The 269,466-nt window shown below is 58.2% G+C and overlaps 18 protein-coding genes across 29 annotated transcripts in view; 9 read left to right on the forward strand and 9 right to left on the reverse strand.

Annotated features, from left to right (window-relative positions):
- Positions 1-6,059: 6,059 nt before the first annotated feature.
- On the forward strand, positions 6,060-33,529 carry CERS4 (ceramide synthase 4). Of its 2 annotated transcripts, XM_040990386.1 has the most exons (11): positions 6,060-6,233; positions 25,189-25,362; positions 26,961-27,078; positions 27,343-27,461; positions 27,830-27,887; positions 28,006-28,056; positions 28,198-28,290; positions 28,390-28,518; positions 29,359-29,465; positions 31,006-31,162; positions 33,079-33,529. In XM_040990386.1, exons 2-11 carry the CDS (start codon positions 25,190-25,192, stop codon positions 33,259-33,261), a joined length of 1,188 nt encoding a protein of 395 aa, XP_040846320.1. In that variant the 5' UTR covers positions 6,060-6,233; position 25,189; the 3' UTR covers positions 33,262-33,529. The 2 variants fall into 2 exon arrangements, with proteins under 2 accessions (XP_040846320.1, XP_040846322.1); XM_040990388.1 differs by lacking the exon at positions 6,060-6,233 and having other exon boundaries at positions 25,122-25,362.
- An 8,421-nt stretch (positions 33,530-41,950) lies between these two features.
- Positions 41,951-45,127, reverse strand: CD320 (CD320 molecule). The gene is made up of 5 exons (XM_040990157.1): positions 44,995-45,127; positions 43,264-43,389; positions 42,818-43,054; positions 42,563-42,712; positions 41,951-42,459 (listed from the first exon to the last, which is right to left on the reverse strand). Exons 1-5 carry the CDS (start codon positions 45,125-45,127, stop codon positions 42,317-42,319), a joined length of 789 nt encoding a protein of 262 aa, XP_040846091.1. The 3' UTR covers positions 41,951-42,316.
- A 1,936-nt stretch (positions 45,128-47,063) lies between these two features.
- NDUFA7 (NADH:ubiquinone oxidoreductase subunit A7) lies at positions 47,064-51,837 on the reverse strand. Its single transcript, XM_040990273.1, has 4 exons — positions 51,758-51,837; positions 50,279-50,328; positions 48,465-48,614; positions 47,064-47,265 (listed from the first exon to the last, which is right to left on the reverse strand). The coding sequence occupies exons 1-4, from the start codon at positions 51,806-51,808 to the stop codon at positions 47,175-47,177; spliced, it is 342 nt and encodes a 113-aa protein (XP_040846207.1). The 5' UTR covers positions 51,809-51,837; the 3' UTR covers positions 47,064-47,174.
- A 68-nt stretch (positions 51,838-51,905) lies between these two features.
- RPS28 (ribosomal protein S28) lies at positions 51,906-53,244 on the forward strand. 2 transcript variants are annotated; one of them, XM_040990275.1, is made up of 4 exons: positions 51,906-51,992; positions 52,087-52,134; positions 52,916-53,056; positions 53,183-53,244. In XM_040990275.1, the coding sequence occupies exons 1-3, from the start codon at positions 51,954-51,956 to the stop codon at positions 53,036-53,038; spliced, it is 210 nt and encodes a 69-aa protein (XP_040846209.1). In that variant the 5' UTR covers positions 51,906-51,953; the 3' UTR covers positions 53,039-53,056; positions 53,183-53,244. The 2 variants fall into 2 exon arrangements, with proteins under 2 accessions (XP_040846209.1, XP_040846208.1); XM_040990274.1 differs by having other exon boundaries at positions 52,916-53,051.
- A 215-nt stretch (positions 53,245-53,459) lies between these two features.
- Positions 53,460-59,545, reverse strand: KANK3 (KN motif and ankyrin repeat domains 3). Its single transcript, XM_040990158.1, has 10 exons — positions 59,512-59,545; positions 57,782-59,002; positions 57,598-57,697; positions 57,236-57,466; positions 57,052-57,136; positions 56,549-56,765; positions 54,265-54,407; positions 53,976-54,176; positions 53,795-53,893; positions 53,460-53,543 (listed from the first exon to the last, which is right to left on the reverse strand). The coding sequence occupies exons 1-10, from the start codon at positions 59,543-59,545 to the stop codon at positions 53,460-53,462; spliced, it is 2,415 nt and encodes an 804-aa protein (XP_040846092.1).
- An 18,818-nt stretch (positions 59,546-78,363) lies between these two features.
- On the forward strand, positions 78,364-83,536 carry ANGPTL4 (angiopoietin like 4). Of its 3 annotated transcripts, XM_040990390.1 has the most exons (8): positions 78,471-78,849; positions 79,124-79,234; positions 79,359-79,479; positions 79,976-79,978; positions 81,413-81,526; positions 81,866-81,961; positions 82,061-82,345; positions 82,905-83,536. In XM_040990390.1, the coding sequence occupies exons 1-8, from the start codon at positions 78,517-78,519 to the stop codon at positions 83,084-83,086; spliced, it is 1,245 nt and encodes a 414-aa protein (XP_040846324.1). In that variant the 5' UTR covers positions 78,471-78,516; the 3' UTR covers positions 83,087-83,536. The 3 variants fall into 3 exon arrangements, with proteins under 3 accessions (XP_040846325.1, XP_040846324.1, XP_040846323.1); XM_040990391.1 differs by lacking the exon at positions 81,413-81,526 and having other exon boundaries at positions 78,364-78,849; XM_040990389.1 differs by lacking the exon at positions 79,976-79,978 and having other exon boundaries at positions 79,359-79,482.
- A 3,063-nt stretch (positions 83,537-86,599) lies between these two features.
- Positions 86,600-95,414, forward strand: RAB11B (RAB11B, member RAS oncogene family). Its single transcript, XM_040990392.1, has 5 exons — positions 86,600-86,720; positions 93,060-93,255; positions 93,669-93,862; positions 93,978-94,058; positions 94,382-95,414. Exons 1-5 carry the CDS (start codon positions 86,681-86,683, stop codon positions 94,525-94,527), a joined length of 657 nt encoding a protein of 218 aa, XP_040846326.1. The 5' UTR covers positions 86,600-86,680; the 3' UTR covers positions 94,528-95,414.
- Positions 95,415-99,322: 3,908 nt separating this feature from the next.
- MARCHF2 (membrane associated ring-CH-type finger 2) lies at positions 99,323-109,425 on the forward strand. Of its 4 annotated transcripts, XM_040990398.1 has the most exons (6): positions 99,327-99,432; positions 102,039-102,176; positions 102,722-102,950; positions 104,605-104,800; positions 106,401-106,610; positions 108,711-109,425. In XM_040990398.1, exons 3-6 carry the CDS (start codon positions 102,754-102,756, stop codon positions 108,867-108,869), a joined length of 762 nt encoding a protein of 253 aa, XP_040846332.1. In that variant the 5' UTR covers positions 99,327-99,432; positions 102,039-102,176; positions 102,722-102,753; the 3' UTR covers positions 108,870-109,425. The 4 variants fall into 4 exon arrangements, with proteins under 4 accessions (XP_040846331.1, XP_040846334.1, XP_040846332.1 ...); XM_040990397.1 differs by lacking the exon at positions 102,039-102,176 and having other exon boundaries at positions 99,323-99,432; XM_040990400.1 differs by lacking the exon at positions 102,039-102,176 and having other exon boundaries at positions 99,323-99,432; positions 108,673-108,836.
- A 1,423-nt stretch (positions 109,426-110,848) lies between these two features.
- HNRNPM (heterogeneous nuclear ribonucleoprotein M) lies at positions 110,849-141,903 on the forward strand. 3 transcript variants are annotated; one of them, XM_040990395.1, is made up of 17 exons: positions 110,849-111,139; positions 116,948-117,120; positions 124,233-124,285; positions 125,163-125,170; positions 125,262-125,355; positions 127,176-127,214; positions 127,332-127,367; positions 128,020-128,173; positions 129,274-129,323; positions 129,957-130,017; positions 133,459-133,560; positions 134,699-134,743; positions 135,072-135,149; positions 138,265-138,318; positions 139,637-140,403; positions 140,815-140,866; positions 141,448-141,903. In XM_040990395.1, the coding sequence occupies exons 1-17, from the start codon at positions 111,027-111,029 to the stop codon at positions 141,609-141,611; spliced, it is 2,043 nt and encodes a 680-aa protein (XP_040846329.1). In that variant the 5' UTR covers positions 110,849-111,026; the 3' UTR covers positions 141,612-141,903. The 3 variants fall into 3 exon arrangements, with proteins under 3 accessions (XP_040846329.1, XP_040846327.1, XP_040846328.1); XM_040990394.1 differs by having other exon boundaries at positions 111,000-111,139; positions 127,176-127,367; positions 139,637-139,927; positions 140,003-140,403; XM_040990393.1 differs by having other exon boundaries at positions 110,994-111,139; positions 127,176-127,367.
- Positions 141,904-142,116: 213 nt separating this feature from the next.
- PRAM1 (PML-RARA regulated adaptor molecule 1) lies at positions 142,117-147,433 on the reverse strand. Its single transcript, XM_040990396.1, has 10 exons — positions 147,377-147,433; positions 144,872-145,994; positions 144,712-144,787; positions 144,529-144,617; positions 143,104-143,158; positions 142,882-142,993; positions 142,601-142,763; positions 142,450-142,483; positions 142,322-142,356; positions 142,117-142,217 (listed from the first exon to the last, which is right to left on the reverse strand). The coding sequence occupies exons 1-10, from the start codon at positions 147,377-147,379 to the stop codon at positions 142,180-142,182; spliced, it is 1,728 nt and encodes a 575-aa protein (XP_040846330.1). The 5' UTR covers positions 147,380-147,433; the 3' UTR covers positions 142,117-142,179.
- A 1,867-nt stretch (positions 147,434-149,300) lies between these two features.
- On the reverse strand, positions 149,301-152,905 carry ZNF414 (zinc finger protein 414). The gene is made up of 8 exons (XM_040990276.1): positions 152,787-152,905; positions 151,670-151,988; positions 151,406-151,513; positions 151,153-151,258; positions 150,319-150,662; positions 150,167-150,217; positions 149,576-149,752; positions 149,301-149,440 (listed from the first exon to the last, which is right to left on the reverse strand). The coding sequence occupies exons 1-8, from the start codon at positions 152,787-152,789 to the stop codon at positions 149,364-149,366; spliced, it is 1,185 nt and encodes a 394-aa protein (XP_040846210.1). The 5' UTR covers positions 152,790-152,905; the 3' UTR covers positions 149,301-149,363.
- Positions 152,906-156,210: 3,305 nt separating this feature from the next.
- MYO1F (myosin IF) lies at positions 156,211-181,125 on the reverse strand. Its single transcript, XM_040990405.1, has 28 exons — positions 180,979-181,125; positions 174,661-174,798; positions 174,063-174,152; positions 173,640-173,734; positions 173,196-173,283; positions 172,999-173,088; positions 171,135-171,266; positions 170,236-170,370; positions 169,870-170,002; positions 169,558-169,754; positions 167,720-167,800; positions 167,508-167,594; positions 166,028-166,114; positions 165,214-165,381; positions 164,348-164,433; positions 163,242-163,323; positions 162,208-162,314; positions 161,777-161,875; positions 161,544-161,688; positions 160,243-160,357; positions 159,963-160,132; positions 159,211-159,356; positions 158,794-158,940; positions 158,531-158,679; positions 158,262-158,345; positions 157,702-157,900; positions 157,432-157,601; positions 156,211-156,377 (listed from the first exon to the last, which is right to left on the reverse strand). The coding sequence occupies exons 1-28, from the start codon at positions 180,979-180,981 to the stop codon at positions 156,301-156,303; spliced, it is 3,300 nt and encodes a 1,099-aa protein (XP_040846339.1). The 5' UTR covers positions 180,982-181,125; the 3' UTR covers positions 156,211-156,300.
- A 1,875-nt stretch (positions 181,126-183,000) lies between these two features.
- On the reverse strand, positions 183,001-201,414 carry ADAMTS10 (ADAM metallopeptidase with thrombospondin type 1 motif 10). Of its 3 annotated transcripts, XM_040990402.1 has the most exons (26): positions 201,372-201,414; positions 198,000-198,121; positions 197,086-197,280; positions 196,531-196,880; positions 196,089-196,245; positions 194,238-194,455; positions 193,086-193,169; positions 192,845-192,990; positions 192,503-192,546; positions 192,290-192,395; positions 191,606-191,752; positions 191,344-191,485; positions 190,317-190,424; positions 189,928-190,073; positions 189,743-189,806; positions 189,104-189,206; positions 188,459-188,592; positions 187,787-187,910; positions 186,808-186,888; positions 186,565-186,728; positions 186,355-186,481; positions 185,924-186,053; positions 185,338-185,542; positions 184,905-185,081; positions 184,659-184,821; positions 183,001-183,443 (listed from the first exon to the last, which is right to left on the reverse strand). In XM_040990402.1, exons 3-26 carry the CDS (start codon positions 197,171-197,173, stop codon positions 183,334-183,336), a joined length of 3,318 nt encoding a protein of 1,105 aa, XP_040846336.1. In that variant the 5' UTR covers positions 197,174-197,280; positions 198,000-198,121; positions 201,372-201,414; the 3' UTR covers positions 183,001-183,333. The 3 variants fall into 3 exon arrangements, with proteins under 3 accessions (XP_040846336.1, XP_040846338.1, XP_040846337.1); XM_040990404.1 differs by lacking the exons at positions 191,606-191,752; positions 192,290-192,395; positions 192,503-192,546; ... (6 more) ...; positions 198,000-198,121; positions 201,372-201,414 and having other exon boundaries at positions 191,361-191,485; XM_040990403.1 differs by lacking the exons at positions 191,606-191,752; positions 192,290-192,395; positions 192,503-192,546; ... (6 more) ...; positions 198,000-198,121; positions 201,372-201,414 and having other exon boundaries at positions 191,355-191,485.
- A 20,224-nt stretch (positions 201,415-221,638) lies between these two features.
- On the forward strand, positions 221,639-222,439 carry NFILZ (NFIL3 like basic leucine zipper). Its single transcript, XM_040990159.1, has one exon. The coding sequence runs from the start codon at positions 221,639-221,641 to the stop codon at positions 222,437-222,439; it is 801 nt and encodes a 266-aa protein (XP_040846093.1).
- A 13,531-nt stretch (positions 222,440-235,970) lies between these two features.
- On the reverse strand, positions 235,971-237,236 carry ACTL9 (actin like 9). The gene has a single exon (XM_040990160.1). The coding sequence runs from the start codon at positions 237,234-237,236 to the stop codon at positions 235,971-235,973; it is 1,266 nt and encodes a 421-aa protein (XP_040846094.1).
- Positions 237,237-241,644: 4,408 nt separating this feature from the next.
- Positions 241,645-242,586, forward strand: LOC121162939 (olfactory receptor 2Z1). The gene has a single exon (XM_040990162.1). The coding sequence runs from the start codon at positions 241,645-241,647 to the stop codon at positions 242,584-242,586; it is 942 nt and encodes a 313-aa protein (XP_040846096.1).
- Positions 242,587-243,693: 1,107 nt separating this feature from the next.
- On the forward strand, positions 243,694-256,629 carry LOC121162940 (vomeronasal type-2 receptor 116-like). The gene is made up of 6 exons (XM_040990163.1): positions 243,694-243,701; positions 250,217-250,508; positions 252,084-252,890; positions 253,934-254,161; positions 254,462-254,585; positions 255,716-256,629. Exons 1-6 carry the CDS (start codon positions 243,694-243,696, stop codon positions 256,627-256,629), a joined length of 2,373 nt encoding a protein of 790 aa, XP_040846097.1.
- A 1,653-nt stretch (positions 256,630-258,282) lies between these two features.
- LOC121162941 (vomeronasal type-2 receptor 116-like) overlaps positions 258,283-269,466 on the reverse strand; it is an 11,711-nt gene continuing 527 nt past the window's right edge. The window contains exons 3-7 of the mRNA XM_040990164.1: positions 267,103-267,394; positions 265,134-265,940; positions 263,164-263,388; positions 261,719-261,842; positions 258,283-259,196 (exon numbers count right to left, since the gene is read on the reverse strand). Of these exons, the coding sequence (XP_040846098.1) occupies positions 258,283-259,196; positions 261,719-261,842; positions 263,164-263,388; positions 265,134-265,940; positions 267,103-267,394 (2,362 nt within the window). The remainder of the gene's footprint in view (positions 259,197-261,718; positions 261,843-263,163; positions 263,389-265,133; positions 265,941-267,102; positions 267,395-269,466) is intronic.

Genomic DNA, 269,466 nt, shown 5'->3' on the forward strand with positions numbered 1-269,466 from the left:
CCCCACTTCCCTTCCAGCTCCCTGCTTGTGGCCCAGGAAAGCAGTGGAGGACGGCCCAAAGCTTTGGGACCCTGCACCTGCGTGGGAGACCCGGAAGAGGCTCCTGGCTTCGGATCAGCATAGCATCGACCGTTGCGCTCACTTGGGGAGTGAATCATCGGACGGAAGATCTTCCTCTCTGTCTCCCCTCCTCTTCGTATATCCGCCTTTCCAATAAAAAAATAATACAAATGAATCTTTAAAAAAAAAAAAAACTCGACAACAGCCTGCTGTCCTGCACATCCTGGAGGTGGTGGGTGATGAGATGGAACTCCTGCTGTCAGCTTGGTCCAGCTCTGGCTGCTGTGGCCATTTTGGGAGTGAACCGGTGGATGGAAGATTCTTTCTCTTTCTCTCACTCTTCTTCCCTCTCTGTCTCTCTCCCTCTCTTTGTAGTTCTGCCTTTCAGATAATCTTGGGGGTGAAAAAATCTATAAACACTGCTGATTTGATCCTATCATTAAATTTTTTTTTTCTATTTTTCACAAATAGTTGATTAGGGCACAAAGGGTCAAGGGCTACAGGAAAGTGGGTAATACCATTGTTTCCACATTATTCCTTTTTTTCCCCCCCTGTATCTAGGGTAAAGGGGGGGAGATAAAGAAAGAAGCCCCACCCCACCTCCCACCCATCCCAGGTCCTCGACGTGGGGCACGCTCCGAGGGTCCTGCTCGAGTGGTTTCGATAGTTCATCAGTTCTGAATTGCTGCCAGCCTCGCCATTCCAAGCACGATGAAGTTGCTGCAGAATCCACTGGTTGACATGGTCCACCTTAGAGTCTCCGTTCGCCCAGATTTTCACTGCCAACACATGGCTGGGTAGTTGATTGATTTGTTCTGTCCTCTGTCATGGTGCCAGGTGCCCTCTGCAGGTTCCGATGGGCTACCCTATCCTCCATGGGCACCTGGCTATGCTGTCCACTGCTCCGTCTGAGCCTCTGAGGAGGCTCGGCTCTGGCACTTGCACTCCATGGTCAGACCATGGAACCTGCGCTTCTCTGCATGGTTGGGGTTCTGAGTCTGGCAGTTTGATTGGGGATATCCCCAAAGAAACTTTGTCTGAAGTGATCCCAGACCTGATTCTTGTGTGTGCATGCCAGTACAGGGTCTGGCACAGTCCCCCACCCCGATCTGCTGGTGGTTGCAATTGCTGGGTCAGTTCTGTTTCCAGCCCTGTCTTCCACATGAACCCATGGGTGTGTTGTAGTCCAGCCTGATTCTGCCCAGCACACACTCAGCCCTCACGCAAACCAGTGGGAGCTGCAGCCTGGTTGGGGCGACTTCCCATAAAAACCCCCACCATGCCCGCGCCCTGCCCTGGTTCCCGTGCTTGCCAGTATGTACAGCAGTCTAGTCCAGTCTGTCCCACATCCCATTGAGCTCTCATACGTGTCAATGGGCATTGAAGCCTAGTTCAACCCAACCAGGCCCACTATCCAGCCCTCACACATGCGGGCAGGTGCCGTTCAGTCCAGCCACCGCTGCCCCAGTCCTGATTTTTACCAATGAGAATGATAACCCAAGAGGGAGGTCCCCAATATTTCCCTTCTGGACCCAGTCCAGGTCATGCACTCTCCAGCTGGTTCTGCAACTTAACTTGACAAAATTAGCCCCCAGTGCCAGCCTCTGCCATCTGATGCTGGGGCTAAGCCCAACCAACCAACCCTCACCCACTCTGATTTATGCTTGCACCAGTAGGGACAGTCAACCAAGCTTGGCTTTTTCCTAACTTGGTTCACATGAGACCCACAGGTATTGTAGCCCTGCCCGGTCTGGCCTGCCCCCATTCCGACTCCACAGTGTGCGAGGTGTGATGTGGGGGCTGGAGTGGGGGCTGCGTTCTGGTCTGGATATGACTGCAGTGTCCCTTGGCACAAGTCCGGACTGGGACTGGATGCACCAAGCCAGGCTAGACCCCAGCGCTATCTGGTGCTCTGGAGGACCAGGGTAGATGTAGGATGGGCTAGGCTAGGTCTCTGCCCCTACTGAGCCATGTGTGAGCCGTGTCTGGGTATGGGCGAGCTTTGGCTGGGCTGAAACATCCAACAGTAAGAACCAGAATGAGTTGAAGGCCAGTCAGGAAAGGCCACTGTTCCTGCCAGGACAGGAGGTGGACTAGGTCATGGCTGGCTCATGACCCACCGTCATGCGTGAGATCTGGCACTGGGAGAGGTTCTGATGGAGGAACCTGGGCAACTCCTCTGTCAGGACACAGTCCGTGCAGGTGAGCGCAAGAAGCATGAATGGAAACAGCCCAGACCAGGCCAGGGAAAGGTACCCACCAGGATACATTGGACACAGGTTGGGGACAGACCAGGCGGAACCTCTCCTCCAGTGAGGCTGCCCCAGCGGGGTTCTACCCTGCCCTGGAAGGCACTCCTGTCCTAACCTCTTCCTGCCCTCCCCCAGTGGGAGCCTCCGATTGCACCCCAGGCATGACTCCGCTCCAGCTCAGTTACTCACTGGCCCGCCCACTGCCTCCTGGACCAGCTGGAACCTGTCGGACACCCAGGGACACCATCATGCGCCCGAACCCGAGCTGCCAAAACCACAGGCCGGCTGGGCTGAGTCCAAGGCTGGGACCTATAGCCCTCACCAGCCCCGGGGTGGGGGGGGCCCACAGCTTCCAGACACCCCCACATCTCTGCACCTTCTGTTACACACGTGCCGTGACTCCTCGGGTTACAAATCAGGGCATGCCACTTGGCCTGTAATAGACCTGCTTGCGGCTCCCCGAAGTCTGGGGGCACCCCGTCCCCAGTCCTCGAGGCTAAGTGCTTGCTCTCCTCCTGCCGCAGCCTTTAAGAGGTCACCCCGGCTTTCTGTCCCGGTTCTGGGCACCAGGACCTAAACAACATCTCTCTTCTCATCTAATTAAGCAGTGTTCATCCCAGAGGGGGGAAAAAAACCCCTCAAAACCACTCCCACTCACCAATTCAAGACAGTTTCAAAACCCCCTGGGGTCAGGTACAGATCGGGCCAGGGTGGGAGCTGTCTGTGAGAAGGTCCCAGCACGGTAGCCTAGCGGCTAGCGTTTTTGCTGCATGGGCACGAGTTCTAATCCCGGCAGCCCCGCTTCCCTTCCAGCTCCCTGCCTGTGGCCTGGGAAAGCAGTCGAGGACGGCCCAAAGCCTTGGGACTCTGCACCTGCATGGGAGACCTGGAAGAAGTTCCTGGCTCCTGGCTTCAGATCGGCTCAGCTCCAGCCATTGCAGTCATTTGGGGAGTGAACCAGCAGACGGAAGATCTTCCTCTCTGTCTCTCCTCCTCTCTGTATATCTGACTTTAAATAAAATAAATAAATCTTTAAAAAAAAACCTTCTGGAAGTAGGAAGTACAGTAAATTTGTGTTGTGCTACAGGGAATAAGATGTGGGCTGACCATGAAACAGTGAGCAGACACTGAAAAAATCAAAGGGAATTCATTCCGCTGAAGGGTTTCCTTCCTACGGGAAGGCTAGGAAAAAGGACTTTTCTCCTCATAGCTATTAAGATTCATTGATTTGGCTTTTTTTTTTAAAGATTTAATTTTATTTTTAATGGAAAGGCAGATATACAGAGAGGAGGAGAGACAGAGAGAAAGATCTTCCGTCCGATGATTCACTCCCCAAGTGAGCGCGCAACGGCCGCTGCTACGCCGATCCGAAGCCAGGAGCCAGGAACCCCTTCCAGGTCTCCCACACGGGTGCAGGGTCCCAAGGCTTTGGGCCGTCCTCCACTGCTTTCCCAGGCCACAGGCAGGGAGCTGGATGGGAAGTGGAGCTGCCGGGACACGAACTGGAGACGCATAGATAGAGGAAGGATGGAGGCAGATGGCACGGTGTCTGTAAGATCAAAGATGTCACATGTTGCAAGCAGCTTTGGGGGTTGGTCCAACGCGGTGGCATAGCCAGCTAATCTTCCGTGTGCTGTGCCAGCATTCCAGATTCGGTATTTCAGGTTTGAGTCCTGGCTGCTCCATTTTCCATCCAGCTCCCTGGTAATGCACCTGGGAAAGCAATGAAGTAGAACCCACGGTCTGGGACCCCTGTATCCATGCAGGAGATGTGGAAGACGCTCCTAGCCCCAGACCACCCAGTTGCAGCTTTTGGGGAGCGAAGCAACAGATGGAAGCTTTGCCTCACTCTATCACTAACTTTGTCTTTCAAATAAGTATAATAATTTAAAAAAATAATAAGTCTCCAAAAAAAAAAAAAGAGAAAGATACCAGTTCGCATGGCACACCCCATGTGGGAGTGTCCTGGGTGCCATGTCAGCCCCCTGCTCATGCATAACCTGAGAGTTGGGGATGGCTTAGGGCCTTGGCTTCCTGCACCTGCTTGGGTGTCCAGGATGTAGTTCCTGGCACGGGGCTTGAGCCTGGCTCAGCCTCCACTGTTGCAACCATCTGGGAAGTGAGCCAGTGGATGGAGGAGTTCCTTTCCTGTGTGTTTTTTCAAATGCAGGTGCAGGGTCTTAAGGCTTTGGGCCATCTTCGACTACTTTCCCAGGCCACCGACAGGGAGCTGGATGGGAAGTGGGGTCGCTGGGATTAGAACCAGTACCCATATGGGATCCCGGCACATGCAAGGCGAGGACTTTAGCCTCTAGGCTATCGCGCCAGCCCCCGAGTTTCCTTTATTTCAAAGGCAGAATGGGAAAAAGAGAGAGAATCTTTAATCTGCTAGTTTAGTCCCCAAATGACCAGAGCTGGTTCAGAACCAAGGAACCCAGAATTGCAAACCCCCGAGTCTTGGGGCCATCTTTCTGCTGGACTCTCAGCTTCATTTGTAGGGAGCTGGGTTCAAAACAGAGCAGCCACACCGTCCTTATTTGCATTTTTTATTTAGAAGGCAGAGACATCTTCGCTGCACTGGGTTCACTGCTCGCTGCTGCAACAGCTGGAACCAAGCCGGGTCAAAGCCAGGGACGTGGCATGCAATCCAGTCTCCTACTTGGCTGGTGGGTGCCAGCAGACCCAAGTGCCTGAGCTGTGCTACCTCCGTTCGCAGGTAACTACTGCTGTTCCCAAGGCTCCGAAAGTCACCACCTCCGGGAAGCCTGCCTTGAACACCCACCCATTCTGGGACTTCACAGCTGAGGGATGGAGGCAGGAGGGAGACGTGGCCAACCCCAGAGTGCCCACCGCCTTTTTCCAGGGTCTGGGGTCTCTGACGCCGTCCCACCACCCCACACGCTGCCTCAATGTCTTCCACAGCGTCTACGAGCGCAAACAGCACGGGCCCCTCTGCGTGTCAGCAGGTGCATCCTAGCATCCGGACACAGCCCGCTCAATTCTCTCTACATTCTCCAACTGCGCAGGAAGAAGAGCCAAGGGCGGGGCAGGAGGCGGGGACGCCCTGAGGAGGGGGCTGGGATCCGAGCTGGAAGCCTGGGAGCCTGCCCCAGGTCAGCAGCCAGCCAGCCAGCCAGCCAGCCAGCCAACCAACCAGCCAGCCGTGGGAAATGGGTCTGACAGCTCGGAGAGGCGGGCGTCCCCCACACCTGCCACCCAGGACTCCGTGCTTGTCTCTGAGCCGGTTTCAGCAAAAGGCCGAGCAGTGGCGTGTCGCGTCCTCGGCCAAAGCCACAGCTGCGCCATCACCCACGCCGGCCCTGCCGATCAGCCGGTCGGTCGACCCGACCTGACAGGCCTCGGGCCGCCTCCGCTGCCTGACCCCTGCTTGCACCCTGACCCCAGCCAAACCGCAGCCTTGGTCCGGATGTCTGCTCCTCCACCCGTCCACCCCCAAGTCCTGCGCGGCTGGGGGATCCCACGCCTCCCCCCTCACACCCTGAGTCGCAAGCGAGGTGTTCCAGATGAACGCGCGCAAGACCAGGGAGAGGGACCCGGGAGGGCGCGCAGCATTAAGACGCGGTTACGCGCGGGCTAGAGGACACGCGGCGCGGACCCGGCGTCCCCGAGCGACGCGGGGCGGAGACCCGGAGGGCGGAGCGCAGGGGGTCCGGGAGCTGGGGAGCCCCCCGCGCCCCGCCCCCAGATCCCGCCTCCAGTCCCGCCCTGCGCGCCCCCTCCCTCCGGCCTCTCCTCCTTCCCGGGCACCCGGCCCAGGCCCCGCCAGGAGCAGCGGAGTCCGGCTGCTTAACCCTGGCCGCGCGTCTCGGCTGCTTCCCGGACTCAGCCGCCAGGCGCACGCCGTCCCCGCCCCGCCGCGCGTGTCCTCGGTGCGCCCCGGGCCCCCTGCACCCCCTCCAGGTGAGCCAGCGCCCCCTCGCCCCCTGCGCGGCAGGCTGGGGCCCACGCCTCCGCAGCCATGACTGCCCCTTGGATGGCCGCAGCCGCTCGGGGCCGGGGGACCCCATCACCCCAGAGACTGCCCTCCCTCGGGGGCTTCCCATCGCATCCGGGGCTGGGGGTCACGCTCCCCCACCACCCCGAGATGTCCTGGGCGCGCGGGATTTGGACGGGTGGTGAGCTGGTTGCGTGACCCAGCAGGAGGTCCGGCTGGGTGGACGCGCACGGCGCGGCCGGAGACTAGGTCGGGCCACGGCGAGTGCGTGTTGGAGCCCGCACGCCGCGCGGAGCCGCGTAGACGCCACAGAAACCAAGGGAAACGGAGCCTTGCCGGCGGGGCCGGGGACACGGCCTTGTCCCGGGCACTGGGATCGGGGGATGGGGTCCGCCTGGGCCAGGAGGGGAAGGCCTAGTGTGTGCATTTGCGGAAAAGCAGTGGGCGCAGGGAGGGAGGGCCGGGCCGGAGGGGGCCCTGCAGGTGCAGGGAGCGCGCAGGGATGCCAGTCGGGGTGGGTTGGGGTAGGGGAACTGAGATCAAACTGGGTCTCGGGAGCCAGCGGCCGCCCAGGGTGCAGGGGCTGGCGCAGGAGGGTGTGCTTGGCGCGGGCGAATAGAGGAGTGGTTGGGGCGGAAACCTCGGCCGGACACCCCCCCGGGCGCTGCCGTGCGAGGTGAGCAGGGGGTGGGGGGAGAGGAAAAAGTGCCCTGCAGATTTCCGAGCTGGGGCGGCTGGAAGTCCCGAGGACTCGTGGGTAACCCGGGCTTAGCAGCAGGTGCATGGCAAAGACGCTGTTGTGGCCCGGCCCGGGATGTGGGGGCCTGGGGAACACCTCAAGATGCGGAACGCGCCTGGAGACCCCCCCCAGTCTGAAACCTGGGCAAGCATAGGGGTCCCCGAAGAGAAGGCCTGGGGAGAGGTTGGCACGAGTCGAGGAGCCCTCTACCTCCCCGGGGGGGGGGCGGGTGGGAGAACATGCGTGGAGTAACTGTTGTGCATTAAGATGGGGGCGTGGGGGCCCGCTCCCTTCCTGCCATCCTCGCAGGCCAGGCAGGTAGGCTGGGGTGGGGGAGGCCAAGCCCATTGTTGTGGCCCTGCTGTGCCAGCTCACCTCTCCGGTCAGAGCAGCGGGGCAGGAGTGAGGCTTCACTCCATGAACTGACCTTGTGCCTCCAGGGAAGGCATTCTGACCCTCAGTTTGCTCGCCTGCGCAATGGGTTGGTAGTAACGAGGGCTGGGTAAGGACCGCAGGGAGAGGAGACACACTACTGAAGGGGTGGGTTGGGGTCATGATAGGAGGAAGGCTCCAGGGTCCCCCACCCCATCCCCTAGGGGGGTCCGATTCCTGCTCTCAGAGGTACCCACTCCCCCCCTCCGCCATCCCACACCCGTCAGGGCTGGTTGCAGACTGAGTGCTGGGTTGGCTCCGTGCCTGGCACAGAGAGAGAGAGAGAGAGAGAGAGAGAGAGAGCGCGCTCTGCCACCACGGTGGAGGGGCCAGCCTTGTGGCCTGCCCATATCTGGAGCAGATGGGAGAGAAGGGGCGTAGGTTGGTGGAGCTGCCCTGGGGTTTACCGTCTTGCCAGCACCCCCTGGGCTGCCCCCTTGCCTGCAGCCTGCACCCACACCCCTTGTCCCGCCAGGGTTGGAGGTTTGCCCTTGAGCCGATGACTTCATCTCCTCGTGCCTCAGTGTCTCAGCCTGTAAAATGGGCCTGTGAGCACTTGGCACCTCTTTAGGGAAAGCCCTGGGCCTGCGCCAGAACTTGAACTCAGTGCCTCTCCCCAGGAGAGGCCACCGGCCTAGGGGTTGAGATGCCACGTCTCCTCTCCCAGCACCCAGCACTGGCGTTTGATATCGGCTCTGTCCCCTCACGGCAGCTCCCTGCCAAGGGGGCAGTCTGGGATGCAGCAATTGGGGGCGCCAGTGCGAGTGGGGTCCATCCGTGCTGACTGCTGTCTGGCTGCTGTGGGCATTTGTGGGGTCAACAGCTCTCCTTCTTGCTCCCTCCGCATTCCTGGATGCATCCCACAGAGGCCTGGGAGCAGGGAGCCGGGGGTATCCCCCTGACTCAGCATGATGAGGCATCCGGGAAGCCAGCCTGGCAGAGGTGATGGACGGCTGGGTCGCTAGGGATGTCAATTAGTCGGAGAGCAGAACCGCCCATGAGGCGCCGTCCCCTACCTCCCCGCCACTGACAGGCTTGCCAGGATCACAGGGACAGACAGGGCCCAGCTGAGTCAGCCTGGGTAAGAAGGGCAGGAGCCAGGGGGTAGGGGAGTGGACCAGGTTTATAGACACCGACCTACCCAGGCCCAGGTGAGCCCCATGGAGCAGTGCGAGCCGCTCGGATCTGGGTGGACGCGAAGGTGGTGTACCCAGGGAGCAGCCGCCACAGCAGGAGCCGTGTGCACGCAGGTGAGGGAGGCAGAGAGCAGGTGGGTGGGAAGCGGAGACGGGAGGAGGTTGCAGGGTCCCAAGGCTTTGGGCCGTCCTCCACTGCTTTCCCAGGCCACAAGCAGGGAGCTGGATGGGAAGTGGGGCTGCCGGGATTAGAACCGGCGCCCCTATGGGATCCCGGCGTGTTCAAGGCAAGGACTTTAGCCGCTAGGTCACACTGTTCCGAGTCCCACCGACCAGTGAGTGGTAGGGATGCAAGGATGAGCGAAAGCTAAGCAGGTGTGTGTGTTAAGGTTGTCTCAGCCGCTCCCTCTGCCCCCTGTGGAACCCTGATGCATCACCTGGCCCCAGCCACTCTCCCTACAGCCACCCCTCACCTAGGCAAACCCCCCAAACCCTGCAGCTCCGCTAAGGGGGTTGAACTGTGTACTGAGCCAAGTCTTGCAGGGCTGGGAGCTGTCCCTGCCACGCCCCCCCCGGCCATGCTGCGGGGGGACCATGGCCCTAGGGCTGTGCTGCCCCAGCCCACCACCCTCCAGCCGGGCATCCTCCCCAGACGTGCTGACAAAGGCAGGTGCCAAGAGAGAAGATTATCACTATTTTCTGCACTGCTGTATCAGTTACGTGGCTCTTAACCGGGTGCCGTGAATCTGCCACGCAGGGCCCTGTCCCTCCCATGCTACCCCATATCGTATCTGCTCCATCATCACCCTCCCTCTCCCAGTTCAGAACCCCCTACTCCAACCCCTGGTCATCCCCTGACAGTGTGAAAGAAATAAAGAGGGCCTGGCGTGGTGGCCTAGCGGCTAAAGTCCTCGCCTTGAACGCACCGGGATGCCATAGGGGCGCCGGTTCTAATCCTGGCAGCTCCACTTCCCATCCAGCTCCCTGCCTGTGGCCTGTGAAAGCAGTCAAGGACGGCCCAAAGCCTTGGGACCCTGCACCTGCGTGGGAGACCCAGAAGTTCCTGGATCCTGGCTTCAGAACGACATAGCATCAGCCGTTGCGCTCACTTGGGGAGTGAATCATCGGATGGAAGATCTTCCTCTCTGTCTCTCCTCCTCTCTGTATATCTGACTTTCCAATAAAATAAATCTTTAAGAAAAAATGAAAGGCAGAAAGGGAGAGAGGTCTTTTATCCACTGGTTCGCTCCCCCAAATATGTATCGCACTTCGGGGCTGTGCCAGGCAGAAGCCAGCAGCAGCTCCATGCGGGTCTCCCACATGGGTGACAGGGGCCCAACCACTTGAGCCCGCACCTGCTGCCTGCCAGGGTGCACACGCACAGAGAGCTGGTTTGGAAGTGGAAGAGCCTGGCACCCTGTAGGGTGACCCCAAGGGCATCTGTATTGTTGTATTGAACCCTCACCCCGTATCGTGGTTTTCCGTCATTTTGTGCATAAAGCCCCGTTTCATATTATGGAGTTTTCCACGTGTGGTGTCAAATTGGGGCTCTCACAAGCGTTTGGCTTCCGATGTTTTCCAGACTGGGGACTTATGTATGTGCCTGTCCCACTTCTCATCCTGTCTGGAACAGCCATTCCACAATGGCAGATGTCTGTCCCGTCCCCTTGGTGTCCAGTAGGCGCCTAATCAATGTTTGTGCCACGATTGCGCATCTGGTGACCGTCAAAAAGGTTGAGTTAGGATGAACTGGGAGCATGGGTAGGAGCCCAGTCTCCATGTCTTCCTGCCTTTTGGGGCCCCTGCCTCAGTTTCCCCAGTGGTGCAACACGAGGGGGGGGGGGGCAGAAGCACTCCAAGTTGTTATTACAGTTCCCCCGGAAGTAGGGGACGGCTGGCAGGAGTGGAGATTAAGTCCGAGTTTGTCTGAGGCTCTTGGGATGGCTGAGTCCGAGATGGGACATTTAGGACTTTCCCATCTATTCCTAGAATTTTCCAGAAGCATGACGGGAGTGAGATGGCTTAGTTCAGGGCCTCTCCAAGCAGATGGCCTTGGAGCTGGAATCTGAGTCAGAGCCCAGCCTGGACACAGACAGGAAGGGGACATGCCTGCTGGTTGCCCCCCAAATCCTGCATGTCTGTCCCCCCAAGAAACACGCAAGATCCTGGATATAACCTAGGAGCCACACACAGACCCTGGGGACACCCGGGAAGGCTTCATGGAGGCGGCCTCAGGCTAGTTGCCCACCTGCCTGGTTAGCTGTACCAGGTGTCTGCTGGAATCACAATCAGGAATGCCGCCGAGCGAGGGCACAGCCGGGTACAGCCTGGCATCTGGATATGGCACACAGGTGCTGTTGCAAAGATTGAATGTTGAGAAGTCTAACACCTGGGAGAGGGTGGGATGGTGGGCAGGGCCAGGTCGCCTTGGGGATCTGGCAAGCTGGATCAGAAGCTCAGGGTGCCCCGCCTCCCTCGCCCAGAGATTGAGGCATGCGTTGGGAGCCAGTGCCTCCCCCTGACCGCGGGCCAAGCAGGAGCACGGGGCAGAGTCCAGGTCCATCTGTGATGCCTGTGCTTCGCCAGGTCTTGCTTCGCTGCCCCCTGCCTGCTCCCCTACCACAAACCGCCCTGCTGCTTCTGACTCAGCACTCTGAGCCCTGCCACCTCCTCATGACTGACCACGGAGTGACCTGCCGGAACGCGTGCTCACAGAATCTTTTTTCTGTTGGTTCGCTCCCCAAATGGCGACAGCGACCAAAGCTGAGTAAAGCTGAAACCAGAAGAAGTAGGAGCTTCTTCCATGCAGGTCTCCCATGCAGGTGCACAGAACCAAGGACTTGGGCTCTCTCCTCCTCCATTCCCAGGCCCGTAGTAGGGAATTGGGTTGGAAGTGGAGCAGCTGAGACTCGAACCCGCACCCTCTACGGGATGCTGGTGACACAGGCGGAGGCTTAGCTTGCTGAGCCATGCTGTTGATCCTCCTGTAGAATCTTCTGGAACCCTGTCACGTGTATGGCATTTCATTGGCCGAAATGCCTTGGTGGTGGGATCTCAGGGGGGGAGGGGGATGCAAATGTTGGCATTGAAAGAGGCTGAAGGAAGTGTGGGGGACAGTGAGGAGGCCTGGTGCCTGGTGTCCATGTCCTCTGTTGCCTTTCTCCTTCCCCCTCCCCTCCCCTCCAGCCCCCCATCCCCCAAACGCCAGGTCTTATCCATCCTGGCCAGAGCCGTTTTATTCCTTAATTTCTTTTTTTTTTTCCCCCTGCCCGAGGCCATTTGGATACTAATGACATCATTCGCGGGCCCTACAAAAATGATTGGCTTAACAAACCGAGCCAGTTATGGATGGGTTGGATTTCCAGTCCTGCCTGTTTGTGGGTTCCCTGGGCGGAGCCAGACTCTCTGAGGTCCCCACGCCCCCTCCACTCCTCTCCAACCCTCCAGGGGTGTGGCCTGCTTCCCCCATCACTGTTTATCCCAGAGCCCCGCCCTACCGAGCTAATCTAACCATTTTCCCAAAGCTGCCACCGCCTCTGGGTACCCAAACTGCCTCCTCTCAATGGCGTTAGTGTTAGGAGCAGGACATGTGCGTGAGTTTGGGGTTGGAAGGGGCATGGTTTCTGTGCCTGTATCTCAGCTCTGGTTCATCTGTCCATTGGTTGGTGGTGGTGGTCGGGGTGGGGTGGGGTGGGCGCGCGTGGGAGGGCAGCATCTGGCACCTGCTGGGTACCACATGGAGAGACCTGGCTACTGGGGCAAGCACTTACCCTGAAGGTTCTGGTAGGAGACTCCTAGGAGGAAGCGTGCGGTGTTGACGGAGGGGCTGCGGAGCCCTGCAGAGCTGCAAACGGGGGTGTTGGGGGGGTGTTGGGGACTGCAAGTTGAGGAGGAGTTGGGCATGAACAACGCCCCCTTCTGGTGTCTGGCTTTGAGTTGTGGCTCAGTCGCCAATTTCAGCTTTCTGCTGGCGCTACCCCGCAGGAGATCTGGCACCTTGACACTGCCTACCCACTCACCCATGTTATGGCCCCCTGTTATGGGGAGTGAGCCAAGGGGCTGTAGCCCTTACGCCCTCCCCTCTCTTTCCTCTTCTCTTTCTTTCCTGCTTTTGGGTAAATGAATGAGTGTTGAAAGCCCACGCTCTGCTTTGCAGCTTAGATGGTCGTGGATGGAGGGGCTGCACTGTGGCACAGGGGATTAAGCCGCCATCTGCAGTGCCCGCATCCCATTAATATGCCAATTCGTCAATCTGGCTCCCTAATCATGCTCCCTGAGAAGGCAGCGGGTGACACTTTAAGTTCTTGGGCCCCCGTCACCCATGTGGGAGACCCGAATGGAATTCCAGGCTCCCACTTCTGCCTGGGCCAAACCTGGCCATTGTAACCATTTGGTGAATGAAGCAGTAGATAAAAGTTTTTTTCTCCAATTCCTTCTGCTAACTCTGCCATTCAAATAAATATTTTTTTTGCATTAAAAAATTTTTATTTATTGTATTTATGGGCCCAATGCAATAGCTTAGTGGCAAAATCCTATCCTTGCATGTGCCAGGATCCCATAGCACTGTTTCATGTCCCGGCTGCTCCATTTCCCACCCAGCTCCCTGCTTGTGACCTGGGAAGGCAGCAGAGAATGGTCCAACACCTTGGGACCCTGTACCCATGTGGGAGACCCGGAAGAACTCCTGGTTCCTGGTTTCAGGTCAGTTCAGCTCTGGCTATTGTGGCCACTCGGTGGTGGCCTGGACAGGGAGTTAGACAAGGCCAGGCAGCGTAACAGGGAGAAGCCGAGGGCCCTGGATGCGCCAAGCGAGCGACTCCAAGACTCATGTCCATTCTGGCCACTCTCCAGCTCCTGGAGCCTGTGCGGATGAGTCAGCATCTCCAAGACCCAGTTTATTCATCTGAGACTTGGGCATAGCGGCACCATCCGTCCTGGAGCGTGGCTGGCATCCCCAACCGGGAGAGGTTGCACCGCGCCTGGGCTGGGGCTGGTGGTAATACTGTACTGACCCTGCTCCCAGTGCCTTGGGAAATCCCTGGTACCCGCTGTCACCAGGGGGCGGCAGAGGGACCCTACCACCATCAAAGATGGGAGCCCAGGGTCTGTCTTGGAAGGCAGGCAGTGACAGCCCCAAAGGGCTTTATTGTCATTGCAAGTTGGTTTTGTTCCGTGGGGATCTGGGGGTCGGGTGGGTCGGGGGCTCAGTCCCCACCAGAGCTGTCCCTGTGGAGTTCCTACCCAAAGTCCTCAAGCAGAAACTTGCGTTGCATCCTAAGTGCACTTGTTGAATGTCTAACATCACCATGGAATTGGATAGGTGGCCCGGTGGGTTAAGACCCCTTGCTCAGCTGGCTTTCCCAGCTCCCCACTCCAGCTACACACCCTGGGAAGCAGCCGGGGCTGGCCCCATTGCCTGGGCTCCTGCCGACCACCTGGGGAGACCCGGATGGAGCTCCAGCCTGGCCTGGCGCTGGTTCTTGCAGGCACGTGGGGAGTGTACCAGAGGATGCAAGATTCTCTCTCTCTCTCTCTCAAATATCAGTGTAGAAAATGGTCTTAGTGGAGACACATGCTTGAATGTTACTCAGCTTTTAAAGCAGAAAGTGCTGCCTGATGCCCTAACCCAGGTAAACACGGCGTGTTATGGGCAGGGAGGTAAACCAGTTACACAGGGACCAGTCCTGCTTCAGGGGGTCCCCAACATTGTTGCATGCATGGAGACAGAAAATAGTAGCCCAGGAGAGGTGCTGAGGAATGAGTGTGTCGTGAGGCCGGGACTTCAGTTTGGGGAGAGGAGATGGATGGTGAGGGTGATAAGCAGGTGCTTCGTGCCTGGAATGATGGGCTGTGTTTGTTTTGGATGCATTTAGTTGGAAGGCAGAGTAACCGAGAGAGAGAGAGAGAGAGAGAGAGAGAGAGAGAGAGAGAGAGAGAGAGAGATTAACTCCTGGTGCTGGTTCACTTCCCAAATGGCTGCAACAGCTCAAGTTTTGCACCAGGCTGCTGAAGCCAGGAGCCAGGAGCTTCTTCCAGGTCTCCCATGTGGATACAGGGTCCCAAACACTTGGGCCATCCTCCACGGTTTTCCCAGGCTACAAGGGAAGTAGCTGAATCAAAAGTGGAGCAGCTGGGAGTAGAACTGGCACGCCTATGGAATGTTGGAACCACAGGCTGGAGGAATAGCCTGTTGAGTCTTGGCATTGGCCCCGTCCCACCCAGCTCTGCTTGTTCATTCACTCTGCATGGTACTCACACAAGCCAGAACCAGCCAGGCAGGAGGCAGGGGACAAGAGCTCTAACTCCTAGAACCCCCACCTGGCACCTCCCAAGGTGGGCATGGACAACGAACAGAGTGGGACTTGAACCCAGGCACTCTGTATGGAATGTGGGTGTCCCATGCCCAAGAGGCGCCTCTGTCACTGTACCCAACGCTTGCCCCATAACCATTTGTTTTTAAGATTTATTTTTATTGCAAAGTCAGATGTACAGAGAGGAGGAGAGACAGAGAGCAAGATCTTCCATCTGATGGTTCACTCCCCAAGTGAGCACAACAGCTGGAGCTGAGCCGATCTGAAGTCAGGAGCCTCTACCGGGTCTCCCACACGCAGGTGCAGGGTCCCAAGGCTTTGGGCCGTCCTCCACTGCTTTCCCAGGCCACAAGCAGGGAGCTGGATAGGAAGTGGAGCCGCCATGACACGAACCAGATCCCAGCATTTCCAAGGGGAGGATTTAGCTGACAGAGCCATCCTGCTTGGCCCCACTCCAACCCCATAACCGATTTTTAAGTGCAAAGTTCAATATTGTTAAAACTGTTCACTCCGCGGTAAAACACATCTCCAGGTCACTTATCTCACAAGTTTGAACACTAACTCCTCTCTGCCCACTCCCTGGGCACCTGCAGCCTCCACTCCACTCTCTGTCTCTGTCTCTCTCTCATACACACACACTTAATTTGATCGTTCCGAGTCTCCAGTCTGTTTTATAGGCTGTAGTGTAAATATCTCATACGGACACCTGCTTGCGCTGGTTCGAGTCCCGGCTGCTCCACTTCCCATCCAGCTCCCTGCCTGTGGCCTAGGAAAGCAGTCGAGGACAGCCCAAAGCCTTGGGACCCTGCACCTGCGTGGGAGACCCAGAGGAGGTTCCTGGCTCCTTGCTTCGGATCCGGCTCAGCTCCAGCTGTTGCGGCCCCTTTGGGGAGTGAACCATTGGATGGAAGATCTTCCTCTCTGTCTCTCCTCTCTGTGTATCTGACTTTCCAAATAAAAATAAATAAATCTTAAAAGAGAGAGAGAGAGAGAATCTTGTCTTATTTCTTTGAAAGGTTGAGTGACAGCGGGGGAGAGACAGAGAAGAAATCTTTGAATCATTAGTTCATTTTCCAGAAGTTCGCAATAATTGGGCCTGAGCCAGGAGCCGGAACTTCTGAGTCTCCCACATGCCCGCAGGGGCCCAAGCACGTGGACCATCCTCCGCTGCTTTCCCAGGTGCGGGAGCAGGGAGCTGGCGAGAAAGTGGCACAGCTGGAAATTCCTTTCATTAACACTCATATATGGGATGCAGACGCCACAGGCAGGAGCTTAACCCACAGTGCCCCATCGTCGGCCCCAAGCTGTGTCTGGGTTTGCGCTACAATCCACTTCATTCGGAATTCTGTTGCCACGAGCTGCCCGACGTTTTCTTGTAGGTGCTCTCGGTCACATCCACGTGACTGAGGTGGCAGCTCCTAAGGTCACCTCTGCCTTTCTCCCACCTTTGGGTGCTCTGAGAACTGCTCCTTGTCGCCTTGAACCCGCAGCCGGGGGATGGATGGTCAGCTTTGTCATTAAGGTTCCAATGCACCACCCCGAGGTCCCTAAGTTCGGTTTCTGTCTCTGACTGCTAACTCCAGTTGAGCAGACTCTGCCTGGCAGGGAGCTGCAGGGAGATGCGTCCCTGCTACCCACCCACATGGGAGAGCCGGGAGGACTTCCTGGGTCCCAGCTCATCCACCTCCCCGCCCCCATTCAGTGATCCTGGGGCCAAGGTTAAGGACCACCTGGTCGGAGAGTGGCTGGGCTGGGAAGGCTTCAGCGCAGGGACCCCCAATTGCGTGGGGAAAGGACAAGGCTTGACCTGGGGGAGTGGCCTCAGGACCTTCCCCACACACACACACACACCCAAAGAGATCTCTGTTGGACAATGGCATCTCTTTGGAATGAGTCCAGAGCAGGTGCAGTGGGCGATGGAAGCTGGGGTTCTGCGGGCATGCAGCCCAGTTCACCCAGCCTGCTCTGGCATGGAGGGAGGACTCTGCTCCCCGCTCCCCCCCCCCCAGTTCAGCTCTTGCACCCTGAAATCTGAGAGGCTGGGGGCCGGGGAGGAGGTGCAGCCAGGAGCTCTGTGGTGAGGGGGCCACGCCCCTGTAGAGGCAGGTCCTAGGATAATGATGTTTTTCGTGGGGTCCTGGGTGAGCAACCCCTCTGAAGCCAGGTGGATTCCAGCCCTGACTGTTGCCCTGACCCCGTTTCTCTGAGACCCGAACCGGATGCTGGTGGCTTGGAGCCACGGCGTGATGGGGGGAAGGGTGGGTGGGGGAGTTCTTCAGTTGGGGATGTGGGTGGAGCGGAGACTAAGCATATCTGTTATAGAACCAAGGTTGTTGTTTTTTTCTAGAAAGTTCCACCACCCGAGCCAAGCTCCTCCCACCCTCCCACCTGTTCCGCTTGCTGCTTTGTCTCCTTAGCAAACACGGGAGTTGGCACCTCAGGGTGCTGCAGGCTGAGCCCTTCGTGCCCCTGAGAATATAGCAGTGCCCCTCGGAGTCCTTTGCTGTTGGGAAGTCTGTGCCTTGAGGGAGAATACTGCAGATACATAAGCGAGAATCTGGCCAAGCCACCGCTTGGGGGTTCAAGTCCCGGCTGCTCCACTTCCCATCCAGCTCCCTCCTCAGACGCCTGGGAGACAGTAAATGATGGGTGGCTCAAGTGCTGGCTGCCCCCCACATGGAGACCCCTTGCAGGACCTCCTGGCTTTGGAGTGGTCCTACCTGGCTTTTTTTTTTTTTAAAGAATTATTTATTTTATTGGAAAAGCAGATGTACAGAGAAGAGGAGAGACAGAGAGGAAGATCTTCCATCCGGTGATTCACTCCCCAAGCGGCCCCAATGGCTGGTGCTGTGCCGTTCTGAAGCCAGGAGCCAGGAGCTTCTCTCTGGGTCTCCCTCATGGGTTCAGGGTCCCAAGGCTTTGGTCCATCCTCGACTGCTTTCCCAGGCCACAAGCAGGGAGCTGGCTGGGAAGTGGAGCAGCCGGGATTAGAACCGGTGCCCATCTGGTATCCTGGCACATGCCAGGTAAGGATTTAGCCACTCGGCTATCATGCTGGGCCCTGAGTTGACTTTTTGGAGTGGCTGAGCTGGGTGAGGAAAAGGATGGGACAGAGTCCCTCCCCCACGGCAGCACTAAGCCTGGTGGCTTAGGAACCAGCAAGCAGTGGCCTTCAGGAATCTAGCCAGAAAGCGGGGCTGGGGGGTTGCGGGATGCCTGGGTGGAGCAAGGTGAAGCCCTTGGACCTGGGGTATCAGATGGGGAGCAGTGGCACCCGTGTTCTGTCCCTCTCCTCCGCTCTGGGAACCAGAAGCTGGCAGCAGCAGGGTCAGCCAGGGCCCCTGCTGCCAGCAGCCAGCCCCCCTGGCAGCTGGTCACGTGCGGGCCGCCTGGGGCCTCTCGCCTAGGAATCAGGTGACCCGAGGCAGCGGGCCAGGCTGTGTGTGTGTGTGTGTGTGTGTGTGTGTGTGTGTGTGTTTCTATCTCGTCTGGGATCTGGACTCGTTTCCCTCATCTCCAGCTGCACATAAAAACGCCTTCGGTCTCAGGTGGTTTTGCCAGGGTGGGTGGGCGGGGGAAGGGAAGGAGGAGGAGAAGATTCTAGGATTGTGACCCATCCCTCCCCCCTTCCCTCCTCCCCCCACCCCATACCAGCACAAAGCCCTCTCTCCCGTCCCCACCCCCACCCCCCAATCCGGGGATATTTTTAGGCACTTAAGAAGGATTATCAGCCGGTTCCCAGGTGGCAGAGGCGGGACTGGGAGCGAATCCAGGGTGGCCACCGGATGGAAGCCAGTGTGTGTGTGGGGGGGCTGGGGTACTATGTCCTCTGTGGCCCACCCATACCCCAAACTGTGCTGGCCCAGCCAGGAAGCCAGGACTCAGACATTGTTGGGGTCGGGGAGGGGAAGCCATAGACCCATGATCCATTTCAGGCTGCCAGAGCTGGGAAGAATGATCTAGAAGGTGTTACCCCACCCCACCCCTTCTCCTCTCCGTCTGTGAAAAGTAGTAAACCCCACCCCACGGTATTGGTCTCACTATACAACCGGTGGAAAATTGAGGCTGTGACCGGAATGCAATTAGGGCTGACACCTGATTCAGGGGTCCCCTCTCCCTGAGCCCCCACAGCAGCCTGGGAGAATCTCGGAGCAGTAGCTGGGCCCCAGGAGCTGGCAGGGCAGACGGGGAGCCCTGAGCCTCAGCCACCACCCGCCCCCTCTCCCTGTCCCTTCCCTCCCAGTTCAGGGCTTGGGCTCCGGGAGTGGAGCTGGGCCCCGGGCCAAACTTGCCTGGCTGGGCTCATAGCATTGTTTACACTTGTGGTCACTGGTTGGGGTGGGGACAGCGCACTCTCTCTCTCTCTCTCTCTCTCTCTCTCTCTTGCAGGGGACAGGCCTCTGTCTGCAGCCAGGGTCTGACCTGCCCTTGGGGGGGGGGTTCCTGTCTGGTTTACAAAAGACTTTTCTGGTCTCCCCCCAGGTCAGCTGTAAGGATTAGTGCTAATGTGCTTGGTTCAAACACACACACACACACACACACACACACACACACCCCTGTAAGATAGCCTTGAGCAGCTGGTAGCATCTTCGCAAGCTTGACAGGGCTAGGTCCCTGATAGTAGGGTAGGGGCAATCTGAGAGGGCCTCCTGGAGGAGGTGATGACCGCCACTGGGCTTTGAAGGATGCCCAGGGTTTGGCCAAGCAAACTTGGGGCAGGGACACCTGTGAGGGGTTCTGAGATGTAGCAAGGAGCAGTGTCGGGGCTGGGCGAATACTGAGGGTGGTCAGGTCAACCTTGCCTAGCCCCTGGATGAGATTAACCACTCCGAGGCCAGGCCCTGAGTCTTCCTGCTGGCTGGACCTCCTGGGCCTTGGGGGCAGGTCCACCTTGCCCACTGTCACACTATTGCCCGCTGGCTGGCATGCTGATGCCCTGCTGGGACAGCCCACCCTGCCCGTCCAGATTCCTACAACCCTGAAGGCAAACAGTTTTTTGCCAACAGGAATCTGTGTTGAACACGGATGATTGGTCCTGCCATCGTCCCCCTAAATGCTGCATTGCAGGAACTAGGTCATCCAGCAATGATTGAGGAAAGGGGAGCCAGCGCTGTGGTACAGCCACATGCAGCACACCCTCCTCCCCAAATAGGACCCATCCAGCCCCCTGCACGTGTGCCTGGGAGAACAGTACAAGCTAGAACTCAAGGGCTTGGGCCCCTGCATCTGTATGGGGAGACCCAGATGTAGCGACATCCGTTGGAGCCATTGGAAGGAGGTATTCCCCCGGATCTCCCGAGGATGGGGGCGCTAGGCGTTGCTCCAAGGGCGATGGGAGGTACCCCATCCACCTCATGGGGCTGAGTGACACAGGGCACGCCTGCTCCCACCCTGGACTCAAGAGCTCAGCGACTTCTGCTTCCTTTAGGAGTCTCCCCACTTGGGGGGAATCATCCACCTCACCTCCCAACGCCTCCCTGGTCCCCTCTGCTTCGCGCAGACGTACCCCTAGCCCACTGCAGGTGGATTTCAGGTCCCCAGTCAGCTGCTCGTGCTCCCCAGTCTCCTAGCTCACACCGCCTGTTCTTCCAGTGTCTCCAAGGGGCTCATGCTGCTAGCTGGGGAGACCACAGAGGAAGGGGCTGCCGACGCCCCTAGAGCTTCTGGCTTGCAGGACCCGGAACCCTCTGCTGGCAGAGCCTCCTCCAGAGAGGATGGCGCTGCCCTGCCCTCCCTGGTGATGAAGGGGCCAGCGCTGCTAAAAGCTGCAAGGTTTACCACCCGGAGGAAGCCAACATAAACACTGCGGTGGCTGGGCTGGCTTTTGAATCGCACAGAAATGGGCTGTGCAACGTTCCTCCCCGTCGCCTGCCCGCTCAGCCTCTGTTTTTCACCAGAGTCTTCCATATTTTTTTCTTGTTATTTTTAATAAATGAAATTTATTCCTTTAATTATTGAAGAGATTTTTAAAAAAAAGATTTACTTCTTTTATTTATTTACTTTTGTTTAAAACTTAAAGACATTTCTTTTTATTGGAAACGCAGGTCAGATTTATGGAGATAAGAAAGACAGAATTTCATCCACCTAGTCACTCCCCAAATGGCCAGAGCTGAGCCGATCCGAAGCCAGGAGCCAGGAGCTTCTTTCTGGGTCTCCCACGCGGGTGCAGGGTCCCAAGGCTTTCGGCCGTCCTCCACTGCTTTCCCAGGCCGCAAGCAGGGAGCTGGATGGGAAGTGGAGCAGCCGGGACACGAACCGGCGACCATATAGATGCTCGCACCACAGAGAGAGGTTTAAGTTATACGCCTGACCCCAAGAGAGATCTTTTATCTGCTGATTTACGCCCCTTTGCTTCAAATGCTCATGAATTTCAGGACAGGGCCAAGATAAGGACTGAAGCCAGGCGTGCCATCCAGGCTTGCCAGACGGGAGCGGTCAGGGGTCCTAGAACTTGAACCATCAATGGTGCCTGCCAAGGTATGCATTAGCCGGAAGCTGGAATCAAGAGTGGACCTAGCACTTGACCCTGGGACCTGGTAGGGGTATAAACATCCCAAATGCTTGCCCACCATGACATACAACACCCCCTAAACATGTGCTTCCAAAAGTTCACACACAAAAATGGAATTTAAACAAAAAATTGATGGTCCTCGCCTTGCATGCCCGGGATCCCATATGGGCGCCGGTTCTAATCCCGGCAGCCCCGCTTCCCATCCAGCTCCCTGCCTGTGGCCCGGGAAAACAGTGGAGGACGGCCCAAAGCTTTGGGATCCTGCACCCGTGTGGGAGACCCGGAAGAGGCTCCTGGCTCCTGGCTTTGGACCAGCATAGCATCGGCCGTTGCACTCACTTGGGGAGTGAATCAATCATCGGATGGAAGATCTTCCTCTCTGTCTCTCCTCCTCTCTGTCTATCCATCTTTCCAATAAAAATAAAATAAATCTTTAAAAAAAAATGGAAGGACTAATGTTGGGATGGCAGCCAGTTAAGCTGCAGCCTGCCGTGTTGGGCATCTTGTCCCAGCCAGGGAGGCAACAGGTGGTGGATGGAACAGGTGCTTGGGCCCCTGCGACATCCGTGGGAGACGCAGAGACAGCTCCTTGTCCCCTGGCTTCAGGCGGCACAACCCTGGCTCTCTGGGCCATTCGGAGGAAGAAGCCCATTAATGGAAAATCTCTTGGTGCGCCTCTCCTTTCTCTGTCACGCTGCCTTTCGAATAAATAAATTTCTTTTTTTAGAAAACTAAGTTTAGTTTGAGGCCAAAAAAAAGTCTCAAAACCCATAGAGTACCTAAATGAAACTCATACACACACACACACACACACACCATTTTGCTTAGCTATGTAATTTTGTTCCTGATGAGAACACTTAAAATGTGTTCTGTACACACTTTGGAATATATAATAGGCTGTTAGAAAATATATACATGTGTATATTTGAAAGCTAGAGTTACAGAGAGGAGGGGAGACGGAGAGGAAGATCTTCCGTCTGATGATTCTCTCTCCCCAAGTAGCTGCAACGACCAGAGCCGAACCAATCTGAAACCAGGAGCCAGGAGCTTCGTCTGGGTCTCCCACGCAGGTCCCAAGGCTTTGGGCCGTCCTCCACTGCTTTCCCAGGCCACAGGCAGGGAGCTGGATGGGAAACAGGTCCACTGGGATTAGAACCGGCGCCCCTATGGGATCCCGGCGGTGCTTTCAAGGCGAGGACTTTAGCTGCTAGTTGGCGCCCGGCCCAGAGCAGCATGACTTTAAACCTCAGTTCTCCTGTAAAGGCTGCCCCAGATACATTGTTGCTAACTGCAGCAACTTTGTAGAATGTTTTGAATAACGGAAACTATATCCTACAACCAGCACCTTCTCTCCCACTCCACAGACCCTGTCTCCTTCTTTCTTTCCTTTTCTTTTTTTTTTTTTTTAAGGAGTTTTAATGCTGGGCCTGACATAGTGGCTATGTTCTTCCTTTTATGCACCAGGATCCCAGATGGGTGACAGTTCGTGTCCCAGCTGCTCCACTTCCCATCCAGCTCCCTGCTTGTGGCCTGGGAAAGCAATGGAGGACGGTCCAAAGCCTTGGGACCCTGCACCTGCGTGTGAGACCTGGAGGAAAAAAAAAAATTTAATAGCTCCATTGATTTGAGAGGCAGAGAGAAAAGAGAGAGAATTTGATACCATCAGGCTTGGCGCAATAGCCTAGTGGCTAAAGTCCTTGCCTTGTACGCACTGGGAATTCCATATGGGCACCGGTTCGTATCCCGGCAGCCCCGCTTCCCACCCAGCTCCCTGATTGTGGCCTGGGAAAGCAGGCCTGGGCCGTCCTCCACTGCTTTCCTACATGCATTAGCGGGGAACTGGATGGGATGCGGAGCAGCCAGAATACAAACCACGCCCATATGGGTTGCTGGCGCTTACAGGTGGAGCATTAGCCATTTGAACCATCGGATCAAGAGGAGCCCATTTTTGATGGACTCCTTTGCAGGCAGCCCTGGGAGTCTCCTGTAGACATCTGTTTATTCGTCTCTTATCTGCATCCTGGAGCCTACCTGGCAGGTACAAGGCCAAGGACATCGCTTGCCTGGATGGGTAGATGGCTGATGCATGGATAAATGTAGGGGTACGTTTATGGCTGGGTAGGTAACAAGATCAGGAAATGGGAGAATGGACAAATAAATGAGTGGCCCCTCGATCTGGGCCTGCTTGGCCTGTGTGGCAGGTCAGAAGTACACCCTGCACATGTCCCCGGGGCAAACTCCTGACAATGGTTTCAGCTAACCGGAACCTCAACCTGGCCTGGTCATACAGACGAGGGCGGTGGGCAGCGCCCTGGTCACTCTTCCCTGTCCTTGGACAAGCTGTGTTGGGACATCCTTGATAAACAACTCAGTCAGGTGCAGTCCGCTTTAACTGCCAACCTTTTCGTGACCCGCAGCCTACCTGCCAGGCGTGAGTGTCGCGTGTGACCTGTGACATGATTGGAGCATCTGGGGAAGGAGATGTGCCTTTTAGCCAATGACAGGGTGGGCGGGCTGCCAGGGGTCTGTATAAATCTGTGGAAGTTTGTACTTGCATTACAATAAATGGACATACTCAGACCGTCCTCGGTGGTTCTTGCAGCTCAACACCGTCGTCTCACCGCCCCCGCTCGGTGGTCGTGGGGGCCTTGCGGGTCAGGAAACCCGCCCCCCCCCAAAGAAATGGAGGAGGAAAGGAGATGCATGGAGCGGGATTGATGTGCAGGGTGGGGTGGGCAGGTGTTCAGATGGGTGGAAGGATGGATGGATGGATGGATGGATGGAGGAGGATGGACTGGCAGAGAGATGATGGGTTCCTAGAGGATGAGAAAACAGCTGGAAGGATGGACAGGTGGAAGCATGGGAGGATGGCCATGCGGGCGGATGTCTGGAAAAGGTGGACAGAAAGACAGTGGGTGGACGGCGGGGGAGCAGGTGGATGGAGGCGTCCGCCCTGGGTGGATGCCGGGGGAGCAGGTGGATGGAGACGGCCCCCTGGGTGGACGGTTTGTGAGCAAATGACTTCCTGTTGCTGTGCTCAGCAGGTGCTGGGCTCAACCACTTGTTGAGCTATAATAAGCAGGGGCGGAAGGAGGGGGAGGACGTATCTGGCTGGTTTTAACTGCTGCTTCCAGACACACTGCCCCCTCCTAACCACCGGCCGGCCTCTGGGCTAGTGAGCGAGCCAGCAGGCAGCCCCCACATCCACCCCCCCAAAGGACTGGCTGGGGAGGGGGACTGTGGGTCTGTGTGCCTCTTGCATCATGGGGTGGCACCTGGCCTGGGCAGCATCCTGGACTGGAAAGCTGTGGGACACGTCGGGCCTTCATTCCATGATCCCAGGCAGGCCCTCCCTTGGTGTGTGCCTCCCACCCCGTCTCCTGTCACCTGTTTGGCATCTGGAAAGTGTAGGGAGAAACAGCTGTGAGTGTGTGAAGCAACTCGCATGGTCGCTGTGTCCTGGTCAGCAAGATAAGCGCTTGAAAAAGATTTATTTCTGTTTGATAGGGAGAGTTACAGAGAGAGAAAGAGAGAGAGAGATCTTCCACCTGCAGCTTCATTCTTCAGATGGTCACAGTGGCCAAAGCTGGGCTGGTCCAAAGCTAGGAGCTTCTTCTCAGTCTCCCGCATGGAGGCAGGGACCTAAGACTTTGGGGTCATCTTCCGCTGCTTTCCCCAGGGCATATTAGCAGGGGAGCTGGATGGGAAGTGCAACAGCCGGGATTTGAACCAGTATCCGTTATAGGATGGCAGCGCCTGCAGGTGGACACTGAACCTGCTCTGTGTCCGCAGGATGCTCTCCAGCCTGAATGACTGGCTCTGGCAGGAACACATCTGGCTGCCCCCCAACAACTCCTGGGCGCAGCTGGAGGACCGCGATGGCCTGGTTTTCGCTCACCCCCGGGACCTGCTGGCCTCACTGCCTGTGGCGCTGGCCCTGGTGGCCGTGCGTGTCATCTTCGAGAGGTAAGTGTCCTCCCGCCAGGCCAGGTCACTGCCTGGAGCGTCCCTGGCTTCCTCCTGCCCCTCACACTGCCATGGTCCCCCACCTGTCCCTGATGGCCATTTTATCCCCCCATCACTCACCTCAAGGGATCCCTGCCTCTAAGACCCCCTCCTTTGCCCTAGCCCTGACCCACTGGGGCATGGGGGGGGGGACTTGAACCCTGGGCTGCCCTGACATTGAGCTTCCTGCTGGGTAGCTGGATCCCCACCGTGTGGTCTTGGGTGCCCTCTCCTGGAAAACGTGGGGATTGCCTAGGGACGTGACTCCATCCCCAGGTCAGGGCTGGAGTGGTTTTTTTGCGGGTTTTTAAAAATGTACTTGTTTTTATTGGAAAGTCAGATTTTTACAAAGGACACACACACACACAGATCTTCCATCCCCTGATTTACTCCTCAAGTGGCTACAGCAGCCAGTGCTGAGCCTGTTCGAAGCCAGGAGCCTCTTCTGGGTCTCCCACACAGGTGCAGGGTCCCAAGGTTTTGGGCCGTCCTCCACTGCTTTCCCAGGCCACAGGCAGGGAGCTGGATGGGAAGTGGAGCCACTGGGATTAGAACCGGTGCCCATATGGGATTCTAGCTCATGCCAAGCAAGGACTTTAGCCACTAAGCTACCACGCCAGGTCCTCGGCTGGAGTTTAGTGTCATGTTTATTATGTTGTGTCTTGCGTTTAGCATGTGGTTCTTTGCAGGATATATTTGTCGCATCAACAGATGCATAATATTTTTCCCTCTAGATTTTAATACGAACTCTTCAGGCTCAAGATATATATATATATAGCTTTTCTTTTCTTGCAAAGTTACTTATTTTTACTTGAAAGAATTATGGGGGCGTGGGCAGGGGGAGAGACAAAATTGAAAGTGGAGCTGACAGGACTTCAACCGGCTGGGAAACACGGTAGCTAGGACTCGCACAGGCAGGCACCCCAACCCGGGAGGGGTTCCAGACAGCAGCTTCGTGTGCTGCACCCCCAAATCCTGCCTTTGGGGGTTACTCTTGAAAATGTTCTACTCCTGCCTTCATAGTTTGATTTTCCAGTGTGATTTCGGGGAAGAGGGAGGTCATGGCCCCATGATGGCTGACCAGTTGTTGACTGCTGAGTGCGACCCGGGTCCAGGCGCTGACCCTCTCCTGCTGGGCGCTGTGCCCATCTTGCCCTGCTCGGCCCCTGCTTGGACAGCAGGCAGAGCCCTGCCCCTGCCGCCTGTCCCACCCTGTCCCGTGCCCTGTGCCTGGGATGCCCCCTGCCCCAGCCCCCTGTCCTGCGCCCCCATGTCTGGATACCCCCTGCCCTGTACCCCAGCTGCCCCCTGCCCCATGTCCCGTGTCTGGATGCCCCCTGCCCTGTACCCCAGCTGCCACCTGCCCCATGTCCTGTGCCCTGTGCCTGGGGTGGCCCCTGCCCCGTAACCCAGCTGCCCCCTGTCCCGTGCACCGGCTGTCCCCAGCTGCCCCTTGTCCCATGCCCCAGCTGCTCCATGCCCCCAGCCGCCCCTGCCCTGTGCCCCCGGCCGCCCCCTGCCCCTGCCCTCCTCACTGCCGCCTTCTCCCCCCTCTGCAGGTTCGTGGGCCTGCCCCTGAGCAGGTGGCTGGGCGTGCGCGACCGCGGCAGGAGGCAGGTGAAGCCCCACGCCACGCTGGAGAGACACTTCCTGGCTGCGGGGCCGAGACCCGAGGAGGTGAGCGGCCTCCCTGTGTGCCGGGTTCGAGGCCAGCCAAGGGGCATCTCCATGGCGGGTCCACCTGGCTGCCCCGCCCCCGGGACGAGGCCCTACCCACTTGCCTTCCAGGGGGCCAGGCCTTCAGATGCCCTGCCGGGGGGGGTGGGGGGGGCCGGGGGAGGCCAGGAAGGTCCAGGGGAGGCCCATGGGAGGCCCCGGAGGGGTCGTGGAGGACACTGCTGCTCCTGGGGCCTCTCTGACCTCAGCTTGGCCCCTGCCCAGCCCCAGCTGGCTCTGCTGGCCGCCCAGTGCGGCCTCACCCTGCGGCAGACTCAGCGCTGGTTCCGGATCCGTCGGAACCAGGATCGGCCTTGTCTGACCAAGAAGTTCTGCGAGGCCAGGTGAAGTCTGGGAGGGGGCCGGGGGTGGCCGAGGGCAAAGGGCCGCCCGGGGTGGCCGGTGGCCTCAGCCGCCTGTGAGGGGACGCCAGGGGTGGCCGGGGATGGCCGGTGGTTGCCCGGGGTGGCCGGTGGCCTCAGCCACCAGTGAGGGGACGCCGGGGATGGCCGGTGGTGGCCGGGGGTGGCTGGGGGTGGCCAGGGGTGGCCGCGGGTGGCCACGGGTGGCCAGGGATGGCCGGTGGTGGCCGGGGGTGGCCAGTGGCCTCAGCCGCCAGTGAGGGGACGCCGGGGATGGCCGGTGGTGGCCTGGGGTGGCCGGGGGCAGCCGGGGGTGGCCGGTGGCCTCAGCCGCTCCATCCTGCCCACAGCTGGAGGTTCTTCTTCTATCTGTGCTCTTTCGTTGGGGGCACGTGGGTGCTGTACCATGTGAGTACCCCCCGCTGTGCACCTGCTATCCCTCCCCCCAGCCTGCCGGGAGCCCCCAGGGGTCCTCCCCTCCCCCCCCAGGCCTGGTGCAACCTCGGACACTTGTCCCTCCCCGCAGGAGTCGTGGCTGTGGGCACCGGTGATGTGCTGGGATAATTATCCAGAACAGGTGAGTGACTGGGGGTGCCCAGCCCAGCCTCACCCAGCAGGGGACTAGCTGCGGTGTGTGTGTGTGTGTGTGTGTGTGGGTGTGGGGACCCGGCCCAGGGGTCAGTGGCTGGGGCGCTGACCCCCCGCCCGCCCTGCGCAGGCCCTGAAGCCGGGCCTGTACTGGTGGTACCTGCTGGAGCTGAGCTTCTACATCTCGCTGGTGATGACACTGCCCTTTGACATCAAGCGCAAGGTGAGCTGGAGGGGAGCAGCTGCTGCAGGGGCGAGCGCAGGGGCAGGGCGGCACCCCGAGAGCCCCCCGAGCTGTGATCCCCCTCCCCATCTCCCGCAGGACTTCAAGGAGCAGGTACTGCACCACTTGGTCACCATCCTCCTCATCACCTTCTCCTACAGCGCCAACCTGCTGCGCATCGGCTCCTTGGTGCTGCTGCTGCACGACTCGTCTGACTACCTGCTGGAGGTGAGGCCACGCCCCCTGGAGGTGAGGCCCCGCCCCCAGGGAGTGAGCCCCGCCCCCAGGGAGTGAGTCACGCCCCCTGGAGGTGAAGCCACGCCCCTGGGAGGTGAGGCCCCGCCTCTGGAGGTGAGGCCACGCCTCCATTGAGTTAGCCACGCCCCTGGAGGTGAGGCCCCGCCCCAGAGGTGAGGCCATGCCCCCAGGGAGTGAGTCACGCCCCCAGGGAGTGAGCCACGCCCCCTGGAGGTGAGGCCCCTCCCCTGATGGTGTGAAGCCCCAGCCCTGATGGTGTGACCCGCCCCTGGGGAGGCTAAGCCACGCCCCCAATGGTGTGAGGCCCCGCCCCAGGGAGAAGCCCCACCCCTGGGAGGTGAGACTCCGCCCCCAGTGAGAGACTCCGCCCCACAAGGTGAAGCTCCGCCCCCGAAGATGTGAAATCCCTCCCCTGGGGAGGCTAAGCCACGCCCCTGATGGTGTGAGGCCCCACCCCAGGGAGAAGCCCCACCCCCGGGAGGTGAGACTCCACCCCCACAAGGTGAAGCCCCGCCCTGAGGCTGTGAAGCCACGCCCCTGATGGTGTGAGGCCCCGCCCCAGGGAGAAGCCCCACCCCTGGGAGGTGAGACTCCACCCCCACAAGGTGAAGCCCCGCCCTGAGGCTATGAAGCCCCACCCCTGATGGTGTGACCCGCCCCTGGAGAGGCTAAGACACGCCCCCGATGGTGTGAGGCCCCGCCCCAGGGAGAAGCCCCAACCCTGGGAGGTGAGACTCCGTCCCCAGCGAGAGACTCCGCCCCTTTCCTCCTGGCTCCTCCCCCCTGCAATGTCTCTGCCGCCCTCCCCAGGCCTGCAAGATGTTCAACTACACTCGCTTCCGGCTGGCCTGTGACGTGCTCTTCGTGGTCTTCTCCCTCGTCTTCTTCTACACCCGCCTGGTGCTCTTCCCCACCCAGTGAGCCTGCCCTGCTGAGGAGAGGGCGGGTGGGGGGCCTGGGGGCCGCAGGGAGACACAGGCAGTGGGGGGACGGGGGATGTGGGCCGTGCAGAGCCCAGGTGGCAGGGGGACAGCTGGGGGACAGGTGTGTGCGTCCGTCGGGCTGCCAGCTCAGGGGACAGCTGGCCGTGTGCGCCCGTCGGGCTGCCAGCTCAGCTGCTCCAGCACCGAGACCCCCCACCCACCCAAGGGAGCCACGTGGGTGCATGCGCTGGTGGCTGCAGAGGGAACAGCCAGGAGGCAGCTGGGCCAGGCCGGGCTGCACCGGGCCAGCCCCACGGATTGCAGGGACTGCCTGGGCATAGGAGGGGCTCCTTGCGGGGCAGCGGGCGCCCCTTCCTCGTCCAGCAGAGATGAGAGGCCATAGCGAGGGCACCAGGCCCCGGCGGGGGGCACCAGCCCCTGGCAGCATGTCGGGATGGGACCGCCCTGTGTGTCTGCGGCGGTGACAAAATGGTGACAGGTGGCAAGGTGGAAGACATTCAGGCACATTCTCTGGCTGGTGTCAGGTTGCCTGCTGATGGGGAAGGGCTGAGGGGACAGCTGGAATACGGAAGAGTGCTGGGGGGTCAGGGGCTCAGCATAGCCTGGTGAGACACTGCCTGGACACCCCACATCTCACGCCCAGGTGCCTCGTGTCCGCTTCCCCATCCAGCTCCCTGCCTGTAGCCTGGGAAAGCAGTGGAGGACGGCCCAAAGCCTTGGGACTCCGACCCATGTGGGAGAAGCTCCTGGCTCCTGGCTTCGGATCGGTGTAGCACCGACCGTTGCAGTCACTTGGGGAGTGAATCAACAGCTGGAAGATCTTCCTCTCTGTCTCTCCTCCTCTCTGTGTATCTGCCTTTCCAATAAAAATAAAGAAATCTTTGGTGGAGGGGGAAGAGGTTTATTTATTTGTACTGGAAACATTTACAGAGAGAAAAGACATCAGAGAGGAAGATCTTCCGCAGTGGCCGGAACTGAGCCGATCTGAAGCTAGGAGCCAGGAGGCTCTTCCTGGTCTCCTTAGCAGGTGCAGGATCCCAAGGCTTTGGGCCGTCTCCGACTGTTTTTCCAAACTACTGGCAGGGAGTTGGATGCGAAGTGGAGCAGCTGGGACATGAACCGGCATCCATAGGGATTCCACTGCATGCAAGGCGAGGATTTAGCTGCTAGGCTATCGCGCCAGGCCCCGCCTCTGAATTTTCGTTTAGCTAACAGGCAGAGAGAGAGGCGGGGGTGGGTAGAGAGACGGATACTGTCTGTCCGCTGGCTCACTCTCCAAGTGCCTGCGACAGCCAGGGCTGGGCCAGGCCAAAGCCAAGATCCTGGAAGCCCATCCTGGTCTCTCCCGTGACTGGCAGAGGTCTGAGCACCCAGGCCAAACCCTGCTGCATCAGCCGGGCGCTGGATGGGATGTGGAGCTGGCAGCATCCTGAGACAGGCGTGACCCCGGGGAGGGAGACCTGAGGGGGCTCCGATGCCTGCTGATGCCCATCCCTCGCTCTGTGCCCTGCAGGATCCTCTACACCACCTACTACGAGTCCATCGTCAACAGGGGCCCCTTCTTCGGCTACTATTTCTTCAACCTGCTGCTGGCTCTGCTGCAGCTGCTGCACGTCTTCTGGTCCTGCCTCATCCTGCGCATGCTCTACAGCTTCACCAAGAAGGGCTGGGTAGGTGTGGGGGTGAGGGGCGGGGAGGTCCAGCACGGGTCAGCTCCACCATGCCGGCCCGAGTTCCTGCCTGGCCACGCCCCGACAGCATGCCAGGCTCCCCTGACCACGGCCTGCTGAGACCCACCCAGGCCCACACTGACCATGCCCTCCTGAGCCCCACACGCCCACCCTGACCATGCCCTGCTGAGCCCACCCTGACCATGCCCTCTTGAGCCCCACACGCCCACCTGAGCCCACCCAGGCCCACCCTGACCACACCCACCCAGGCCCACCCTGACCACGGCCTCCTGAGCCCACCCACACCCACCTGAGCCCACCCAGGCCCGCCCTGACCACACCCACCTGAGCCCACCCAGGCCCACCCTGACCATGCCCTCCTGAGCCCCACACGCCCACCTGAGCCCACCCAGGCCCACTCTGACCACATCCACCTGAGCCCACCCAGGCCCACCCTGACCACACCCACCCAGGGCCACCATGACCACGTCCACCTGAGCCACCCAGGCCCACCCTGACCACACCCACCCAGGCCCACCCCGACCACGCCCACCTGAGCCACCCAGGCCCACCCTGACCACACCCACCCAGGCCCACCCTGACCATGCCCTCCTGAGCCCCACACGCCCACCCTGACCATGCCCTGCTGAGCCCATCCATGCCCACCCTGACCATACCCACCCAGGCCCACCCAGGCCTGCCCTGACCACGCCCACCCAGGCCCACCCAGGCCCACCCTGACCATGCCCTCCTGAGCCCACCCTGACCATGCCCTCTTGAGCCCCACACGCCCACCTGAGCCCACCCAGGCCCACCCTGACCACACCCACCCAGGCCCACCCTGACCACGGCCTCCTGAGCCCACCCACACCCACCTGAGCCCACCCAGGCCTGCCCTGACCATGCCCTGCTGAGCCTATCCATGCCCACCCTGACCATGCCCTCCTGAGCCCCACACGCCCACCTGAGGCCACCCAGGCCCACTCTGACCACATCCACCTGAGCCCACCCAGGCCCACCCTGACCACACCCACCCAGGGCCACCATGACCACGTCCACCTGAGCCACCCAGGCCCACCCTGACCACACCCACCCAGGCCCACCCTGACCATGCCCTCCTGAGCCCCACACGCCCACCCTGACCATGCCCTGCTGAGCCCATCCATGCCCACCCTGACCATACCCACCCAGGCCCACCCAGGCCTGCCCTGACCATGCCCACCCAGGCCCACCCAGGCCTGCCCTGACCACGCCCACCTGAGCCCACCCAGGCCCACCCTGACCATGCCCTGCTGAGCCCCACACGCCCACCCTGACCATGCCCTGCTGAGCCCATCCATGCCCACCCTGACCACTCCCACTTGAGCCCACCCAGGCCCACTCTGACCACACCCACCTGAGTCCACCCTGATCACACCCACCTGAACTCACCCACACCCACCTGAGCCCACCCAGGCCCACTCTGACCACACCCACCTGAGCCCACCCAGGCCTGCCCTGACCATGCCCTGCTGAGCCCATCCATGCCCACCCTGACCACACCCACTTGAGCCCACCCAGGCCTGCCCTGACCACACCCACCTGAGCCCACCCAGGCCCACCCTGACCATGCCCTGCTGAGCCCATCCATGCCCACCCTGACCACGCCCACCCAGGCCCACCCTGACCACGCCCACCAAGCCCTGCCCTGACCACGCCCACCCAGGCCCACTCTGACCACACCCACCTGAACTCACTCACACCCACCCGAGCCCACCCAGGCCCGCCCTGGCCACGCCCACCCAGGCCCACCCTGACCACGCCCACCAGGCCCACCCAGACCAGCCCACCCAGGCCCGCCCTGACCACGCCCACCCGAGCCCACCCAGGCCCGCCCTGACCACGCCCACCCGCGCCCACCCATCTCCATTCCTCAGATGGAGAAGGACATTCGCAGCGACGTGGAGGAGTCCGACTCCAGCGAGGGCGAGCCGGCCGCGGGGCACCCACAGCTGAGCAACGGCGCTGCGCGAAGGCCCGGGCCAGCCCCCGAGGACACCGAGGGTCCCCGGAGCCGGGCAGCTGGACGCCTGGCCAACGGGCACGCAGCAGCCACATAACCCAGCAGGACACTGGCCGGGCCTCCTGCAGCCTGGTCTTTGGGGGGACTAAGGCTGGTGGGCCTCCTCGGGTCAGCTCCCAGGAGACAGGGAAGGCCCCGTCCCAGGGGGCAGCAGGGCTGGTGATCTGTCTCCGGCCCCGTCCTTGGTTCCTCACACCTTCCCTCCATCTTTCCACACAGCTGGCCAGAGCCACCTGCGGTCTGGGGCCGGGTGGTGGGTGCGCCCTGGCTCAACGGGGTCCAATAAAACCTGAACCTGAACTGAATTTTCTACCTGAAGACTTGCGTCCCTGGCATGGCTGCTTCTCCATCCCCCCCCACCCCCGACCCCCAGAGGTCTAAGACAACCATGCTGTCTCCCTGCCCCACACTGGTACCCCAGACCCGTCCCTGACCCCCTCAAGGGTGCCTTAGCTGAGCCCCCTGTGTGCCTCCCACCTGAGCCAGCTGCCTGCCCCTCGCCCCCATCCGGGCATCACAGAGCAGGCTCTAGGCACCTGCCGACCCGGGCTCGTCCCCACGACCCCTGTTGCTCAGGGTCAGCCAGGCCCCTGGCAACACACGTGGTGGCTTCCCACGGGGGTCAGCCCTGATCAGGTCACTGCCCCTCAGAAAAGCGAGGGGGGACATTAGTCCCAGCCCAGGCGAGATGACGCTCAGGGGGGCAGGACCACAAGAGGAGGCGCTAGAGCTTCTGTCTCCATGGAGACAAGGCAATAGAAGCTGTTAGGGACACAGGGGAAAGAGGCAAGGAAAAGAACAGCTAGAGAGGGGAGGAAGGCGTGGAGCTGGCATAGCCGGGGGCACGGGGGGGGGGTGCCGGGGAGGGAGGTGCAGAGAGAGGAGACCCCCCACCCGAGGCGAGGAGATGGGGGTGCAGGCAGAGCTGCTCCTGCCTCCTGGGTCTCGCCCCTGACTCCGCTGGCTTCCTGCCAGTGTGCACCCAGGAAGTAACAGGTGATGGTTCAAACACGGGGGCCCCCTTTGCTGTCCCACTGGAAGCCAGGATGGAGTTCCTGGCCCCAGGCTGGCCAAGCTGTGGGCATTTGAGGAGCGAATCTGTGCAATGGGAGTTTTCTGCCTCTCTGGTTAAATGTTTTACAAGGCAGTGGTAGCCGGGCAGGGTGGTACAGGGGGGACCAGGAGGCATACAGAGTGCTGGTTTTGAGCCCCAATTTCCTTCTGGAACATCCCAGAAGACAGGAGGTGATGGGCCCAGCCCTGGGGCTCCCGCCACCGGCTCCTGACTTTGGCCTGGTCCAATCAGGCTGTTGTAAGCATTTCAGGAGTGAACTGGTGGAGAAAAGAGCCCTGTCTTACATTCCAGGGCTGGCACTGTGGCATAACAGCTTAAGCTGCCTCCTGCAGTGCTGGCTTCCCATCTGGGTGCCAGTTCAAGTCCCGGCTGCGCTACTTCCCATCCAGCTCCCTGCTTGTGGCCTGGGAAAGCAGTGGAGGACGGCCCAAAGCCTTGGGGACCCTGCACCTGTATGGGAGACCTGGAGGAAGTTCCTGGCTCCTGGCTTCAGATCGGCGCAGCACCGGCCGTTGCGGTCACTTGGGGAGTGAATCATCGGACGGAAGATCTTCTTCTCTGCCTCTCCTCCTCTGTGTATCTGACTTTCCAAATAAAATAAATAAATCTTTTTTTAAAAAAAGTAAAAATCCAAAGAAAGAGCTGGTTGGGGAGAAAAAAAAAAAAAAACCCAAGAGGGAGGAGGGCAAGGCCAGGAAAGCTGGAGACAGCCAAGGGATGCGCAGTGTGGGGAAGGCAGGATTAAGCCCTGCATGGACAGGAATTGATGCAGTGGACCGCGGAACTGCAGTCTGTCCCCCCTGCCCCCCTCACCTCCCGCAGCACCCACCTCGAGTAATGCAGCCCAAGCCACGGCCAGGGCTAGGCGTCTGGGTACCCGAGAGCTGACACTGCGGGTTACCAGCAGCGGTCACTGCACGGGTGCCCTGCAGGTGACCCCGAAGCTCTGTGGCAGGGACGGGTGTGGGCAGCGTAAAGGAGTGACCAGTTTAGGCTGGGGTCCCTGCTCCGGTGCACATCTGCCTGAGGGCTAAACCTCCTGAGGTCCAAGCAGGTGCATGAAGGGGACAGTGCCCTCTGCTGGTGGTGGACTTTGCAAGGAACCAGGGATCTGCCAGAGACACAGACCGCCCCCAGCACCCACCCAAGGGAGCCGGGAGCCTGCTGCACCAGAGCGCCGTCTTACCCCTAAAGCCACGTCCAAGTGACTCTGATATTCCAGAAATTCAGAGGGCCGGCAACTGTGCGATAGTTGGGAAATTATCACCTGTAATGCCGGCATCTCATACGTGCACGAGTTCAAGTCTCGCCTGCTCCACTCCCCATCCAGCTCCCTGCTTGTGGCCTGGGAAAGCAGCAGAGGACGGCCCAAAGCCTTGGGACCCTGCAGCCCTGTGGGATGCCTGCATGGAGTTCCTGACTGAAGCCATTGCCTTGCTCCACTCTGGTCTTGGATGCCACTTGGAAGGTTGGCAGATGGAAAAGCTGTCTCCCTTTCTTCGCAACGCTTTCAAATACATACCCTTCTTTTTTTAAAAGATTTATTTTTATTGCAAACGCAGATATATAGAGAGAGAAGTAAAGACAGAGAAGAAGATCTTCCGTCCACTGATTTACTCTCTGGCTGCAACAGCCAGAGCTGAGCTGATCTGAAGCCAGGAGCCAGGAGCTTCTTCCAGGTCTCCCACGCGGGTGCAGGGTCCCCAAGGCTTTGGGCCGTCCTCCACTGCTTTCCCAGGGCCACAGGCAGGGAGCTGGATGGGAAGCGGAGCAGCCGGGATTAGAACCGGTGACCATATGGGATCCCGGGCGCGTACAAGGCGAGGACTTTAACCGCTAGGCCACAGTGCTGGGTCCAAATACTTTTTAAAAAAAAAAATAAGACAAAAGTATAACCAACCCAAAAGAAAGCTATAAAATCCATGGAAACGAAACATTTAAAGCCGTGTGCTTATACAGACAGGTGCGACCTCATTCCTTCTCAGAGAAATACCACGCGAGGCCAGGAGATGGCACTGTGGAACCAACGGGCAGAAATAGAGACTTCAGGGCAAGGGCGGGGGGAGGTGCGGCCGGCTGTGTGGACACCTGCTGTGCCCCAGCCAAGAAGATGCTGAGCCGCCAGGTGGCTTAAGCACCGGACTGAGGTCCTGAGACACCAAATGCCCCAGGGACATCCCCCGATGCACCTGTCTCCCAGGCAGGCAGCTGCTAGTCAGCTGTGCACCTCAGCCTGCCCACTGCTCACCTGTCCACTCCTGCCCCGTCCTGCACAGTCCTGGCTGCTCTGCTTTCCACCCAGGCTCCAAAAGAATGCACCTGGCGGGCCCAGCACCGTGGCCTAGCAAGGCTAAAGTCCTCTCCTTGAACGCGCCCGGGATCCCATTTGGACACCAGTTTAATCCCGGCAGCCCCGCGTCCCATCCAGCTCCCTGCTTGTGGCCTGGGAAAGCAGCAGCGGAGGACGGCCCAAAGCCTTGGGACCCTGCACCCGCGTGGGAGACCTGGAAGAAGCTCCTGGCTCCTGGCTTCGCATCAGCTCAGCTCTAGCCGTTGTGCTCACTTGAGGGGAGTGAGTCATCAGACAGAAAATCTTCCTCTCCGTCTCTCCGCTTTGTATATCTGCCTTTGCAATAAAAAGAAATAAATCTTTAAACATAATAATAAAAAAAGGAAGTGGTTAGCCCAGTGGTTAAGACGTCGCCCTCCCGGTATAAAGGCAGCTGGTAAGATAGCCTGTGCCTAGGAGTGGTGGCTCCGGATGTGTGTGTGTGTGTGTGTGTGTGTGTGTGTGTGTGTGTGTGTGTGCGCGCGTGAGGGGGGCTACTTCCCGACGTGTGTGTTCTCAGATTCCAAGGCCAGAGCCTGGTGGAGTGGGCTGGGGGAATTGCTGCATCCCACGGCCATCCCCGCAGCACTGCCCAGGGACCGGTCACACCCCGCAGGTTCCCCCGACTGGGGGCACAGGGCGAGCGTTCCCTGGTGAGGGCACCACGCACTTTCCCTTAAAGCCTGGAACATCCCACCCCACCCCCCGCCCGCCCGCCTGCCCTTCAAAGCTGGACGGTGCTGGGACCCACACACATCCACACCCCAGGGGCGGCACCTGCTGGGTTACCAAACTTCCTCCTTCCTGCCCCTCACCACCCGAAGCACAACCAGTGCCCCCTCTGCCTATCCACAAATAACACATCAACGCTTAAACGCATGGTGGGCGAAGCCGTGGTCTGACAAAGCGGCTGTAGCATCCAGCTGCCTGCCAGCAGGTGGTGGCTCAAGCCCCGGGGGTCCTGCCACCTACACGCGGGGAGACCCGTGGCTTCTTCTGTCTTTGGCCTGGCCCTGCCCCTGACGCTTAGGAAAGCAGCCAGCAGACAACCTTCTCCCCTCTACTTTTTTTTCTGCCCCCTGTAACTCGATTCTCATCCCCTCCTAGGAAGGACGAAGCACACCCCAAAGACAAAGCCGTAAGAGTTCAGAACGTGTTGTTTACTCAGAAGGTCGCCCCACCGCAGGGATGGGGTGGGGGAAGCGAGATCTTCCCGGGGAGGGGGCGTCAGGGTCACTGCCCCACATGCCCGCGCAATGGCCAGGGCTGGAAGTCAGCTTCACCTGCAGCCCCCCCCACCCCCAGGATGTATCAGCAGCGAGCAAAGTTCAGAACGCAGAGTCTGCAATCTTGCAAGGAAAACGAAAGTGGATTCGGCAGTAGGGCGGCCCCTACCCCGCAGGACAGCACGCCGAGGGACACGCAAGGCAGGGTTTTCAGAGTTCAAGGTGGACAGATGCACAAAAAATATCATGGGGTGTGCAGGACGGCAGGGTGGTCCCTGCCAGCTATCTGTTAGTTCTGGGGACAAGAACATTTGAAGGGCACAGCGCGAAAGTGACCGAGGCCAGCATGCCCTTAAACAGACCAAGACATGAAAGAAGCCAGAGGCGCTCCCTGTTTCACCCGAGCGTGCATTTTTGCAGAGTCAGTGCTTGGCTTTGTCCTTCTTGTCTGTCTGGCTGATCTGTGTCAAGCCGGGACTCGAACCCAGGCCCTGAAGTGTAAGCTGCGGGCATGGTCAGTGACGTCTTGCTGACGTGTTTTACTGATCTATATCACGTTCCCCTTTTGTTTTCAAGTGTCTGAAATCGCCTGTGTTGGATCGCCTTGTGATGGTGTGCAGTTAACTTGAAGGTTGAGAATTTTTTCCAGACTGTAAAAAGATAATAAAAAAATCATACAAGAGAGCCCGGTATGAGAGCCTAGTGGCGAAAATCCTCGCCTTGCATGCACCAGGATCCCATGTGGGTGCTGGTTCGTGTCCCAGCTGCTCCACTTCCCATCCAGCTCCCTCTTGTGGCCTGGGAAAGCAGTGGAGGACGGCCCAAAGCCTTGGGACCCTGCACCCGCGTGGGAGACCTGGAAGAAGCTCCTGGCTTTGGATCGGCTCACCTACGACCATTGTGGCCGCTTGGGGAGTGAACCGGAAGCTGGTTCAATTCCCAGCCGCTTCACTTTTAAGATTTATTTTTATTGGAAAGTCAGATTTACAGAGAGGATGGTAAGAGGGAAAGCTCTTCCATCTGCTGTTTCACTCCAGGTGACCGCAATGGCCGGAGCTGAGCTGATCCGAAGCCAGGAGCCAGGAGCTTCCTCCAGGTCTCCTACCTATATGGGTCCAGGGTCCCAAGGCTTTGGGCCGTCCTCCACTGCTTTCCCAGGCCACAGGCAGGGAGCTGGATGGGAAGTAGAGCAGCCGGGATTAGAACCAGCGCCCATATGGGATCCCGGTGCATGCAAGGCCAGGACTAGCCGCTAGGCCACGCTGCCGGGCCCCAGTTAAATCAGTGTTGAAGAGCAATAGGCATTGGCCACCCAACTTACCTAAAAGCCCACTTTTGCAGGCCGAACCAAGGGGCGTGCATCGTCTAACACATCAACTCTGGCTCAGTAGTTGCCACTTGGAAAATCTTACCAACACTTGCTCCAAGTTCTTGGAGCAGAGTCTCTTGGGCCTGGGTCACTCACGCTCTGGTCTGAACCGACCCTACGTGGAGCTGTCCACAGATCCTGCCCTTTCTGCTGTCATCACAACATTGAAGATCCAGGCAATGGGGTCTCCGACACCCCCAGGTCAAGTTCCTGGCTCCAGCCCAGCCCGGGCCCACTGCAGGTGTGGGTGGCGCAAGCAAGCAGACAGGAACTCTCTCTCATCCTTACCTCCCGCTCAGCCTCTCCAATCAAATCAAATCACAACCACTTAGCTTAATCTCTTTAAAAATTTATTCTTTATTTTGAATCACAAACTCAGATATACAGAGAGGAGGAGAGACAGTCCGGCCGACTCCCCAAAGTGGTCGCAATGGCCGGAGCTGAGACAATCCGAAGCCAGGAGCCAGGAGCTTCTTCCGGGTCTCCCACACGGGTGCAAGGTCCCAAAACTTTGGGCCGTCCTCCACTGCTTTGTGCTGTCATCCACAGGCGCTTCTCGCACCACGGGTGCAAGGTCCCAAGACTTTGGGCCGTCCTCCACTGCTTTCCCAGGCCACAGGCAGGGAGCTGGATGGGGAAGTGGAGCAGCCGGGACACGAACTGGCACCTATATGGGATCCCAGGCGTGCACAAGGCGAGGACTTAAGCCGCTAGGCCACGGTGCCGGGCCTGTGAATGGCTAAGTTCCATGTGGCCTTGCCAAGGCCCGCTGAGAGCATCATGGTCCAGGGCCCATCCAACGTCTTCCCCACATTGGCACCTCCCTCTTCCTCTGCCAACACATCCCCTCTCCCCAGGTTCCAGAGGCGGCTCTGGAACCACGTAGCCAACACACATCCAGGGACTGTCTGCCTTGGGGTGAGGGGTGAACGGCTGCTAGGCACGGCCACAAGGGACAAGGCGGCCCTAAACAGACCACTCAGGTTCAAATCCCGGCTCGGAATCAACCAGCATGTGGGGAGCAACACAGCAGGTGGACGTTCTCTGTCTGGCATGCGAGTGGCACCACTGCCCCAGGCGCGTTAGCGGGGATTTGGGTCAGAAGTGGAGCATCCGGGGCTTGAACCGACATCCCTACGGGATGCCAGCATGGTAGGTGGCAGCTTAACCCACCGTGCCACATCAAGATTGAAACCATCATTTTTTTTTTTTCTATGTCAGTTTCGTTATGTCTGAACTCCATCTGTCTACAACACACACACCCAAAAAGCCTGTTCTGGGTGAGAGCACAGCATTTTGTCTCTGCGTTCCCCACTCCATCCCGCCCCCCGCCCCAGCACAGCCGGGGACAACGGCTCAGACGCCCATCAGGCTGCAGGACGAATGGGCACCATGTGTTCTAGCATGCGCCATGGAGTGGCACTGACGCATGCCATGGCACTGACGCAGACTCCCACCACGAGAGTGCTGGACTCCGTAACGCAGACCGAACACAGGAGGCCACGCAGGGGACAGCCATTCACATGACAACAAGTCTGGAAGTGTGCGAAGGGCAGCTGGGGGGTGGGGGGAGTGGAAGCCACTGTGGGCAGTGCCAACAGCTGCCCCGCTTCCCATCCCGTTCCCTGTTAAGGTGCCTGGAACAGCAACGGAGAATGGCCCAAGGGCCTGGGACCCTCACACCCACGTGGGAGCCCCCCGCTGGAGCTCCTGGCTTCAACCAAGCTCGGCCCTGTCTGTCACAGCGTTTGGGGAATGAATCAGTGCATACATCTGCCCCTCTCTCTCCCTCTCTGTGGCTCTTTCAAATACACGTTTATTCAAGGAAAAAAAAAAAAATCTAGGACAGGAAGCAGAGGTGTGGTTGCCAGGGGCTGGGAGAGGGCAGCTGGGGGTGGGGCAGGGCTTTCTCTTGGAGGGGAGGGGGTGAGATGTTTTGGAACCATGGACATGGGTTGCACAACGCTTGACCCTAAATGTCGCCGGACGGTCCGCTCTGAAACGGTTAATGGTTAATTTCACACGATGCGAAATCTGCCCCCAGCCCCAGAAAGGTGGTGGCACAGGGTAATGCAGGCTCCTCCCGGCTGCCTTGTGCCCAACGTCCCATTCAGAATCCAGCAGGAACAGGCACCTGTGCCCACCTAGCTCACGTCCCTCGTGTATGCCAGCCTCAGGGGAGGGGCACCCAGGCCAGTCTGGGACATGGGCTGACTCCTGGCCCAGAACCAGCCATGAGGAAGCGGCTGGCAGGGGAGGATCTGAAAAAGATTCTTATGTCTGCGAAGATGGGCTCCTCCCGGGCACCAGCCGTGCCCACAGGCCGTCTGCGCCGTCACCAGCTCACGGCGGTCCTGGGTTCGCCATGACTCCAGCCTGGCACGCTCCCCAAGGACACAGGGTTAGAACCCCTTGCCCCCCGGGGACCCTCACATGGGACGGACACACCATGCTGCCACAACCCAGGAGTGCAAATTGCCAAACGCAGCGGCTGCTTTGAACACACAGTGGGTCCACAGGACCGGCCTGACCCGTTTCCGGCTGACTTGTACCCACTGCTCCCCGCGTGGCAGTTGTCCTGCAGGGAGGGACCCTTGAGTGGGGCTCCAGGAGGGCCAGCTGAGCGTGTCCCCTCTTCCCAACACACACAGACATGCACACAGGTAAACACACATACGAAGACACACACAGATAAAGACGCGCAGAAACAAAGTTACTTTCACGGGGGGTGGGGGGGTTCCCAAATGCCCCCACTTTCTAGACTGTGCATGGTACATGAGGGGGGGTGGGAGCCCTGCAGCGGGACACCCCAGCCAAGGCAGACAGAAGCCCAGAGGCAGCCAGACACTGCGAACCAAGTTTAATCACCGCCCTTGGCGGGCAAAGCCGGAGTGTCCGGGCATGGAGCCGGCTCACCCATCACAGCATCAGCTCGGCTCTGGCCGTGGTCCGGAACCTCAGGTCTGCAGGAGCTTGGGTCCCGGGGTCCTGCGTGAGCGTGGGTGAGTGAACGGGGCACCCCCCCACTGGCCTGGCTGTACGCCACGTGCCCATATTAGGGCCACCAGCGTGGCACATGCCAAGAGTCCATGGTCAAAGCAGCAAGTTCTTGGGCCTGGAAAGCAGCAGTCTCTCCTTCACGGCCACCAGCAGTCCCGCCGGGGGCAGCCGCCCCTGGGCTCGCAGTCGGGACACCATGAAGAGGGCGGCAGCGGCCAAGCCTGCGCCCAGCACCACTGTGGGAAGAAGGAGGCGGGCAAAGACACAGGTGGGTGGTTTGCAATGCCGGAAGCAGCCGCCACCCTCCACTTAGCATGCCCGCTGGTCTGGCCCACTCACCGGCAATGGCCACAAGCCCATAGGCACTTGGGTTTCCAGCCTGGGACCCGACAGGGGCGGCTGTGACATTCCTGAGAGAGGGGATGGTGGCTGGGGTCACAGGGGCGCCCGCAATGCTGTCATTCCGCTCCTGGAGGGTGTTGCCCATCTCTACAAGCAGAGGTCACGGGTTACTGAGGCCCAGAATGATGCGGGTGGCGGGAAGGGCAGGGCCACCGCCCCTCCCGGCCTGGCGGCATCGGTGGAACCACGCACCGCAGCCCAGCTCATCGCTGGCGTTGGGACAGTCCGGGTGGCCATCGCAGCGCCACCTGTGGGGGATACAGGCTTCGCCCACGGGACAGCGGATCTCCCCGGGCGGGCAGGACGCGCGGCTGCAATTGAGCAGGTTCTGATGGTGGCTGCTGCCCTGGCAGGCGCTGATGTTGTCGCAGGAACAGGGGCGGCTGGCAGGTGGAGGACACTGCCCGTTCTGGGCGCACAGCTCGATCCCTGGCGGCACAGAGCGGGTCAGGTACGGGATGCTTCCCCAGGTCCAGTCGCCTGGTCCCCTTTCAGCCTCGCCCCTCTAGCTAAAGGCTCCTTGCATCCTTGGCCAGTTCCACCCTACAGACGCACAGGCCCCGACCACCAGGACCTGTCCCTCCTTGGGCCTCAGCCACTGCCAGCCCCACCCCGGGGGGAGTGCCCTGGTCACTCACGGCATTCCTCCTCGTCGCTGGCATCAGAGCAGTCCTGGTCCCCATCACAGCGCCAGGTGAGGGGCACGCAGTAGCCACTGGTGCGGCACTGGAAGCTGGAGGGCGGGCACGATCCTGGGCTGGAGCCTGGGGCGTGGGGGGGACTGTCCATCAGGAGACCCGCTGGGTCCCACACCTGGCCACGACGATCTGTACTCGGTGTGAGGCCAGGAACCCCACTGGACAGGTGCAACCATCATCCCAGGGCCCACATCACAGAAGTTGATAACTAAAGAAGATGAGGCTGGGGACCAGCACTGCACCGGTTCGAATCCCGGCTGCTCCACTTCGGGTCCCGTTAACAGCCTTGGGAAAGCAGTGGAGGCTGGGCCAAGTCCCTGTACCCATATAAGACACGCCAGAAGAAGCTCCTGGCTTCAGCCTGGCCCGGGTCCTGCTGTTGCAAGCCATCTGTGGAGTGAACCAGTCTCCTTGGAAAACTCTGCTTTTCAAATAAAACTTTAAACAAAAACGACTGCCCCCCCCCCGCCCCCGTACAGATTACATGTGTCTTCCCCGAGGCTGGATGTCCAGCGGAGGTCAGAGCCACGGCCCCACGACCCTGCCCAGCCCAACCCAGGGCCCAGCAACGACAAGATCCAGGCCACGTCCAGAGCAGAGAGCCGAGCCCTCCCGGAGGACACACGGAAGGGTGGCCCGGTCTGCCGCCACAGGCCTGGGACGGGGGCCAGCCAGGAGGCAGGTGTGTGTGTGTGGGGGGGGGGTGTGGGTGCCTGAGGGCCCCAGGAGGAAGCCTTGCAGGCAACAAACCTGGCAAACAGCATTTGTCCTGGCATGGCCTCCTCCTCTTGCCTGTCCCACACCCCCGGGGGGCTGTACCCCCTCTTCCTGGCCTCCACACAGGCTCAGAGCCGGCTTCCTTCCCTGCCCATGGGGGGTGTTGGGAACCTGGGGGAGTGGCTTCCTCCCCCAGCCCTGCCCCGTCCGTCCCCCACCCCTGGGCTGTCCCGTGATGTGGGCAGCGCAGCCACCTGCTGAACCCGGGGTGCAGGGACCCACACACGACTCTTCCTCACTTTCCAAAGTTGTCTATAGCGACCCCCACACCTCCCCGCCGCCCACCATTTCGGCACACACACACACACACACACACACACACGCGTGAATAAAAAGTTTCCCCTGGGAAAGAAAGAGCCTGTCTTTCACAATGGAGGGTCCAAAGCGTTGAGATCACAGGGGCCGGCTGAGAAGGGCAATGCTGGGAGGAGCTGGGGTGAGCGGGTGGGTGAGCCTGAACTTGGGAGTCAGGTACCCAGCTGTTTCCCCACCCACCCCCGACCACCCCGCTCCCCGCCCTGGTCACTTCTGGGGCCACGGGGTTCAAAGGTCCGGCGTCGCGGGGGGTGGGGGGGGTGGGCGAGAGATGGAGGGGGCGGACGAGGCAGTGGGGGCGGCAGGGGACCGTCCCCGCGAAGGCGCAGAGGTCAAGCTGCCCACGCTGGGCTCAAGGGTAGCTTGGAGGTGACACACTGGAGCAGGCCAGGTGTGCATGCATGCGTGCGTGCGTGCATGCGTGCATGCCCGGGTCAGGCAGGAGGTGCTCATGGGGTGGTGGGTGGTGGTGAGGAGGGGGGGGATATTACAGACAGGTGCAGCCGGGGAGCCCGCCACCACCACCACCACGTGCGTGCGGGAGGAGTGTCCGCGATGGAGGGGGGTCCCTTCACTCACCGGGGGTCTGAGCCCAGGACCCCGCCGTCACCGGGGCGGCTTGCAGGGGCAGCCCGAGGCCGAGCAGCAGCAGGGGCGGCAGCAGCAGGGCCAGGCCCCAGCCCGCCGTCCGGCCCTGCGCAGCCCGTGCCATCCGCCCGCCCGCTGCGCGCCCGCCGCGCACTGACCTGCTCTTATACCGGCGCGCGCGCACGCGCACTGACCCGCTCTTAGACCGGCGCGCGCACGCGCACTGACCTGCTCTTAGACCGGCGCGCGCGCACGCGCACTGACCCGCTCTTAGACCGGCGCGCGCACGCGCACTGACCCGCTCTTAGACCGGCGCGCGCGCACGCGCACTGATCCGCTCTTAGACCGGCGCACGCGCACGCGCACTGATCCGCTCTTAGACCGGCGCACGCGCAGGCCGGAGGGGGCGGCCGGCCGTAAGTCTCCGAGTACGCGGGCAGCGCACGTCCAGGGGCCCTCCCCCCACCCCCCCAAAGGGACCAGGTCTGTTCTAGAAACTTGTGGAAACCCAAGCCCGCGAGCCTGTGCGCTTAGGCTGTTTACTTTCCACAAGGCGTAAAGGTTGTCGTTGCCTGGGGATCTATTTTATAAGGCAGCCACTCCCCGCAGCTCCCATGGCCCCTTTGGGATTCTGTGTGTGACCGACCCGCCTCGATTGCTTTATGCTTTTATTTCCCACCAGCTCCGGCAGAACAGGTTTCTGTTCTCAACGTCTGGTGAACAAGGGAATGGATGATCCGTCTCTGGTTCCTGGGTCCTCTGACAGCCCCCCACCCAGGTCCCCCATATTCCACCCCAGGGAGACCAGGGCTGGTCCAGCACCCTGCAGCAGGGGCCCCCCAAGCCAGCACAGTCCCCCACCCAGGTCCCCCATATTGCACCCCAGGGAGATCAGGGCTGGTCCAGCACCCTGCTGCAGGGGCCCCCCAAGCCGGCACAGCCCCCCACCCAGGTCCCCCATATTGCACCCCAGGGAGATCAGGGCTGGTCCAGCACCCTGCTGCAGGGGCCCCCCAAGCCGGCACAGTGCCCCCTGTTCCCCCATATTGCACCCCAGGGAGATCAGGGCTGGTCCAGCACCCTGCTGCAGGGACCCCCCCAAGCCGGCCGGCCCTCTCTGCCTTTCCCTCCATCCACAGTCCCGCCTGCCGCAGCCAGCAGGGCCCCCCAGACAACTGCAGCCTGACTGTGTGTCGGGGGGAGTGTCTGCTGCCTCCCAGGACGGTTACGCTGGCCCAGGATGGGGCAGGGGGCTCTAATTTTGCTTCTGACTTTGCACGCGGGAGCCCTCCACCGCGGTGGCCTGCGTCTCGGGTGGCCCCTCTCCCCCCCTCTGGGGCTGGGGCTGCACACCCTGCCACCTCCCCCTATCTCCTGGCCTTCTCGGGCGGGGAGCCCTGAGCTGGGTGCATGGGTGGCACCTGGCACGCAGGCACAGGGCAAGCTGACGCGGCCCGCTGCCGCTGGGCTCCAGATGGTTCCAGCCTGGCCAGGCGCGTGCTCCCCTGGCCCCACTCCTAGGCGGCTTCCTCTTCTCCGCCTCACCCCCCACCCACCCATGGGCTAGCAGGGTGGCAGGGGTGGCTGGCCACGCCAGGGAGTGCAGTCACCCACGTGAGGGGTGCCTCGGGGCCTGGTTCAGGTCCCTGGTTCAGGTCCGGGCTGCTCCACTTCCCCAACCAGCTCCCAGCTCATGCGTTATTTCTGGGGTTCCGCGTGGATACCCGGATGGAATTGCTGGCTCCCGGGAGTAAGGACACGGTCATTCAACAGGTTAATCCTCCACCTTCAAGTGCCGGCACCCCACATGAGCACTGGTTCAAGTCCAGGCTGCCGCTCTTCTGACCCCGCATTCTGCCTGTGGCCTGGGGATGCGTGGGTGGCAGCTCAGGTCCTTGGGGGCCCCTGCCACCCACGTGGGACACCCGGAAGAAGCTCCAAGCTCCTGGCTTCGGCCTGTCCCAGCCCCGAACGCTGTAGGCGCCTGGGGAGCGAGCCAGCCAATGGGAGATCTCTCTCACCTTTGAGATAATTAAAAAAAACAAACAAAAGGGCACAGCCAGAAGCAACACTGCACGTCCATGTATTTTGTCATAAATTAGGTCACTTTTGCCCAGAAGCAGATCCCCCCCCCCCCCGCTGGGGACGGGGCCAGGCACCTGGGGGTGGTGTCACAGGTACGGCTGGTCCTTGGACAGCTCCCAGGGCTGCCTGGGAGGCGCCGGGGTCACGGCCTTCTTCTCAGAAGCTGTGGCTGGGGAGCTGGGGGAGCGAAAGGGTCTCCATTAGGGCCAGGTGCCAAGGGAGCCAGGACCTGCCCTCTGGGTCCCCCCAGCCTCCCCATGCCAAGGGAGCCAGGACCTGCCCTCCGGGGTCGCCCACCCTCTCCATTCCAAGGGAGCCAGGACCTGCCCTCCGGGGTCCCCCCAGCCTCCCTGTGAGGGTCAGTCCACACTTGCTGGGGCTGGCAAACCCGCTTTCTGCCACGAGGGGACGCTGTGGGAACCCAGCTGTGCTGAGCAAGGCCCCTGCCCACCCCACCCCTGCTGGTCCTCTACTTTGGGCTCCCTGAGGACCAGCAGCACGGTTGGGGGTGTGGTCCCCCACAAGGACACGTAAGACCAAGGCAGCCCTCGGCCTGCTGCCTCTGCGATCCAACACACAATTGCAAAGTACAATCGGGCCCAGCACTGTAGTCTAGTGGTTAAGGTCCTCGCCTTGCATGCACCGGGATCCCATATGGGCACCGGTTCGTGTCCCGGGAGCTCCACTTCCCATCCAGCTCCCTGCCTGTGGCCTGGGAAAGCAGTGGAGGACTGCCCAAAGCCTTGGGACCCTGCACCTGCGTGGGAGACCCGGAAGAGGCTCCTGGCTCCGAGGGGCTTCAGCTCCGGCTGTTACAGCCATAAGGGGAATGAGCCAGTGGATGGATGATTTGTCTTCCTGTCTCTCTTCCTCTCTCCAGAACTCTTTCAAATCCATAGCTAAATTTCCTTTTATTTTTTTAAAGATTTATTTATTTTTATTACAAAGTCAGATATACAGAGAGGAGGAGAGACAGAGAGGAAGATCTTCCATCCACTGGTTCACGCCCTAAGTAGCCGCAACAGCTGGAGCTGAGCCGATCTGAAGCCAGGAGCCAGGAGCTCCTCCAGTTCAGGTCTCCCACACGGGTGGCAGGGTCCCAAGGCTTTGGGCCGTCCTCCACTGCTTTCCCAGGCCACAGGCAGGGAGCTGGATGGGACGTAGAGCAGCCGGGATTAGAACCGGCGGCCATATGGGATCTGGATTTGTTCAAAGTGAGGACTTTAACTGCTAGGCCACCGTGCTGGGCCCATAACTAAATTTCTTAAAGAAGAAAGACAAGAGAGTAATCTTTTACAAATGGAGAAGGGCGGGCCAGTGTGGCTGCCCTGGGGTTCTTGGCGATCGCTGCAGGGTGCGGAGGCGGGGGGCCTCACCTCTCTGGGGTCTTGCCTGGCTGCAGAGCCTTCTGGAAGGACATGACGACGGAGGGGGGTGTGGCTTCGCGGCGGCCGTCTCGCGTGCAGTAGTAATTGTTGGACAGCTTGTGGCTGGGGCCCACGGGCAGTTTGGGAGGCGGCTGGGTGCTGGGGAAAAAAAAAAGGGCAGGAGCTGTGACAGAGACCAACAACGGAGCCCAGCTTCCCCTCGTCCCGCCGCTTCAGGTCTGTCGCCTTGGGTGCCAGGCTGTGAGCGCTGCCCGGAGGGTGGGGGGCTGGGGAGGGACCGGGCGGCAGGCTCAGGTCCCAAGGTGCCCAGGCTGCTGCCCGGAGGGTGGAGGGCTGGGGAGGGACCGGGCAGCAGGCTCAGGTCCCAAGGTGCCCAGGCCGCCGTCTGCCTCCACCTGCTCCAAGGCAGGGGACGGGAGGGCAGGAAGTGGTCGTGGCCCAGGCAATGCACCAGCCCTGCCATGGGGGCTTCTGGTGGTGGTGGTGGGGGGGTGCCATATTAGCGCGCCCATCCCAAGGCCTGCCTCCGGAAGAGGAACCTCTGAGCTTCCTGAAGTCTTGGGAATTCTTCTGAGAACTCTGCCAGGATCAAAGTTTCATTTCACAAAGAACAGCTTGCCCTTGGAGCCCGCCCAGGGCTGCCTACTTCCTGCTGAGCGCTTAAGGCGACCTCCAGACCCTGCAGCCAGTGGTGGCTGAAGGGGACCCACCCCTGGGTTGAACTGACCCACAAATCCGAGGCCTTAAAAGTGTTCAAAGCCACAACGCTGCCCAGAGGGAGAGAGCCGAGGTGGCAGGCACTGGGCCTGGCAGGTAAACCCCCATGTGGAACACGGGCAACCCTATATCCGAGTGCCGGGGTTCAAGTCCCAGCTTCGCCCGCTCCCAGTCCCAGTTTCCGGCTAAATGTGCATGGAGGTGGCTGGGGACGGGCCAAGTTCTCGGACCACTTCACTCATGTGGGAGACTCGGAAGAAGCTCCTGGCTTCGGATTAGTGCAGCAGCGGCCGTTGGGGTCACTTGGGGAGTGAAGCAGTGGATGGAAGATTTTTTCCAGCTCTCTGTATGTATCTGACTTTCCCATTAAAAAAAAAAAATTCTTAAAATAAAACAACCGCTAGAAGGCGCTACTACCCCGCCAAGAAAAACCAAAAAACTTCTAAGCCATTTAGCAAGTAACTGGGCGGGACACCTGTGTTTAGTTAGGACTTGCAGGCATCCACACAGGCTTGCCTATGTTATTCTTTTTTTAAAGATTTATTTATTTATTTTTATTACAAAGTCAGATATACAGAGAGGAGGAGAGACAGAGAGGAAGAGCCAGTGCTATGCCGATCCGAAGCCAGGAGCCAGGAACTTCTTCCGGGTCTCCCACATGCAGGTGCAGGGTCCCCAAGGCTTTGGGCCGTCCTCCACTGCTTTCCCAGCCACAGGCAGGGAGCTGGATGGGAAGTGGAACTGCCGGGACACGAACCGGCGCCCATATGGGATCCTGGTGCGTTCAAGACAAGAGAACCTGTGTCTCCAAAGCCGAGGCCCCTAGCTGTCTCTTCCCACCTCTTAGGGAACTTTAGGCAAACCATTGCGCCTTCTCTGGGCCACACTCAACAACAGGGTTATCCCGAACCCTGCAACATGTAACCAGGGGTCCCCTAGACAGAATGCACTCCCCACCTCTACCCAGCCTGGCTGTGTCCGCAACAGCCTGTCCCAGAAAGAGGCCAGCAAAGGTCAACGTGTCCCCAGGCCAGGGGGCTACTCCTCCACCATGGCCAGCGGGGTCGAAAGGGACACTGTCTCACCGTTTGGCGATCTCCTGGTAGCGCAGCTGCAGCTTCGCCTGCAGGTCTTGCTGTGGGAGGAGGTGGGGGAAGATTAGAGAAAGAGGGGGAGCAGGTGAGGCTGCAGGGCACCCCGGGACGGGAAAAGGCAAACGGGACACGGATGACTCAGTGGGAGATCGTGTGGAGCGATGGGGATGGGGGCTCCGCAGAGAAAAGCTGGGGTCCGGGGGCCACAGGGTGGGGGGGCCCAGGGTCACAGACTGGAGGGCTCTGGGGTGTCCCGGGGCCACAGGCTGGAGGCTCCAGGAGGTGTCAGGGCCACAGGCTAGAGGACCTATGGGGGGGGGGGGTCTGGAGCCACAGGCTGGAGGGCTGGGGGGTGTCGGGTGCCACAGCTGGAGGGCCCTGGGAAATGGGGGGTCCGGGACCACAGGCTGGAGGGCCCAGGGTATCAGGGGTGTCTGGGGGTCACAGACTGGAGGGTCTGGGGGTCCCCAGGTTGGAGGCCCGGAGTGTCTGGGGGCCACAGTCTGGGGGGCCGAGGGGGATCCGGGCATCACAGGCTGGGGGCGGGGTTGGGGAGAGGTGTCTGGGGGTCTCAGTCTAGGGGGCCGGGGTGTCAGGGGTGTCCAAGGCCCCAGGTTGGAGGGCCCGGAGGGTCCGGGGGTCACAGGCTGGGGGGCCCGGGGTGTCAAGGGTGTTCGAGGGTGACAGGCTGGGGGGCCCAGGGTGTCAGGGGGTCAAAGGCTGGGGGGCCGAGGGGGATCCGGGCGTCACAGGCTGGGGGGCTCGGGGTGTCAGGGGTGTCTGGGGCCCCAGGTTGGAGGGCCCGGGGGGTCACAGGCTGGGGGTCGCGGAGGGATGTCGGGGGTCTCAGTCTAGGGGGCCGGGGTGTCAGGGGTGTCCGGGGTCCCAGGTTGGAGGGTCTGGGGGTCACAGGCTGGGTGCGGGGTCGGGGAGGGGTGTCGGGGGTCTCAGTCTAGGGGGCCGGGGTATCAGGGGTGTCCGGGGTCCCAGGTTGGAGGGTCTGGGGGTCCGGGGTCACAGGCTGGGGGGGTCGGGGAGGGGTGTCGGGGGTCTCAGTCTAGGGGGCCGGGATGTCTAGGGTGTCCGGGGTCCCAGGTTGGAGGGCCCGGGGGGTCCGGGGTGTCCGGGGGTCACAGGCTGGGGGTCGCGGAGGGATGTCGGGGGTCACAGGCTGGGGGTGTCGGGGAGGAGTGTCCGGGGGTCTCAGTCTAGGGGGCCGGGATGTCTAGGGTGTCCGGGGTCCCAGGTTGGAGGGCCTGGGGGGTCCGGGGTGTCCGGGGTCACAGGCTGGGGGGCCGGGAGGGACTCAGGCCTGAGAGGGCAGCAGGCGCACCGCGGACTTTCAGGGGTCACAGGCCGCCAAGCACCCGGGTTCCGTGCGGAGCGGGAGCGGGCCCCGACACGCCCGGAGCCCACGGCCCCCTGGCCCGTCCACCCACCCCCGGGGAGACCCCTGTCCGCCCCGCGCACCCCGGACGCCCAGTTCCGCAGCCGCTGGATGAAACGAGTGGCGGACGCCATCTTGTGTGCGCGCTGAAGGGCGCCGGTGACGTCGGCCGCGCGCGGTCTCGCGAGAGCGTACGTGGGCGGGACTAGCGCGCCCTATAAAAGCCTGGGCCGCAACACGTGACTCCTCTCGGCCAGGCCGCGCGTCCGAGCCGCCATCATGGACACGAGTCGTGTGCAGCCCATCAAGCTCGCCAGGGTGAGGCCGCGGCCCGGGTGTGAGTCGAGAGGACCGGAGGAAGAGGGTGGACGGGGGGGAGGCTCAGGCTGACCCCCGGCTTGTTTATCTACAGGTCACCAAGGTGCTGGGCAGGACCGGTTCCCAGGGACAGTGCACGCAGGTGAGCCGGGATGGTGGGGTTCCCGGAGGGTCCCCGGGATCAGGGGCGGGGGTCTGTGCTCCACTGGTGGGTCAGGGGAGGCTGGCTGCTCGGCCCTGGACGCCGAGGGCCCCGAGGGTCCCCGGGATCGGAACCGGGATCAGGGGCGGGGGTCTGTGCTCTGCTGGTGGGTCAGGGGAGGCTGGCTGCTCGGCCCTGACACCGAGCACCCGGAGGGTCCCCGGGATGGGATCAGGGGCGGGGGTCTGTGCTCCGCTGGTGGGCTAGGGCATGCTGGCTGCTCGGCCCTGACACCGAGGGTCCCCGGGATCGGAGCCGGGATCAGGGGCGGGGGTCTGTGCTCTGCTGGTGGGCTAGGGCATGCTGGCTGCGCGGCCCTGGACGCCGAGGGTCCCCAGGATCAGGGGCGGGGGTCTGTGCTCTGCTGGTGGGTCAGGGGAGGCTGGCTGCTCGGCCCTGACACCGAGCTCCCCGAGGGTCCCCGGGATCGGAGCCGGGATCAGGGGCGGGGGTCTGTGCTCTGCTGGTGGGCTAGGGCAGGCTGGCTGCTCGGCCCTGGACGCCGAGGGTCCCCGGGATGGGATCAGGGCGGGGGTCTGTGCTCTGCTGGTGGGCTAGGGCAGGCTGGCTGCTCGGCCCAGGATGCCTAGGCAACCTGTGAGACGTGGGAGGATCTCCCATGGGAGCCCCTCGTGGAAGCATCTACACCCCCCCAACGGCCCGGGACCCCATCAGATCCTCTCTGAACCCCAGTCGGCTTCCTTCCCTTCCGGTCTGACAGGTACGCGTGGAATTCATGGATGACACCAGCCGCTCCATCATCCGCAACGTGAAAGGCCCCGTGCGGGAAGGCGACGTGCTCACCCTGCTGGAGTCGGAGCGGGAGGCTCGGAGGCTGCGCTGAGCCGATGCCCGTGGTCTGGTGGGTGTCCCGGGGAGGCACTGGGGTGGTGGAGCGTGGAGGGGGGGCATTGGCTGAGCCTACTGGGGCGGGAGAGGGGTGGTCCCATTGCCAGGGGGCTCGCTCACGCGTGGTTCTCCCCTACAGGGTCCTCCTGGACGCCCCCCCGGAATGGCCTGCGATTGTTAAATAAAAGTGTTTGTATTGTACGTGGGGTTCAGTTCAACCTTTGTGGGGTGGGTCAGGGTTTTACTAGGCTCTGGTGGGAAGTCACCAGTTCCCTGCCTCCTTCCACTGCCCCCTCCGTCCCCCCAAAAAAGTTTAAGTCACAAGCCCGTTTCCTATAAACATTTTATTAGGAAAGAATGGGGCACGGATGGAGCAGGTTCTTGGTGGGGCCAGAGCGCACTTCGGACGGCCGTGCTCACTGTGGCTGAGGCTCCCCTCCACCGTTGCTGCTTTCCGCTTCAGCGGGGCTGGCTGTGGGGGAGTCTGGGGGTGACTGGCTCTAGAGAGAAGGAAAGGGGGGATCCAGCATGTTTGCAGGGGAGCCGGCCTGCCTGTTTGTCCCCCCATTTTGGCCCATTCCCCCATCTATAAGGTCCAGTGGTCTTGATTGTCGTGGTCCATTGTGGGATTTCAAACATGGCTGCCCTGGGAGAGTGGCCACGGCAGCGTAGGACACACTTGGCCTCGCCCAGCCTGGTGTGCAGCTGGATTCTTATTAATTCTTGATAATTTTGCACGCCTTGCACTCACCTGGGGACTGGGCTGGCCCGTGCTCAGGTGCGCGTGGAGCAGGGCAGCCACCTCGTCCTGCTCGGCCTCCAGGGCAATGGCCAGGGCGCTGGTACCCTCCTGGGGCAAAGGGCAAGGTGGTCAGGTGTGTGCGAGGCAGCACCACCGTGTCCCCTGACCTGCCCTAGCGGCGACGGCTCACATTGTCCAGGATGGCAGGGTCACATCCCGGCTGGGCCAGCAGCAGCCGAACGGTGTCCAGGCGTCCGTACTCACTGGCACACATGAGCGCGGTGGCCCCGTCGGCGTCTTGTGCGTTCACGTCGGCCCCGCAAGCCAGCAGGGCCGCCACCATGTCCTGGCGGCCGTGGCTGATGGCCAGCATGAGGGGCGTCTGCCCTGTCTGGGGTAGGGCGGGGGAGGCATTGGAGCTCCTTGAAGGGAGAGCTCGGGATGGGGGACTAGGGTTGTGGGGGGCAGACATCGCATACCTGGCCGGCCTTAGCGTTGACATCGCCCGTGCGGAAGAGCTTCTCCACCACGGCCGAGTCCTCCGCCTGCCCCACCGACGTGAGCGTGGCCAGCATGAGGGCCGAGTATCCGGCGCGATTCTGCTTGTCCACTTCGCAGACCCCTGTGGGAGAGCGACTGGTCCCCTTCAGGCACAAGGCTGGCAAGCCTGTCAAGTTCCAAGTTGACCCACCTGCCCAGGATTTTCAGTCTGGGCACACAGGAGGTGCTCAGGGCAGGGTCAGCCACAACTGACTCACTTCTGGCCGCCTGCCCCCTGAACTGGGCGACCACTCCCCATTGGCACACAGTCAGGGGGGTACCTGTGCCAACTGTGACTCTGCCTTACAAATGAGCCAGTCCTACTGTCGCATCCCCATGGCCATCCTTCCTGACCTCCAGCACCTGCAAACACGGCCGCCCTTGGACATGACTGCAAACAGGATCAGCTTAATATGAACCTGTTACGGTAAGGACCTGATCCAACAGGATAATATGAATCCAGGATGTAAGCTTCAGACAAGGCCAGGGAGGGGCCGGTGTGGTGGAGCAGCAGGCTGTGCGTGACCCCAGCATCCCGTGTGACTGCTGCTTCAAATCCCAGCTACTCCACAAGCTTTGCTGACAACAGGGAACACCCCCCTGGCTTTTCTCTGCAGGTGAGCCCAAAGGGGGCCCATCCAACTTCTGCCAGCTCCTCTGAGACAGTTCCCAGAGAGCGTGGCTCTAGTCCGAAGGCAAGCTCCTGGGAAGCGAGGTTACTGGGCAGCATGCTGTCACTTGCCTGAACTGAGACGGGTCTAGACCAGGAAACGGCAGGAAAATGAAATTGGGCAAATTCGAGACCTGTCTCGCCAGGTGGCCCTGGACCAGCCCTGTTCTCTGTACCGTAGTGGCTGAGAACAGCCCTGGCTAGCTGTGCATCTTAGTGCCCGCTGCCCCCTTTGTCACCTGCCTCGGGTAGCCTGTGAGTGTCACACACACAGAGCAAACACAGCCACCCCCCATTCCGGGAGGAGTGAGCCGAGAAGGTGCTGCTCTGGGCCAGGTAGGAAGGGGGCAAGAAGCTGGGAGGTGGGGACACAGCTGTCCTTGTACACACACCGTGCACGGGGAATGTGGGGGACTCTGGGGGGACGAGCCAGGCTCGCCGGACAGCCTGCAGGCAGGGACAGGGGGAACAGGAGTTGGGCTCTGCTCAGCTCAGCGCTTCAGGCTCCCGCTTGAGTCCGGGGTCCGTGCCCTGCCTCGTGGGCAGTCCAAACTCAATTTTTGAGTTCCAGCCTCTACTTTTAAACCTGGTCCCAGCTGCTGCAAGGTTTTAGGGAACGAACCAGCTGATGGAAAGTCTTAACTCGCGAAATACTTATCTGAAGGGCAGAATTGGAACGAGAGAGGTCGATTGTCCATCTTCTGGTTCATCCCCCAAATGCCTCCAACAGCCAGATGTGGACCAGGTTGAAGCCAGAAACTCCTGGGTCGGCCACATGTGGCAGGGGCCCCAGCCCTCAGCCCATCACGGCTCTCTTGACAGCAGCGAGCAGCTGTGGAGCCCGACGTGGTAGCCTAGCAGTCCTGGCCTTGAATGCCCCAAATCCCATTTGGGTGCCAGGTCTAATTCCAGCAGCCCCGCTTCCCATCCAGCTCCCTGCTTGTGGCCTGGGAAAGCAGTGGAGGACGGCCCAAAGCCTTGAGACCCGGGAGAGGCTCCAGGCTCCTGGCTTCGGATCGGCACAGCACCGGCTATTGCGCTCACTGGGGGAGTGAATCATTGGATGGAAGATCTTCCTCTCTATCTGACTTTGCAATAAAAATAAATACAGCTTTAAGAAAAGAAAGTGGAGCAGTCAGGACTTAAGTGGGCACTCGTATGGCTTTCAAGTATGCAAGCTGCATCTTGACCTGCACCGTAATGCCAGCCCAGCAGCCGGTGCCCACCTCACCCCAGCGGTAGCCCCGGTCCCCTCCCGGGGACTGGCACTCAGCTATCACCGTCTGCCAGGACCTGAGCAGAACAGGGTGGGGGAGGCCCATTTCAGACTAAGGCAGATGGGATTCAGTAATGCTTCTAAACAAGATTACACCAGAGCCCAGGGTAGCCACTGCTTGTGAATCGGGAGCAGGGGCAGAGCTGGGCCGGGCTGGGCCTGCCAAATGAGACCCGTGCATTCTCTGCTGGCCATTTTCAGCACCGGGTCCGCCTCACCCCGTTCCCGGGTGGCCGGCGCACGCGTCCACCCTCCCTCCCTCCCTCAGGGCTCTGACCCGTATCCAGCAGCAGGTTGGAGATGGCCAGGTTCCCATGCGACACGCTATAGTGCAGCGCCGTGTTCCCGTTGCCGTCCGCCAGATTGACCACGTGAGCCAGCAGCTGGACTCCCAGGCTCTCCACTCCACGCAGCACCGCGGCCACGGGCTCGGCCTGGGAGCGCCGCTGGCTGGACACTCGGAACCACTCCTGGGCCACCAGGCGCGCCGCGCCCTGCGGGGACAGGGAATACACGCGCAAAGTGGGCGGGGGTCGAGGTCATTGGAGGCCGTCCCAGTTGGGGTAGTCCCAGCATAGAATCCGAGGGGAACCAGTCCCGGATTGGGGCTGCGTGCGGCCAGCCAGCCAGAGAGCGATCCCAGTAACAGTCTGGGATTGGGGAGGCTCCTGGTGGGAGGGGTGCAAGTTAAAAACAGCTTCCCGCCCCTCCCCAGCCCCCAAACACATACACATGGCTATAGAAAAGCCCCCAGCGTGCCTCCCCGGGGAAGGCACTCACTCCATCCCGGGCGACCCCTCGAGGCCGGCTCAGCTGTCTCTGTAGCGCCAGGCAGGCCTCCCTCAAGCGGGGACTCAGCTCGCACCTGCTGAGGAGGGAGGAGAAGCGGGACGTGGGGAGACTCAGCCATTGCGCCCCGTCCGGAGCAGCGGTCCCCCAGGCCTCCCCGGGGCCCCCAGCTCACCTCCCTTGCGCCCCTGACTGAGCGTCTGTCTCCGGCTCGGGCTCAGACTCAGACTCTAAATCCTGGGAGTCCTCGCCGCTGGGAGCAACCGGGGGTCCGGGGTCGGTCCCGCCAGCCTCGTCATCCCCGGAGCTGGATCCCGAGGCAGAGGAGCTGCCCCTGGGGGGCTCGGCGGCCGTCTCCTCGGTGTCCTCGCTGTCACTGTCGTCGCTGGAGGAGCTGTCCTCATACCTGGGGTGGGAGACGTGAGCCTCTGTGAGGCGGGAAGCGACTTGTGCCCATTTCAGAGATGGGAAACCCGAGGACTGCCCAGCCCATAAGGCCATCACCCCATCCGGGTGCCCGAGGGCGAGACTGCTCACTCTCCATTGAGGACCCCGACAAACTGCAGGCTCTTAGGCCCCGAGCTGGGCTGGGCGCCAGGAGTCCCGTCTCGCTTCTTCATGATGGACTTCAGGATGCCTGATGGAGAACAGGCCAGGGTGCTGAGTTCGAGTCCCGCAGCCGCTTGATTGGGGTTGAGCGAGGAGGGGGTTTAAAACTCACCCGCGGGCGCTGCGGCCCTGTCTCCACTCGGGGATCCAGGTGGGTTGTTCTGGATCCCCAGGGAGGGGGATTCGGTCTGCGTGGCCTTCTCGCCACAGCTGCACAAGGTCTGCGTGGCGGCCTCCTCCGTGGCCTCGCGGGTTTCCTCCAGTTGCCGCAGCCGGCGCCGCAGGAGCTCGCTCACCCCGCGCTGGTGCTCCAGGCTGGCGTGCAGCATCTCCAGCTCGCGCTCCGCAGCCTCGGGTAGCCCCAGCAACTCGTCAGTCACCCATGCCTCCGCCTCCACGGTCTCGGGGGCCGCCTCCACGCTGGCCTCCAGGGTCTCCTGTACAGTCTGGGCACCCGCCTCTTGGGTCTCGGGCACGGCCTCGATGCCCGCTTCCCGAGTCTGGGGCTCCCCGTCGGGGCCTTGGAGAGCCCCTTCGCTGCGTCCTGCTGCCAGCCCATCAGGGCAATCAGCACGAGGGCTGGCTCTGGCGCGGACACCCCGATCAGAGGTGGCCAGACGCTCGGTGAGCCGTCGGAGCTGGGCGAGCTTGTCTGGGCGCACTTCAGCCTCCACGTCGGGCTCTGGCTGCCCGCGCGCAGCCAGCAGTCGCGCCTTCTCGGCTCGCAGCACGCGCACCTGCTCCTGCAGCTCGGGCAGGGAGCGCACCTGGTCCTCCAGCTCGCGCAGGCGTCGCAGAGCCGCGGCCATCTGTTCGCGCACCAGCTGCAGTTGCGCGGGGCCCGGCGAGGCGAGGGCGGTGTTGAGGGCGGGACTGGTGAGGCCAGACCCGCGTGGGCTCGGCGGGGCGGCGCGGGAAGGGCTGGACCCACGATCCTGCACCTGCGCCAGCTCCAGCCGCCGACTCGTCTCCAAGAGTGTATGCTCCACGCGCGGATTGCGCACGGCCGCTCTCGGCGACAGCTGTGGCCTCTGGAGCCCCGAGGCCGAACGAGGGGAGAGCGCGCCCGGAGCTCCGCCGTCGTCACTGGCCAGGGACTCGCTGGATGTCCAGGCTCCTGGACTGCGCACGCCAGCGAGATCGGACCGGGGCACACGAGGGCGGCGTGGAGGAGGCGGAGGTCCCGGGGCGCGCCGGGCTGCGGGGCCCCGCTCCAGTTCCTCCACGTACTTGAGGAAATCCAGATCCAGGTGGAAACCGTAGGGCGTCTCCACAGAATAGGGTGAGCTTGGGCTGCGGGCGCCCCCTGGGCACAAGCGGGGACCACCCAGGTCTGCGGGTATGGAGAGGGGGGACGTTGAGAGGGGTGGGTATCAAAGTGTGAAGAACCACCCCCACCCCCAACTCTCAGCACACCTGCACCCAAACACTGCTCTGTCCCTTGGTCCAGAAGGCAGAGATACGATTTTTACAGATGGTGCTTACGGCTGATAATAATAATAAGCCGATGGGATACTGCAGGGGGCCCATGACGTTGGCTGCGGAGGTCATGGGGAAGGGTGGGGTCAGGAAGCTTCCAGAAGGAAGGATCCTGAGTGGAAGGGAACAAGGGGCCAGTGTGTCCCCAGCCAGCGGAGGGAAGGAGGGAAGGAGGGAAGGAGGAGGTGGGAATTGGCTGCACGTGTGGACAGAACCCCGGAGTCATGCATGACCTTGGCCCCCAAAGGCCTTTTGGGAAAGTCTGTCTGACCACTGAAACCAAGGAAGGCATCGCAGGGCTGGGTCCACGCATCACACAGCGTGGATCTGGGTCCACAGTGGGGTCACCACGCGCACACTCACCAGGTAGGTTCTGATTCAGGGCAAACTTGGCCATGATTCCTAGAGTCGTTGTCCCGGACACCCTGGAAGAGGGCCCCCGAGGGGTGTCGTGTGAGGGTGTGGCCTGGCCCACCTCTCTTTGGGATGCACAAGGGTGCCTCCCACTGGCTGCCCCCGCCACACACACACACCTGCACCTTCTTTCATCCCTTTAAGAGACCTCCAAGGTTTGCATTGAATGTAGGGGGCACCCCCCCCAGGTGTCAGCCATCACCTGGGTGTTGGGTCTGTCCCCGGGGAGAGTCTGAAAGCGCGATTCAGGTGTGGAGGGGGGGGGGTCCCTGGTGGTACAGTCTGCATTGCACGCCAGCATTTCCTAAACTGCACTTAGCGTGAGGTGGAACAGAGGAAAACCCCCCTGGATCTTTGCCACCGCAAAGAATTCCAGGCAACTGCTTTAGCCCAGCCCAACCCTGGGCATTGGAGCCATTTGGGGAGTGAGTCAGTGGATGCAATATCTCTCTCTCCCACATATATATTTTTTTAAAGATTGATTAATTTTTACTAGAAAGGCAGATTTACAGATAGGAGGAACAGAAGGAATGACCCTATATGGGTTTGTCCCGACTGCTCCACTTCCCATCCAGCTCCCTGCTTGTGGCCTGGGAAAGCAGTGGAGGACGGCCCAAGGCCTTGGGACCCTGCACCCGCATGGGAGACCTGGAGGAAGCTCCTGGCTCCTGGTTTCGGACTGGTGCAGCACCAGCCGTTGCGCTCACTTGGGGAGTGAATCATCGGATGGAAGATCTTCCTCTCTGTCTCTCCTCCTCTCTGTAGATCTGCCTTTCCAATAAAAATAAATAAACCTAAAAAAAAAAAAAAAAAGAAGGAGGACCTCCAGGCCAGATGGGGCCTTGACATCTGCCAGACCCCGTCTATCCCTGCTCTCTGGCCCACTCCCTGTGCCAGCCACATGGCTACCCTACAGCTACCCCCTTCCGATGCCCACCCGTGTGCCAGACCTTCTCTGTCATTAAGTGCCCGTCGGCCTCACCAGCTCACCCTACACTGCCTGCCTGTGTCCAGCCTGGGTCCCTGACGTCTGGTCTCCCCCCTTCCCCCCAATCCAGCTGTTCGTTCCAGTTCCAGTCCCAGACAGGTGCTTCCTGTCCTCTCACACTGGCCTCGAGTTGCTAAACCAGCAGGGCAGAGAACTTTTGACATGTTTTCAGGAAATTGCTGGGAAATTCAGGAATGGAAAAAACCCCCCACCCAGGGTTGAGCTTTAGGGGGGCCTGGACCCCGCCAAACATTCAGCTGACGTATGACTCACAGGGGTGGGCCCCCTGCTTCTCCCTCTAGTGACCTGGCCACACCCCAAGCCAAGGTCCCAGACTGTCAGACCACAGCTGGGGGCTGTCCCTAAAACCAAAGGAGTGGATACTCCAAGGAGGGATAACCATCTCTCAGACCTGCTGCCTGCTGCTGGAGGTCAGCCTCTTAGCACGGCTGTGATATGGGTGTTTGAAATTCTTTCAGAAGTCTCTGAGGTCGGCCTTCCTATCATCGCGACAGAGAGACTGGGATGGGCGGTGGTGCTGGTGGTGCTGATGGTGGTGCTGGTAGTGGTAATGATGGTGATGGTGGCGGTGATGGTGCTGACGGTGGTGGTGGCGGTGATGGTGGTGGTGGTGGTGGTGGTGGTGGCAGTGATTGTGGTGGTGCTGGTGGTGCTGGTGGCGGTGGTGCTGATGGTGCTGGTGTGTGTGTGTGTGTGTGTGTAGAGTTTGGCCCTGCCACCTGCACCTGCTGGGTTCCGACTGACGGGGTTGGCTCTGAGCAGAGGCAGGCAGGTGCACACCAGGACGGCTCCCGGCCAGGCCATCTCTCTCAAGTGGAGGCATGGAGCTGTCCTGAGTTGCACACCACTCCCGGCCTGCCTGCCTGCCCACCTGCCCGCCTGCCCGCCTGCCCGCCTGCCCGCCTGCCCGCCTGCCTGCCTGCCTGCTGGGGCTGTCACAGCTAGACCCGGATCCTCTGCCAGAGACCCCCTCATTAGGCCGTCAGCCGCACGCCCTCACTCCCGCCCCCCAGGGCTATTTCGGGATGCAGAAAACTTGAAGGGTGGAGGTGGGGGTGGGGTGGAAGCGGCTAATCCTAAGGTCAGGAGCTGGGGGTGGGGGAGTCAGGGGCACCTGGGTGCAAGCACGTTGTGTGGAGGGGCACGAGACCCACCACCCCCCCCAAGGCGGGATGATGAGAGAGGCTGCCCGAGGGGTCTTCTGCCCCTTCGTCTCCTCCTCCTAACCCCCAATCATCCTCCTCGGGCCAGGTCACTTCGTGGAGACACAGCAGTTTCCTCCAGGAAACGCCGCTGCCGGGCGGTTCCATCCGCTGCCCATTGTCTGCAGGTCCCGGGGGGCGGGGGGGGGGGGGCCTGTCCGTCCGTCCCTCCCTTCTCCAGTAACCGTTTCCGCAACCCTTCCCCGCACCAGCTCCGCAATGCCCAGTGAGGGAAGTGCAGGGGGGACAGAGAAAGTGGACGCCATCCCCCCCAGGCCCGTCCAGGAAGAGAGGCAAAGGAGAAGGGGTCCCCAAACGAGCGAACGGGGGTGGAGGGGGACCGGGGCGCACGGATCGGCTGCTGCTGCCACCCGCACCCACGGTCCTCCATGCCCCAGCTGGTGCGCCCCAGTGTCCCAGGGCTCCCCAGCTCGCCAGCGTCCCCACGAACCCCAAAAGGGGGCTCGGCTGCAGCGCACCAACCCCTGATCCGCGCCCCCCGCGCCACGCCATGCCCACCCACCCACCCACCCACTGACCAGGTCACCCCGGGGCCAGCTGCCTGGCGTCTTTTACCTCCAGCCGCAGCCCCGGCCGCGCCCGCACGCGAGCCCGCCCCTTCGAGGTTCGGGGACGGATTATCAAGGCCTCGACCCTAACTGACAGCCGCGCCAGCCAACCAGGTACCCGAGGCTCGACCAACGGGCCAATGGCGACGAGAGGTGGGCCCGGAGGGCGGGGCCGGGAGGCGGCATGGGTGAAGCGTGCAAGGAGGGAGCTGGCAGCGGGTGCGCGCGTGTCCGTGTGTCCATGTGTGTCTGTCCGTGTGTGTCCACGCGTCTGGCTGCAGGGCCCCGCCGCAAGCCCTGCCCCTTGGCTCTGCTTTATTAGCCTGTCAACTGCTTGGTTGACTCACTTACGGAACTGATGGGTCATTTTTTTTTTTTCAGAGTCGCCTGCATACAACAGGTGCTTCCTAAATGCCACAGCAGTGCAAGACTTTTTAATCCTAGTTAGGGTATATGATGATGGTCCATTCAAATAGTTTTCTTCTTTTATTAATGTAGCAATTTTTTTTCCCAAAAAAGACTTTTTTAAAAAAGTTTCCCGGGATCCCATATGGGTGCCGGTTCTAATCCCGGCAGCTCCACTTCCCATCCAGCTCCCTGCTTGTGGCCTGGGAAAGCAGTGGAGGACGGCCCAAAGCCTTGGGACCCTGCACCTGTGTGGGAGACCCGGAAGAGGCTCCTGACTTTGGATTGGCTCAGCTCCAGCCATTGCGGTCACTTGGGGAGTGAATCATCGGACGGAAGATCTTCCTCTCTGTCTCTCCTCCTCTCTGTGTATCTGACTTTCCAATAAATAAATACATCTTAAAAAAAAAAAAAGAAGAAGTAAACTTGCAGAGAGAGGGAAGACAAACTGTGCATCTTCTGGTTCATTCCCCAAATGGCCACAATAGCCGAAACTGGACTGTCCCCAGCCCCATCTCTTACACAAACCAACAGATGCTGTGGGCCAGCCCAACCTTGCCCACCACACGCTCGGCCCTCACGCACACTGGCAGGAATGTAGTCTCATCAGAGTGAGCCACAATCTCTCCTACCAGGCCCACCACCGGCTAGCCCAGCATCCTGCATCGGCCAGTGTGTGCAGCGGAGTGGTCCAGTCTGTCCCACATCCCAGCTGGCTCTTGTACGTATCAATGGGTGTTGGGGTCTAGGTCAACCCAGCTCACACTCAAGCTGGTGCGTGCCACCACCCGTCCAGCCAGGCCCGCTCCCAGCCCTGGTTCTCATGCTCACTGGTAGGCATTTCAGCCCATCAAAGAGATGCCCACAATTTCCCTACGAGGCCCGCTCCCAGCCTAAGATCTTGCACTTTTCCAGGAGGTTCTGTGGTCCAACCTGACAGGCTTTGCCACACACCCCCTCCTCCCGTCCCAGCATCTGGAAACTGATGCTGTGATAAAGCCCAGCCAGCCTGCATTTACTCTGGCTCATGTATGCGTCAACAGATCACCTAGCTCAGCCTGCCTCTCCCCCTGACCCAGCTCACATGCAGGCCTACGGAGGCTGTAGCCCTGTCCAGTCCGGCCTGTCCTAAGTCCCAGCTCTCACACTCAGCGGTGGGGAGTAGCCACCCCACAGTGGGTAAGCTGCTGTGGGTGATGGACTGAGCCAGACCCTCCCGCACTGGCTGGCACACACAGGAGTCAAGTCTGGGGGGGGTCACCTCTGGTGAGGTCACTTTCAGGGGGGGTCGGGGTGGGGGGCCCTCCTGACTGGATCATTGGACTTAGAACTCCAACCACGGTGGAAATACCAGCATCTGTGGTCAGACCATGTAGTGTGTGTGCCAGAAGTGGGTCTCCTTGGTTAGTGAGGTCTGTGCAATGGATGGCGTGCCCAGATGTTCGGGGGGGGGGACACAGCCGGTTCATTGAGACCTGCAGAGGACAGCTAATGCCATGGAGGACAGAATGAATCGGGCAGCTGTCCGGGTGAAGTTTTGCCAGCAAGTATCTGGATCAGTGTTCCAGGGTGCGAGCGAGATCACGCCAGACAAGTCTCAGCTTTATTAAGGAGTCTTTATTAACCAAGCTTGGTGATCACAGGGCCCACTAGAAAATAGCAAATCACAGATTCCATACGGCAATCCAATCGATGGAAGCCCCAAGAGGAAGAAATGGTTGTTACCCTAAATTCCATCTGTTAAACTGAAGACCTATGTCCCAGCTTCCCCAGCAATAGAAGTTAGCCTAAGAGACATGCAATAAACAACCTGGACACACTTACAAAGCTGCAGACATTCACCTTTCCTTGCCTTCTCTGTCCACATTCTGTTACTGCTAGGCCTCACCTCTCCTGGAACTCTTGAAAGCACACACATTAGAAATGCAAAGCATCGGGCACGGTGCAATAGCCTAGCGGCTAAGGTCCTCGCCTTGAACTGATATGGGCACCAGTTCTAATCCTGGCAGCCCTGCTTCTCATCCAGCTCCCCGCTGCTTGCAGACTGGGAAAGCAGCGGAGGACGGCCCAAAGGCTTGGGACCCTGCACCTGCGTGGGGAGACCCGGAAGAGGCTCCTGGCTCCTGGCTTCAGATTGGCTCAGTCCCAGCTGATGCGGTCACTTGGGAAGATCTTCCTCTCTGTCTCTCCTCCTCTCTGTATATCCCAATCTGCTTTCCCAATCTGCTTTCCCAATCTGCAAGCAGGGAGCTGGATGGGAAGTGGAGCTGCCGGGATTAGATCCGGTGCCCTTGGGGGGATGGTGGCATTCCAGGCAGTGGCTTAACCTGCAGCAGCAAGCACTGAAGGAAACTGGATTGGACCGAGAGCAGCCGGATCGTGAACCAGCAGCTCTGTGGGATACGCCGGCAGGTGCAGGCAGAGAGCTAGCCTGCTGAGCCGCTGCGCAGGCCACCGTGGTGGTGTTGTTCTCACAAGACTGAATAAGGATGGGAGCTTACGAAGGAAATCCTCAGCACGCATGCCCACCGGGAACTCTGCCCACCTGGGCGGATGGCCACAGCATTCCACGGAGTCCATCCAGCCGGGATCTGCGCCCAGCGGGTGGCAGCGCCACCCTCCTGACATCATCAGGAGCTGGGCGACCTGCTGGATTCCTGCTGCTCCCCGCCTTTGCACGGCTCAGGCTCCCCCAGGGGCTGGGCCCCAGATCCCAGGCGTCAGCCGCTGCCAGGGATCCCGGCTGCCCGCGTCGCAGTGGGAGTTGTCTGCGCTCACATTCGGGTTCAAGATCCTGGTGTGGGTATTCCTGGGCATGCAACGAGATACTGCTGGGTCATGGACTCGGGTGCCTGCTAGCTCTGGGGGAGGCCTGGGTAAGTTAGAATCTGGGCTGCAGTTAGGCTGGGTGCCAACTATGGCTGGTATTTGAGAACAGCTTGCTAAAGGGAACATTCTTTCAAATTTTAAAAAAAAAGTGGTGAGGAGTTGGCACAATAGCTCAACTAAGTCTCCTCCTACAAGTGCCAGGATCCCATAGGGGCGCCGGTTCTAATCCCAGCAGCGGCTCCACTTCCCAGCCAGCGCCCTGTCTGTGGCCTGGGAAAGCAGTCGAGGACGGCCCAAAGCCTTGGGACCCTGCACCTGCGTGGGAGACCCAGAAAAGGCTCCGGGCTCCTGACTTCGCATCAGCTCCAGCTGTGGCTACTGTGGCCATTGGGGAGTGAACCAGCGATTGGAAAAATCTTTATTTCCTTCTCTCTATAATCCAGCCTTCTCAATAAAAACAAATTTCTCTCTCTTTTTAACCCCTATACAAACTCTGTATATTTCTTCTTTATCAGTAGGCTTTAAAAAAATACTTTTGAAAAGATTTATTTATTTTTATTGCAAAGTCAGATATACAGAGAGGAGGAGAGACAAGAGAGAAAGATCTTCCGTCTGATGATTCACTCCCCAAGTGACCACAACGGTCGGAGCTGAGCCCATCTGAAGCCAGGAGCCAGGAGCTTCTCCCTGGTCTCCCACACGGGTGCAGGACCCCCAGGCTTTGGGCCGTCCTCCACTGCTTTCCCAGGCCACAGGCAGGGAGCTGGATGGGAAGTGGAGCTGCCGGGATATGAACTGGCATCCTGGCGCGTGCAAGGCGAGGACTTTCGCCATTAGACTATCACGCCAAGCACTATAAATAAGCTTTTGAAAGTTTTATTTATTTTTGCTTTAAAGTCAGAGTCTGGCTCACTCCCAAACGGTCATCATGGACCAAGACATGCTGGTTTGAAGCCAGGAGCCAGGATCTTCTTTTGGGTCTCCCAGATGGACACAGGTGCCCAAGAACCTGAGCCATCCTCTGCTGCTTTCCCAGTTGCATTAGCAGGGGGCTGGATGAGAGATGGCACCTGCCACCCGGGCAGTGGCTTAACCATTTGCAGCCACATAGAGTGCCCCTTCTCTGCACCACGAACGTGGATGGGCCCTGTAGGGTATCCCTCGCAGTTGGTTTGGTCCTGAGAAGGGTCTGGAACTGTTTGGACCAGTGGGAAACACGAGGTGTCCTTACACCTCTGCAAACTCAATGATCAGGCCTGTCTCATGAATGCCTCCTTGTCGCATGCTGTCCCAGGATGTACCTGGAGTGGCCCGACCGGGTTGGCATAGGGGAGGGGGTAGCTTTGCCCAGTCCAGGAGGAGGCCAGCCTGGCACCTGGGAACCACTCTTAGCCTCTTCACAGCCCAGAGCATGTCTGGGAGGGTACCAGGCAAGCCCCGGCCCAGGCTGGAATGCCCAGTGCCCCCCCCCCCAGTGGGGATGCCTCTTCCTCCCTCCTCCCGCCCCTGACCCGGTGGGGGTGGGCAGGATTTGAACTTAGCCTTTACTTCTAACCCACCTCCAGCCCCATGCCCCCCACCCACCACCCTGGGCGCCCAGTCCAGCGGGTCGACGTCCTGTTCGCCCCTCAGCCTGGTCCCTGCCTCCTCCCGCGGTATGCTCCCGGGAAGGGAGCGCCTTCCTGTGCCCGCCCCCTCGCCAGTTTTGAACAGCTTGTTTATTTTTAGAAACTCTCCGGTTATTTGTCTTTGCTTGAGAAGCAGACAGGAGAGGAGAGACAGAAATCTTTCATTTGTTGTTGTAGTCCCCGGATGCCTTCCACAGCTGGGGCAGGGACAGCCCAAAGCCAGGAGCCTGGAACTCCAACTGGCTCTTCCACGTGGATGCGGGGACCTAAGCATTTGAGCCATCCTGCACTGCTTTTCCAGGCACCTAAGCAGGGAGCTGGATCGGAAGTAGAACAGTTGGAATTCGAACTTGTGGCCCTGTGGGATGCTGACTCTACGCTAGTGAGTTAAAATGCAAAAAACAGCTTTTGGGACCTGGCGGCGTGGCCTAGTGGCTAAAGTCCTCACCTTACATGAACCGGGATCCCATATGGGCGCCGGTTCTAATCCCGACAGCTCCACTTCCCATCCAGCTCCCTGCCTGTGGCCTGGGAAAGCAGTGGAGGACGGCTCAAAGCCTTGGGAGCCTGCACCCCGTGTGGGAGACCCAGAAGAGACTCCTGGCTCCTGGCTTTGGATCAGCACAGCACCGGCCATTGCGCTCACTTGGGGAGTGAAGCAGCGGATGGAAGATCTTCCTCTCTCTCTCTCCTCCTCTTTGTATTTCTGACTTTGCAATAAAAATAAATCTTTTTAAAACAAAATCCACTCCTGGACAAGACACTGATTTGAATGTGGCTGACAGCATGCGGACCCTGTAGTGCCAGTGGTCATCCTCCTGCGGGCAGCTGGAGATGGCCGCGGTGCTGCCATCTGGCGGGCGCAGAGCGGAGATGTGGCTCATGGCTGGAGCTGCACCTGCCCAGGCCCAGGCCACAAGAGGGCAGGGCAGAAACACACAATGAATGATTTATACCCAAATAACATAGGGGAATCGGGTCTGCGAGTGAACCTCAAAAGCGATTGCTATCTGTATGTATACAATTAGAATTGTACTGTGTATACACAATTTTCAATTTTTGCTATTTAAACTGTGGTCACTGGGCCCCGGCGTGGTGGCATAGTGGTTAAATCCTTGCCTTGTAGGGCCCAGCGGCGTGGCCTAGTGGCTAATGTCCTTGCCTTGAACGTGCCAGGATTCCATAGGGGCGCCGGTTCTGATCCCGGCAGCCCCACTTCCTATCCAGCGCCCTGTTTGTGGCCTGGGAAAGCAGTGGAGGACGGCCCAAAGCCTTGGGACCCTGCACCTGCGTGAGAGACCCCAGAGGAGGCTCCTGGCTCCTGGCTTCAGCTCCGGCCATTGTGGCCACCTGGGGAATAAACCAGCAGATGGAAGATCTTCCTGTATATCTGCCTTTCCAATAAACATAAATAAATCTTAAATAGTCTGTAAATATGATTTCTTCCTAGACTTTGCTTCAACATATTTGTTTGTTTTGTAAAGGTCTGTGTGTTTTACTGGGAAGGAAAGAAAAAGAGAGAGATCTTCCATGTATGCCAGCACACTGTTCCCTGCCCCCCTGACGCCCCCCATCCCCACCAAGGGAGTCCCTAAACCCGAACCTTATGTCCCCTCTCCCCCAAGTCCTCCAGAAGTGACCGCAACAGCCGGTGCTGTGCCGATCCGAAGCCAGGAGCCAGGAGCTTCTTCTGGGTCTCCCACACGGGTGCAGGGTCCCAAGGCTTTGGGCCGTCGTCCTCCACTGCTTTCCCAGGCCACAGGCAGGGAGCTGGATGGGACGTGGAGCTGCCGGGATTAGATCCGGTGCCCATATGGGATCCTGGCATGTTCAAGGCAAGGACTTTAGCCACTAGGCCACGGCACCAGGCCCAATGTCCTTGGCTGACACAGTTGACCTTAACGTCTCCATTCACCCACAGATTTGCTATCATCATTTGGCCGGGGGGTGTCGTTCAATTGGTTCTGTTCTCTTTCCTCTGTTATGGTCCCAGTTGGCCTCTGCAGGCCCCCACCGGACTGCCAGATCCCGTCTGTGCCTCCGTGCCCGCTGTCCACTACTCCGTCTTTTTCTGCTAAGGAGGGTCAGTTCTCACAGATGGGACCAAGGACCCCAGCCACCTTCCCCGGGGTGGCCCCTTGACCTTTCAAATAAAGCAAAGACGTGACTAAGAGACACTGCAAGCATCCCTCCTGCCTCCAGCCATCCTCTTGTCTCCCTTGCGGGATTGCTGGGTGGCTGCTGTGTGTGTCGCTGACTCCCAGGTGCTCGGGAAAGCTGAACTGATGGTTTGTCCTCCCGTCTTTGGGGTTTTCTCTGACTCTCCGGACTGATTCATCTTGGACATAAGAGACAATCGCTCCCCTCCCACCTACACACACAGCAAGCCGCCGGCGGTGCCCACCCTTTCCGCCCGCGACCCCCCGACCCGGCCATCCTTCTCCATGGACCATGCACCTGCTGCCCTGCCTGACCTCAGACGAGCCTTCATCTTCTGCGCCTGGACGCCAATCTTGGATTTTACCCCTAGAGGGCGCAGGTCACCCAGTTCAATCCCAGGGATCCCATAGAATTCGCAAAGAAGGAATAAAACTTCCTTTAGCTTTTTTTTTTAAGATTTATTTATTTATTTTTAAGAATTATTTCTTTTTATCGGAAAGTCAGATATACGGAGAGGAGGAGAGACAGAGAGGAAGATCTTCCGTCCGATGATTCACTCCCCAAGTGAGCGCCACAGGCGGTACTGTGCCCATCTGAAGCCAGGAGCCAGGAGCCTCTTCCGGATCTCCCACGCAGGTGCAGGGTCCCAAGTGAAGCGGAGCTGCTGGGATTAGAACGGGTGCTATATGGGATTGGCTTTGGATCGGCTCAGCTTCAGCCGTAGCGGCCGCTTGGGGAGTGGTGAACCATCGGACACAAGATCTTCCTCTCTGGCAGGTATAAAGTTAGAACTCCGCCACTAGGCTGTATTGCTGGGTTCTCACACATCATTCAACTTGTTTGTTTTTTTTTTTAATTTCACCTCAAAGGAACATGAAGTGTTTGCCCAACGACTTGGACATGGATGTCCTTGGGGGCCCGCCTGTGGACCAGCAGCTGCGCTTCTGTAGATGAATTGATGATCAGGAAATGTGATTATGGATAACCCCTGGAACAGCTGCGGAGCTGCGAACAGCCACGCTGTGCGAGTGAGCGAAGCCAGGCCAGAGGGAGTCCCTTCTGGGTGATCCCGTTTGTACAACCTTCTAGAAAATGCCCCCCCCCCGTGACTGCGTGTCTAAATGTGCAGGCCCAGATGACAGCAACAGGGAGGAGCCCCAGAGAGAGGTGTCGTGGGGTCCAGGGACACTTTGGGGGTGTGGTAGACTCGTGTATCGCTTTACTTGTGATAAACTCGTGGGTGCGGATTAAAGTCCAAGTTTATTACATTATGGGCTCTTATTACTTACGTATGGTATTGTATCAATTATGTGTAAAGATTCATTTCTTTTTTTTATAAAAAATTTATTTTTATTGGAAAGGCGGATATACAGAGAGGAGAGACAGAGAGGAAGATCTTCCGTCTGATGATTCACTCCCCAAGAGAGCGCAACAGCCAATGCTATACCGATCTTGAGCCAGGAGCTTCTTCCGGGTCTCCCACACGCAGGTGCAGGGTCCCAAGGCTTTGGGCCGTCCACCACTGCTTTCCCAGGCCACAGGCAGGGAGCTGGATGGGAAGTGGAGCTGCCGGGATTAGAACCGGCGCCCATATGGGATCCCGGGAGTGAAAGGCGAGGACCTTAACCACTGCGCCATCGCGCTGGGCCCTAAAGATTCATTTCTTTGAATGGCAGAGTATAACAGAGAGAGAGAGAGAAAGAGAGAGAGAGAGAGATTTTTCATGTATTGGTTCACTCTCCAAATGGCCACAACAGCTTGATTGGGTCAGTCTGATGCCAAGAGCCAGGAGCCTCCCCCAAGTCTTCCAGATGTGCGCCAGGAACCCAAGCACTTGGGCAATCCTCCGCTACTTTTCCAGGTGCAATTGGCAGGGAACTGGGTGGGAAGCAGAGCAGCTGGGACTTGAACCAGCGCCCCTACAGGATGCTGGAGCCGGAAGTGGTGGCTCTAAGGGCCGACCGACTCATGCATTGCGCTCCGAGTCTTGTTGCGGTCCCCTTGTTCTAGCTCTGTCCTCTCCCGGGAACTCCACGAGAGCAGAGGGTGGCAGGAAGGACAAGGGGTGGCTGTTGGGGCAATGCTGACCATTTCCTGGACAGAGCAATTCCAGGCTGCTTCTGGAAGGTCATGGGTAAACGGAAGTGAAACCTAAGTTATGAGTTGGACGCTTGATGCCACGGTGAGCACCCATATGGGATCCTAGAGTATGCAAGGCAAGGACTTTTGCCACTAAGCTACCAAGCCAGGCCCTGCTGTACCAATTTGGGGACCCAACACAAGAATGGTCAATCTCTCTGACTCTGCTGTGTTTGTATATCTGTCTGCCCCCCTCTTCATCTTTGAAATGCAATGGAGGGCCCGGTGCCGTGGCCTAGCGGCTAAAGTCCTCACTTTGAACACACCAGGATCCCATATGGACACTGGTTTTAATCCGAGCAGCCCCGTTTCCCATCCAGCTCCCTGCTTGTGGCCTGGGAAAGCAGTGGTGGACGGCCCAAAGCCTTGGGGACCCTGTACCCGCGTGGGAGACCCTGGAGGAGGCTCCTGGCTCCTGGCTCAGGATCAGCGCAGCACCGGCCATTGCGGCTCACATCGGATGGAAGATCTTCCTCTCTGTCTCTCCTCCTCTCTGTACATCTGCCTTTGCAATAAAAAGAAAGAAATCTTGAAGGAAAAAAAAAAAAAGGAAATGCGATGGAAATGAAGACATTTCAACAATTGCACAAAAGGCCAATGGCTTGAGGACGGGGAAGGGGGTTAAAGGAGTATGAGGAAAAAGGCAGAGGGCGTGAGCTCCTGGTGGGCACCAACTTGGCCTTGAAGCCAAGGAGCATGAAACTGGAATACGGACCGTAGATTAGATAATCAAACCAGGTCAGGGCCACGTTTCCTGGAGCAGCTCGCTGAGCTGGGGTTATGTAAGCTTTTTTTTTTTTGTTCCTTGCCAGGGCAAAAGGCATGCCGCGCGTCTGAAACGCCTTCTGGAGGAAACAGCGCAGGGGTGTGTGCAAAATCGTGCACCCTCGGGCTCTGCATCACGGTCCGGTCCGTGGTGGATCGCGCTGTGGCTGCGCTGGCTCTCCACCCTCCGATTAGCTAGCCAGGTGTGATGGTGTGATAGGTTGATAAACAGCTAGATAGCGCCATTCTTCCAGCTGTGGCCACACGGCTCCTGGGGATTTGAGGATGAACCGGCTTATGGGAGTTATCTCCCCGGGACAGGGCAGCGTCTTGCTGCATCTCAACAAAGTCTCAGTTGTGTCAGGACGCACCAGCGCCTGCTGGAGCGTGAAATAAGTGCTAACCTCCTGCTTTACGAAATACACCTTCAATGCGATGTTAGGGCTCGGCTGTACATGCTTTGATTTGGGTTCTGCAACGCATTTTTAAAAATTGAGTTAGGGCCCGGCGCGGTGGCGCAGTGGTTAAGGTCCTCGCCTTGCATGCCCGGGATCCCATATGGGTGCCGGTTCTAATCCCAGCTGCTCCACTTCCCATCCAGCTCCCTGCCTGTGGCCTGGGAAAGCAGTCGAGGACAGCCCAAAGCCTTGGGACCCTGCACCTGTGTGGGAGACCCGGAAGAAGCTTCTGGCTCATGGCTTCAGATCAGCATAGCATCGGCCGTTGTGCTCACTTGGGGAGTGAATCATCGGACGGAAGATCTTCCTCTCTGTATATCTGCCTTTCCAATAAAAAATAATAATAAAAATAAATCTTAAAAAAAATTGAGTTAAATACATATAACCCTGAAGCATTCTTTTTAAAGATTTTAGTGGTTTTTATTGGAAAAGCAGATTTAGATAGAGAGAAAGATCTTGCATCTGCTGGTTCACTCCCTAAGTAGTTACAACAGTCGGAGCTGAGCCAATTTGGAGCCAGGAGCCTCTTCTGGGTCTCCCTCACAGGTGCAGGGTCCCAAGGCTTTGGGCCGTCCTCCACTGCTTTCCCAGGCCACAAGCAGGGAGCTGGATGGGAAGCGGGACCGTTGGGATTAGAACCGGCGCCCCTATGGGATCCCAGGCAGATGCAAGGAGAGGATTTAGCCACTAGGCTACTGCATCTGGTCTAATACTAAACATTTTTTTTTTAAAAAAAGATTTATTTTATTCAAAGGCAGAATCACAGAGAGGGCTGGAAAGAGACAGAGAGAGAGAGAGATCTTCCCTCTGCTGTTTAATCCCCTGGTGGCTGCAACAGTCCCCACAGGAGGTTGCCCAAGCGTGGGGGCCCTCTTCTGCTGCTTATCCCAGGCCCACCAGCAGGGAACCGGACTGGAAATGGAAATGGAGCAACTTGAATTCCAATTGGTGCCCACACGGGATGCCGGTATTAAAGCCGGCTGCTTGACCCACTCTGCCACAACGTCAGTCCCCAAACGGAATGTTTGAAAGCATCGAATTCGGTAGCAGTCAATACACTCCCAATATTGTGCCACCGTAACTAATGTGTCATTCCAGAACATTTTCCCTTTTTTTTTTTTTATTTGAAGGCAGAGACGGAGCTGGCGCCATGGCATAGTGTGTTAAGCCTCTGCCTGTGATGCTGGCATCCCATATGGGCACTGGTTCAAGTCCTGGCTGTTTTGCTTCCGATCCAGCTCCCTGTTGATGGTCTTGGGAGAGCTGCAAAGGTTAGCCCAAGTGCTTGGGTTATTCAAATATCTGGAAGAAAACTCCTGGCTCGATGAGCTCAGCTCTGGTTGTATTGTATCCAGCCTGAGCCTCTCCCCAAGAAGTGCAGCCCAGACAACCCTGCAAAGCAGCAAGGCTGAAAAGGTGGCAGGTGAACAGGCCAACTGGCTGGCATTGGCTCTCCCGTCCTAAAGAGAGTGACCCTTGGGTGAGGGTTAGATGGGTTTTTGCAGAATGGGAGGCAGCCACGGAACAATGCGGGCAGCAAGACCTACAATATTAGTTCCTGAAGCCGAGGGTTACTGCCAGGACATATCGCATCTTATGTTTTGGCCCCAAGAGCAGAAAGCTGGTAAAGCATCATTAAGAGCAGGTTAGGGCCCGGCATGATAGCGTAGCGGTTAAAGTCCTCGCCTTGAACGCGCTGGCATCCCATATGGGCGCTGGTTCTAATCCCAGCTGCTCCACTTCCCATCCAGCTCCCTGCTTGTGGCCTGGGAAAGCAGTGGAGGACGGCCCAAAGCCTTGGGACCCTGCACCTACATGTGGGAGACCTGGAAGAGGCTCCTGGCTCAGGATCAGCACAGCACCGGCCGTTGCGCTCACTTGGGAGGTAAATCATCGGACGGAAGATCTTCCTCTCTGTCTCTCCTCCTCTCTGAGTATCTGACTTTCCAATAAAAAGAAATAAACCTTAAAAAAGAGAGAGAGAGCAGGTTAGCAAACTTAACGAAGACCTGAACCGAAGTGACTCCTTTTTGCGACTGGATTCCAAAGCCGCTGCAACCTTTTGGGGACTGACCCAGTCAAGGAAGACCTCTGTATCTCCTCGCTGGAACTGTGCCTTTGAAATAAATAAATCAAACCACATATACGTACATGTATATATATGCATATGTACGTATATATCTAAATCTGATTGGTCCTTACTGTGGCGTAGGCAAATCCTGAGGACACGGCGAGGGAGAAGCCACGGAAAGAGGTTTCCCACGGGTCACCCACGTGGGTGGCAGAGGTCCAAGGACTTGAACCATCATCCCCTGGTGCTTCCTAGGTAGCCGGAAAATGGACCCGGGCAGCCAGCCAGTAAGCTCAGCTGCCCTGGAAGTTGCGCGCACCCTCACGTCTCTGCTCTCCTACGCAGGCGACACTGTCGGGAAATGGGGCTCCCTTGTGGCTCATATCGTGCCTTCTGAGACCACAGCTGTGACTCACACAGCCCAAGCCCGGCTCTGCGTAAATCCTTCTGTGAACGCAGAGGGGTCCTTCACGCCCCCTCTTTCTCAGCGATGGTTTCCTCTGGCAAACGCGTAACAATGGTCCAGGGTACATCCTCACCCAGACCTGTGACTGGCTTCAGTGAACGGAATCCCTGCGCAACGACACAGGCGCCCGGGGAACTGTCCCTCCAGCGGCTGCTGGTTGCAAACGGTTCCTCTCCTGTTCTCCCATCCTTCGGGGGCTCCTGGCTTAGGGGAGGGAAAGAAAAGAAAATAATAATAGTGGACCCGGCGCACGAGTCTAGCGGCCAAATCCTTGCCTTGGACCCACCGGGATCACATTTGGGCGCTGGTTCTAATCCCGGCAGCCCCGCTTCCTATCCAGCTCCCTGCCTGTGGCCTGGGAAAGCAGTGGAGGACGGCCCAAAGCCTTGGGACCCTGCACCTGCGAGGGAGACCCAGAAGAAGCTCCTGGCTCTGGATTGGCTCAATTCCGGCCATTGCAGCCGCGTGGGCAGTGAACTACAGGATGATGAAAGCTCTTCCTCTCTGTCTCTCCTCCTCTCTGTATATCTGACTTTGCAATAAAAATACATAAATCTGAAGAAGAAAAAAGAGAGAGATTCATTTATGCATTTGAAAGGGAGAGTGACAGAGAGTTAGAGAGAGTGAGATATACCATTCGTTGGTTCACTCTGCAAACAAACGCAAGAGCCAGGGCAGGGTGAGGCGAGACCAGGAGCAAAGCGGGGGGTCAGGGTTGGCCAGTTGCTGTGGCTTCCCAGGCGCTTTAAGAGCAAGCTGAATCAGAAATGCAGCAGTGGAAACTCCAATGGGTGCTCATAAAAACAACATTTATTTGTGTTAGAAAGGTAGAGAAAAGGGTAAGTTAGAGAACCTTCCATCAGCTGGCTCACTCCCCAGATGGACCCACGACCACAGGTGGGCTGGTCAGGAGCCAGGAGCTGCTTCGGCATCTCCTACATGGATGCCATCTTCCACTCTTTTTAAGATATTTATTTATTTGTATTGGAAGGTCAGATATATACAGAGGAGGAGAGACAGAGAAGAAGATCTTGCGTCCGATGATTCACTCCCCAAGTGAGCGCAACGGCCGATGCTATGCTGATCCAAAGCCAGGAGCTTCTTCCAGGTCTCCCACGCAGGTGCAGGGTCCCAAGGCTTTGGGCTGTCCTCCACTGCTTTCCCAGGCCACAGGCAGGGAGCTGGATGGGAAGTGGAGCAGCCGGGACATGAACCGGTGCCCATATGGGATTCCAGCACATGCAAGGCGAGGACTTTAGCCGCTGTGCCTCATCTTCCACTTTTTTTTTTCCCTCCCAGACAAATGTTAGCAAGGAGATGAATTAGAAGTGGGCCAGCCAGGACTCAAACTGTTGTCCATATGGGATGCCGGCGCTGCAGGGAGCAGCTTAGCCTATGACACCACAGCGCTGTCCCCCTGCTTTAGTTTTTCTTATATGCTTTATTTATTTGAGAGGCAGAGGGAGAGAGAGAGAGAGAGAGAGAGAGAGAGAGAGAGAGGAAGAACACACAGATAGAAACTCAGTCCACTCCCAAGTGGGTGATAGGGGACCTGAGTGCTGGAGCTGACATCACCTGCCGCCTCCAGGGTGTGTGCCTCGACGGCACAGGAAGCTGGGCTTAGGAGGGAGGGAAGAGGAGGCTGGCCTCGAACCCAGGCACTCCAGTTGGGGATGTGAGCTGTCCAACCCAGGTGTGAACTGTGCAGTGTCAAAAAAACAAAACAAAGCAAAGCAGGACCGCGGGGGCTTCATGCTCCCGGAAAGGTGGTGACCAAGGCTTCTTTCTACGCAAGAAGATGCTCCCGGTAAAGCAAGTGGCGACCAAGGCTTCTTTGCAAAAAACGTAGGAGAAGGAGAAGACGGGCAGGGGGCCCTGAGGCTGCTGCTGAGAAAGGGAGAGAGAGAGAGAGAGAGAGAGAGAGAGAGAGAGAGAGAGAGAGAGAGAGAAGGGTTTGGAGGCACAGGCAGCAGATGGGGTCAAGGGTCAGCAGCTTCTCCCGATGTTGCATTTTTTTTTTTTTTCTTTTTCCCCTCCCAGCTTTTCCCTCCTGTCCCTTGATCCTCTTGCGTCTGGCCCCGCGGGGCGAGGCCCGAGTGAGTGGCACAGCCTGCATGTCAGCCAGCAGCCAGCCGTGGGGCTGGGGCGTGCAGTTTCGGATTCCACAGCCTGGAGCTGGCTCAGAGCCCTGCTGAGTCAACTTCTGTGTTTCCCTTAGCTTGAACCCGGGGCCAGTCTGCCCCCCGCCCCCCCGGGGAGCCTTCCTGGCAGGCAGCAGTCCCGTGCCAGCCTCCTGTCCCTGGCTGGGCAGAGGCCAGTCTGCGGGGAAGACTGGATGGGCACCCCAAGAGGGATGGGGTGAGGTTTCTAAGTAAGTGGGTTCATTGAATACTTGATCCCGTGGGAGGGACCAGGTTCCAAACCCACAGTCTCCCACACTTGTGTTTTGGTCCTAAACCTGTCCTTAAATGCCAGGGTCAGCATCTTCAGGAATGTACCCCCACCGTGGGCTCAGACAGCAGGTCCCTGATGGGACGAATGAATGAATGAGTGAAGAAATGCATGAAAAGGGGGAGGGAAAGAGGGGCCCATCCAACACAAAGGTTTGCTTTGTTTGTACTGGTGGGGGGCGCTGTTGTTTAGACGGGGTGGGCTCAGAGGGCCTGGCGCTTGGAATGTAACCTATATGGACCCTATTTCCTGCCTACCCCAGGGGCACTCACACCATTTGTGGGGTGGGGTGGGAGGAATATGGATTGGATGGGAAAAAAGATCCCACCCCTTCTCCCTCCCCGGCTCTGACTTGGGGAGGGGGACAGGAATGCACCCGCTGACGCAAACGCCCTTTAAGCTCACTGAGCGAGGCGTGGGTGGGATGTTGCTGGCCGGAGGGTCTAGGGGGTGGGCTCCGGATACACAGGGCGTACCCCGAGACTCTTCTTCGCGGGAACTTCCAGCGCACCGGACCCCACCCTGCCCGGGGCAGCCATCGCTCCGCCCTTGGCCCTCCCCGCGCCCCGCCTCCGAAGCTCCCCTTCCCACCCCCTGCACCCAGCTTATAAAAGGGGGCGTTGGTCGCAGCTGCGAAGCTAGCAGGCCTGCAACTGTAGTCTAGCTGCTCCTTGCGGTTGAATTCGGGCACCCCGATCGCGTCTCTGGGTCTCGTATCTCCAGCATCCCCGCCGCGTCCTGAGCACCCCTCCCCACACACACACACACACGCACACACACACACAGGTCGACCCCAGGAAAAATGCGCTGTGCGTCCACAGCCGGCGCAGCCCTGGTGCTGTGCGCTGCCACCGCCGGGCTGCTGAGCGCCCAGGACGGCCCCGCACAACCCGAATCTCCTCGCTTCGCGTCCTGGGACGAGATGAACTTGTTGGCGCACGGGCTGCTGCAGCTGGGCCACGGATTGCGCGAACACGTGGAGCGCACCCGCGGGCAACTGGGCGAGTTGGAGAGGCGCCTGGGCGCCTGTGGAGCCACCTGCCAGGGGTCCGGAGCGTCCACCGCGCCCCCGCAAGTCTCTGAAAACCCGGTACCCAGCGACGAGCCAGCAACCGAGACCCTGCGCAACCTGCAGGTAGGTACACCCTCCCAAGACTGCCCGCTGGCTTGGATGCGTTAACCCCCCGGAAAAGAGAAAGCCAAAGGAAGGGACGCACTGGGGACTCCTTGGGCTCCCCTGCTCCCATCTCAAAGGATCACAGTTTTGCAAAGGACAGACGTGAATCCGGGTGAATGAATGTGGAGGAGTGCGAAGGGGTTTGGGATGGGGGCGGGGGCGGTGTTGGGAGACCCAGGAGCGGAAAGCCGGGGCCTCACTGAGATGGTCCACCCGTGTGCGCCTCACCTAGATGCAAATCAAGGCTCAGAACAACAAGATCAAACAGTTGTTCCAGAAAGTGGCCCAGCAACAGCGACACTTGGAGAAGCAGCAATTGAAAATTCAAAATCTACAGAACCAGGTGGCCCACCCAGGAGGCGATGGCGGTGGCGACGGTGGTGGGGAGGAGGGGAAGGCTGGGTCCTTTTCTCTCTCTCTCCCCACACACTCCAGCCCTGACACCCTGCTTGCTTTCTCCGCCTCAGGTTGGCCTCCTGGCACCTGGGCACTTACACAAGGGACTGGCTAAGTCTGCCAGAAAGAAGAGGCTGCCCAAAATGGCCCAGGCTGTTGCGGCTGACCCGGCTTGGAACGCCAGCCGCCTGCGTGGTAAGTATTATGCACAACCCCTGCAACCGGCACAACCTCTCCTTATTAAGCCTGGAGCGTGAGCTTGCCCGGGGTTGGGTGAGGGGCTGAAGAGGGTACAACTCAACCCCGCCACATTCAAGTCAGAAAACACCCCTCACCCTTCTCCTTGGCCAGCTCCACTGACCAGTGACTGGGGCGGGCGAGGGTTTGGGAGACGGAAACCCCGAAAGATTGGAGCTGAGGGACCAGGAGGGAAGGGGAGGGCTGGCAAAAGCTCTGGGCACATCCGAGTATTCTCAAAGGGCGTGATGGACCAGAGCAGGCCGGGTAGGGCGATCTGAGGTTCCCCCTTGCCATGCACCCCGTTATCTCTTGAGGTGTGCATCTAAGGAGAACTCCTAGGTGGCTAGACACCCCTCAATCTTGCACCTTTAGAATTCACAACGAGGGGGCCCCAGTGCTGTCACATTTTGCAGACACTGAGCGATCATTGTCATGGCTCAGTGTTTAGATCGTGGCATGCCATCCTCGGATATTTCAACACATTCACGCGGTGTATTTTGGTGCCCAACCCAACCCGTTGGACACCATGCCTCATTCTGTCTTTGTTACTTTTTTTTCCCCCTCTGGGAGCATGACTTTTAAAACTTGCCTGTCACCTCCGAAGAAGAAGTGACATCTTTCACTTTCATGTGCCACAACCTTTTTGAAATACCCTCTCCAAGTTCCCCTAGTCCCAAGCCACAGAGCTGTGCTGTGTGTACGCGTGTGTGTGTGTGTGTGTGTGTGTGTGTATTTGCTGACACAATCACCCAGTTCCCACCCTAAGTTCACGGCCCCAAGACAGCCCGGCTTCCCTTTGGCCCTGCCCACTGCCCCGTCACCCTGCCGGGATCTGGGATGGAGGCAGGTCATAGAGCCAACTAGGTGAAAGTTCGGATTCCCCCCCCCTTTCACGCCTGAGGGCTTTGGGTTCTGTCATCATAGCCTGGGTTTCCGCTCCCAAACACCTCCTTCCCTTCCTCTCACTCCCCGCCCCAATCCAGTCCCATATGCCATTCCTTGTGGGAGGGAAGGGAGTGCGGTGGGGGGGGGGGGGAAGCAGCGTGATTTTGGGACTCCCAGACTTAGTCTAGCCAAGTAGGGGAAAGTTCATAGCTGTGGCTCATGGAAGCCACCGCTGGGGGTTTGGCCACGTGCCTGTCCTCATTGGATGGGAGGGAAGTAGGGCAAAGGGGAGCTGCCCGAGGGGGGCCCGGAAGGTGTCCTCCGGGCTGCTGCTGCTGGCCGCCTGGGTCCGCCCCCATGCCTGCGGTGTGGACACTGCCCTGCCTGCTGGCCTGCCCCTCCCCCCTGGTCACCTTTTCCCTACTTTGCCCAGCCTGGGGCTGGGGGTGGGTTTTTTTGTTGTTGTTTTTTTTTTGCAGCTTTTGTAGAACTGGGAACATCCTCCGAGTTCCTTCCCTCCATCCCTCCCTCCTCCCTTCCCTTCACCTCTCCTTCTTAGAGAACGGGGACCCACCAAGCCCCCAGTGCCCGCCCCGCCTCACCCCAGCCCAGGTCCCTCTCGTTCAACTCCGTCTGTCACCCATTCTTCGGATCTCTTGTTGTGGGTTAGGCTTAGCTCTGGATAACAACTCCACTGCTGGGGGGAGGAGGGAAGAAAAGGGTTTTGGGGGTGAGGTGGGAGGAGGTGTCCTTCTAAGAAGGTGGGAAATGAGGAGGGGACAGAGTCTGGCAGAGGGACCCGCATGCCCAGAGTTCCCCATGATGCAAGGGGGTAGGTGGGTAGGGTGGAAACTTTTTGTGGCTGGAAAGGGTGGGAGGAAGCAAGAGGGATGTGGGAGGGGTCTGTTCCTGGGGGGTGCCTTGTAGACCACCCCGAAGGAGAACCCCAGAGAGAGGTTAAGCAGGTGGGTGGGGTACACCCCACTTGTTGTGTCTGCAGGGCTGCCCCGAGACTGCCAGGAACTGTTTGAGGAAGGGGAACGGCAGAGCGGGCTCTTCCAGATCCAGCCACAGGGATCCGCCCCATTCCTGGTCAACTGCAAAATGGATTCAGGTGGGTCGTGCTGCCTGCTGCTCCGTTAGGGGCTGCCCCCTTCTCCACCCGGCCCCCCACCCCGCCCACTCAAGTTCACTCGCAACCTTGACCAAGCACCAAGCAGGAGAGCCTTCCTCTGCTAATTTCCACCTCGGGCTTGCCAGAGCAGGTTCAACCGGGGCCCTGCGGACGGCTGCTGCCCGCTCCCTCCCTCCATCCGTTCTTCCTGTCTTCCTCTCTCTGATCTACTTTCTTCAATGTTGCTCGGACCGATGGGGTATGCGTCCCCTGCTGCTTGGGAGGGTCCTAGCGGAGGGGGGGGTCTTGCTGCGATAACCCATACCCATCTCTGGGCAGACGGAGGTTGGACTATGATTCAAAGACGGCAGGATGGTTCTGTGGACTTCAACCAGCCCTGGGAAGCTTACAAGGCCGGCTTTGGCGACCCCCAAGGTGGGCATTCTCAGCCTGGGTAGCCGGAGAGGGGAAGGGAGGGAAGACACAGAATGGGAGACCGGCCTCATCCCTGTCTGATTCCTTCTGTCGCCACAGGCGAGTTCTGGCTGGGGCTGGAGAAGGTACACTGCATCCTTGGGGACCGGGGCAGCCACCTGGCTGTGCAACTGCAAGACTGGGAGGGCAACTCCGAGTCGCTAGAGTTCTCTATCCGACTGGGCGGCGAGGACACGGCCTACAGCCTGCGGCTCACGGCGCCCGTGGCCGGTGAGCTGGGTGTTGCCACCGCCGGCATCCCAGAAAACTCCTCCCTGCCCTTCTCCACGTGGGACCAGGACCACGACCTCCGTGGAGACCTGAACTGTGCCAAGACCCTGTCTGGTGAGTTAGCCCTCCCCTCTTACCCCTTCGATCCTATATTGTACCCAACTTGGGCGTCTCCGGCTTCTCCTGCCTGGCCTCAATTTTCTTATCTTTGAAATGGGTATAACCGCCACTGTGCCCACTATTCCATAGGACCTTTAGGAATACTTTTTTTTTTGTGGGATGGTGGCTAGCAGGTGGCAAGGCCCTTCAGAGCCAATCCATGTCTGGTTGTTAAGAAATGGGAGGCGAGCTTTGCCTCCAGGAAGTGAAACACGTAAAACTGCCTTTTTTTTTTTTTTGGTGGGATCCAAAAGGAGCAACATATTGGTGGCTTTGTGTGGCCTGGGACTCATGAGAGGTGATGCCACGGCGGTGACAGCTGTAGGAGGGCTTGGCTAAGTGGGCAGCGTGTGCCAGGTTGCCAGGGCTAAGAAAGTGAATTGCTGCCGGGGTGTCTTTGCTGGGATGACAGGGGCGAAAGGGGGTGCCCAGGGGCCCTACATCTGCCGTGGGGTTCCTGGGTCACCCCCTCTCTCACCTCTACCCTGCCTTCCCCCTGCCTTCCCGCCGACAGGTGGCTGGTGGTTCGGAACCTGCGGTCACTCCAACCTCAACGGCCAATACTTCCATTCCGTTCCCCGGCAGCGGCAGCAACGTAAAAAGGGAATCTTCTGGAAGACGTGGCGGGGCCGCTACTATCCGCTCAAGGCTACCATTATGCTGATCCGACCCATGGGGGCTGCCGCAGCCTCCTAGCCTCGTCGCTGGGGCCTGGTCCCAGGCTCCTCGTGGGGACATAGATTTTTTGGCTGTGGCCCAGCAGGTGGCTGGCCACTCCGCGCGTATGCCTTTCCTGGGGCAGGGACTCCCGGCAGGGGCCCTCTGCGGCCCTGTGGATGGAGAAGCAGTGTACGCCCAAGGAGTTGGCAAGGAGGACTTGAATACACCGCTCCTGGAGAAGAATTGGGGGGCCGTGGGGTGAGATGGCACGCCCAGGACTGTGGGCGTTAGGTCTCCGTGTTTGCCCAGGGACAAAGAGGGACCACTCAGAGATGGCCTGACTGGCCACTGATGGCGAACTCAGTCACACGGAACGGCTGGTGTGTGTGGTGGTGGTAGTGGATGGGAACCGGGGTGCCTTCACAGTGTTTCCTCTGTGCGGGTGTTGTGGCGTGAGCTGGCGCCGACCGCATCCAGGCGGAGTTCATTTTTGGAAAATAAAAGCAACTTCAGAACATTTTGTTCTTTTTCTGTCCTTCCCCTGTCTGTTTGGAAAAGCACACAGCTTCAAAGTCCGCGTAAACAAGTTCCCTGGGTGGAGACCGTACCCCTGGGTCCCTGGAGGACAAGCGGGTTAAGCCTCTTACCCGATTCCAACCTCTCCTTTATTCCTCATTCTGAAAACCTCCTTCATTTTCCTTTGCAAATCACCATGCAGAACCCACACGTGGTTCCGTCCACAACACAGCAGGTAACAGACCTGCAAAACCAGTTTCAACAACATTTAGGCAAAGGGAATCAAATTACTTCTTTTAAAAAAAAAAATTTTGAAAGAGGGCCCAACACAGCAGCCAAGTGGCTAAAGTCCTCACCTTGCACGCGCTGGGATCCCATATGGGTATCTGTTCTAACCCTGGCTGCACCGCTTCCCATCAAGCTCCCTGATTGTGGCCTGGAAAGCAGTCAAAAGGACAGCCCAAAGCCTTGGAGCTTGCACCCACGTAGGAGACCCGCAAGAGGCTCTGGGCTCCTGGCTTTGGATCAGCACAGCACCGGCCGATGTGCTCACTTGGGGAGTGAATCATCGGACAGAAGATCTTCCTCTCTGTCTCTCTTCCTCTTTATATATCTGACTTTCCAATAAAAAATGAAATAAATCTTAATTTGTTTTTGAAAGAGACTATCATTGCATTGGGTAACTCCCCAATGCCTACAACACAGCAGTGGTTAGATGCTGAGTCAAGCTTAGGCCAGGCGCCCCAGGTCTCCCACATTTTTTTTTTTTTAAAGATTTATTTATTTATTGGAAAGTCACATATACAGAGAGAAGGAGAGACAGAGAGGAAGATCTTCCGTCCGATGGTTCACTCCCCAAGTGAGCGCAACGGCCGATGCTACGCCGATCCAAAGCCAGGAGCCAGGAGCTCCTCCAGGTCTCCCATGCAGGTGCAGGGTCCCAAGGCTTTGGGTCGTCCTCCACTGCTTTCCCAGGCCACAAGCAGGGAGCTGGATGGCAAGTGGAGCAGCCAGGATTAGAACCGGCGCCCCTATGGGATCCCAGGGCGTTCAAGGTGAGGACTTTAGCCACTAAGCCACGCCGCCGGGCCCAAATCTTTTTTCTTTTTTTTAAAAAAAGAAGAAATATAGTTATGATTGTGGGCGCATGGCACAGCAGTGAGGATGTCTCTGGTATCATCAACATTCCACATCAGACGGCCTGGGTTCGAGCCTCTGCTCAAACCTCCCAGGTTCCTGAGAGTTGCCACCCTGAGAACAGAAGCCAATGATTGCTCAATTGTTTGGGTCCCTTTCACACATGTGGGTGACACTCCGAGTGCCAAGCCTGGACATTCTTGTCCTGCGCCCAACCTAGGCTGTTGGCAGCATTGCATGGATAGGGGTGAGGGAGTGGCCAAGTGGGTGAAAGATGTCTTTTCCATCAAATCAGTAAATACGCATGAAAAGCAAGTTAACCATTGCTCTGCCACACCTGGAAAATCTGTGTTGTCTGCGAGAAATGGATCGGGAGGCCTGAAGCTGGAACCCGTCACAATGGTTCAATGGCTAAGTCCTTGCCTTGAATGTGCTGGGAGCTCCTACGGGTGCCAGTGCGTGTCTCAGCTGTTCCACTTCCCATCCAGCTCCCTGCTTGTGGCCTGGGAAAGCAGTGGAGGACGGCCCAAAGCCTTGGAACCCTGCACCTGCATGGAGACCCGCAAGAGGCTCCTGGCTCCTGGCTTCGAACTAGCTCAGCTCCAGCCATTGTGGCCGCTTGGGGAGTGAACCAGCGGATGGGAGATCCTCCACTCTATCTCCCCTCTCTCTGTAAATCTACCCTAAGAATACAAATAAATCTTAAAAAAAAAAAAGGACTTAAAGTTGATTAAAAAATAAAAATTCCTGTGGAAGCCCGGCATGATGGCTTAGCACTTAAAGTCCTGGCCTTGCACGTGCTGGAATCCCATATGGGCGCCTGCTGGTTCACCCTCGAAGTGGCTCCAACACCCAGAGCTGAGCTGATCCAAAGCCAAGAGCTTCTTCCAGGTCTCTGACACGGGTGCAGGGTCCCAAGGCTTTGGGCCGTCCTCCACTGCTTTCCCAGGCCACAGGCAGGGAGCTGGACGGGGGAAGTGGAGCAGCTGGGACTCGAACTAGCGATCATATGGGATCTCAGCTCTTGCAAGGCTGAGGATTAGCCAATTGAGTCAGTTACACAAGGACCCCTCTGGAAGGTCATTTTAAAGGGGGGTGGGCATGAACAGGACCCGTCAAAAATCCACATTTTGGAGGCCTCTCTCTTGCTGTATTATTGAAGAGAGTGTGAGAGGAGAAAGAGGAGAAGGAGGACGAGGTCCCTACGCCTCACAGCAGTGACGGTTGGGCACCAAAAGGCGCGCCGCACCCCTTACAATCAATCAATGAATCAATACATTAGGCCATGGATAAACCCTGGGAGCGGGGTATAAAGCAAGCTGGGGGTGGGGGGAAGAGGAGGCGCTCATGTTGGGGAGAGCCCGGCTTCCCCCCCCATAAGAGAAGTTATTATTATTATTTTAATGTTAAATGATGCCTTCTAGGGCAAAGTATAGACCCAGGACTAGGCGTGGGAAAGATGCCATTTTTTTTCTCAAAAAGATGGAAGGCGGTCCCAGGAGTGAGCGAGCCGGGGACGCCGGGGCAGCGCACAGGGCTGTGACGTCATAGGCACGTCCAGCAGCGTCGCAGCACCTGGACGTCCTTTCCCCGACAGGTCCCTCCGGGAGCCGGACCCAGCGCGAATCAAGCTTCTCATTGGCTAAGAGTTCCGTCAATCCCTTTCATTCTTGCAGTCTTCCGTCCCGCCTCCCCCATACCTGCCTCTGATTGGTCGAGGAGGCCGTCACTCCAGAAAGGTCCGCATTCCTTCCGCCTTTCTCCAGGAGACCGAGGGCGAGGAGGGCGGGTTTCCGGCAGTCCCCACCCCCCTGGACTCTGATTCCATCTCCCATTGGCTGAGCTGCGTGCCGGTCGCTTCCCCGTCCGCCTCCGATTGGCCAGGTCTCCGCCGCTCTGCGCGGCGCCGGCTCCGCCCCCGTCGGGTGTTTGTGGTGGGGCTGCGGAGTCGCCGATCCCGCCGGAAGCGCCAGGACAATGGGGACCCGGGACGACGAGTACGACTACCTATTCAAAGGTACGCTCGGTGAGGGGCACAACGGGGCGAGGGGGCGAGACGGTGAGCTGGCGGGTCGAGGCCGTGCCCCGATCCCCTGGGCCCAGACCGGAGCCTGAGGCTGGGGACTCGGTGAACCAGGCCCCTGGGGAAGGCCGGGCCCAGCCAGGCGACGCTCCATCCGCGGCGGGACGGAATGAGAGGCGAAGGCGGAGCGGCGGTTCCCGGAGAGGCCTGAGGGGCCCGGGCTGCGGCGAGGCGGGGCCCGGACTGAGGGGGCGGGGCCGGAGCCGGGAACGAGGCCATTCGGGGCGGGGCCTGGCCAGAGGGGGGCGGGGCCCGGAACCGGGATCCAGACCGTTAGGGGGCGGGGCCTGCCCCGGAGGGGGCCATGGGCCTGAGTGGGTGGGGCCTGGCCCGGAGGGGGCGGGGCTGGAGCCGGGAGGGAGGCTTTAGGGAGGTGGGGCTTGGCCTAAGGGGCGGGGCTGGAGCCGGGAGAGAGGCCTTTGGGGGCGGGACCAGGGTGTGGTGGGTGTGTCCCAGAAGTAGGTTGCGTCTGGTTAGGAAGGGGCGGGGTCACATGAAACCCGTTGTGATTGGAGGCGTGGCTCGGGGGCGGGGCCTGAGGGGCGGGGCCCGGAGAGGGGAGGGCCGTGGTGTGGAGTGGTCAGCGTTGACAGCAGTCATGGAGGCGGAGAGATAGGCATGGATGAGCCCCTACCCACCACTGCACCCCGCAGTGCCCGCAGCGGGTCGCGGGTGTGCCAGGCCGACGCAGGGAGCCGCGATTCGCAAGGGAGGGGAGGCCAGAACCCCGTTCTCTGCGCTCCCCCCTGTGCCAAGGTCTGCCCTTGGGGGAGCTGCTAGCGCTGACTCGGAACCTGCACTTGTCATGGCACTTTATGAGCCGCGTCTTCATTCCGATCCTGAGCCACTGTGGCCTGACGGAGCGGTCGAGGCCAGGCCTGCACCCAGACCGGCTGGGGGCTGTACCGCTTACAGAAGCGTGTCTTAGGGGGCGAGGGTTGGTGGCCGGGGTCTGGGACTAGGGGGGGAGCCATCATACCACCTGCTGCACGCCTGCCCCTTGGGATCTCAATCACTGCACCATCGTGCTGGGCCCCAGCCCCCTGGGACCAAGCCCAGGCGGGCCAGGCAGCCACCAGCTGGCCGGTGAGTCGCCCACTGTGTCGCTGCAGGGCCTCGTTGTTTCAAAGGCGTGGGCCTCCCTGGCCCGGCTTGTTCGCTGCGGTCCACGCTGGGCTCCTTAACTGCCCATGCCGGCCCTTGACCGTTGCCCTGCACACTGGCTCCGTGTGCTGGAAGCACGTGGGGGCTGACGGAGGATGGCAGGGCGCCTGCAGGCTTCCAGGCAGCGGCCTGTGGCACCCTGGAAACCGGGGCTGTGGCTGGTTGATGGGGTGTTGGTAGGGGTCGTGGCAGGTGGACCACACACTGGAGCAGGCAACAGGCTCCACTCCGGGCTCTGCTGGGGCCCTGCTTGACACCTCCGGGTTTCTTTCTTTCTTTTAGAAAGATTTCTTTATTTTTACTGGAAAGGCAGATCACATTTATGGAGAGGAGAGACAGAGAGGAAGATGTTCCATTTCACTCCCCGAGTGGCCGCATCGGACGGAGTTGAGCTGATCTGAAGCCAGGAGCCAGGAGCCTCTTCCGGGACCCTCTTCCGGGTCTCCCACACGGGTGCAGGGTCCCAAGGCTTTGAGTTGTCCTCCACTGCTTTCCCAGGCCACAGGCAGGGAGCTGGATGGGAAGTGGAGCAGCTGGGATTAGAACCGGCATCCATATGGGATGTGCAAGGCGAGGACGTTAGCCACTAGGCTACCGCGCTGGACCCTCTTTCTTTTTAAAAAGGATTTCTTTATTTTAATTGGAAAAACAGATTTACAGAAAGAAGGAGAGACAGAAAGATCTTGCATCTGCTGGTTCACTCCCTAAGTGGCTGCATCGTCCAGAACCAACGCCAGGAGCCAGAAGCCTCTTCTGGATCTCCCATGCAGGTGCAAGGTTCCCAAGGCTTTGGGCCGTCCTCTCCTGCTTTCCTAGGCCACCGGCCGGGAGCTGGATGGGCAGTGGGACAGCCAGTTAGCCACTGAGCCACCCATTTCCTGGCCTCTGCAGTCCTTACTGTCGGTGTCCTGTTATAAGCATCCTGGCTCCCAGTGTCCGCCTGAGGCCTCTGAGCTCGTTTCCTGCCAGTGTGCTGTTCCCAGAGGCAAAGTCACTGGGTCAGGGGCGAGCGGGGCAGCAGCCGCGTGGTTCCCCGGGCCGGGTCTCTGGAGTCCACTTCCTGGAAACGCTGCTTTAGCTGCTGCAGGAAGCGGCCGCCTGCAACGCCACTCTCCCCTGTCCCCAGCCTCTTGTCCCCAAGGTCAGCATTCCCCCGCCACCCGTCCCCCGTTGGGGTCGTAGCCACAAGTTGTCTCGGCCGGGTCTCCTCTTTCTTTTTTTTTTCCCCCCTTTTGTTTAAAAAAGCTGCTTTTAAAATATGGGAAATTCTCAAAAGAAAATATATATAGGAAAATATAAACAAATAAATACTAGATATATGAAAGTCAGATTTTAGAGAGAAGGACAGACAGAGAGAAAGATCTTCCATCCGCTGGCTCGCTTCCCAAGCAGCCGAGCTGAACCGATCTGAAGCCAGCAACCAGGAGTCTCCCATGCAGGTGCAGGGTCCCAAGGTTTTAGGCCATCTCTGCTGCTTTCCCAGGCCACAAGCAGGGAGCTGGATGGGAAGTGGGGCTGCCGGGAAGCAAACCGGCGCCCGTATGGAATCCCGGCATGTGCCAAGGCGAGGATTTAGCCACCGGGCTACCATGTCAGGCCCCTTTCCTTCTTATTTTTAAGTTTGTTTGTTTTGAAAAAACAGAATTAGGGAGAGAGAAAGATCTGCCATATTCTGGTTCACTCCGCAAATACTTGCGACAGCCAGAGCTGTGCCAGACTGAAACCAGGAGCCAGCAGCCTCTTCCACGTCTCCCGTATGGGTGCAGGGTCCCAAGGCAATTGGGCCATTCCTCTGCTACTTTCCCGCATGAGCAGGGAGCTGGATCAGAAGCGGAGCATCCCGGGGCCCGGCGCGGTGGCGCAAGTGGTTAAAGGTCCTCGCCTTTCACGCCCGGGATCCCATATGGGCGCCGGTTCTAATCCCGGCAGCCCTGCTTCCCTTCCAGCTCCCTGCCTGTGGCCTGGGAAAGCAGTCGAGGACGGCCCAAAGCTTTGGGAACCTGCACCCGCGTGGGAGACCCGGAAGAGGCTCCTGGCTTCGGATCGGCATAGTATCGGCCCGTTGCGCTCACTTGGGGAGTGAAACATCGGACGGAAGATCTTCCTCTCTGTCTCTCGTCTCTCCTCTCTGTATATCCGCCTTTCCAATGAAAAAATAATAAAAATAAATCTTAAAAAAAAAGAAGCGGAGCATCCCGGAAGGGCGCTGGTGATGCAGGCACCACATATATAGTATGTGCTGGCCTTCCCGGGGCTGGGCTCACGCGACATTTGTCTCTCGTGGCTCGTGTTTCCACCTTGTTGAGTGCCAGGGAGCTCCGTGGCTCTGCCAGGGGCGAACAGGCAGGAAGCAAAATGTCTGTCATGCACGCTGAGGTCCCTTCTTGATGCCTGGACCTGTGTGTCCTGCGCTAGCCATGGCCCCAGGGGCGCTGTGCCCATGGGCTGCGGGGTTCAGATACTACCAGGCTGTGAATGCCAACTGGGGGTATCTGGTCCCCATGCAGCTCTCCGGCCCTGCCACGTGAGGGAAGTCCCCCCGGGTCGTCCCCTTCCCTGCGTCCCGGCTGGCGCCCTGATGCAGAGAAGGGGCCACCCCTGCTTGCAGGGGACACCGGCCGTCGCACTTCCCTGCCGGCCACGTCACACGCTGGCTCGCTTGACCTCGCGGCCAAGGCCAGCAGGTCCCCAAGTTCTGGCCGTGTGCTATTTGTCTCCCTCCCAGGAGCGAGCTTGTTTATCTGTAGCTAATTATAGAACGTTCTATTTCTCCCGGTCAGTCCCCAATAGTCCAGCCTTGTCTTACAGACTTTGGGCTACAGGGCTGTGCAATGAGGAAGACTGTCCCCCGAGGGCCACCAAGGGTCTCCTGGACGTCTCCCCATCTTCCTCCAGAGCCCCTGGCCAATCAGGGCCCACCTAGCCCTCGCAGACATGGGTCAGAGGAGAGAGGCTGGGGTGGGGGTTCCACCCTCTGGGCTGTGGTCAGCTCCAAGCAGCTCCTGCTCTGTCCAGGGACCCAGACCTCGGGGTTCCACCTATGCCCCAGCTGGGGATCCCTCTTCCCCAGAGAGTCATGTTGAGGTTGGGGGGGGGGTGGCGCAGGGGTTGGGATGCTGGGGGTGAGGGGCAGAGAGCCCTGGCTGTGCCTGCAAGGGGGCACCGGCTTGCCAGTGGTCACTCAGTTGACCTTGTGCTGTTCTGGGCTCCGGGAATGCCGCTCTAACCCCACCCCCAACTGGGAAGGCTTTTTGTTTTTACTAAGTGCGTTGGCCTGCTCTGCAGGCCAGGCGGTGTGTCCACAGGGACCCAGTCCTGGATCCACAAAACGCCACGGGTGGCGTGTCCTCAGTGGTCCTCGCTTGGTCTAGCACAACGGAACTGTGTGCTTGGGACACTGGCGTTTTCATTCCCCACCTGCACGTGGAGCCAGCCTGGCCACTGCCCTGCTGGCCAGCTCGCAGCATTAGGTACCCCCTGGGCTCTCCTGGCATCATCGGGCAACCTTGGGCGGGGAGCTTGGATCCTGTGGGCTGGGTGTCCCCACCCGGCCCCCAGTTAGTTCTGGGAATTACACTGAAGCCTTTCTGCGCCCCCGCCCCCCGCGCCTCAGTTTGCGCATCTGTCAAATGGGCTGGGTGGCGCTAGCTGGGCCTTGGGAACTTCCCTGTCACAGCCTTATCGAACGTCCCTTTGTGTACTTGCCGTAATTATTTTGGGCCCTGGCACAGCCAGGCCAGAGGGGAGTCAGGTGGTTGGGGCAGCAGAGGACTGCCAGGAGGTAGGGGGGGTTAGCCCTGGGAAGCCCTGCCAGCCGGTTAGGTACTTCGCTGTCATTTCACGGGCACGGGTGGGTGGACCTGTGGCCAAGGTCTGGGCATGAGTAACAGCGGGAGGCGAGCGTGAACTTGGGAGCTGACTCGGGTGCTCACACGTGCCCCCTGGCGGCTGTGAGGACAACAGGCGCCGGCGTTGAGGGACCCACTGCCAGGGGTCCCACCCAGCCACACGGTGCTGAGTGTTCACCCACTCGGGCTCCCCACGCGTGGCCCAGGACAAAAGCCACGGCCCCAGACCCCAGCAGTGCTCCTCCCCTCCCCTTCCTGGATCTGTCTGGAGCGCACTGAGGGGCTGGCCCCGCGTGTGAGGGGCAGAAGGGGCGTCTGGGCCCCGAGTCTGGCTCATTAGACAGGGTAGGTAGGGGTGGGGCCAGCCAGAGTGGAAGCCTGCAGCCCCCAACCCGGGGCGGGAGTGCAGCTGCACAGAGGAGAGGCAGCCCATGTCTGCTCTGCTCCCTGCATCTTTCCGCTTTTTGGGGGTGCAGCCCCCCCCCCACCAGCACACCTTGTGTCTCCTGGGGGCAGACAGAGAGGAGGAGAGACACATCTTCCATCCGCTGCTTCACTCCCCAAGTGGCTGCATCGGCCAGAGCTGAGCCGATCCGAAGCCAGGAGCCAGGAGCCTCTTCCGGGTCTCCCACGCGGGTGCAGGGTCCCAAGGCTTTGGGCCGTCCTCCACTGCTTTCCCAGGCCACAGGCAGGGAAGCTGGAGGGACGTGGAGCTGCCGGGATATGAACTCTGGCACCCATCTGGGATCGATCCCGGTGGTTACAAGGCGAGGACTTTAGCCACCAGGCTACCGCGCTGGGCCCTGAGGATGGATTTCCATCGGGAACAGTCAGTGGCCTGCAGGGGACACAGCTGCTCAGTCAGTCCCTCCCCGTGCCGGCCACGCCTGCTGCAGGAGGGGTGTGGCTGGCCCTCCTCTAGTTCCACACCCAGAGAGGTTAGGTCCCCTGCCCAAGGTCCCCCCCGCTCCAGGGGGTCCTTGAGCTGTTACCCCTGGGTGGCCGAGCGGCCCAGCCCTGGGGTGCAGGCTCACGGAGGGCGATGTCTCAGCCCCAGCTGGGATGGCCGTTCTTTGAGGGTCGTGGCCCCCGAGGGCTGGTAGACGAAGTCCCTCTGGGACCCTGCCGTGGTCCTGCCTCCTGGCCAGTTGCAGGCGGGGAGCATCTGCCACTGTGCCACGTGGGTGGGTGGGTGCGTGCGTGCGTGGGTGCGGGGGCAACCCGCGTCTCACTGAGCCTCACCCTGCCTGCTCCCCGCAAGTGGTGCTCATCGGGGACTCGGGCGTGGGCAAGAGCAACCTGCTGTCGCGTTTCACCCGCAACGAGTTCAACCTGGAGAGCAAGAGCACCATCGGCGTGGAATTCGCCACGCGCAGCATCCAGGTGGACGGCAAGACCATCAAGGCGCAGATCTGGGACACGGCGGGCCAGGAGCGCTACCGCGCCATCACCTCCGCGTGCGTGTCGCCCCAGGGAGCTGTGAAGGGGGCGGCGGAGGGCGGAGGGACCCCCGCACGAGCCGTGGGAGGGTCCTCCTGCACTGGGTGGCCCCTGGGAGCTGGGGCCAGGGCTTTTCTCTCTCTCTCTCTCTCCCCCACCCGAGCCCGACATGCCTGGGGTGGGGGCACCTTGCTGGGCCGGCCTGCTCCTCAGCTCTGTCCCGTGGTTCCGGACCGGAGCCAACCCCACTTTCTGAGTCTCCCCATCCCTGCCTCTGCTGGGTGCTGGGACCTCTCCCTTTCCTTCGGGTGGACCTGCTGCTTCTATGTCCTGGGTGGCCTGGGTGCACGGCGCCTGCGCCCCAGAACGCGACACACAGCCTCATGGGGGGGACCTCACACCTGCCCGCCCGCGCGCGTGCCCCCTGCAGGTACTACCGCGGCGCGGTGGGCGCCCTGCTGGTCTATGACATTGCCAAGCACCTGACCTACGAGAACGTGGAACGCTGGCTCAAGGAGCTGCGGGACCACGCCGACAGCAACATCGTCATCATGCTGGTGGGCAACAAGAGCGACCTGCGCCACCTGAGGGCCGTGCCCACCGACGAGGCCCGCGCCTTCGCAGGTGCGCCTGGAGGGGGAGGGGCGCGGCAGGGAAGCATCCATCGCCAGGGTGGTACCCGCTGCACCTGCCGCACCCTCCCTGCTCACTGTGCGCGTGTTTTCTCGGTGTGTTCCAGAGAAGAACAATCTGTCCTTCATTGAGACCTCGGCCTTGGATTCCACCAACGTGGAGGAAGCCTTCAAGAACATTCTAACAGGTGGGCACACCGGGATGCCAGTGGGTCGCACAGCCCCGGACCTGCGCTGGTTAGACCCGCGGGGTCAGGGCCGGTCTGGACACGAGGCCACGCGTGCTGCTCCCCTTCAGGCTCGGGAGGCCACATCCGGAACACGGGGACCCCTGAGCCAGCTGCACAGATGGGGCACCGTGTGGGCCACCCCCCTCCCCTCCGAGCCCTTGGGTCCAGGCGTGTGCCAGCCATGGCTGTGGTCCAGGTGGGGCCCCGTCCCTGCGCAGCGGACGGCCGCTGGAAGGGGGTGTCACAGCTCCCCCTCCCGCCCTTCCCCTCACCCCGCACAGAGATCTACCGCATCGTGTCGCAGAAGCAGATCGCAGACCGCGCTGCCCACGACGAGTCCCCTGGCAACAACGTGGTGGACATCAGCGTGCCGCCCACCACCGATGGACAGAAGCCCACCAAGCTGCAGTGTTGCCAGAGCCTGTGACCGGTCCTCCCCTGCGTCCCCGCGTGCGTGCACGGCCTCGTCCTGTCCTCAGCCCGGCCCCCTCCCCGGCCCTGCCCAAGCGAGCTCCTGCCCGGCCCCTCGCCTGTGGATGGATGATGGAGGAGGGGGGGGGCAAAAGGAACAGCAGCCGCCCCCCCTCGGGTCCCGCCGCCACCCGGGGAAAGCCACAGCAGCAGCAGCAGCAGCAGCAGCAGCAGCCCTGGCTTGCAGTACCTGCTCTTCCCTGGTGGACCCCACCCCACCCCCTGCCGTGGGCATCTCAGTAGGCTAAGAAGGACAGGGCTGGCCAGCGGTCAGGAAGACGGGCACACGAAGCTGGATGCTCTCCTTCTCCGTGGCACACTCCATGGGCGATGGTGCCCTCCGTGTGTGTGTGTGTGTGTGTATGTGTGTGTGTGTGTGTGTGTGTGTGTGTCTCTCTCTCTCCTCCACCAGACCCAGCAGGTGCCCGGGCCCACGCAGGGCCGGCCAGGTGAGGTGCTGGTCCCTGGCCTCCCCCCACCCGAGCAGCCGGCACCTGTGGGCTGGAGCTGGGAGAAGCTCCCTCCCCGCTCCCTGTCTCGCCCCCTCCTGCACGCCGCGCGCCCCCCTTCCCCCTCCCCCCGTCCTCGCCCTCCCCCACCCCCATCTGTCTCGTCTCCCTGTCCGGTCAGGAACCTGTCTGTGAGTGAAGCAATATCTCCGTGTTTTGTATATACAGCCGCTCTTGTAGCCTCTGTTTTTCTTTGTTATTGTAGAGAAACACAGATTCTTTATACAGTTTGTAAGATTTACGCCAACCCCAGCTCTTGAACTCTTGATTCTCTCTGTGCCCTTCCGGCCTCCCCCCACCCCCACCCCCCACCGCACTGTTGCCCCTTACTAAAGTGTATGAGCCAACTTCCTGTTCAGAAGCCCATGGCTGCGCCTCTGTCTTCTTTCTCTCTCTCCTGAGCCCCGGCCCCTGGCTGCTGGGTCCCCGCTGCGCACTCGGCCCCTCACCAGGACACAGTTTAGGGGGCGAGGGGTGGGGTAGGGGAGCTGTGGGGTCTCCCTGTACGGAGTGTGGCCAAGGGCCGGCCTTGACCATGAAGGGGAGGCCAGCTCTGGCCACCCACAGGAGGATGTGATCATGGCAAAAGGCGGGGGCCCTGCCTGGGCCGTTTCGCACAACCCAGCTGCTCCATGTGTGCGCATGTGCGCCAGGCCCAGTGGGGGCTGTGGGTGGCCCAGTGGGGGCTGACGGGGTCACACAGGTGCCACCTACGGGTCCCCGGGACAGGGGCTGACTCCTACGAACCTGTGATGGCAGAAAACTGCGGGGTGGGGTGGCTGCAGAGGGGTCCCTAACAGCCCGATGAGGGGCAAGTTGCAGGACCCACTTCCTCCTGTGCTTCCTGCCCCACCTTAGGACTCCCAGGCCAGCACTGGCTGTCTTAAGGACTTTGGTCCCAGTCACTTCTAGAAACACACCAGGAGGGCTGACGCTGTGGCTCAGTGGGCTAATACGCCGACCGTAGTGCCAACAGCGTTACAGACACGGGTCTCGGTTGCTGCACTTCCCAAGCAGCTCCCTGCTGACACGCCTGGGAAAGCAGTGAAGGATGGCCTAACAAATGCTCGGGGGGGCCCCTGATGGAGCATCCAGCTCCTGGCGTCAGCCTGGCCCGAGCCTGGCCGTTATGGGCATTTGGGGAGTGAACAGCACTTGGAAGGTCCCCCTTCGTCTCTCTCTCTCTCTCTCTCTCTCCCCTCTCTCTCTCTCTAACTCAGACTTTCAAAATACTTCTTCCAAAAAGGTAAATAAACTAACGCACCCAGCTCTGTGCCAGGTCTGTTTTCAAGTCATTAACCCATTTACGGTAAAACACCACTCGCACCCAAAGCTGACCATTGAAAGCGTTTGGAAATGTTCAGTTCTGGGCCCCTCAGCCCGTTCACAACACTGTACCACCGTTTCCACAACTGTCCCCCACCTCCCCAAACTCTGCTCATGAAACTCCGTCTCCACTACCCCCACCCTCCTGGCATTCTCTCCTTCTACTTCTTGCCCCCTGAAAAGCTGATGGCTGTGGGTCCCCTCATCCCTGACCCACGGTGACCTTCTTAGCAAGGCGAGATTCAACAGAGGGAAAGATAACTTGCCAGCCACTCCTTCCCTCCCCAAACGAGCCCAGCCACAACAAATCCTGTGGTTCAATTCTCCTCTCCCACGTGGAGCCAAGGAGTGGAACCCAGGCACGTGAGCAGAGAGCTGGATGAGAAATGCAGCGGCCAGGACTCCGATTGGTCCTCCTGGGGGATGCCAAGGACGCAGGCAGCAGCTTGGCACACATACCATGCTTCCTAGCCAGGGGCATCTCCGAGATAGAGCTAGAAAAGCATTTTTTTGGGGGTGGTTTGGTTCAACAGTTGAGCTGATGCTCCTGGGTGTCCCCAGGCCTGTATCCGAGGACTTGCTCCAACCCCTGGCTACTCCAAATTTTGGACCCGTCTTCCGGTTCGTGCACCCTGGAGGTAGCAAATGAGGACTGGCTGTGTGTTCCCTGTGCGAGAGATCCGGATGGTGTTTCAGGACTGTGATCTGACCCTGCTCAGCCTTGGCTGTTGCGGCCATTCGGGAAACGAACCAGCAGATGCTAGATATTCTCTTTCTGAATAAATACATCATTTTGGATCCATTGCAATGGCTCGATGGCTAAATCCTCACCTTGCAAGCGCTGGGATCCCATGGCAATGCCGGTTCGTATTCTGGTGGCTGCTCCACTTCCCATCCAGCTCCCTGCCTGTGGCCTGGGAAAGCAGTGGAGGACGGCCCAAAGCCTTGGGACCCTGCACCTGTGTGGGAGACCCGGAAGAGGTTCCTGGCTCCTGGCTTCGGATTGGCACAGCACCGGCCGTTGTGCTCACTTGGGGAGTGAATCATGGGACCCTCTGTCTCTCCTCCTCTCTGTATAACAGACTTTGCAATAAAAATAAATCTTTAAAAAAAAATTGTGTGGCAAATGAAGAACAGAAATCAGGATGGAGCACACGTCATGCCGAACTGGGCTGTTACGCCAACTGGTCTGCATGAGCCAGGGGTACGAGGCCACAGCATGGAAAGCAAAGGCTGAGACAGGTGAGGGCTAAGCCAATTGGGTCAAAGCAACCACTGGCACGCGCGTCATCTAGGGCTGGGACTAGACTCGGTTGGTGAGCTGTGAGAATACACCTTTGCTGGGTTGGGGTTCCCATGAGAGAATACGGGGGCTGGAGTGGGGACCGGACCGCGTTCTGGACTGGATATGGCTTGGGAAACTCCTCTGTCGGGACACAGTCCCTGCAGGTAAGCGCAAGAATCATGAGAGGGAGCAACCCAGACCAGGCCAGGGAAAGGTACCCACCGGCATACATTTGGCACATAGGTCAGGGGCGGACATGGCTGATCAAGTTTACATCACACCAGAATAGAGTGTGGGTCGGGCCAGGTTCAGTCATGACACAAACCAGTGCGCATTACAGAATGCCAAGGTGAGATGAGCCGTGCTAGATGTGGTTGCATCGCCCAACCAGCACGCGTGAGAACCAGGGAGGGAGGGGCAAAGCTGGTAGGGGGAATGTGGAAGGCTCCTCTGCTGGACAGCTACTCCCACTGGAGAGTGTGAGCTGGGACGGGGACAGACCAGACCACGCAGGGCTACAACACCTGTGGGCCTCGTGTGAGCTAGATCACATGAAGGAAGGGACAGGTTGAGGGGGGCTTAATCTGTCAACTCCAGAACCAGCTGGAGAGTGCATCATCCGGGAGTGGGAGAGGCCTGGGAGGGAGATAGTGGGCACCTCCCTCTTGGGTTACCACTCCCACTGGAGGGCATGAAAACCAGGACTGGGGCAGGGGTGGCTGGACAGGTCTGGGATCACCTCGGACGAAGTTTCTTTGGGGATCCCTCCAACTGAACTGTTGATCTCAGAACTCCAACCATGAAGAGACTATATCAGCCAGTGGATTCTGATTGGAACGGCGAGATGGGCAGCAAATCAGAACTGTTGAAGTATCAAATCAGTCGAGCAGGACCCTCGGAGTATCAGGGACCTGGGATGGGTGGGAGGCGGGATGGGGTTTCTCCCTTTGTTTCTTCCCTGATCCCAGATACAGAGAGGGGGAAAAAAAAGTGATGATATTCGTGTGGAAACAATGGTCTTACCCACACACACACACGAAAAGAATTTGCGTGGAGCCTTTTGTCCCACAGTATCCCCGTGCATGCGTGAGAAAAAGGAAAAAAAAAAAAATTTTGTGGCTCAACATGTAATCAACGTTCCAGTTTGAGATTAAAATTTTAGTGCGATTAGCAAGATCTTTGCCGCTCCCTAGTTTGAGGCCCACGTGGGCAGGCAACGCTGTGTCCCCAGCACCCTGTCCAGGGCGGGAATGAATGAAGCAGAATAAAAGATTTAAAAACTCTTTTTAAACTCTTCCACCGTCCCAGCGCTGCTAAAGACGGGGCGGGGCCAGCCAGGGGGCGGGGCCAGGGGGCGGGACCAAGCCGCAGCCGGGGCGGGGCCAGGCAGCTGCCAGGGGCGGGGCCAAGCCGCAGCCGGGGCGGGGCCAGGCAGCTGCCGGGGGCGGAGCCAGCAGCCTGCTGCGCGGTGGGGGCCGGCACCGCCCAGGACGTCCCCCGGTCGCCCCCAAGCCCCGCCTCCCGGGGGGCGGGACGTGCACGATGATTGGACAGTGCGGAGGAGAGGCGATTGCTCATTGGTCCGTGAAGCTGTCGGCTCGGCGGGCGGTGTCCGGACGCAGGTGCCGGGCTGAAGCGAGCGAGTGGAGACGCTTGACGGGCCGGGCCGGGCCGGGCTGGGGACACGGGCCAGGAAGAAGCAGAGAGGCCTGCGCGGCCGCCCGGCCCGGCCGCGGATCAGGTAGGCGCGGCGCAAGGTGTGTGTGTGTGTGTAGTGTGTGGGAGGAGAGCGTCTCCGCTCCGCTTGGCACCGAGTTCGAGGCCCGAGCTTGGTTCGCGGGACCAGGACCAGCAGCAGGACTCGAACCCTCGGCCTGCAGCCGAGGACGCGGGGAACCGCAGTTCCGGTGTCGAGTCTGGCGGGGTGGTTTCCGGGGGTGGTGGTGGTGGTGCTGGTGGGGTGCCTGGCACGCAAGCCTCGGTGTCCCCGCCTGTGAAAAACTGGGTCACCCCATCAACAACCCGCATCTGCAAACAGCGGCCGATTCCGCGGCCAGCGTCCCTCCCGCAGCCCCTCCTCCGAGGAAGTCTGCCTGCACAAGAGTCAATATTGGGACTGTTGCCCCCCAAAAGTGCACCCCATGCAGTCCTCAGGAGGAACCCGGCTGGGTGAGGTACCCCCAGTGGGTTCCTGCCAGATCAGAGAGGTTAGGTCTGCCGCCCAGGGTCACACAGCATGCCAGCAGCCGAGCTGGTGTTAGAACCTGGGCGTGCAAGTGCAGGGGGACGGGGGAGAGAGAAATAAAGCATTAGGCGTGAGCATTTAGTGGGCACCTGCTGTGTACTGGGTACTGACCATGTCCTCCGGCCAAACCATCCCACACAGCCCCACATTTGATAACACAAGCAGAGAGCAGAGTTCGTGTTTATTGCTGCATCGTCTGAGTACCAACGGGCGTTGAAAGTTGGCTGTCCTGACGAAGCCCATTTTATGGATGTGAAAAACCGAGGCCCGGAAAACACAAGCAGCTGCCCCAAGATCCTAAAAGGGATAGGGCAGGGGTGGGCCGGATCAAAGCCCTCAGATGCCCCTTGGCCTGTGGTAAATGGGGCTGGAAAAGAGATTGGGGTACCCTCAGACAAGCCCCCCGATGGGGGCTCTCCCCTCCTCCCTCAGCAGACACCCACTTCTGGAAAGGAGGAAGATTCGAGGCAATGGTGTCAGAGCCGGTGGCTTAGAACTCCAGATGTCCTGAGGTCGGCCCCGCCGACTTGACCAAGTTCCAATCCTGGCTGTGTGACCTCGCGTGGGGGTGGGAGGGCGGCTCCTGTGAGCTGCCAGGCCAGCCTCCCTCTCCTCTCCGCTCTCCTCTCCCCCCCATCACAATAAGGTCCTACAGTTGTGGAGGGGAGGCTGAACTCCATATCCTGGGTCACGTGGGCCTCGGGGCATCCCTGACCCAAGGAGAGGTGTGTGTGTGGATGGATGGGGGGTGGGTCTCAGCCATCTTGAGTCTGAATGCCAGGGCAGACCCAGAGCCGGGAGGCGGCGGCGGTGGGGGGGCACTAGCTGGCAGGTGCTGGCAGGATCCTCCTCCTTGGCTGAGTTGGCTGAGCGGAACACACAGGAAGCCAGATGTGGCTGAGCACCTTGAGGGACAAAAGCCGAGCGTATGGGAGAGAGAAATCAGGGTTGGCTTCTCTGGGGAGGTGACGGTGAAGGGAACAGGCGCCTTCAGCAGCGATTGGAGCTGAGCCGAGAGAGAGAGAGGAACCACACAAATGGATTGCTTAATTTACCAGTCCTGTTTTTTTTTTTTTTTTTTTAAAGCGTTTCATGAGCCTGGCAATAAGTAGGTTTCCCAGGGTGTGTGCGTTTTCCTGATAGTGACATAACAGGAATGAACAATGGGGCGCAGTGGTGCTGCTTCGGACACCCCAGCAGTGAGGAAATACTCAGCTCAGTACCCCGGAGAGGGGCGGAAGGCTGGGTTGCTGCTCTCCTGGGCGCGGGCAGTTCTGGGAACCAGTACTGGGGAGGGACATGGGACCTGGAAGGCTATCTCAACCTTCCAGCCTTCCCCCTGCTGCAGTTTCTGGCATGGCCTGATAATTGTTTATCAGGCCCAGAAGGGCACGGTGGACTTCCGAAGGAGCCGCTCACGGGCCCCCATGGCCAGCCAACAGCGCTGCAGCACAAAATTATCTCCTACCGTTTTCTTTCTTTATTTATTTTTTTTAGATTTATTTATTTTTATTGGGAAGACAGATATACAGAAAGGAGGAGAGACAGAGAGGAAGATCTTCCGTCCGATGGTTCACTCCCCAAGCTGTCGCAACGGCCGGAGCTGAGCCAATCCAAAGCCAGGAGCCTCTTCCGGGTCTCCCACACGCAGGTACAGGGTCCCAAGGCTTTGGGCCGTCCTCCACTGCTTTCCCAGGCCACAGGCAGGGAGCTGGATGGGAAGTGGAGCAGCCGGGATTAGAACCGGTTTCTATATGGAATCTCAGCGCGTACAAGGCGAAGACTTTTGCCACTAGGCTATCGCACCCGGCCCCCACTCCGTTCCTGTCCAGCTCCCTGCTTTTGGGCCTGGGAAAGCAGTGGAGAATGGCAGAAAGCCTTGGGATCCTGCACCCGTGTGGAAGAAGCTTGTGGCTTTAGATCAGCTCAGCTGCAGCTGTTGGGTCCTTTGGGAAGTGAACCTGCGGTGAGAAGGTATTTTTTCTCTTTGTGTCTCCTTCCTCTCCAATAAGATAATAATAATAAAAAAAATAGAATATTATCTATTTGAGAGTGACAGGAGCGAGCTCTTCCATCTTGTTTTTTTTTTTTCATGCCTCAAGGGTTCGTAACAGCTGGATCTTGAGCCAACCCTCTGGCATGGGATGCCTTTCTTGAAGGTGTTGGTTTCAACTCACTGTGCTACGATTCTAACCTGCTGACTTTGAACTCCTCGACCTTGAACCCCTGCTGTGCACCAGGCATGGGCCACGTTGCATGTGAAACCTCATGAACTCTGCTCGGCTCCCCAACCCCATGGCAAAGCCCCATTTTACAGATTAGCAAACCAAGGCCCAGAGAGGGAAGTCCTTGTCCATGGTTCCTAGAGTCTTGTCTCGTCTTTTCCTTTTTCAGATTTATTGATTTCTTTTTGGAAAGTCAGAGTTACGGACAGAAAGAGAGAAAGAAAGATCTTCCATCTGCTGGTTCATTCCCCAAGTGGCCACAACGGCCAGAGCTGAGCTGATCTGAAGCCAGGAGCCAGGAGCTTCTTCCGGGTCTCCCACGCGGGTGCAGGGTCCCAAGGCTTTGGGCCGTCCTCCACTGCTTTCCCAGGCCACAGGCAGGGAGCTGGATGGGAAGTGGGGCTGCCGGGATTAGAACAGGCACCCATATGGGATCCCGGGCGTGCAAGGCAAAGATTTTAGCCACTAGGCTACTGCACCAGGCCTGGTCCCTGGAGTCTTCAGTCTGGTCCACTGGGGCTCTCTCCCCTCACGCTTAACCATCCCTACATCTCCTGCAGGCTGCTGGGACCATGGGCCTCGGGCCCTGAGGATGACGCGGCTCCCTGTGGCCATGACGACAGGCGACTGCTGCCACCTTCCGGGCTCCCTGTGTGACTGTTCCGGCACTTCCTCCTTCTCCAAGGTTGTGGAGGCCACGGGCCTCGGGCCACCGCAGTATGTGGCACAGGTGACCTCGAAGGATGGCCGACTCCTCTCAACCATCATCCGGGCTCTGGATGCGCCAAGGTGAGTGATGGCCGGAGGAGAGAGAGAGAGAAAAGATGCCTGCGCATTAGGGCCGTCCCGTGAACAGGATGTCGCAGTCCCCCAGCAAGAGCCTGCCAGGGACTTGGCCGCCAGGTAGACTGTGAATAAAAATGCAGGCGTACCTTGGTCTACAATCAGGTCATACCTGAGAAACCCGCCTTTAGCAAGAAACATCCTCAGAACGGGAGACATTTAATACCCGGAGCAGATGGAACATTCCAGTATAGCAGTGCGACCCAAGGCCAAGTCTTTTTTTTTTTAACGATTTATTTATTGGAAAGTCAGATCTACAGAGAGGAGGAGAGACAGAGAGGAAGATCTTCCGTCCGATGATTCATTCCCCAAGTGAGCGCAACGGCCGATGCTATGCCGATCCGAAGCCAGGAGCCTCTTCTGGGTCTCCCAAGCGGGTGCAGGGTCCCCAAAGCTCTGGGCCGTCCTCCACTGCTTTCCCAGGCCACAGGCAGGGAGCTGGATGGGAAGTGGAGCTGCCGGGATTAGAACTGGCGTCCATATGGGATCCTGGGGCATTCAAGGCGAGGACTTTAGCCGCTAGGTCACGCTGCCGTGTCCCCAAGGCCAAGTCTTGACTCACCCAACTATGGGGCCTTGCTTGGGGCTGGGGTTCACTATTCTGTCAGAGAGGGGCCTGCGCTGTGTGTGTGTGTGTGTGTGTGTGTGTGTGTGTGATGTGTGGTTTGTGCTCGGGCAGGACCAACATCTGGGGTTAGAATGGTGCTTTGGACATCATGGGGAGAGATGAGCAGCCCAGGTTGGTTCTGCAAGAAGTGTCCGAGTTGTCCCCAGTCCTGGTTGACCCCAGGGGCTCCTTGCTGCAGGGCGTGCATCCCAGCATTCTTGGGGTGGGCGTGCTCAGGCTGAGTCTGGGGGCGTGGCCAGGGTGGGGTCAGGGTGGGCGTGGCCAGGGCGGGGCTGGTGGCTTCCCCCCACCCTCCACCCCAGGAGGCTACTTTTCTGCACCTGCCTTCAGGGTGTAGCTAGGTCCAGGAACCTAGGGGGCAGTTCCTGACGCAGCATCTTCGTCTCTTGGCTCTGCGTGCCCCCCCTGTGCTGGCTGGCCTGGTTCTGCGTAAAGAACCCCCTCCCCCTCCCCGCCCGCTTCTCCACACCCCTCCTTCCCTGAGCGCTGGTCAGTAGCATCTGCAGGCCCAACACGGGGAGTGAGGTTGTAGTGGGTGGGGAAGGAAACTTCCGGTCATGATTGTACCACCCAGGCCCGTCCCTGAGCCGGTCCCTGGAACATCCCGGAGGGGGTGTGGTGCTCTGATTGGTCAGGTCCGAGGTCATCAGGGGTCATCCCTGTTACTCTTGGAACACTGGAAGAGGGGGACGGTTGCCCCCGCCTCCCCCCCCCGGGACAACTAGAAGTGACTTTTTGCATCAAAGGAGGACATTGGACAGATAGGATCAGGAAAGATGCCCAACCTGGTCCCGACAAGGTGTTGCAAGGAGCCTAGGGAGGGAGCATGTTACTCTGCCTGTGGGAGTCCCAAAGGATGGAGAGGATATTTGGAGCTGGGTATTGCAGGCTGACTAGGAGTTTGCCAAGGGAAAAGCATGGGAGAGAGATCCCGTGGTAGGTAGCGAAGTCACCTGCTGTCTGTGTGTCCAGCGACTGTCCCTTCTGCCGGATCTGCCACGAGGGGGCCAACGGGGAGAGCCTGCTGTCCCCTTGCGACTGCACGGGCACGCTGGGTGCCGTGCACCGGAGCTGTCTGGAGAAGTGGCTTTCGTCATCCAACACCAGCTACTGCGAGCTGTGCCACACGGAGTTCGCCGTGGAGAAGCGGCCCAGGTCCCTCACAGAGGTAAGTAACGATGCCCTGTTGCCTCTCCCCAGCCTATACCCCTGCCAACCGGGGAGCCAGAGACCCTGGGGAGGCCGCGGGGGGCGGGGGCAGGGGCAGACGACAGGAGACAGCAATGCTGAAGCCTGGCAGCGCACGTGAAAGCTTCTGGGAGGGCTCCGTGGCCGTGGCCTCGACACAACCCATGAATGGAATGGCTGGAACGAACCAAGCAAAGAGAAACGGAGAGAGTGAACCCGCAGCAGGTGGCCAACTCCAGGTCTTGGGGGCCACTGCGCCCAGGAACTTGGGACTTTAGTCCAAGTGGGACGGTTCGGGGTGGGGTTGGGTCAGAGTGTTAGACGCGGCTGCTCCAGGGGTCCCCTGCTCCAGGGGCACCAGGATTCTCTCTGCTCAGCTTGGCCCAGGGTGACTGAGAACCGCCTGGTGGATGGATGACAGGTGCTGGGCATCCTTGAGGAGGCCGGGGGCAGGGGTGAGGTGGGGGAAGAGGGCAGGGCAGGGCCACTGCAGGGAGCCTGGGGGAAGGATGCCCTTGCATCCCAGAAGAAAAACTCCTCCTTCATCCAGAAGCCCAGCCCTCTAGGGAGAACGGTGGAAGGGAGCCCCAGGCCCTGCTAGCACCCCGTTCCCCCGCCTCGGCTCCGTCCCTGCTCTCCAGCCGCTCAGGCCTCCTGCCACCCACTGCTACACTTTGCCTTGCCCCCCACCCCACCCCACCCCACCCCTGCCTTTGCACCTGCTGCTCCGTAGCCCCGTTCTCCTCCACGTCAGCTTGTCCTGAGTGACTTGCCCTGCCCTCACCCTGTTTGGCTTCAGACACTTCCTGGCGTAGGCCGGAAGTCACGTCATCCAGTGTTGTTGTGTTTCAGGATTTCATGTGTGACGCAAAGTTCTGTGGAGTGGAATTTTCCACGTGTGCGGGTGTAGGACGGCCCGGGCAGAGTCTGAGCTGTCCGGACCGCCGGGTTTTGGGGTTAGGGATCCTCAATCTATAACCGGCTATGGGACTTAGCGTCAGTGGGGCCACCCCTCCGTGCCTGGCTCGGGGAGGCTCAGTGTTGCACAGAAGAAAACCCAAGCTGAAGGGTGCTGCTCCCCCCTTCCCTACAGCCCCACCACCTGTGCGTATACCCCCACCCTGGCAGTGACTGAAGGACCCAGGCCTGGAGGGTGCTCCCCCACTCCCCGCTGCACCCCTGTAGCCCCCTCACCTGCGCCCACCCCTCCCTGCACAGTGACTGAAGGACCCGGTCCTGGAGGGTGCTGCCCCCTCCCCGCTGCTCCTGTGCAGCCCCCCTCACTTGCACCCACCCCTCTTTGCACAGTGGCTGAAGGACCCGGGGCCTGGAGGGTGCTGTCCCCTCCCCGCTGCTCCCCTGCAGCCCCCCTCACCTGTGCCCACCCCTCCCTGCACAGTGGCTAAAGGACCCAGGGCCTGGAGGGTGCTGCTCCCCTCTCCGCTGCTCCCCTGCAGCCCCCCTCACCTGCGCCCACCCCTCCCTGCACAGTGGCTGAAGGACCCAGGGCCTGGAGGGTGCTCCCCTCTCCGCTGCTCCCCTGCAGCCCCCCTCACCTGTGCCCACCCCTCCCTGCACAGTGGCTGAAGGACCCGGGGCCGCGCACGGAGAAGCGGACGCTCTGCTGTGACATGGTGTGTTTCCTGTTCATCACGCCGCTGGCCGCCATCTCAGGCTGGCTGTGCCTACGCGGGGCCCAGGACCACCTGCGCCTGCACAGCCGGCTGGAGGCCGTGGGGCTCATCGCCCTCACCATCGCCCTCTTCACCATCTACGTCCTCTGGACGCTGGTGAGTCATCAGGCACCTGCAGGACAGACCAGTGGCCAGGTCCCTACCAAGGTCAGGGGCGAAGGCAGGGAGGGATTGGTCAGGAACATCGAGGGGACTCACTCAGCGGCCAGGGGCCACCTTCTCCGAGGGTGCAAGGATTTGATTGTGCCTGCTACAATGGCTCAATTAGCTAATCCTATCCCTTTAAGTACCAGGATCCCATCAAGGGTGCCAATTCATGTCCCGGCTGCTCCACTTCCCCTCCAGCTCCCTGCTTGTGACCCGGGAAAACAGCAGAGGATCATTCAAATTCTTGGGACCCTGCACCCGCATGGGAGACCCAGAGGAAGAGGACAGTCCTGGCTCCTGGCTTCAGATCAGCTCAGCTTTGGCTACTGTAGCCACTTAGGGAGTGAACCAGCAGACGGGAGATCTTTCTGTACTCTTTGTAAATTTGATTTTCCAATAAAAAGAAACAAATCTTCAAAAGACAGAAAGGAAGATGGTGGGAGACAGATAAGAAATGCGAGAACACGCAGGTGACGCTAGCCTGGAACATGCCAGTTGAGATGCCCGCCTCTGTCACATGCTGGGGCACTAGCAGCGGCTTCCTGCTCATGTGCCCTCGGGTGGAGGTGATGGCACCAGGCACTGGGGATGGTCTCTACCTGCCAGGGGTGTTCTGCTCGCAGCTTTGGGCCAGCCTCTGCAGAGTAAAGGCAGCGGAGGGAGTTAGGGGGTGGCTCATCCTGTGTTTCTTTTTTTTTTTTTTAAGATTTATCTTATTTTTATTGGAAAGGCGGATATACTTTTTAAAGATTTAAAGGCAGGGGCCTGGCACAGTAACCAGGTGGTTAAAGTCCTTGCTCACACTGGGATCCCATATGAATGCCAGTTCCCGTCCTGGCAGCTCCACCTCCCATCCAGCTCCCTGCTTGTGGCCTGGGAAAGCAGTCGGGGACGGCCTAAAACCCTGGGACCCTGCACCTACGAGGAGGCTCCTGGCTTCAGATTGGCTCACTTTGGCCATTGCGGCAACTTGGGGAGTGAATCAGTGGATGGAAGTTCTTCCTCTGTATGTCTGACTTTCCAATGGAAATAAATAAATCTTAAAGAGGTAAAGACAAAGAGAGAGGGAGAGAGAGTGTGCTAGGACCAATCCAGAGACACGAGCCCCACCTGAGACTCCTGTGTGGGTGGGTGGCAAGGAAGGACCCTCACCTGCCAACCTCCCAGGTCTGTTAACAGGAAGCTGGATGGGAACTGGAGCAGCCAGCACTGGGAAATGCGATGCGGGCATACCACATGGCACTTTAACCCTGGTACATCACACATCTGCCTTTCCCCCCCCCTTTTTCTCTCTGTCTTTCTGTTTTCATTTGATTTGAAAGACAGCAAAACTTGGGCCCGGCACGATGACGCAGTGGTTAAGGTCCTCACCTTGCACGCCCGGGATCCCATAGGGGTACCGGTTCTAATCCTGGCAGCCCCGCTTCCCTTCCAGCTCCCTGCCTGTGGCCTGGGAAAGCAGTGGAGGACGGCCCAAAGCTTTGGGACCCTGCACCCGCGTGGGAGACCTGGAAGAGGCTCCTGGCTTCGGATCGGCATAGCATCGGCCGTTGCGCTCACTTGGGGAGTGAATCATCGGACGGAAGATCTTCCTCTCTGTCTCTCCTCTCTGTCTATCCGCCTTTCCAATAAAAATAAAAATAAATCTTTAAAAAAAAAAAAGAAAGAAAGACAGCAAAATTCACTCCTCCAGTGCCTGCAACAGCCAGGGCCGGGCCAGGTCAAAGCCAGGAGCCTGGGTCTTCATCTAGGTCTCCCACGTGGGTGGTGCTAGGGACTCCAGGGTCAGAGCCATCAGCTCGTTCCTGCCCGCCGCACTGTGCATCAGCGGGAAGCTAGAATCGGAAGAGGGAGCCTGGATTTGCGTGTGGAATCTCTGATACGGGTTGCTGGCATCCTAAGACGGATGCCACATCGCCCCGCTGTCATGTCCCGCTGTTTGGATGACCCTGTGGTCTGTTTACCTCCTGAGGGATAACCCCCCCCAACACCCCACCCCGCCCCGCCGCGGACCTCCTCACCCACCACAGCACTGCTCCTGTACCACAGGTCTCCTTTCGCTACCATTGCCAGCTCTACTCCGAGTGGAGAAGGACCAACCAGAACGTACGCTTGAAGATCCGGGCTGTGGATGGCCCGGAGGGCTCCCAGCACTCTGCGCTGGCCACGGGACTCCTGAAGAAGACTGCTGAGGAGACGCCCGTATGAGGATCTGGCTGGCAAGGGGGCCTGGCTGGCAAGGGGGCCTGGCTGGCAAGGGGACCTGGCTGCCAAGGGACCTGGCTGGCAAGGGGACCTGGCTGTGCACAGAGGCAACAGCTGCTGATGCCCTGGCCCCCTGGAAGGATGGAGACTGCTTGCCCCTTCTCCCACGTCCAGAAAGCTTCTCAGGCCAAGCCGAGCCTCTTCTATGATCCAGTGTGAATATATATATATATATATATATATTTTTAGAGTTTTTTTTTTTTTTTTGCATATTATCTTATATGACCAGGGCAGTTGGATGCCGTCCCGAGCTGTGCTTGGAATCAGCACCCTGAGTCATGCTACGGCCCACACTGGGCACCGTCCTGGCCCAGCAGGTGTGGGCCATGTGTCAGGGGCGTCCTTTTTTGGGGGGCTGGAAGGTTCTAGCAAACTTCTTCAGTTTCCCACGCACCTGGCAGGCTCTCTCCCTTGGCACCCTTCGACTTTATCAATTTGCACTGCATTGCAATACTCCCCTCACAACCCAGAATAAATAAAAGAGATCCTTGCTGGGCAACGTGGACTTGGACATCACGTTTCTGAAGGGGAAGGAAGTAAAAAAAAAAAAAGAGGTTTAAAAAAAATCGGGGACCAACGCTGTAGCTCTGTAGGCTAATCCTCCATCTTCAGGCGCCAGCATCTCATGTGGGCGCCGGTTCTAATCCCGGCAGCCCCACTTCCCATCCAGCTCCCTGCCTGTGGCCTGGGAAAGCAGTGGAGGACGGCCCAAAGCCTTGGGACCCTGCACCCGCGTGGGAGACCCGGAAGAGGCTCCTGGCTCCTGGCTTCGGATGGGCTCAGCTCTGGCCTTTGCAGCTACTTGGGGAGTGAACCAGCGGATGGAATATCTTTCTGTCTCTCCTCTTTGTCAAATCTGCCTTTCCAATAAAACAATTGTTTTTTAAAGAGAGAGTTCTTTCGGGGAGCTCATTGGAAGAAGTCACGAGCTCGTTTTAACGGCAAAGCAAGAAGTTCGCCCAGTTTTTATTTATGCGCGAGGGCCGGTGAGAGTCGGAGCTTCCATCTGGTGATTCGCTCCCCACGAAGCTGCAACAGCCCAGGGTTGGGACAGGGCAAAGCAGGAGCTGGATTTTGGTGTTCCATGTTTGGGTCATCCCTTAGTGCTTCTCGGTGAGGACGAAGCTGGGTCGGATGTGGAGAGAGCCTGGACTCGAACCAGCGTCCTTATGGGATGCCGCCACCCACCGTGGGTGACGTCTTCACGGGCTATGCCAAAACCACAGCCCTTATGACCTCCACTTTAGAGCCAATGCGATGACTGCGGCCCAAGGCGGGGAAGCCTTTTGCCTAAGACCCCCTCGGCCATGGAGGAGGCTGAGCTGGGGGCAAAAGCAGAAGGTGGTGGCGGTGCCCATGAGGGCGCCTGCTGGTTGAGCGCTTTCTCCAAGCTGAGCTCTTGACTGAGGAGGGCTCCTGGCAGCTGCCCACATCTGCTCCTCCAGAGGAACCCCGAAAGGTGGGCTCTGAGAGGGCAGGCGTCTCCTGCTAAGCTTATCTGCAGGTGAGTCCTGAGGGGCGGGGCCTGGCGAGGCGGGCGGGGCTTAGAGAGGTGGGCGGGACGGGCGGGCGGGGCCTCCGGGCGCTGATGGACAGGCGCCAGGCGCCAGGGTCGCGCAGGCGCATTAGGTCAGCTGGCTTTTAAAATTTCAGTTGTGGGTTTTGGGCGGGGCTTGGCGGGGTGGGCGGGGCCTCCCGGGCGCTGATGGACAGGCGCCAGGCGCCAGGGTCGCGCAGGCGCATTTTAGTTATTTGTATGGGGTGTTCAGTGGTCACTTGGTAACTTCCTCACGCAGTCCAGCTGCTGCACCTGCTCGGGCCAGCTCTGCACTCCCCGCCCTAGCCAGGCCAGCGCCAAGTTCAAGTTCAGAACGCGCTGCCCACCCTCCCAGCCCTTCTTCCGCCCGAAAGCCCACCCACAGCTCCCGCTCTGCGCCTGCGCGCGGAGAGGGGGGGCGTGGTCCGAAGCCGGAAGCGGCAGCGACGCGGGAGTCGGGGCGAGCGGCGCGCAGGCGTTTACTGGTCCCGCCGGGTCACGTGAGCGCGCAGGCGCAGCGCCGCGCAGCCCGTTCGCTCACACAAAGGCCAGACGCGGAGAAAATGGCGGCGGGGGTCGAAGCGGCGGCCGAGGTGGCGGCGACGGAGCCCAAGATGGAGGAGGAGAGCGGGACGCCCGGCGTGCCGAGCGGCAACGGGGCTCCGGGACCGAAGAGGTGGGTGTTTCATGACTGCTCCCTGAACCCACGGGGCCTGTTTCCCTTCGCTGCCGCCGGAGGAAGCTGGCCTCTTCCCACCCCGCCGCCTGCGCGGCTCCGGGCTCGGCTTTTTGTTTGTTTGTTTTCTCGCTTAGGGCCTGCCGGGGGGGGGGTGCTGAGTGGGGTGCCTTTCCCTGAGTGCGGTTCCCCATTCTCGTTATTTTATTTTATTTTTTTCCTGCACTCCTCCTGCTTTGCAGCAGGCTGGAGTCCCGGCGGCTCGGCCATTCTGCAAACGCTGCAGGCGTCCGAGGTCGGGTCGGGGGGCGAGGAGGAGGAGATGCGGGCGACCCCAGGGGACTCCCCCCTCCCCACCTATCTCCCACCCCATCTCCTAAAACCCCAGGACCCGGCTCGGGCCGGAGCCTCAGTTTCCCGACTCGTGCAGTGGTGGGGGTGGGGAGGGCCCTGCGCGCGGTCAGGTCCCGGTAAACGGTACCCGGGGGGCAGGGTCGCGAGGGGCGGCTGGCTGGCTGGGTGGGGTTGTCGGTGGGCACGGCGGGGGAGTGGGGGGCAGCTGCTTGCATGGCCCTCGTCCTGCAAGACGGGGTCCCCCCCCCTCCGCCTTCTTCTCGAGCTTTTCCCGTCCCCATCTCCGCCTGCGGTTCTTGGTTTAAAACCCTCTTTCCCCCGCTCCGCACCCTGCCTGATGACAGTCATTAGAGAGCTGCCCTGGCACAGGGGCACGGGTTGCGTTGGCATACACACACACACACACACACACATACACACGTGTTTTTGGCTTTGCATCGTGAACGTGGCACCGCTTCCCCCATCCCCGAGTGCATGGTGTCAATGGCGTGGGTTCCTCGCCCGCGTTGCGCAGCTGCCCCCCTGTCTGTGCCAACCTTCTCCCGTGATTTTTACCTTCGCCACGTTCTCCTGCTGTTTGGATGACTACAGATGTGGAGGGAATTCCAGATTCCGCCATCCCCCCCCCCTCACCCCCCACCCGCCTTCTCCGGGATGGAAAGGAACTAGTGTCGTAGTTACTGAAGCTCAGAAACTCAGAAATCCCGGCTGGAGGATTAGTGAGCCCCAGGACTTGACCGCTGAACCCCGCCCCCCTGCCCCGGCCAGGCCTGGGCTGGGCTGGGCTGGGTTGGCTCTAGCTTCCTGCCCTGCCTTTCCTGGGGAGCCTGGGTGGGTTTCCAGGGGGCCCTTGGGGTATGCCGTGGAGGCGGGATGCAGGGCGACTAGGGCCTGCTGGGTGAGCGACAGGTTACAGCAAAATTGCCACCCTCTGTTTTTACACGGTCACTTCCTGACTCGTTTGACCATTGCCGTGTGAAGGGCCCGAGTTAGGGTTGACGGAGCCCGTGTTGGAGGAACCTGCAGACTGGGCAAAAAGGATGCTTATGGCAGCCCGTGGCACGGGTATCGTTTCTTGTAGGACCAGCGGAAGCACTTGGTTCTGTTAGGGGGAAGTGTTTTTTTTTCTTCTTTTTTAACTTATTTATTTTTTTCATTGGAAAGGCAGATTCGCAGAGAGAAGGACAGAAAAATTGATCTTCCACCTGCTGGTTCACTCCTGAAATGTCCGCCACGGCCAGAGCCGAGCTGATTCAAGGCCAGGAGCCTCTTCTGGGTCTCCCATATGGGTACAAGGTCCCGAAGCCCTGGGCCACCCTCCATCCGCCACTGCTTTCCCAGGCCACGAGCAGGGAACGCAGGCAGAGGTGGAGCAGCCGGGACTCGAACCAGTGCCTGTGTGGGATGCTGGCAGGCTGAGGATTAGCTAGTCGAGCCTTGATGTTGGCCGCTGAAGGAAAGGGCTTTAGAAATCTGTGCAGAAGGAAGACTGATAAATTATACTGTGATAGAAATTGCTAGATTGGGCCCGGCGGCGTGGCCTAGCGGCTAAAGTCCTTGCCTTTATGCGCCGGGATCCCATATGGGCGCCAATTCTAATCCCGGCTGCTCTACTTCCCATCCAGCTCCCTGCCTGTGGCCTGGGAAAGCAGTGGAGGACGGCCCAAAGCCTTGGGACCCTGCACCTGCGCGTGGGAGACCTGGACGAAATTCCTGGCTCCTGGCTTTGGATTGGCGCAGCACCGGTTGTTGTGGTCACTTGGGGAGTGAATCATCGGACAGAAGATCTTCCTCTCTGTGTCTCTCCTCCTCTCTGTAGATCTGACTTTGTAATAAAAATAAATAAATCTTAAAAAAAAACACAATTGCTAGATTGGGAGCATAGAGCTGCTCCTCTTCCCGCACCTGTTGGGGTGGGGATGTCCTGCTCCAGGAGGGCAAGATGCAGTAGCAGGATTGTATTCAAAGCCCCAGGTTCTGCTACAAGCCTGGAGGCCTGTGGGCCTTAGAGAATGACCCAGAGCTTGCCGCTGTCGCGCATGTGCAGGTTGGGCTTGGCTTCAGCCCGCTCCAGCTCTGGCCAGTGTGTTTTAGGAGCGTGAACCAGCAGAGGGAAGACCTCTGTTGCTGTGCTTTTCTTTTTTTTTTTAGGTTTATTTTTTTATTATTTTTTTTTTTTATTGGAAAGGCGGATATACAGAGAGGAGAGACAGAGAGGAAGATCTTCCGTCCGATGATTCACTCCCCAAGTGAGCGCAACAGCCGATGCTATGTCGATCCGAAGCCAGGAGCCTCTTCCGGGTCTCCCACGCGGGTGCAGGGTCCCAAAGCTTTGGGCCGTCCTCCACTGCTTTCCCAGGCCACAAGCAGGGAGCTGGATGGGAAGCGGGGCTGCCGGGATTAGAACCGGTGCCCCTATGAGATCCCGGGCGTGCAAGGCGAGGACCTTAAGCACTGCGCCACCGCGCCAGGCCCTGCTGTGCTTTTCAAAAACAAATAGAGTGAGCCCAGGGATTTAAGAAGGAGAGAGAGAGAGAGAGAGACAGACCGACCGGTGGGCAGTGAGTTCCAAGTTCAGGAGTTTGGGTGGTAGTCCAGCGTTGGAGAAGCGGGAGGGAAAGAGTCACTCAGTTCTGGAGCCGTGTGCACGCCAGGGGCTGTGCGACGGGCCGCCCCGGGCACGCCAGGGGCACGAGGAGCCCAGGGCGGAAGCCTTGCTGCACGCGTTCCCTGCTGGCTTAGAGGAGCCACCGTGTTCGGCCTCAAGATAGCCGATGGAAATCTTGGCACGGCTGCACGCGGTCTGAAGCCAGCTTCTTCTGGATCTCCCACGTGGGTGCAAGGCCCCAAGCCCTGGACCACTTTGCGGCGTTCTCGCAGATGCATTAGCAGCCACTCGGGTCGTAAGTGGGGCAGCTGGGGCCAGAAGCAGTCCCACGAGGACTGCCAGGGCTGTGTGGGTGACTTGCCCCGCGAAGCCACAGCGCTGGCCCGGTGGTTTATGCCTGGCCGCTTTGCATCGGCAGAGTACGGGCTAGCCGTTTGCTTCTCTGCAGTGGCTCTAACTCTTCTTGCTTGTTGGAACTGATGCCTGAGAGAGCAGGAGCGGCTCAGTGTCTCTGAGTCAGAATAGCCTTTAAAATACGGACCTGAAGGCCGATGCTGGGGGCGTGGTGATGAGCACGTTAGCTGTGGCTTCAGATGCAGCTGTTCCGTTCCTCCACGTGCCGTCCAGCCTCGTGTTGGTGCCCCTGGCAGCAGGTGGCCTGTGAGCTGGCACCCCTGCCCCCCTGGCTGGGGGAGACCAGCATGGAGACTGTGGCAGGTCCCTCTGTCTTCCTGCTTGGCTTGGCTTGGCTTGGCTGGAGCTGCTCCGATCTGAGGCCAGGAGCCAGGAGCTTCTTCAGGGTCTCCCAAGCAGGTGCAGGGTCCCAAGACTTTGGGCCGTCCTCCACTGCTTTCCCAGGCCACAGGCAGGGAGCTGGATGGGAAGTGGAGCAGCCGGGATTAGAACCAGCGCCCATATGGGATCCCAGCGCGTTCAAAGCAAGGACTTGATCGATCCACTAGGCCACTGCGCTGGGCCCCATTCTGCCTTTCAAATAACTGAATCTTTTTGGTTTTTTTAGTCTTTGTGTAAAGATGAAAATATTGACGATTTCCTAGAAACCAATGGTATTAAAATGCGTTTCCCTCCGTGAACCCCACGGTGGCCCATGATGTTGATATCATGACCTAAGCCGCTTGAGTTTTAATTAACACTGTCCCGGTCATGTTCCAAGGAGGGGTGAGAGGTGTGTCCCCAGCCAGGTCCTGTTCAGCAGACGTTGGTGCAGAGTGTTCCCAGAGCATCGTGACCCCTGACCCCTGTAAGTTCCCTTTCGTCATCAGCCCACGCAAGTCATCGGGAATTGGAGTGGACTGAATTGTGGGAACCTGAGAGTGGCAGTGGCGGGCACCCCGTGTCTGCCCCCCAGTGGGAAGGGAAGCTTGTGTGTTGTGGTGTAACATATTAAGATTCCTTCTCTGGGACCCAATGCGGTAGCCTAGCGGCTAGAGTCGTTGCTTAGAATGCGCCCGGGATCCCATATGGGCGCCAGTTCTAATCCCGGCTGCTCCACTTGCCATCCAGCTCCCTGCTTGTGGCCTGGGAAAGCAGTGGAGGACGGTCCAAAGCCTTGGGGACCCTGCACCCGCGTGGGAGACCTGGAAGAAGCTCCTGGCTCCTGGCTTCGGATCGGAGCAGCTCCAGCCATTGTAGTCACTCGGGGAGTGAATCATCAGACAGAAAATCTTCCTCTCTCTGTCTCTCCTCCTCTCTGTATATCTGACTTTGTAATAAAGATAAATCTCTAAAAAAATAAATTTGTTCCCTGGAATCCCACCTGGCAGCCCTGGGACATTGAGTCTCCAGTCTGGAGACCAAGGGACTTTGGAAACTACAAACAATTGCCAAATTTGACACAAAGGGAAAGTCAAAGAAATCTGCTGTTTGAATGTAATTACCTGTTTCTCAGGAGAGGAAGAGAAGCAGGTTTTAAAGCACGCGTCAGCCGTTTCAATCAGGGTCGTTTTATCAGTGGTTAATTTTACTGTCCTGGCTTTTGATTGGCGGGGGGGCCGGGGCGGGCCGTGGATCCCCAACTCTGCCGCTGTCTGTCTTTTGGGTGGCACGTGTTCTCGGAGCGGGCAGGACCCCGCCAGGGGAAGTGCGGGCTCGGCCCCTGGCCAGGAGGCCACTGCTCTCCCAGCTGCTCCTCCTCGGGTCCCATTGTACTTCCTTGTTGCCCGGGTTGAATTTGAGACTCGACCCACATACGTGGGCGTCCAAGCTGGTGTCTGGTGCTGTGGGCCTGTGCGTTTTCTTCTTTAAAACCAGGACCCATCCTCCGGGTCTCCCACGCGGGTGCAGGGTCCCAAGGCTTCGGGCCGTCCTCCACTGCTTTCCCAGGCCGCAGGCAGGGAGCTGGATGGGAAGTGGAGCAGCCGGGACACGAACCGGTGCCCCTTTGGGATTCCGGTGCATGCAAGGTTCCTGGCTTCAGATCGGCTCTGCTCTGGCCATTGCAGCCACTTGCAGAGCGAACCAGCAGGTGGAAGGTGTTTCTCTCCGTCTCTCCTCCTCCTCTCTGTATAAATACATTGCATTTCCATTAGAAATAAGTATTTTAAAAAAAAAGAGTAAAAGGAATGGTGTTTTTATCTGTAAAGCTGGCATTGATTGGGCCCAGCCCGTGTTCCATTCCCCTTTGTTTCCCTGCTTCTGTCTCGGGCTGAGCGCGCCTTAGGCCTCCAGTGGGCCTCGTGCCCCTCTGCGTCACAGACGGGGTCCGCGTGTCCCATCCGGGGTGCTCGGGGCTGGGAGGAGCGCTTGGCCGGGGCGCCCCGCAAACGGCCTCCCGACTTTGCTGCCGTGTTGACGCGCGGACGCTCTGCCCCTTGTCTCGAATGCAGCGAAGGCGAGCGACCGGCGGCTGCGAACGAGAAGAGGAAGGAGAAACCCATGAGGAGGGGAGGCAACCGCTTCGAGCCGTACGGCAACCCCTCCAGGAGATACCGAGCCTTCATCACCAACATCCCTTTCGACGTGAAGTGGCAGTCCCTCAAAGACCTGGTGAAAGAAAAAGGTAATGGCTCCGGGTGGCCGAGTCGGGCGAGGTGGCCGTGTCGTCTCTTCCGTTGGCCGAGCCCCTGGTCACCTGGCGGTGGAAAGCTGTTCCCCGGGAAGGCCTCCGTCCCGAGCCCCTCTGCCCAGGCCAGCTCTGTGACGGCGCCCCTGTGTGTCGTGCGGGGTGGTCGCGTGGGCCTTTGGCCTGCCATGATCGCGCTGCATCCCGTGATTGATAAGAAGCTTGTGAGCAGGCTCGAGGAGAGACCCCACCGCCCCCCACTGCCCACCCAAGGAAACTCAGTAAATTCTTCACCCTCCATGGGGAGGGTGTTCTGCTTTCTCCCTTCCTCCTCTTCAAAAATGGAGTAAGGCAAGACCAGGCTTTGCTTCTAGCAGGAAGGTGGTTTTTAAATGAAAACGTGGTAGCTGGACCACGTGCTGCTCGGATGCCCAGCGCTAAAACGTGGGCTGGTACACATAAGCTGCGAGACCTCCTCCTCCCCTTCCGGGAGATACAGAGAGAGCTCAGAACGAGGTGTCTGCTCTGTAACGGGGTGCCTTAAGGTGGCACATTGTCACGGCCCGGAACCCCCTACCCAGCAGCCCAGGACAGGGCGAGCTCCGCTGAACCAGGAGAGCCGGGGTACCACCCAGCGCGCCTCATGCGCCCCACGGGGGTCCTCTCCTTCACTGCCCTCACTCCTGCTCTCCTGTGTCTGTCTCTCTCTCTCTCTCTCTCTCTCTCTCTCTCTCTCTCTCCTGACTTCATGTCCCCGCTGCTGCTGGCTCTCAAGGCCTTGGGCTAGACCAAGCTGTAGATGGCCCAATACCTTGCCCTCCTGCCTTGGCTGGCAAGGGGGGTGCGGCGGGAGTCCCGTGCCCCTTCCCTGGCATCTGTGAGGGACTGACAAGACAGGCTTTGGTTTCTGGAACACTCAGGCGAGGAGCGATGTGGGCTTTGATTTGTGAAGCGACTCCCATTTCAGGGCCCGAGCTGCCGCTTGGGCCGGCCGGTGGGGTGCGTGTGCTGGTGCTGCCCGCACGGGGCGTGGCGGGGAGAGGGGGTGGTCCTTGAGGTGATGGATGGATGGCCAGAAGCACGAGGCACCGCGCACCCCTCCGTCTTGAGTCACGGGGGTGTGGTCCTTGTCCAGGTAACACGGCCGGCCGCGAGGTTGCTGGGCCTGCCTTCACGGCCTGGGGCTGCTGGGGCAGGAGTGCCGTGTCTCGGGGTGTGCAGGGCGCTGCCCGGGGCCGCGCAGACGCAGAGGTCCTGGTCCTTGGGCCTGCTGCTTCCTGACAGCTTAGCATCTCTTCCGGTGTGCTGTCGGGTCGCGTGCGGATCCGCATTCGAGGTTGCCCCCCCCACAGCTTGGTGTTCTTGGTGATGTGGCTATTTCCATAGTTCCTAAGGTAACGGTAGTTCCAAGCACCAGGGATGCGGTGGCTTTGACAGCGCACTTGTTAGAATCCTGTAGGTGATGGCAGCCCCCCCACCCCCCTTTTTGTCCCCTTCCCTAGCTGTGTGTGAAGCAGTTGTGGGATGTCAGGGGTCCAGTAGGTGGCCCTGGCTGGGCAGCCCGTGGGTCAGGCGGCTCTGGGGCGTTCCTGCTCGCAGCAGCAGCAGCAGCCAGGGTGTTTCGCTGCATATACAAGCGGCTCACCTCCGTGCACTCTCCTGGCTAAGTGTGGGGCCAGCCTGATGGTGTGTCCGGCCCCCCTGCACACTGCTCCGAACGGCCGGGCGCAGCCCCTGCTGTCTGGTTTTTTTTTTTTTTTTGGTGGTGTCATTTAGAATTACAGATGTGCAGGAAATCTGTCATTTAAAGAAAATACAGTTTTTGCAGTGTTCTTGTTTTGAACCCCCCCCCCCCCCCCCGTAACTGGCCAGTCACTCTTCCGTTCATTGAAATCACCAGCAGTGGAGGACCGTGGGCCGAGTGGTTCATGAGCGGGGTAGCAAATGTGCTTTTTTTTTTTTTTAAAGATTTATTTTTATTATTTTTTTATTGGAAAGGCGGATATACAGAGAGGAGAGTCAGAGAGGAAGATCTTCCGTCCAATGATTCACTCCCCAAGTGAGCGCAACGGCCGATCCTATGTTGATCCGAAGCCAGGAGCCTCTTCCGGGTCTCCCACGCAGGTGCAGGGTCCCAAAGCTTTGGGCCATCCTTCACTGCTTTCCCAGGCCACAGGCAGGGAGCTGGAAGGGAAGTGGAGCAGCCGGGATTAGAACCGGTGCCCATATGGGATCCCGGGCGTGCAAGGCGAGGACCTTAACCACTGCGCCACCGCGCCGGGCCCGCAAATGTGCTTTTTAATGGTCATGTGAAAGGACGTGAAGTCCATAAGATAATAATTTGCTGTGTTTATATGCACATGACTCTTGATGAAGTATTCTTTTTTGTTACGAGGCTTAAAGAATGCATTTTTATTCGTGTCTTAGTAGGCCAAAAAAAAAATAAGTGTAAAATCGGAACTCTTGAGCTCTGCCGCACAGATTTAGTTTGTTGTTGTGTTGTGTTGTGTTTTGTTTGCAGGGGGAAAAAAAGGTAGTAGCCGGCACTTGACACCCTAAAATATTAGTCCCCAAATAAGGGTGATGGCCACTGCGGCAGAGAAGGCTGCTGGGGTCCTGCAGGCACGGGGGAGACCGAGCGCCCACTGTGCCAGCTGCAGTGGCTGGCTGCCGGCCCTCAGGCCCCGGGCAGCTTTGAGGGGGCAGAGCGTGGCTCCGTGGTGCTCCCCCCACCCCGCCACGGCCCCCATGCCCTGGGTGGACAGGCGCTGCTCTCCTGAGCATTTGGGAACTGTTACTCATCAGACACGCGAACTAACGGGTCCCTCGAGCGTGCCATTCCCGTGCTGGGATGCGGTGTTGCTCATTTAAAGGGGGAGCTGATGGAGAGCTTTGTTTCGTAGTGTGGGCAGCCCAGCTGCTGTTGGGCACAGCCCACTCACAGAGCAGCTGCCCTTCCCCTACCCCCCCGGCCCCCGTCCTGGTCCTGATGGAGCACGGAGGAGCAGGTCTCCATGGCCCTTCCCCACTCCCCCCTGCCCTGGTCCTGATGGAGCACGGAGGAGCAGGTCTCCATGGCCCTTCCCCACTCCCCCCTGCCCTGGTCCTGATGGAGCACGGAGGAGCAGGTCTCCATGGCCCTTCCCCACTCCCCCCTGCCCTGGTCCTGATGGAGCACGGAGGAGGAGCAGGTCTCCATGGCCCTTCCCCACTCCCCCCTGCCCTGGTCCTGATGGAGCACGGAGGAGGAGCAGGTCTCCATGGCCCTTCCCCACTCCCCCCTGCCCTGGTCCTGATGGAGCACGGAGGAGGACTGCATGGCCCTTGCTTTTACGTGGAAGAGGCATACCGAACAAGCAGCTGCTGTGAACATGGAAGACTGGCTGGATTGGAGGGAAAGATAAAATGGCAGATGTGAAATTGCCAGACCAGATTTGAAGTGACCTCTAACGGTTGATCATGTGGCAGAGATGTGTGATCCTAAGAACCTGGGCACGGGGCAGTTTGCTGGGGACCCCAGGAGGTGTGAGGCCCCTTGAGTAGCGTTGTGCTGTGTTAGCTTGAGATGCTGCGGTCCTGTGGCCTGGGGGGGACCGTCCCTCTGGGCCGCATCCTCGACCAGGGGCGGCTGGAAGCGAGTGCACAGGGAGCCCAGGGTGAGGACGCAAGGAAGGTCAGGGCTCTCTAGGTCTGCTCAAATCAGTCCCAAGGTTAGCAGCAGTGTTAACCCGAGCACGGTGGTCCTTCGGCTAGGGCTCAGTGTGTCATTTGAAGGCCCCAGAGGCTGCGTGGCCAGCAGGAAGCCAGCCCCCCTCCCCCTCTCCCCCTCCCTTAGATGGGCACCTTGGGGTATGCAGCCAGGAGAGGCAATGCCTCCTTAGCCCACCCGTCCTGGCTTTGTTAAGACATCCACTGGCTTTGGAAAGTGTTGAGGTGGTAGAACTTTCATATGTGAATTTTTTTCCCCCCCCCCCAAGATTTGTTGTTTATTTGAAAGCTCAACACACACACACACACACACACACCCCATCACACATCTTCCATCTGCTGGTTTGCTTCCTAAATAGTCACAGCTCGCAGGGTTATGACAAGCTGAAGCCAGGAGCTGCTTCCCAGGCTCGCACGAGGGGGCAGGGGCCCAGGCAGCTGGCTTGGTCCTCTGCTCTGTGTGTGTATGGTGGGGGGAGGTTGGGGGGTGTTTCAGGCGTATTAGCAGGGAGCTGGATCCGAAGTGGAGCAGGCGGAACTGGACCTGGTGTTCCCCGCCAGCGCCTGGAGGCTCGGCTGCAGCGAGCCTGTGGGAGAGCCACTGTGGAGCGGCCACACTCGTGCTCTGCCGTGGACCGGGAGACGGGGGTGACTGGGCAGCTCTCCTCACTGGTCCCGCTGCCAAGTTTACCATGTTTCGAGTCGTCTTTTCTATTTTCCCGATTGTTAAGTGTGCCTGCCTTCTAGAACCGGTAAGAGGTGAAAGACGCAGCATCACGCCGTGCCCTCCCGCCACCGTTACAGGCTTCAAGCACGTAGGAGCCCTCGGGAGAGCACAGCTCCGTTGAGGGCGCTGTGTCCGTGTGTGTCAGACTGGAAGAATACATGGTAGCGCAGAGGTGGTGGTTGTGACACAGTTTGTTCCAGGGTGTTCCAGACCACACACGGTCTTGTCCGTCTCGCTTGTCCATCGTGACCGTCAGTGGTGGTGAACGCTGCTTGGGGACGCCACTGCCATGAACGTGGGTGGTGACATTCGGTGTTAACGGTCTCCAAGCCTCTCTCTGGCCTTCCATCCCAGTATTTTCCTGTTGCCAGCTGCCGTGGGGTTTGTCTTAGCAGCTTCCTCTTGGGACTCCACGGGTTCCATTGCAGCGTAGAAGGGGCAGCCAGCGAGCGGGCACTTGCCAGTTCCTTGGCGGAGGCTGGTGCTGTTGGCAGACTGTCGCCCATGCCAGCTCTGATCGGCTCGGGCTCGTTTGTGGAAAGTGACCAGGCTAGTTGGTTGACAACGTTTTTTCTTTCAGTCTTGCTGCTGGGTGTGCGGATGGCAGAGCTGGGGCACCTCTCCGCGCTCCGCTTCCTGTCGGGGAGTGGCCCGCAGCAGCTGGGGAGCTGCGGGTGCAGAGGGGAGCGTGGCGGATTGGTGCGGAGGCCTGGGGGAGCGGGGGACAGCACGCCTCACGCCGGAGCAGGCAGCCTCTCGGAGCAAGGAAGAAGGGCCATTTTTATAAACGGGGTTTCTGGTGCGAGAGACTGCCTTTGGGTGCCAGCGCTGGCCTGCTCCGTGGAAAAGCACTCCGTTTCGCAACCAGGTATCTCATGAAAATGACTTATGGACAAAAAAAAAAGCTCGGTTTGGATTTGTTCTCTAGGTTGCAAGAACAGCTTTCTGCTTGAAGTACCTTGCTGGACACGGCTTAGACACCCCCCCCCCCCCAGTGTTGGTGTCTTGACACCGTAGCGTAGTTCATCTGTTCTCAGATATTAGGGCTGTCACTAGGTGGCGAGGTCGTCCATCGGGGGGTCTCTTGTCAACCTCGGTGGTACCAGACATGTTCATCGGATTGGAGGCAAGGACTGGAGGTCCTTCAGTGGCTGCTGCTGTTGAAAATGGCCCCCCCCCCCCCCCCCCGAGTGCGGCCTTGGCGACTTGGCTTCTGTGTCCCTCCCCGTCCCACCCCTACCGGAGACCGCACCCCAAGGCTGAGGCCGCGGCAGCCCTCCCCGCTGTGCAGGGGTTGGTTCTGGAACGCCCCGGCAAGGGCGAGAAGGCAGGGCTGTAGACTGCCATGCACCGGGGGAGGGGGCCCCTCTGGCCCGCAGCCCTGTGCCGACCCTGCGATGTCCTTGAGCATGGCCGTTGGATTTGTGAAACGAGCTCGGTAGCCTTTTCCTTTTTCACACAAGCCTTTCCTTGCTGAATTAATCTAGAATTGTTCCGGTTGACGTTCAAGTCCGGGCGGAGGAGTTGGACATGGGCAGGGCTCGCCAAGGCCCCAAGTGGGGGGATTTTCTCCTTGGACTGCTAAAGCTCTCCTGAACCAGCGGAGGCGTTAATGTGGCCCGAGTGGTCCTGGAGGGGGAAAAAAAAAAAAAAGAAAGAAAGGAAAAGGACACCCGTGCAAATTGTAGCCCTTGATGGACTTGTGCAGGCTTTAAAGCTTTCTGAGGGTCTGTGTTCTGGCGCCATGTTCAAGTTCAGCAGCCACTGTGGTGGTGGTCTTGGTGGAGTCTGACATCGTGTCATGGTGGTCATGAGCTGGCAATCCAAATCTCAAGGAAAATCTGCGGGCACTTCAGCAGCGCCTTGGTTCCCTTCCTTTGGAGCAGACAGAACGCTCGCGTGGATTTGGACTGCTTCGCGCAGCCGGGACCCTGAAATTGAACTTGTCCGATTCTGGAGAGGTTAGGGAAGCGGCGAGAACACGGCTGGCCGGCCGCCCCCGCTTTTGTTGCTGTTCAGATTCCCCTGCCGCCTCCGTGCGCAGGGCAGGAAGCGCCTGTTCGCTTTCAAATGGGGGGGGGGGCGTGCATCTCGAGATGGAGACGATGCCATTGAATGGAGCGTGGCGCCCCACGAGGCTGACCCCGTCCCGTCCTCCCTGCGGCCTCCTTTGCGTGCAGCGTGTCTGGGCTCCAGCCCGCTCACCTCCCAGGCCCACTTTGAAGGGATCAGCTCGGAGCGCTCGGCTCCCTGCGTGCGCGTGCCCCCCGCGTGCGTGGGTGCAGCAGCAGCGAGGCCTGTGCACGCTGCCCCCCTCCCCCCCCATCGTCCCCCTCCCAGGCCGTGCTTGGCAGACTGGTTTCCTGGAGATTTGGATTGCCTCGAGTCATGCAGGAAGGAGCCTTCCGGACAGGGGAGAGGCTCTGGAACGGTGTGGAAGCAGCTTGTGTGTGTGGTGGGAGGAAGACCGAGACCTGTGGCCACGGAGCTCTCTCACCTGCTTTAGCGCACAGCTGTCATGCCTAGTCGGCCGGCTTAGGGAATATGGAGTGTTCCTGGGCTTGTTTAGAAAGGCAGAGGCTCCATACACGGTTGCTGACGATTGTTCTAAATTGCCATTGTTTTCTTGGCTTTTCTCCCTTGGTGTATGTGTCGTCTGGAAACTGATTTGTAGTTGGTGAGGTAACGTACGTGGAGCTCTTAATGGACGCGGAAGGAAAGTCAAGGGTAAGTGTCTTGAGAGAACTTCTCCTGTGGATTTTCCTACTTGCCACAAATGTTTACCGTGCCTCAGGAAGGCGGCCAGAGCGCTCCCGTTCCAGTCCAGTCGCTGTGTCTGATTGTGGCCAACGGTCGGCGGGAGGGGGTTTGGCAGCGGGAGGCCCGCTTTTCCCAACGGCTGGGCAAAGAGCTGGTCGGGAGTCTGTTGGGATGCCCAATTTGGACAACTGGGAACCAACAGGAGCATTGCGTTTTTTTGTTAACAGAGGAATTTGGCTGTGCGTGAGTCATGCATGGAATCTTAGCGGTGGTAGACTCAGCGTAAAACGTGTGTTCTCGTCTAGACAATGTCACTCGTGGTGGTTCGCTGAATTTGAAAGTTGTGCGAAGCAAAGCTGCTGCAGAGTTGCCCTTGTGCCCTTGTAAATTGTAAACCGAGCGTTCCAAAGCCGAACGCTTCCCCCTCCCCCAAAAGATTGGCCTCGTAGGTTCAGAGCAGTCAGGAGGGCGAGCGTTAAGTTGCGGAAGGCATGGCTCTCAGAGGCGCATGCTCAGGAGCTGATGGAGTCCCGAGGGCAGCGGAGCCGCAGTTGTGTGTGATTTCCTGGAGACCCCGAGTTGCAGTCTGCTCCTGCTGGCGTCAGCTGTAGGGCAGGGCTGGCCGCGTGCAGCGGGCCAGAGGAGGGCCAGGCGGGGCACCTCTCTCAGCCGCCCCTTAGAAGGGATGACTGTGCAAAAACCTGGAGACATGAATCGTAATTTGGATTTGTTGGCACGGCCATCACTGGTACTTACTTTTTTCTTTTCTTTTTTTTTTTTTTTTCCCTCCCGCACCTCCTTCCATGCTCTTCTGCCTGGCCTGTGGCTCCCTCCCCGCCGGAAGGGCTGTGCGTAAGTATCTCCCAAGTTCCTTGGTGGCATTGGAGCCTTGGGGGGGCGCATGGGACTGTTCTCACCCTTGTCCCCCTTTGACTCTCCGTAGTGTTGTGGAGTTCAAGCTGGAAGAGAGTATGAAAAAAGCCGCCGAAGTCCTGAACAAGCATAGTCTGAGCGGACGGCCGCTGAAGGTCAAAGAAGTAAGCTGGGGGCTCCCCCGGGCACCGCGCCCCACCGTCCCCCCCCCTCCCCGTGCCCCTGCTGCTTGGTTGATTCGTTGGTTGAAAGGCAGAGCCAGAGCGCGGAGAGAGCTGCTGGTCCACTCGCCTCATCTCTGCCAGGAGCCAGGAGCTCCCATCCCTGGCCGGCCCATGTGGGCTTCCCTGGTACAGGAGCAGGGCGCTGGGTCAGCGTGGTGAGGACGGTCCCGTGACAGGGTGCGGCTTTAAGCTGCCTTGTGCGACGCAGGACCTTTCGTGGTTCCCGCTGACAGTGAGGACCAGACGCTGCGGGTCCTGGCTGTGTGTCCGCAGATTCGAGCAGCCCCGGGGGCAAGGACCCTTAGGCCTGGGGGCACTGGGACAGAGCCCGTGGTTTGAGTTTGTGTGAAGATTCATCTTTGGAAGGCAGTCCGGCATAGAGAGAGGGAACAGAAAGATCTCCCATTGGCTGGTTTTCTTCCCAAATGGCTGCCAGTGGCTGATTTCAGGTTTCCTGTGTGGGCGCAGGGGCTCAAGTGATTGGGACATCGTTTGCCCCTTTTCCCGGGCGCACTCGGAGGGAGCTGGGATAGAGGGGGGAACAGCTGGGACTGTGAACCGGTGTCCATTTGGGACGCTGACACCTGGAGGTAGAGGCTTAACCTCCTAGGCCACAGCGCCGGCCCCGGAACTGGGGGACTGCACAGTTGTGTCCAGGCCCCTCTCTGCTGCATCATCGTTTTGTAATGAAAAAGGTTTCTCTTGGTTTGCTGGGAGACGGAGAGGGAGAGATCCAGAAAAAGCCTCTGCCCCCTCGTTCGGTCCCCCAGTGCCTGCCGGGGCCGGGCCAGGCTGGGAGGGGGTGCCAGGCACTCAGTCCGTAGCTTCTCGCTGGCGGCAGGGGCCCCGAGTTGTTGAGCCCTCGTCCGCTGCCCCCCTCCCGGGCGCTGCGTTAGCAGGAAGCTGGAGTCAGAAGCTGGAGCCCAGAGTGGAAGCCAGGTACTCTGCTGTGGGCCGTGGGTGTCCTGGCCGCCAGACGGGATGCCCCACCCCGGGGTGCGGGGTGGTGTGGGGTGAGTTTGTTTTTGCTCAAATCCTCTCGCATCTGATCTGAGCCAAATCTCTTTGTCTCCTCCTTGCATGGGGAGAGGGTGTCTGCCGGGGGCGGGTGCAGTGATGGGGTGACCTGTGACCTCTTTCTGCCCCCTCTTTTTTGGGGAGGAAGCTGACTAGGCTGAGCACTCGGAGAGGAGACCCCCTCGCCCCCCGCCCCCGCGCCCCCGAGGTTGGCCAGTGACAGGGCAGGGATGGCCCAAGCTGTGTTGCGGCCGAGCTCCATGCCACTGTTCCCGTGCTGTTGCCCTGCTCCGAGCTGTCTGCACGAGGCCAGCACCTAACGCGCTTGGAGCAGCGGGGGCCCCGGGGGCACCTAGAACTGTGGAAGAGTCTGGAAGAGTCCAACTCTGGAAGGGTCGTTGGTGGGCTTTGTAGAAATGACCCCAGCCCGTTGAGTTCTGCCAGAGCTGGGGAAGTTGCACCGGAGGACAGCCGGTGGGCTTCTCTCACTGATGGAGCTGAGCGCGTGAGCAGCACCGCGTTTTCCGCGCTCCTTTCTCCCCTCCTCCCTCACTGGGGTGCTTCTGAGTCAGTTCGGTTCATTCTCTCTCTCTCTCTCTTTCTCTCGCTGCCGCCACGTTGGTGACAAGCTTTCGGCACAGTCGCTCACAGTCCGGGGCTTGGAGGCCAGTGAGGGTTAGCAAGCATGTGTTAGGTGCCCGCCCCTGGCTCAGTTAAATGTAACGGTTCTGTGCTTGTTCTAGGACCCTGATGGTGAACATGCCAGGAGAGCAATGCAAAAGGTGATGGCTACGACTGGTGGGATGGGTATGGGACCTGGTGGCCCAGGAGTGATTCCTATCCCACCCAGTATCCTAAATAATCCCAACATCCCAAATGAGATTATCCATGCATTGCAGGCTGGAAGACTTGGAAGCACAGTATTTGTAGCAAATGTAAGTAACTGGAAACACGGCCGGTGGTAGGAATTGAGCACCCGAAAGGGGGTCTTGTCAGAGAGGACCGTACTGCCGATGGAGAGGAGGGCTTCCTCGGAGGGCCCGCGGTGGTCCTGATGGCCTCGAGAGTCAGCCTTGGGCGGCCTTGCTTGGCGGGTGTGAGCCTGCGTAGTCGGCTGAGCCCCTGTTCTCGGGGATCTGGCTCGCACAGTCGGGGTGCAGGGAAGCCGGGCCGGGCCAGAGAGCTGCTTCCCTGGGCGTGTGAGTGAGGGGGAATGCACACTGCCTCCCCAGGGAGTGCGTTGTAGAAGAGAGGGGTGTGTGAGTGAGGGAGAGAGAGAGAGAGAGGGGTAAACGCCCAGCGGAGAAGCCTGCTGATGCCTGGGAAGTCCCAGTGCTGTGAAGTGCAAGGAGAGGCCGGGGCAGTACAAAGTGGCAGTGGTGGCAGTGGTGGCAGGTGACTGGGTCCTGTTTGAGAAGCTCTGCAGTTGATTGGCGTTTGTGCCCATGTCCCCTAAGGTTCGTTTCTGACCGGAGCCTCTCCGACTCACGTGTGTTAAACTGCCTGACGTTGTCTGGTCACATGTTTACGTGATGGTGTGTCTCTCCCCCTCACCCCTGCTCCCGTGCCCCCCCTTCTCTCCATCAGCTGGATTATAAAGTTGGCTGGAAGAAACTGAAGGAGGTGTTTAGCATGGCTGGTGTGGTGGTCCGAGCGGACATTCTGGAGGACAAAGATGGAAAAAGTCGTGGCATAGGCACTGTGACTTTTGAACAGTCGATCGAGGCCGTGCAAGCCATCTGTATCCTTCTCAGGGGTCCCCTCGGGGTGCACAGTGGTCCCCGAGCGCTGTCTGTGAGTGGCAGGTGTGTGTGAGCGAGAGGTGACCGGGCGGCGGCCTCTCTCTCTCTCTCTCTCTCTCTCTCTCTCTCTCTCTCTGCTCCGAGGGGGCATGTCGCTGTGGGCTCCGGAGGTTCACGCAGCTACACTGCGTACAGTAAAGGCTGGGGCAGAATGTGTGCACATGCGCCCGGCGGTGAAGCTTTCCAGAGAGTTGTGACCGGAGGGAGATGGGCCTGCTGAGCCCGCGTGGTCCCGGAGTGGAGAGTCCTTCAGCTTGGGGGGGCCCCCAGTGCTGGGGAGAGCGCTGAGTACCCCGCGTGGCTGGGACACCCAGCTCATGGGGCACATGAGCACCCTGCCCCTGCTCAGGAGGGTAGGGTGGATGGGACACCCAGCTCCTTGGGCACCCGAGCACCCTGCCCCTGCTCAGGAGGGTGGATGGGACACCCAGCTCATGGGGCACAGGAGCACCCTGCCCATGCTCAGGAGGGTGGATGGGATACCCAGCTGCAGACTGTGCGGCCTGTGGGCGGTGGAAGGCCTTGGAAGGGCCTGGGCTGACCCTGCAGGCAACTAACTACAGGTGTGACTCTGGGTTCAACAGATCTGTTCCAGGCTGTATTTTTTTTTTTTTTTTTTTTTTTGAGAAACAGGTTACTGAGCCAAGAACAGAGAGATCCTCTGTCTGCTGGCCTGTCCCTCAGACAGCCATCCACAGCAGACAGAGCTGGGGCAGTGCAGGAGCCAGGGGCTTCCTCTGGCTCTCCCTGAGCGCAGGAGCCCCAGAGAGCTGAGAGCCCCCCTCCACTGCTTTCCCAGGGCATGGCTCAGCACCCACATGTGGGATGCTAGGGCCACAGCCCGCTATGCCCTGGTACTGGGCCACAAATGATGTACCAAGGGTCCAGATGGCCCCCGGCCGCCCGCCGGGCACTGGTAGCCGTGGGAATGCTGCTTGACCTCCCCGGTTTCTCTGCCTCCCTCTTGCTCCTCGTCCCTTGTTTTCTCTCACTGCGCATGTTTTGATTGCAAGAAGTATAGCCTTAATTATGATATCAGCTATGTTTAATGGCCAGCTGCTCTTTGATAGACCGATGCACGTCAAAATGGTAAGTTTGCTAGGGTCCCTCTTTGCGTGGTGTACTCGGGCCTCATGGGAGCGTGCGTGTGACCAGAAGTGTGCACTGAGCACGGGGGCTGGCACCTTCCTGTACGAGTTAGTGTGTCGAGCCTGTTGGAGACCGAAATCCCCCGTGGCTGCTGCCAACGGGGGTGCTGGAGGCAGTGCCACGTGACGGCTCCAGCCAGCCCGCCCCTAGGAAGTCTTGGGCTCCGTTTTCTCAGTGTCACGACATAGCCATCAGCCCTGCCACGCTGCAGAGAACAGCCCACGCACATGACTAAAACACGCTGGGGACGGTCCAGCTAGGACGCAGCCCTCCAAGAGACGTCTTGCTTTAAGCATTCCGCTCGGCGTGTTGCATGTGTGCTGGGCGCGCACGAGCGCAAAGGAGCCTGGGAGCATCTCCTGCGGCCTTGCAGCTGTGCCCCCCACCCCCTCCCGAGCTGGAGGCACGGGAATGCTTTGTCTCTGCCCTTCACCTTGGCCCCAGCGTGCTGCTGGGCTGTGGGGCGAGCGTCTGCGTAACCCGGACCCGTGTTGCGGGGGGTGCGTGTTGCATCTTTCACCGTTGACCCCAGGGCCGCGGTGGATACCAAGATGTTTGTTCTTTGTCTTACAGGACGAGCGGGCCTTGCCAAAGGGAGATTTCTTCCCTCCGGAGCGACCACAGCAGCTGCCCCGTAAGTGTCGCGATGCTTGTGGCTGAGGGTTTGCATTGAGTGGAGTTACCCAAAACAAAACCAGGGACGAGTTGTACTTGTTACTATATCCGGGTGAGCTGCAGTCCCCTTGGCCAGTTTTCATTCATTTATTTATTTACTTACTTACTTATTAGAGATTTATTTTTATTTTATTAGAAAGTCAGATATACAGAGAGGAGGAAAGACAGAGAGGAAGATCTTCCGTCCGCCGGTTCACTCCCCCAAGTGAGCGCAAGAGCTAGAGATGAGCCAATTCGAAGCCAGGAGCTTCTTCCGGGTCTCCCATGCGGGTGCAGGGTCCCAAGGCTTTGGGCCGTCCTCCACTGCTTTCCCAGGCCACAGGCAGGGAGCTGGATGGAGGAAGTGGGGCTGCCGGGACACCCACTGGCTAGCGCCGGGCCCAGCCCTTGACCAGTTTCTGTTTGGTAGATGTTACAGGGTGAGAAATGAGCAGAGGAACTGTCTCTCTCCCTCTTCCTGTATCTTGGCCCTGCAAGTAAATGCATTTTCCCCCACGGGTGTATTCATGTGTTTATTTGAGAGAGCTGGGGAGGGAAAGACAAGAGAGAAAGAATGCATGTGCAGGTACATTCCCCAGATGGCTGCAGTGGCCGAGAGAGAGAGAGAGAGAGAGAGAGAGAGAGAGAGAGAGAGAGAGAGAGAGAGGAGCTAGGCAGATTCACAATTTGAGGAGCGTGCGGGTTAGGACACGAAGTGGCTGCCATGTGTTGGAGGTACAGTTGGGCACGAAGACCCGGCAGCTGTGAAGGGCACGGGAACCGCCTGCCCTGAGCTTCCAGGAGGTTGTTGGGACTGTGTGCGCCAGCGTTGCCCTGCCCGTGCACTCCCCGAGAATGAAGTAGGTCTGCACGCCACCGCTCCGCGTCGGTGTCCGCAACAGCACGCCTTGGAGTAGCCGGGAAGCTGAAGCGGCCAGCTGACGCGGGCAGGGGGGTAAAGAGGAGCAGGGAGCGAGGAAGTGGACACCTGCTCACTCGTGAAAATGCAGAGAATGCACACATCTCAAAGGTGAAAAACGGTAGGGGAGTGGTTGCTGGCACCCCGGAAAATGAAGCAGAGAGTAACTGCCAGTGAGGATGGGTATTGTTTTTCTTGTTTTAAAGGTGACTGGTTAGAAAGGCAGAATGCCAGCCGTCTTCCTATGACTGGGTCACTGTCCAAACGGCTGCAGCAGCCGGGGCTGGGCCAGGTCGGGTCCAGGAGCCAGAAGCTCTGTCTGGATCTCCGGCGTGGGTGACCAGAGCATGCACGGGCGGCTGGGGGGTGGGCCTGGACCAGAGGCGGAGCAGCCTGCCCCGAACAGTGCTACAGTGGAGGGTCAGTGTCGGAGGCAGTTGTTTAATCTGTGTGTGCCACAGCTCTGGTTACTTGACAGAGAGAGACGGTTTTCCATCTGGTTGACTCCGAATGGCTGCAACATTTTGCCCGGCCAAGGCTGGGAGCAGAGACTCCATGCTGGTTTCTTCCGCCTTTGGCCCACCTTCTGCAGCCTTGCTGGCACTTGGAATCGCAGTTGCAGGGACTCCAGCCAAGCCTGAGATAGGGTGCAAGTGTTAGCAGGGTGGTTTGGCCTAGGGGCCCCTGCCGGCCAGTGTTTCCGGGGCGTGGGAAGAAAGCGGCTCGTGGCAGCGTGCTGCAGGTAGAAATGTGGCTTGGGGCAGTGTTTGGTGCATGCCGAGGCAAAGGCGAGGCAGGTGTGGCTGCAGGTTGGAGCCTGGGCGCACTCCCGTGAGTGTGGCTTGGGGGAGGGGTCGGGGTGCAGGGAGGGCTGCCTGAAGCCTGGGGGTGGTAGGTGGGAGAGCTCCGTGCTGCAGCAGGGAGGACCCCACGCCGGCAGGGAGAAGGGGCTGCAGGGCCAGCAGGTGCGTCGAGGTCGGAGTCAGCAGCTTATGGCAGGCCCTGCGGAGCAGGATGGGAGGAGTCAGCCCAGGCTGGCGGGATTGCGGCAGCTAACTGGCGCTCTTGACAAGAGGGAGGTGTCCAGGGGACCCAGGGACTTTTTTGAGATTTACTTTTTTTTTTTTTTTAATCCGAAAGTCGGATATAGAGAGGAGGAGAGACAGGGAAGATCTTCCATCCATTGACTCACTCCCCAAATGACCACAATGGCTGGAGCTGAGCCAATCCGGAGCCAGGAGCTTCTGGGGTCTCCCAGGGTCCCAAGGCTTCGGGCCGTCCTCGACTACTTTCAGACCAGGCCAAAGCAGGGAGCTGGAAGGGAAGCGGGGTCACCAGGACGTGAAGCAGCACCCGTACGAGATCCTGGCGTGTGCAAGCTGAGGACTTTAGCTGCTAGGCTACCACGCCGGGCGACCACGCCAGGGACTTGAAGAGCAAGGAGATAGGTCATCTGTTAAGAGAAGGACCGTCTTTCCACATCCGCATCCTAACAGCTGTTTCTCAAGCACGTTGTCACGGCGATGATTTTCCGTAACACAAGCCCCCCTCCCCCACCTGCTTCCCCCGACCTGGGCCCAGGCCCTTGTTGGCTGTCTGGGGTGCCTTGGTCCCCGAGCATAGTTCCGAGGGTTGGCTTCAAAAGGCTCCAGGCCTTCGGGGAGTGTGTAGCCTTGGTGATCCCTTGCTGTTGCCGTGCAGTTAAAAACAGGGATATTATTTGAAAGGCAGAGTTACAGAGAAAGAGGGGGAGGGGCAGAGAGATCTTCTGTCCCCTGTTGACGCCTCCAAATGGCTGCAACGCCCAGAGCTGGGCTGATCTGAAGCCGGGAGCCGGGAGCTGCACCTGGGCCTCCCACGTGGGTGCAGGGGCCCAAGCACTTGGAGCCATCTGCTGCGGCTTTCCCCGGCACGTTGGCAGGGAGCTGGATCTGAAGTGGAGCAGCCAGGATTCGAACCCGCAGCCCTGTGGGCTGCCTGCGCTGCAGGCGGTGGCTTAGTGTGCTGGCCCCTGTGGCACAGCTCTTGTTGCATGTGCCTTGTTGCAGTTTGTCCTCTGTCCCCTTGGTCGGTGCAGCCGGGATGTGAACTGGCCCTTGTGCGGGGTGGCAGCGCGGCTGGTGGTGACTTTACCCATCGTGCCTTGACCCCCGGCCCTCAGGGCTCTTGTGTAGGTTGGTGTGCTTAGCTGCGCTTGTGTACGTGTGTGTCACACACTTGCATCTGTGGTTGCACATGAGAGACGGTGCCTTAGCACCGAGTGACCAACCCTGTGGGCCTCTGTGTTTAAGTAACAACGGAGTTGTGCTGATTCACTCCTGGATACCCCCAGAGTGGGGCTACCCGTGGGGAGTGGTCCTGGGCGCTGGGCTCTGAAGCCAGTGCTGCTGCCTGCTTGGGGTGGCAAGCTGGCCCCGGGGCCTCCACTTCGGACCTGGAGCCGGGCACTCTGGTAACTCCTCCTGCCCAGGCTACGCTTGTGACGCACTGTTTTCGTTGCAGATGGCCTCGGCGGTATCGGCATGGGGTTGGGACCAGGAGGGCAGCCCATTGATGCCAATCACCTGAACAAAGGCATTGGCATGGGGAACCTCGGGCCTGCAGGTGAGACCCACGGGCCCCGTGGCGGGCAGGCTCCGGGGGACGGGTGGGAGTGATGGGAGCAGCGGAGCCTTGAGCAGTGCCCGTGGGATAAAGGTTTAACTGAAATCCCCCTCTGGCCGTCTTCACTTCGTCTCCGTAAGGCAGCGTTTGGTTGTTCCCGAGCAGAAAAGGCATTGTGTGTCTTTTCATGGGGGTCCTCAGGGCGGCCTGCTGAGCTAAGATGCTCACGCCAGCGGATGAAGGACAAGCCGGGGGTAGTTGTTGGCCAAGGCCACAGTGCCAGCCAGTGGTAACGGCTGCAGGCCTCCTGACCTCAGGACCCAGCAGTGCTGTGTGCCTGTGCCCAGTCCCCCTGGGCTCCCTATAAAGGGCACAGGGGCAGCATTGCGGGGCGACCGTCCAGCTGGCGGGATTCCCCAGGGAAGACGGGGCAGTTCCCCCGAGAAGACAAGGGCTATGACCTCTGGAGACCAAGCCTCCCTTCTCACAGTTTGGTTTCTGGGTCCCGAGGCATCCCAAGCCGCTGCCGGAGTCCGTTCCCATCTATGGAATATAAGAGGGAGGAGAAAAGGGAAAGGGTGTAGGAAAGAGGGAGGGAAAGAGAGAAACTGAATAGGAAAGAAGTGAATGGGTGAGGAGAGGGTCAGGTAAGAAGTGAAGGGTAAGGAATGAAGGAAAGGAAAGGAATACATGTGAGGGTATAGAAAGTGTGATGGAGGGAGTATGGGGATAAGAGGGGGGATAAAATGGAGGAGGGAGGGTTTGTGAGGGGTTGAGTATTTAAAGAGGAGAGGTGTGGTGATAGAGGGTAGGGAGAGGGGGGAGGGATTGTGCGGAGGTAATGAGGGTGGGAGGGTGGTGTTTTAGGGACTGATACGTGTGATGGCTTGTGAAGTGGGGTTTTTGGGAGTGCTGGAAAGGGATGGGGGGGAGGAGTATGGTGAGGGGTGGATTTAGGGGTGTGGTGAATGGCACGGGCTGGGAGGGTGGTTGTTGGTCAAAGTATTGTCGGGAGCCCGCGGGAGGGGGGCTGGGCTGGCCATGGGGTAGTGGCCCGAGAGTCTGGAAGTTTCGATGTTAACTTGCCTCGACGTAATTTGAGTTTGCATTGATTTTTCCTCCCCCCCCTCTTTTTAAGGAATGGGAATGGAAGGCATAGGATTTGGAATAAATAAAATGGGAGGTAAGAACTTTTAAACATGAAGTACGGATACAGTCCCCTTGGGGTGTGGTCCCTCTGCCCCTCTGAGCCCTGCATGAACTCCTCACCCTGGTCCCCAGCAGCATCTGGCACTGTGACCTCGGGCGAGCCACTGTCCCTGGGCCCCTTTTTTTTTTTTCCTTCTCTCGGGGTGGATCACGTCGGCTTTCGTAGAGGGTTTAGAAAGCAGGGCAGCAGCCTTCTATCCGCCAAAGCCCCTTGAGCCCGGTCAGCCTTCTCCTTGTCCTGGCTCAGTGCCCCGTGCCCTGCTCGGGCGATGCTCAAGTTGGCGTGTGTTTCTCTCTTGCAGCCATGGAGGGCCCCTTCGGCGGTGGCATGGAAAATATAGGGCGCTTCGGATCTGGGATGAACGTGGGCAGGATCAACGGTAAGGCTCGCGTTTCCCCGCCGGCGCCAGGCCGCAGGCTGACCTGGCCTTCGCGCGTTCCTTGTGCGCTGTTCCTGCCAGCTCACTGGGGTTCGAATCACCTTAAACGTTTCCGAAGCTGAGCCTCACCAGGTCCCGACAAGCCCGAAGTGACCATGCTCTGGGTCTCCCCGGTCGCTGTCCCAACGGAAATGGGAGGCTGCGGCCTTGAGCGCTGCGAAGCCCGTGGGCACCTGTGGCGTGTCGCCTTCCCTGTGGTCCCCACGGGTGTTGGGTGCCTTCCTGGGCGTCTGCTGGCCCTGGTGACCGCGGAGCTTGTATCGGTACAAACAGCAGTGTCTTTGAGTCGTCTCATTGACGCAATGCGGATTTTTTATGGGCCTGAGCCTTCTTCCAGCGCTCCCGGCCTTTTAAAGAAATTTGCTGATGACGGCGTGTTTCGTTGAGGCCTTGCAAAAACCCGCATGGCCTGTAGGTGCTGCAGACCCAGAGGCGCGGGGTGACTTGCCTGAGGCCCCGTGGCCGGTGCGTGGGCGTGCTAGGTCGTGAACCCAGGCTGGTCCCCGAGCCTGGCTCTTGGTCCCGCTGCGGTCCTTCCCCTTGGCCTCGCACAGCGGCAGCGGCGATGGCAGCAGCGCGCCTCCTCTGGGGAGTCCTCCGCGCGCTGGCTGACTCCCACCCCGACCTCTGCAAAGGCGGCTGCTGTAAATGCGTACTCCCGGGATGGGATGTCATCGGGCACGTGGGTTTACTGTAATGTGCCGTGTGAAAATAGAACAGACAGAAATCTTAAGCAAAAAAAAAAAACAGACTAGCTCTCCAAGGCATTGGAAAGCATTTCTTTGTGCTGGTGCGTAGGGAGTGGGCGGGCAGTGTGAAAACCTTTTGGGGGGGGGGCAACTGCCATTTAGATATTTATAACACCATTTGTGCACCATACAGAATCACGAGCCTTGGCGATCTGTGGGCAGGAGATGGGCGTGCCGCCCAGGATGGCCATGAAGGGCCATGGAGACTGTCAGGCTTGCCTGCAGCTCGTGGGTGGTGAGGAAGCTGGCAGAGGGGAGCCAGGGACACGCTGAACTGGGCCACTCAGTCCTGGAGCAAGGGGATGTGTGTGCGGGCCAGCAGGTTAGGGCTTAGGCCTGGCGACAGAGTGGGCTGACACTCCCTGTGGAGAGTTGGGAGTGTGCCATCCGACTGCCATGTGCTTGCACCTGCTTGGCCAGCGGCTTCCTCGCACCCGAGTGGAGTGCTGGGATTGGGGGGGGTGACCTCAGGAGCCCTTGGGCGCCACGTGCACACTGCAGAGTCTACAAAGCTGACTTTGAACTCTATGAGGCCGAGCTTGAGAGAGTAAGTTGAGCTCTCGCCTGCTGTCTGACTTCCCGAATGCCCACGGCAGGAGCCAGGAACTCAAGTCCAGGTCTGCCCATGGGAGGCAGGAGGTAGCCGGAAGCTGCAGTTAGAAGCAGAGCTGGCTGATGAACCTCGGTGCTCGCATGCACATGGCAGCCCGCCAAGCCACTGATGTTGGAAAGTGAGATTTACAGAGAGATAAGGAGCTAGAGGAAGATCTTCCGTCTGCTGTTTCACTGCCCCAAGGTCGCAACGGCCAGGAGCTGCTGCTTCCAGGTCTCCCATGCCAGTGCAGGGTCCCAAGGTTTGAGCCGTCCTCTGCTGCTTTCCCAGGCTAGGGAACTGGGAGGGAAGTGGAGCACTCAGGATAAGAACTGGCGCCCAGATGGGATCCCAGTGCTTGGGAAGCGAGGGTTTAGCCGCTGAGCCGTTGTGCTGGGCCCAGCCACCGGCTTCCGTGACAGTTGGCTATCCTGATGTGTCTGTTGGAGTCAGAGGGTGCAACCACTGGAATGGCTTTACATATTGAGAGCCCATTGTTTGTATTTGAAAGGCAGAGTTGAGGAGAGCTCTTTGCCCCTCTGACCTACTCCAAGTGGCTGCAACGGCCAGAGCCTGGCTGGTCTGAAGCCAGGAGCCAGGAGCTGCATCCGCGTCTCCCCTGTGGGTGCAGGGGCCCACGCGCTTGCACCATCTGCGGCGGCTGTCCCAGGTGCATTGGCAGCGAGTTCAAGTGGAAGTGGAGCAGCTGGCTCTCAAACTGCTGTCCATATGGGATGCTGGTGCCGCCGGTGGGGGCTCCGCCTGAGCGGGCACAGCGCCGGCCCGTGTTTATTTATTCCCTTTGAAAGTGTTACTAGACTAGAGAAGTAATGACGCAGATCCTCCATCCTTTGGTCGGTCACACTGAAGCCAGAAGCTTCACGGGCTCTCCCACGTGGCGGCAGAGTTCCAAGCACTGGGTTGGTTATCCGTTGCTGCTTTTCCTAGGCTCCAAGCCCTTTGGGGTGCTGGTTATTGGTTGGAAAAGCAGAGTTGGGGAGAGGCCGCTCTTTTCACTCATGCACTGCTTCTCTCCAGATGGCTGCAGCCAGCGGGGCTGGGCAGGGCCGAAGCCAGGAGGCTGGGCTGCTTCTCGTTTCCTCTGTGCGTGCCAGGGTCCCGAGGGCTCGGGCCGCCCTCTTCTGCTCTCCCGGATCAGTAGCAGGGAGCGGGATTGGAAGTGGAGCGGCAGCTGGGACTCGAACTTGCACCCGTCCGGATGCCAGTACTGCAGAGCCCTAACTCTGCGCCACTGAGCAGGCCCGGTAAACGGATCAGAGTGGCTAGCTTGGTTATAGAATGTCTAAAAGCAAAAAATCCTCTGATTCATTTATGTTGCATTGACTGTGACGGTGTGCGCACACAGAGCCCCTTCTGTGGATAACGCGGTCGGGTGGATGAGCTCCGAGGCTTTGACCATGCAGGTCGGGCTGCCTCTCCCAGAGCCCCCCGCCCCACTGGCCTGGAGTAGGGTTACAGCAGCAGAGCTCTGCCCGGGGCCCCTCAGTTGTGTTGTAGCCCCTCCAGCCGGGGACGCCTGCAGCTGGCACTCTGCCCGCCTGAGTCCTCCGTGACTGCCCGTCTTGTCTCTGCATCTCTCCAGCCCGCTGTGAACGGCTGATACAGTAGTATGGCTACTCCGGAAACTGTTAATGAGTGTTTTCTGTTACCATGGCCAAAGTGGCTAATTTTTGTTTTCTCCTGATTTCCTTAGAAATCTTAAGTAACGCTCTGAAGAGAGGAGAGATCATTGCCAAGCAAGGAGGAGGTAGGAACCCTGGTCTGCCTCTGACTGATTGGCAGGCTGCCCCTGCCGTGCCCTGCTCCGGGACCCCACCTGGCCCCAGCTGTGTGACGTGTGGCACATTGGTGAACCTCTCTGTTCTAACACTGCTGTGACCCGCGGGCTGGACCAGCGCCTGCCTCGCAGGGCTGTTGCTGAAGAGCCAGGGAGCTGATGCCGGCAGCTTGGTTGTGTGCGAGTGTTGGCTGCTGGGGCTACGAGCCACGTGTGACCGGGGGATTCGTGGGGTCCCGAAGGCAGATTCCCCATCGTTCCCTTGTGGGGGAGCTGGGAGCACGCCGCCTGGTTCCTAGCAGGTGCTTCTCCCAGATGGCGCCCAGCCCACATTGTAAACTTGGGTGGAAGCACAGAGCCAGTGCCCACTGCCCGGGGGTTCCTGCTGCAGAGCATTGTGGCACTGCTGGTCCTTGGGCCTCCTGGCCGAGTTGCCCTGGCCTCTTCCTGGGGACTGACGTTGGCTTTTACTGCCGTGGCGGGTGGCTGCGAGAGCCCTCGGAGACCTTGGCACCATCTTGTATGCTGAAGCCCTATGTAGAGTGTCCGGTGCCTAGACGCTCACCCTCGCAGGGCTTGTCCTTGATGTTTGGTGCATTTTTTGCCATTTGGCCTGCTGCTCTTGAGCTGAGAATTCGGCCTGGAGGAATTCCGTGGCTCGGGAAAGGTCACCGGGCTGGGCTGGGCTGCTCAGAGGCGGCCGGTGGCACTGGCGCCCTGTAGGTGGGCAGTACTGGCTGCTGGGCGTGGAGTGGCCACCAGGCACCATGGACAGGGCTGTGTGTGCTGCCAGCTGGTCCCAGGCTGCTGTCCCAGCCTGCCCTGGGGGCCTTCTGGAGCCAGTTAGGTTGTGTGTGCGGTTAGCTGGCCGGGGAGTCGGGGGCCCCGGAAGCGGCTGGCGTTGTGTTGGTGATCGCTTGCTTCTTGCATTGCATCTCTGTCTCATCACGTGGCTCGCAGAGTCACTTGGCTGTGCCTGGGGCCGCTGAGGAGAGGCAGGCCCATTTGTCTCCTCACGGCGTTGTCCCTGACGCTGGATGCCCACTGAGCATGGGCGTGTCTCCACAGCTTCCATCCCACGGGTGTGGGCAGAGTGTGGCGCGGTCCCGGTGCCCGTGTCGCCTGCCCGGCTCTGACAGCAGCCAGTGTTGGAGGGATGTTGGCTGTGGATTGAAGGGTGTGCTTAGTGCTCTGTGGGTGCTTGTGGGCTGCGGTGCCCGGGCACGAGGTTGGTGTGCACGTGGCTGCCCAGTGCCTGACACCTGCTTCTGTTTTGTGTCTGTCCTAGGTGGAGGTGGAGGCAGTGTCCCGGGCATCGAAAGGATGGGCCCCGGCCTTGACCGCATCGGGGGTGCTGGCATGGAGCGCATGGGCGCAGGCCTGGGCCACGGCATGGATCGTGTGGGCTCCGAGATGGAGCGCATGGGCCTGGTCATGGACCGCATGGGCTCCGTGGAGCGCATGGGCTCCGGCATCGAGCGCATGGGCCCCTTGGGCCTCGATCACATGGCCTCCAGCATCGAACGCATGGGCCAGACCATGGAGCGCATCGGCTCTGGCGTGGAGCGCATGGGCGCCGGCATGGGTTTCGGCCTGGAGCGCATGGCCGCGCCCATTGACCGTGTGGGCCAGACCATTGAGCGTATGGGCTCAGGCGTGGAGCGCATGGGCCTGAGCATGGAGCGCATGGTGCCCGCGGGCATGGGGGCCGGTCTGGAGCGCATGGGCCCCGTGATGGATCGCATGGCCACCGGCCTGGAGCGCATGGGCGCCAACAACCTGGAGCGCATGGGCCTGGAGCGCATGGGCGCCAACAGCCTCGAGCGCATGGGCCTGGAGCGCATGGGCGCCAACAGCCTGGAGCGCATGGGCCCAGCCCTGGGCGCTGGCATCGAGCGCATGGGCCTGGCCATGGGTGGCGGTGGCGGTGCCAGTTTTGACCGCGCCATTGAGATGGAGCGTGGCAACTTTGGTGGAAGCTTCGCGGGCTCCTTTGGAGCTGGAGGCCATGCCCCCGGGGTGGCCAGGAAGGCCTGCCAGATCTTTGTGAGAAATGTAAGTGGCTCTGATGGGCTCGTCAGGGGCGCGCGGTGGAGGCCCAGGGACGGAGGGACGGGATTCGAGGGTGGATGCTGCACCCCCCCCCGAAGGGGAGTGGGTGATGAAGAGAGCTGGCCTCGTCCCTGTCCCTGGAGATGGGGACCTGAGGGGGGTGTGGGAGCGCAGAGCACTCAGCAGATGACTGGGTCCTGCTGCTGGGCTTCTCCGGGGAGCTGCCTAGCCACTTCCTGCTCGGCTGCCCTGCAGGGTGCCCGTTTTGGCACGACGGTTAGGCATGGCTCCGTGGTCCCGCGGGCTCCAGGCAGGCCGCCCGCCATATAGCCTTATGTCTGTCCCCATGACGCGGTGGGCTGTGGTGGCTGTGTGTCACACTTGGTCTGCAGCAGTCTCCCCTTCCCCCCCCAGCTCCCGTTTGACTTCACGTGGAAGATGCTAAAGGACAAATTCAATGAATGCGGTAAGTGGAGGCACACGTCGCACCACTGCCACGTGTCCTGCGGCCTTCCCGAGCTCCGTGGGCAGAGCTGCCCGTGGCTCCACGTCCCCTCCCTGCAGTGTCAGCCTTGCCCCTAGAGAGCTCCAGGGTGTCAGCTGCCCCTCCCTTTTCAAGGTCCAGATTCCCAGGCCTCTTGAAGACTTGGCCCCCATCTCCTCCATCTCCGAGCTGGCTGCACCTGCTCGTGTCCCGGGAGGCCTGGCCCTCGCCTGCTGCTGTGTGCTTGGCCCCCAGGGCCCTGCATGGCAGGCCCGTTTCCCACAGGCCGGGCACCCCCTCCCCAGGCGTCTAGCCGGCATTTGCAGGCCTGCAGGTCTCTGTGTGGGTGTCAGCCTTGGAATGGAGAGGCGGTGAATCAAACAGACTAGCCAAGTTTTGTCGGTTGACGTCACACAGCCCCGTGGTATTTGAAGTCACAGGAAGGCCGCGCACAGGGCGTGATGGGACCCGTGTGCTGGCGGCGAGTGTCCCTCGGGGCTGGTCCCCCCGGGCAGCCTGGGCTTGCGTGAGCCTCACACGCGGTCTGTCCCACCCTGCACCAGGCCACGTGCTGTACGCCGACATCAAGATGGAGAACGGCAAGTCCAAGGGCTGCGGCGTGGTCAAGTTCGAGTCTCCGGAGGTGGCGGAGCGAGCCTGCCGGATGATGAACGGCACGAAGCTGAGCGGCCGCGAGATTGACGTGCGGATTGACCGCAACGCCTGAGTGCCTGCGCGCCCGCCTTCCGGGACACGGACACCAGACCTCCAGATTTGTATTTTTTTTTTCCTGTTAACGATTTTAATTTGTTGGCTGGATGTATAAAGAAGTTGAAGAGATTCAGTTGCTTTTTTGGGGTCATTTGAATTACTTTTATAATGACTGGGGTTCCATTTGACTGTCTGCGTTGAGATTGCAATGTGCGCAGTTTGTTTTTTTGTTTTTTTGTTTTTTTTTTGTAGTTGTGGCATCTTGTTGACATTGATAAGACTTTGATAATAAATACAGGTTCCTGAAAGCACCTGCGCGCTGTGTTTGTGTTGAAGCGGCCCCGGGGTTCAGGAGCTGCCCGCCGTGCCCCCTGCCAACACGGCTTGGGGGTGCCCAGCTTGGCATGTCCATGCTAACCTGGAGCCAGCCACGTGCCCCGCGCCCCTGCGCCCAGCCACCCAGCTCGCCCAGGTGGCCGTGCCCCGACTGCATGCTGGTCTGGAGGGAAAGAAGACACGACATGGGGGTGCTGGAGAGAGGTGCTTTATGTGGGTGACGTCCGCCAAGCGGGAGGTGCCGGGCTCTACTGCTCGCGGGGGAACGGCTGGCTCTCCAGCGAGTCTGTGAGCAAGGGTGACATGCAGTGGCGTCTGTCCCCCCCTGGCCGTCGCTGGTCCCTTCCAGCCACCCCACCACCACCACCCGCCCCCCCAGGGGCCACATACCCCAGACGCCAACGTCATCATACACCTCCGTTTCCCTGGCGGAGAGCACAGAGCGGTCAGCGAGGGGCACCCTGACCCGGCCCCCTCCCTGCCCCACCCGGCCCCCTCCTCCAGGCAGCAGCACTTACAGGGGCAGCAGAGCCGTCCTGGGCACGTAGCCATCTACAGGGAGAGCGCGAGTGAGCGAGGGCTCAGCAGGTCGCCAGGGCCGCCTCCCTCGCTGCCCCCCCCCCCCCCTCCTCCTCCTCCTCCTCCTCCTCCTCCTCCTCGCTCACTCACACTTGCCCTTGGGATCCCGACACAGCATCTCCTCCTTGCTGGTGAACTGGATGACCTCCAGGATCTCGCCCCGCCGGATGCCCAGGTGTGTTCCCCCACCGCGCCGCGTCTTGGCGTTAGGGTCTACCATCATCTTGGTGTGAACCACGATCTCCCCTTCAAACTGGGGGCGGGAGGGGGCCAGGTAGGAGAGCTGCCGCTGCCAGGCTGGCCAGGGACTCGTGGGGCCTGGTTCATGGTGTGGTGCAGGGCAGGGGGCCGGGGGAGGCAGTGATCCACACCTTGAACTTCTTCCGGAATTCCTTCTCGGCTTTCTCGGCCTTCCTGATTTGTTTCAGCAGCTTCACGTCCGTGGGTGGTGGCGGCTGCTGTGGCTGGGGGATTCTCTCCTTCCTGGGTCCCCCAAGAAATAGGGGTGTCTCTGAGCAAGCTGTATCCTCGGGTCTGTCTGCCTTCTGCCCGCCCCATCCCTCTGCCCTCCCGTCCATCCCATGCCACGATACCTGGGTGACACATCTTTGGGTGGTCTGGCGGCTGGCTGGGTGTTTGGCGTGTCACCTGCACCCGGTGGGAGAAGCAGGGGCTGGCACCTTGAGCTCAGCCCCTCCACCCTGGTGCCTCAGGTCTGCCTGGGGGTCCTTTCTCTCTTCTCCCCCTCGTAACTGGAGTTACTCAGAAGTTTTGTACCTGCCCCACGGTAAGACTGCACCACCACCCAACTGCCCCCCAGCCCTCGCGGCTGCCCCCCGGCCCTCGCGGCTGCCCCCCGGCCCTCGCGGCTGCCCCCTGGCCCTTGCGGCTGCCCCCCGGCCCTCGCGGCTGCCCCCTGGCCCTCGCGGCTGCCCCCCTCCGTGGGCCCTCTTGGGCTCCTACCTCCTAGGAGGCAGGCTGCGTTCTGCAGGATTGCAAGGACTTGGGGCTCAAAGTCGCCCTCCCATCCAGCAGCCCACTGTGGGCATTGGCATTGCCCCCACCAGATGCTGACCTTGACCTGACCTCGGATGCGGTGCCATCCAGGGTCCTGTACCCCTAGACCCCTGACACACCTTCCCTTCAGCTGCTCCTGGCTCTCAGACGGGTACCCTGTTATCTGGGTGGTCACCCAGGGCATTCCCTGGGAATCTGCAGTGCAGGGCAGGTGCCAGGCAGCTTGGGCAATGTCCCGGGTAGGGCTGGGTGTGGGTCTCACGCAGCAGTGCAAATATGGACCTCCAAGAGTGCCCAGCAACCTTTGCAGGGTGGGGATGAGGAGGCAGAGCCAAGCAGGTGTGGCATTTGATGCAGGGAGGGCTGGGCTGAGTGGCATCTGTAGACCCCATGCCCTAGCCTTTCCTTCCGAGGGCACTTTGGGGAAGCTGTGTGCCAACACCGAGGTGCTGCAAGCATCTCCCGGGGGCCAGCACAGCCAAAGGGGCGCCCAGGGCTCCGTCACCACCCCTTCCTTCCCCAGAGCCTGGGCTGGCGATTCCCCACCATGGAAGCTGGGTTGGGGGACCCTCGTGAGAGCCAGAGCCAGGCTCTTGTTACACCCCAGGGCTTGGGCGTCTGTATTGTGGCCTTGGGGGGCTGCACACTGGGTGACAGGCCCGTGTATGCATGAGCAGATGCTTAGGAGAAAGAGGGGGGGGGGGTCTTCTGGTACCCCAGGAAGGCAGGGCTGCCCAGGGGTCTGGACAGACTGGCGGGAGTGGCCTGTGGAACTTGCCCCTGGAGCCAAACCTGTGTGCGCCATGCCTCTCTCTCTCCAGACTGCCAGGCCCACATCCTGGGGCACCTCAGACCCAACCTGGCATCTCGTCCCCCAGCGCCCACTGGGGGGAGTGGTTGTTGCTGAACAGGGGTTCCCCTTAATTCACACGCCTCCCCCTTGTCAGACTGTGAATTTAACCCTGTCTGCCAGGTGTCCCGCGGGAAGGAAGGCAGCCAACCTGGGCCCCTCCGGCTGGGGCTGAGGCTGGAGCTGCCGTGGTCCCCGGGCTCCAGGTTATCATAAAACTCGTAGATGTATTCAGGCTCCCTGCAAGGGTGGTGGGCACAGGGGTGAGGGCCTGATCCAGCACCCACCCCCCCACCAAGCCTGCATCGACCCACCCTTTATTCCCTGTGCTTACGGCTTGGGGTCGCCACACAGTAGGGCCTGGGAGGGGGTCCCAGCAGGAGAGCTTGCCCTCTGCAGAGCTGTGGAAAGGAGGGGGGACGGATGCTGGAGGCAGGAGGAGCTGGCTGGGACCCTCTGCATCTCCTGTGCCAGCGCCATCCACTCAGCCCCACCTGTGACTGATGGTTTCCGGAAGCTCTGGATGTCCACCGGGCCTGGGGGCAGCGGGGGCTTGGCTGGGGGTGGTCCCAGGCTGCTGGCAGCGGGGAGAGGCCTCCGCCGGGGGGGATAGCTGGCCCTGAGGTCCGACCTTGACCCTTCCCTGTAAGTGAGACCTCCAGACATCCAGTGGGGCTTCCCAGGGACTGCAAGCCCAGGGCTGAGCTGGTGGCACTGGGGACCGGAGTGGGCCATGACCGTGGGCAGTGAACTCTCGGAGACGGAGCCTGGGAGTGGGGGCTTCCTTGGGACTCCAGCCAGGAAGTGGGGTTGCAGGCGCTGCTTGGGCAGTGTGCTGGGCTCCGGCTGGGAGACCTTGCGGGGGACTGCCGGGTGCCTGGGTTGCCCTGGGGACTTGCCAGGCGACACGTTGACCTCGGGCTCTGAGCACGTCCTGGGGAGGCTGCCCAGCCCCGGCTGCGGGGGCTTTGCTGCTGGCACTGGGAGCCCTGGCTGCCGTAGCCTCTCGGCCAGCACGCTGACCTCGGGTTCCGAGCACGTCCTGGGGAGGCTGCCCAGTCCGGGCTGTGGGGGCTTCTTGGGGTGCAGCACACGCGGGTCGGGGTGCGGAGAATGGGGCCGGGGCTCCCCCGTGACCTCTGGCATCTGAGGGAGCTTGCCCATCTTGGGCTGTGGCAGCTGCTTCGGGGGGAGGCAGGGGACCTCGGGCGACGGGGGCTTCTTGGGAAAGGGGCTGGGTTTGGATTCTGCAGGGGACCTGGCAGGATGGCTGGGGTCTGGCCTGGCGGCCTTCAGAGTGGCCCCAGGGACCTCAGGTGGCGGGGGCTTCCTAGGAAGGCCAGAGGCCTCGGGCAGCAGGGGCTTCTTGGGAAAGGGGCTGGGTTTGGGTTCTGCGGGGGGCCTGGCAGGATGGCTGGGGTCTGGCCTAGAGGGCTTCAGAGCGGCCCCAGGGACCTCAAGTGGCGGGGGCTTCTTGGAAACATCGGCGACCTCGGACGGTGGAAACTTCTTCAGTCTGTTGACCTCGGGCTTGGGGGGTTTTCTTGGGGGTTCGTCGGACTGGGGCTCAGACGCCTGGAATCTGGCTTGGAGACTCCGGAAGTACTGTTGGCTCTCCTAAGGGGTCACGGGGGTGGGGGTCGGCAGGGACTGTCAGGTTGACCACCCTCCCCCCTTTGACCTGGCCGCTGACACCGCATCCCTCCCCCACCCCACCCCTCACCAGTGACCAGGGTCTGGTGCGACCCTTCCACCCAGTGACCTCGTCCCTGGAGGCTCTGGCCATTGCCCGGCCCCATGACAGCTTCCTTGATCTGCCACCATCCCCCTTCCCCGACCCCAGGCCTTCGTTCCTCCACCCTGCTTGGGGGCCGGGTCCCTCCTTGTGTTCCACTTTCGAAACAGCATCCTGGACCTAACCACTTCTCGCTGCCTTCCCCTCCAACCCCTCCCACTCCACCACAGTGGGAGGAACTGGATCACCCAAATCGGCTCTTCTTCCTCCTCCTCCTCCTCCTCCCTCCCCGCCCCCCACCAGCAGCCTCCCTGACTGGCAGGGGTTGGTGATCCTCTGCTGTCCGCCAGGTAGGCGCCTGCAGCCGGCACGCTGTGCCCAGCGCCGTGGCGGAGCCACTCTCGGGCCGTGCAGCCACATGTGTGTGCACACACACATCTTCCGTGCAGCCCCCACGCCTGCTGTAGCACAAACCTGTGCATCCTCACCTTTGGGGGTCCATGGGGGTGAGGGGGTCCTAGAACGCATCCCTGGAGTTGCGGGGCGGTGGGGGGGTGGGGAACGGAGTCACATAGCCAGTTGCATACTTGGCCCGACAGTCACACATGGGTGTGTAAAGACCACAGCATCTCGGATCAACCCTCCCCCTGCCACACGCACACAGACACACACCCGGGGGGGGGGGGGCTTCCAGACACAGGCTTCGCATCCCCCAGGGGCTAGGGAGACTGTGGGAAGAGGCAGGGCAGCTGCAGGTGGCTGGCGCCACCCCCGCCCCATCTGTGCTTCATGCTCTCCATTGCTGGATGCTAGGTGCCAAGGAGAATCCTTGGAAACAGCGGTGAATGCCACCAGGTGTGCCCGGCGACCATACGGAGCTCCAGAAGTCTGCCTGCCTCCGAGGGCAACCCAGAACTTGGTGATGGGAGGGGTAGGGTGCAAGGCCCTCTTAGCTGCCCTGCAGGAAGCCCCTGTCGCTGTGGCGTTGCTAATTCAAGCTGAGCTGGGGAAAAGAGGTGTGGGGTGGGGGTGGTGGACTGGTTGTACCCCCTTGAAATCACAGCCCCAGTCCTGGCTCCTGAAGGCGAGGTTGGGCAGGGGTCGTCTTTGTACCTTTGTGCCTTGGGGGCCCAACGTGCTCTCCTCTCACGCTCTGACCTCGTTCCCAGCATCCATCCCGTTGTGCACCTGCTGGTGCCCCCTTTGATGCCTGGCTAGCCCAGCCTCTCCGGGGCCCCTGGGGCGGGATTGGTGGAGAGCTTACCATGGCTGCAGGCAGCTGATGGGTCACGCACCAAGGCTGCTCCCTTCGGGAAGTCAGTATGGCGTCTGTCCCCTAGGCTTGCCAAACGGGCGGGCGGGGAGCGCAGAGGAAGGAGGCGAGTGGGGTGGGGAGTGGCCGCAGCCCGGCCCCTGAGCCTGTGGAGCATGCTGACCTCTGGGGGTGGGGGGGAAGTTCCAGGGCAGCCTCATAGGTGCCCCGTGAAGTTCCCAACACAGACCTCTCTTATGTTTAATTTTTTTCAAGGCTCAAAAGAGATCTTCCATCCACTGGTTCACTTCCCCAAATGGCTGCAATTCACCGCAATCCACCAGCCCGGCTGAAGGGCAGGAGCTGCGCGCATCCAGCTGTCCCGGGTGAGCGGCAGGTTGGGGAGCAGCAGGATCCAAGCACCTCGCGGGGAGCTGTGACTGGGACCCAAGCGAATGGGGGGAGGCGGGCCTGGACAACTCCTCATGGATTTTTAAGTTGCTTACTGGCACACGACAGCTGCACATCTGTGTGGGGGTGCCTCTTGGAACACGTCACTGCTGTCTCCTCTTTTTCCACTCGTGTCGGCTCCTGGGGGACCTTGTGTCCCCAAAGAGGCAAAAGACTCAGGTTCATTCAGTCTGGGGTGGAGACACGGTGGGGTGTGTGTGTGTGTGTGTGTGTGTGTGTGTGTGTGTGAGCGCACGGGCGCATGCTGGCGGGGGAGTGGTCCCTGTGTGACCGCATCTCTCTCCCTTGCCTCACGTTCCTTCCTCTTTTCAACACTTGGGTCGTGGCTGGCTGTCGGCAGGACTTCCCTCCTGTTGGGACTGATTTGCTGGCTGGGGGGGGGGGCTGGGGTGGGTGGGGTGGGGAAGGGGCGGACTGCGCGAGGACCATCCCGGATGTCAGGAGGATTCAGAAAGCAGAGGATGGAGATGAAGACCTGGGCTGGAGTCCATCCGCAGGGCCCAGGCCCCACCCTGAGCCTCGGTTTTGGCTTTAGGAAAAAAATTAAAAAAAAAAAAAACAGACAGAATGTGTAGTTTGTGGTCTGGGGGTGCGGCTTGGACCACGATTGTGAAGGGTATCCTGGCAGGAGGCAGTCATACCCAGCTGGACAGGAGGTCTGGTGATGGTTGGGGGCACACAGCAGGTGCTCATTGCTAACCAGCTGACTCTGCAGGACCCAACACTCCACCCCTTCCTCCCCAGGATGGTGGAGCCACCGTCTGCAGTGGGGACCGTGAGCCACCAGGGGACGCGTCCTCTCTGCTCTGGCGCCAGCAGCGCAGCCACGCACCTCCGGAGCGCTGGGAGGAACTAAGTCGAGGCCAGGGTCGGGGCCCCATCCAGGTGCAGGTGAACTGGCTGCAGGGGACAGGAGTTGGGGTTCCTGCAGGCTTGTGCACCTGTGTGAGTGCTTGCCTGGTGTCGCTCATGGGCGTCCCCTTGCCGGGAGGAGCCCCACCACACCCCGGCCATGTTTTTTTATCTAAATTTTTTTTGGGGGGGAAGACACACAGGAAAGCGATCTATCTGCTTATGCCTGGTGGCTAGCGTGGGGTCAGGCTGAAGCCCAGGAGCCGGGAGCTCCATCTAAGTGTCCCCACGGTGTGTGTGTGTGTGTGTGTGTGTGTGTGTGTGTGTGGCAGGGATGCAGGTATTTAGGGTACCGCCTCCTGCTGTCTCCCAGGAAGGGGGCCTCAAAGTGCTTCCGAATGCTTAAAACAGAGGAACTGGACACCCGGATGGCAGGCCCTGGGGGGGACGGGGTGATGATGACACAGGGTCTGGGGTGCACTTGATCCTGGGGGGACGGGACTCCAGGGCTTTGGGCACACGGGGGGTAAGGGGGCAAGGGACCCAGACACAGCCAGGCTGGCTTCTCCGCCTCCTTTATTGATCCACCCCCCCCCACCTCGCGCAACCTGGGATTACAAAACTCCCCAATCCTGCCACCCGCCCCCCCTCCCCATCCCCTCCATCTCGGCCGGGATCAAAGAGAGGAGAAGGCGGCAAGCTCCCCTTCTGACACAGGCAGCGGCGACGCGTTGGGTGCGAGCAGGGCCGGGTCTGGAGAGAGGCGACGCAGAGGGGGCGCCTGAGCCTCGGGTTTTTTTGTTTTGTTTTTTTAGTTCGTTTGCCCTGGTTCCGGTCCTGGATCCCCTCCCTCCCGGCCTCTCCAGCCGCCCATTCCTTCGGCCTTACCCGCGGGGGCGTCGGGGCGCGGCCCGGGCGTCGGGGCGTCGGGGCCGCCTCCTCCGGGTCGGTGGTCCTCCAGGTGCAGGGTCATGGCGGGACGCGAGGCCGTGGAGAAGGCGCATTGCATGCACGAGTAGCGGCCTCGCGTGTGCTCCCACACGATGCGGCTCGGGGCCGTGTGCCCTGCGGGGCAGGCAGGCGGGCACCCCATCAGGCCCGCGCGCCCTGAGGACCGCTCCGCCAAGCCGCCTCGGACCCGGCCCCGTTTGCCGTCAGCTGCCGTGCGTGCGCGGGCAGCCACCAGGCTCTGCCGGGTCCGTCTCTCCTCGTCTCGTCCACCTGTCGTCGCGCCCTTAAACGGCTTATCCGTGACCCTATTCCCACGAACCAAAGGATTGCTCCGAGGGGGGACGCGTTTCACGCGGGGGCGCCGGCGCAGAGGAAGGCGCGGGTGCTAATTTTTTTTTTTTTTAAGGCAAAAATCTTGTATTTCAGCGGGGGGTGGCTTTTTTTCAGATACCTGCCAGCGTGTGCACGGTCCCCACGGGGGTGGGGAAGCAACCCCTCCAACCCTCCCTCGCGGTCACCTGCACGCACCTGAGGGCGCATCGGAGCCGCCCTGTGGTCTTCGGGGGCTGCCGCCTGCACCTGCGGGAACAGGTGTCGGGGGGCTCAGGTCTGGAGTCGGGGGGCGCGCCCAGCTTGCCTCTCCCCGCAGGAGACCCCCCCCCCCACGCACGGGTTCTCACCTTGGCTTTTTTTCCAGACGGCAGCGCTGGAGGCCGGTGGCCCCGGTGCTGCAGCCAGGAAGGGCCGCAGGCGTGGGGGGCTTGGCCCGTAGGGCGCAGGGTTCAAGTAGGGCAGGAAGGGTCCGCTGGGGGTCGGGGCGGGGGTCGTGAAGGGCTCGAGCAGCGGGAACTGCGAGCCCGGGGCCGATGCAGGGTCAGGGTCTGGGGGCCGCTCGGGTGCCGGGGGTTCCTTGTCCAGGGCCGGGGGTGCTGGCGTGGCGGGACTCTGCGCGTGCTCGGCGCATACGTGCAGGTGCTTGAAGAGGGAGCGATGCGTGCGGAAACGCAGGAGGCAGTTTTCACACCTGCGGGTGGGTGGGTGGGTGGGTGGGGGGCACAGGGCTGGGTGGCCCCGCGGCTCTCGGCTCACAAGGTGCGTGCGTGCATGCGTGAATGCGTGCGCTTACTCATGGCATCCCAGGACTCGTTCTAGGCGCGTGTCCAGGATTGCTGCTACCCGCCGTGTGTGTGTGTGTGTGTGTGTGTGTGTGTGTGTGTGTGCGCGCATCCCACGTCCCCCCACCACTCGGTGCCCAGGGACACTCCACACCTCCCCCCGCCTCCTGCTCTTGGAGCTTGACCCCTCGGGCCTGGAGCGCGCTGGGAAGACGCCTCAGCATGTCTCCACTTCTAATGAGGTGGTGTGCGTTTTTGCAGGTTTTTCCGGGCGGCTGTGGTTTCACCCTTTCCCTCCCTCCTCCCGCGCCTATCTCCCCCACACCTGCTCCCGCCCACGCCCCCCCAGTCGTCCCCCCCCACCACCCCAGGCCTCCGCAGCAGGGGTCCAGCTCTCACTTAAAGTAGCGGTTGGGTTTATAGTGCAGCTTGCTGTGCGCCACCAGCTCCTGCATGTTCTGGAAGCTCTCGGTGCAGCTCAGCGCCGCGCAGTGGAACAGCTTGCCTGGAAGGTGCAAGGCGAAGAGCGAAGGAGTGGTCCAGGCTGGCTCGGGCGGGGATGGGATAGGGGCTGGGGGGGAGGACTCTCGCCTGCCAGCCTGCCTGCCTGCCTCCCCTGGCCCTGGCCCTGGCCCTGGCAGCCAGCCCCTACCTTCCAAGGACTGTGTGGGTGGGCAGTGGGTGCGGAGATGCTGGGCCAGCTCTCGGACGCTGGGGAAACTGAGGCAGCAGCTGGGGCTGGAGCAAGTGATGTGCTTTCCTGGAAGGAGGCACACACAGGACTGGGTGGTCAGCAGGGGGCCCTGTCCCACCACAGCCTGGCGCACGCACACACACGTCCTCATTTGTACAGTTCCCAGGCCTGTGGCTCTCCCCCGCCCCAGGAGGGGCTCACCCCTACCCGTGGCCAGGTCACCTGGAGCCGGACGCCGTCTGGGAGGCCGCAGATCCTCGCTGGTCCCAGGAGCTGTGCCGGTCGGGCCAGGGCTGGGGCCGGGGTCTGGGGCGGAGGAGCCACCCTGCTGTGGTCCTCCGGGGCCCCCACGGTCCCACCCCGGGGGCGTAGCTGCGGTCTCAGGGCCTGGCTCTTCCTCCATGGAGGTGGTTGCACAATGACCAGAGGCACTGGTGGCTGCCCCGGCGGGGGCTAACGCGGCCGCCTCTTTGTCTGTCCCGTTGGAGCTGGGCTGGGCAGTGGCCGCCCTGTCTGGGCTGGGCCTGGAAGTTTCTTCCTCCTGGTGGAAAAAGAGAGGTGGAGAGAGAGAGAACCCCTTGTTGTGCCTCAGCCGACCTGGGCTGACTCCTTCTTCCTTCCTCCCTCGGCCAGGACAACCCGGTGGGTTCCACGTTTCTGGAACCCCATCTTGCCAAGGAGGCACCAACAGGAAGGGGTGTTAGGTAAGGTGGACGGAGGTCCTGCCTCGTGCAACCCCATCACGAATGGAGGACGCATCACCTGGTCTTGCAACACGGGCACAGGTGGACAGGTGGGGGGGCGTGGACGGGGTGTGGCCGGGCGGGGGCGTGGCCTGCGCTGGGCGGGGCTAAGGTTCTGGAGAGGGAAGCGGCTGGAGAGGCCAGAAGCTGCAATATTTGAGGCTGGAGGCCGAATTCGCTAGTCCCGGAGCTGTGTAGACGGACCTGGGGGTTGGGGGGGGCTGCAGAGCGCAGGAGGAGGGGCTGGGGGCGTGGCCGAGCGTCGGGGCGTGGCCTGAGCCACCAGCGGGCGGGGCTGAGCCACCAGTGGGCGGGGCGGGGCCGTCAGCGGGTGTGGCTGAGCACCAGGGGCGTGACCTGAGCCACCAGTGGGCGGGGCTGAGTATTGGGGGCGTGATCTGAGCACTCGACGGGCGTGGCCCGGCGGAAGCCACGCCCCGGAAGCAGGGTCAGCGCCCCCCGCCGAGTGACAGCCAGCTGCGAGGGGCGCGGTGTCCCGGATGTCAGGGCGGAGCTCGGTATGTGTGCGGGACGGACGTGGCCGCTTCCCCCCACGCCGTTCCGCCGCGCCCGCGGTCCCGGGGCCCCACGCTCACCATCCTCCCCTCCTCGGCTCGGCTCCCCGTCCTCCGCAGCGCCGGCGGCTCGGGCGCGAGGAGGCGGCCACTTGGCTCCGGGCGCTTGCGGCCTCGCGCTCACGTCGACGCCATGTTGCGAGCCGCAGTTCTCGCGAGAGCGCGGGGCGGGGCGAGAGCGGGGCTGCGCGGCGGGCGGCGGGCGGCGGGCGGCGGGGGCGGGGCGTGCGGTGGGCTCAGCCTGGGGGTCCCGGGGGTCCCGGGGGTCCCGGCGCTCGGACACGGCGTCCCGATGATCCCCACGCTCGGACACGGCGTCTCCCCTCTCTCCGGGCCCGGGGGTCCTGAGGGTCCCGGGGGTCCCGGCGCTCGGACACGGGGTGCCGGGGGTCCCGGGGGTCCTGGGGGTCCCGGGGGTCCCCGGCACTCGGACACGGTGTCCCCCCTCTCTCTCCAGGGGCCCAGCTGCCCGAGGGGTGTCCTTCCCTGACTCACTACCTCCTCTCGGAAGGGCACATGGCCACTGCGCCGGGGTGGGCGGCGGCAGGTGCCAGGGGTCCCCTCGAGCCCGGTGGGGACGGGGTCGGCTGCGCGGGTGGAGAGTGGGGTGCCAGGGGTCCACGTCGGAGCCCCGGGGTGGGTGATGGGGGTCCGGCTGCTGGCTGGGTGGAGAGTGGGGTGCCAGGGGTCCCCGTCGGAGCCCCGGGTGGGGGACGGGGGTCTGGCTTGTCGGCTGGGTGGAGAGTGGGGTGCCAGGGGTCCACGTCGTAGCCCCCGGGTGGGGAACGGGGATCCGGCTTCTTGGTTTGGTGGAGAGTGGGGTGGCAGGGGTCCCCGTCGGAGCCCCGGGGTGGGTGATGGGGGTCCGGCTGCTGGCTGGGTGCAGAGTGGGGGTGCAAGGCCGTTAAGGTGACACGACCCAGCGGGGTGCACGGAGGGGGCGGCGCCCCGTGAGCTGTCCAGCCCGGTCATCGAGCTGGACAGACCGGTGCGGCCTCTCTCCCGGTAACCCCGGCTGTCCTTTGCCTGTCTCATAGCCGAGGAGGGGTGGATGTGGCTAAACCGGCTACGAGGGTCCAGTCGCTGCACCTTTGGGCTCATTTGTTCTTCCCGTTGGATTGTAACCTGGCTGGAAGGTCCGTCCAGTCAGGGACACTCGGGGTCTGGTAGCCATCAGCTCCATGTAGCCCCCCGCCGCCACACCTGTCAGGGGCTTCCTGAAGCCCACGCAGCCACTCTGAAAATCCCCCTGCCCCTCCTGGACCGGTCAGGGGAAGGTCGGTCATGATGGGAGCGTGGACACGAGCCGGGCGGGCACCTGTCAGCCCCTGTTGGAACCTCCCCGGGCTCTTCCTTGCTCTGTGCTTTGCGGGACAAATTCCCGCCACCTCCCACCACCCCTGTGTGGGTGATCGGCACGGTATCTGGCACACGCAGACCCGGGTCCGGAAGTGAACTTGGGGCAAGCGTGGGTTGTGTCCTTGTCACCCCTGACGAGTGGTTTAACAAGTCTAGAGGTGCTGGAGAAGCTGAGAAGTGCCATGCAGTTCCATCCGGGTCTACCAGGAGGTGCGGGCAGGCTGTGGCTTTGCTCCTGCTGGGGTGCCCCCGACTGCCTTGTCCCAGCGCATGGCTTCCAGCCCTTCACAGTGGCTCCCTGCTCACGTGCACCCACTCAGGAGAGACCCTTAGGAAGTTCCAGGCTCCTGGCTGCTCTGCCTGGCCCATCCCTGGCTGGTGGAGGGAAGAGCGGGAGGATGGGGCATTGGTGGCAATTGGGGAGTGAACCTGTGGACGGAAGATCTCCCTTCCTCTCTTTTCCTTTCAAATTAAAATAAAATATATAGGACCTGGTGCAGTAGCCTAATGGCTAAAGTCCTCACCTTGCATGCATGCACCGGGATCCCACATGGGCGCCGGTTCTAATTCCGGCAGCTCCACTTCCCATCCAGCTCCCTGCCTGTGGCCTGGGAAAGCAGTGGAGGACGGCCCAAAGCCTTGGGACCCTGCACCCGTGTGGGAGACCCGGAAGAGGCTTCTGGCTTCAGATCAGCCCCTTGGGGAGTAAACCAGTGGATGGAAGATCTTCTTCTGTCTCTCCTTCGCTCTGTAAATTTGACTTTCCAATTAAAAAAAATGCATCATATATATATGACACCTATGACTTTCATATATAGAAAAGAATGTCAGATTTGTGTGATCTGGTGGAGTGGGGTCCTGAGGACGCACAAGGGACACGGGCGCTGTTGAGAATCAACAGGATGTGGGGCCTGGGAGAGGGTGGGGCCGAGGGGACGCTGAGGTTTGCATTCACAAGATACAGTGACAGATACTGTGTGGTAGAACATGTCACACAGTGGAGGGGGGGTGGCATCTGGCACAGCAGTTAACACCTTTGTCCCTTATTGCCATGCCCAGCTCTGCTTCCTGCCCATGGGCACCCTGGCCTGGGAGGCAGCGGTTAATGGGAGACCTGGAGCGAGTTCCCAGTTCCTGCCTTCAGCCTGGCTGGGCCCTGACTGTTGTGGGCACTGAAGCTTGGGTGAAGGGAGAGTGGCAGATCAAAAACTGCGTAGAGGCCCGGCATGGTGGCCTAGTGGCTAAAGTCCTCGCCTTGAACGCGCCGGGATCCCATAGGGGCAGCGGATCTAGTCCCGGCAGCTCCACTTCCCATCCAGCTCCCTGCCTGTGGCCTGGGAAAGCAGTGGAGGACGGCCCAAAGCCTTGGGACCCTGCACCCAAGTGGGAAACCCAGACGAGCTCCTGGCTCCTGGCTTCAGATCGGCACAGCTCTGGCTGTTGTGGTCACTTAGGGAGTGGATCATCGGATGGAGGATCTTCCTCTCTGTCTCTCCTCCTCTCTGTATGTCTGATTTTGCAATAAAAATAAAATAAATCTTAAAAAAAAAAACAGCAAAAAACTTCATGGAAGATACAGTGTAAAGATAAATCTATATTTCATACCAAAAAAAAAAAAAGTTGGAACCCACGCATGGATGGTTCGCATTCCTAACTTTTCGGGAATGTTGTGCGAGGCCTGTGCCAATTGTGGGAACCCACAGAGCCTCTCTCTCATCCCCTCTATTTTCCCACTCGTAAAAACAGGGGCTGTTCCCTTGCTTTGTGACCACGACGTGGGGTGAAGCATCATCCTCATGGTCGGGGATGTGTGTTGCCATGGAGACGAGAGGACCGGGCCTGTGGCGTCCTGCCAGCAGCAGCACAGGACAAGGTTCATGTCGGCTGGAGAGGAGGTAGGTGCTGCCGGGGCCCGGGCTGGACCCAGGAGCAAACTCAGCCGGCAGGTGTGATGTGACTGAAGCCAGGGGTCTGAGCATGGGGTTAGGATGCTTTTCCTCCCACCCCCGCCTGCCCAGAGGCCCGGTTGGGCCGGGTAATCATAGGGGTTTGTTTGTTTGTTTGTTTGTTTGTTTTTTGGGGGGTGCTTTATGGCCAGTGAGGCTCCATGGCGACCAGGAAGGTAGCTGGGCATGCGGAGGGCGGGGTGCAATCATATCCACCCCGCACCCCCAGTTCAGATCTTCTCCACGTAATTTCCTGGGAAGAGACCCTCCTGACCATGCAGCCGGCCCTTCCACCAGCCCGACGGATCTGTGGGAGACAGAAGAGGCTACAGAGAATGCTGGGGCCGTGGCCCACCGCATCCCAGAGGGCCTTGGTGCCCGTTCTGTCTGACCCTTGGGACCTGGGAGAGGCGGGGGAGCGGGGGCTGAAGAGAGTTGTCAAAACTCGTGCCGTTGTAGCACAGCAGGTCAAGCCGCCCTCCGTGCTGACGCATCCCGTGCGGGCAGCAGTTCTCTGCCCTGGCTGCTCCACTTCTCATCCAGCCCTCTTCATGCTAACCCCCTCTGGGAAAGCACCAACAGAGGATCTAGCCCAAGTGCTTGGGCCCCTGCACCCATGTGGAAAATCTAGAAGCCCCCTGACTTCCACCTGGCTCAGTTCTAGTCATTGAAGTCAGAAGTCAGTGAATCCAAGATCTTTCTCTCTAACTCTTTGAAAAAAAAAAAAATTTTTTTTTTTCAAGGCTCCCACTGCATGGCTCAGCAGGTTAATTTCCAGTGCATGTCCCGGCTGCTCCACTTCCCATCCAGCTCCCTGCTTGCGGCCTGGGAAAGTAGTCGAGGACGGCCCAAAGCCTTGGGACCCCGCAGTTGCATGGGAGACCCGGAAGAGGCTCCTGGTTCCTGGCTTCGGATCGGCTCAGCCCCAGCCCTTATAGCCATTTGGGAAGATCTTTCCCTCTCTCTCACACTTTCTCTCTGTAAATCTGCCTTTCAAATGGGAATCAATAAATCTTTTTTTTTTTTTTTTAAATCTTAAAGACATATTAAGGTGGCTAGACCCAGGACCTGAACCAGTGACAGGCTGGACCCTGACATTCCTCAACTGGGAGCCACTTAGAGGCTGTCCCAGGTGTCTCGTTGTAGCCAGGAGAAGCCGGTTTTGGAGGGCACCCCATCGAGCCAGGCGCCCCGTCGAGCCTCTTGCAGTCACTGGGACAGCAGAGGAGGGGGGGTCTCCCTGGCACCCTCCCACCCCCCGACCGAGAGGATGGGAAAGGCGTGTGCTCTCCAGAGGGACTTCCTGGCGGTGTCGGCAGGCTGACCGGTCCTGGGGGTGGGGGGGACCCCGGGTCACGTACCTTCCATGAGGATTTCTATGACTTCGTTCACATTGAAGCTCAGTTCATCCACGTCTTGCCCTACGTACTGGTAGAGCGCCCGGCATCTTGGGCTGTGGATCCGTGGTTGGGGCTTGGGCCGGCCCACGCCCGGCACAGGTCTCTGACCCACGCTACGCTTCCTCTGAAGGCTGTGGACGCAGGTGGTGGTGCCCGTGTGACATCCTCTCTCCGCCCACGCCCCCTCCGCCTGCCCACCTCCTGGCGTTGCCCTCTTCCCCTTCCCCCTACCCAGCCACGCCCTGGTCAGGCACGTTGAGGAACTCCGTGTTATGCTGCGACGGTGGCCGGGCGTGGTGTCGTCTGCTGGTCCCCAGTGACGAGGACGGAGGGCCCTGGGGAGGCCTCTGGGAGCTTCGCCCAGACACGATCTCCAGAGGGGGCAGGGGGCCCCCTTTGGCAGATGGGGGCACCCCATTGCGGGCCATGCCTGTAACCGGAGCAAGGATGGGAGCATGGAGGAGGTGGACTGGGTCAGATGGGAAGGTGCTTGTGGGGTGCTTGTAGGGTGGGTTTTGCAGGGTGAGTAAGAGCTCAACAAGACAGACAGAGATAATAGGTTTAGTGAGGTGGCCAAACAGGACGCAGTCCTCAAGATAATGAAATGGGCTGCGAGGAGGGGAGACGTCAGGGCTAACGGGGGGCTTCAAATGCCAAGCTGGCCCCTAGTGGTGCCTCTGTGGCAGAAGCAGGGGAGGGTGGTCAGGGGTGCTGGTTAGAGCCTGTGGCCTGGAGGTGCGGCCTGGGCCACGTGGCCCACAAGAGGCTTAATCAGCGGGGCGTCTGCTCACCTCTGGGGGGTCCGGGGGCTGCCCGGGTGGGGGCCGGGCCTGACCTTTGGGGTTTCCCTTGGGCCAGTCCCTTCCGCGTAGGCTCTGAAAATGGGAAGAGGATGCTAGACCAGGGCCACCTGTCTGGGTCTCGGTTGCTATGGGTACACTTGACTCTGTCCAGTTTCTGGCCCCGCCACCTCCCCCATCACTCTTAGCCAGCATCGCTTGTCCCATCGCCCAAGCCCTGTGTCCCCCTCCCCACCCACCCACCACCCCCGGAGACTCACTGGAGCTCTTGGGCAGCCCGTCACCCACGCTGACCGAGAGGGACCGGCCACTGGCCTTGAGCACCGCCATGTCGCTGGAGCCCCGGGAGAAAGTGACGTTGCGGGTGCCGCCCCCGCCCCAGCCCTCCTTCTTTACTCGGAAGTGTAGTCTGTGGGAAGAGAAAGCGCTCAACGCGTGTGGACCCAGGAGGGGGTGGATGGCGTGGGGACGAGCCTGAGGGTGGTGCTGATGTGGGGGAGCTGGGGTGGGGTGGGGGGCGTACGTGTCGCTGAAGGTGAGGGGCAGGGGCGTCCCCGCCGCCTCCTGGTAGCGCTTGCACAGGAGGCTGACGAACTCCGTCTTGAACACGCTCTCCAGGAAGCTGTCGGCGGAGTCCTCTTGCAGGATGAAGAAGTCGTCCTGCCGGGTGCTGGCCAGGTGGAGGGAGGCAAGTGAGAGGCATGGGTGATGGACAGGGGAGAGCCACAGGGGAGGGATGGGGAGGAAAGGGGAAGGATGGGGAGGGACAGGGGAGGGTGTGAAGTCTTGGGAGGCAGGGTCCAGGGAACAGGACAGACAGAGCCAAGCAGAGCAAGAGGATAAAAGATGGGGCAACAGGTGTGAAGGCCGCCCCCCCGGGGCCCACCACAAGGAGGCCAGGTGCTGGCGATGGTGAGGGCAGTCAGGAGCCTGACCTCACCTGAGGGAGACTCCCCGAAGTGCCTGGATGTCCAGTTTCCGCTTGAGGACCTCCCGGACCTGGCCCTTCTCTGGTCCCTTCTTCACTTTCTCCCTCCCGATCACGTACACATTCTTGGGCGTCAGGATGAGGTCCCGTTTGATAGGCTGTGCACATAAAGGGCCAGGGGCTGATGGCTCGGAGACTCAACCCCCAGGGCTGCAAGGCGGTGCCCACCAGAGCGGATAAAAGGCATCTGAGTCAGGAGTGGGGGAGCCGGGCGTGTGGCTCAGGGGCTGAGAAGCCTGGGTCCATCACTGGAGGGCTTGGGTTCAATCCCTGGCTCCAGCTCCTAATTCTAGCTTCCTGTTGGAGCAAAGCCTTAGAGGAAGAGGTGAAAGACTTGGGGAGCGCGGAACTGGAATCCTGGCAGCCCCACTTCCCATCCAGCTCCCTGCCTGTGGCCTGGGAAAGCAGTGGAGGATGGCCCAAAGCCTTGGGACCCTGCACCCGCGTGGGAGACCTGGAAAGAAGCTCCTGGCTCCTGGCTTAGGATTGGCACAGCACCGGCCGCTGCGCTCACTTGGGGAGTGAATCATCGGACGGATGGCGTCCCTGTTGGACCTGCCATCGCTCTGGGTCGGGGAAGGGCAGGTGTGTCTAGGGGTTTGGCCTACCAGCGTGAGTAGGCTAGGGGCATGGCTAGCTGTGGTGAAGGTGTGCCAGGCTGCAGCCAGGCTCTGGCACATAAGCCCCACCTGCTGACCCCTCACCTTGAAGCGACGATCGTACTTGGTGACCGAGTCGGCAAAGTCCACTCGCTCCCTCTTGCCCAGGAACTGACGCAGCTCGGGCCGCTCCTCCAGCCCCAAGTAGTCCCCGACGAAGTTACGGTTGATGCTGTTGCGCCGCCTCTCCTTCTTGTTGAGGAGGATGTTGGAGGCTGCGGACACACCGAGGGTGCTGGCTCGACTCCTGCAGGCGCACCGGGTCTGGGGGCCCGACCCTCCCGACCCCCCCGACCCCCCGTGCCGCCCAGTGGAGCCGCCTCACCTTCTTCGCGCATCTCCACGTACTTGCGCACTGCCACGTGGCGCCGCCAGGCCTTCTGGATGACGCGGGCGAAGCCGTCGAACTTCCGCTCCCGGATCTCCTCCAACAGGAAGAGCTGCGCGAGAAAGCAGGGCTGGTGGAGGGGGGTCCCCAGGGTCTGCCGGGCTGGTGGGGGGGTCCCCTGGGGCTGCCGGGCTGGTGGGGGGGTCCCCAGGGGCTGCCGGGCTGGTGGGGGGGTCCCCAGGGTCTGCCGGGCTGGTGGGGGGGTCCCCAGGGTCTGCCGGGCTGGTGGGGGGGTCCCCAGGGCCTGCCGGGCTGGTGGGGGGGTCCCCAGGGGCTGCCGTCTCGGGGGGTTCTGTTGCCCCTGTTTACGCGCACCCACACACATGTTCCAAAAAACGATGTTTTTCTGGGGCCAACATTTCTTTTCTTTCTTTCTTTTTTTTTTTAATTTAGATTTATTTATTTTTATTAGAAAGGCAGATTTACAGAGGGGAGAGACAGAGAGGAAGATCTTCTGTCCGCTGATTCACTCCCCAAGTGGCTGCAACGGCCAGAGCTGAGCTGATCCGAAGCCAGGGGGCCAGAAACCTCTTCCGGGTCTCCCACACCGGTGCAAGGTCCCAAGGCTTTGGGCCGTCCTCCACTGCTTTCCCAGGCAACAAGCAGGGAGCTGGATGGGCAGTGGGGCAGCTGGGATACAAACCAGTGCCCATATGGGATCCCGGTGTGTGCAAGGTGAGGACTTTAGCCACTAGGCTACTGTGCTGGGCTCAGTAGCATTTCTTTTGAGTACCCCTCTGAACCAGCTCCCTGCTGATGCACCCGTTTCGAAAAGCAGCAGAAGATGGCCCAGGTGGGGTGGGTCCCTCCCACCCACATGCGAGGCACAGATGGATTCTGCCTGGGCCAGCCTTGGCTAATGAAGCCGTTTGGTGACGAGGACAGCTCCAGAGAGCAAACACATTCATGCATGAAATTATAACCGTGGGTCTGCCTTCCTGGCTTTGGAACCCAGCTCTGAACAACAAGACATCTGACTTCTCACACCTGCTGAAGAGGCAGTCGCGTACCCGCAGTGAAAGAGGCAGTAGAAACACCAAGTGGCATAGGTATTTTGGCGCAGTGGTAAACTGGCCACTTGCCACGCCTGCGTCCAAGTTCCTGGCTGCTCCGCTTCCCGTCCAGCCACCTGCTAACGTGCCTCCCTCGCGTCTCGGTCTCAGCCCCGGCTGTCGCAGGCCCTTTGGACACTGTCGACGGTGGCCGGAAGCTCCTTCCCTGTCTCTCTCATCACTCACCGACTCCGGGTTCTTGATGAACACCTTTGTACTCCCCATCTGATACTGGTCAGGCTCCATGGTGACCGCCCGAAGCAGGTGCTGGACGCCCTGACGTTCATCCCCACGCCACCGTGGCCACGTCTCAGGGGTCAGGATGGCGTACCTGGAGGTGGAGCGGCCGGGATGTGGTTGGTAGCAGATCTGGGAGAGGACCCGGCCTGTCATTCTGATGGGCGGAGGGAATGCCTCACCTCTGTAAGAACTTGGAGAACTGTCTGCGGTAAGCAAAGCCTGCCCTGCGTACCCGGATGTTCTCCTTTAGGCCCAGGTACTCTACCTGGTGCTTCACCCTGTTGGGGAGGGGTCGGCCTGAGTCCTCTGGGGAGGGTGGGGGGGGAGCTGGGAAGGACAGTTTTGTAGCCTCTGTGTTCTGGGGAGGAGGGCAGAGTCTATAAACAGAAGGAGCTTGCCAAGATGAATTTGGGAGTGAGTCCTCTACGTGGGGCAGGCTGAGGTCTGGGGGGAACCAGACCACCAGCCCCTGAGTCAGGTTGCAGTCAGTCTGAGGCCCCCCCCAGGCAGTTTTCAATGTAAGCCTGGTTTCAGGGTTCTGCATCCAGAACCGTAAGGGTTTGGGGATTCGGTGTGCAGGGCAGGAGACCTGGCCAGGGGGTCGGGTCACCTGCTCTCCTCCCAGTCCCGGGGCTTCTTGGTCTCATTGGGTTTGATGCACCGGATGTAGTGTGGCGTGCACCTCTTCAGCGTGGTCACCAGGTCGTTGGCCTGTTTCTACAGAAAGGATGGGGCAGACGAGACGCAGGTGAGGCCCCCCCCCCCCCGGGTGGTCTTTCCACCCCAGCCCAGGAGACAGACACTCACGGGGCAAGGGCTGTTGCGTGCTGTGCCACAGGGAGCCCACGTCCGTGGTCCGTGTATACCCCTCACGTCGGCACGGGCCCCACCTGCCACGCTCACCGCAGCTGGGCGTGGTCAGGACTCAAGTAGCATGCTGACTCGGTCACAGAGCGCTCAGCATAACATTTCAGACTTCCCTTTCCGGGACAGGAATTGCAGGAAATCGGGGCTCCTGTGTGCACACGTGTGTGTGTGTGTGTGTGCCTGCTGTGTGTATGTGAGACAGGGATGTGCCTCGTATATTTGCTTAGGGCAGGGGGAGGACCAGAAAGGAGACTGCCTCCCCAGCTGGCATCTTGTGTCTTACGGACACTCAGCAGTGCCTGGGAGGGGCACGTGCGTGCTCACGGCCGCAGGTGCAGGTGGCCTGATACGCGGCGATGGGCGAGATGGCACACACACACACACAGGGTGGTCCGTGGCACACTGAGAGATGGGAGGGGTCACTGTGCATGGGAGAAGCTCTGCTTCTGGGAGGTCCCAGGGGTCATCAAACCCACAGAGGCAGGAAGTGGGTCAGGCGTGTGTGTGTGTTTCTTTAGCTTGACTAGAAAGTCTTGGAGCTGGACAGTGGCAGGGGGGTTGCACGGGCTCCCAGGCACCTGCTTTGCGCTGGGGTTGTACCGCATTCTTACAAAGTATCAAACGATGAGGCAGTTGAGGGGAGATGTCAAAGGAAGTGGATTGAAGATCCACCCCCCCCCCAAAACCAAACAAGGGGGTATTACAGCCAGAGGCGGAAGTCCCCGGCAATAGCAGAGGGACCCAGGCACTCCCAGGGCCCGCCTGACCCAGGCTCACTTTGATCTTAGAGCCTGCAGTGCTGGGGCGGCCCTTCTTGTCCACATCCAACTTCTCTGGAAAGAGCATCCGGAGGAAGGCCCTAGATGGCAAAAAAAAAAAGAGAGGGGGGGGGGTGGCAGGTGAGGTGGGTTCTGGGGTGCTCTTCCCCCTGGAAATGAAATTCTCTGAGGGCGACTGAGTCCAGGAGGGCTGGTCCTGTCCCTTTCTTGGGCCTCCTCCATCTGCCTGCGCTTGAAAAAAAAAAAGGATTCAGTGTATTCACAAAGACACAAAGATCTTCCGTCTGCTGGTTCGCTCCTCCAATGACCACAATGGCCGGAGCTGAGTTGATCCGAAGTTAGAAGCCGGGGGTTTCTGCCAGTATGTCCTGTGGGTGCAGGGTCCCCAGGCCTCGGGCCACCCTCTGTTACTTTCCCCAGGCTGCAAGCAGAGAACTGGATGGGAAGTGGAGTAGCTGATGCCCTCACTGTATGCCAGTACTTGTAGATGGAGAATTCGCTTGCTGACCCGCAATGCCACCGGTCCTACCACCGAGTCTAAATGCATTTTGCTCTTCCTCTGCGAGGATACATGAAGCAAAATAGAGTCAAGTTATACTAAATAAGAAACTTTAGTTGATCTTCTGCATTTGTGGATTCAGCCCACTACAGTTTTTTAAAAATCCGAAAAAAAAAAAAATCTGTCTCGGGCCCAGCGCGGTGGCCTAGCGGCTAAAGTCCTCGCCTTGAATGCACTGGGATCCTATAAGGGCGCCGGTTCTAATCCCGGCAGCTCCTCTTCCCATCCAGCTCCCTGCCTGTGGCCTGGGAAGGCAGTGGAGGACGGCCCAAAGCCTTGGGACCCCTGCACCCGCGTGTGGGAGACCCGCCTCCAGCTCTGACTGTACCGCACCCTGGGAGGCTGCGGTGGGGGGCTCGCATCCTTGGCTTCCCGCCATCCAACAGCAAGCTCCAATGACTTTACAGACCAGAGCCAGCCCATGGGAAGCCGTTGTGTGTGTGTGTGTGTGTGTGTGTGTGTGTGTGTGTGGAGGAGGGGGGGACCTGGGGAAGCTGGAGGGGAAGGGTCTTCCGTCCTCCCCCCGCCCCCCCAGGGCCACTCACTGCTCGCTGGTCTGCATCAGCTCGATGAGGTCACTGAACAAGACGTCTCTATTTCTCTCGCAGAAGCCGCTGACGTCATAGGAGACCTGCAGGGAGGCCCGGGATGGGGCTTATAGCGTGTGTGTGTGTGTGTGTGTGTGTGTGTGTGTGTGTGTGTGTGATCAGGGCTTCCAGGGAGGCCCTGGGGCAGGGATCGGAGAGTCAGGGGGACATGAGAGGTGCCCGCCCATCTCAGGGGTTGGTGGGCAGCGGTGCCGGTGTGTGTGGGCGTGTGGCATAGGCAGGGGCTCCTGGGGGTGGGTGGGGTACTAGATCGGAGGCCAACAACATGGTGTTGCCATGGGTCAGAGTTGAGAAGGGGGTCCCAGAGCACTTGAAAGGGTCGGGGGAGGGGGTTGCAGCAGGGGCCTGGGCATCCTGGCAATTTGCCCTTCAAGTGAGCATCAGAGCGTGTACGTGGTGGGGAAGCGGTTGGGTGTTGGTTCTGAGAGCCATGCTTCGTACTGGGGCTTCTTGGTGAGGGTGAGAGGTGTGTCCGGCCATGGGGGGAAGAGCTGGTGACCTGCTGCCCAACCTGGGGCCAAGGGGAACTGCCCTGTGGCTCGGGGAAGTTGAGCCCACAAGCAGGTGCTACTGGTCTCCTGCATCCCTGGATGAGGGGAGGCCGAGTGTGTGTGTGTGTGTGGGGGCGGGGGGTGGTCCAGGCAGGTGCAGGGGGCAGAAGGTTCCTCCTGGGGGTTAGCGGGAGGGCTCTGTGTTCCAGAGTGAGAGCTGGAGGAGGGGGCTGGTGGAATCCTGCCATCCTGGGAGTGTTGGTCAGAGGGCACACCCGCCCCTGGCACGCCGACAGGGGGGACGCCACTCACTTTGCCCGCGTAGTGGTGGATGACGAAACCAGCGCTCCAGCTGTTGAAATGCTCGTGCGTGCCCACGGCCGCCTGCAGCTTCTGCAGCAGCGTCTGGTCGGCACCGCCGCCCGTGGCATGCATGGTGGCACACACGTCGTCCAGCACGCTCATGATGCCGGGGGGATTCTGCCGGGAGCCGGGAGAGGTGGGTGAGACAGGCTCCGTTGGGGTCCCGTCCTCCGTCGCATCGTGCTCCCCCAGCATGGAGGAGGTGGACCAAAGGAGCTGGCCAGGCCAGGGCTGGGCGTGGGGTTTGCAAAAGTGGGGTAGGGTCTTAGGTGTGGTTGAGGGGGTGGGACCCGGGTGTGTTGGGGGCGGGGCTCAAATGTGATGGGGGTGGGACCCGGGTGTGTTGGGGGCGGGGCTCAAATGTGATGGGGTGGGACCCGGGTGTGTTGGGGGCGGGGCTCAAATGTGATGGGGGCGGAACCCAGGTGTGTGTGTGTGTGTGTGTCGTGGGGTCCTGGGGAAGCTTTTGGAGAATCCATTCCTCGTTCTTTTCTTGGGATTGGAATCGCCTGACGGGACACCTGTCGTCTGTCCTTTCAATTCCTCTGGCCCTGAGCTAGTTCGCCTATCTCGGGCAAGGCTTGGCTGCGTGCCTACGTGACCGGTGATGAGCAGGTGGGCAGAAGGAATGGATGTGCTGAACCATGGGGGCTATTTCGGGGTGGTGCCCCATCTGCTACTGGCGGGAGGGCTCCCCTCCGACCCCCCACCCCTCCCCCCGCAGAGGGCACCACAGCCCCCTGCTGAGGTCGGCCAGCCTTACCAGCTTGTTCTCGATGAGGTCACAGACGACTTTGTTGTTGAAGTATTGGATGGGGGTCCAGCGGATGCCTTCCTGGACGTATTCCTCCTGCGGGGGGGAGGGCCGGTGGAGGAGGTGTGGCTGCCTGCCCCAGGTGGGTGACCCCACGCGTGCTTCTCTTCTCACTCAGCTCTGTGGCCGCCAACAAGTGGCCCTGGCTCCCGTTGTGGAGTCTGGCGCTCCATCCGGGTCTCCCACGTGGGTGCCAGGGACTCAGGTATTACAACCATTCCTTGTTGCCTCCCAGCTTGCACATCAGTAGGGAGCCAGATGTGCACACCCCCACGTGCGGCATCTTAGCGGCTACCTCGACACTTGTCCCAGAAATCCCTTGAAATGAATTGGTAGGGGCTGCTGCTGTGGTGTAGCGGGTTAAGCCATAGCCTGCCGCGCCAGCATCCCATACGGGCACCGGTTCAAATCCTCCCTGTTTTAATCTGTCCCCTTGCTGATGTGCCTGGGAAAGCAGCAGAAGATGCTTTTTGGGTTTGGGGGCCTGCCTAAGAGACCCCACACCTGGAGCCCCACACACCTGGCTTTAGCCAGGGTTGGTCCTGCCTAGTTGAGGAGTGAACCAGCAGATGAAAGATCTCTGTCTCTCCTTCTCTCTGTCACTCTGCCTTTTTTTTTTTTTATCTATTAATTTTGATTGCAACGTCAGACATGCAGAGAGGAGGAGAGAGAGAGAGGGAGATCTCCCTTCTGGTGATTCACTCCCCAAGTGAGCTCAATGGCTGGAGCTGCGCCGATCTGAAACCAGGAGCCAGGAGCTCCTTCCGGGTCTCCCACACACAGGTGCAGGGTCCCAAGGCTCTGGGCCATCCTCCACTGCTTTCCCAGGCCACAGGCAGGGAGCTGGAAGGGAAGAGGAGCTGCCGGGATTAGAACCGGCGCCCCTATGGGATCCCGGTGTGTGCAATGCAAAGACTTTAATCACTAGGTTACCGTGCCTGGCACTATAGATTTAAAAAGATGTATTTCTTTTCATTGGAAAGCAGATTGACAGGGAAAATAATACAGGAAAGATTTTTTTCATCCTCTAGTTCGCTCCCCAAATGTGCACAACAGCTGGAGCTGAACTGATCTGAAGCCAGGAGACTCTTCCAGGTCTCCCATGGGGGTGTAAGCTCCCAAGGCTTGGGGCTATCCTCCACTGCTTTCCCACGCCATTAGCAAGGAACTAGATCAGAAGTGGAGCAGCCGGGACACGAACTGGCATCCTTATGGGATGCCGCTGCTTGCAGGGAGAGGATCAGCCAGCTGAGCCATTGTGCCGGCCCCTTCAGTAAAATAAATATTTTGAAAGTCTTATGATGGAGTGTGGGCACATAAGCAGAGGTGGGAGGTGGTGGGAACGGGGGGGGGCGGCGAGGGTGGTGGTGCTCAGGGCGCTCCCCAGGGGGCTCAGGACCCCTCCGTGGTCCTCCCTAGTCCTGCCCACCTGCTCCGCCTTGAGGGTGAGCTCGATGAAGATCTGCTGTAACTTCTCGTTGACGAAGTTGATGCAGAACTGCTCGAAGCCGTTCTTCTGCAGGGGAGGATTCAAGAGAGCCTTGCTTCAGTGGGCTCCGGCTTCTAGAGGCCTCGGCAGGGTCACAGGGAGGACAGGATGTGGGGCCCGGGGCAGAGACGGGAGGGGCGCGAGGTGCTAACCTGAAAGATCTCGAAGCCGTAGATGTCCAGCACTCCAATGCTGTATTCTTCCTGGGGTTTCTGCATGGCTCGGTTGATGGCCTGAGCAGGGTGCAGACGGGGTCAGTGGGCGTCGGATCAGGCCCGCCCCGTCGGATCTGGCCCGCCCCGTCGGATCAGGCCCGTCCCAGCCTGCTACTCTCCCAACATTTCTTTTTTTAAAGATTTATTTCGTTTCTATTACAAAGTCAGATATACAGAGAGGAGGAGAGAGAGAGAGAGAGGAAGTGGAGCTGCCGGGATTAGAACCGGCGACCATATGGGATCCCGGCACATTCAAAGCGAGGACCTTAGCCACCAGGCCAAGCCGTCGGGCCCTCAATATTTCTTTTTAAATAGATTCTACTCATGTATCTTTACTCTTTTCCTGTTGTTTTTTTTATATATATATATAAAAGATTTATTTTAATTTTTACTGGAAAGGCAGATCTACAGAAAGAAGCAGGGATAGAAAGATCTTCCGTCTGCTGGTTCGCTTTCCAGGTGGCTGCAACAGCCAGAGCTGAGTCAGTCTGAAGCCAGGAGCCCAGAGCCTCTTCCAGGTCTCCCACGCGGGTGCAGGGTCCCAAGGCTTTGGGCTGTCCTCCACTGCTTTCCCAGGCCACAGGCAGGGAGCTGGATGGGAAGTGGAGCAGCCGGGACATGAACTGGCACCCATCTGGGATCCCAGTGGTTGCAAAACAAGGATTTAACCACTACGCTGCTGCTCTAGGCCCAACTGTCTCAACCTTTATTTCTGTGAGAGACAGGGGAGGCGAGAACTCCGTCTGGGTCGCCCACGTGGATGGTAGGGACCCCCAGCACATGAGCTGTCCCTGCTGTCTCCATCCCTGGCCTCCTGAGGAGGGGTCCCTGCTGCTCCACTTCTGAACCAGCTCCTTGCTAAGATCTGTCCCAGACAAAAACAAATGAGGGAAGATAGCCCCAGGGTTTGGGCCCCTGCCACACATGTGGGAGACCCCGACAAAGCTCTTGGCTCCTGGCTTTCACTTGGCTCACTGCTGGCCATTGCAACCTTCAACAGAATGAACCTGCAGGTGGAAAATTGGTCTTTTCTAACTTTAAACAAACAAACAAAAAAAGTACCTATGGGACATGCGGAGTTGGCACAATGGCTCAATTGGCTAATCCTTCACCGCCAGGTGCCAGCACCCCATATAGGCACCGCTTCGTGTCCCAGCTCTTCCCATCCAACTCCCTGCCTGTGGCCTGGGAAAGCAGTGGAGGACGGCCCAAGTCCTTGAGCACCTGCACCCGCGTGGGAGACCTGGAAGCGCCCTCCCGGCTCGGAATCTAATCAATTCTGTCAGTTGCGGCCATTTGGGGAGTAAGCCAGCAGATGGAAGACCTTCCTGTCTCTCCTCTCTCTGGAAAAATGCCTTTGCAATAAAAATCAATAAATCTTTAAAAAGAAAAAAAAAATAATCGGCGGACATGAAAAGCTGAGAGCAATATCCTGTCCACACCGATGACACACCATGAATATTGTTTTTAGTCAGCCCGGCCACCTCCTCTCTGCCTTTTGGCTAAGATCGAGTGTGCAGATAGCCACCACCCAGCATTAGACGGCGGTGGGAGCAGGTGCGTCTTGAAGGTGTGATGGGGCCCTGCCCGCAGGCCTGCATTGCAGGAAGGGCAGGTTTGAGTTGGCATAGCTGGCGCAATTGGCCTCTCGCCACGCGGCGCCACCTCCCATCCGTGCCAACGGGAAGCCCCTTTCCAGATCTGGGTCCTTGGACCAAGGGGTTCCATCCCCCCCTCCTTTCCGCCCTGTCCCTGCTCCCCAGCACCGCACTCGCCTCCACCAGGAAGTCGAAGAGGCGGGCGTAGAGCCCCTTGGCCAGCGCGTCGCGGGTGTAGGCTGCCTGCTCCACGTTGAGCGTGACATCGATGGACTCGCTGCGCCCGCCCCAGCGGCTGTCCATCTTGCGGCTGGTCAGCTTCTCCTGCAGGCGGCCGCTGTCGATGCCCAGCAAATAGGCGGGAAACGCCAGGACTGCCAGCCCCGGTTGGATGTGTGAGTGTGTGTGTGTGTTGTGTGTGTCAGACTTGGGTATCTGGGGGCTCCCCGGGGGTTCCCCACCTGCCCTCCCAAGCACCCCCGTACTCACGGTCCGCGCTCTCCACCCGGGCGTAATTGCCATCCTCGCAGAAGCTGATGTTGCCCAGGTGTAAAATTCCTGCCACCAGCTGGAGGACCAGCTCCTGGACGCTGGGCGGGATCCCGATGACTTGCATGGCGCTCTGTGGCACAGTGGAGGTGGTGAGGGGCAGATAGAGCCTGCGTCGCTCATCCGGACCAGCTTCAGCCCCATCCACCCCAACCCCCGATCCCTGAAAATGTTGCCCCTTCCTGTAAACTAGGCTGTGTGCCCTTCGCCGTAGCCCTCTCTGATGGGCCACTTGAGAGGGTTCCCTGGCACCTAGAGCTGGAGGAGGACTTAAAAGGGACGCACGTGCGTGTGCGCGCTGCTCACCAGAGTCTCGCTGAAGTCGCTCTTGTCATCCGTGCCGTCCACCTTGTAGGTGTCCGATTGGTTGAGGTAGTAGTAATAGTCGGGCGTCATGAGCCCCAGGTTCTGCCGCTGCTCCTGGGAGGCTCCTTCTAGCAGCTGTGGGGGCGCACAACAGTGGTCACGGGCCCCGGAGCTGGCGGGGACGCACAGCAGCGGTCAAGGGCCCCGGAGCTGGCGGGGCGCGCACAGCCAGCGGTCAAGGGCCCAGAGCTGGCGGGGGCGCACAGCTAGCAGTCACGGGCCCAGAGCTGGCGGGGGGCGCACAGCTAGCAGTCAAGGGCCCCGGAGCTGGCGGGGGGCGCACGGCCAGCAGTCACGGGCCCCGGAGCTGGCGGGGGGCGCACAGCTAGCAGTCACCGGCCCAGAGCTGGCTGGGGCGCACAGCTAGCGGTCAAGGGCCCCGGAGCTGGCGGGGGCGCACAGCCAGCGGTCAAGGGCCCAGAGCTGGCGGGGGCGCACAGCCAGCAGTCAAGGGCCCCGGAGCTCGCGGGGGCGCACAGCCAGCAGTCAAGGGCCCCGGAGCTGGCTGGGGCGCACAGCCAGCGGTCAAGGGCCCCGGAGCTGGCGGGGGCGCACAGCCAGCGGTCAAGGGCCCCGGAGCTCGCGGGGGCGCACAGCTAGCAGTCACGGGCCCCGGAGCTGGCAAGGGCGCACAGCTAGCGGTCACGGGCCCCGGAGCTCGCGTGGGCGCACAGCCAGCAGTCAAGGGCCCCGGAGCTGGCGGGGGCGCACAGCTAGCGGTCACCCCCGGAGCTGGCGGGGTGGCTCGACACAGCATCCTTCCCTCTCCCCGGCAGAGCCCTTGGCGTGGACTCTGAGACCCAGCCGCCTTGCCCCTTCCCAGGGTTGGGTCCCGCAACCTGGTAGTAGATGTGGAAGTTCCTCTCGTTTTCATTTTGCATCACCACGCGGGATTTCTCCAGCAGGAAGTTGGAGATCTTGCCGCCATCCGGTTCCCCGCCCCGACTGAACTGAATCTCAAAATACTTGCCCTGTGGCCGAGACAGAGACACATATACACATGCAAGGCCCCGGTTGGGTTTGAATGTGGTTTCGGTGTGATCGCCAAAGGCGCCTTGGGCCTCAGGGTGGCCCCGTGGAAAGACAGCGGAGGCTTTAACGGGTGGGTGTGGTGGCACCCGCTGTGGGTCGTCTTCCTCCGGTGTCAGAGCCTTGGCCGCCCCCTCGGCTTGCCGCCTAGCTCCCTGCTAAGGTGCACACACCCTGGCAGGCAGCAAGCAGGAAGTGGCTGACATCTTTGTAATCATCCGTAAAATACCATTGTATGACCAAGCGTATTGGGAACGTAGATTGCAGAAGGCAAAGCGTGGCGGTCAGAGGCTTGGCACCCTTGCGTCTCGTGCGAGCTCGTGCGAGCTCGAGGCTCGGATCCCGGGTCTGACTCCTGACTTTAGCTTCCCGCTAACGCGCACGCTGGGAGGTAGTAGGCAAACTCTGGGCACTTGGGCAGCGAACCACTGGACAGGAGATCTCGCTCTTTCTCTCTCTCTCTCTGTCTCTCTCTTCCTCCCTCTTGATCTTCCTCTCTCCCATATATCCCCTTTTCCCTTTTTTGCTTTTCAAGTAAAAAAGAGATAAATAAAATCCACAAAATCACACCAGTAATGTATAGGGACATTTTACTGGTTTATGGAGCTTATTAATATTGAAGATTTACTTCTTTTGATTGGAAAAGTAGATTTACAGAGAGAAGAAGAGAGGAGAGAGAGAGAAGAAGAGAGAGAGAGAGGGAGAGAGGTCTTCCATCCACTGGTTCACTCGCCAGTTGCCTGCAGTGGTTGGAGTTGAGCTGATCTGAAACCAGGAGCCAGGGGCATCCTCCAGGTCTCCCACGTGGGTGCAGGGTCCCAAGGACTTGGACCATCCTCTGCTGCTTTCCCGGGTCATAAGCAGGGAGCTGAATTAAAAATGGAGCAGCCGGGACATGAGCCAGTGGCCGTAGGGGATGCCTGCTCCAGCATAGGGAGGAAAATTAGCTTGTTGAGTCACCCAATTGGTTCCAGAATTAATATTAATATTAACCCATGTCCGCAGGCAAGCATTATTTGGAAGTTAGGTTCATGGGATGAATATTAACATCATTGCCATTTCCTGGGTGGGAAAAGAAGGTTTAAAGAATGTATTCTTTTTTTTTTTTTTTAGTTCAGACCACACAAAGCAAACAATGACAGAACTGGGCCACAAGTCTCGATCTGTCTCTGCCAGGCCCAGCATTGCATCTTACACAAATAAAAACTGGTTGAGGGCCCGGCTCGAAAGCATAATGGTTAAAGTCCTTGCCTTGCACGCGCGGGGATCCCAAATGGGCGCCGGTTCTAATCCCGGCTGCTCCACTTCCCATCCAGCTCCCTGCTTGTGGCCTGGGAAAGCAGTGGAGGACGGCCCAAAGCCTTGGGACCCTGCACCTGCGTGTGGGAGACCTGGAGAAAATTGCTGGCTCCTGGCTCCTGGCTTCGGATCGGCGCAGCACCGGCCGTTGCGCTCACTTGGGGAGTGAATCATCAGACGGAAGATCTTCCTCCCTGTCTCTCCTCCTCTCTGTATATCTGACTTTGCAATAAAAATAAAATAAATTAAAAAAATTTTCTTTTAAAAAGTAGGTATTTTCTGCTGGATTTCCATAGAGCTCCTGGCCTCTGAGCGTGCGTGCGTGCGTGCGTGCGTGTGTGTGTGTGTTGGAAGGTGGGCAGATCACAGACTCACAAAGCGGCTGGAATTGTTGTTGCGCACAGTCTTGGCGTTGCCGAAGGCCTCCAGCAGGGGGTTCGATTGCAAGATGATGTCCTTGACATGCTGTGACGGGGAGGGACGGGCAGGGAGGGACGCGGTCAGCCCTGGACAGGGGACCCCGGGGATGGGGCAGCATGGCCCCACCCTTCCGTTCTCCCCGCCTCACCTACCTGGACCTTGTCACCACCGCCGGACACCTTGGAAACGTAGCCCATGATATACTTGGCCGCCACCGTCTTCCCGGCTCCGCTTTCCCCACTGGGGGTCGGGGGGGAGGGATGGGAGAAGGACCAGTTTTAAGTGGACTATCGTTTCCATCTGTCCTTCTTTTTCCCCTGAAGCACCCACTCTCTGCCAAGCGCTACTCAATTTCGCGAACCAGAAACGCAACAGGAAAGCCATCGCAAAGGCCCGACGGAGTGCTGACAGCGCGGAGGGGACAGAGAGATGAGTGAAGAGAACGCATCATGAAGGACGAGGAGGAAGCTAAGCCGGAGGCCGTGGGGTGGAGCGCGACGGTGGGGCTGGGTTCAGGTTGGGGGCTCCCAGAGCAAGCTGCAGCCTGCCCTCCTGGGGGACCCCGGCAGGAGGGTCCGGAGCCCCTGTCCATGCACCTGATGATGACGCACTGGTTCTCGGAGTCAATGAGCATGTTCCGGTACATGTTGTCCGTCAGGGCGTAGATGTGCGGGGGGTTCTCGTACTGGGCCTGGCAGGGACAGGTGGGGGTCAGCATGTGGGGTCAGGGCAGGGACAGGTGGGGGTCAGGACGTGGGGTCATGCAGGGTCAGGACGTGGAGTCAGAACGTGGGTCAGGACGTGGGGTCAGGACCTGGGGTCATGCAGGGACAGGTGGGGGTCAGGACGTGGGGTCAGGGCAGGGACAGGCGGGGGTCAGGACGTGGGGTCAGGACGTGGGGTCATGCAGGGTCAGGACGTGGGGTCGTGCAGGGTCAGGACATGCGGTCAGTGCCCTTTGGCCTGCACCCCCCACCCCCACCCCCTTGTCCAAGCTCCCACCCGGCCCTGGGCCTCACCGCGCCCTGGTACAGGTCGATCTCCCGGTCAGTGAAATAGGGCATCTGTTTAAAGGGGTTCACCGAGATGAGGACGGCGCCGATGTAGGTCTGGCGGGTGGTTAAGGGTCCTGTGGCAGTCCTGGTGTTTGCACCCTGCCGCCCACCGCCCCGGGAGTGGGGTTGCCCCCACAGCCTCCATGGCATGGAGGAAAAGGGGGGCCCTCATGCAGAGCAAGCTTCCTTGGGATTTGCTGTCATGAATGTGCCCAAAGTGGGGCCCTTCCTGCGCTGTCCTCCCTTCTGCTACTCACCCTCCTGTCTGTCCATGCCGGGAGCATCCTTCCAGGTTAGCTCCGTTCCCTGGGTGACCCCTCAGGGAGTCCTGGCCCCGCCCACCGCCACTGGCCCCGCCCATCGCCGCTGACCCCGCCCCCCCCCTCCCTGGCCCCGCCCATCTCCTCCCTGGGCCCCCCCCCCCCGCCCATAGTCCTCTACTCGCCCAGTTCCTCCCTGGCCCCACCCACCTCTGCCATGACCCCCGCCCACCTTCTCCCTGCCCCGCCCATCTCCACCCTGGCCCCGCCCACGTCCTGGCCCCGCCCCCCGCCCCGGATACGAAGATGTAGTCATCCAGGAAGCGCTTGCGCAGGTTGCCCACGATGGCGTCCTCGGTGATCTGGGGCAGCAGCACCATGTCGTCCACGCCGCTCTGCTTCACGTTGTGGCTCTGCCAGTGGAAGCGCTCCTTGCTGCCCTGGGGGCGGGAGGACAGTGAGGACGGAGCTCCTGGCCCGCCGGCTTCTGTCAGGCCCACCCCTAGGGGCTCCTCCCGGGCTGGGGTCCCTGGCTCCCCTCTGGCTGGGGTTCCTGGCTCCCCCAGGGCTGGGGTCCCTGACTCCCCCCGTGGCTGGGGTCCCTGACTCCCCTCAGGGCTGGGGTCCCTGGCTCCCCTCGGGCTGGGGTCCCTGGCTCCCCTCGGGCTGGGGTCCCTGGCTCCCCTCGGGCTGGGGTCCCTGGCTCCCCCCAGGGCTGGGGTCCCTGGCTCCCCAGGGGAAGGCCTGGACGGAGCTTCTGGCCCCCCAGCTTCTGTCAGGCCCACCTCTGGCTTTGGGGAAACTTGGGGAGTGAACCAGAGGATGTGTCACTCTGCCTTTCAGACAAGTCCGTCTTTAGGGAAAGGGAAAATAATAATGATAATAATAATAATAATAAAAGTGGGTGCTGAGGGGTCCCCAGGGAGGGCACAGCTGGACTTCAGGGTCATAAGCGGGTAGGTGAGTCGGTGTAGACACAGGATGGCTGGCCGAGGAAGTAGGCTGAGAAGGGGCTAAGTGGGGTGGTGGAACCTGCTTCCCACCTCCGTGTTGATGGCGAGAAGGGTTGAACGCCGGGTGGGAGTGGGGTCCTTGTGGTGGGGGTGGAGAGCGGAGGGCGGGGAGGGGTGTCTGTCCTCTCCCCAGCGGGTCCCTGGGGTGGGGGAGTGCTTGCAGGGGAGCAGGCGAGTGGGTGGGGACACAGGGAGTGGATTTTCTGTGCGAGGCGCTCATGGGGTGGTCCACCATGGGCCATCCCATCACTCACCCTTAACCCCTGGCAATGATACCCCGTTCCCTTGGGAGACTGTCTCTCTTCTTCAAGGTTCGTGTGGGCCAGCAGGGGCCAGGCGACCCAAGGCCACTTCCCTTTGCTGGACTCAGGGCCTCGAGGCCACTGCGTGCGCCTGGCCCTGCCAGGTCTCAGGCCATGGTTCCTCTTCCGGACATTTCCCCCCTTCCCCTTCTTCGTCTGGCCTTCCTGCCTGGCTCCGTCCTGCTTGGACCCCTGCCCCTGAAAGGGAGAGAGGGGTTTCCCCCTTGCCACCCCACCCTGTCCGTCTGCCCTCAGGGGCATCCAGCATGTGGGAGGGCAGTGGGTTGGGTGTACAGCACCCAGTTGGGCACTTGGCCGCCAGTGGGGGCCGTGTCCCCTCTTCACTGTGAACTCTGTGGGATGGGTTTTGTAATGACCTCCTCCGTGAGACCAGTAAAGGAAGGAGAGAGGAGTAACCCCAGGGTGTCTTAGGAGAACCTGGCTGGGGTCCCCCAGGGTGGTTCGGTATCTATCAGGGACCTGGTTAATTGATACACACTTGATGGATGGATAAGTGAGTGAATGAATGAAGGGTTGAGTGTGTGTGTGTGTGTGTGTGTGTGTGTGTGGTGGCGGGGGATGAGATGGCCCCTGCCCTGTCTGAGTGAGTGAGGTGCGTGACCCCCCCTCGTCTGCACAGGGGTCAAGTTGAAACTGTTAGTTCCTAAGTCCCTTCCTCTGGGGGTGGGGCAGCGAGTGGCTGTGGTCACAGTGGACCACAAGGTCAGTGTGACTCAACCCGCTGGGGCTGTTGTGAAAGACAGCTGGGGGACCTTGAGCGGGGGCAGGTGGCTGGGGTGGGAAGGGGGTCATAGCTGCTTCCTCTGGTTCCTCAGGGGCCGGGCCAGAGCAAGGGGACAGATGAGGGTGAAGGGTGGGGAGGAGGCGGTGGTCATCTTGGTGACCACAGAGGGAATTGGGGGCCAGGCTGGCCAGCTCAGCGGACTCCCCATCATCCCACAAAGGAAACAATAGGGTGGCTCATTGGACATGGGGTGGCTCATTGGACATGGGGTGGCTCACTGGACATGGGGTGGCTCACTGGACACGGGGTGGCTCTTTGGACATGGGGTGGCTCATTGGACATGGGGTGGCTCTTTGGACATGGGGTGGCTCACTGGACATGGGGTGGCTCATTGGACATGGGGTGGCTCTTTGGACATGGGGTGGCTCACTGGACATGGGGTGGCTCACTGGACATGGGGTGGCTCACTGGACACGGGGTGGCTCTTTGGACATGGGGTGGCTCATTGGACATGGGGTGGCTCTTTGGACATGGGGTGGCTCACTGGACATGGGGTGGCTCATTGGACATGGGGTGACTCTTTGGACATGGGGTGGCTCACTGGACATGGGGTGGCTCTTTGGACATGGGGTGGCTCACTGGACATGGGGTGGCTCATTGGACATGGGGTGGCTCATTGGACATGGGGTGGCTCTTTGGACATGGGGTGGCTCATTGGATACGGCGTGCCCACGGTGTGGGGGGCATGGGTGTGGGCATCTGTCAGGGCTCCCTGTGGGATGCAGGTGTGTGTGGGTGGGTACTGGGGACTCTGTCCTCGAGACAGAGGGTTGGGGTTCACAGATGGATACAGGGATTCAGGCAGGAGTCTCCTACCTACCAAGTAGGGGGAGGAAGAGGGCGGGAGGATGAGGGGGAGAAGGGGAAGGGAGAGAGGTAAGAGGAAGAGGAGGGAGGAAGAGGAGAAAAAGGGGAGCAGGGGGGAAGGAATGACAAGGTGATGCAGTTCCTGGGCGTGGCTCCACTTCGCACTTGCCCAGCAGAGCACAACCCCCTGCCTCAGTTTCCCCATTTTGTAACACACCAGCCAGGAACCCCAGGGGCTATGCTGGCTGCAGCAGCCCTGGTTCGGTGAGGTCCAGGCTGTCCCGCAGCCAGCAGTACCGGCCTTCCAGAGCTGTCTGGTTCCCTGCACACCCAGGGCCAGGGACTGGGGTGGGGAGGAAGGGCTGTGGGCTGCCGTGGGCCCTGGCTGGTAGCAGCCTCAGCGATGAAATAGCCACTTCCTTCCTTGCCGCTGGGGTCCCACAGGCTGTGGTTACAAGGGGGAGAATGATGAAGCTGCTGTCCCCGGTGTTGTGGGGCAGGGGACAGAGGGGGGATCCTGGGGTCATCACCTGCCATTGGGCTGTTTTGTCCTGCCTGCGGAGGGCCACCCCCCGCCTCCTCCTCTGGTCCCCAAGCAGCGGCTGTGGCTTTGCCCTGAGACGCCTCTCTGAAGTGAACCCCGTTTCTACCAAGGCAGAAACCTGACCTAGTATTGTGTGCATCAAGTGTGACACTCAAGCATTCAAAAGAAAAAAAAGAAGGGGAGAGAGAGAGAGAGAGAGAGAGAGAGCGAGCTAGAGTTGGGCCAGGCTGAGGCCAAGAACTTGTGCATGGCCGAGACCCCAGCATTTTAGCCATCTCAGTCACTGTGCACCTGCTGCCTTCCGGAGTGAAGAGCGACAGGGAGCTGAACTCAAGACCAGAGCTGGGACTCCACCCTCTGCTAGGCTATGTTGCTGGTACAAGCAGGGGTGTGGTGCGACCGGCTGCACAGGACAGCCACCTCAGAAATACATACACCCCTACCCCGGGGGCCCCAGCCGTTTCTGTCCATCCCCACATCGAACGGCCATGTTTGAAGTCTGTTCCCAATAGCAGTTGGTGGTGGGTCTCCGCCCTCCCCCCACCTGGCCACAAAATCAGACAGGAACTACTAAGAAACCCCCCACCCCACCCCTAGTGCCAGCACCGTCGGCCCATGTTAAAGAGAAACAAAAACCAACCCATTACCAGCGTAAGCACCACCCACCCACCTACCCACAGCGTGTCACGGCCAACTGCCCTCACCAGTGACAGTGACAGCCATATGTGGTCGGCTGGTATCCAACAGTCCCACAGGGGCTCATCTTTGTGGCACAGTGGGTTAAGCAGTCGTCTGCACTCCCAGCATCCCACACGGGTTCCTGTCCCGGCTGCTCTCCTTCCGATCCAGCTCCTTGCAAATGCTCCTGGGAGAGCAGCCGAGACTGGCCCGAGTCCCGTGGGAGACCCTGGATGAAACTCCCAGTTCCGGGCCTTGGTCCGTGTTGGCGCTTACACCACTGGAGGAAGCGTGGAGACCAGCACATGAAAATCTCTCTCTCTCTCTCCCTGTGCAACTCTGCCTTTCGGATGATTAAAATACATCTTTGAAAAACGTATCCGTGAAAGCAATGGCCACAGCCATTACTCTGTCCAAAGAACACCACCCAGTTGTCACCTGTTACTGATTGCCGTCACCCGAGGCCCCACAAGCACCTGGCACACCACAAAAACTCAAGGCCGGATGGCCACGGAAAGGCGTGGCATCTGTGATGCCCACCTACTACGGAGCAGGCTTAATTGGCAGCTTTTATAAAAAAAGCTTATCACCTCCACCATGGCTTCAACACTACATCAGCAGCAGCAAAGATCATGGCTATTGACAACCCATAACAACCACCACCATCACCACCACCCAACCACCAGGACCACCGCTTCCCCAACCTGGACCACCACCATCCATGACCGTCACCATCGTCCCCACCCCCACCCACTCCCCCACAAGGACCCTCATCGTCATCACAGCCAAGGTCAACAACCAGCTCAACGAGAGCCACACATGGCAATGGCAAGTCTGCATCAACTCCGCCCATCACCTCTGGTGACATCGGTAGCGCTTGAACTTCCCCCAGCCCCGGGGGAGGGGGGGTCCCCCGAGGTGCTGGCCAAACCCTACTCTAGGGATCTCACTGTTGCACTGGCTGCCCAATCCCCCCCCTTTTTCCCGGGAAGTCTCCAGCTCGACCCAGCATCAGCCAGCTCCGGCCAGCTCTGCGCTGCTGGCTTCCCAAGTGGGAGCCACTCTCTCGCTTTTGATTTGGCATGCCCGGTGTGACTTTGTCATGCTGCCAGACCCCTGTCTGCCAAGTTGACTGTTGGTTGACTCAGCACTTCGCACGGCTCCGTTAAGCGAAGGATTTTTGCTTTTTTTTTTTTTTTTCTCTCGAGTAAGCCAACCACTTCCTGGGTTCCTGTGGTCATGGTCTGTGCACCCCCCACCCACTCCCACCCCTGGAGCCCTCCCCCCCCCCTTATATTCTTAGCTCGGGCTCAATAGAGCTGCTCATTTCCTAGCTTGGAGCTCCCAGGTTCAAGTTTGATTGTGGACTGCCCGGAGGACGGGGTGGGGCGGGTCCATGAACCAGGGCTTTGCAGTTCATCTTGAAGTTTCTGGAAGGAGATGCCGACCTTTCTTCCTCTTGGCCCATGCCCTGCGCAGCTGCCAAGCACCCTGGTCTGTGTGCCAGCTGGATACATCATCCTTCTGGCGGTGCACAGAGCCGTGGTGGGGAGACTTGTTGGCAGCCGGCGTCTGTGTCTCTCTAGGTGCAATGCTGCTGCTGCTGGGGCAGGGCTGGCCGTTTGTATGTGTGTGATGCCATCCCTGGGGGCCATACGAAATGCCAAGCCTGCTGTGGGTGCGCTTGGACTCGGAGACCTGCTGCCTGATGCCTTGGCAGGGCCCGGCTAAATGCATCTGCGCGTGTGGACTTGGCATGAACTTTGGGGCTCGACGCTCCTCCGTGCCCCCTCGAGACTGCCACGACTGTCCTGCTCTCCGTAACCCGTGAGCCCTCACAGTGACTCCTCCAGCTGGCATTCTCACCCAGTGGCCACCAGTGGTCATACTGGACACAGTCTCTCCTCATTGTCGCCTACCTCCGTGACGGTTGCATTTGAGCCACCCAGACATGCGGCCCCTCCACGCCCCCTACCCCTCACCAGCTTGCTCGCCAACTTGTGGACTCGACTTGCCACCCCATCCAAGAGGACCCAACACCCGCGCCCCCTACCCCCCAAGGGGCTGGACCCTGCGTCTAGACCAGCTCCCCCGAGCATGAGGCCAGGAGAGGGGAAGTAGCTTGCCTACGTCCACCCGTGGAGATGTGGGCTGGAGCTAGGCTGCAAGCCGGGTTTTTAAATTCCAGTTTTAATTCCCTGCAGATCTTGGGTGATCACCGCCCCCAAGGCCAACTTCTGTCTCCATCTTGGGCTACCTGTGGCTGCCCGTCACCACCTTGGCCTTCCCCTCCACCGTCAGGCAGGTGCTTGGCTGTCCAGGAGGCGGGAGGAGCCCCAGGCACGCTGAGGGACCCTCAGAAAGACCACCCTTCTCTTCATCCCACATTCTGACCCTGCTTCTCAGGGTCCCTCTGTTCGGCTGGATGCCCCTTACCCTGGCCCTCCTGGGTCCACCCATGAAGGACTTACCATGATGCTGGAGGGAGCTGGGGGGGAGCTGTGCTCCCCAGGGGAGAGGGGGCACGCGAATGGGCCGTGTGGTAGGTGGAGGTTCAGAGGGACCGTGGAGGTGGCTGGGGCATGGTCTCAGCTCCTGCTCCTATGTTCCACTCCAGCCCTAGTTCCTCTTACGGCCTCCGTTCCCCCCACCTCTCACTTCCTCTGGGCGGGAGGGGCGGTGGCCCTGGGGGCGGGGAGAACTTGGCAGTGGCGGGCAGGGCCCAGAGGTACAGACAAGCACCCATGGGGTCCCTCACCCGGCTCCTCTGGGACGGGGAGCTGTCTCTGACAGCCTGCACACCGACTGCCCCGTTGACATGGTGGTCCCGGGACGCCTCTGGCCTGCTCGGGCCTCCTCTCCTCCCAACATATAACAATTAGCATTGTTAACACCTGTGTGTATGCTCTGGGGGGGTCCCACGGGGAGCCCCCTCTTCAGGAGCCACTTCTGCAGGTCCCAGCTCCACAGCGGCTCTGGACAACCATGGGTATGTATGTGTGTGAGTCTGTGAAAGATTGTGTATCTGTACGGGCCCAGCGCGGTAGCCTAGTGGCTGAAGTCCTCGCCTTGAACGCGCCAGGATCCCCTATGGGCGCCGGTTCAAGTCCCGGCTGCTTCACTTCCCATCCAGCTCCCTGCCTGTGGCCTGGGAAAGCAGTGGAGGACGGCCCAAAGCCTTGGGACCCTGCAACCGCGTGTGGGAGACCCGGAAGAGGCTCCTGGCTCCTGATCAGCTTGGTTTCAGCTGCTGCAGCCATTTGGGGGAATAAACCAGAGGATGAAAGATCTTTCTGTAAATCTGCCTTTCAATAAAATAAATAAATATCAATGTATGCATGCATGAAAATGTCAGTGAATGTTTATATGCCCACCAGGGCCACAGGGGAAGGCCCCAGGGTCCGGGCCAACTCTGGGCACATCTGGGTTCAACACCCCTAACTGCCAGGTGGCTCCCTGGGCACCCCTGTCTCCTTGATTATTTTTTTCTTTTAAAGATTTATTTTTATTGCAAAGTCAGATATACAGAGAGGAGGAAAGACAAAGAAGAAGATCTTCTGTCATTCCCCAAGTGGCTGCAAAGGCCAGAGCTGTGCCGATCTGAAGCCAGGAGCCAGGAGCCTCTTCCGGGTCTCCCACGCAGGTGCCAGGGTCCCAAGGCTTTGGGCCGTCCTCCACTGCTTTCCCAGGCCACAGGCAGGGAGCTGGATGGGAAGTGGAGCAGTCAGGACTCGAACCGGCGCCCATAGGGGATCCCCGTGCGTTCAAGGCGAGACCTTCAGCCACCGAGCTGGGTCCTAATTATTATTATTTTGTTTTGTTTTGTTTTCTCAGTGTCAAACAGGGACTCAGGCCTTTGAGGCATGGGGCCTGCTCCTTGTTATCCTGACCTGGTTTTTTTCTCACGTTGATTACTGCGGGCCACAGGAGAGTCAAGAGGCCGTCCCCTCTCTGGGGCAGCTCAGGACCCTGCCATGCTGGTCAGCTAGCACCCAGGACACCTCAGTGGCTCCCCGGGTCGAGGGGTGATGGGTTGGGCACCTCCCAGGCAGTCAGCGGGCACACCTCAGGCCCGAGGGCGCCACCTTGGGGGCAGGGTGCAGAACGGTGAGCTTGCTCTCCTGCTGCCCCGGTGCCCAAGCCCTATGGGATACCCAGGGGGTCCCACGGAGAGATACACGCACGTGGCCGTGTACACGAGACAGGGCTTTATTGATTGGAAGGACTTCCTGCAAGGAGTGTGTGGACTCAGGACAGAGCCTGTTAGCACCATGGTAGGGGTGGTCTGGATGGTGGGGTGACCCCTGCCCCCTGCTTTCCTGCATGGGTGTGCTGGGGAGGGAGGGCGCGGGCAGGGGTCGGGGGCAGCTCAACGGAAACAGGTGTCAATTCCCGATGGGAGGGCACGACCTGCCCCGGTGCCCCAGGTCAGAGTGCAGACCCCGGTGCCCCACGTCAGAGTGCAGACCCCGGTGCCCCAGTAGCCACCCCTCACCCTCCACGCCCCACCCCCACTTCACAGTAAGCATTTCTGATCACGGGGTGGCGGTGTAGGGGGAACGCTGGCGCACCCAAAGGTGGGTGCAAAAAGGTGCTGCGGTGAACAGCTGAGCCTGCCTCGGCCCCACCCTGGACACTGGTGAAGCTCGGGGCCCTGCAGGGGAGTCCCAATAAATAATTTCCTCCACAGCCAGCTCCTCCACGGCCCCTGGGCCCCCTCCCCAACTCTGCCCGCCCTTGCCCAGCTCCCCCCTGCTGCAGGCTGGGACACCCAGGGGGCAGCTGGGGAGTCCCCCCAGCTGTGGCTCTGGGTGCCACGCACCCGTCTAGCGGCCCTGGCAGGTCTTGCAACACATCTGGCGGAAGTAGGCTCGGCTGCAGAACTGGAATTTGAGCACCAGGGGGCAGTAGGCCACCTTGTTCACGTCCTTGCACTCTGCCAGGGGGGAAGCGGAGAGAAGAGGGGGCAACAATGGGGTCTCCGTGCCCCCTCCGTGCCCCACAAGCCCTCAGATGTGGGGAGAGGTGGGGCATGGGCCAAGCCCACGGAAGCTTCTAGAAAGGTGACAGGTGTCTGCATCGCTCTGAATACAGGGACACTCAGTGCGGACGGGAAGGGGATATAGGTAGCCCTGGGTCCCCCTCCCATCACCCCGCTGGGACAATGGCCAGGACCCCCCCTGTACCCCCAGCCCTGGGTCCCCCTCCCCATCACCCCGCTGCGACAATGGTCAGGACCCCCCTCCCCGTGCCCCTAGCCCTGGGTCCCCCTCCCATCACCCCGCTGGGACAATGGCCAGGACCCCCCCTGTACCCCCAGCCCTGGGTCCCCCTCCCCATCACCCCGCTGGGACAATGGCCAGGACCCCCCATGCCCCCAGCCCTGGGTCCCCCTCCCATCACCCCGCTGGGACAATGGCCAGGACCCCCCCTGTACCCCCAGCCCTGGGTCCCCCTCCCCATCACCCCGCTGGGACAGTGGCCAGGACCCCCCCTGTACCCCCAGCCCTGGGTCCCCCTCCCCATCACCCCGCTGGGACAATGGTCAGGACCCCCCTCCCCGTGCCCCCAGCCCTGGGTCCCCCTCCCCATCACCCCGCTGGGACAGTGGTCAGGACCCCCCTGTGTCCCCAGCCCTGGGTCCCCCTCCCCATCACCCCGCTGGGACAATGGTCAGGACTCCCCACCTCATTCCCCCAGCCCTGGGTCCCCCTCCCCATCACCCCGCTGGGACAGTGGTCAGGACCCCCCATGCCCCCAGCCCTGGGTCCCCCTCCCCATCACCCCGCTGGGACAGTGGTCAGGACCCCCCTGTGTCCCCAGCCCTGGGTCCCCCTCCCCATCACCCCGCTGGGACAATGGTCAGGACCCCCCACCTCATTCCCCCAGCCCTGGGTCCCCCTCCCCATCACCCCGCTGGGACAATGGCCAGGACCCCCCCTGTACCCCCAGCCCTGGGTCCCCCTCCCCATCACCCCGCTGGGACAATGGTCAGGAGCCCCCATGCCCCCAGCCCTGGGTCCCCCTCCCCATCACCCCGCTGGGACAGTGGTCAGGACCCCCCATGCCCCCAGCCCTGGGTCCCCCTCCCCATCACCCCGCTGGGACAGTGGTCAGGACCCCCATGCCCCCAGCCCTGGGTCCCGCAGACCTTCAGGGCCGTCCCCCGGTGGTGGCGGGCTCTCACACTTGGCCTCGCATTGCTGTGTGGCAGGTGGCCGTATAGCCTCGGGGCACTCGTGGGAAGGCTGGCCGGTGTGGCTGCTGCAGTGCACGGAGCGTTGCTGCTGCCCGAAGCCGCACTGCGCCGAGCACTGGGGGGCATGAGGGTGTGGGTGGGCACAGGGCTGAGCTGCCCACGGGCGTTCTCCCTCGTCCCAACCCCATCCCATTTTACCTCCCCCCACTCGCCCGTCACCCAGCGGGCAGGTGGGCAGCGCCGCAAGTTGCAGCGCATGGTGGCCGGCGGCTTGGCGGTGGGCGGGCAGTGCGTGGGGGGCAATGTGGCCCGGTGGTCGGCGCTCTTACAGAGGACAACGCGATGGCGGAGGCCAGGCCCGCAGCTGGGGGTGCACTGTGGGAGGAGATGGTGGGAGGTGAGCAAGGAGGTGAGCCCCCAGCCATCCCTCCCTTATCCAGGTCACCCCAGGCCCTGGGCAGTCCTGCTCCTGTCCTGGTCACCCCAGGCCCTGGGCAGTCCCTCCCCTGTCCAGGTCACCCCAAGCCCTGGTTAGTCCCTCCCCTGTCCTGGTCACTCCAGGTCCTGGTCAGTCCCTCCCTTGCCCAGGACCTGCCACCCCTGCCATCTCTGGGGAGCGCAGCTGGCTGACCTCCGACCAGTCGAGGGCCACCCACTCGGGTGGGCACGCGGGTCCCTGGCAGGCCTCGAGCACCGGCGGGCGTGGCTGCGGGCAGGCGCTGTCGTCCAGCGCCTTCTCCTCGGCGGCGGACACGCGGCGCTGGCACACCACGGAGCGGCTGCGCACTCCTGCATCGCAGCTGCGGCTGCAGCGTGACCAGTTCCCCACGACCCAGCTGCAGGGGGCACGCGGGCCTGAGCGGGCAGAGCGGGCCGGACGGCCCCACAGCCCTTCCCACCCCACCACTGCCAGCACCCCAGGGTTCTTGGGGCCTGGGCACCATCCTCCGGTCCCATACTCCCGACACTGTGGGCCCCGGGACCCCCACTCTGCCCCCACTCTGCCCGGGCACTCCAGTGGACAGTGGGGGGGCCATCACCCGGACCCCGAGACCCCCACTCTGCCCCCACGCTGCCCGGACACTCCAGTGGACAGTGGGGGGCCATCACCCGGACCCCGAGACCCCCACTCTGCCCCCACGCTGCCCGGACACTCCAGTGGACAGTGGGGGGCCATCACCCGGACCCCGGGACCCCCACTCTGCCCGGGCACTCACTCCGGCGGGCAGGGCTCCGTGTTGCAGGCCCGCTGCCTCTTGGGCAGCTTGCTGTGGGCGCTGCAGTGGTGCGGGGCCACGGCCGAGCTGTCCAGCTGGTTGCGGCACTCCACGGCCTGCACCTGGCTGCCTGGGGGAGGGGAGGGCGCGCTCAGCCCCGCCCACCTGGCCGAGCCACGCCCACACAGAATAGTCCCCGCCCAAGCTCAGGCTCCACCCCCTAGTGCCCACCCAGGCCCCACCCACCGGCCCGACCCCGCCCACCCACTCAGTCACGCTCGCCAGCTCCGGCCCAGCCCTATCGCCCACCCCTCAGCCCCGCCCAGACACACCCACCACCTGGCCCCACCCCCAGCGCCCAAGGCCCCGCCCCAGCCCCGCCCCCAGCGCCCACAGGCCCCGCCCCCAGCGCCCACAGGCCCCGCCCTCACCGCCCGCGCACTGCGCCGAGCACTTGGTCCAGGGCGCGTAGTGCCAGGAATAGGGCGGCAGGGCGTCCCGGGAGATGGGCGCGTTGAAGCGGTAGCGCAGGGCGGGCAGCTCTGTCCGGGCTAGCACCTGCAGGGGGGCGGAGGGCCCAACGTCACTTCCTGCCTGAGGGGTTCCCCCCCCACCCGCTGCTCCCCCAGCCCCGCCGTTACCATGACGATGAGAGACGCGTTGATGGGTCCCAGGGCTTCCAGGCTCTGAGTGTGGCCGGGGCCCTGCCGCAGCTGAAAGGTGGTCCCCGCCAGCGGCAGGCGGTGAGGCTGGGGGGTCCCAGGCAGCCCCTCCAGCAGCAGGGATTCCTGGTCCCCCTTTAGGGCTGGGGCACAGAGGGCACGGCTCAGAACCCTGGGCTCGGCACCCTGCACCCCCATCCTCCTCCGACCATCACTGCTCACCCAGGTGGCTGAGGGACAGGTTCAGGTCCTGGATGAAGATGTGGACGGAGCCTTTGGGGATCCACACGACGTCCTCGTACCCTGGGCAGGGGCGCCCGCAGCTCAGCCCCTCGGCCCAGGCCCACCTCCCCCGTCCTCCCTGCCCTGTGTCCCCTCCTTGTACCCTGGGCAGGGGAGCCCGCAGCTCAGCCCTCGGCCCAGGCCCACCTCCCCTCTGTCCTCCCTGCCCTGCGTCCCCTCCTTGTACCCTGGGCAGGGGAGCCCGCAGCTCAGCCCTCGGCCCAGGCCCACCTCCCCTCTGTCCTCCCTGCCCTGCGTCCCCTCCTTGTACCCTGGGCAGGGGAGCCCGCAGCTCAGCCCTCGGCCCACCTCCCCTCTGTCCTCCCTGCCCTGTGTCCCCTCCTCGGGCAGGGGAGCCCGCAGGTCAGCCCCTCGGCCCACCTCCTCTCTGTCCTCCCTGCCCTGTGTCCCCTCCTTGTACCCTGGGCAGGGGAGCCCGCAGCTCAGCCCTCGGCCCACCTCCCCTCTGTCCTCCCTGCCCTGTGTCCCCTCCTCGGGCAGGGGAGCCCGCAGCTCAGCCCTCGGCCCACCTCCCCTGTCCTCCTGTCCCTGTGTGTCTGGCCAGGGTAGGGTCAGGGGTGGGGTCGGGATCATGGTGTGGTCGGGTCGGGGTTCCTGTGTGGGGTGGGGTGGGGTCAGGGTCGAGGTCCAGGGTCGGGGTCGGGGTCTGGGGTCAGGGTCTGTGGTGGGGTCGGGGTCGAGGTCTGGGGTCGGGGGTCAGGGTCTGTGTGGGGTGGGGTGGGGTCAGCGTCTGTGTGGGGTCGGGGTCGAGGCCCGGGGTCGGGTCGGGGGTCGGGGTCTGTGGTGGGGTCGAGGTCCGGGGTCGGGGGTCGGGGGTCGGGGTCTGTGGTGGGGTCGGGGTCGAGGCCCGGGGTCGGGGGTCAGGGTCTGTGTGGGGTCGGGGTCTGGGGCCGCTCACCGGCGCCCGGCGCGGCCGTGCTGAACACGCCCTCGATGGTCTCGCAGGCGCTGCCGTCGCCCCCGCACACGCGGCATTTGTCCTCGCGCAGGTCGGAGCCCAGGACCCGGTCACAGCCCACGTGCTGAGGGGAGGGCAAGATGGAGGCGCCTCAGCCCCGCCCAGGACACGCCCACGGCCACGCCCTAGAGCCTCTGGAGCCCGCCCCTCGCCAGCCACGCCCACCGCAGGCCCCACCCTGGAGCCACACCCATCCATGGTAATACCTGGGCCCCGCCCCTCCTCAACCACGCCCACTGCGGGCCTGGTCCTGAAGCCACACCCATCCATGGTCATACCTGCCCCCGCCCCTCGTCGGCCCCGCCCATGGTCACGCCCCAGAGGGGCCTCTTGCCAGCCACGCCCACCGCGGGCCCCACCCCTGGCCCACCCCCAGAAGCCCCGCCCTTGCCGGCCCCGCCCTGAGCCCCACCCTGGAGCCACACCCATCCATGGTCATACCTGAGCCCCGCCCCTCGCCGCCCCCCGCCCACGGTCACGCCCCCAGAGCCCCTCCTAAAGCCGGCCCCGCCCTTAACCCCGCCCATGGTCACGCCCATCACAGGATCCCACCTAGGCCCCGCCCCCGGAAGCCCCTCCCAGGCCCCGCCCCGGAAGCCCCTGCCCCGGCACCTTGCATTCGCCGCTCACGCAGATGTCCACCGTGTCCGGTCGGCAGGGCGTCCCGTCCACCACGGCCGCTGCCCTCTCCGTGTAGAAGTTGAAGCCTTCTGCGAGGCACGTGAGCGAGCAGGCCTTCACGCCCCCTGTAGAGGGTGGGAGCACGGCCTGTCAGACCCCCAGGGGTATGGCAGTGGGGACAGCTCCAGGGGCAGCGGGGACCCCGGCTCCAGGGGCAGTGGGGACCCCAACCCCAGGGGCAGTGGGGATCCCAGTTCCAGGGGCAGTGGGGACCCCAACCCCAGGGGCAGTGGGGACCCCAACCCCAGGGGCAGCAGGGATCCCAGTTCCAGGGGCAGCAGGGATCCCAGTTCCAGGGGCAGCAGGGACCCCAACCCCAGGGGCAGTGGGGACTCCAGGGGCCGTGGGGACCCCAACCCCAGGGGCAGTGGGGACAGCTCTAGGGGCCGTGGGAACTCCAACCCCAGGGGCAGTGGGGACTCCAGGGGCAGTGGGGACCCCAACCCCAGGGGCAGTGAGGACCCCAGCTCCAACAGTGGCAGTGGGCACCCCAGCTCCAGGGGCAATGGGGACCCCAGCTCCAGTGGCTGTGGGGACCCCAGCTCCATTGGAGACCCCAGTTCCCCGCCGGCTCACCCCCTCGGTAGGTCTTCCATGTGTAGAATTTCCCACGGAAAGGGATGCTGTCAAACTCGGAGCACTGCATTTCCCGGAAATCCTGGGAGCCCGGGGGACAGTCCTGGGGTGTGGGGGGGGGGTGGCAGCAGGGAGAGAGAGCAGATAGGTCATGCTTGGCAGGGTGGCCTGGGTTGGGGGGGGCTGGGGCCGTGTCTGCGTGAGGCTGTGGTGGTGGTCCAGGAGGAGACTAGCCTGCCGATCACCCGGGCCAGGTGTCCCGGGTGCACCTGCGTGGAGCCAGGTCACAGAGCAGAGGCCAGGGGCCAGCCACGCAGGACGCCTGGGCTACTGGGACAGGCAGGTGCCAGATCCTCTGTTAGTGTGTGGGGGTCCGTGGATCTCCCAGGGTGTGTGTGGCCAGCCCTTCCACGCTTAGTGGAGCTGTGTATAACTCCTGTGTATACCCCAGACCCAGTCACTGGGGGTGCAGGCAGCTGTGAGGGCAGGTCTGCGGAGGGTTCTAGAGAGAGGGTGGGAGCCCCTCCTAGCAAGGTGAGACTCCCCCCCAGTAACCCACCCAGGCCCTCTGGGCAGATGGAGAGCTGGGGGCCCTGCAGGTGGCTGAAGATGGGGTGCAGGATCTTGGGGGACACTCACTTCAGTATTGCAAGAGCGATACCGTCTCCTCTCACCCAGGCAGTACTTGCCCCCGATGGTTGGCCTGGAAAGATTGGGGTGGTGGTGGGGTCACAGGAGATAGGTTGTGGGGGAGCACCTAGGGCAGGGGATGGGGGGGAGCCTCCTTGACCCCCCGCCCCGGGGAGGAGGTGCGGAGGGCTGACCTGGGACTGTCACAGTGACGGCTGGAAGAGGAGACGCCACCGCCGCAAGTCCGGCTGCAGTCGCCCCAGGGGGTCCACGGACCCCAGGCCCCGTCCACGCCCTCTGGCCGCGACCCGAAAGGGACGCACACCCGCTTGTAGCACCACTGTGAATGGGGAAGTGGTGGTGGTGGTGGTGGGGTCACAGATTCTCTTTAGAAAACAGGGAACCCCGGCCGCGACTTGGAGACCCCAGCCAGGGCTAGGAGGGTGGAAGGAAGAACTAGGGGATGGATGGAAGAACTGGACAGGATGGGATGTGAGCGGGCTGGAGGAGTGGCTTAAGCGAGAAGCTAGAGAGCTGGGCAAGGCGTGGCCGGAGTGGACACGGGGAGGGCAGAGGTACTTACTCCCTTGTCGATGGTGTGCGTCTGGCACAGCGTGCCCTCGGCGGCAGGGATGCTGTTGGTGATGCACCTGTTACTTTTGCTCAGACACCACAGCTCGCTGCACACCTCCTGCGGGCCGAGATGCCCGCTCAAGCTCGACCCCTGCCCTCCCTCCCTCCCTGGGGCAGCCCCACCGGTGCGTTCACTGCAGGGGGAGCTGGAGCTGGTTGCCCAGCAATACTGTCCTGGGGCTCCTCTTGGCAGGGCAGGGCAGGGCAGAGCAGGGCAGTGGGGTGGGGGTGGGGCTAGGATGCCAAGTGCCATGGGCTCAGCCCTGGCTATTGTGGGCGGTGGAGGGGCGGTTTCCCTCCCTGGCTGACAGCAGGAAGTCAGTACATCTTGAACTTCCTGGGATACTTGGGAGAAGCAGGAGGAGGTTTGGGCATTTAAGCGCCCCCACCCCCGACTCCAGGCAAGAGTTGGGGAGAGGTCAGAAGGCTTAGAGTCCACCCCCCAGTGAGCCCTGCGGCCAGCCGGGGACACCAAGCCATCTTAGCAAGCTTGAAATAAACGAATCCCTGTCCGTTCCCTACACCTTATCCTAGGCGGGAACTTGAGCTGAAAACTGCCCAAGAAAGAGGCCTCTTCCCCCCCGACCCCAGCTCAGCCCTCAAACCACGACGAGTCTGCAATTCCAAGAGCCTTTGCTTGTCCCCATATACCAGTGGCCCTGCCCTGCCCCCTCCCCAGAGGTCTACCCCTCCACGCACCGCACCCCCACGGGTCTGGGTACCCCATGGGTCCCGCGCTCTCCACCACCCTCACTCTCACGGGCTGGGGGGTGCCCTGTGTGCCCCCATCCCCTCCTCGGATCTCCTCCCTCTCCAATACCCAAACGAGTAGGGTTACGGTGGGTTGCCCCTGCGCTCCCCCGCCGCCCTCTCCCTCTTCACCACCGCCCCTATGCACCCCCATAGTCCAGGGAGGGGGTGCCCCGTGTGTCCCCGGCCCCCCCTCCCAGGAAGGAAAGCAGGAAGGCTCGCTCTACCCCGTATTTACACTGACGCGATTTGACGCCATGCTGGAACCGGCACTGCTCGTCGGCGTCATAGGCCTGGCCGGGCGCCACCGTCGGGTACACAAACTCCTGTCTGGGAGGTCGGTTGTTGAGGCAGAGCCCCAGGCCCGAGCTGTGGAGGGACACCAAAGCCCCGTCAAGGACCTCAGGGCCCCAGGCTCCTTGGCCCATCATCCTCCACGGGGTGGGATGGAGGCAGGGGTGGCGGTGCCAAGGAGGGGAGCCTCCTCACTCCAGAAAGCTGGTGATATAATCACGGCTGCAAGAAGACCACACGAACGGGTTGGTCTTCATGGTGATGTGCGCAGCCATGAGCTTGGCTGGGTCCTGGCCGCGGGCCCCGCAGCTGTTTCCTACCCCGTCGTGGTTCATGCCGAATCTGGAGGGATGGAGGGAGGCTGGGGGTGTGTAGGTCAGCTCCCCTTTTCCCCAGGCTTCTCCAGCCCACCCTGCCCAGCCCTGGCCTCTCCAGCCCGCCCCTGCCCAGCCCTGGCCTCTCCAGCCCGCCCTGCCCAGCCCTGGCCTCTCCAGCCCGCCCTGCCCAGCCCTGGCCTCTCCAGCCCGCCCTGCCCAGCCCTGGCCTCTCCAGCCCGCCCTGCCCAGCCCTGGCCTCTCCAGCCCGCCCCTGCCCAGCCCTGGCCTCTCCAGCCCGCCCCTGCCCAGCCCTGGCCTCTCCAGCCCGCCCTGCCCAGCCCTGGCCTCTCCAGCCCGCCCTGCCCAGCCCTGGCCTCTCCAGCCCGCCCTGCCCAGCCCTGGCCTCTCCAGCCCGCCCTGCCCAGCCCTGGCCTCTCCAGCCCACCCTGCCCAGCCATGGCCTCTCCAGCCCACCCTGCCCAGCCCTGGCCTCTCCAGCCTACCCTGCCCAGCCCTGGCCTCTCCAGCCCGCCCCTGCCCAGCTGTGACCCCTGGGGCTCACGTGTGCCCGATCTCATGGGCGATGGTGAAGGCCGTGGCCAGCCCGATGTCCTCGTTGATGCTACAACTTCTCTCTCGCTCACACATCCCGCCCACGGGGGCCAGGCCTGGGCAACAGGGGCGCATCACCATGGGGTTGGCTCTGCTTCCCCTCCTCCCTTCTCCGCCCGTCCAACCTCCTGGGGTACGCGAGGGGGGGACAGGGCTCGGGTACCTAGCGTGCCACAGGGCTTGTTCTTATAGATGCAGATGTCATATCTGGGGGGGTGGGGAGAGAGAGAGAGAGAGAGAGAGAGCGAGAGAGAGAGAGAGAGAGAGAGAGAGAGAGAGATGGGCCGTGAGGGGCCTGGGCCGTGGAACCCAGCTTTGGTGCTTTGTGCCACTCCCCTACCCCTGGCCAGCTTTTGGGGGGGGGGTCTTAAGTGGTGGTCCACTAGCGAGTCACTGATGGAATGCCCGGATGCATGGGAAGGCAAGTGAGTGGCCTGCGCTCCCCTCCTGTCCTCTCCCACCAGCAGCCACGCGCCCCCAGTGCTCGGCGTCATGAGCCCCTCACCGCGTAATGAGCACGGCGGTGTCGTGATTGGCCACGCCGTTCTCCGGGATGGCGTTGCCATGGCCGCTGCGGTCCACGATGGATTTCTGCCACTTACAGAAGCTGTCCAGGGACTTGCCGGCGTGGTGGGTGATCTCCAGGGTGGGCTGAAGGGATGGGCGGAGTGAGGTGTGTGGGGTGGAGGGGCGGGGAGTGGTGGCAGAGGGGCAGGGGTTAGGGAGGGGCGTCCCTTGACGCGCACCTGGTCCTCCGTGAGCAAGATGAGGCGCGTGACCAGAATGTTAATGCTGATCCCCAGACTCGAGTCCTGGAAAAGTTTGGCAACCTGACCTCCAAGAAACAAGAGAGACCAAGTCTTAAGAGGAGCCCAGAGCGGAGGGCAAAGGGCAGCGGCGGCTGCCAGCAGCACGGACAGAGCGCTCAGAAGAACCTCTGCCCGTGACATCGTCATCCCGTAGGGGTTTGCCGGTTCGAGTCCCGGCTGCCCCACTTCCCATCTGGCTCCCTGTGGATGCACCCGGGAACTTAGTCCCTGCCGTTCATACGGAACACCCTGACGGAGTTCCTGGCTGCTGCCTTTCTCTCTGTAACTCTTTCCAACAAATACATTTTTTAAAAAAAAAGATCTATTTATTTTTATTGGAAATTCAGATATACAGAGAGGAGGAGAGACAGAGAGGAAGATCTTCTGTCCGATGATTCACTCCCCAAGTGAGCGCAACGGCCGATGCTATGCCGATCCTAAGCCAGGAGCCTCTTCCGGGTCTCCCACGTGGGTGCAGGGTCCCAAGGCTTTGGGCCGTCCTCCACTGCTTTCCCAGGCCACAAGCAGGGAGCTGGATGGGAAGCGGAGCTGCCGGGATTAGAACTGGCGCCCCTAGGGGATCCTGGCGGCGTGTTCAGGGCAAGGACCCCAGCTGCTAGGCCATGGTGCCGGGCCCAACAAATACATTTTTAAAAGATGTATTTATTTTCATTGGAAAGGTAGAGTTACAGAAAGGAGAGAAAGAACTTTCATCCTCTGATTCATTCCCCAAATGGCTGTAAGGGCTCACGCTGAGCCCATCCGCAGCCAGGAGCCTCTTCCGGGTCTCCCACGAGGGAGCAGGGTCCTAAGGCTTTGGGCCGTCCTCGACTGCTTTCCTCAGCATACCCCTCTGTGAAATGGCACCCGCTTGGCAAGGTCAAAGTGGGTTAGGCAAGCAAAGACACACACAAGAGCTGGGTTTTGCGTGAACTTTGTGGGTACTCGCCCCTATGCCTTGTCCCCCCCCATCATGGCTGCCTGCAGATTCTCTCCTTCTGCCCTCCCACCTTGTGTTGTCCCGGGGTGGGGTGGGGGGGACACCCGAGGGCAGCGGGGCAGCATGCCCAGGGAGGGGGGGGCACTTACAATGCTCATGATGGCCAGCACGTACTGCTCCACGTCGCGACGCCCGTGGTAGGCCACCATCATCCTGTCGGCCACCACCAGCGTCTCCACGTAGCGTTCCCGGCTCACGGAGCGTTTCAGACCCGGCTGGCCTCTCTCCGTCTCGTTCCCCGGGGGCCGGGCGGGCGGTGGCTTCAGGCTGCGCAGCCACCAAGGCCGCCCCTTCCACGGCTTCTCGTCTGCGGGAGCCAGCAGAGCAACGTGCGGTGGTGACACAGCAGCCAGAACACCCCAGCCTGGCTCTTCCCATACCCCTTGGCCCCCAAGGATGGCTCCTGGCCCTCACAATACCCACTCCTATCGTCCCTAACAACCCGACTCACACCTCGCCTGCCACACAGGTGGCCAGATCACTGGCTCCAGCTCCAGGGCATCCCGGCATCCCAGAAGCCGGCTGCCCAGAGGCCCGCTGCCCGGACGCTCGGGCTGGCTGCAGGGTGATTCTGTCGGGTGGCTGGCCAAGGTATCCCCACGGCTTCCTGCTCTAGCGTATGAACTTGTAGTGACCAGGCGACCACAGGTCCCTGGGGTTTGGCTGAGCGCCTGCGTGCTGAGGAATGACTTGTGCTGGGACTGGCACCCGTCGCGCCTTCTCCGCTGTGTGCCTGGGTACCAGCTTTCTGATCGAGGCACTGCCCACTTTCGGCCACCTACACGCCAGTATCATCCAGTTCCCGCAGATAGGACTGGTGGCGGTCAGACATGAGACCACACAAAATTCACGGGGCTGCGGTGGGGGAACGGCGTTGTGGCACAGAGGGTCAAGCTGCCGCCTGCAGGGCCGTAACCTCCTCTGAGCACCGGTTCAAGTCCCGGCTGCTCCTTTTTTGATCTAGCTCTCTGTTAACGCACCTGGGGAAGCAGGTTATAGTCTGGCCCATCCTCGGTCACGGCAGTGGATGAAAGCTCTCTCTCTCTCTCTCTCTGCCTTCCCCCACTCTCTAATTCTGCCTTTCAGATAGATAAATTTCCAAAAACAAAAACAAAAACAAAAACCCAGAAAGTGTTCATGGGAAGTGAATGCAGAGAGAAATTTATATTGGTGCAAAAAAAAAAAAATATTTTGAAATCCATGCATGCCTAGGAGGCTCCAAAAATCTTATGAAAAATGTGCACTATGAAAAAAATGAGGCTATTAAAAAAACCCGACTTACTACATTTATTTTAAATTTAATTTAATTAAACTACATTTATTTATTTTACTACACACAGATGGATCTTGGATCTGTTGGCTTACTCCCCAAATGTCATCTGTACCAGCTGGGGTCGGGCCAGGCTGAAGCCAGGAGCCCGGAACTCCATCTGGGTCTCCTACATGGGTGGCAGGGGACTCAGCCACCTGCTACCTCCCAGGGTATCATCAATCGGATGCTGGCGTCCGGAGGCAGAGACTGGCTGCTCCAAGCTCACTCCTAAAATTCCCTTTTCTCATGAACTTCCAGAAGCATCTCCCACCTCTGCTGACATCACACTCGGAGCCTTTGTCCCCCCTCCCTGGCCCTCACGCTGGCTCTGTTACCACAGCACTGCTCTGGGGGGAACAACGGGTGGTCCAGCATTCCTGCTCACTCCTGGCCCTGCACAGTGAACCGGGTGTGGGATGCAACCACTGCCTCCCTCCTAAGATGCCAGACACACAATGGTTTTCCCCTGGAACTGCTGTAAGCAGCCTGTGTACCTGCCTGGCTGTCCCACCCATCCCCGGGGGCTGGCTGGCTGCCTCCCTCCCGACTAATCCCATTGGCCTGGCAGGTGGCTGCACTGCCAGGATGAGTCTCCCTCTCAACCCTGACACCTGCCTCCCGTCCATACCTCTCACTCCACAGGCCGTGTCCAGGTGGGGGTGGCGCAGGGAGGAACGCTTGTATACCACGTGGGGGCCGCTTTCCTCGGGGCTCCGGGGGCCCTTGATCCCGCCCTGCAGGGGCTCAATCAGATATTCTTCTTCATCTGCCACGATCAGGCCATGCTGGGGAATAAGTGGTGGTGGTGGTAATGAGGGGGCAGTGACAGACAGCTGGGAGCAAGCTGCTCTGCCCTTGGGACGGGGGGAGGGGTCTCTTACTGGGCTCACAGTACCTTCCCCTTTGCCATTTTCTTCTTATTCTGTTTGGCTACAATTACCGCTCTGAGCACCCGCAAGCACAGATAAGCCCCCCCAAGGATCTGTCCCACTGTATTAGTCACCCCCCTCTGACCCATCTGTCTGACTCTCTTCCCCACCTTCCTGCGTTTCCCAGAATCTTCAGCTTACCAGGCCCCCACAGGTACTGATGGCCACGTGGGAGCTGCCAGCCTGCCCCTGCAGGTGTCCAGCGTAGAGGCAGTGAGGCCTGGCAGCCCTCTGCCAGGCCAGGCCCTCCCGTGTCCAGTACTCCACGGAGACGTGCCCCGCCAGCAGGTGGGGGCTGTGGGTCAGGTTCAGCAGGAAGTGGGTGCCGGCTGAGGACACCTTGTAGAAGAGGCGGGCCTCAGCTGTGGTCCCGGTACCTCGCCGTCGCCTCCGGGAGGGTGCAGGCGGTGAGAAGGCCAGCAGTGCCCCGTTGTGGTCCACTCGGGTAGGGAAGGCGATTTCATAGCTTCCCAGACTGGACAGGAACTCACCTGTGCCAGGAGACGGGGCGGGGGGGAGGGGGCAAAGGGGTGGGCTGTGATGCCAGTCTTGGTAACCTCTGACCTCCACGGACTCGGATGCAGGCTGGGGAGCTTTTTTCTCTTGCTTCCCCGCTCATTGCCTCCCAGCCCAGCCCATCCTTTCCATCCCTCCACCACTGCCCCTCTCATTCCGCTGCAACTCCTTGCCCCTTACCTTGAGACCGGAAGGCATGTGTGACCTGGAGCGTGAGGCCCAGCCCCAGGGCGAGGGCCCAGCGGAAGAACTGGCAGGCAGAAGGCATGGCAGCTGCGTGTCCACATGTCTCTCCCCAGCCCCGGCTGCCGGCAGCCTTCACAGCACTGCCTTCCCTCCCGGGTTCACAGCCTGGACAGCCTCATCACTGGACACCTGGGAGAAGCAGGGAGGGTGGAGGCCCCGCCCAGGAGGGCGTGGCTCAGGTGGAGGCCCCGCCCAGGGGGAGTGGCTCAGGTGAGGGCAGCCCTGGCTCCCCGGGCCACCTGCTTGGGCCTGGAGGCCACAGGAGGTGCAGTGGGGCACTGGGGAGGGTCATTCACTGGCCACCAAGGGCAGTCCTGGCTGCCCGGGCCACCTGCTCGGGCCTGGAGGCCACAGGAGGTGCAGTGGGGCGCTGGGGAGGGTCATTCACGGCCACCAAGGGCAGTCCTGGCTGCCCGGGCCACCTGCTCGGGCCTGGAGGCCACGGGAGGTGCAGGGGGGTGCTGGGGAGGGTGGGGGTGGCTCCTCCCGGCTAGGCTGGTCTACTTCTCTCCGGAGCCTCTGCTGCCACCACCGCCACCACCACTCCCGGCCGCCTGCCTGGAGCCAAACCTTCCCAACTCTGCGGCCCGCCCTTTCCCTGTTTGCTTTGCAGCCGGGCCAAGTCTCCCAAGTTTATCCCCAAACAGGGCAGTGTGGGCTGTAGGCAAGGGTGTTCTCCAAGCTGCTGCGGCCTGGGAAGCGACCCCTCTCTTCTTCCTTCCATGCCTCCCCCACGCCCACCCCCCAACACGCGAACTATTTCTGGGACTCCCTGTTTCACCGGCCATTGATGGGAGGGGGGAGTCACCCCCAGATGTTTTCGACTCTATTATTGCTAGAAGTCTTACCTTTGGGGAGGCGGGGCAGGGCTCGGTGGATGCTGAGGTGCCAGACTCCCTGAGCGGATCCTTCCCGCAGCCGCCTACTGCCGGTGTGGCTCCTTGTGCCTCAGTTTCCCTTGGTGTAGGGCCTGGGCAGAGAGGAGGGGGGCAGAAAGGAGGAGCTGGGGTGGTCTCCTTGCAGGTCAAGTTGGCAGTGCAAGCACCCCGCAGGCTCTGGCTGGCCTGTCCTCGGAGGCTCTCGCAACTCCTGAGCACAAACACCCCACTTCAAATCCCCCATCCTGCACCCCTGGCTCTGGCGGGGGCTGGGGGTGTGCAAGGACGTGGTATGGGGAGGTGGGTGGAGGTTACTGGGCTGGCGTGCGTGGGTGCCTGGCTTACAGGAGTCTGTCGGCGACAGGACAGGGGAAGAGGGGGGTCTGGGGTTCGGGTTGGGACAGTGACCCAACGGGCAGGGCAAGGGGACCCCACAAAGGAGTAGCTGGGTGTGGGAGGAGTAGCAGGGGAGGAGTAAGAGGGACCGGAGCTGGAGGGCTACAGGGACTGAGTGTGCCTGCATGTGTGATGTCTGTGTGTGCATCCATGTGCCTGCCAAGCACACACATGTATCTGTGTGCCACGCATGTCCCGATGTATGGGATATAAGTGTTTCTACACACATATGTTTTCACGTGTGTCTCTGTGTTTTGAACACACCCACGTCCCTGTATATACACATATGTGCACAGATATGTTATGTCAATATATCTGGGCACACATGTGCACACACATGTATGCTATACACGCACACACGTGCCCAAGAGGCTGGGCATATATGGGGCACATGTGTGGTCATATATGTACCTTGATATGTACTGTATACACACGTGTCTTATGTCTCCACGTGAGGAAACACGTGTGTGTGTCCGTGTGTGTCTGCCAACGGGTGTGTACAGGGGGTGCGGTGCTGGGCCACTGTCCCCAGCTGCTCCTGCCACAGGGTGCCCGCCTGGGAGGGGAAGGAAATGCCTTAGAGAGGCTGAGGCTGTATCCGACCCCGGGATGCTGGGCGGACCCCAGCTGCACACCCACACCCAGACTGCCTGCCTGCACGGGGGGCACCCGGGGTGCAGCCCGCCCGGGTCTGCCCAGGTCCAGGTCTCCTCTTGCCTGGGGCTGCACATCTGGCCCGGTGGGCAGGTGGGCAGGCGGGCAGGTGGAGCAGACAAAGGGTTAGCTGCTGCCTGCCGAGAAGGGCCCCTTGACCCCTGCGTTCTCCGCCCGCTCTCCCTAGCTCCTAGCCCAACCCGCAGCCAGCAGCAGGCAGCCAGCGGCCAGGAGCCAGCAGCCAGCCGCTAATTAGAGGCCTGGGCTGCGGTCACTGGCGAGACAGACCCAGGGATGGGTGACCGCGGTGTCTGTGGCCGAGTGACCTCTCCGGGGAAGTGGGTGGTGCCATCCAGCCTAGTCACACTGAGTCCAACCAGACAGCTCATACACAAACACACACAGTGCAGACACACAGTGCACAGACAGTGCACACACACAGTGCACACACAGTGCACAGACAGTACACAGACACAGTGCACACACGTGCACACACACAATACACACACACAGTACAGACACAGTGCACACACACAGTGCACACACACAGTGCACACACACAGTGCACACACACAGTGCACACACACAGTGCACACACACAGTGCACACACACACAGTGCACAGACACAGTGCACACACACACAGTGCACACACACAGTGCACACACGTGCACACACACAGTGCACACACACAGTGCACACACAGTGCACAGACAGTACACAGACACAGTGCACACACAGTGCAGAGACACAGTGCACACACGTGCACACACACAGTGCACACAGTGCACACACAGTGCAGAGACACAGTGCACACACGTGCACACACACAGTGCACACACAGTGCACACACACAGTACACACACACAGTACAGACACACAGTACACAGTGCACACACAGTGCACACACACAGTGCACACACACAGTGCACACACAGTGCACAGACACACAGTGCACACACACAGTGCACACACACAGTGCACACACACACAGTGCACACACACAGTGCACACACACAGTGCACAGGCACAGTGCACACACACAGTGCACACACACAGTGCACACACACAGTGCACACACACAGTGCACAGACACAGTGCACACACACAGTGCACCCACACACAGTGCACGCACACAGTGCACACACACACAGTGCACACACACAGTGCACACACACAGTGCACACACACAGTGCACAGACACACACAGTGCACAGACACACACAGTGCACAGACACACACAGTGCACACACACAGTGCACACACGTGCACACACAGTGCACACACACAGTGCACACACAGTGCACACACAGTGCACAGACACACAGTGCACACACAGTACACAGACACACACAGTGCACAGACACAGTGCACACACACAGTGCACACACAGTGCACAGACAGTGCACAGACACACAGTGCACACACAGTACACAGACACACACAGTGCAGAGACACAGTGCACACACACAGTGCACACACAGCGCACACACAGTGCAGAGACAAACACACAGTGCACACACACAGTGCACAGACACACAGTGCACAGACACAGTGCACACACACAGTGCACAGTACACACTCAGTGCCTACACAGTCACAAATGAGGAAACAGTCACACCGCACACACACACCTCCCGAGTCACAAATGGTCACACAGACAGAGACGCAGACACAGGTGGGGACACAGTCAGGACACTGACACAGACACAGCGACAGTGTGCAGGGCCACACACGGGGCACACGAGACACGCAGGGCACGCACGAGACGCACGGACATACAGAGACACACACAGAGCCGGAGACACACTCAATGCACATACAGATGTTGTACACAGACACACGTAAAGCTACACACATCACACACGGACACACACCTCCTCTGGCCTCAGTGAGTACACACAGAGAGACAAGGAACGCACAAACACCCCCTCGCTGTGTGTATACCCACGGACCCGCTCACAAGACCCCAGGCCTGCATTCAGACACACGCACCCTGAATACGGACAGCACTGGGCGGCCCTGCAGGCCTACAGGCAGACACGTAGGCAGTGGGCGGCCTGCAGCTGGGCGCCCCCCGCCCCCCCAGCCCCCGGCAGACACAAGGCTCCAGAACTATGAACTCGCAGGCCTACTCCCTGCCCCGCGTGCACACACCGCAGACACGCACACGCACACACACCAGGCCGTACGCCCTCGGGGACATCCACACGATGCACGGCTGGGCAGCCACACACAGTCCAGCATCAGCCTCGCCGTCGGCCCCCCGCGCACCCGCACCCGCACCCGCTACCTGCGCCTCCGCCGCCGCCGAGGGGTCCTCCAGTGAGTCGTGGCCGCCGCCGCCGCCGTCTCGCCGCCCCGCGCGCGCAGGAAGGGAGGGAGCGAGCGCGCGCGGCGGCGTGGCCGGGGGAGGGGGCGCCGGGAAGGCACTTCCTGAGCCGCCTGCCAGGGTTATAAAAAACAACACACACACACACACACACACACACGCACGCACGCACGCACGCACACCCGCCGGTCGGCTAGCCGGACTGGGCCGCGCACTGGACCCCAGCCAGGGGGACCCGGGAACTCCGGGATGGGCGCCCCCATGGCAGGGGGAGGGCGCGGGGGAGCTGGGGAGGAGGAAGGCGAGGTGGAGGAGGGGGAGGAGGGGGATGATGGGCGGGAGCTGGGAGGAGGGGAGGAAGAGGAGGGGAGGAAGGGGAGGAGGTGGGAGAGCGGGCAGGCACGTTGGGTGGGCTCCTTGTCCACACGCCCCCCCCCCCCGACACACACACACCCCGCGGGAGGAGCGACGGGGTGGCCGGATGGGGGCGGGGAGGGGAGCACCCCCTTGCCTGCTCCTTGCAGCAACAGCTGTTGGTTATTGAAGAGTTGGTGCTTGTTCCAAGGAGCCTTGGCTGGGCGCCTCCCCTTGTGCCAGGCACGGGCCCGACGGCTCCCCCGGAGCGCTCCTCTCCTCTCGACGGGGCTTCAGTCTGTTCGAGGTGGGGTAGGGTGGGGTGGGCCTGCCTTGGGCACCCATCTCCCACGCGCACGCTTCTCACTCCTGCCACTGTGAGGCTGCGCCTGGCTGGTCCCATTTCACAGATGAGGAAGCTGAGGCCAGAGGAAGGGCGCGCGCGCGGAGGGCGCTGGGAAGTGACCGGAGGGGAGAGTAACAGAAGGAGCTGATCCCAGAAGGAGGGTGTCTTCTAGGGTCCGGACCTGGAACCCCAGGGTGTCTCCAGGCCTGGCCCACAGCAGGGGGACAGGCAGAGCTGGCAGGACCACAACCGTGGCCTGTGGCTTACATCACAACCCAGACAGATGTTGTCAGGTGCCTGGTTGTGACCTACGGAGTTGCAGCCAACCCCGGCCCCCTGCGCCCCCAAGGCCCCCTGCGCGCCCAGACCTCTCTGAAATACCCCTGAACTCCACCCTCTTATCTGCTCCTCGGGGAGGCACTGGCACCGCTGCTGAGCCCTGCTGGGCCACACCCCTCCAGAAGCAACCCTGTGGGGGGAGAGCTTTGCATCCTGTGTGGCGTTGGAGCTCCATCTGAGGTCCCTCTTCTGTCCTGGCACCAGACACAAGCGGCTGATGGCATGAAGGCTGTCCTTGTTTGAACCCTGAATGAGCTGGACTTTTTTTTTTTTTTAAAGACGTAAAGCACGTAAATATGGGTTTCCTTGTATTAAAAAATAAAAAAAAAGGTTTGTTACTTATTTGAAAGGAAGAGTTACACAACGGAGAGAGAGGCGGGGAGAGAGAGAAATAGATCTTCTGTCCATTGGTTCACTCCCCAAATGTCTGGGACGGCTAGGTCTGGGCTTGGTCCGAAGCCAGGAGCCAGGGGGCTTCTTCCGGGTCTCCTACGTGGGTGCAGGGGTCTAAACACTTGGGGTATCTTTGATTGCTTTCCTGGGTAGCATGATCAGGGAGTTAGGTGGGAAGTTGAGTAGCCGGGACTTGAACCTGCGCTCCTGTGGGATGCAGGTGGCAGTTTAGTGTGCTGCACCAGCTTGCCGGTCCTGGACGGGCCTCCTCCATCCGTGTGTGAGAAGAAGGAGATGTTATTATGAGTGGCTCTTGAGGGCGTCCCCGGACACAGGAGTGTCCCCGGACACAGGAGGGCCGGCCCCCCCACTTGGTACTCGGAGCGGGAGGCAGGTGTTGGGGTGGCTGGCGAGGGGGTGCCCTGCAGGGGCAGCACTGTTGTGGCCACTTCTCTTTAAGTCAGCTTGCACTGACCAACTGCCCCTTCTTGGGGGAGCAAAAGGGTGCAGTATTCCAGAGATGCCCACAGGGAGGCGCAATGCAGATCCCGTTTGGGTACAGAGCAAAGCTTTGGGGGGTGGCACCCCTGGGTGCCAGGGCATCCCAGAAGGACTGGAGTCTGTTAAAGCAGCGCTGAGATGGGCTGAAGCAGGGAGCCAGGGGCACCATCCGGGCTTCCCACGTGGGTGCAGAGCCACTTGTACTGCCCCCTGCTGCTCTCCCTGGCACATTAGCAGAGAGTAACTCACACGCTGGGGGGCCGCGAACCGATACATTGTGACAATGTGTTTCTGGTTTGCAGCAGGTGAAAGTGACAGAATTTCCTATCTGGGGAAAAAAAAAAACCTGGAGAAATCAGGGCTGACTTCCTGGAGGAAGCTACATTCGTTCATTTATTTATTTACTTTTTTTTTAAAAAAAATATTTATTTATTTTTATTACAAAGTCAGATATATACAGAGGAGAGACAGAGAGGAAGATCTCCCATCCACTGGTTCACTCCCCAAGTGGCCGCAACAGCCAGAGCTGAGCCAGTCTCCAGGAGCCAGGAGCTTCTTCCGGGTCTCCCACGTGCAGGTGCAGGGTCCTGAGGCTTTGGGCCGTCCTCCACTGCTTTCCCGGGCCACAGGCAGGGAGCTGGATGGGAAGTGGAGCAGCTAGGACACGAACGGGTGCCCATATGGCATCCTGGCACATGTGAGACAAGGACTTTAGCCACTAGGCTACTGCACTGGATTCCCCAAATGGCGTCTTACCAGAACTTCCAAACAGGGGACCCTGGAAGGCATTGCTCAACAGATGTGGATGGAGGGACTGGGTCAGGCTGAGGCCCAGTACGGACAAGAGACCACAGCAGAGTCCCTCTGGATCTCCACCCACTCTGGGGTGGACCACATGCCCGTTCTGCTTGTGGCCTGGGAAAGCAGTGGAGGACGGCCCAAAGCCTTGGGACCCTGCACCCGCGTGGGAGACATGGAGGAGGCTCCTGGCTGTGGCCGTGCCCAGTCGTGCCCAGTCGTGCCCAGTCGTGCCCAGTTGGGGTATCACTGTGGTCGTGGTAATGAATCGTCAGATTGCACACATCTCTCTGTCTCTCCTCTCTCTTAACTGCTCTTTCGAATGAATGGGAGAGAGAGAGAGAGAGAGAAAGAGAGAGAGAGAATCACAGCAGCCCATATAGGGCAGGTGCTTGCACGCTCCTGACGCTGGGAGAGGCCAGGAGGCAGCAGCGGGAAGCGCACAGCCCTTGGAGGCCCTGGAGGAGTCACTGCGCGGGAGCCCTTGATGCTGACCTGGCCACAGAGGGCACCTGCAGGGTCCCCCATGTGGGGGTACAGCTGTGTGTGTGTGTGTGTGTGGCTGACATGTGGGGTGGCCTGCCTTGGAAGGGGAGGAGGCAGGAGGTGCTGGCCACTGCTGAAGGGGCTGTCCGAGGCTTGGTTCCGCAGCGCTCCTTCTAGAACCTTCCTCAACCCACCCGCCCTGGCTGTTGTGTCTGACATCCACCCTCCGTTGTGCCAGACCCAGCCTCCCTGTCTAGGCTGTGAGCCAGGGGGGCTGTCACAGCATGGCGACCCCAGGGCCTGGCACCTGCCATCCCTTCTCCCCATCCCTCCTGCCAACTTCCAGTCTCTGTTAGGGTTCTGCGTAAGGGTCATGACCCCAGTGACCTCGCATCAGGGGTCTCCTTGTGTGTGAGAGAGAGATTAGAGAGAGAGAGAGAGAGAGAGGTTTCTGGTCCATTCATTCACTCCCCAAATGGCCCCATCAGGCAGGGCTGGGCCGGGCACAAGCCAGGAGTCTGGAACTCCATCTGGGTCTCCCAAGGTGGATAACAAGGACCCAAGCACTTGAGCCATCCGTGAGCGGGGCGGAAAGTAGCGGGGTGGGGCTTGCAAAAAACTTGGGGGACACTGGCAAGAAATGAGTGCATTCAGCTGCCACAAGTTCAAATCCATGACACTCGCAAAGCGCCGATCAGAAGCAAAGTCGGATCTGTAAAAACAAGAAATATTTTCCAGCCAAGGACCCTCAACCCTGGAACTCCGTCTGCTGGGGGGGTGGGGGGAGCTTCCGGGGTGCCGCCCCCTTTTTTTTCTGTCACATCCCGCCCACACCCCTTCCTCCACCGAGGAGCAGTTTGAGGGGTGGTTTGATTCCAGGACGTGGTGGAGCGCCCGGCCCTGGAGGGGGCTGCGTGAGGGCTGGAATTCCAGGCTTTGGATTCCGGCCTCAACTTCAAAGTGAAGTTTTCCCAGCCCTCCTCCTCCTCCTCCTCCTCCTTCCTCCTCCTCCCTTGCTTATCCCACTCCAGGAGCTGACCCTGGGCGCTGGGCACTGGCACTGGGCTGGGCTTGCAGGGGTGGGGGACAGAGAGGCAAGGTTTGCGGTACCCCTCTGTGACCTGCCTAGTCCTGGAGGACTTCTGGAGGAGGTGGTGGTGGTGGTGGTGGTGGTGGGGTGGTGGCGGGTGAAGGTTTTGCAGCTGCCAGCCATTCCCTTTCCCTCCCGCCGCCTCCCCCTCCCCCCAGCCGGGTCACAGCAGGAAGCTGACGCGAACTGGGCTGGCTGGCTGGCTGGCTGGCTGGCTGCTGCTGCTCAGGCACTAGGCCTGAGGCCCGCCCACGAGTGTGTGTGTGCGTGTGCGTGTGTGTGTGTGTGTGTCCCTCCACGGCAGCAGCAGCTCTGCTTGGCTGTGGAGACGCCCCAAGGGCTGCCTCCACCCCACCCGCCCCCACCCCCGGCTTCCCCCATGCCCTTCTGGATTCTAGAAGGACACACGGGGAGGAAGCCGGAGGAGGGGGTGGGTGGGATGTCAGTGGGATGGATGGAGGACACTTGCCCTGGGATGGGCAGCTAGGGGGGAATGGAGAACGCAAGCCTGGAGGGCCAGGACCCCCCACCTCCCTCCGAACCCCGCCCTCCTGTCCCTGGCCTCATTCAGCTATGGCTACTGCAAGCTGCACCTGCCACCGCCCGCTGATGCTGCTGAGAGAGGGTTGGGGGCTGGTGAGGGGTGCGGTGGGGTGAGGGCGGTGCGGGTCCAGCTTGCTGAGAGGGGGAACTGGGGGGCAGAGGTGCCGCTTACGGCAGGGGTGCCGCCCGCCCGTAAGGTATGTGGGTGTCCTGTAGGCTGGCTAGTCGGTGCCCATATGGGATGTCAGCCCTGCAGACGGTGGCTTTACCCACTGCACCACACTGTCTCCCCTCCCACTCCCGGCATCCTCTCCCTCTAGTTCTTACCCACCCCGACCCCCCACAACCCAGGTCTTTGCCAGAGTGACCAGGCACAACCCAAAGCCTTGGAACCCTGCACCTGCGAGGGAGACCCAGAGGAGGCTCCTGGTTCCTGGCAGAGGCCATTGTGGCCACTTGGGGAAGCAAACCAACAGATAGAGGATCTTTCTTTCTGTCTGTGGATCTGTCTGTAAATCTTCTAAAAAATGCGAAAGAAATTAAAATAAGTAGCAGCTGCCTGATGGCTGCCGGGGGCGGTAGGGGAAGACATCCATGGTCAAAATGATACCAGTAAGCATGGCAGCAACTTTTATTTCCTTTTGAAAAAGATTTATTTGTGTTTACTTGAAAGATCGGATTTACACAGAGGAGGAGACACAGGAGGAAGATTTTCCATCGGCTGGTTCACTCGCGAGACGGCTGCAGTGGCCGGAGCTGCACTGATCCGAAGCCAGGAGCCAGGAGCCTCTTCCGGGTCTCCCACGCAGGTGTAGAGTCCCAAAGCTTTGGGCCGTCCTCCACTGCTTTCCCAGGCCACAGGCAGGGAACTGGATGGGAAGTGGAGCAGCCGGGACAGGAACCGGTGCCCATGTGGGATCCCGGCACATGCAAGACACTAGGCTATCGTGCCCGATTCGATGATTTTCAACATACGGAAAAGCAAGGAACTTCTTTTGTGAGCACGCCCAGCCCGGATGGGCCATCAGTCACCCTAGGGTGTGTCGGTGAGTTTGTATGTGTGTGTGTGAGAGGGAGCCTTGGGCTGTGGCAGCGTGTGTGCGAGCGAGAGGCTGGACCGCGGGGTCTGAGCCGGGATTCCAGGGCTGGGAAGGCGAGGTGGGGTCTCGGTTCTGCTTGCAGCCGCCGCAGGCTGCAGGCCAGTTGCTCGCTCAGCTTTAGCCCTCGCTGTTTCTGTTCTCGCTGAGCCTTTGTTCCAGCAGCAAATATCCCAGGACCACCTTCTTGTGGAGCAGGCTCTGCTCCAGCTTCGCAGGAGGAGCGGCGGTGCAAGGGAGGCCGGGGATGGGTGGGTGGCGGGGGGTGCTGTCTGATCCTGGGAGGGAGACAGCAGGCAGTGGCCCGAGGGTCCCTGCACCCACCCACATGGGAGACCAGGATGGAGCTTCCGGCTCAGCAGCCCTAGCAGCCTTTTGCATGCACTTATTTTTTTTTTCCTGTCAATTTCTCTGCCTTAAAAAAAAAAAAAATGAAGATTCGTGGAAAGAAAACCGGAGGAAAGCGACAGAATAGGATCTGCCAGTACGTGGAGAACGGTGTATTTTGGCAAAAGAGCTGCGGAGACTTAGACAGGCCTTGGCCAGGGCAGTGTCCACCTGTTGCTTTGGAGGGGAGGTGTGAGAGAGAGAGAGAGAGAGAGAGAGAGAGAGAGAGAGAGAGACAGAGATGTCTGTTGCCTCTTGGGGGTCAGTCCAGCCCCTTAAGGAGATTGAATTTTAGCCCCAGCTCTCTCCCCTGACCTGGGAGCAAGCCCATGGTCTCTCCCCGACATCTGCAGGTCCCCAGGGCCTCTGTTTTCGGGGGGGGCTACTTGCTGCCTGCTGCTCCCTGAAGCTCAGCCCTTTCCTTTGCCCTCCCCTGGGTCACTCTTTGCACCTGCCCAGGCGGCTGAGCAGCCCTCCCCTCTCGCAGGCAGGCAGGCAGGCACGCGCACGTGGCCTCCCCAGATGTCCCGGCTGGACTTTTGGTGGTGGTGGGGGGGGGGGGCGCTATTAGAGCCAGATGCTGCCCCCAGCAAGAATCCCACCTCCTGCTGGCGGGAGTTCTTGGCTGTTGCGTAAGCCGGCTGAGGCTAGAAGCCAGACACCCCCCACCTCCCTTCCTCCATCCCTCCCCGCCGGGAGTTGCCAGTGGAATCTGCTGTGGCTTCTCTCTGTAATCATTGGGTATTTTTTTTTTTTTTTCTCTCAGGGTGTGGAGAGTCCCTGGCCAGGGGTTGAGGTTACAGCAACAGACGAACTTGCCTGGGGGCAAAAGGGAATGAGAAGAATCTTCTAGAAGCGGTCAGGGTCATAAGGCATGTGAGGTCAACTTCCAGGACGGAGGGCGTGTCTGGTGAAAGACCGAAGGATGCGTTTCACTCCGGCCTGAGAACAAACTAGGAATCTGGGGTGCGCGGGTGGGATGCACCGAGACCCGGGCAGCGCCGCGTCCACCTCGAATACGAGTCCAAGTTCCTCGGATGGACCTGGGAGAGCGTGGTGTCCCCCTCTTGGCGGCACATCGAAGGACAAGCTGAGCTGCAGCCAGTCTTGTGGGACGGTACCTTAAGCCACCGCCTGTGACGCTGGCCTCCCGTGTTCATTTCCTGGGAGGAGAGTGCCAGATGGCTCCTGGCTTCCAGCCCCAAGGAGCTTTGCAGCCATTTGGGGAATGAAGCAGTGGATGCAAGATTCTCTCTCTCTCTCTCTCTCTCTCTCTCTTTCTCCAACTGTTCTCTCCTTCTCTCTCTGTTGCTTTGCCTTTCAAATAAATCAAAAAGTAATAAAAAAAAATACCTCTACTAAACGGTAACTTTTGTTTCAACAGTAATTGGGGTTCAAGTTTGAACTGCAGGAATCCTGCCACCTAGTGGTGATGGAATGAATAAACTACTTGGACAATTTGCAACCCTTAAGAAAATTCAAAAAGAAATGGAATTTTTTTTTTTTTTTAAAAAAAAGAGCAATTCTTGGGAGGGCCGGTGGCTGGCACTGCAGCCTATTGGGGTCAGCCATCACCAGTGAGGCCAACAGGCCATATGGAAAAGCCAGTTCAAGTCCTGGCTGCTTCACTTCCCGTCCACACGCACCCCAGGAGGCAGCCGCTGACAGCTCGTGTCACCCAGTACCTGCTACCCACGTGGGAGACCCCGATGGAGTTTCTGGCTCCTGGCTGCAGCTTTGAGCAGCGCTGGCTGTGGCAGCCATTTGGGGAGTGAATCAGCAGGTAGAAGACCCCCCTCCTCCCTCTGGCTCTTTCACTGTCATTCATTTTTTTAAAAAAATAAAGATTTGTTTATTTTTATTACAAAGTCAGATATACAGAGAGGAGGAGAGACAGAGAGGAAGATCTTCCGTCCGATGATTCACTCCCCAAGTGACCCCAACGGCCGATGCTACGCAGAATCAAAGCCAGGAGCCAGGAACTTCTTCTGGGTCTCCCACGCAGGTGCAGGGTCCCAAGGCTTTGGGCCGTCCTCCACTGCTTTCCCGGGCCACAAGCAGGGAGCTGGATGGGAAGCGGGGCTGCCAAGATTAGAACCGGCGCCCATATGGGATCCCTGCACGTTCAAGGCGAGGACTTTAGCCGCTAGGCCTCCGCGCTGGACCCTGACTCTCTGACTTTTAAATAAACACATCTTGACCAAAGGGGTGGAGGATATATTTGGAGCGGGCTTCCCGCCTGGCAGCCTTGCCCACTTCCCGTGAGGCTGTGTATGGGCTGAGGCTGGGCACGGCATCAGCTGGCTTTGTCCCTGGCTCTGGGTGGAGCTTCCTGGATAAGATGCCTGTGGACCCAAGATGTCACGGAGATGTGTGTTGGTGGATTAGTGAATCAGAATTCGTTCTGACTTATGCTCCGTGTATACAGTACTGCAGTGTCCTGAGGGGAGGGGTTAGCGTGCTAAGCCACCACCTGCAGTGCCGGCATCCCACGGAGACGCTGGTTCGAGTCCCTGCTCATCCAGCTCCCTGTTAACGCACCTTGGGTACGGCAGTGGAGGCTGGCTGAAGCGCTTGGGACCCTGCAGCCACACGGGAGACCCAGAAGAAGCGTTGGCTTGTCCCAACCTCGGCTGTTACAGTCATCTGGGGGAGTGAGCCAGTGAATGGAAAGGCCTGTTATTCCACTCTCTGCTTTGCAAATCCATCAGTCCTCCAGCCGGTGTGTGGAACCGAGCAACAAAGCAGGGTGCGGTTTCACAGTGGCCCGCCAGGCGGTGCTGTTCCCAAGTCAAGACCTCCTTCCACAGTGGGAGCTGAGTGGGGATGGCTTGGGTCATCTTTGGGGTACCCCCTCCTGGCCCATCCCACGGCCTGGATCGGGCTCCACTCTCACCCTCAAGCTCCCTGGCTCCTCTGAGGCCACATTCCAGAACCTTCCTAGAAGCAGCCCCAACTCTGTCTTTCCACCCCCCTGGCTCAGAATTTCCCTCCTTCACCATCCCTGTTGCTCGGGAGTGCCATGCACTCCTGCCTCCTGTCGCCTGGTCCAGATGTCTGCTTGGGAAACCCTCACTGTGCTGGGAAAGGGGCAGGCAGGTGGCTTCATGGCTGTCTGCCTCGGTCTCCCCCGTGGGTTCTGCCGGTTGCACGTTTGTCCAGCAGGGTGTGGGGGACCCACAGGGAGCCGCTGGGCATCTTCAGGAACCAGGGGATGGAGTACGGTCCTGCCTCTGATCTTTCTAGAAGCCTTCAGGGCACTGTGCGACCAGACCACAGCTTTTTGTCTAGCCCTATCCCCTCCTTGCAGGGGGGCCTCATGGTGGCCCTGTTTCTGGTAGCTTCGTCTGTCTGTTCCCCCCAGGGGATCTCCCTGGGTCCTGGGGTCAAGCCTACAGCATCTGTTAACACCTTGGGTAGACTGCAGGTGGAGGAGGTGGGGTGGGGTGGGGGGGGGTGGCAAAGCCACGAGCTGCAGGCAGGGCTCCCGCCCACCCCACGCTGCCTTCACGGAAGCACCCGTGACGCCTTGCCACCACCGCGAGCTGGGGAGGCCTCCCGGGCTGCTGTGGCTCACGTGGGGACACGTCGACCGACTGGGAAGCGGCTGGCAGGAGGTGAGCACCACCAGCAGGTGCAGGCCCCTCGGAGCCTCCCCTGCCCGCCCCAGCCTCTCCTCTGCCTTTCTGATCCCTCTGCCCCCTGCCCACCCAGGGCTCTGGGGACCTCTGGGTCTCTATTCCTCTCACCTTGTCTCCCCTCCTTTCTCCTCTATTTTCTCTCTGTCTCTCTCTTTTAACATCTCTCCATCTCTCTCTGTTCTTTCTCTCTCTGGGTTTCCTTCTCGCGAGATCTCGTCTCTCTCTTCTCTCTCTCTCTCTCTCAACATTTCTCCATCTCTCCCTCCATCTTCCTCTCTCCTTCCCCTCGCTCTGGGTCTTTCTCCCTCCGTCTCTCTCTCTCTCTGTCTCTCTCTCAACATCTCTCTGTCTCTCCGTCTCTCTCTCCATCTTTCTCTGTCCTTCCTCTCTCTGGGTCTCCTTCTCGCGAGATCTCGTCTCTCTCTCTGTTCTCTCTGTCTCTCCCTCCATCTTCCTCTCTCCTTCCCCTCGCTCTGGGTCTTTCTTCGTCTCTCTCTCTCTCTCTCTCAACATCTCTCCGTCTCTCTCTCCATCTTTCTCTGTTCTTTCTCTGGGTCTCTGTCCCTCCTCTTTCCCTGGGTCTCTCTCTCACGATCTCCGTCTCTCTCTCTCTTAACATCTCTCCCTCTCTCTCTCCATCTTTGCTCTCTCTCTCTCCTTTTCTTTCTGTCTCTCTCCCTCTCTGAGTCTCTGTCCCTCCCTTTTGCTGGGTCTCTGTCTCTCCCTCTCTCCTCCTCCCTTCGGATCTCTCTGTCTCTCTGCGTCTCTTTCCTAGAAAGATCTTCTCTCTTTTTCTGAAAGTCCACGTAAGACCCCGGGACCTTGTATGCAACACTCCTGTCTCTATGTGGGTGTGGGACCCCATTGGGGGTCCGAAAGACCCCAGAGATGGCTCCAGAGGGACTTGGAGGAAGGTGTTGTGGCCCTGGGGTGGTGGCTCCAGGCACTGTTCCCTCTTGAGGGCTGCAATGGGTAGGGGGTGATGGGGGGGGGGTTTCCCCTGGGATCTGTGAGCGGGGCAGCCTGCCAGGCGGGGTGTGGGGGAGGCAGAGGGTGGGCCCCGGGTTGTGTGGACCTGTGAGTCTTGATCCTCAGCTGTGAGTTGTTGGAAAGCACCGATATGTTTGTTTGAACGTTGGAGCGATGAGAGAGAGAGGGAGAGAGTCTCCCATCTGCTGGTTGATTTCCCCCAAATGCCCGCAACACCCAGGGCTGAGCCATCCCAAAGCCAGGAGCCAGGAGTACCATCCCAGGCTCCCGTATGGAGAGCGGTGACCCAAGTACTTGGTCTATCATCTGTTTCCCAGGAGGCACTCCTGCAGGGAGCTGGACCGGAAGCAGAGCTGGGACTGGGTCCTACTTGCCAAGGCAAAAGCTCCCCCGCCCCCACCCTGCCCCACAGGAACTTGGGGTGTCTCCAGGTTCCTGGGGTTGGGATCCACAACCTCAGATTGCGGGGTGTGGAGCACAACTGGCAGGGTGGTCAGACTGAGCAAACTTCCGTCTCGTCCCCTGGAGGATGGAGATGAGGGGCTGATGGCGACGACAACCTCCAGATAGGCAACCCACAGGTGTTCACCAAGCGCCTACTGGGTGCTGGGCTCCCTGCGGGGCACACGGCGAGGGCAGGAAGACACTCCCCCCCCCTTCCTCCAACAGACGCATAAAGTCATCCTACAGATTTACTGTACTCCTGGGCTGGCTTCATGGCAAAGCAGCGCACACAAACTCCTGCACTGGCGGCATCCCCTATGAGCGCGGGTTCGTGTCCCCGCTCCTCCACTTCTCGCCCAGGTGGCCTGTGTGCCCGGGCCCCTGCACCCACATGGCAGACCCGGAGGAAGCTCTTCTTGGTTCCTGGCATTGGCCTGGCCCACTGCTGTCCACTGCGTGCCCATTTAGGGAGTGAACCAGCATCTGGAATACCTCCCTCCACCCCCCTCCGCCACTTCTCTCTAACTCTGCCTTTCAGATAAGTCTTTAAGAATGTCACTACGGGGCCCCGGCGCTACGGCTCAGTGGTTAAATCCTGACCTTGTGGGAGCCAGGATCCCATGTGGACGCTGGTGCGTGTCCCAGCTGCTCCACTTCCCATCCAGCTCCCTGCTTGTGGCCTGGGAAAGCAGTGGAGGACGGCCTAAAGCCCTTGTGACCCTGCACCTGCACGTGGGAGACCTGGAAGATGCTCCTGGCTCCTGGCTTCGGATTGGCTCAGCTCTGGCCATTGCAGTCACTTGGGGGGAGTGTAAACCAGTGGATGGAAGATCTTTCTGTCTCTCCTCTCTGTCCATCTGCCTTTCCAATATAAGTGAATAAATATGAAACAAAACTTCGCTAGGATACTGAACGCTAAGGAGCAGACATACCTGGGATCCGGTAGGTGCCTCATAGGTGCGGCTGACCCATCTGCTCACAGGGTAAGAGGACAAGCAGGTGTGCCTGCCAGCATGGGCCGCCCGTGCAAAGGGCCTGTGGTCAGCGGGGCAGGTGGCTGGAGCTTTGACCTGGGACTGTATGGACCTTGTGGACGGAACTGAGTGCCATTGTATGGTCTGGCAGGGAGGAGGAGATGAGGTGAGAACATGGCATAATCTGATTTTGGCGGCGAAGAGATCCTTCGGCCTGATACAGAGTGTTGGTAAAGGGCGTGGTACCTGCAGATCCAGGCACCCGGCAAGGGCTGTGCGTTTGTCCCAAGGGGCTTTGGGGAGTGGGGCCTTGGGCAGGGGCAGTCAGAGGGCCCAGTCTCTGCCTGCCATGGTGCCCAGGGCTATGTCTTGCTCTAGGGGTTGTGGTATCGGCATGCAGGCTGTACAAGGGAGATGGCGCCTCTGTTTTAGCTTTACGATTTTATTCGAGAAAGAGAGAGAGATATCCTGTTCATTTCTTGTAGATCTTGATGCTCCTCCAACAGCCAGGTCCAGGCATTCTGTGTGCCAGAATCCCATGTGGGCAACAGGGAGGCCAGACACCTAAACCGCCACCTGCTCTCTCCCAGGAAACGCATGAGCAGGGAGTCACAGCTGGGATTTGAACCCCGGTCTTGTGCAGGGGGACCCTGGGCCAGGCATGAAAACTGCTAGGACAGCACCCACTCTTTCTCTTTTGAATTAATCTGACTTTGCAATCAAAATGATTTATTTTGATTGGAAATAAAAGGCAGATTGACAGAGAGAAGGAGAGACAGAGAGGGAGATCTTCTATCTGTTGGTTCACCCCCCAAATGGCCTCAACGGCAGGAGCTGAGCCAATCCGAAGCCAGGATCCTCTTCCGGGTCTCCCACGCAGGTGCAGGGTCCCAAGGCTTTGGGCCGTCCTCCACTGCTTTCCCAGGCCACAAGCAGGGAGCTGGAAGGGAAGTGGAGCAGCTGGGATTCGAACCAACATCACTAAGGAATCCCAGTGTGTGCAAGGTAAGGATTTAACCACCGATTCATTGTACCGGGTTTTTAGTGCCCAGTCTTACGCCCTGTTAAGACCCTCGCTGTCTGGCTGAGGGCTGAGGGAAGGGTGGGGGGGCTGGCACATGGGATGCCAGCTGCCACCATCCCTTCCCGGCTACATCACCGAGGCCTGGGTCGGGGCCCTCAGACCAAGTTCAGGCACATCCGGTCCTGGGCACCCAGGGTAACAGAGGAACTCGGAGCGGTTTGAGCTGCGACAGGCAGAGCTTTCAGCTGAAGCTCTGGGACCTGTGTTTGTTCTGATCTTGCTTGGGAGCTGACTGTCCCCAGTGGGATCAGCCTGGCTGGGGCGGGGGGTCCCACCCTGAGGGGAGTCGCAGGTTCACCGACGCCCACCCGCTGTATTTGCAGCTTCTGCCTGCGCCTGCCCTCTCTGGTGAACGCTTGTCCCCAGTCTTATACCTATTTCACAGCTGGACAAACTAAGTCTGCAAGGGACTCAAGCAATAGGACCTTCCAGGTGTGGTTGGGGCAGGGGGCTCTGGGCAGCCCTGCCCGTCTGCCTCCTCCCCCACACTTCCTGTCTGTGAGGCTCCTCCAGGGAGGGACTCCAGCTGAGGTTTGTGGTCTGGGCACCGGAGGGAGCTTCCGGGCAGCTGGTGAGCAGGTGGGGGGGGAGGGCCGGCCACAGGTGCCAAGGGCCTGGCTTGCCACAGAGGCCTCTCAGTTTCGCAGGGGGCTTTTGGGGGGGACAGGGGTTCGCTCAGAGCGAGAGTGCGGGGGCCCTGGGAGTCCACCTGTTTGCCTCCAGCCCCCTGGGAGTGACGGCTTTTGGGGCTCTGAGGTCCTTCCTAGGAAGGCGCCCCGGCTGCCCAAGGCCGTGAGAACGGCTGCCTGATGCTCCCTCCCTCCGCCCGCTGTCAGAGTGGGAGGGCAGCCACGACGGGCACCTTCTTCATCTCTGATCCCTGGAGAAGGCAGAGAGCTGGAGCCGCAGTGGTGATTCCCTGCTTGCTCACCTCCTATGACAGGCAGCTCATTACCAGTCAAGGCAAGCTCTGCCGGGTTAGTGAGCTGGATGCTCTGTTGTCGAAGAAGGAGTTATTATGGCCGGGCAGGGAGGAGCATGGTAGCTCAGCTGGCTAATCCTCTGCCTGCAAGCGCTGGTATCCCATGTGGACGCCACCTGCTCCACTTCCCATCCAGCTCCCTGCCTGTGGCCTGGGAAAGCAGCGGAGGACGGCCCAAAGCCTTGGGACCCTGCACCTGCATGGGGAGACCTGGAAGAAGCTCCTGGCTCCTGGCTTCGGATCAGCTCAGCTCCAGCCATTGCAGCCATTTAGGGAGAAAAACCAGCGGATGAAAGATCTTTCTCTCTCTCTCTTCTTCTCTGTAAATTTACCCTTTTTTTTTTTTTTTTTTTAAATATTTTTGATTGGAAAAGGCAAGATAAGATTTATGGAGAGGAGAGACACGAAGTTTTTAAATCCACCGGCTCACTCCCTAAATGACCGCAACAGCCAGAGCTGAGCCAATCCGAAGCCAGGAGCCAGGAGCTTCTTCTAGGTCTCCTCGACGGGTGGCCCGAACCCAAATGTTTGTGCCCTCATCTCCTGCCCCTCAAAGTGCACCTTAGCAGGGGGCAGATCGGAGACTCAAACTCGCGTGTTCTGATCACACAGGATGCCGGCTTCGCAGCTGCTGGGCTCAATTCTTGGGCATCTTTCTAGTGATTTGTTCATTTTGGACAGGTGCAGTAAGTGTGCGCGTGTACGTGGGGGGGTGTGTTTCTGGTGGGAGAACTGCATGTGGGGGCGAGGGGGAACATAGCTTCCTGAAAGTGGAAGGATTAGGGGGCTTCAGGGGTGTGTGAGGTGGTCCTCTCCTCTCCTCTCCCCTCCCCTCCCCTCCTCTCCTCTCCTCTCCGCTTTCTTAAGGAAACAAAGATGTATTTATTTTTGATTTGAACGAGTTACAGAAAACAGAGCTAGAGGGAGAGAAAAAGATAGACCATCCACCTGACGATTCACTCTCCAAAGAGCCATGGTTGGGCCAGGCTGAGGCCAGGAGCTCTTTCTGGGATTTGCACGAGGGTCCAGGGGCCCAAGACTTTGTGCCGTCACAGGCACATCAGCAAGGAACTGAATGGGAAGTGGAGCAGCAGGGACTCGAACCGGTGTCCACAAGGGATGCTGGTACCGCAGGCAGAGGCTTAGCCTGGTACCCCACGGCGCCTGTCCCTGCGTCCCATTTTTGTATTCTTTGCCAGGAAGCAGTGTACACCATTCGCCCTCTGAAGATGCCAGTGCCCCACTCACCCACCACTGCCTTGCTAACGTTGGCTCTTTTTTATTGTTTTTTTTTTTTAATCACTTTCTCAATCTTTGCCAATTTCAGCAGGGGAAATCAAAGGGGGTTATCTCATGCCACACAGGGATGCAAATGAGTGTTGCTCTTACGAGTGACCAGCCTGAAGATTTTCCCCAATCTGCCTCTTCTTGGCACCCAGGAGAGAGGGTGTGGCTGCCGCCCCCGCTGCTGCTGCTGCTGGTGGTGGTGGTGGCGGTGGCGGTGCTGCTGTGTGGCCACGTGGGCACAGGAGGGGCTAGGGTGCGTGGGGGGCAGTCTGCGAGTCTTTTTGAAAGTTTGAAAGTTTTTGGTTTCTGTCGCTGTGGTAACCATGGCTTTGTCCTTGTTGGCAGCATCTTGGGGGCTCGAAGTGGTGGTGGTGGGGAGGGTGAGCGGACCCAGGAAGGTGTGTCAAGTCAGCTCACTGTGACATCTAAGCTGTTTTCGTTTTAGCTTTTCAAAGCACCTGCTTGTGGTGGATACCTCTGAACGCATGCAATGCTCGGGCATATCTGTGGTGAGATCACAATGATTTCAGAGGGAGCGAGCGAGAAAGGATCTCCCACCCATTGGGTCACTCCCAGGAGAGCCACAGTGGCCAGGGCTGATCAGGCTAAAGCCAGGAGTCCCATCTAGGTCTCTCCCATGGGTGGCGAGGACCCAAGCACCCTGCCACGGTGCACGTGAGCCGAGGGCTGGAGCTGGCATTAGGGCTGGGGCTTAAGGATTGCCATAGGGAAGGTGGCACCCCAAACTGTGTCTTGCTCAATGCATTGTGCACTTGTTCCCCCACTTTCTGAGCTTTTAATGGACCACCAGGGGTTCAGTATGGGTGGGGTGCTGCATTTCGGGACCTCCATGCAGTCTGCGACGATCGGCTCAAACACACATCCTTTGTTTGTGTCAGGAACCTCAAAGAAAGAGCTTCTTCTCATAGCTTGTTTTGGAGGGCCTGGGTTCGAGTCCCGACTCCAGCTTGCTGCTCTGGGAGGCAGCGGTAGGCAACAGCTCATGCGCTCAGGGGTCCCCCTAGCCCGTGTGGAAGAGACCCGGATGCAGCTCTGGGTTTCCGGCTTCGGCCAATCCGGGGCTGCTGTGGGCGTGTGAGGAGTGCGTCGGCAGATGGGGGCTCTCCGGCTGGCTTATTGTCTCGCCACCTTCCGAACTGATTAAAATAGCAAAACAAAAGCTAACTGGCTCTGACAAAGGCAGGTGCATGTTAGCTCCACTTTGGGAAAATGTTCTACGTATGTATTTTTTTTTAAGAGGTATTTTATTTTTATTGCAAAGTCAGATATACAGAGAGGAGAGACAGAGAGGAAGTTCTTCCGTCCGATGATTCACTCCCCAAGTGACTGCAAAACGGCCGGTGCTGTGCCGATCTGAAGCCAGGAGCCAGGAACTTATTTCCGGGTCTCGCACGCAGGTGCAGGGTCCCAAGGCTTTGGGCCGTCCTCGACTGCCGTCCCAGGCCACAGGCAGGGAGCTGAACGGGAAGTGGAGCTGCTGGGATTAGAACCGGCGCCCCTATGGGAACCCAGCACGTTCAAGCCGAGGACTTTAGCCGCTAGGCCACTGCGCCGGGCCCCTACATGTGTACTGTGATGGAGGCGAAAGAGCTGCTGCGGTGGGGAGTCCCTCCAGGGTCCCACGCACAACCCAGATGGCCACGGTTCAAGGCTGCCAGGACTGAGGTGTGAGGCAGCCCCCCCCCCCTTTTCCTGCCCCCACCCCTCACTGTCTCACTGGTCTTGATGAGGCCGTCCTTGCAGACCACAAGAAGGCCAGTTCTCACTCGATCTTCCGTAAATAAACTCGGGCCTTAGAGCTATCTGCAGCCCCATCTCCCTCTGCGTTCCTGGGGGGCGGCGGGGGGGTGCCAGCGGTGGCTGTGGTCAAGAGGCCTGAAGGCTGAATCTTAATGGGGAGTCGCTCAGGACCCCCCCTCCCCCCCGCTGCACCTCCTAGAACTGCGTGGCCAGTCCTTCCCGTGTCAGACCACCAAACAGCTCATGATCTTGTTGGGGGTATCTGCTGGCTCTGGCTTGCACAGTTTTGGTTTTTTTTTTTTTAAAGTTATTTATTGACTTGAATGGCTGAGCGAGAACAAGAGAGCGAGAAAGAGAGAGAGAGAGAGAGAGAGAGAGAGGTTTGCTCCCCAGATGCCTACAGAAGCTAGGGCTAGGTTCACATGAAAACCAGGAGCCAGGAACCTCTTCTGGGTCCCCCACGCGGGTGCAGGGTCCCAAGGCTTTGGACCGTCCTCCACTGCTCTCCCAGGCCACAAGCAGGGAGCTGGATGGGAAGTGGAGCAACCGGGACTCGAACTGGCGCTCACTTGGGATTCTGCTATTGCAGCCGACAGCGTGGCCTGCTGCACCACTGCGCTGGCCCCCTGGTTATTAATTTTCTGCTGTGTGGTCCTGTTTGTGGGGTACAGGGCGACTGACGCTAACATAACAACCAGCACACTGGGGTGATGGGCGCTTCTGAATTCTCATGGCAGGTCTGGGTCTGGCGCCCGCGACTCCTCCGTCTTCCTCCCTGTCCAGGTAAGAGTCTGTTGCCAAGTGCCAACCTCCTGCCAACTTCCCCCTGCCACCCAGCGGGGCTTCCTCTCCCACCACCCCCTCACCTGCCTCTAGCAATTCCTTTGCTCTTCTCTGTCTCTCTCTCTCTTTAAGATTTATTGATTTGTAGTGGAAAGGCAGATTTATAGAGAGAAGGAGAGACAGAGAGGAAGATCTTCCATCCACTGGTTCACTCCTCAAATGGTTGCAACGGCCAGAGTTGAACTGATTTGAAGCCAGGAGCCAGGAGCTTCTTCCAGGTCTCCCACACGCGGGTGCAGGGTCCCAAGGCTTTGGGCCGTCCTCCACTGCTTTCCCAGGCCACAAGCAGGGAGCTGGATGGGAAGTGGAGCAGCCGGGACACGAACTGTCACCCATATGGGCTCCTGGAGCTAGCAGGGGAAGGATTAGCTAATTGAGTCATCAAGCCAAGCCCCTCCCTCTCTTTATAAAAAAGATATATTGACTATTTTTATCTGAAATTTATATTTACAGAGAGAAGTAGTTGTGTGTGTGTGTGTGTGTGTGTGTGTGTGTGTTGGGGGGGGGCCGGGAATCTCCCAAATTCTGGATCACTCCCCAAGTGGTCGCAATGGCCAAAGCTGAGCCGACCTGAAGCCAGGAGCTTCTTCCAGGTCTCCCACGTGGGTGCAGGGGCCCCAATACTTGAACCATCTTCCTTTGCCTTCCCAGGCTATCTGCAGGGAGCTGGGTACAAGGTGGAACTGCTATGGCATGAACTGGTATTCATAAGCTGGCACTACAGGTGGGGGGTTAGCTTGCTACACTGCTGTAGCAGCTCCAAAGATTTTTTTGTTTGTTTTCTTAATGAATGTGTCCATTGGAAGATGTCCCAGCTTATTTTCTGGAATTGGATCAGCTGTCCCACACACACATACAAGTTCATTGCACTCCTGGTCCAAGCTGGAAGGACATGTCACCGGAATCCAACTAAGCCCCGAGGACGGACTCTTTGCTGGGTCATTAAATGTGGCACAGGGACCTCCATGTGCTGAACTGTTCAATGATTCCTGGTAACCCGCTCACCCCACTGGAGATTCCTGCCGGTGCGTGAACGGGAGGGGCCGTTCCCAGCCTCCCACGCGGTCACACCAGCCACAGCACTTGCAGGTCAACAGAACTGCCTGTGGCCTTCTGGGAAAACAGCGTTGAGTTTCCTGGCGGTAACGGGAAAGAGGGGGGGTAATACGGTGAACTCCGTGGAGTCACGCCAGTGGTTCAGCTGTTCAATGGCCAGTTCACCTGTTCAATGGACCTGTGAGTTCATCCCAGGTGGGATTATCTACCTGCCACCTGGCGTTGGCAAGCACAAGGCTAGCATTCCAAAGATGCAGCAGCAGGGCGAGTGATGGGTGACTGTGCAGGTGGGTGGATGGGCAGGTGCAACTTCAGACCAGGAGAACCACCTCCATTCAGGAGGTCAGCGGGAGCTTACTTTTGGTCCCTTAGGAAATGTCACGGGGACCCACACACACACACACACACACACACACGCTCGCTCTCTCTTCTAGGGTCAGCCGTCCCGCCAGCTGCCTCTGGGTCTCCTGGAGTTCACGGCCAGAGCCTCCTGCTTGCCTGCCAACCTTTTCCTTGGTGAGGACAATGCACCCCTTGGGAAGAAACCAAGGCCCTTCTGAGGACCCCGTGCCCAATAGGCTGTGCCCTGACTTGTCCCAGCCGAGGAGCTGCTGGTGCAGGCCACCCGCCTTTTCCCCCCGGGGGCAATGGGGGGCAGGTGTCAGCCCCGCTGACTCCCTCAGACAGGTCTAGGTCTTCAGCCCAATTTTTTTTTTTTTTCCTCCATTGGTAGTGGTGGTGATGGCTCATCATTTAGGTCAGCTTCCTTCCTCTGTCCCAAGACGTGTTTCTTCTCTTACCCCCCTTACCCTGCCAGGTTTGCCACCCCGCCATGGATGCTCTGGGCCTGACAGATGGAATTCAGGATCACAGCAAGAATTCATGGGTACCCCGCGGCAGGGGCCCGGCCATGCGTCGGAGACAGCGAGAGTTCACCCCTGAAGACCAAAAGGACACGGTCTACTGGGAGAAGCGGAGGAAAAATAACGAGGCAGCCAAGAGGTCCCGGGAGAAGAGGCGACTGCACGACGCTGCCCTGGAAGGCAGGCTGGCCGCGCTGCTGCAGGAGAACGCGCTGCTGAGGGCCGAGCTGCGGGCATTGCAGCTCCGATCTGGCCTGGTGCCGGCCCTGGGCAGCCCAGGGAACTTGCCCTTGTATGCTGTGTTATGGGAGCCTCCCTGGACTGGTGGGGACCGCCACAGCGGGGGCGGAGGCAGTGGTGGTGGCAGTGCGGCTGAGCCCATCTCGCTCCTCCCGGGTTCCCACGCCTGCCTCCTAAGACCTTGTTCTCTAGGTGCGGGGCTTCCAGGATGCCAGGCTTGCCTGGCGGGTCCTCGGTGGACTGGCCTGGCTGCTCCTCCCCAGGAGCCTGCATCTCCTGCGGCTGTGTTTAGCTGTCACCTCTGGGACCGGCACCTGGCGTCCAGGCTGGAGCTAGGACCATGCTGGGAGCTCTGGTCCCCGGTGCACCTTGGGCACCGACCTCCGGGGTTACCAGATGTGCTGACGTCCACCGCTGCTGTCGGGGGGCTGTCTGCTGAGATAACCTGCCCCGTCCTTGGGGACAGGCCTGAGGCACCGGCTCTGCCCTCCTTGCCCCACAAATTGCCCATCAAATCCCAGGTGTCTTAAAGGGTATATATATATAGCCCAGGGATGGGTGGGTGATCGAGAAGGCCTCTGATGCCCCAGGGGTGGACTGCCTTGGCCAATGTCTAGGACTGGGCCAGGCCTGGATGGGGAGGGGGCATCCTGGCTGGAGCAGATCAGTTCCCTGAGAAGAGCCTGGGCCTCTAGGCAGAGGGGATGGGTCCCATCTTAGGCTCTGTTATGGCTTCGCCCTTGCTCTAAATTGTCATTCTTCGTTTTCTTCCACCTGTCCACCAAACCGTCTACCCACTCCCCCAACCATCCGGCTCACTCATCCTTGTATGCAACACCCATCTATTCGTTTTCTCATCATCCACCATCCACCATCCATCCTTCGTCCACCAATCTATCTTCCATCTACCCAACCATCCATCTACTCATCGACCCATCCATCCATCCATCCATCCATCCATCCATCCACCCTTCCATCCATCCATCCATCCATCCATCCATCCATCCATCCATCCACCCATCCCTCCCTCTATCCATCCATCCATCCATCTAGCCATCTCTTCATCTAGCCATCCATCCATTCATCCACCCATCCATCCATCCTTCCTTCCTTCCTTCCTTCCTTCCTTCCTTCCTTCCTTCCTTCCTTCCTTCCTTCCATCCATCCATCCATCCTTCCTTCCTTCCTTCCATCCATCCATCCATCCATCCATCCATCCATCCATCCATCCATCCATTCATCTAGCCATCCATCCATCCATCTAGCCAACTCTTCATCCATCCATCCATCCATCCATCCATCCATCCATCCATCCATCCATCCTTCCTTCCTTCCTTCCATCCATCCATCCTTCCTTCCTTCCTTCCATCCATCCATCCATCCATCCATCCATCCATCCATCCATCCATCCATCCATTCATCTAGCCATCTCTTCATCCAGCCATCCAGCCATCTACCCATCCATCCCTTTATCCATCCGTCCATCCACTCACCATTCATATACCCATCCATCCATCCATTCCTCTACCATCTACCCATATATCCATCCACCATCCATCCTACATCCATCCTACCCACCCGTCACGCACCCACCCATCCATCCTTGTATTCATTTAACTATTCACTCATGTCTTTGCTCCTCATTCATTCATTTAGCAAGCTACCCAGGCTACTATCTCTGTTTCAGTTGGGCCCTGCACACACCACAGCTGGATCTCCTCTGCTGGCATACTGCTTGGTTGTGGTCCAGAGCTGGGACTGGGCAAGGCCTAGACTCCTGCCTTCTGCACCTAGCTCTGCACCACAGGAGCAGAGAAGAAAGCTTTGAGTGGTTCCCTGTTGTGCTGGTCACAGCTGCAGCTCAACGAGCCTCTGCTTAGCACGGACCTGTGCTACTGTCACAGCCGCTTCCCTGGGTGTGACTGGGCCGAGAGCTCCATGTCCTGCCTTCGCCACCCCATGCCTGGGACTGTCATGGGGGTGGGGAGGAGGGTGAGGATGGAGGGTGGATGAACGGAAGTGGGCAGCCTGGGAGGACTTCTTTGTTGGCAAGAGTCAGCCTTGAAGCACGGATACCCCTCTTGACCCCAGACCTGCTTCTGGAAAGTTCTGTCTCTCTTCCCAGGGGTCACGCAGCCTCACAGCTTTCTTTCTCTGCCTGGTTGGAGGGGGCTGGCTTGGAGGAAGAAACCTCCTGTTCCTGTTTGTCCTTCAATGATGTAAAAATATAGACTCTTGTCCATCTGGCACATGGTGTGTATACAACATGAGATAACCCCCTCTCCCCCTCACCCAGAGCCCCAAAAAGTTCCTCTCAATCTCCCAAATTCCCTCCCTTGATCTTGACTTGGCTTTTTGTTGTTGTTGTTGTTCCTGCTATTTATATATGATGGCTCTTGGACCTGAATACGAGTCATAGTGAAGGAGGTGTCGGAGATTCAGGCCTTGTGGCAAGTGATGGCTTGAAACATTCACTCGCAATGTGGCGACTCCCCTGCTCCGGGGATGGTCCCGGGGACAGCCGTGCCCGCTGCCCTCTGAGAGCCGCTAGGGCAGCTGGTGCCTTTCCATGCGGCTTCCTGGAAGCTCCTGTGTGTGGTAGGCAGTTCCACCGTGAGGAATCCGCCTGTCCCGGGCAATATGACTTACACTTACGACTGACTCAGGGGATTGAATTTTGGGGATGTTTTGCAATCCCCTGTATATTTGCTCTTTCACCTACCCACCCAAGCTCATGAGGGCGCCTTGGATGGGAATGCGGAAAATTTAAAGTTTGGAGCTTTATTTTATTAGAAATTCAGATCTACAGAGAGGAGGAGGAGGAGGAGGAGGAGGAGAGAGAGAGAGAGAGAGAGAGAGATAGGAAGATCTTCTATCCAAGTGGCTGCAACAGCCAGAACTGAGCCGATCTAAAGCCAGAAGCTTCCTCCAGGTCTCCCACGCAGGTGCAGGGTCCCAAGGCTTTGGGCCGTCCTCCACTGCTTTCCCAGGCCACAGGCAGGGAGCTGGATGGGAAGTGGAGCTGCCGGGATTAGAACCAGCATTCTGGCCTATGCAAGGCGAGGACTTTAGCCGCTAGGCCACTGCGCCGGGCCCTACACTGCTTTTTTTGTGAAAGGAGATTTGCGTCTGCCACCCTCGGACTCGGTTTCAATGGGCTTTTTTAATTTGTCAACCGAGGAGGTGTAACATGGTTGAACTCAACAGTTTTGTGTTGAATCTTTACCAAGATCTGTTATACAGATTGAGAAAGAGAGAGAGAGAGAGAGAGAGAGAGAGAGAGAGAGAGAGAGAATCTTTCATTCACTGACTACTCCCCAAATGGCCGCAATGGCCAGAGCTGAGCTGATCTGAAGCTCAGGAAACAAGGGCGTGTTCCGGATCGGTCACGTGGGTGCAGGGGTCCAAGGATTTACGTCATCCTCTGTTACCTCACCTAGGTCATGAAGCAGGGAGTTGGTTTGGGAACTGGAGCAGCTGGGACCTGAACCGGCCACCTCCCGTAAGAGATGCTAGTACTGCAGGTGGACAATTTATGTAGCCATCGGGAGTGACTTCCTATGAATTTCTTGCTTGGTCGAGTTATTTCCCGTTTTCTTGTTGATTTCTCAGAGTTCTTTATATATGGCAGACCCCCCAGCCTTCATTCCACGGGAAAACTAGCTTCACCCACGGGTTGTCCATTCGCTTTCCTGCTGACGTGTTTCATTGCTCAGCGGTTTTGTAGCCCAAATGTGGTTTCTTGTATGATTTCTGTTTTTTTGCCTTGAAGATCTTTTGGTGTGCTTCCAAGCCCTGGTCTCCCCGACGCATCTCTGCTTGCTATAAAGTTTTTGCTTTTTGACACTGACTGAGGTCTTTGGCCCGTCTTTGCTCTCTCGCTGTGACACAAACTTCCCTCCCCACAGAATCTCCTGGGCTTCTTGATTTCATTTAATTTCCCCTCCCTGTTCCCAAATCAGACTTTCCAGGGTTATGGGCCCGAGAATCTATATTTTCACTAAAAATTTAGGGGATTTAAATATTTTATTTAGTTAGTCATTAAAAAAAAATTTTTTTTTTTAAAATGATGTACTTTTTACTTGAAAAGTAGACTTAAAGAGAGAGAGCAATATAAAGAAAGATCTTTTCATTGACTGAGTCACTTCCCAAATGGGCTGCAACGGCCAGAGCTGAGAGGAGCGAGAGCCAGGAGCCAGGAGCCTCTTCCGGATCTCCCACGCGGGTGCAGGGTCCCAAGGCTTTGGGCCGTCCTCCACTGCTTTCCCAGGCCACAGGCAGGGAACTGGGTTGAAACGGAGCAGCCAGGATATGAAGTGGTACCCGAATGGGATGCCAGTGCCACAGGGGGTGGAGGATTAGCCCGTTGAGCCATGGCATTAGCCCCATTTTATTTATTTGTTTAGAAGGAGAGGGAAGGGGGGTAAGGAAGGGAGGGAGGGAGAAAGAGAGAGAGAGAGAGAGAGGCAGCTCTTGGTGGTTCACTCCCCATGCAGCAGGCCAGTGCTGGGAATCTGGAACTCGGTTCGGACATCTGAGAGGATTATGGGCAAGTCAGTCATCTGGACCTTAGGTGCCCAAGTCCACGTTTAGCGGGAAGCTGGGGGCAGGCGCAGAGGCAGGACTCGAACCCAGCTCTCTCTGACCCGGGGAGTGGGCATTCTCCAACACAATGCCAAACGCCCAGCCCCCAACCCCGGGCGATTCTTTTTTTTTTTTTTTTAAACATTTATTTTTATTGGAAAGGCGGATATACAGAGAGACAGAGGGAAGATCTTCCGTCCGATGATTCACTCCCCAAGTGAGCGCAACGGCCGATGTTGTGCCGATCTGAAGCCAGGAGCCTCTTCTGGGTCTCCCACGCGGGTGCAGGTTCCCAAAGCTTTGGGCCGTCCTCCACTGCTTTCCCAGGCCACAAGCAGGGAGCTGGATGGGAAGCGGGGCTGCTGGGATTAGAACCGGCGCCTCTATGGGATCCCGGGCGTGCAAGGCGAGGACCTTAACCACTTGCGCCACCGCGCCGGGCCCCCGGACGATTCTTGACATCAGTCCAGCCCGGGAGACACTGGCCCGGTGGCTGGCGGAGGGACTTGCAGGTTGGACTGAACGGCCGGCTCTCCCTGTAACTTACGTTTCAAATGCAGCCACGCTCCAGAGGCCTCGTGTGATGGTCGACTGAGAAGGTTTCATTGCACGCCCTTCCCTGGCAAGCGTCATAGGGGAGGTAGCTAATCCTGTTTCCCTTTTCGCTTGCCCCGCCGGGGAGCCCATCAGTTCTACTCAACTTTATCACGTACCGACGTGCCTTAAGCAAATATCCATCGATTGTAAACTCTGTCAGATTCAGGACTTTGTGTTATACTGTGCTCTGGGGTAGCAGTCAGGAGCAGCCAACTTTATGGTTGCTTTTTTTTTTTCTTTCCCCTTCTCTAATGGTCATCTTCCGAATTTCAAGATCATCAAGACGGTCAGCGGTCTGCCTCTGTCCCTGGCACCGGGGGAATGAGCCACAAAGTGCATACGGTTCCAGCTCCGTGCTGGGGTGGCCAATGAAAACAGACGAAACCAGAGCAATGGGTTGGGGGCGGTGGCCTCGTGGTGCGAGCAGCGGAAGTGCCACCCCGGGCATCCCCCAGCGGAGAGCTGGGTTTTCAGTCCTGCTTGGCCACTCTGCTTGCGGTCCCGGGAAAGCAGCGGAGGCCAGCCCAAGTGTCTGACCCCCTGCCACCTGCGTGGGCGACCCGGGTGCATTTCCAGCTGTCCTGACCTGGCCGCCATTTGGGTGATCTGAGTGCAAACCCACTGGTTGCACTGGGAACATCAAGCAGGGAGCTGGATGGGAAGTGGAGCAGCTGTGTCTCGAACCGGTGTCCATCGGGGATGCCTACGCCACCGGCAGAGGCTTAACCCTAACTGGCCCATGGCACCGGCCCAAGACCATGACGTTGAAGTGAGATTGGGAGGCAGTGATGGGGAGAGGATGCTAGTGGGGGGCCCGGGGGAGGCTGGAGTGGGGGATGGGGCAGGCCCAGGCTCGGAGTGCGGGGGTGGGGGAGGGAGGAAGGGGGAGGGGGAGTGCACGAGGCCTTGTGGCGTAGAGTGAAGATATTCAATTTCCTTTCCTGGCAGTGGCCGTGGCTGTGGTCAGGGGGTGGACAGCAAGGCCAGTTGTTGAGCGTGTTTCTCTGCCCTGGCTGGCTTCCCTCCCCCATCCTGTGGTGGGGGGTGAGGTCTGCATGAGAATAAACTCACTCACCACGTGACAGAGGTGGCGGTGGCGGTGGTGGTGGTGGGAGGGGGGGCTGCCCACCCTTGCTGCAGTGCTGTCTCTGCCCACGCTCGCATGTGGGGTCCTGTGGTCCTTAGCCGGGAATGGGCGGCCTGGGGTGCGGACAAAGCCGCTGCAAGAGGTAGAATCATGGACCAGGAAGGCTGGGAACTCAGCATCCGTTCCTTACCCAGTGGCCTCTCCTGTGTGTGTAGACAGGAGTGTGCGAGGGCTAGGCACGGGGGGGGGGATGTGGGCAGGCGAGGAAGTGCCAGGAATAGCCCAAGGTGGGGCTCCGGCTGCGAGCTGGGAGGAGCTTCAGAGAAGGGGGCTCCTGGCAGGGACATTTGGGGAGCAAGGCTCAGTCAGGAGCCACCGAGTTACCTGCTTCCCACGTCAGGCTGGGTCTGACCCCCCCACTTCCTGCTCCCACCTGCGCCCTGGGAGACAGAGAGCGATGGCCTGGGCACACGGGTTGAATTCTGGGCTCCTGCCTCCTAGCTTGGCTTTGTCCTGGCTGTCGTGGCCATCGGAGCAGTGAGCCGCCACTGCCTTTAAGTCAAACGAGACGGAGTCCACAAAAGGAAGGCCACCTATCCTGTCTTTATTGGCTTTCCCACGGTGGGACAGGGGGTCACCTCTTGCCGGGAGGGTGGGGGATGCGTTTCTGGATCTGGATTGGGTCTCAGAGAGGGCGTGTCCCTTGCCCAACATCACACAGCTAGCAAATGGCTCTTTTCTGGTGCCAGGATCCCCCAGCCAGCCAACTCTCCGTACCTCGCAAGTTCTTTTCTGCCTTAGATTTTGGGTTTGTGGGTCCCCTCTGCCGGCCATGCGGCCATGCGTTTTCCTGCGTCTTCAAGAGGTCCTCTCCTTTCAGGTCCTGGTCGGTGGCCATGCCCACCAAGAGGACTTCGCTGGACACGCCTCACAGTCCCCGTGGCTTGATGGAATCCACACACACGGGGACAACCGCTTGGCTTAGAAGTAGCGTCCCCTGTGCTTCTCCCCCAGGGTGTTGGGGTCGGGGTTCTGCCTGGTGGGTGTCGCACCCCAGCCCCCGTCCGCCTGTTGGGACCCCTCCCCACCTACCTCAATCCTACCCATAGGACGCGACAACTATCAGATACAAGGAGGCATTTTGTGGAATGTGACATTGGACACGGACGTGGGGGTTACATTTTCAGAGGCAAGGGATTTATTTTTTATTTTGATTACCAAGTCAGATCTACAGAGAGGAGGAGAGACTGAGAGGAAGATCTTCCGTCCGATGATTCACTCCCCAAGTGAGCCGCAACGGCCGGTGCTGTGCCAAACTGAAGCCAGGACCCAGGAGCATCTTCCAGGTCTCCCACGCGGGTGCAGGGTCCCAAGGCTTTGGGCCGTCCTCCACTGCTTTCCCGGGTCACAAGCAGGGAGCTGGATGGGAAGCGGGGCCGCCGGGATTAGAACCGGCGCTCCTATGGGATCCTGGGCGGCGTGTTCAAGGTGAGGACTTTAGCCGCTAGGCCACTGCACCGGGCCCTGTTTGTTCTTCATTCGTTAATTCAGCTGTGAAACTTAGACTGCATTATTCTGAGACTGCGTATGAATTTTAAAAAATCATTTGAGAAACACACAGAGAGAGAGAGACAGAGATTTTTTTTTCCATTCGCAGGTTCACTCCTGTGGATGCTCGCTGCGGCCGGGTCTGGTCACGTTGAAGCTGGGAGCCAGGAGATTCTTCCAGGTTACAGCGGAGGCAGCAGGAGGCTCTGAGTCGTTGAGGGCGGCGGGCCGGCGAGCAGGAGGCTGGGGGCGTTTGGGGACCGGGAAGGCCCGGGGAGGGTCCCTGGAGAGGAGGTGACGTTATCAACAAGGATGTAGCAAACGTCATCGTCGGTGAGAGACGCCCGTTGTGGTCTGCGTCTCCGTGGGAAACTCAGCAACTGGCAAGTCCCCCGATGCAGAAAGTGGGTTGGTGGTTGGCAGGGGCTGGGCTGGGGAGGGGATTGGCTGTTCCCTGGGGTGCCAGTGGTGGGATTGGTTCAGATCATGTATACTTACCATGCCATGATATTTTAAATGTCAGAAAGTTAAACTGCTTAAAAAAAAAAATTGATTGGGCCCGGCGGCGTGGCCTAGCGGCTAAAGTCCTCGCCTTGAACACGCCGCCGGGATCCCATAGGGGCGCCGGTTCTAATCCCGGCAGCCCCGCTTCCCATCCAGCTCCCTGCCTGTGGCCTGGGAAAGCAGTGGAGGACGGCCCAAAGCCTTGGGACCCTGCACCGGCGTGTGGGAGACCCGGAAGAGGCTCCTGGCTCCTGGCTTCAGATTGGTGCAGCTCCGGCCGTTGCGCTCACTTGGGGAGTGAATCATCGGACGAAAGATCTTCCTCTCTGTCTCTCTTCCTCTGTATACATCTGCCTTTCCTATAAAAATAACTAAATCTTCAGATCAAAGCAAAGCAGGCACTGCCCCGTACCCGGAACCAGCTTCCTTCCTTATCAACAGGGTAGCTGTGTGTTTTCCCACCACCTCATCAGCAGTGGGTGTTATCTAACCCTTCCATCTTTGGTTGAAAAAAAAAAAAAAAAACCTTGTCACAGTGTAATTGCCATCTCATTTCCCTTACGCGATGGGGCACCCTCCCTGCGTCTCAGAACTGGGCTTCTCTCCGGTCATTTCCTTGGCTGGCTCTCCCATGGACCACTGGGGACCTTTCCTATTGATTGATTCAGAGAGCTCTTTACATATGATGGACCTTGCCCTTTGACACTGTGTGTTACCTATTTCCTCCCCCAGTCACTATCTTGTCTTTAGCATCATTTGTTATGTACATTTTCTTGTTTTTTTGGATGTTGGTAAAGGATTTTTTTTTTCTCTTGCAAATTTTTTTGGGTCCGTATTCATGTGAGATCATCTGGATTAAAATGATCTATTTGTATTTGAAGGGCAGAAACACACACGCGCGTGTGCAGTGGATGGAGAGACAGAGAGAGAGAGAGAGAGAGCTTCGATCCATTCATTGACTCACTCCCCAAATGGCCACAGTGGCCCCAGAGCTGAGCTGATCTGAAGCCAGGAGCCAGGAACTTCTTCCAGGTCTCCCAAGGACTTGGACCATTCTCAACTTCTTTCCCAGGCGTCTTAGCAGGGAGATGGATGGGAAGTGGAGCAGCAAGGATTCGAACCAGTGCCCAGGTGGGCTGCAGGCAGAGGCTTAGCTTCCTTGAGGTCAGTCTTTTCCTAAAAAAAGGGGCCACTGCCATTATGGAACCAACACTGGGACGCGCGGCTCAAGCCCAGATGACACACACACACACACACACACACACACACACACACACACACACGTGTCACCAACACACGTGAGCTCGTATCAACGTGGAGTCCCCAGGCACGGAGGGTCCAGTTCCCTGCTGCGTGCCAGAAAGCCACTGTCCCTTTGCCGGGGAGGGGGACGCAGAGTTCCTGAAATAACTTAGTAGGCTTAGGGGGGGAATAATCCATATGTGTGAGGGAGCAGGTGTCTGGGGGCCGGGATGAAGATTACAATTGGGGTGCCCATTTCTACGTCACAGTCCCAGCTCCCCCTGAGTCCAGATTCCAGCCAGGGGAGTCCGCCGGAGATGGTTCAAGTTGTAGGAGACCTGCAAGGACTTCCGGGCTCCTAGTGTTACGAAAAAAAAAATGGATTTATTTGAAAGACACAGAAATAAGACGAAGTGAGAAGGGTCTTCCACCTGCTAAATTACTCTTGCAACAACCAGGGTGAAACCAGGACTTCCTTTTGGATCTGCCACGTGGAATCCAAGCACATGGGCCATCCCCGATTGCTTTAACAGGGAGCTGGGTCGGAAGCGGAACAGCTGAGACGCCAGCCGGCATCCACCCACGTGGGAAGCTGCTTACGTGGCGCTCCCCCCACGCAAACCCAGGCATTCCAAAATGGGATTTACTTCCGTGTCCCAAGCAATGGCTTAACTGTTGGCTTAACCATCCTTGGCATGCCTGGACTCCAAAACAATTCCTTTGGCATAATAAACCTACTACGCTAACTCCGCATTTCGTGACCCTTGTCCATTCTTTGGTTTGCAAAAATTCTCTGCAAACCCTAGGATCCCATATTGGCACTGGTTCGTACCCCAGCGGCTCCACTTCCCATCCAGCTCCCTGCCTGTGGCCTGGGAAAGCAGCGGAGGACGGCCCAAAGCCTTGGGACCCTGCACCCGTGTGGGAGACCCAGAAGAGGCTCCTGGCTTCGGATTAACTCAGCTCTGGTCGTTGTGGCCATTTGGGGAGTGAGCTGGCAGATGGCAGATCTTCTTCTCTGTCTCTCCTTCTCTCTGTAAATGTGCCTTTTCAATAAAAAGAAATCTTGAAAAACAGAGTGTCTAGCGGGGAGTCACCTTGGTCCCGTGTGGTCCTCAGGAGCGACAGGTGGCTTCAGGGCCCTCTATGATCCTTTAACCCCTGCTCAGCTGGCAGTGGCAGGGGTGGCTCTGGGCTGGGCAGCCCATGTGCCCATGCTGCTTGGCGAAGCCGTCTGTCCACCTGGCGGTGACATGTTATAGGGTCTTGGGCATTTACGCTTCTATGGGGTATGGGCTATGGCCTAACTGAGGCTGAGTGGTGAGAAACCTCAGCATCCAAATCCCAACCATTTGTTGATGGCTCATTGCTACTAAGAAACTGCAAACTTGCAGGCCAAACGGCCTATGTGGCTTTCAGCGTCGATGGGATGGGGCTCCAATTCTTATCAGTCAAGGCCCAAGTCTGGTTATCTCACAGTAATGAAGTGGGTGTTTACCGTAATTGCTGGAGGCCTGGGCTGTCCAGCCGAGATAGGTAGGGAATGTATGGTATTCCCCCCGCCCCTCACCTAGCAGGCTATTGTGAATTGCCCCTTTTCAAGCTACTGTAGACTGTGCTGTTGGCTGCTGCACTCCAGAAAGGGGTGTTGGTCCCGGCCGGCCGGTTGGTCAGTTGGCTATCCGCTCTCACCCAAGAACCCAAACTCAGACATGCCGAACTTGAATAAACCATCCTTGTGCGCTTGCATCAACTTCAGACTCCTGACAATTTCTGGGGGAATCTCAGAATCTGGGCACGACAGTGGGACCTCGGGTGGGGTGGGGCGCGGTTCACGTTCAGGAGAGGGACATGCACGGACAAGGCCACTTCAAGGAAGTGAGGGTGTCGAGTCCGAGAGGGGGAACAGAGAGACATTTAAAGGTCAGTCTGAAGCACCAGCAGCACGCGTGGGAGACCTGAGCTGGGGTAGTTGGCATTGCCCATCCCCGAGCGCCACTCACTGGCACACGCTGAAGCCAAGGCTGGGACCTACCTGACACGGCAGGATTACAGAGTCAGATCAGCGGAAGCGTGAAATGAGGAGAAGTCCAGATAGTAAATAATGCTTGAGAAAATCGGGCGAATGGAGACTCGAGGTTGACTGCAGCAGCCAACGGACGTTGGGAGGGTCGCCTCATCCCCGGAGTGGCGAAACCGACAGCATTTCAGAACTGTCCAAACCACTTGGGCAGAACCCTCGGAGCAGGTACCACGTCAGAACCCTGGGTATTCACTGGGTGGCAGTTTGCCATCCCTGGGCACTAGAGCATCAGGGAAGCTGGGTGTGGCTTCCCTTGCTAACTCTTGCTTTCCCCCCAGAGAAAAGAAGAAATGGAAAATTTACAAACAATAATTTCACCCACTTTTCCCTAACCCTCAATCCTTCTCACCCTAGATTTAAAAAAAAAGAGTACATAGGGGTATCTGAGAAGTGCAGGGTCCCAAGGCTTTGGGTCGTCCTCCACTGCTTTCCCAGGCCACAGGCAGGGAGCTGAATGGGAAGTGGAGCAGCCGGGATTAGAACCAGCGCCCACATGGGATCCTGGTGCATCCAAGGCAAGGACTTTAGCCACTAGGCCACACTGCCAGGTTCGTGAGATAGTGAGATTTCTAAGATCCCCTAGGCAGCGAGCTCCCGGGCACTGGGAGCGTGTTAACAATAAAGGCACATGTCCAAGGGATTGCAGAAGAAAAATGCCTGCTTCCTTCCTGGCACAGGCGTTCAGCACGGTGCTGAAAGCTGCCAGCTGCCTCCCGTATTGGAAAGCCCTGGCATTCCGTGCCGGCTCAGCTCCTCACTCCAGCTCCCTGTTCCTTGGACCTCTGCCCTCCGGGTGGGAGACCTACCTCGAGAGCTTGACTCCTGGCTTCGGTCTGGTCCAGATCTGGCTGCTGTGGGCATTTGGAACGTGAATCTGTGGGTGGGAGAGCTTTCTGTCTTTTCAAACAAGTCTGAAGGATAAATGAGGGTCCCTCAGGTTTCCTGGCAGCCTCGAGGGGCAAGCGGGAGTGTGTGCATCCCCCCAGCAACCTCTCCTTGCATCTGTGTGTGTGTGTGTATGTGGCTGGTCCACCCAGGTGACCACTGGGTCCAGTGTCTTTGAGTGCTGCAGTGCTGCCCTCTGTTGGGCAGAAAGAGAAAAGTCTCCGTGGTGTGAGCAGGATTCTGGAATTGACCGAGCGGTTCAAAGCTTCAGGATGCCGAATTGAAGGTGGACTGAAGGAATCCCAGCGGCTTTCACAACGTGAATTTCAAAGGCAGAGACACCTCCCACTGGTTCCCTGCGTCAATGCTGGTAACAGCCAGGACTTGGCCAGATTGAAGCTGAGAGCTGGAGATGGAGTGTGTGTCTCCCACACGGGCAGCAGGGACCCAAGTGCTGGCTGGCAGACCCTGTCCCCAACTGCTGTCCCCAGACCCGCCAGAATACGCATTCGCGGGGGTGCTGGAATTGGGCACAGGGCTGGGACTCGAACCTAAGGCTTTTGGATACGGGAGGCCTCAGGGGGGTGGCCTGACCATGAGACCTGGCTGCTGATCCACTTCCCATCCAGCTCCCTCTCTCCCTACCTACTGATGGGGCTGGGAAAGCAGCAGAGGATGGCCCACGTGCTTGGGGCTCTGCACCCACGGGGGACACGTGGGTGGAACTCCTGGCTGGCAGCAGCACTGGGCTCAGCTGCAACTCTCCTGCGCCTTTGTTGGGGAGGAGCCAGCCAAGGGGGGGGGGTGCTTTGCTGGCATTTGTCTCTACCTCTTATTCGAAATGAGTATAGATTAAACTTCGCAGGGCGCCTTAAGTGTTGGGTATTGTTGCAGGCATAGAAACAGGGTTCAGAGGGCAGGACCCCACGGAGTGGGGGTGAGCCTAGGAGGGGCCTGTGGACCAGGACTCCAGTGGGGGGAAAGGGGGGGGTAAGCCTTGGGATGCTGTAAAGGAACCAAGACCCCAGAAGAGGCCAAGCTATGAGGGGACTGTGTGCTAGGACCCCAATGTGGGCCAAGGTTGTGGTGCTGAGTCTGGGGGATTGTAGGGGGGTGGACCGCTCCTCCGCCTCCCAGGGGGGATGAGCCTGGCTGGGGGCGGTCATTGGCCATGACCCGAGCAGGGGGTGAGCCTAGAGGACTGAAGGGGCCAGAGCCCAGATGACCCCATCAGTGGTGGGGCTTGTGTGTGCGGGGGGGCAGGGGGGTCGGTTAGGACTCTTATAGAGACTGAGCTGTAGGGGGTTCTTGGGCCAGGACCCCAGCAGAGGCTGAGCTGTTGAGGGGGGCTGGTGGGCCAGGATCCTAGCGGAGGACCCGAGCTGGTGGGCCGAGTCTGTGTTGCCTGTAGGTTGAGCCCAGAGACGGGGCGCGTGTGTGTGTGAAGGGATGGGGGCGCGCACATAAGCCAGCGCCACTGGCGGGAGTGGTCTTTTATTGTCCACTCCACCTGCCACCCCTCACCCCGCTCTCAGTAGCACTTGCGGTAGACGATGTGCGGGCCCTGCTCCTCGTACTCCTCACGCAAGATCCAGCAGGACTGGAAGGCCCTCAGGGAGGCGAGGATGGAGCCGCCGATCCACACGGAGAAGTGGCGCGTGGGTTGCGCCGCCACCACCACGTGCGCCTCGGGCGGCAGCGAGCGCAGCAGCTCGGCACGGAAACGGCCCTCGAAGCCGGGGAAGAGGGACGAGCCGCCACACAGCAGCACGTTGTGCGCCACGTCGGAGCGCGCATCCAGCGACACCTTGCGCAGGCTCTGCTCGGCCATGGTGGGCAAGCCCACGGGTGCCAGCCCTGGCATCGGAGGTGGCCGGAACAAGAGTTCCGGGCACTGAAATAACTCTTTGCCTAACGTGACCGTGCGCCCGTCGGGCAGCCGCAACGTCTGGCGACACTCGTGTTCCGGGCGCGCCAGTTCCCGCTGGATGTCGGCGGCCACGTAGCAGTAACGATGTTTGATGTTCTCCACCGTGTTCAGGTCCTGTTGGCCCAGCGGGAAGCCGGAGCCCAGCAGCACCTCGGCCAAGAAGGCAGTCAGATGGTTCCCAGCCAGATCCAGGCGCTCGGTGGCGTGTGGCAGGTTGTAGCCTTGGAAGACGGGCACGGTGTAGGTGACGCCATGGCCCGTGTCCACCACCAACCCGCTGACCCGGCCATGCGCGTAGGCTGACAGCACCGACTGCGACGCCACGTACATGGCAGGTGCATGCAGCGACTCAAACGCCACTTCCACCAGCTTCTCGCGGTTGGTGGCCGGGCTGAAGGGTGGGTCTGAGAAGAGCAGCGGGTGGTCCTGAGGGCCCACGCGCAGGTCGTGCTCCAGCAGGTGCCTCCACAGGACCTCGGCCGCCTCCCAGTCCACCACGATGCCGTGGCGCAGCGGCTGCACCAGTGCCAGCTCCGGGTGCGCGCGCGCAGCCTCCCCGATGTATGTCTCCAGCCTGGGCTGCTGCTCCGTGTCTGTCGGCTTCCGGGCCTGGCAGCCCAGGACGGTGGCCACGGTGTAGATGGGTCGCGTCTGCCCGGCGAAGCCCACCTTACAGGTGCCTGTACCCATGTCGATCACCACAGCACCGGTCCGGGGAGGCGGTTGCTGATCACCCACCGTGCCCGGTGCTGGGAAGGAGTTGGAGCTGGTTTCTGGAGCTGCGCCCTTGGAGTTCAGATCTGTCTGGGGGGCGCCCACGGAAGAGCTCTGTGCGTCTTCCGACGTGGTGGGTTTATGCGCGTCCATGGCTGCGGATGGCCTCGGCGTGAGTGAGGTATATGCCGAGGGAGGGGAAGAGCTTGAGGTTTGGCCAGGGGGTCCCCCTCCCCTGCAGAGACTGAGGGGGCCCCTCCCCCGGGCATCCGGGAGCGGGGGAAGGGAGTGGGGCGGCGGGCCTGGGGTCTGTGATGTCACTTGGGTGATGACTTCACAAGACAGGGCCAGGGGCAGCCCTTCTGGACCCTTCTGGACCCTTCTGGAAGTCTCCATCTGTGCCGGATGCCCCCAGACCCCAGGGCAGACTTTTCCAGAAGAGGGGAACCCAGGCGTCTTTCTCTCTCTCTCTGTCTCTCTCTCTGTCTCTCTCTCTCTCTCTCTCTCGCAGCGCCTTGCCATGTGATAAGACAGAACAGTCAGCCGGGAGGTGGCCATGAGTCTCCTTGGGGTCACCCCTGCCATGGCTCTCTGGTCTCTGAAAGGAGCCTGGGGTGGAGGTAGGGAGCACAGGGGCGGAGCACTCCGACTTGGGTGTTTCCTGGCCCGGGACTCTCCCTGTCCTCGCTGACCCTTCCTGTCTTAGGAATTTTGCCCCTTCACGTCTTGCTGGGAGGGACTGGGGAAGCAGAGGATGGGCACCCTGCCTTAGGCCGCCGCTGCTGGCGCCCTTTGAGTCTTGGCTGCTCCACTTGTTACTTATTTATTTCAATATTTGCAATGGTGTTAAAGAAAGAGAGGGAGAGAGAGATATAGCTTCCATCTGCTCATTCACTTCCCAGGTGGTTGCAAAGGCCAGCGCTGGGCAAGGTGGAAGCCAGGAGTTGAGTCCAGCTTTAACTATTGGGTGGCGGGAGGAACCCAAGGCACCTGAACCACCCTTCACTGGCTTTGCATTAGCAAGGAGGAGCCAGGACTCCAGCCAGTGCTAGCTACATTGCAGGATGGGTCAGCATTGTGGGCAGCTGCTTAGCTCACTGTGCCACAGCGCCGTCCCCAGGACCAACTCGTTTATTAACAAGATGATGCTTCAGCTAGGTCTGGGCTAGGATGAGAACAGGAGCCAAGAACTCCGCCCAGATTTCCACGTGAGCGTGTGTGTGTGCCATGTTCCTCTGTCTTAGCCCGATGTGTTAGTAGGAAGCTGTGCCCTGGTGCTGCACCCTGCTTCCTTAATGAAGAAAGTGCAGTGTTGAGTGTTTCCACGCAGACTGTCTTGTGAGCTGGGTTCAAGTGGGCTTGGAAAGCAGATTTTGTAATGAATTGAGTGAAGCTTGTAAGCGTGTCCGTGCTGGGTGGCTTGTTGCCAGCTCATTCGTGAATAGTTATGGCATCGATGACTAATGCCTTGCCCTGCGCTTGGAAGCATAGAACGTTGGCATGACACAAGGAGGCTCTGATAGCTACTGCCCGCTGGGCAACAGTCTCCCCGCATGTCACTGTGTCGCACCCTCTTGCAACTGTCCTTCTCAGCTGTGTTTGGAGCAGTTCCTTATGCTTTGGTCTTCTGTCACCTGTCACCTCCTGTGGTGGCTCATTGGCCCTTATGTGAATAAAGTGATTGACACCACACAGTTCACATCTTCCCAGAAGACTTCAGAGGAATAGCTGCCCCACTCCAAGGAGGCTGGCTGTCCCAATCCTGTACCCCCGTCACGGTTTCATTACTCCAAAGAAAGCCCCTGGACACGATCTTTAGCTTTGTGTAGAGTGGGGTGCTGTGTGAGTGGCCGTCAGCGGCAATGGAGTCGCACCCACAAAAGAACTTAGCTGTTTGCTGTAGTCATTGATCCACATCAGCATGGCCCATTCCCCCCGTGGTTAATTGAGAACAGAGTCGGTGTTTTTCCAGCATTCCTCCAGGGATAAGCCAAATGTCAAGGGCTCCCCGAATTTGTCCCTAGTGGAAAGAGGAGGGGGGGACCCCGAGGGCTTCTGATGCAACTGCCTTCCCTGGAGTCCTCGTGGCCCAGACGATGACGCCTGTCTGTGCACAGGTTAAACGCAAGTCGCTGTCATCTGGGGAGACTTCATCAGGAAATATCCTGGCGTGAGTTAGGTTGATGGGTGTATGGGGCTGTTGGACCGGGCGACCCTCTGCAGGCAGACCCTGGTGAGTGAGTGTGTGAGATTTTTGGGACACAAGTTTGTGAGGCTCTCGGGGGTTCAGGCGTGATGAAGAAACTCCACAGTCATGGCAGGGAGCATCCATGCAACTGGTAATGTTGTTTCCATGGCATGTTGCCTTTGTTGAATTCACCCGGGAGGGTGGATTCTTGGCGTTCTCTCTGACATTTGCTAACCCGAAGGCAGGTGTCTAGTTCTTGGGTCAAATGCATTTTTTTTTTCCTGTTCATTGTCATTATTGTGAACCCAAGAAGGCTGGACCTGGAGCTAGCAGATGGCCACTCATTTCAGTTTCCACACTAAGAAATGTTGGAGACACGGATCTGGGACCAGCACGACCTGTCTGCCCTGTGGCTTGTGGTCACCTTCAGCTGCCTTGCTTAGGATCCTGGCCTTTCGTTAGCATGAATTGTCAAGTTGAAACTCCTGGGCAGCCAAGTTGAGTATGAGCTGCCAAGAAAAGGTACTACCTGGTATAGAGAGAGCTCAGAGAGTTGGGAATCAGACAAGCGGGCACTTCCAGAGCCCAGCTGTGTGACTTTGGGTAGCCACTCTCTCTTAGATCCTTGGTCCATAATGCTGGATATTATTATTTCCTTTTATTTCATCCAAGATGAAACATCCAGTTCTGTTCATTTGACCTTGGGGTGGGAGGTGAGGATGTGATGAGGTGACTGGAAATTTTGTTTCAAGATTTATTTTATTGTTATTGCAAAGTCAGATATACAGGGAGGAGAGACTGAGAGGAAGATCTTCTGTCTGATGATTCACTCCCCAAATGACCGCAATGGCCGGTGATGCACCGATCCAAAACCAAGAGCCAGGAACTTCTTCCAGGTCTCCCATGCAGGTGCAGGGTCCCAAGGCTTTGGGCCATCCTCGACTGCTTTCCCAGGCCACAAGCAGGGAGCTGGATGGGAAGCAGGGCCGCCAGGGTTAGAACCGGCGCACATATAGGATCCTGGCACGTTCAAGGTGAGGACTTTAGCCACTAAGCCACCATGCCAAATCCCGGAATTTTTTTTTCCCTGAAAGAAAATAGTTTTAGGGAGGAAAGAACATGTCTACAGCTCCAGACACGAAGGAGATCCCAGCGGTGCTGGGGAATGGGGCCCAGAGGGTTTTCCTTGTTCTTAAACACAATCAGAGCAGATGAGGCCCCTTGGGCACTCTCTGGAGAGAAGACGAGTGTGGGTGAATCTGACACTGAATGAGCATCTTTGGGAATCAGAGGAGCCCGTGGGTCGGGATCTGGGTGAGTCACACTGCGTGAAGATGTGGAGGACCACTCGCAAGCTTCTGGCAGAGACGACCGAGTTTTAGGCACAGCTGTTTTCTCTCCCCAGCCCAGACAGTATGCAGTCCCCGATCCCAGGAGGTGGAGGGGCAGTTGTGGAATGGGCTGTGAGTCCAGTGGGTTGGTGAGTGTGCCCTTGGTACAGGCCAGACCGGGGCGTGATCACGCATAACCCAGTAATGGAATGGAGCATTCTCTCTCTCTCAGTCTGTGTGTGTGTGTTTAGAAAGAGAGAGAGAGAGGGAGGGGAGGGGAGGGGAGAGAGGAAGAGAGAGAAAGAATAGCAAATTCTAGCTATTTAGTCCAGTAGATGACTTTTAGTGGGATACAGAGAGAAAGAGATGGAGAGGAAAGAGAGAGAGGTCGGGATGTCTTCCATTAATAGGTGCAATTCCGAAATGGTTTCAATAGCCAAGGCTGGGCTGCTCTGAAGTCAGAATCTAGGAGCTTCTTCCAGGTCTCCCACGTGGGTGAAGGGGCCCATGGATTTGAGCTATCCTCCACAAACTGGCGCCCATATGGGATTTCAGTGCTTGCAAGATGAGGATTTCGCTACTGAGTAATCTATAGAGGCAATTTAAAAATATTTGTTTATTTTTACTGGAAAGGCAGATTTACAGAGAGCGAGAAGGAATAACACAGAGAGAAAGATCTTTGATCTACTGATTCACTCCCCAAGTGGCCGCAATGGCCAGAGCTGAGATGATTCAAAGCCAGGAGTTGGGAAGCAGGAGCTTCTTCTGTGTCTCCCACCTGAGTGAAGGATTCCACAGACTTGGACTGTCCCCCGCTGCTTTCCCAGACCATAAACCAGGAGCTGGATTCAAAATGGGGCAGCCAGGACTTGAGCTGGCATTCGTACGGCATGCTGCTGGTACTTGCAGGCAGAGAAAATTTCTGAATATGACAATTTCACTTCTTCCCGTGTAAAAAAAAAAAAATCTTGGATGTGTCCACTCAAAGCATCCTGCCACAGGTCTCCTCTTCTTCCTCTGGACGAAGGCTCTTGTGTAAAACATGAGGCATGAGAACCAATCGGTGTCGTCGGACTTTATTTTGATAGGACTCTTCGGTCCATCGAGGCTAGGACATCTCCTGTTTTGCCTGGTGGCTGCTATGTTCACCGTGGGCCTACTGGGTAACACCACTCTCCTCTTATTGATCCACGTGGACTCCCGGCTCCACACACCCATGTACCTCCTGCTCAGCCAACTCTCCCTGTTGGATGTTGGCTTCCCCTTGGTCACCATCCCCAAGATGGCAGCAGACTTTCCTCAGGGAGAGAGTTTCATCTCTTTTGGGGGTTGTGCGGCTCAGCTCTTCTTCCTGACGCTGATGGGTGTGGCTGAGGGTGTCCTGCTAGCTCTCATGTCCTATGACCGCTACGTGGCCGTGTGCCATCCCTTGCAGTATCCCATGCTCATGAGACATCAGGTGTGCCTGCTCATGGTGGCTGCTTCCTGGTTGGCAGGTGTCATCAACGCCTGCGTCCAGACGTCCATCACATTGCATTTTCCCTATTGTGCTTTGCGCACCGTGGACCACTTCTTCTGTGAAGTGCCAGCCCTGCTGAAGCTCTCCTGCGCTGACACCTCCGCCTATGAGTTGGCGCTGTCCACGTCTGGGGTGCTGATCCTCGTCTTTCCGCTGTCTCTCATCTTCACCTCCTACGCGCAGGTACTGAGGGCTGTGCTGCGCATGCACTCCGAGGAGGCTCGAAGCAAGGCATTCACCACGTGCTCCTCACACATCACCGTAGTGGGACTCTTCTACGGCGCGGCTGTATTCATGTACATGATACCCCGTTCCTATCACAGTCCTTACCAGGACAACGTGGTTTCTCTCTTCTATAGCCTCATCACCCCTACACTCAACCCTCTCATCTATAGTTTGAGGAATCGGGAAGTGCGAATGGCTTTGGTCAAAGTACTCAGTGGAGTTGGGCGTAGGTGCAACTGATGACAACCTTGGAAATGGCTATGATTCCCATGGTCCTGCGTCCAGCCAGTCCTTTCAGAGCATCCATCGGTGGTACAGCTGCCGAGCCTTTGCGTCCAAGGATGAGTATCCAGTTCCTCCCTGTTCTGTGACTCACTGGGTTCATGCATTTTCCCTATAGACTGGTGGAAAGTAAAGGTAACAATTTTAAACCATCTTCTTTCAAAAAAAAAATGATTTATTTATTTTTATTGGAAAGGTAGATTTATGCATAGAAGAAAATGGTTCATTCTCTAAGTAGCTGCAATGTACAGGGCTGTGCCAATAAAAAAAACCAGGAGCCAGGAACCTCATCCAGGTGTCCCATGTGGGTGCAGATTCCCAAGGCTTTGGGCCATCTTCTACTGCTTTCCCAGTGCACAAGCAGGGAGCTGAATGCAAAGTGGAGCAACCAGGACCCGAACCACCATCCATATGGGATCCTGGTACATGCAAGGTGAGGATGCAGGCAATAAACTATCGCCCCAGGCCCATAATCTCAAACTTTTGACAATGAACTCTTGCCGAGGAGGCAAAGCCCTATTTTGCAACGTTGAGATCTCACTGTGACTGATCCAAAGCCAGGAGCAAGGAGCTCTTCTGGGTCTCCCACACAGGTGCAGGGTCCCAAGGCTTTGGGCAGTCCTCCACTGCTTTCCCAAGCCACAAGCAGGGAGCTGGATGGGAAGTGGAGCAGCCGGGATTAGAACCGGTGCCCATATGGGATCCTGGTGCGTTCAAGGCGAGGACTTTAGTCGCTAAGCCACCACGCCGGGCCCCTCTCTCCCTTTCTCCCTTACTCCCCCTTTATCTCTCTCTCTCCCTCGCTTTCTCTCTAATCCTGGGAACTGCCCCAACAGAAAGTGGGAGAAAGCTTGTACAGAAGACGATGCACAGTTGTTGACCTTGTTTCGTGGCTTCTCAATTATGGAAATGTATATAGTGATGGAGTACTGGGGTCCATCATATCCAGATGTGGGGGTACAATGCAACATGCATCCCTGCTTGCAGACGAAACATGGATTCCTGGTGACACTGTTGGAAATATGTAGACAATGGGATGCCCGACTGTCTGACACTGTACCCGCAATGTCGGGGTACACTTAAATTAGAGACGGATGGAATTGTGGTTCCTTAGGAAGGACTACACCATTGTGGTAAAATGGGGAAAACCTGTCAGGGGTGGGAATTTTGGAGTGGGGGGGCGGAATCCCAATCTATATGAAATCGTACCACATGATGCAAAAATTCAAAATAAAAATATGTAAAATAAAAAAAGAAAACAGTGCAGCCTCATCACAGTATCAGAAGAGGCAGAGAGTGGTGAGCCAGGAGGAGCAGGGGCTACGGAGACCATGGTGGAAGTCTAACATAAGAACCCAGACCTGGAACTCACTGGAGAGAGTGGCACAAGTGACTGCAAACAAAGAGCCATGTACCAACGGCAATGAGTAAAATCGAACTGTAGACCTGTGGATGACAGAGCTTAGAAACCTGTCCCAAGGAGAAGACTCTGCTAACCAGAAGTACAATAACCAAGAGCAAAACAAGAGACAAAGGCACCAAGGAATATTACTGAAGACGCCCCTGCAAAGGAGCAGAAGCTCTATGCCGACCTCAGAGTTCACTGAGGAAGACATTGAGAAAATGAGAGATACAGAATCCAAAACACTTATTATAAAGCTTCTTATCAACAATGAGAAGCAAGTCATACAGCCAGGATTCAAGCAATTTAAGGTATATGTCAAACTGGAGGAATATGTCGAACTGGAAATGAATCAAATAGAAGCTGATATTTCAGAAATGAAGAATAGAGTGGAAAAGGACAGCAGAGAGTCTCCAAAATCGAACGAAACAAGTAGAAGAAAGAATCTTAAAATTAGAAGATATTTTCTGTCCCCAGGGGGAAACAAAGAAAAAGCTGGAAGCAGAGCTGGATCAGGCCAAAAAAAGTGTTCAAGAATTGAAAGACATTATTAAAAGACCAGATATGAGTTATGGAAGTCCCAGGCGGTGCAGAAAGAGAAGCTAGCATTAAAAATATATATTTAATGAAATAATAAGGGAAATTGTCCAAATCTAGAGAAAGAATCGGGAAACAACATCTAGGAGGGGCACAGAAATACCAACAGGGTTGTGTTCACCAAGGCACATGATAATCAAGCTCTCTTCAATCGAACATAAAGAAAAGATCCTTAAATGTGCACGTGAAAAAAATCAACTGACGTATAAAGGAATGCCAATTAAACTCACAGGAGACCTCTCACAGGAAAACTCTACAGGCCAGAAGAGAATGATGTAACATATTTCAGATTTGAAAAGCAAAAAATTATTGGCTCAGGATGGTGTACCCAGCAAAACTTTCCTTTGTCTTGGAAAGTGGAATACAATTCTTCCACAGTAAAGAAAAGTTCAGAGAATATGCCTCTTCCAAACCTGCCCTATAAATGATACTTAAAGATGTTCTCTTGACAGAGAAAAGGAATATTGCCCACCAAAACCAAGGCAAATGCAAGGAACATCCCAATGGCATAACAACAGAAGACTAAATGAATGAACAACCCATTGCTAAAATGACAGAACCAAATTACCACAAATCCATATAAACCCTGAATGGAAATGGCTTAAACTCATCAATAAAGCATCCTAGATTTAAAAACAAAATTCATCCATTTGTTGCTACAGGAGACACATTTCACCAACAAAAATCAGTGGAAGCAATATCCATGGATTTAGATATTTTTTTTTGTTAGTTGCATCTCTTCAAAACACTTTCTTCTGATTAAATTCTTCAAGGACTCATAGATCATGCAGTAGCATCATTTTCTTCAAGAAGGTTCTTGATTTTCTTTTAAATTTCTTCAGCAACACCTCAGTCATCCAGTAGTATACTATTTAACTTCATTGTGCTGTTAATTTCTTTTTTCTTTCTGCTGTTGATTCCGTTTTGCGGTTTTTCATTTAAGGGGATTTATAATAACTGTGTGTGTGTAATGGAGACTACCATATCTAGTAGCATGTTATTTAACTTCATGGTGTTGTAAATTTCTATTTCTTTTCCTGTTATTGATTTTGTATTGAGGCTTTTCATTGAAGGGGTTGGATAGTAACTGTGAAATGGAGACTTCACATATCCAGATGAGAGGATCCGATGCAGTATGCATTTCTACTCCCAGACAAAGATGGACTCCCAATGAAACTGTTCACTATATCTTGACAATAGGATGCTGGACTCTCTGCCATTGTCTGTGACCGCAATAATGGACATATGACTGTGTATTAAGAACTATACTATAGGGTCCAACGTGATAGTGTAGCGGTTAAAGTAATAGCCTTGAACGCGCCGGGATCCCATATGGTCCCTGGTTCTAATACCAGCAGCTCCACTTTCCATCCAGCTCCCTGCTTGTGGCCTGGGAAAGCAGAGGAGGACGGCCCAAAGCCTTGGGACCCTGCACCCACGTGGGAGACCTGGAGAAAGTTCCTGGTTTCTGGCTTCAGATTGGCTCAGCTCTAGCTGTTGCAGCTGCTTGGAAAGTGAATCATCAGATGGAAGATCTTCCTCTCTGTCTCTCCTCCTCTCTGTATATCTGCCTTTCCAATAAAAATAAATAAATCTTTTTTTTTTTTTAAAGAACTATACCATAATAATGATATGGGGAACTCGGTGGGGGAGGGAGTTGGGGAGTGGATAAGGGAAATCCCAGGACCTATGGAACTGCATCATAAAACGACAACAATAAAAAGAAGTAAAATGTTAAATAAATAAACAATATAAAATTGCCAAACCCACTCAGCAGTCCACTGCCCACACCTCCCGTGGTCCCTGTGCATACAAGTTCACAGAGTTGCTGTCCAAGCCTGAGGTGGTCTCCAGGGCCCTATTGGGCCATGGTGCAACCAAGGAGAACAGGAGGCAAGGAGAATCCACAACATGTTTTTCTCAAGTATGAATCCCAGAACGGATGATGACAGGTGCATAGCTGCAAGGCAGGACAATCCCTTAAGTTTCCCATACAGTAGAAGTTATAATAAGCCCGGGCTGCAAGTGCATGCTAAATACAGAGACAAAAGGTGGTGTTGCCATAATGGGGATCGACTAGGCTCTGCCCCAAGAGCAGTGTCCACTCTAGCCAGCCCCCTATTCCTCATGCTTGTACCCACACTCAGCATCTGTGTCTCCTGACAAGATGTGGTCTGTGAGCATCCTCTTCCTGCCGTTGCCCATGCTGCATGTATCACAGGGCATGACGCTTGATGAGTGCTTTACATTCAGGAAGTGGCATGTGAACAGACATGGGGACCTGATGTTGGGTGGATTTTTCCCCCTTTTCTACCCGGGAAGAAACAGCAGCAGCACCCAGCTCACATTTTCTTACTCTTCTCGGTCTTGGTAAGTTCATGGTTTTTGTAATTGTGGTTGTGATTGTGAGTGTACATGACAATCTTGGTGTTGAATCCTTTCTGAGAGTGCTGAAACAATGTGCAACTGTCACAGTAATATTTACTAAGGAATGCTCAGGTTCTATCAACATTTGCCTTCCATGCCTTGGCTACTTATTTTACGTTTGCCTCTCTGTCCTGTGGGGGGACAACGGAGTGACATCACCATTTCTGTGTCTGCTGCATTCGTTAGATCTCCCAGATGCAATGCTTGGAATCTCAGAGTTAGAGTGTTGGGACCACACATCCTGTGCTGCCAGCATGCATGGAATGGGCATAGAATTAAGGAGTCAGGATGGGTGTCAGTGCTGATAGGGATGCTGTTGTGTGGCTGCTGGTAAGGTTGTGTGTTCCTTGATTCTAGCAGCAACCCAGACAGGGTTCCACCCTATGCAAAATACTGAAAAACTACATGATGAAGGTTTCAAATGCTGGACACAATACCAACAAAGGGGTTCATCCTTCTTGAGGGTTTACTAAGACCCTGAAGATTCTTTTCTAAAGATGACACGGATGCTGCATTAATCCTGGGTTTAGCACACCTGTGCAGCCTGTGTTTCTGGAACTGAAATTCTGCATCAATGCTTAACAGGGCATTGGGATGAGCAAGTCTGTGCCTGCATCCTTGTTGGTGGCCACAGTGCAGGATGCTCAGAAGGCAGTGAGGCCATGAACTGTTTGTTCAGTTGGAGAGTGCTTGCCCTTGCCAGTCTTAGGATTCCCTGCATTTCATCTCAAAACATTGCTATACATTGTGTGGCTGGGGATGAGTCAACTGAGGGAGGAGTTGGTTATCTGTGAAGGTGACTTTCACTGTGTAGTCTGTAATCTCTCCCAGCCTGTGGCTTCACACTCTTGCTGTCCTTCCTCACTGTCTGCTTGAGTCTTCCTGTCTTGTGAGGGTGAAGGAATCTCTCCTCTTTGCTGTGCCATGTGGGAATCAGTGGGGACCTGCCTTGCTCATGTTCTCTGTGTGAGATTCTTCAGCCCGTGCCACACAGAGACAAGACTTTGCTCTCTGCTTTTGTACTTCAGTTACAAACGTGTCTGGCTGTCCTTGCTTGTGCAGGTCTAATAGCCTTCATGTGCTGTCACACCCCAGAATGGCAGGTGCTTCACTCTCACCTAGGCCATATGGATCCTGATTGATAAATTGTCCGGGAGTTGGACTCCAGTGCAGTGAGTGTGCCTCCCTCCAATAAGCCACACTCATTGAATCCATGCTGGGCACTAGATTTGATATTTCCTTAATGTGACCACAGCAGCCTGGTGATGAAGTTAATTTGATAATTTTCACAAAGCTCTCAGATAGATAACTGGGTGAAGTAGTGAGTAATGAGATAGTCTTTAATCAAGATTCTTGAATACCTACCAAATCATTGCTGAGTAACCTGTAGATGTTCCTCATCCTTCCCCAAATCCCCACACTCTTTCTCAGTGTCTCACTGTCTCCCCTTGCCATGGGACAACCAAGGTGCCTATGGCTCTGTGTTCTTGCCTGTGATGGAAACTTGGGGTGAAGAGACCCAGAGTGAGATCTTACAGGCTTTCTCTATGTTCAGTTTGCAGCAACATTTGGTGTGTTTTTCTCAAATATCTTCCTATCTATGTGTGCTTCTGTGTAGGAAGCGGTGGTTGACTCCAAGAATGACTCTGCAGGTGTGCAAGTTAACCTCTGCCAACTTAGCCTTTAGGAAAAAAGAATGAAGGAGGTGAGCCTCCAGCTGGTAGCAAGAGCTAAAAAGAACCCCGGGAACAAGAAATATGCCCTTCACAATAAATAATCTAAATTAGTAGGACCACATGATAAAAAGGAAATAGTATTTCAATAACTTAGATTTATCATTCTATTAATGAAGTTGGAGCTATGGGTGGGCAGACTTTCCAGGCCAGATTGTTTTTTCTTCAGGGAATCCTGTACAGAATCTGAAAAGCTAATGTGTTTAAGTGTGTATAGAATACTACCATTTACCTAGAGAATACGATGGCATTTCAAATCGCAAATGTATAAATGTAAGATATTGTGTGACAGCATCATGAAATGCTGCTTCACTAAAAGCAAAACGCTGTCAATTAGAGATTCTATCATCTCTAAGTGTGGACAAGAAGACAGAAAAATTCTTATTCAAGCAAAACAAACAAACAAAAAAAAGCCCCATAATTTTCAGTGCAACCAAAGGACTGGTTATATGAATATATTATGTTCCTAGCAATTATTAACATGTAGACCTCCATTAGCATTCAAATGCTGGAACATGTTTAGGAAATTAGGCAAATCAAAGAGAAGTTTCAGGAAACTAGAGCCAAGAATCCATAGTGAGAAAACAGACCGTCCGTTCTCTTAGGCACATCAAGTGTGAGAGCCATTCTTACATTCCAGGAAGTCATATTTTCACGTAAGCTATATGCTGTGATTATAAAGTAAATTAAAAATATGATACATCAAACATTCAAAGGAACAAAGAATGAGGCAGATTGAGGGAAGGAAGGAATATGTTCATCCTCTTAGAATGATTTCTATGAAAATGTGAAATTGGTTTTTTACATTAATCAAGGTTTTCACACATGCAGGAAAAGGAAGAACCATGCAAGGGTAAATGATGACATGCTAGTTGAGAATTCAGTACAGAAAAGTGAATAAATCAAACTAAGTGAACAGCCTGCATGATGTAACCAAGAGTTTGTCAATCAAATGCTGCTGTCTCAAGGAGATGAGAAGTAGTACAACTGGTCTGATCAAGTGAAGCTTTTGGTGGGGATTGCAGCAAGACCAGTGGGAAACAGCCCAGGTGCAGCTGCTTACAGAGGCAGGTGTCCTGTGATTTTAGAGTGCTGATGAGTCAGGTGGTTTACAAGTGACCCCAGAGATCGGTGACAACAGAAAGCTTGCTCTTGCCTGTGTCTCCAGGTTTGAACACATTGAGGTTTCCCTGGAGGATTAGTGAAGGGTCATGAATGTTGGAACCACTTCCTTCAGAGGGGTCCAAAGGCCACTCTGACATGCTCTGGAGCTTTGGCAACCTTCCTCTCAGCCGCTCCCTGTGCCAGTGCTATGACAGCACAGAATGGCACCTGCGTCTATCTGTCTGATGCTGCTTCAGGGCTAGACTGTGCTATTGCTCTGAATTCCATGGTCTGATCTTTCTCTCTGGTGTTGGCTCATGTTTAGGTGGCTGTGGAAAAACTACCAATATGTGTTGGCCTTTTACTTTGCCATCCAGGAGATCAACAAGGATCCCCACCTGCTCCCCAACCTGACCCTGGGATTCCAGTGGTACAATGCCTTTCCCAGTGAACAGTTCACCTTATGGAGCTTCCTGCACTGGTCAACTGGGAATGTTGAGCATTTACCTAACTACATCTGCCAGACACAAGGCGTGCAGGTGGCCACCATTGTTGGAGCCACTTCAGCATTGTCCATTGAATTTGGAACCCTTCTGGAGCTCTACAAAACCCCACAGGTCAGTGAGTTTTGAATCTGGAGAGAAATGTTTCAATCTTTCTAACCCATTTGGAATGAAGCTGGCCCAGTGCACACATCTGACTGTGTTGTGGGAAGGATTCAAGCATTTTGGGGGATATGCAATTACTCCTAGTGCAAGCAGAATGGGATAGGGGAAAGAGCAGTGAATATTGAGACTGCCTAGATTCCTGCCTAGTGTCCAATTACGCTACTTCCATGTGCTGGTTACCACTTCTGTTTCATGTTGACACCTGATAGTTTCTAAATGATGTGCCCAGCATGCTGAAGTATCCCGTGAAAGGAGAACATTGTCTTAGATGCGACTCCAAAACTATTAGAGCTGGGGGTATACTGATCTCAACTTCTGGTTCTATTTTGGAAAACATGAGTTCTGAATGTGTGAAGTCATGTTTTAAAAGACGTATTTATGTGTCTACTTGAAACTCCAAAGGAAACGGATGGCAAGAAAGATGCATGCATAAGAGAAGTTGGGGGTCTTTGATCCACTGGTTCAATGCCCACAGTCCCACAGCGGTTAGGTCTGATCCAGGCATAGACATGAGGCATGTGTCACTTGAGTTGTCCAATGTGGCAGGAAAGGTCCTAGTTCTTCAGTCATACATGATTACCTTGATGGTCATATTAGCAAAAAAAAAACTGGGTCAGAAGCTGATTAGTCTGGTTGGAATGGGTGCTCTGACATGGAAAACAGCAGATTAACCCACTAGCCCATGGGAGTGTTGAGATTATACTGTAGTAGATAAGTATTCTTGAGTATAATGGCAGATTTTCTCAGCGTTTTCAGAGACCATGCCATATACCCATCCGTGTTTCAGATGCACAATCCTCCCATCTTTGTTTGAGAAGGAGAGAGGCAAACAAAGAGCACCCATCTTCTGGTTGACACACAAGCATGACAGATGCATAGAGCCAGGAACACATGCCAGTGAACATCATGACCCAATTAATTAGGTCAACATTACTGCCTCCAGTGAACTATCTATCATCTCACAAAGATGTCACCAAGGACCCCAACATGAGCCAGAATCAAGACATGTGTCTGTCAGACATAGGCTACCTTGTCATCAGAAGGAAATTTGCATTGGAAAATTACTCTGTCCCTGACCAAACACGGTTTGATGAGTATATCTGAATGGAAACATTAATTTCCGGTAGTAAGCAGTGAGCTCCAAATATCAGGGATTAACACAGTAGAGATTCCTGTCTGATTCAGAGTCAATTCCAACAGTTTCTACTCTGCACCACCAACGACAATCTACCAGGAGATGGGAAAGACCATGATCTTGGCCTCAGCACAGGTCACAAACAGGAAACGGAAATGGATGTATCTTCTTTAAAGCTATGGATGGAAATTGCGTTTATTGACCTGAAGAAATAGGCACCTAGCCATGGTCTTCTTTGTGACCAGGACAGTAGTATGTTTCATCTCTACTGTACACTTCCTCTTCATTAAATATTGAATGGTTCAAGTCCACCCTGGGATAATTGTTTTCATTCAAGCCCAGGTTGAATACCCAATTCAGAGGTTGATCTTGATTTTCTGTGCTTTCAGCTGACCTATGGCCCTTTCGATCCCATGCTAAATGATAAGAAGCAGTTCCCATCCCTCTATCAGATGGCCAGCAGTGACAGCTCTCTGGGCATTGCAATGCTGTCACTGCTGCTGCATTTTGGCTGGACATGGGTGGCGCTCTTTGTGTCTGATGACATGAAAGGAGAGCAGTTCCTGCAGGACATCCAAGCAGAGATGCTGAAGAGAGGCGTCTGTGTTGCCTTCACAGTGAAGCTCCCTGTCACCAAGAGGCTGTATCAAGAGAGTGATCTGACTTTCATGAGCAGGATCCAAGCTTCGACTGCAAACGTGCACATCCTCTATGGTGATGTAAGGGCCCTCATTGCTGTGGACATTTCAGTGGAATTCTTTCTAACCATGGGGAAGGTGTGGGTGATGGCATCCAAGTGGGACATCGTTGTGTATGAGACAGACCACATGCTGCACTCTTTGCATGGAGGCTTCTCATTTTCCCCCCACAGGGAGGAGATCCCTGGCTTCAACGATTTTCTCAAGACAGTGGAGCCTTCTCTCTTCCCAGAGGACTTTTACTTCAACATATTATGGCTCTTGCATCTGGACTGCTCACCAGCAGGGTCATTTTGTGGACGCATTGGGAACTGCTCACCAAATGCATCCTTGGAGTTTCTTCCACCATACATTGACCTGATGACCCTCTCTGACTCCAGCTATTTAGTCTACAATGCTGTGTATGCAGTGGCCCATGTACTCCATGCTATTCTGATGGAGAAAATGGAGCTGGGATCTCTGGGAGAAGCAGCCCAGCCAATGATTCTTCCCTGGCAGGTAACCCTCCCTCAGATCAGCTCAGGCACTGGCCACTTGATGGACTCAGCTGGTGTTTCTTTGGAATACAACACCATGACACTTCTTTTACATCAAAGTCAGCAGGATCAGGTATAAGGAAGATGGGATCATTCCATGAGTTACATTTTCACGTGTAGTTGTCTTCCTTCGCTATAAAAATCAGTCAGCATAGATCTTGAATATATCTTTTGTAATTAGAAATTATTTTTAAAATAATTCTAGTGTAGGTTGCAATGCTACCAAAGGTCCAGTGCAATACGGAATAAAGTTTTTTTTTTTAAAAAAGTAATATATTGCTTTTATGGAAAGTCAAAATAGAGAGATGTTGACCAAACACTTTTTCCTTTCCTTAAAAATTTTCTGCGTAAAGTTGAAAATTCTGATATGTTGTCACTGATACGTCATACGCAGATATTCTGTACATCTTTCCAGAAACTTGTACTTTAATATCACAAAGTATGGCATTGTAGATAATGTTCTTATGATGGGGAAGTAGGGGAATGTCATTTACATGGTATGAATAGTGGATCAATATATTACCTGAGTGCCATCTTCGTAGTTTATATGCACTGCAAACCAATTTCTAAAAATCAGGGAAACATGATATTTGTCTGTTTGGCTTTTGTATTTCCACCAGTCTAGAGATCCCCTGTTCATTGCATTTTATTGCAAATATCGACCCAATACGACAGCAGTAAGTTTATCTATAGACCCTGATGAAATGAGACATTTTTGTGAGAATAGAAATGAATCGCACATAGTTCCTGAAATGATAGGATAGAAAATGTGAGTTCCACTTCCATGTGAAAATACATAGGGCTTTTTTTTTTTTTTAACAAGTGAGGCACAGGAGTTCAATTCATCTAAACTCAGGAAATGTTTGAGCATCCAGGGAAAAGTCATGCCCTATCCCATAAGAGAGTCTGAATACTGAGCACAACAGAGAAGCCTTGTCCAGCACCTGTGCCAAACCACAGCTAACTTGGATGCTCTCCTTGTCTCCAATTCTGCCTGTCCTCCAGCTCCACCCAGTTCTGAGGAAACTCCAGTTCAGAAACAGTGCTGGAGATGATGTATCCGTGCGTGAACCAAGACGTGGCGTGGCACGTTATGATATCCAGAATGTTGTGAATTTTCCTGCTGGATTGAGCTTGCTGGAGAAAATTGGAGAGTTTTTCTATACCAGTTCACATGAGCAGGGGCTGCTCATCCATGAAGACCTGATAGAATGGCCTGCTGCCTTCAAGGAGGTAAGGTTCTGTTTGGATGTATAATACCTCCTGGGAGATCTGAATGGAGCTGTTTGAAAAAAATTGTGAGGTGAATACTACTAGGTTCTGTTGTAATTGAGAGAGGCTTAAGGAAGCAGCAATGGCCATGATGTCGTGCTGCAATGAATGCATAGAAAACATCTCCAATTATGGCGAGAGGATTCAGTTGTGACCTTCAAGTGAAAGTGAAATGTATGTTGTGAGAGTTAATCCACTGACATGATTTGGAGTGGCTGATAACGCAGCAAATCATGCCCACGGTTTCTCTTTCCCCTTCAGACTCCTCAGTCTGTGTGTAGCCAGAGCTGTGGTCCAGGATTCAGGATCTTGCCACAGGAAGGCAGACCCATCTGCTGCTACACCTGTGTGTTCTGTCCAGAGAGAGAAATGTCCAATCAGACAGGTAAAGTATGCAGAATTTCCAATGGATTGCTTTATTCTCCTGATCCTTTATTTATAAAAGAAATCAGAAGAGGTTTGCAGGGAGTGTGACAGCTGCACCATTGCTTTCAATGCACAGATGCATTTGTTCATGCAATCTATTTGTTTAGATTCATTGTAGCCACTTGTGTATTTATCTGGCATTCCTTAGAGTAATGCCCACCTCAGCACTCATTCAGAATGGTATCAGTGCCCTCCAGAAGTGCCCTTATCTGAATGATGCAGGAAGATACAATGCACTCTAACTAAGACATGTAAGTGACAAAAATCACCAGTTTCTCATGAGCATGTTGAAGTTGATTACAACACGTTTTACGTTCCACGTCAGAAACATATGGAATAGTTTCTGCTTGTGTGAATATCACATTAACATGAGGCTTGAGAATTACAGTTTAAGAATTACTACACACCTAAGGGCACTTTGAGTATCATGAATTCTGTTAAAGTAACGATATTGTTTAACTTTAAAAATAGAATCTCTCCATCAGTAACTTGATGAAAATCACAAAACACCCAGATTTCCCACCCCTAAAGCATCTAAGTTCAAATCCAACATTTACATATTCAATAAAGTAAAACTCAGCATCACATGGTAACTTTTTCAAACGTCTTCTAATAGAATGGAGATGTTAAACGAGGGTGCACATGTTCTGTCATTTACCATATGAGAACTGAGAGCATTGGTTTTAGTACTGTTGCCATAGGTGTTTGGGTCTGCTCACGTCTGGGAGAGAAGGTTCTAAAGTTGATGTCCCTAGGCAATACGCAATGGTGACACAGGACTTGACATGAAGGAGATTTAAAAGGATGGATGAGGTGAAGGCTGGAAGAACCATGTCCAAGGGATCCTATTCAGGTCACAGAATGAGCCTTCCTTGGCACATGTCTGTGAAGATCTCTTTGAATGTGTTTCTTCCCATCAGCAGATGAGCACTCTGCCCAGGTCAGAAAGGTAGAAACAGGCTCAAGTGTGCCCTAGTACACAACACAACTGATCCGTATTTTAGTGCACTGCAAAGCTGACCTATTTTCACAGCAGGGAATGATTCTGAATTTTCACAACGGACACCCTGACTCTATCTCTTCCTATAGATGCAGAGCAGTGTATCCAGTGCCCAGAGCTGGAGTACCCAAACTTGAACAGGACTCACTGCCTCCCCAAAATGGTGACTTTCCTGGCTTTAGAAGATTCTCTGGGGACCGCTCTGGCATGCATGGCTCTGGCCCTCACTCTCCTCACTGTTATGGTGTTGGGGGTCTTTGTGAAGCACCAAGACACACCCATCGTCAAGGCCAATAACCGCAACCTCAGCTACATCCTGCTCATCTCACTCCTCCTCTGCTTCCTCTGTTCCTTCCTCTTCATTGGCCGTCCCAACACAGCCACCTGCCTCCTGAGACAAATCACATTTGCCCTGGTGTTCACAGTGGCTGTTGCTGCCGTGCTGGCCAAAACCATCACTGTGGTTCTGGCCTTCAAGGCCATGAAGCCTGGAAGGACCATGAGGCGATTGCTGGTGTCAGGAGCCCCAAACGCTGTCATTCCCATCTGCTTCCTCATCCAACTCACTCTCTGTGCCATCTGGCTGGCAACATCTCCTCCCTTTGTGGACACAGATGCACACTCTGAGCATGGACACATCATCCTCTTGTGCAACGAGGGCTCCATCACTGCCTTCTACTGTGTGCTGGGCTTCCTGGGCTCGTTGGCCCTGGGCACCTTCACTGTGGCTTTCCTTGCCAGGAAGCTGCCTGACACGTTCAATGAAGCCAAGTTCCTGACGTTCAGCATGCTGGTGTTCTGCAGTGTGTGGGTGACCTTCCTGCCTGTGTACCAGAGCACCAAGGGGAAGGTGATGGTGGCCGTGGAGGTCTTCTCCATCTTGGCCTCTGGTGCTGGTCTCCTGGGCTGCATCTTTGCCCCCAAGTGCTACATTATTCTCATAAAACCCGAGAGGAATTGTTTGGAAGGTTTCAAGAAAAGAGCGTGCTTGAGGAGTTTCTAATATTTTTGTTTTTGATTCTGCTGTCATATTGTGAGAGTTAGTACCCGGGAATCCTGATTGAACTAACATGCCATAAATATAAATAAGTAAAATCCTTTACTTAGTAGAAATTATATTCATGGCATTTAGCTGCGTATTCTGAGTTAATGACATCAGCTTTGGTCTCTGGCTCCTGGTTCTGACCCCTGCTGGGGTCCCTGGAAGGAAGTGGACACATCATACTTAGGTGCAGTGATGGCTCCATCACCAGAGGCCTGGATGGAAGTGGAGAAGGCTCATGTGCCTTGGTTCTGTTACCCAGGTTGTGGTTGTTGGTTGTGGTCACAGCCCTGATGAGGCGTTGGGATGCACAGATGTGAGGTGTACAGCAGAAGACATCGCTGTCTCCATCTCAGAGTAAGTGATGAAGATTGGAAAAGCAGTTATATTCAGTAAAAAATAATTCATGGTGTACGTGACATTGCATTTGCCCATTAAAGCTACAACAGTCATGCCATTTATATCCCTGACTGAACATGAAATATGAAGACCGGATTGCATTCTGTTCAGTTGTCACGTGCAATCAATGTAAGTGTTCATATTTTATACGACTTCCAAGTCACACAGATTTTATATTTTGTACCCCTGCCTTGTTGCACTGCACGTTATGTGTGATTTCTTTAGCAGGGACAAGAGTCTATTTTTCATTTAATGTTACTCTGTGGGGACACTGGACTGGCTCAAAGCATCTTAATAAATACTCATTATCAATCTATGTTGCAATGTCTTTATTCATGTGTAGGGGATCCTCAATCCTACATGACACTGATTCTACATTTGTATGTCCATTAGCCAATGCATTGCTTTATCTTCTGATTTGGCTTAAAATTTTATCTTCCCACTTACTTGGGGACACAACTGTGTCTTGATGGATGTGGAAAACTCTGGCCATGATGAACCATTTCAAGCTGGGTTAGTACAGGCTCATTCACAGCACACATTTCTTCCTGGACTTTTACATGACAATGTAATTTTTATTTGATACTGCAAAAATCAGTGTGAGCAACTGCAAAGTTTCTGATTTTCTGATTACAGGTAATTAATAGAATATGACGAAGACCTTGTCCTCTGGGTCACACATGCATTCTACAGGACATAAGTAATATTCCACTGTTTAGACAACTGTTCTGTAAGTCTCCAGAAAAAGCATTGCAGAAAAAAGCCATGTAACATACAGCGACATGCTATTGCACCTGGTGTCGGATCTCAGATTTGATTTATACCATGAATGTTTTTACTCAAGCTAGAAAATTTTTCTAAACCTGATTACTAATTCGGAGAGAGAGAGCGAGAGCGAGAGAGAGAGAGAATCATGACAAAATGAGACCCTTCCCACTTTATAGCACACATCTCTCCATCCCAATATTTATTTCAAGGTTGTGACTAGAACCAACAACAGGAGTCAAACCACTTTGTGCAGCAGGATCCAGGATACCCAAACAGTAATCAGAGAGCAGGTCAGAGCCAGGGGTGGACATTCATTCTAAGGAGCAGCTAGGCTAATTGTTCTTTGCACAAGCAGTATTCAGAAAGAAAGAACTCCTGTGATTTTTTTTTTTCTACATCTGAGTGTAATTCAGTAAAATTTTTGATCCCAAACTCTCGGGAAAACTGTCAGATTCCCTTGGAACCTGTTGTTTTCTTGAAGCTTTTCAACGAATTCCTCTCGGGTTTTATGAGAATGATGTAGCACTTGGGGGCAAAGATGCAGCCCAGGAGACCAGCACCAGAGGCCAAGATGGAGAAGACCTCCACGGCCACCATCACCTTCCCCTTGGTGCTCTGGTACACAGGCAGGAAGGTCACCCACACACTACAGAACACCAGCATGCTGAATGTCAGGAACTTGGCTTCATTGAACGTGTCAGGCAGCTTCCTGGCAAGGAAAGCCACAGTGAAGGTGCCCAGGGCCAACGAGCCCAGGAAGCCCAGCACACAGTAGAAGGCAGTGATGGAGCCCTCGTTGCACAAGAGGATGATGTGTCCATGCTCAGAGTGTGCATCTGTGTCCACAAAGGGAGGAGATGTTGCCAGCCAGATGGCACAGAGAGTGAGTTGGATGAGGAAGCAGATGGGAATGACAGTGTTTGGGGCTCCTGACACCAGCAATCGCCTCATGGTCCTTCCAGGCTTCATGGCCTTGAAGGCCAGAACCACAGTGATGGTTTTGGCCAGCACGGCAGAAACAGCCACTGTGAACACCAGGGCAAATGTGATTTGTCTTAGGAGGCAGGTGGCTGTGTTGGGACGGCCAATGAAGAGGAAGGAGCAGAGGAAGCAGAGGAGGAGTGAGATGAGCAGGATGTAGCTGAGGTTGCGGTTATTGGCCTTGACGATGGGTGTGTCTTGGTGCTTCACAAAGACCCCCAACACCATAACAGTGCGGAGAGTGAGCGTCAGAGCCATGCATGCCAGAGCCGTTCCCAGGGAATCCTCAAAGTCCAGGAAAGTCACCATTTTGGGGAGGCAGTGAGTCCTGTTCAAGTTTGGGTACTCCTGCTCTGGGCACTGGATACACTGCTCTGCATCTGTAGCAAAGAAAGAGACTCGTGTTTTCCCTTGCAGTAACTCAGTCTTTCCCTGTTGGGAGAATAGTCACCTCTGTAATGGTCCTTGATGTACAGGTTGGTAGGGCATTATATTATGTCATACAAGGGCACATTTCTGATTTCTGACCGTAGGAGAATTCTTACCCGCAGTTGGAAGACAGCCATTCAAACAACCTGTTCAACCTGTGTTACACTCACACAGGCTTTAATCGCTGAGATTGTTTTATTTTATTTTATTTATTTTAGTTTCTTAAGGATTTGTTTTTATCAGACAGTCAGCTATTATGAAGAGAGGAGGTAACACAGAGAGGAAGATCTTCTGTCTGCTGATTCACTCCCCAGGTGCCCATAACAACCGGAGCTGCACTGATTGCAAGCCAAGAGCCTGGAGCCTCGTCTGGTTCTCCCACGCAGGTGCAGGGTCCCAAGGCTTTGGGCCGTGCTCCATTGCCCTCCCAGGCCACAAGCAGGGAGCTGGATGGGAAGCAGTGTGGCAGGGACCATAACTGGTGCTCACATGTGATCCTGGTGCATGGGAGGTGAAGATCCCAGCTGCCAGGCTATTGTGCCAGACCCAATCACTGATATTTTAATGGTCATAGATTCATGCTTGTGCCTAGTGTCCACAATGCGTTTTCTGGAGAAGTCTGTATTGATATGGGCGGCCCAAGCTTCTGCAGTCATGGGTACAAAGCTTTTTACTTAGAGGGAGAATTAAGTGATTTCACACCTGCGTGAAAACCAGACTCTAATCAGGACTCTACATCCTACCCTGGATTCATCCTGTTAATGTTTGCTTTTATATGCTGAGATGATGTGATTGAAAAAAAAAACCTGTCGTTATATTTTCAACATTAAATTATATTGGTTAGTGGTATTTTTAAAGCTTTCCATTCATTTTCGTCCGGTGCATGGCTTGTTCACCTTTCTGGCTCATGTCGAATATCAGGAACCTTCTGGCTATTGGACATAATTTTCTGTCTTGAAACACATCACTCGGGCCTCCATAACATGAAATACACCATCAAGGATAAGCCAGTTGGTGAGTGTGTGTTTGCTTCAAGGAAATAGCAATTCGATATCGAAAGTCGTATTACCCGGGCTCCGTTTACAACAATGATCTTATCCAGTTTTGTATTCCTGCAAGAAGACGTGATGCATTCTGGCAACCGGCATTGCGTCCAGAATGAATTGCCTGCCATGAGAACACCCCAGCAGTTTGAGTCCTTGGCTGTTCCACTTCTGATCCTGCTCTCTGCTCAAAGCCTTTGAAAAGCACCAGAAGATGTGCCAACTGTTCAGGCTGCTTACATCACCTGGAAGGATTCAATGACGTTCTCGCTTCAAGGCTTAGGCAAGCTCCAGCATGGACCAACATTGTTGTCCATCTGGAGATTGGAGCAGAAGATCTTTCTCTGTTACCTTCTATCTCTCCACCTTTCTCTGTAACTCCACCTTCAAATATATACTTAAAAAATATAGCTTTTAAATAACAAAATAATAAATAATAATAAATATATATATATTTAAAAGATAACGTACTTCTGTGCAATATGTCAGCAGAATGCTGTCTTACTTGTCTTTTCTTAAAGCATCCATCTCTTTTACAGGTGCTGCTGACACCTGCTTTACTAATACCCTGCTTTGCTAATACACTGTGCACAGATAAACAAGTATGTATTGTACCAAAGATCACAATGAATGATATTTTAGATTTTACTTTGCTTGCCCTAAGAGATGAAAATACAAGTCATATATTGTTGTTGTTGTTTCCTGGTCGAAATGATTGAAATAAAAATATTTACTGCTAGGATGACTGGCATTGGGGCTTGACTTTGGATAAATTCTGAACATTATACATGTATCTGTGCTAGTTTGATCAATGGGGTTCTTTCTCAGGGGGGTCCAATGCATTATTTTGTTTCTCGATACACTTGGTTTGGATAGCTAAATCCTTAAACTCGGAGCTGGTGTAAAATCTTAGGCTATCCAAACATGCCTGTTTTGGAATGTTGTATGTTCACATTTCACCATATTTTTAATTCTCTTATTCTGTTCTCTACCTCTATGGAACAAGGTTGGGGTATAGGTTATGAATCCTTAGTACTTTGCACAATATCAAGGATGCAACCAACACGTTATAAAATAGTTCCGAAGCAATGTACCTGCAGGAGTTCCATGTTTGTCATTGCTGTATGAAAAAGTACTGATTTCATGCCTTCTAAGAACCTACAGGCAGCCTTGACACATACACAACGCGTAATTCTTATTTACACAGCGTGACTCACTCAAAGATGTTGGGTTGAGACTATGTGACGCAGCACGGGGTGCTGATGTTGGCTCCCTGACAGAACCAATGTCACAGCTGAGCACTGCTACACCACGGCTTTTTTATAACAAACTATTGAGAGACTTGGAAAAACAACCAAACACTCGGCTTCCACTGCAGAATATTCCGTAGACAAAATGGAGTTCCTTTCGATAACACACACATTGTGTACCTGTCTGATTGGAAATTTCCCCCTCTGCACAGGAAACACAAACATAACAGCAGGCAGTCCTTCCTTCCTCTGACTGTTTCCTGAACCCTGGACCACAGCTCTGGCTACATACAGATGTTGGAGTCTGAGGAGGAAAAAAAAAAAAAAGAAGCATTGGTGAGGGTTTGGCTCATCACTGCACATCACTGCACACACTGCCACTGCCCTCCTCGACACTTGTTTGAAGAGAGAAATCTACATGACAGAAAAAAAAAAAACCAACGATGAGTAAGCTCATTCCAGAGAATAACTACTCGCTGAGTACCTATATATATGCAAGTTGTGTGCACAAAGCAACAGAGAAATGGTGTGTTATCTGCTTCTGAATTTTAATGCAGGGAGATAGTCAATTCTGAAAACTGAAAGTTCCTTTGGGCTTAGCGTATGTGTGTTATGGGACTTGTGCCCTAATCTTTCTGGGGCATTTCAAATGTGGATTGAATACATAGTGTTTGATGCATGCTTTATGAGGTACCACACGTACGAGATATTGAAACTTAGCGACACTTGTAATGACAATCGAAATTGGGAAGCAAATGTGCAAAAAAGGTGAGGGGATACATCAATTCCTGATTTGCCTTGTTCGTACCGCAATAAACCTTGATGAATCTCATTGTACGTGGCTAACAAGTTCAATGTCTGCTTTGGGATACATTCAGCAGATGTATACATTGATTTCTGTGGACCAATGTTGATCATCCTCATTGCTCAATCTCTGAATAGATGAAGATGCCCAAATTATAAATAGTATCATCTCAAACAAATATGCATCCGCAGTATTCACTGGCTTTTCTAAGTGTAGGAGGCCCCATGACTTTGGAAGCCAAAACATGACATGAGAACTGGTTGGGAGTTAAAGGCTCACGTTAAAGTCCTCTCAGGACTCCAGCTGTGGCCATGAGGAGCTTGGAGGAGTATGTGCTGAGAATTGACAACTGGGCCCTGAACCTTGGGAGGAATGCCTTAGGTCTTTGGGCAGGTGTGGAGACAAGCTGCTGGAACATTGCCTGGATGGCAGGCTCTGCCACAAAACTTTCTGGCCCTTTGCACCTGTGCTTGCTTTTTTCCTTGGCCAAACCTACAGCTTTTGACCTCAAAACTGAATGAAAATTTAGGAGATCAGGAAGCTCTTTAGAAGTATTGCCTTGGATGCTCATAATATATGGTGTAAACTATGTCTCACTGAATACAAGTTGTGCCTTTAACTCTAATGTTTCCAAGACTACAGACCCAGGTAGAACAGATGTCAAGAAAGCGGGCAATATATGTTGGTCTGCTGAACTTTGGTGTTCTGTGTGTTTTTTTTAATAAATTAAAGCTCCCATGTCTGAAATCATGAATTCCAAAGAGATTCATATCCAGTCGATTTCTTACGAGCATGTCCAGAATTGTCCCCAGAACCATACCTCCTTGAATCCAACAGGCCATTCTATCATGTCTTCCCTGATGGCCAGGGCTTGGTCACTTCCATTCCTGAAGAAGTTTCCAATGGTTACCAGCAATTTGAGGCCTGCAGGAAAACTGACAATGTTTTGGATATCATACTCTTCCATATGGGTTCCTCCTTTGTGGAAAGAAACATCATCTCCTGCATTGTTGGTGAAGTGGGTTCTCCTCAGAAGTGGGTGAAGCTGCAGGGGAGCCGTAATTAGAAAGAGTAGAGAAGTTGAATAAGAGACGGGAGGTACATATGTCTTAGGAAATCCTTGCTTTTCCTCCGGTTTATCCTCAGGGTGCCTAATCACTGCAGGCTTAATGGTCTGAACAGTCACCTTGTCATGGGTTCAAGTGTGGGAATGCATCATCATCAGTAACAGGGGACTCCGTCATCCTGTTCAAGACATAGCCCTTGCTGATGTCACTTCAGCAGCACTGTCACTCAGCACAAAAAAAATCTGATACTCACCCCGGTTGACACTTTTTCAGAGTTTGGCCTCTCGACTGCTATCCAGACAGACAATGAACTAATTATACAGCTTCTCTGAGAGCATGCGAACTGATGCCTTACACATTCAGACCCAAACTCATCCATGGATCCAGATGCCCTTCCTTTCCAACTGGGAGACTTGGTTCTGCTCAAGACTCTTCAGCCAGTCTCATTTCAGCCGTAGTGGATCGGATCTCACACAGTGATCCACGCTACACCCACCGCAGCCAAACTTCTGGACTACTCCTCTTAATACCATCATTCCTGTCTCAAGCCTTTTCCAGCCACTACCTCATCTCAGCAGAAGGTTCAAGAGACAGTGCCTACTACCACTAACCTTTAAACGCCAAGATGCCTCCCCTACCTCCGATCTTACTAATAATCCTGCTCCACCTCCTGATAACTAAATGGACCCTTACATATGACAGACCACATCACCGGCAGAAATAGCCTTACAAAACCTTCGAGCACTGGATCTCCTCACCCCAAGTCAAAGGGGAACCTGTGTATTCCTATAAGAAAAATATTGCTGCTACAACAATAATTGGGTATAGTGGAAACTGGTGTTTAAAAAAAAAAACCCTCACAATCAATAGTAACAGACTCAATAATCAGCAACTCTGGTCTCAATATTTGAGAGTCCCCATGCATGTCATGGCTCATTCTGATACTCTCTCCAGTGATAATTACAGGTCTCTTAATAACCATTGCTGCTTGCTTCCAAAGGTTCATCCAAGAAAAAAAAAAAATTGTGGAGACTCATGGGTTACTTTCAACTAGATGTTACTGCACACCGGTTCCCATAGAGCCACATCCAGACCTCCGCTTAGGGACAACGTCCCTCTCCAGCAAGAAACAGCCAAATTGACTTTGTTGCCCTTTCCTATTCCCAAGAGGCCAGACTGATCGTTACCACTGTCATAGGAAGTGGGTGGACCCCAGAGTCACCTCAGACGGAGATCTGGCATGCTTAGTGAAATAACCAGCCTCAAAAAGGAAAACAACCATACTTTCTCTTATTTGTGATAGAGAATAAAACTATGTAGGTGTCATATGATTTACAAAGCAGTTATAAACATTCCTTCCCTGAAGCTTACCAAGATGATCATTGTATTTTGCTCTTCTCCCTGTTAAAGAAATTTAATGGGCATAGTGAGGAATGTAGGGGCACTAGTGATGCTTTAATTTGTGCATTAGTTATGAGTATAACAGGAAAATAAGCTCATTGCACATTTCCTGGTATGTATACTACAGGTCAATAAAAAAATCTTTAAACATGCTCTATGGCACATATGCACTCTCTCTGCACATAAACAACAATTACAGCACACTGAGAAAGAGTCCAATTTCTTTCATGACTTGTCATGCTGATGTCAAAATGAAACTATCCTGGTGAGATGCTACTGCCATCTGATGCTCAAGGCATGTCCTGTTGTGGAGGAGGCTTACCTGCCAGGGAAGAATCAGAGGTTGAGCTGTGTCTTCTGGGAAAACCATTTCTACTCTCTCCAGAAACACCCGATGCAGGGCGTGGGCCACTGCATACACAGCATTGTACACAAAATAGCTGGAGTCAGACACGGTCAGCATGTCAATGTGTCCTGGGATATTTTCAAGGGAAACATTGGGACGGCAGATTCCTATGTGTCCACAACCTGACCCAGCAGGTAGGCAGTTAAAAAAATGAAACCACAATTCACCAAAGTGGAAGTCTTCTGGGTAGTGGGACGGGTTCACTGTCTTGAGAAAAGTTTTGAGTCCTGGGATTTGGCCCTTGTGTTGTGAGAAGGAAAAGCCGCCATGGAAAGAGTGCAACATGTGATGTGTCTCATCCACAACAATGTCCCACTTGGCTGTCATGAGCCACACCTTCCCCACGGTTAGATAGTATACACCTAGGTGTTCCATGGTAAAGAGGCTCCTGATGTTACTGTACAGTATATGCACATTTGCAGAGGAAATGCTGATCCAATAAAGGAAAGAGCTGTCAGAGTTTTCATACATTGTCTTTGTCTCAGGGAGCTTGAAGGCAAACGCCAAGCAGACTCCTCTCTTGACCATCTCTGCTTGGATGTCCTGATGGAACTGCTCTCCTCTCATGTCATCAGACACCAAGAGTCCCACCCATGTCCAGCCAAAATGCAGCAGCAGGGAGACCATGGCATGGGCCAGAGAGCTGTCACTGGTGGCCATCTGATAGAGTGATGGGAACTTCTCCTTATCATTCAGCGTGGGATCAAAAGGACCATAAGTGAGCTGAAAGAAAACCAGCAGTATCTGTCATGAGAAACACGTGAAAAAATATGTCTCACAAACAGAACATAATATTATTGGGTAAAGATAATCTCCAGTTGAGATGGCCAAGTTCCATTCCTGTGGGCACAGAGAAGGGCATGTTTCACATGGGAAACCTCATTTGTGTCATGGGAGGAAATGTGTGAGTTCATCATGTCCAGGGTAAGAACAGATGGGGCTTGAATTTTGGATACAAGATCCAGAGCTGAGGCCATATGAAGGCAGAAGCCAGGAACCCCTTCAGAATTTCCTGCAAGGTTGCAGGGGCCCAGGTGTTTGAGGCATCCTCTGCGTCATTGCCAGGTGACAAGCATGGAGCTGGCTCAGTAGTGGGGTCCCCAGACGTGATCCAGTTCCCATGTGTGACGTCATCAACACACGCAGAAGCTCATTCTACCTCGCTAAAGCATCAGCCACAGACTGTCGATTTTTTAATCCTTCCCATTTCACCTGCTTCCACAGCTTCACCTGATTCTCCTTGAAGGATATCATCAGCTACGCTCTCCGAGTGTTGGTCAAAGTGCTTTTCAGCCTAGACTCATCATTGGCTATTTCCTCCGTGCATTATGGATTCCAGAGTTCCATGTGTCTGCATGGGGTCCCTTCTAGAATCTCTAAAAACTTTAGAGTCCGAGAGGCAGCACCAATGGCTGCTGCAACTGACTTCCAGTTCCCTATTTGAAAGTATTTGAATGAATGGCAGGGTCCTGGAATTCACTCCAGCCAGGCAACACCAGCACTGTTGCAAATTTTCATGACTCAACCACTGAAAGGGAATCCACTGCTTGCAAGGTTTGTTTTCATTTCTCAGCTTTCAAAAATATATACAAACACATATGCATACACACACAGGCACAAACACAGCGTTCACTTTGAATGAAACCTGTAAAATTAACTATGAATATGTGATGAAATCTAATTGGGTGGATATGAAGGGGGCAGAGTTAGAGGGCATGAAGGACCTCTGATCTAAGTGGCACTATGGAGTCGTTTGAAACTGTCATGATCCTAGGAGAGTTCAAAATAGAAGCTACATACTGCTACATTTTCATTTCATGAAACATGTCACAGTGACTTTGGAGGAGATTAAAAGTTTGCTCAACAGAATTCCCATTCCACTCACCTGTGGGATTTTGTAGAGCTCCAAAATGGTCCCCATTTCAGCAGAGAACACTGAGCTTGTTCCAGCAAGGACAACAACTGACTTACTCCGTGTCTGGCAGATGTAGTTGGTAGTCAAGATATGGTCCCCCGTCAGCCAGGACAGGGCATTCAACAGTGTGAAGCTGTTACTGGCCAAAGCATTGTACAACTGAAAACCCAAGGACTGGTTTGGGAGCAGGTGGTGGTCCTTATTGATCTCCTGGATGGCAAAGTAAAAGGCCAGCACGTATTGGTAGTTCTTCCACAGCCACCTAAGCAGAGGGGCAGCAACACAGAGGAGGATCAGACCATGGAATTCAGAGCAGCCATACAGCAGTGCTATTGAGCAACAATAGACAGAATCAGGCGCCATTCTGGGGTAGCTCAGCTGTGCTTATGGAGCTGCAGAGAGGAGCTCAGCAGAGCTCTACAGGATTTCAGAATAGCTCTTGGACACCTCTGCTCAAGCACCTCCATGAGCCATCCAGGAAAAGCTCAATGTGCCCCAACCTGGACACACAGAGAGTAGAAAGCCTTTCTCTTATTCCTGATTTCAGCAATACTTTCAATACCTTCTGGCTTGTTGGTTATTCCAATATTTGAGAGTATTGTCCTCTTGAATAGATCCAGCAAAGCCATCTTCCTGAGCCCTGTCTGAAAGTTCCACTGTCACATATCAACTCCTGTGGAAGCAACTGGTTAAGTTATATTTGTCTGAATAATTAACATTTGGTTCATGACTTCTCACAGCATTTCCTTCACTTTCATTCATTCTTTTTCTCCTGCACTGAATTCTAATTTTTCAGTTTTGCATTGTTTTCCAGAACATTTCTCTGCATTTTTCTGTCTTGCTTGAGTGGAAGGATGGGGTTGAGTAAAAGCATTCGACTGTTACCAGTTGGAGTGGAAGTTTTGCTCTCTCGCAAAAGGCACCTTTGCACTTAATTTTACGAAACCTCTTGTGCAATTTAATGCAATACTCTTCTGTGGAAATATTGTCCCATTTCACACACACAAAAAAAGTGTGGCAAAATGCATGTGTGTCATTTTCAAAAATTTGAAAGTCGATCATGAAATGAGGCATTGATTCTAGAATACAGTGCTGCAGTGGAACAAGACATAAGCTGCTCCACGGATTCTTTTCTTGCAAACATTGAAGTTGTAGATGCTGACACGGTTAACATTATACCCAGAATGTTGAAAAACATACACTTTTCATAACACTGCCATGTGTAATAAGTGAGCAAAATTCTTTTGATGCCAAACATAGAGCTAGATAGGAAATTACTGTGAGAAACAAATGCTACAAGCCACGCCATGGCCAAACAGATTATTGTGCAGTGATGGGTGACGGTCGAAAAAGATTCCAAATAAAATGAGTCAGTTCATATGAAATGTTTATCAGAGGAGGACTGAACACACACAAGGTGTATTGGCTGTATCCTGGGCAGGATGGATGGACTGAGGAATGAGGACACACTGAAAACAGGAATGAGGATTTGTGAGAGTGATGGGCAAGCTGCAGGCTGATAGCAAGTCTGTCATCAAGACTAAAATTTAGCTGTTGAAAAGAGCACACCTCAGCATCCAGCAATGTGCCCCATAATTCCAACCAGTAAAACATGCAAATCAAAATACTCTTTAGCTTATTCCACAGAGTCTTGCAAACTGAGCAACACTTGACGTGTCCAACATTGGGTGAAGATGTGGGCATAAGACATACAGAATTGCACTGGGTATTCATGGATACAGTAACACGGAGTTCATCGGGTACAGGAACATACAACTCTCATGTAGTACCTCATATGGAAGTGCAGTTAGAGCTGGAGTAGGATGTTTGTGGCACAGAGCACTTTCCCAGGCCTAGGCATAGGAAGTTCAACAATGTGATGACCAATGCAGACCCTGGCTGACCCTCCAAAGCCCACACAAAGGGAGGACTGACATTTGCCAACTGGAGGACAGAAGGCAGAACACCAAATATGCCTTCCAGAATTCTGTAATGATTTTCTGAAAAAGCTGGTCCTCACTCCTCCCTCTTCCCAGAGTCAGTGACTGAATCACAAGCAGGTGCTCGCAAGGCTTCTACTGAGAGATCCAATTACTGATCTCTGTGTGTGGAAGGTTGCATGGAGGGTGGTGGATCTCACACACAGTAGGCTGAGCTCTCAGGAACACTTTTTCAAAGTGATTCCACAGACTGAGAGCCTAGACCGACACTGACCTCATGCCAAATCACCATTGCATGTGGTTTGCTCTGGGATGGAGAGGTTGAGACTAGAGTTCTGTCTGCTTCATTCATTTCAGAAATTTCAGGAGCTAGTGAGGACTCAGATCAATGGAG

The sequence above is a fragment of the Ochotona curzoniae genome, unplaced genomic scaffold, assembly GCF_017591425.1.
Source record: "Ochotona curzoniae isolate NIBS_2020 unplaced genomic scaffold, NIBS_Ocur_1.0 contig_605, whole genome shotgun sequence".
NCBI classification, from domain to species: domain Eukaryota; kingdom Metazoa; phylum Chordata; class Mammalia; order Lagomorpha; family Ochotonidae; genus Ochotona; species Ochotona curzoniae.

Bases quoted from the DNA above. Each gene is read 5' to 3' on its own strand.
- MARCHF2 (XM_040990397.1), top strand. From the start codon at position 102,754: ATGACGCGGCTCCCTGTGGCCATGACGACAGGCGACTGCTGCCACCTT. The intron at 102,951-104,604 runs GTGAGTGATGGC...CTGTGTGTCCAG, and splicing joins CGGGCTCTGGATGCGCCAAG to CGACTGTCCCTTCTGCCGGA. The intron at 106,611-108,710 runs GTGAGTCATCAG...CCTGTACCACAG, and splicing joins TCTACGTCCTCTGGACGCTG to GTCTCCTTTCGCTACCATTG.
- CD320 (XM_040990157.1), bottom strand. From the start codon at position 45,127: ATGGCACGGGCTGCGCAGGGCCGGACGGCGGGCTGGGGCCTGGCCCTG. The intron at 42,713-42,817 runs GTGCGTGGTTCC...CTCTGCTTGTAG, and splicing joins CAGCGATGAGCTGGGCTGCG to AGATGGGCAACACCCTCCAG. The intron at 42,460-42,562 runs GTGAGTGGGCCA...TTCTTCCCACAG, and splicing joins TGGGCTTGTGGCCATTGCCG to TGGTGCTGGGCGCAGGCTTG.
- MYO1F (XM_040990405.1), bottom strand. The intron at 166,115-167,507 runs GTGGGCAGGACT...TCCCCCCCGCAG, and splicing joins TCACCCTCAAGGCGGAGCAG to GAGGAATACGTCCAGGAAGG. The intron at 161,689-161,776 runs GTGAGGCATTCC...CTCCACCTCCAG, and splicing joins TTCTCCAAGTTCTTACAGAG to GTACGCCATCCTGACCCCTG.
- ZNF414 (XM_040990276.1), bottom strand. The intron at 151,259-151,405 runs GTAGGGGCTGGC...TGCACCTTCCAG, and splicing joins ACCCACACAGTCCTTGGAAG to GCAAGCTGTTCCACTGCGCG. The intron at 149,441-149,575 runs GTAAGGCCGAAG...GCCTCTCTCCAG, and splicing joins GCGCCCCGACGCCCCCGCGG to ACCCGGCCCTGCTCGCACCC.
- CERS4 (XM_040990386.1), top strand. From the start codon at position 25,190: ATGCTCTCCAGCCTGAATGACTGGCTCTGGCAGGAACACATCTGGCTG. The intron at 25,363-26,960 runs GTAAGTGTCCTC...CCCCCTCTGCAG, and splicing joins GTGCGTGTCATCTTCGAGAG to GTTCGTGGGCCTGCCCCTGA. The intron at 28,291-28,389 runs GTGAGCTGGAGG...CATCTCCCGCAG, and splicing joins CCTTTGACATCAAGCGCAAG to GACTTCAAGGAGCAGGTACT.
- PRAM1 (XM_040990396.1), bottom strand. The intron at 144,788-144,871 runs GTGGGGCTGAGT...CGTCCCCCCTCC, and splicing joins CCGGAAACCATCAGTCACAG to TTTCCACAGCTCTGCAGAGG. The intron at 144,618-144,711 runs GTAAGCACAGGG...CCACCCTTGCAG, and splicing joins CTGTGTGGCGACCCCAAGCC to GGAGCCTGAATACATCTACG.
- RPS28 (XM_040990275.1), top strand. From the start codon at position 51,954: ATGGACACGAGTCGTGTGCAGCCCATCAAGCTCGCCAGG. The intron at 51,993-52,086 runs GTGAGGCCGCGG...GTTTATCTACAG, and splicing joins AGCCCATCAAGCTCGCCAGG to GTCACCAAGGTGCTGGGCAG. The intron at 52,135-52,915 runs GTGAGCCGGGAT...CCGGTCTGACAG, and splicing joins CCCAGGGACAGTGCACGCAG to GTACGCGTGGAATTCATGGA.
- ANGPTL4 (XM_040990389.1), top strand. From the start codon at position 78,517: ATGCGCTGTGCGTCCACAGCCGGCGCAGCCCTGGTGCTGTGCGCTGCC. The intron at 79,235-79,358 runs GTGGCCCACCCA...TCTCCGCCTCAG, and splicing joins TTCAAAATCTACAGAACCAG to GTTGGCCTCCTGGCACCTGG. The intron at 81,527-81,865 runs GTGGGTCGTGCT...ATCTCTGGGCAG, and splicing joins CAACTGCAAAATGGATTCAG to ACGGAGGTTGGACTATGATT.
- LOC121162939 (XM_040990162.1), top strand. From the start codon at position 241,645: ATGAGGCATGAGAACCAATCGGTGTCGTCGGACTTTATTTTGATAGGA.
- HNRNPM (XM_040990393.1), top strand. From the start codon at position 111,027: ATGGCGGCGGGGGTCGAAGCGGCGGCCGAGGTGGCGGCGACGGAGCCC. The intron at 135,150-138,264 runs GTAAGGCTCGCG...TGATTTCCTTAG, and splicing joins GAACGTGGGCAGGATCAACG to AAATCTTAAGTAACGCTCTG. The intron at 138,319-139,636 runs GTAGGAACCCTG...TGTCTGTCCTAG, and splicing joins CATTGCCAAGCAAGGAGGAG to GTGGAGGTGGAGGCAGTGTC.
- NFILZ (XM_040990159.1), top strand. From the start codon at position 221,639: ATGGATGCTCTGGGCCTGACAGATGGAATTCAGGATCACAGCAAGAAT.
- ACTL9 (XM_040990160.1), bottom strand. From the start codon at position 237,236: ATGGACGCGCATAAACCCACCACGTCGGAAGACGCACAGAGCTCTTCC.
- RAB11B (XM_040990392.1), top strand. From the start codon at position 86,681: ATGGGGACCCGGGACGACGAGTACGACTACCTATTCAAAG. The intron at 86,721-93,059 runs GTACGCTCGGTG...GCTCCCCGCAAG, and splicing joins GTACGACTACCTATTCAAAG to TGGTGCTCATCGGGGACTCG. The intron at 94,059-94,381 runs GTGGGCACACCG...CACCCCGCACAG, and splicing joins CTTCAAGAACATTCTAACAG to AGATCTACCGCATCGTGTCG.
- KANK3 (XM_040990158.1), bottom strand. From the start codon at position 59,545: ATGGCCAAGTTTGCCCTGAATCAGAACCTACCTG. The intron at 57,698-57,781 runs GTGAGTTTTAAA...GTTCTCCATCAG, and splicing joins CAGGGCCGCAGCGCCCGCGG to GCATCCTGAAGTCCATCATG. The intron at 57,467-57,597 runs GTGAGCAGTCTC...CTCCCACCCCAG, and splicing joins GTCGGGGTCCTCAATGGAGA to GTATGAGGACAGCTCCTCCA.
- NDUFA7 (XM_040990273.1), bottom strand. From the start codon at position 51,808: ATGGCGTCCGCCACTCGTTTCATCCAGCGGCTGCGGAACTGGGCGTCC. The intron at 50,329-51,757 runs GTGCGCGGGGCG...CTCCTCCCACAG, and splicing joins TGCGGAACTGGGCGTCCGGG to CAAGACCTGCAGGCGAAGCT. The intron at 47,266-48,464 runs GTGAGGCCCCCC...TCGCTCCCCCAG, and splicing joins CCAGGCAAGACCCCAGAGAG to CTCCCCAGCCACAGCTTCTG.
- LOC121162940 (XM_040990163.1), top strand. The intron at 252,891-253,933 runs GTAACCCTCCCT...CCTGTCCTCCAG, and splicing joins CAATGATTCTTCCCTGGCAG to CTCCACCCAGTTCTGAGGAA. The intron at 254,586-255,715 runs GTAAAGTATGCA...CTCTTCCTATAG, and splicing joins AGAAATGTCCAATCAGACAG to ATGCAGAGCAGTGTATCCAG.
- ADAMTS10 (XM_040990402.1), bottom strand. From the start codon at position 197,173: ATGCCTTCTGCCTGCCAGTTCTTCCGCTGGGCCCTCGCCCTGGGGCTG. The intron at 192,547-192,844 runs GTGAGGGGCTCA...CCACCCCCCCAG, and splicing joins ACCGCCGTGCTCATTACGCG to ATATGACATCTGCATCTATA. The intron at 189,807-189,927 runs GTCAGCCCTCCG...CAATCTTTCCAG, and splicing joins CGTCACTGTGACAGTCCCAG to GCCAACCATCGGGGGCAAGT.